This window comes from Pleurodeles waltl, chromosome 7, assembly GCF_031143425.1.
Source record: "Pleurodeles waltl isolate 20211129_DDA chromosome 7, aPleWal1.hap1.20221129, whole genome shotgun sequence".
Lineage (NCBI taxonomy): Eukaryota > Metazoa > Chordata > Amphibia > Caudata > Salamandridae > Pleurodeles > Pleurodeles waltl.
Window position 1 is genome coordinate 912,894,079 of NC_090446.1, and position 288,358 is coordinate 913,182,436.

The 288,358-nt window shown below is 43.6% G+C and overlaps 3 protein-coding genes across 6 annotated transcripts; 1 reads left to right on the plus strand and 2 right to left on the minus strand.

The window, feature by feature from the left end:
- The first annotated feature begins 16,475 nt into the window (after nucleotides 1–16,475).
- LOC138245722 (cationic amino acid transporter 2-like) lies at nucleotides 16,476–203,661 on the plus strand. Of its 4 annotated transcripts, none has more exons than XM_069199577.1 (12): nucleotides 16,476–16,631; nucleotides 65,157–65,532; nucleotides 68,604–68,759; nucleotides 95,777–95,942; nucleotides 98,661–98,797; nucleotides 104,547–104,769; nucleotides 106,134–106,270; nucleotides 114,508–114,610; nucleotides 115,259–115,395; nucleotides 116,052–116,218; nucleotides 138,115–138,223; nucleotides 138,302–139,289. In XM_069199577.1, the coding sequence occupies exons 1-12, from the start codon at nucleotides 16,578–16,580 to the stop codon at nucleotides 138,439–138,441; spliced, it is 1,905 nt and encodes a 634-aa protein (XP_069055678.1). In that variant the 5' UTR covers nucleotides 16,476–16,577; the 3' UTR covers nucleotides 138,442–139,289. The 4 variants fall into 4 exon arrangements, with proteins under 4 accessions (XP_069055678.1, XP_069055677.1, XP_069055681.1 ...); XM_069199576.1 differs by lacking the exon at nucleotides 16,476–16,631 and adding an exon at nucleotides 16,779–16,975; XM_069199580.1 differs by lacking the exons at nucleotides 16,476–16,631; nucleotides 138,115–138,223; nucleotides 138,302–139,289 and adding exons at nucleotides 16,781–16,975; nucleotides 199,558–199,637; nucleotides 202,318–203,661.
- Nucleotides 143,086–188,811, minus strand: LOC138245851 (zona pellucida sperm-binding protein 4-like). Its single transcript, XM_069199828.1, has 12 exons — nucleotides 188,539–188,811; nucleotides 168,607–168,728; nucleotides 167,995–168,088; nucleotides 167,739–167,894; nucleotides 166,345–166,529; nucleotides 151,075–151,169; nucleotides 150,713–150,843; nucleotides 145,816–146,005; nucleotides 145,587–145,734; nucleotides 144,175–144,256; nucleotides 143,825–143,932; nucleotides 143,086–143,231 (listed from the first exon to the last, which is right to left on the minus strand). The coding sequence occupies exons 1-12, from the start codon at nucleotides 188,774–188,776 to the stop codon at nucleotides 143,086–143,088; spliced, it is 1,695 nt and encodes a 564-aa protein (XP_069055929.1). The 5' UTR covers nucleotides 188,777–188,811.
- A 71,031-nt stretch (nucleotides 203,662–274,692) lies between the features above and the next one.
- Nucleotides 274,693–284,217, minus strand: LOC138247340 (zona pellucida sperm-binding protein 4-like). Its single transcript, XM_069202019.1, has 12 exons — nucleotides 284,032–284,217; nucleotides 283,217–283,338; nucleotides 282,076–282,169; nucleotides 281,802–281,957; nucleotides 280,464–280,651; nucleotides 279,979–280,076; nucleotides 278,339–278,469; nucleotides 276,071–276,260; nucleotides 275,834–275,981; nucleotides 275,570–275,648; nucleotides 275,265–275,369; nucleotides 274,693–274,879 (listed from the first exon to the last, which is right to left on the minus strand). The coding sequence occupies exons 4-12, from the start codon at nucleotides 281,953–281,955 to the stop codon at nucleotides 274,713–274,715; spliced, it is 1,260 nt and encodes a 419-aa protein (XP_069058120.1). The 5' UTR covers nucleotides 281,956–281,957; nucleotides 282,076–282,169; nucleotides 283,217–283,338; nucleotides 284,032–284,217; the 3' UTR covers nucleotides 274,693–274,712.
- Nucleotides 284,218–288,358: the final 4,141 nt, after the last annotated feature.

A 288,358-nucleotide genomic window follows, 5' to 3' on the forward strand; every position in this document is an offset into this window, starting at 1 on the left:
AGTATAGAAATACCACATGTATACATACATACAGATATCCTACACTACCCAAACAAATACTAACTCCCTATGCATGATCCCTAAATATGGGTCTTTCTATTCCCGATTGCTATTAGTAATGACAGTACAGTTCTTGATATAGCAAACAATTCCATCCAACTTTGTGCTGGACCCAAACAAAAGATGCACCAGTAAGAAAAGAACAACACCTAGCCTGATTTAGGTGTGTGTCCAAAAAAGGTTACATATATGTCAGAATCCCTTTCAAATGGTCACAGGGCACGCAGGAGACATTGGGCCCTGCCACGGTAATTGAGACCGTTTACTCCTGATGTCGCAACCTACTATGGATCCTAAGCAACTGGGCCAAGTTCCCCTTCTGTGCTTGACTCTCAGTGGTAGCTGCGGCCGAGCGGCCAAATGCTCCCTTGGGCTGGGGGAAGGGCTTTGGGCAGGAGTGTTGATACAGATTGTAATGTCCTTTGGGAAAGGACATAACTGCATAAGTAGGTCAGTGGTCTAGCTCACCCTGACAGGACCTGGATAACAGAAACTTCCTGGGAGGGATAGGAAGTAGAGGGGTCTCGAGAGGACAAAGAGGAGGGAAGTGTATGTCTGGAGAGCAGCTCTTGAATAAAGATAAGTGACAATTCTTCCCCTGACTCAGTCCTTTGTGCTGAGAGCTATGCTGGACAATGCTGTGTTGATTAAACATAAAAACATTAAACAGGTTAGTGAACGCAGTAATGTCAATAAATTAATGTCCAGTCAAATATTTGTTGTAGGAGGCTGGACTGGCTTGTAGTGAGTACCAAGGGGTACTTGCACCTTGCACCAGGCCCAGTTATCCCTTATTAGTGTATAGGGTGTCTAGCAGCTTAGGCTGATAGATAATGGTAGCTTAGCAGAGCAGCTTAGGCTGAACTAGGAGACGTGTGAAGCTACTACAGTACCACAAGTGTCACTTGCACAATATCATAAGAAAACACAATACACAGTTATACTAAAAATAAAGGTACTTTATTTTTATGACAATATGCCAAAGTATCTTAGAGTGTACCCTCAGTGAGAGGATAGGAAATATACACAAGATATATATACACAATAGCAAAAATATGCAGTATAGTCTTAGAAAACAGTGCAAACAATGTATAGTTACAATAGGATGCAATGGGGACACATAGGGATAGGGGCAACACAAACCATATACTCCAAAAGTGGAATGCGAACCACGAATGGACCCCAAACCTATGTGACCTTGTAGAGGGTCGCTGGGACTATTAGAAAATAGTGAGAGTTAGAAAAATAACCCTCCCCAAGACCCTGAAAAGTGAGTGCAAAGTGCACTAAAGTTCCCCTAAGGACAAAGAAGTCGTGTTAGAGGAATAATGCAGGAAAGACACAAACCAACAATGCAACAACTGTGGATTTCCAATCTAGGGTACCTGTGGAACAAGGGGACCAAGTCCAAAAGTCACAAGCAAGTCGGAGATGGGCAGATGCCCAGGAAATGCCAGCTGCGGGTGCAAAGAAGCTTCTACTGGACAGAAGAAGCTGAGGTTTCTGCAGGAACGAAAAGGGCTCGCGACTTCCCCTTTGGTGGACGGATCCCTCTCGCCGTGGAGAGTCGTGCAGAAGTGTTTTCCCGCCGAAAGAACGCCAACAAGCCTTGCTAGCTGCAAATCGTGCAGTTAGCGTTTTTGGACGCTGCTGAGGCCCAGGAGGGACCAGGAGGTCGCACATTGGACCAGCGGAGAGAGGGGACGTCGAGCAAGACAAGGAGCCCTCTCTGAAGCCGGTAGCACCCGGAGAAGTGCCAGAAACAGGCACTACAAGGATGCAGGAAATGGTGCTCGCCGAAGTTGCACAAAGGAGTCCCACGTCGCCGGAGACCAACTTAGAAAGTCGTGCAATGCAGGTTAGAGTGCCGTGGACCCAGGCTTGGCTGTGCACGAAGGATTTCTGCCGGAAGTGCACAGGGGCCGGAGTAGCTGCAAAAGTCGCGGTTCCCAGCAATGCAGCCCAGCGAGGTGAGGCAAGGACTTACCTCCACCAAACTTGGACTGAAGAGTCACTGGACTGTGGGGGTCACTTGGACAGAGTCGCTGGATTCGAGGGACCTCGCTCGTCGTGCTGAGAGGAGACCCAAGGGACCGGTAATGCAGCTTTTTGGTGCCTGCGGTTGCAGGGGGAAGATTCCGTCGACCCACGGGAGATTTCTTCGGAGCTTCTGGTGCAGAGAGGAGGCAGACTACCCCCACAGCATGCACAAGCAGGAAAACAGTCGAGAAGGCGGCAGGATCAGCGTTACAGAGTTGCAGTAGTCGTCTTTGCTACTATGTTGCAGGTTTGCAGGCTTCCAGCGCGGTCAGCAGTCGACTCCTTGGCAGAAGGTGAAGAGAGAGATGCAGAGGAACTCGGATGAGCTCTTGCATTCGTTATCTAAAGTTTCCCCAGAGACAGAGACCCTAAATAGCCAGAAAAGAGGGTTTGGCTACCTAGGAGAGAGGATAGGCTAGCAACACCTGAAGGAGCCTATCACAAGGAGTCTCTAACGTCACCTGGTGGCACTGGCCACTCAGAGCAGTCCAGTGTGCCAGCAGCACCTCTGTTTCCAAGATGGCAGAGGTCTGGAGCACACTGGAGGAGCTCTGGACACCTCCCAGGGGAGGTGCAGGTCAGGGGAGTGGTCACTCCCCTTTCCTTTGTCCAGTTTCGCGCCAGAGCAGGGCTAAGGGGTCCCCTGAACCGGTGTAGACTGGCTAATGCAGAATTGGGCACATCTGTGCCCAACAAAGCATTTCCAGAGGCTGGGGGAGGCTACTCCTCCCCTGCCTTCACACCATTTTCCAAAGGGAGAGGGTGTAACACCCTCTCTCAGAGGAAGTCCTTTGTTCTGCCATCCTGGGCCAGGCCTGGCTGGACCCCAGGAGGGCAGATGCCTGTCTGAGGGGTTGGCAGCAGCAGCAGCAGCTGCAGTGAAACCCCAGGAAGGGCAGTTTGGCAGTACCAGGGTCTGTGCTACAGACCACTGGGATCATGGGATTGTGCCAACTATGCCAGGATGGTATACAGGGGGCAATTCCATGATCATAGACATGTTACATGGCCATATTCGGAGTTACCATTGTGAAGCTACATATAGGTAGTGACCTATATGTAGTGCACGCGTGTAATGGAGTCCCCGCACTCACAAAGTTCAGGGAATTGGCTCTGAACAATGTGGGGGCACCTTGGCTAGTGCCAGGGTGCCCTCACACTAAGTAACTTTGCACCTAACCTTTACCAGGTAAAGGTTAGACATATAGGTGACTTATAAGTTACTTAAGTGCAGTGTAAAATGGCTGTGAAATAACGTGGACGTTATTTCACTCAGGCTGCAGTGGCAGGCCTGTGTAAGAATTGTCAGAGCTCCCTATGGGTGGCAAAAGAAATGCTGCAGCCCATAGGGATCTCCTGGAACCCCAATACCCTGGGTACCTCAGTACCATATACTAGGGAATTATAAGGGTGTTCCAGTAAGCCAATGTAAATTGGTAAAATTGGTCACTAGCCTGTTAGTGACAATTTGAAAGAAATGAGAGAGCATAACCACTGAGGTTCTGGTTAGCAGAGCCTCAGTGAGACAGTTAGGCACCACACAGGGAACACATACATATAGGCCACAAACTTATGAGCACTGGGGTCCTGACTAGCAGGGCCCCAGTGACACATAACAAACATACTGAAAACATAGGGTTTTCACTATGAGCACTGGGCCCTGGCTAGCAGGATCCCAGTGAGACAGTGAAAACACCCTGACATACACTCACAAACAGGCCAAAAGTGGGGGTAACAAGGCTAGAAAGAGGCTACTTTCTCACAGTTGTTTTTATAAGAAAAATAAGTATTTTATTCTAACTCTACAATTCAAAGATATGATAATATTCTAAAGCAACAACACAAGCCCCATGAGGTCGGGGCTCTAGTGTTTGTCAGGCAAACCCCTGTCCTATTCTCTTCCTTGTAACATGGCTGGGTTATTCTCCATTCACCTGTGGCTTCACCCAGGGAATGCTCACTAACAGGCCTTACTCAATAGTTCCCCTTTGCCACTTTAGGAATTAGTCAATAGTGTCTATGGTGCTGCAGCACCATCAGCAGTGAGTCCCCTGTGCACAAAAGGCTCAATCCAAGTCTTACCCACTTCTGAAGCATGAAAGCATTTAGCATTGCAGTGAGTGCCCTGACGCGGGCACTCGCAAGTTTTGATCCAGTTCAGAGAAGTCGGGCTGCTCACAGCACACACAGCAGCATCCAAGAGGCACTGACTCTCTCCGAGTGGCACTGGCAGCTTCTACCAGTGATCAGAGATGTTCCCAGCCTATGAAGATGCAGCAAATCAGCCTTCCCCACACGGGGAGGATTTGATCCTCCAGCTCCCTACAGGAACTCAGCAGGGTAATTTTCTGCAACATCCTCCACAGTTCTCAGGGGCCAGTCGGGGCAGATCTTTATGTGCAGACCCCACCCACTGGTTGCTGCCTCAATTGTTTCCCAGGCAACAGCCCAAGCTACTGACAAAGTTGGTATTGGCAGCTCTTCCTGACATACAGGGTTGCTGCAGTAATTTATGGTGCAAGTGCAGCTTCCTCTGGTGCAATTGCCCACATCTTGGCAGCCTCTCATGGCATACGGGGTTGCCACTAAGGCGGTCACGAGTCTCAGCGTGCTTGTAGCAATCATTTCAATGGCGTTTGCCTCTAGCATATGGGGTCACCGCAAACAGGCAGTACTAGCTTGGCACTCCTTGCACAACTCTCAATGCACGGCTCAGTCCCCAGCTGTCCTCTCCTGGCTTACAGAGTCACCAAATCAATCCTGCATGTGAACAATGTCCTGATCTGTGCACAGCTGTATCCTCACACCCTGCACAGGGAGTCTTTTCAGTAGGGCTACCCAATGGACCTCCCTCCCTCCAATGCCCCCCTCTTCCTCACAGGGCACACTGGTCTTGGCAAGCAACTAGACACTGGTGATCCAGGCTCCAGGACAGGTGGTCTTGGCTTCCCTGCATGAGGTCCCCAAAGTGGGCCTTGACCCCCAATCTTGGTCACAGACAGAAGTCTTACAGAGTTTCTGCTTCTCACACAGCCCATCTGGAAGTCTGTCAGATGATACATTTTGGGTCTCAACCTCCCCTTCTAATAGCCCATTTCCAAACACCAAATGTGATTTAGGGTCTGAGTCTTTCAAGTTTTATGTTGGGGTTCTGCTTCTTTTGAAGAGTACACTTTCTTTCTGTTATTTCTTCTTAAAAGGCTATCTGTCACGATAGGAGAGACTCAGAAGCGGATAGTCCCACAACACAGGCCATGGTGGTGACTAGAGTTCACACCTGGATGTCAGCCACATTGATATGTGCATCAAAAGGTTAATTCTGTGATTACAGCCCAATTCCTTTTGATTCCCTTACCAGCCCCATCTCCTTCATGAGATTTGTCCAAGCCCCCTCTTTGTGATCTGCCACGGAATCAAAGAGCACCCTTTGAAGTGTACAGGGAGAGTCTCCCTCTCTCTTCTCCAGTGTGTCCCACCTAGCTCTCAGGAATGCAGTAATGCACAATTCTGTCTGGTTGGATCCGTCTACTCCTCATGTCTTCTTCAGACATGCTGGGCTTCCCAAAATGGATCCCAGGGTCCTTCATGTAATGTACCATTGCAAGCACGCTTGCACTCACTGTACATACACAGCACACATATTATCAAGCACTCTTAACTTCATGCATTGCCCTACCACAAATACACATACATTCAGCACACACATTCAATCTGTTCAGTAGCGTCGCCTTTCTGCATTGTGCCATGGTATGCTATTTGCAAACACCCACACTGCCAGCATGCACACTAACTATGTGCGTTGCACAACACTTCACCTTTCATGTACTGTACTTCTCACAAGCATACATACACCCAGAACTAACTTTAATTTCATACACACTGCACTACATCTCTCAAGTAATGTAAACCTTACAGGCATTAATGCACTCAGTACATGCTCTAACTACACATGTACTGTACAGTACTGCTCTGTTCCTTTACTGTACCATTACTAGGCACACATAAATCCAGGGCAGAGTCACCACTCCTGTTCAGTGTTTTACATCTACCTGATGCAGGCCCAGGGGGAGTTAAGCACATAGCAGAGGAACTTTAAAAAAAGGTGAGTGAGCCTGTAGGCCTTACTCCAGTGACACAGGGTAAAAAGGACCTATTTACTCCTAATGATTATGCTTCCACCACCGCGCTTGTGCTGCTTAACTTTTGGTGAAGGCAGTAGCCTTCCACAAATATGAGGGTAGCGCTTTGTGTCCCCTTCCTGGTCCAACACAACAGCAGTCTGTTAGACAGGTGTTGGAAATGGCCCTTTTTGCAGGGTCACTCCTTTGCCTTCCTCCTCCCTTTTTTGTTGATTTGTTTTTGTTGGCTTTAGGACTCTGGGCACTTTATGATTGCTAACCAGTCCTAAAGTGCATGTGCTCTTTCCGGAGAAAAATATAACATTGGCTTATCCACAATTGGCATAGTTGTTGTACTTATAAGTCCCTAGTAAAGGGAACTACATGGGCACAGGACCTGTATATTAAATGCTAGCACATATTAGGCTACCCACTTAAGTAGCCCTTCAAACATGTCTCAGGCCTGCCACTGCCACTTCACTGTCATGTCGACTTGGCATCTAAAACCCCTCGCCAAGCATTAAACTCACCTTTTATTACAAATAACACATCTCTAAGGTAGGCCCTAGGTAGCCCATAGAGCAGGGTACTGTGTAAGTAAAAGGCAGGACATACACTTTTTAGTTTTACATGTCCTAGTAGCGAAATACTCCCAGATTTGTTTTGTGAGGCCTACGTCTCTCATAGGATAACATTGGGGATTCCTGAATACATTTATTAAGTGTAATTCCTGATTTGAAGGAGGTACGCTGTCATGCTTAGTACCAATGGACTTTTAGAAAGTTGCAATTTTTCTGCTCTTAGTCCTGTCTGCCTGCTGCCTGTCTCCAGTACACATCGTGGGTAGATGACAGCTGGGCCTTGTGCATTCCCTCTAGACAGCCACACACAATAGGAGATTAGGTGTACCTTGATGGACCTTAATGGACCATTAACTGGCTTGATGAGAGGAGGGGGCGGATCTTAGCAGTGTCTCACTTACACCTGAATAGACTTGTCCTGCCCACCAACAATAAGGCTTAACGACCCTGCATTGTCACTCCAGCTTGGAGCCAGGACAGGGGAGGCAGGGCATCTGTGCACTTCAAAGGCATGCTTCTAGAAGTCTCTCCTACCTTCCAGAACCAGGGCACCAAAGTATAAATACTAGACCTCAGACACCACTCATTCAGCACACTTCTGGACCTGTGGCTACTCTGCCAGGAAGAAGGGCTGCTGTGCTGTTGACAAGACTGCCACTCTGCTGGACTGCTATTTTTTTGGACCCCTGCCTTGCTGTGCTGACCTGTGCCTGCTGCCCTCTTGACTGGGAGTGAGAAGGATCAGACCTGCACATCTACAAACCAGAGCCCAGAGAGACTCCAAGGGCCAGCTGACTGACCTCTTGTTTTCTGAAGTCTCAGGGACACAGAAGGCTTCCAACCAACCTGCTCCTGCACCTGGAATCTGCCTCCTGTGAGTCTGCCCTGCCAAGTGGTACCACCCTAGTCCTGGACCCTTGAAAGTGGGCTTAAGGTTCTCTACCCTCTCCGGTCCTCACCGGAACTGCTACAATGCCTCACAGAGCAAAGTAACACAAACAGCACATCAGGATTTAAGGTACTGTGTCCAGCGGGCCTAAGAGGGTTCCTGTATCCAGCCTATGCTCTATTGCAGTCGGACTGAACTGACTTTATCCTGGTTCGGCGCAGCCAGATAACCAAAGTTGGTGCTTTGCCCCTTTATGTGCTAATTTCACCTAAATCTTTAAAATTGCTTGTCTCAGGAGCTACTTATTGGATTTTTGTTGTTTTGGTCTTGGTTTACTCAGACAAGTATTGTCTACTTCTCTATACTGGCGTGGAGTCTTTTTGTGGTGTTTTTCACAATGTTACTGCAACTTAAGTGTTGCACATATACTTTAAAACTAGCCTTACTGCGCTGTGCCAAACTGCCAGAGGGTGAGCACAGGTTAATTTAGAGTATGAGTCTGACTTACCCCAACTAGGATTCTTGTACCTACTTGGACAGGGTGCATACCACTGCCAACTGAACACACAATTTCTAACAGGTTCATATCAAAGTGCACCTACGTGATGCATGTTTGCCTCTGAGAAACAAATCAGCATTAGGGATCCAGACAACAATACAATTGGGCACTCAGAGCAGGGGTCCACATCTTTTATCATGCAGTGGACTTTCCAACAGCATAATATACAGAACTGGATTTTTTGCATATAAGTTTTCAAAATATTTTTCACAAAATATTTCTGCAGAACAGTTGCTTCACAAATCACTTATGTACTAAGATAAGAGGTTGCATGGTGTGATACATCTTATGCACACACATAACTAAATTAAGATACAAAATGAAATGAAGAAATGCACATACAGTCAACTAACTATGAAAGTGCAAGACGAAAAAGTCCCTGTGTGATCGCATAAAAAGTGATAATCTGTAATACATTGTTGAAGAGGTGAAGAAATTACAATGTGGTCTGGACGTAAAAGAAATATGCCAGATTTATGACTAGTTAGAGGTACATTACTTAGTACATGACCCCCAGAAATATGTAAAGAACTGGGATATTAGCCCCTCTTCCATCTACTTGCATCCAGTACTTACTAGCCATGCAAGACAGAACTAAAGCAGAAAGCATCACACAACCACAGGCACAAAAAGTTTAGAATGTGTGCAGCGTTTCCCCACTGCCATTCAGCAGCAATATTAATCAATAACATTGCAAGAAGTTGCACCACTAAAGTTGAAAATGCAATAAGTCTGATCTGACATTAATAACACAAAGGAAACTACTAAAACAGGACAAGCATTGGTAAAGCCAATAGGTTTCGCCTATGCGAAATATATTGACTAAGTCAATGTTTTCTACATGTTGTACAGCAGTGAGCTGCTTTGCAATATGGCTTAAAGTAACAACTCGAATATGGTGGTGCAAGGGATGAGCATGCAATGAACAGGGCAGGGACATGCAACGATGGAAGCGAGGTGGTGGGAGGGGCAGGCAAGCAACTAACTGAATGCGGATGCTGGGCAAATCACTTAATCTCCCTGTGCCTACTAAATGTGTGTATAGCCTAAAATGCCCAACTGCTTTCTTATATGTTAAGGACAGACTAAGAACTGTTGGTATCTCTTCATTTCTTGTCTCATCCTGTCTGCACCTACTGGGCTCAATTTACTAGTGGTGTCAAAGTAGGACTTTAAATCAAAGCGATGTGCCAGGTTGGCTGAGAGCACCCCAGGTTGGTGCTTTCCAACTTGCCCACCCCTAATGCCTTCATGACACCGGTTCTTTCACCACCCATAAAGTTCTATAATATGGTGTCTTTGTATCAGCAACGTGTCGGCACTGGAAGTGTAGAAAGTATTCTCCTAGTGGGCGATGAGCCAGAGTAGAAGGCGTGGAGCCCTGGATCTTTTTCTTGTCCGGCTCTCCAAATGAACATTGAGTTGTTTAAATTCTATGCTATACTTTTAAGAAGATGTTGATTCGCTCTCTGAAGTAAGACAATGAATGCACTGTAAAATATTGTGAAAGTCCGATCTCAATATCACTTCAGAAGTTAAGATTTTAAGGATTTATAAAATTCTGAGAAAAAACAATTAAAGACTAGACAAATGAAAAAGAAGATGGATGTTAAAGGCCCAAGTAGAAGGCAAGGGTGTTTAACAAGGGAGCAGGGCTTTAATGGCCGGTATAGCACAGTACAGTGAACTATAAGGCTATTAGAACATTCCGCCACTTGAGGGCAGAATGTTCTAACAAATAAAACAAAGGCCTCACGGAGGTCTAGGGGATTGAAATCCCCTCAGGCTCCGTGAGGCCTTTGTTCGCACCTATTGCTATGAGACAAATGTTAGAATGTTGGAGCTCCAGGCTTTTACAAGCCATTAGCAGCCCAGAGCACTCCGTTGTCTTCAATGGAGCTCCCAACATTACAATGTGCTAATAATTAATATTTTCAGAAAAGTATTTAAATTAATCAAAAAATATAATAAACTCAACATAAATAAATCAAGCGAGGATTTTAATGATGTACATATCTCTGCAGGATGAATCCCTCTTTCATGCCAAGTATACCTCACTGAGTGGTAGAATTATACTTACTACTACTGCCAATGAATATCCTAAATTTAGTGGACTGGAGTTTCATTATACATGTTCCAGCTCTTGCTCAAGAAAAACAATCATTGGCTTCTTATATGTTAACCTTACATAATGTGCTGTTTCCACTGATAAGAATAACCTATTAAACAGTAAAACGATTAGTACCAGAGCTTGCAAATATTATTGACTATATTGTGTAGTATAGCAACCACTTCAATTAAGTCAATGTTCCTATTTTACTTTCTCAAGAAACACAAACAAATGCTACTGTAGGATATGTGATGAGGTCGGTAATGCTGGGTGGTTTCAGAAGGCAAAACATATTGAAAAAATCTAATTTCAAAAACAGCTAGAAATACAGAAAATAAACAATCATGAGAGTGTTTCATACTGTATTGGTCAGAGTGAAGGGTCAACAACTCCACCTTCTATCTGATGAAGTATTGGATAGTAATACACACTTTGAGTTAGTAAAGGAGTTAAGTGATAATTAAAATAATATCCCAAAAGTTCAAAAGAAAATTAAGATCAGGAAAGTAAGTAAAGAAATTAAAATGAAAGCTAATACATAAAGGTATTGACCAGTAATAAAGAGACCTCTCAATGTAATGGCATCAGGTGTTATGCCAGTAATAAATTAGAAAACCTCAACTGTATCTGGTGTCTAACAAGGAAGTCAGTAAAGAAAGTAAACTTTAATACACATATAGAGTTTAGGCCATCAACTACTTTGGCGGTTGTTCAACTTGACAGTCTACTTCACTTAATCTTGTAGCTGCGTGGTTTGATGTCTATCAAATAACCTTTGGATTGCTCCTGGAAGAAGAATGAAGATTATTGAATGTGGAGAGTATGGTTTAAGGGTCTGATTTAGAGTTTGTCAGGAAAGGTACTCTAAACTAACACTATGGACTACCTTGTTCGGCAAACTCTCAGTCCACCCACCTCATTTAGAGAAAGGCAAACCTCAGGTTTTCTGTCTACAGCGACCCCATTGGCTCCATTGATGGAAAGCTTCCTCCGAAGTGCTCACTAAGGCTTGATTTAGGGTTTGGCGAATCGTACTGCAACTGTCAGGGTGGCAGAGAACATTATTGCTGTCACTCTAATGGCCTGCCAGTTCAGCGGACGGCTCTGTATATTGAAAGGAATCAGTGTTATGGTGGTTCCTTTCACTATACATGAAGTTACTGGAAAGCCACTGTCGGTTTTGTCAGCCCTTCACCAAGCTTTTCCAAAATGTTTGTTTTTTCACAAACTCCCAAAGTGAGAGGTTGTTTCTGAAAAAGAGAAAAAAATAATGACTCCCACACCCTGGGAGCTTACTCCTAGGGTGTGGGGGGAGGGTCCTTATGTTTTCTTTCTTTCCCTCACCAAAGGACTTTACACCGTCTGCCATAAAAAGGGGTAATGTCCTTCCTCCAATAGGCCTTATTCCACCAGGCCATCCGAGGAATGTACTCAACAGGGGCTGCATTGATGGAAAACTTCAAGTCTGTCCATCTCTATAGAAGGTGGGTGGTCGGAGGGCTTGATGAGCAGGGTACTCCGCCAAACTCTGAATCAGGCCATGAGTCTACTGAAATTCTCTAGACTGTTATTGAAAGGGAACATACTGATACTGGTGCTGATCCTGTATTACTGACTTTTATTGACCATTTTTTGTTTAAATACATGAATCCCTTGCACATTAGACCAGAGGGAGAAGACGGACTAGGCAACATATCACAAACTGGTGCACATGTTGGCCAGATAGGGAGTCTCTGACCACAGGTTGCTAGACAGAATTGTACAGTCTAACACATATGAATTTCTCACAAAGTATCCTGGTCTTGGTGAAGGATATGGACATTTCTGGATACTATAGATGTATACTGTCCCAAACTAGGAGGAAATGCAGGTCAAATAGTTTGAAAACTATCAAATTCACAAGATCGGAGAACGAATATTATTTTAGGGAGAAGTGAAGAACCAAATATAAGATGGCAGGAGAAGCATAATGCCGGACAGCCAGTCACAATACGTGTCTCTTACATACACTGGGCATAATCAGACACCACAGGGAAATTAACTTCAATAGACACCACCTAAAAACGACGTTAAATTCTTAGAGGTCGATTGACATTGCCATACACCGACAAACACTTCACACACACAGAGCCCAACTGGCACAATCAGACATCAACAAACAAATGCATCCAAATATTCGCAGATCTTCTGACACTTTTAAAAATTCAGAAATAATCAATCATGAAGACAAGACCAAATAGACAAAATTGGGTATTTAAAGAATAACAAGCATTAATCATAGACACAAACAATCAAACACGAAAACAGCAATGGACAACTTCAGACACTGATAAACCATGAATCATTGTCAGCCACTCTTAAAATGACGGACACTTTCAAACACCAATAGTAGTGGACAATGTTAGACAACTAGTGGCCAATGGATACTGTATTGGACCTAGCCCTGTCGATCCAATGAGACATCCAAAGCCTAACAGACACCACCTGTAGGACGGTACCATCTTGCCTGGCATGTTACCCCCATTTTTTACTTATATGTATGTTTGTTTTTGCCTGTGTCACTGGGATCCTGCTAGCCAGAACCCCAGTGCTCATAAGTTGTGCCCTGTATGTGTTCCCTGTGTGGTGCCTAACTGTATCACTGAGGTTCTGCTAACCAGAACCTCAGTGTTTATGCTCTCTCTCTGCTTTTAAAATTGTCACTGCAGGCTAGTGACTAATATTACCAATTCTAATTGGCACAATGGAACACCCTTATAATCCCCTAGTATATGATACCTAGGTACCAGGGTATTGGGGTTCCAGGAGATCCCTATGGGCTGCAGCATTTCTTTTGCCACCCATAGGGAGCTCAGACAATTCTTACACAGGACTGCCACTGCAGCCTGAGTGAAATAACGTCCACATTATTTCACAGCCATTTTACATTGCACTTAAGTAACTTATAAGTCACCTATATATCTAACCCTCACTCAGTGGAGGTTAGGTGCAAAGTTACTAAGTATGAGGGCACCCTGGCACTAGCCAAGGTGCCCCTACATTGTTCAGGGCAATTTCCCCGGACTTTGTGAGTGCGGGACACCATTACACGCATGAACTACATATAGGTCAATACCTATGTGTAGCTTAACAATGGTAACTCCGAACATGGCCATGTAACATGTCTAAGATCATGGAATTGTCCCCCCAATACCAATCTGGTATTTGGGTGACAACCCCATGCATCCCCGGGGCTCCAGCATGGACCTTGGGTACTGCCAAACTAGCTCTCTGGGGTTTTATCCGCAGCTACCGCTGCTACCAACCCTCAGACAGGTTTCTGCCCCCCTGGGGCCTGGGCAGACCAATCCCAGGAAGGCAGAACAAAGGATTTCCATTTGGAAATAGGTGTTAAGTGCCTGAGAGGAGTAGCCTCTCCTGGCCTCTGGAAATGCTTTGAAGGGCACAGGTGTTGCCCTCCTTGCATAAACCAGTCTACACCGGTTCAGGGATCCCCAAGCCCCTGCTCTGGCATGAAACTGGACAAAAGAAAGGGGAGTGACCACTCCCCTGTCCATCACCACCCCAGGGGTGGTGCCCAGAGCTCCTCCAGTGTGTCCCAGACCTCTGCCATCTTGAATGCAGAGGTGTGAGGGCATAATGGAGACCCTGACAGTTGGTCCTTAGTGGCCAGGGCCAGCAGGTGATGTCAGAGGCCCCTCCTGATAGGCTCTTACCTGGTTAGGTAGCCAATCGTCCTCTGAGGGCTATTTAGGGTCTTTCCTGTGGGTTTCTCTTAAGATAACGAATGCAAGAGCTCACCAGAGTTCCTCTGCCCTTCTCTCTTTGACTTCTGCCAAGGATCGACCACTGACCACCAGGACGCCTGCAAAACCGCAACAAAGTAGGAAGAAGACTACCAGCAACATTGTAGCGCCTAATCCTGCCGGCTTTCTCAACTGTTTCCTGGTGGTGCATGCTCTGAGGGCTGTCTGCCTTCACCCTGCACTGGAAGCCAAGAAGAAATCTCCCGTGGGTCGATGGAATCTTCCCCCTGCCAACGCTGGCACCAAACCTCTGCATCACTGGTCCTCTGGGTCCCCTCTCATCTTGACAAGCGTGGTCCCTGGAGCACAGGAGCTGGATCCAAGTGAGTGACCCCGATAGTCCAGTGGTTCTTCTGTACAAATTTGGTGGAGGTAAGTCCTTGCCTCCCCACGCCAGACAGTAATCCTGTGTTCTGCGTGATCTGCAGCTGCTAGGACTTCTGTGCACTTTTTCAAGACTTCCTTCGTGCACAGCACAGCCCAGGTCCCAAGCACTCTGTTCTGCATTGCCCAACTCACTGAGTTGGACTCCGACTTCGTGGGACCCTCTTTTGCTGTGCTGAGACGACCACCATGCTCACATTTCCTGAACGCCTGTTCAGGTGCTTCTGCGGGTGCTGCCTGCTTCTGCGTGGGCTCTCTGTGTTGCTGAGCACCCCCTCTGTCTCCTCCTCCAAGGGGCAACCTCCTTGTCCTTCCTGGGCCCTGGCAGCACCCAAAATCTTCAATTGTGACTCTTGCAGCTAACAAGGCTTGTTTGTGCTATTTTTGTGTGGAAACAACTCTGCATCCTCCAGCACGCCGTGGGACATCTTCTGACCAAAGGAGAAGTTCCTGGCACCTTCTGTTGTTGCAGAATCTTTGGCTTCTTCCACCCGGAGGCAGCCCTTTTGCACCTTAATCCGGGGTTTAGTGGGCTCCTGCCCCCCCCCAGACACTTGCTTGACTTTTGGACTTGGTCCCCTTCCTTTGCAGGTCCTCAGGTCCAGGAATCCGTCTTCAGTGCTTTGCAGTCAGTTGTTGTCTTTGCAGAATCGCCTATCTCTGCTTTACCGTCTTTCTGGGGTAGTAGGGTAACTTTACTCCTACTTTTCAGGGTCTTGGGGTGGGGTATCTTGGACACCCTTAGTGTTTTCCTACACTCCCAGAGACCCTCTACACACAACACTAGGCCTGGGGTCCATTTGTGGTTCGCATTCCGCTTTTGAAGTATACGGTTTGTGTTGCTGCTAGGCCTATTGTCTCCTATTGCATTCTATTGTGTTCTACAGTGTTTGCACTACTTTTCTAAGTGTTTTACGTACCTGATTTTGGTTTGTGTGTATATTTTGTGTATTTTACTTACCTCCTAAGGGAGTATATCCTCTGGGATACTTTTGGCAGATTGTCAATTAAATAAAGTACCTTTATTTTTAGTAACTCTGAGTATTGTGTTTTCTTGTGATATAGTGCTATTTGATATAAGTGGTATAGTAGGAGCTTTGCATGTCTCCTAGTTCAGCCTGAGCTGCTCTGCTATAGCTACCTCTATCAGCCTAAGCTGCTAGAACACTACTAATCTACTAATAAGGGATAACTGGACCTGGCACAAGGTGTAATTACCACAAGGTACCCACTATAAGCCAGGCCAGCCTCCTACACCACCAGACAACCAAACATTAATGGTTTCTATAAGAAGCTGAAAACCAACAATTAGAGACCCCAAATGTCAATACCGACACTAAAAGCTCAGCCGAATGTAAATAACAGTGAGATCGTTGTATAGTATGAGACACATGCATATAAAATAAGACTCCATGACATCAAATAGCAGATTACCACTATTATAAAACCAAAATTCAATGGCCACTCTTAAAAGCCCAAAGAACAGCAGACACAATCAAATGTTGACGTCTTAAAGATGCTGTAACCAATTGGAAATTTCAGTTATCGGGCACATGGAAACAAGTGGGTACTGCTAGATACCAAAAAGCGTAGAGAGGCTTTTAGGGCAGCCAAAAACCATAGGCCACCATCAGGGACTCAGAGGTTAATGGAGCCAAGCTTCAAAGTAGGAACAAACACTACCAGAGGAAAAGAGGCTTAGATAGGAAGGCACCTGTCAAGCCCTGAAACTATGAAAACTCTGTACAACACGAGTGCCTGGCCTGAATTCCTATGAATAAATCAAACTAAAGCGTTTCAACTTTTGTCAAGGTCTGTGAATCTGAGCTGAGTCAACAAAACATCCTGTAGTGCAAACAGAATTAATTAACAGCGGGTTATGGAGGCGGAGAAAAAGAAAACTAGTCAGTAACAGAGAGTGGGAGGCAGAGAAAATGAGGGTGAGGGATGCAAGCTGACTAAAAGTGCCAGGGGAGAAGTAGAGAAAGGAGGAGGGTGAGCCGGAGTAGAACAACAAAATAGAAGAGAGAATGAATGCGGAGAAAGGTGGGAGAGGTGAAATGTTTGCCTTTGCAGGACAACAAGTAAGTACATCCAAATATGAATTAAACTCTTGAATATCCGGGCTGTTCCTGCTGGTAATGTGCTCCCAAAACGCACCATTTGGAGGCAGCTGTGGGAAGAAAGCTTGCACACAGATTGTCCTTGTTCGAGTGAATGTCCGGTCAGCCGAGGGCAGATAGGTGGGCTTTGGACAAGAGGGGCAGGCCGCGATATGCATGCGAATTATTCAGATCCTGAGATCGCATGCACCCCGAGGGCACTCATGCCTCTCCTTCTTCACTGGCACTCCGCTCTGCCCGATCTTCCTCTCAGTCCGTCTCTGGCTGCCTCCGGAGAGGCACGCACGAGGCCCTGGAGAAAGGAGGTAAGTGCCTTCCTTGAGCCATGCGTCGATGCAGACCAAGAGGAATGGCTCGTTCAAAGGAGAACAACAAATGCCCTCATGATGCCCTCCTGCGCACATGTAAGCAAGGGCAAAGCCGGGGGACCAGCTCCGTGACACAAAGTCTGTGCCCTGAGATAGCTTGTCACTAGCAATGCTTGTTTAGTACTTCGTGGAGCGGCCATGTTGGCACCTGCACATGTAGCTGGCGGCAGACATCTGCTGTCTGTCTTCAGCTTCTACAGTCAGCGCATTCTCAAAAGCTCCTGCTGTGGGGGTCTTTCAGTCTCAGACCCTTCAAGGAGGATAGCTCTGCTGTCTGAGAAGTGGACCTTGAGGTAGAAAAAACTGTATCTGACCTACCTTTAGTTTGCTTCACTTGTTTGAGTGTCCCTGAATTGAACACAACCTGTCATTTACAGTGCTTAGAAAAGATAGACGTAAGGTATGTAATTTGTATAAAAACACATTGTTGCTTTTGTTGTTATTACCTCGAGTATTAGTGCACATAGAACTCGTTACAACTCCTGAGCCGGAAGAGAATAAGATGCCAGTGGAGCAAACGAAACGGGCGGAGCCATAAGGCGTGCAGTGTTCATCTAGCAGCCAATGCACACGTGCAAATCTCTACATTTTTTAAATAGTTAAGGCCATAGAGTGGAACAATGATAACAAAACAACAATCAGCCTGCGTTCAGATCCGATACGTCGGGACTAATCGCTTTTCCTCTTTCAAGATACCGCTCAGGGCCAGGTTTATACGGAAGCACTTGATCAAAACCATGGACTGTTAGCTCGCGCGTGTTGCTATATCTGAATTTAGCAAACCCGGTTGTAAACATGAAAGCTATTTTACTGTGTCATTTTTGTATTCGTGTGTTGTGCAATTGTCTAGTGCTTTCTTTTTCTTGAAAGTTTTATGGGGCAGATCCAGAAATAATAATAATAATAATAATAATAATAATAATAACGATGATTATTATTATAACTATTATTATTATTAACACATAATGAATATTATTATTACTAGTATTATGATTATTAACATCATTAACATTATTGCATCAACAATAAGTACAGAAATAATAATTGTTACTGTTATTATTACTTTAATATTATTACTATAATAATAGCAGCATTAGTATTGTTACTATTATCATTTTGATTCAGACTAATGCTTTAATAATCATAACAATATTAATAATAATAATAATAACAAAAATAATAACATTACTAACAACAATAACAATAACTAGTATTGTTATTATTATAGCATTAATCTTAATCAAAGTAATAATAGCAACAATACTAATGCTACTATTATTAGTAATAAAAACAGTAACAATTATTATTACTTTTATTATTGTTGATGCTATGTATTATTATCGGTATTCTTATTGTAATTATTATTAGCATCTCCATTATTAGTATTGTTGTGGTTTATTATTAGTATTAGTGTTATTATTTAGTATTATCATTATTATGTTTAAGGCTCTACCTGTTTGCTTCACTGTCCTCTTGGCCCTCTTCCAGCCCCAGGGGCTGTTCCATGCTACAGTAGCATTACAGCAACGTTGCATGACTATTAGGATTTTTCTTGTTGCTAAAACTACACTGCACCTTATGTTGGTTGATTAGCTTATTTTGTGTAAACCATCATTCAGTTTGGTAAATTTCCAAACTAAGGCTTAAATATTAAGACTTATTTTACCATCATTTACATTATGCCTCATTCTGGCCCTAACTTAAATGTTGGGGTTTGCTCTACATTTCTGCCTGTAGAATTTTAGTTCATTGCTGTCCACCTACCCTTTGGCATATTGTATTTGTACTCATTTATGTTTTTGGACTTTTTTACAAGAAGTGTTCTGGCTAATTAACAGACTTCATAAGCTGAATTTAAGGTGCCTGGTTACATCAAATGCCGTGAAGAGCAGGTGAATTGGTAGACCGTGGAGAAACATGGGGACCTCCCTGCGGGAGTGAGTCACTGGCATGGGAGGGAGCTCATAATCTGACAGAACTGTACCAAGATGGTGCTCTCCTCTTCATGGAGTAGCTGATTGCTGAGACTGCCCCTCTTTGGGGCAACATACAAAGGGACCCAGGCACACACTTAACAATCCAATACATCTTGTAATGTGGAAGGGTCACCACCTGATGCAATGGTTACCCTGCTCCTTGCGCACACATGCCTCTGTACCAGTTACTACACTGCGCCAACACTGGGATACCCACTGAGGTTGCTCTTGTACGGATAAAAATTGGCAGAATATCCTGGCATGCTCTGTGGTGGCATTTAGCAGTGCCCACTTCCTTCTTATACAGTACTAACAGTACTATATAATGCACGGAGCTTATCTCTCAACCTCTACATTAATCACACAGACTGTCCCCACTGTCGTACACCCATCGCTGACTTCCTACACATGTTCTGGATGTGCCCATCACTCTCCCAGTGCTGGCTAGGAATTACAACTCACCTAACATGCTGCACTGGTAACAATACCCTAAATATCTGGGAGGTGTGCCTGTTTGGCCTGATACGACGAACTAAGAAAACAAAGCAGTGGTATGGTCCATAGACCTGGCACTCCTCCTTTCCATACACTAGATCGCCTGCAGGTGGAAATTGCCCAATCCCCCCTCCTCTCCCTGCCTGTGCGCCCTCCATGGATGCCTGGGCACAAGCTGAGAGGTGGGCATTGCACCACAAGGACATTAAGGGCCTGCGCCATTACCCCATTACAGTCAGCTGACACGTTCTCCTGGCGGAGCTGCGTGCTAACCTGAGTGATGCTGGGTCCCCCCTTTAAACACAACAGGATCTGCCCCCTGCTGGCTCTCCACAACACTTGGTAGACACATCATACTATGGATACTACCGTTCACTCCGTCGGTCCCGTGAATATCTTCAAGCACTGGTGTCGCCCAGTTAATCCTGGTCCTTGGGGCAGGTGTAGGGTGGTTCTAACAACTGTTGTTACAACAAGTTTCCTTTTTTCAACGTTCATGTAATTATGCATTTCACCTCTGCTCAGGCGCATCAGACTCTATGCCACAGGTGACTGCAACCATATATATATTCACGGAATAACTTGTTTTGCTGTTACTGCAGAGGTAATGCACTGTGATGAGGCAATTAAGTTGGTATGTCTCTTACTTGCAGTTTATGTTATATGATGTAAAATGTTCGCGTAAAATGCACAATCATTTTTTTTTTTTTTAAATGAGCAGTTGAAACAAATAGACATGGCATTTAGGTTGATTAATTATGCACATTAGAATATTAGTGGTGATCTGCTATGAAATGGATATCAATGCATTAGGCAAATAAGAATTATATGGGTCATCACGCCTGGTTTTCAAGTGTGTTGACGTGCACTTAAATATATAACAAAAACAATGGTCCCTAATAGAAATTCTCAATAAAATTGTCTGCATTTAATGATCTGTCATATTAATCGATAAAAAGTATCTATCAATCAAGAACAAAATGCAGTGAGGTGATCAGATGTGTTTGGTGTTCAAGAGAAGTATGATTCTAACGTGTAATATACATTATAAATGTATCACAAATCAGAAAATGGCCCAGAATCGCACAGGCACATTTATCAAAAAGTGGGCCCGCTTTGCTAAGTCGATCCTGCTTAAAATATCACGATCATCATCACGATTCAAAAGTAACAAGAACCCGAGGGGAAAGCTTTATGAGGAAGGGGAGGGGGTGTTGGGGAAAACAGCAACATAATGTAGGGGAAATTAAGTTAGACATTACCATATACTCGTTTTGTAGAAGCATGTCATGTACAATACATACACTGTATTACGATTTCGCAAAAACTATTTTCAAACTGGAATTCTATGTGAAGCAACATATTGTGAAGATGCAGAGTAGTGGATCATAGATGCTCTGGAAATAAAGCATATGTGGAAGCGAAACTGGTGACCTTGCATATGGTATCGGGGTACCCCCGGAATGCTCTGTGGGGAGGCATCACTTTCTAGATAGAAAGGAGTACGGAATGGAGTGGATCTAAAATGTAAGGAAGGGAATTCATTGTGCTGTGCTGTGTAAATTTGCCAATGAAGATTGGATAAGAGGTGTACTTATGTCTGGGAGAACAGCATGGCTATAAGTAGAGGGCTACGGGAGCATTGCGTGAGCCTTCCTTGGTTGTCGGCTCACTTCTTTCAATTCTCTGGCCTACACGCCAGAGCTCGGGTACTCCGTACCCCTGAATACATGCCCAACTCCTAGGTGGTCCAAATGGCAATATTTAGTCGCGTAGCCCTCTAATACTTAATATCTGAGATGAGACTGAAATGGGATCCTATGTTTTAAAAACTCTGGTGTTCGATGGGCTTTTATGTTTGGCATGAATCCTGCATGCTCTGGAACAGAAGGCAGTGCTATGAGTCTCAACATAGTGCTTAGGGTAACTGCTACATCTGGGGAATTACAGCATCAGAGCAGCCAGGAACTACACTGACAGGAATCATATGGTGATTCAGGCAGGGGCCTCCTCTACTGGGGCCTGTCCATACATATCCCACGACTACAGGACAACAGCCAGAGAAACAATTCAATGCGTTTAGGAATACGTTTTGTCTCTTAAAAGAAGGGTTGGGTCTTGGATCAGTGTATTTGTAGTCAAATGCTTGATTCAGATAGAAGCTTGCCTGATACCTGCTGTGTCATCCATCTGAAGCTTGACTGTGTAGAGGAGCCTCCCACAAGGGGGTCATTTGTGTAAACACATTTGGAACCCTCCAAGAATATCAGAGTAAGGTGCTTAAGAACCTGGGTCTGCTTTTAGGTCCAGGAAAACGATTGCTGCAGCAGACACCTTCATGAATCGACCTTAGACGGGCCTGCATGGTGAGCAGGCTAGTGTCTGGTATCAGGAAAATCTTATTGGTAACTTAATTGTTCATAAGCTATTTTTTAGTGGCTGTAGGGTGTCTTTTCATGTGATGGTATAGGGTTGTAGTTAGAAATGGGGTCTTTGGTTGGCAGTCAGGTACATCCTGACCAAGCAAGGACCCTCACTCTAGTCAGGGCAAAGAAGAAACACACCTGGTTAGCCCCCACTCACCCCCTTGGTAGCTTGGCACGAGCAGGAAGGCTTAACCCAGAAGCAATGTGTAAAGTATTTGTACCAACACACACAGTAATGCAGTGAAAACACTACAAAATGGACACCACACCAGTTTAGAGAAATAGGCAATATTTATCCAAATCAAACAAGACCAAAATGACAAAAACCAACAAACACAAGTCAAGATATGAATTTTCAAAAGATTAAGAGTGTTACTCAATAGAAAACAATCGAAATGTTGATTTTACACAAAGTACCTAGTTTGCGTAAAAAATAAAGCCGCACGGGTGAGCATGAGTCGGAAAAGTCAGCGATGCATCAATTGATTACTCGCCAGTGAGGTTGTACGTCGTTTCTTCTCTGGTCGGGTAGGCAATGTGTCATTTTTCTCCCTTGCAAGAGAGCGATGCGTTGATTTCCGGACAGAGCACCTCAGATCTACGCATGTTCATGATGACTTTGACACCCAGCGATGATGCGTGAGAAATCCGGTCATATGGTGTGAGAAAACCACGATGCGTGGGGTTTGCGTCATAATCAGCCAACGCAAGCAGGTGTTGCATTGTTTCTCCAGCCGCGATGCATCGATCTCCCAGTTGCGATGCAGGTGGATCGTCGAGTTCAGCCACTAAGTGGGTGGCGTGTCAAAAATGTCCTTGCACGGTGTTCTGGCATGGTTTTTAGCTCTTGTTCTGCCAACTTCACCTTTCAAGGGCCCAGGGACTGGATAGGGCACCACTTGGCAGGGTAGGAGTCTCAGCAGATCGTCCAGGTGCTGGCAGAGGAAGTCTTTGATGGCCCTGAGCCTTCAAAACAGGAGGCAAGCTCAGTTCAAGTCCTTGGAGATTCTTCTTCAAGCAGGAATGCACAACAAAGTCCAGTCTTTGTCCTGTTTCACAGGCAGAAGCAGCAACTGCAGGATAGCCCAACAAAGCACAGTCACGGGCAGGGGCAGCACTTCTCCCCCAGGTCTTCAGCTCATCTCCTTGGCAAAGGTTCCTCTTGGTTCCAGAAGTGGTCTAAAAGTCTGGGGTTTTGGGTCCACTACTTATACCCCTTTGTGCCTTCGAAGTAGGCAAACTTCAAAGGAAAGTCTCTGTTGTTCACAAGATCCTGCCTTGCCCAGGCCAGGCCCCAGACACACACCAGGGGGTTGGAGACTGCATTATGTGAGGGCAGGCACAGCCGATTCAGGTGTAAGTGAGCACTCCTCCCTCCATTCTAGCTCAGATGGCTCATCAGGAAATGCCGGCTACTCCCCAGCTCTCTTTGTGTCACTGTCTAGAGGAGATTCACAAACAACCCGACTGTAAGTCTGACCCAGACAGGGAATCCACAAATAGGCAGAGTCACAGAATAGCCAAAGCAAGGGAATGTCTACTTTCTAAAGGTGGCATTTTCAAACTAACAATCTAAAAAACAACTTCACTAAAATTTGTATTTTTAAATTGTGAAATCAGAGACCCCAACCTCCATATTCCTATCTGCTCTCAAGGGGAATCTGCACTTTAAGAATATTTAAAGGCAGCACCTTTGTTAACCTATGAGAGAGATAGGCCTTGCAACAGTGAAAACTGAATGTGGCAGTAGTTCCCTATTAGGACATGTAAAACACATCAGTATATGTCCCATCTTTAACATACACTGCACCCTACCCATTGGGGGCTACCTAGGGCCTACCTTAGGGGTGCCTTACATGTATAAAAAGGGGAGGTTTAGGCCTGGCAAATGGGTACACTTGCCAGGTCAAATTGGCAGTTTAAAACTACACACACACACATACACTGCAGTGGTAGGTCTGAGCCACGTTTACAGGGATACTAATGTGGGTGGACAACCAGTGCTGCAAGCCCCCTAGTGGCATTTGATTTACAGGCCCTAGGCACCTCTAGTGCACTTTACCACAGACTCACTAGTAAATCAAATATGCCAATCATGGAAGAGCCAATTACACACACCCTTTACACAGGAGTGCTTGCACTTTATCACTGGTCAGCAGTGGTAAAGTGCCCAGAGTACCAAAAACAGAGTCCAGCACACAGTCAAAACAGGGGAAGTGGAGGCAAAAAAGACAGAGGAGACCATGCTAAGGATACCAGGTCTAACAGTTACATTAGCAAAATTCTCATATCCTCACTTGTTTGTGATGAAAGAGGCCTGTGGCACCACTTCAGAATGTGGAATATTGTGATGTGCAGGCACATGTTTGAATAAAGTAGAGGAGTTTTGTGCTGTGTCCTCATAGGGGTAGCCGTTCAGAAAGATTTTGTTACTGGCTTTCTGAGTGTGTGATATTTACATGACATGCTCGGATTTGAATCCTTGTCAAGGAACCTTTTCCAGTTTTACTTGCTGCTACTGAAACAATAAGAGCATGTTGATCTTACCCACGAAGGAAGGCCCTGAATTGGTGGATGAAGGGGAAGAGTGAAGTGCAAGCACCCATTGTACCCTTCCTCCCTGCAGGCTTCCAGATTGCAGTACATACTTTGAACCACAAAACTAGCAGCAACCATTCACCATATGGATTCTGCCTAGAGCAGAGGTGGCTGCCACTGAACGTAGGTGGCGGGGTGGGAGGCAGTGGTTAAATTTTGTTTTTAAAAACCACATACCTGCTCCTTTGGGAGATGTGTTCGTCTCTCCTCCATCCTCGTACTCTTCCCGGCAGCACACAGGCTCCCAGCCAAACATGACGCTGCTGTCACCAGCATGACAGCAGCATTGTGATTGGTGTGAGCGCCCTCCTTCGGTGCTTACACAGGGAGTGAGGGCCTGTACACTTTCTCTTCCCAGCTGTGCAATACAGCTGGGTGGAGAAATGCAAAGTGTGCATGTCTGTTTGGCTGGCCCAACACGACAAGACAAATAGACTTGCGCACTTATGGTGCACATACCCCTCCTCCTCCAGCCCTCCGCTGAACCCCTCCAGCCCAGTCCCGCCCCACCCTGCTCTAACCTGGCTCCCAGGAAAAATAAAATGATAATAACATGGCATCATTATCATTTTATTTTTCCTTTTACTTAATGCAGCTGCGCAACGCTCCTCCGCCATAGCGGAGGAGCCGCTCCTGGCCTAGAGGAGCTTCATCTTAGCAACACAGGTGTGAAATCTACCCAAAATTGCATTGTTGTGGCAGGAGTTGACTCTCTGAACTAGCATCCTCAAAAAGGGGTGGCCTAGTCAAGGTAGTTTGTGGCACCTGCCCCCAAACAGCTGTTTTGAAGAGGCAAGGATGGGACGTCTTGAGTCTGGTCATGTGTAGTCAGAATAGTCTGTATGGGGTGTTTTTCAGTTTGTTTGCAGGTATGTTGTTTTATCTTAGAACTTAGTTCCTTTTGTATTTGTACTTACTTTTGTGTGTAAAGTATTCTAATGTTCTACTGGACTAGTCTGTGCAAAGGAATACTTTGGAATAGATATAATAAATAGGCGGAGCTGTGGAAAAACGTCTCAGGCGGGGTTGACGAGTAACCCAGACAGAGTCATGTCTGCCTGTCATTTCCGAGTTTGAAGAAAAGTGAATGCTTTCTCATGTAGCCTGTGTAACACTGGGACAGCTCAGCCTTCTGAGACTTGAGTTATAACTAGATTGTGCTATAAAACAACCTATGAGATGTTTGCCAATACCAGTGCTTCATTTGAGCTGGTGGTTGCCTGTGGGGTCCACCGGCTCTCATTGTTGGGGGCTGGCACTTATTTTCCCTATGTGACATTTCCCAAGAATAAGCAAGAGAAAAAGACAAAAAGTGGAAAGACTGAGAAAGGGAAAGCTAAAAAAATTGTCACGAAGGGAGAAAGGAGAAACGTTCAAGAACAAAATAAACGGGCAGGTAGTGTTTTGTAGTGGATTAACAAGACATGAAGTGGATTCAGCACTACATAGCCGTGGTACGCGGCACACTGACAGTTATTACCAGCAGCAGTGGGCTTCTCTTCAGAGCTTTGCACACTGGTACTCATTCTTTTACAAATGAAGCACTAGCCGTCACATTTCCTTGCAACATGAGTGACTGCTCTATCTTCGTATATGTCTGCAGCTCTAAGAGCTCTTAGTTATGTATTACCTGGAGCATGCACCTGCTATCAATATGTGAGTTTGTGTGCACTACCCCATACCATGCACAGACAACTCTATATGAGTTACCTCAGTTTCTGGGCCCGATTTTAATAAAGAAGGACTTTACAGGATATACAGAGGGTTTTAAATATCTACAGTCTTTAGCTACGCCAGAAATTTGCTCCTCTGTACTTAGTAATATAACTGCTGCTGTAGTGTAGCCATTTTTAATGCCGCTTTCTGTGCATTTGCTTAACGTATTAGGCCTCTGTGCACTTTGCCTTAGATGCATTTTATTTAACCTCGCACTGTTATTTTACAATAACCAGTTTCACAGTCTTGTTTTTATTTCACTCTATCACACTGTTTAGCTTACTTCAGCACTGTGTTCTCAAACAATACATTCTTGCTCGCTCTGTGCTTCAGTCAAGGATACAGTCTGGTACATTGCCGATAGACGTGGTAGAAGTTTAGTCTTTATGGTTCGTAGAAAGTACACATCCTTACGTAGGGACGTTTCTTAGAATACCGGTGTGTTAGTTATAAAAACACTTCCTAGTCCTGGTACACGTAAGAGGGAGATTCCGACCAGGCACCCACAACTAGATGCTGACTGCCCTGTTGCAGATGCTGATCCAGATCACAGGCTTTTGCTCAGGTATGAGTGTTGATGTCCTCCCGGGGGAACCTAAAAGGCAGGCTTAGAGCTTCACATGCTGTGCTCAAAATATAACTTAGAGAGAGAACGTAATTTAGTTGCAATATGATAGCCTTATTCTTATGTTTCACTCTCCTTGTTACCATCTCAATCCTACTGTGTTGTATGGTTCTGGTTATTGCAGCTCACGCCTTGTTATCTAAAATGCAGTCGTTTTATTAAACCAATCTTTAAAACTCAAACTGCCTTTGTCATTTATATATGAGACCGCACTGTGTACGAGAGAACTGGTTGGGACCTGAGTGACCACGACTTCCCTGGGAAGCACTAAGATGTCATGCGCTCGGCTGCCCAATTGTCCCTTCCCTTCGGGAGAGATAAGGCACTGCTAGTTTGCCGGAGCATAACCCGGATTTGGGGTGACAAGGGTCCTTCGCCGTGGGTCAGACTTAGTCCCCCACACTGTGAACGATATTGCCGCCCAAAAATCCAATAGCCTCATTAGGATAATGAGAGCCTACGCAACACTGCAATCAGATTGAGGAAATCTCATGCCTTTTCAATTCTCTCTATGAAGTGTTTTGTAAGATCTGCATGCATTTTGGCTGTATTTTAAGACATTTTTAGCATTTTAATATTATATTTTGTAAATATTGTGCATGGATTTATTGTGCTTTATGGTCTTAGAATTTTTGATAAAGATTGATGATGATGATGAGTTACCCAGTGAAGCAGATCCCTTTGAAACCTGAAGCACATGCCATGCATTTACAGAGCAATAACTAGAGTGAATCCCTCCCTTGCCGTCGGTCATCGGGAACTGACATAAGGTGACCAGGCATCTCAAATTTAGTGGGACAGTCCGGAGTTTTCAATAGCTGTCCCAGCAGATTTCAATAAAGTTATCACGTCTCCGTTTTCAGAGAAGGTCGACCGAAAACACTGTTTTTATGTGTTCCACAGCAGGACTAGGTAGCAGCTCTTATTAGAACACAATACTGGGTTTAAAAATTGCATGTAATTTATACACTTATGGTCAGATGTACAAAGCATTTTTGAGGTCACAAAGAGCCCATTTTGTAAGTCTGGATGTTTGCGACCGCAATAATTTGTTTTGATGTACAAACACCAAACTGCAATTCTACTGAATTGCAATTTGGCTTTGAGATTCTTTATTTGAAAGGGGATGTTTGGCTACATCCCTTCCAAATATGGAATTATAATGGTATGCGTTAATGTTTTGCAACCAAATTCCAGTTGCAGAACATTAATATTTTACTACCTCCTCTAAGGAGCTGGTAAGCCATTCGCAAACTCAAATGGGAAGGGGTCTCTAGAGGACCCTTTTTTAAGAGTAGGAATGGATGACTGCCCACTCTTAAAAAATGAAACTTAAACATTTCATTTTTTTTTAAACACACAGCCTTTCCTTAAGGAGAATGAGTTGCATTTATAAAAGAAAGATTACTTTATTTAAAAGGAATCATCAAAATGGTGGTCTGCTGACCTCAGCAGGCCACCATCCCAGTGATGGCTGTCATTTCCCATGGGTCTCAAATTTCAACCTTCCTCATTAATATTCATGAGGTAGGTTGATTTGCGACCCATTAGGAATCACTAATTAAAAAATAAAAGTTTGACACATTAGGAATAGCGATTACCAAATAGCCATTCAGAAAAAATGCTGTTTGGAAATTGCTATTATTAAGGTTGGTACATCTGGCCCTCAGTGCTTCCATCCCAGTGTTTCTATATTGATGAGCACTGTCATTTAGGTTATTCTGTGTCGCTTGGTTGATATAAACTTGTAGTCCTTCTATTTTTGCAAAATGTCTCCATTTTTGGTTTTCAAAATCTGGTCACCCTAAGCTGACAGCATCAGATGTACCTTTGATTTGTGAAAACTCCAATTGTGAAACAACAAATTAACCTGTATGGGTCTGTGAATTGGGGCAAACATTATTCAAGAAAACACAGGAAATTAACAAGCATTTGCAATGCAAGAGGTCTCACATTTACTTGAGTTGGAGCTATTGGCATTGTAAACGCATAACTGGACTTTTTTGCCACTTTAATTGGTCAACCCTGGTGCATATTTTGGTCCTTTCTGCCATGTAATTCCAGTGGCCCTGCATATATCTACAGGGCTATTCCTACTGGAATATTTTTTTAAATAAGGCCCTTAAAACACAAACTACTCCCAGGTACAAAACATATTTACTTGACAGTTGGTACAGGTGACATTGCCCACGGGCAATGAATGAATAAATGTATTCCAAGAATGTGTGCATACTGGATCACTGTCCCTTTACTGCAGCCTGGGGAGTCGAACAAAACACCCATGATTATTCACACGCTGGAGGAGAGCGATCTCACATAATTTTAATTATCCTCAGTTAGTCTTAAACTGAGATATTAGTTATAAAATATTGATCATTGTACAGCATAATCAAATGTAAGCTCTCCTTGAGCTTAGTTTTATAAATGCAGGCGCACACAACTCAAGTTTCACAGACTCAACCATGTGTAGCTCATCAGGTCAGGTATCTTCTTTGTATTTGCAGCTTGTATCACGTTATAAAAATGAAACTACAAGTCCCAGAATGCAAAGCAGAAACATAAACTAAATAAGCGAATCACGCATCCAAGTAAGGAGCTGGACAACTCTACGAATACTAATCAAAGTTCTGTTTTCCAGCTTGTATCCTGTTATAAAAATACAACTATAAGTCCCAGAATGCAAAGCAGAAATATAAACTAAATGAGCGAATCACATTTTGAACTAGGGAGCTGGACAACTTTACAAATACCACTCAAAGGGCTGGCTTCCAACTTTATGATATTACAGTTGGAATGCCCTCTTGAATGGTATGTCATAGTAAAACACAGCAAAGCCAGGATTTCAGCACCTTACCTGACTGTTTTCATCACAGACTGCAGCTAAATCTCATGAGCTGGGATTGGCTCCCTGTCTAGGGTTTGAAAGCAGCCGCAGTGCATGAATTTCAGAAGTATTCATTAAGGAGTTCAGTAAAGTTGTAATATTGCGCTAAAACAAATAACTCATTATTCCTAGAGGCCCAAAAAAAACAAACATCTTTAAAGCATAAAATAGCTTAAACGCTATGCAGTTGCTGCATAAAAATGTTAAAGCACTAAATACTGAGGCAATGTCATTTTAAAGCTATATCTGACCTATATATTCCATGTCCAGCCTCTCCCGGCCCCTTCAGCTTACTGTTACAGCTGGTGTTTTTTTCACATTTGTGACATTTTTCTGTTGAGAGTGCATCTAATGTAAAAATGTCTTTCTGGAGAGAGAACATATTTTTGTTTAGTGGAAACTTGGAGTCATCATAAGGTAGAGCAGAGGGTTAATGTGCCTGCTTCAAAGAACATGTACTAGACAGATCACAAAGAGCATGTAACATAAAAAATGTCAAAATAACTCTGGCATCGATTTTCTTTCTGGAGAGAGAATGTACTTTTGTCTGGTGGAAGCTTGTAGCATCACAAGGTAGCACAGAGGGTTAATTTGTCTGTGGCAAAGAATGTGTACTAAGCAAATCAGAGTGCATATAAGGTAAAAATGTCAAAATAACTCTGGCGCTTAATGTTCTTTCTGGAGAGAGAATGGCTTTGTATTTCCAGGTCAAATGTTGACTATGAAGTCACTCGAGGTCTCTGGTATGTGTCCTGGTGACCCTTTGTTTTGTCCACGCTCCCTCCCCCTGTTTCTGACTGTAGTGATCTCCTCTCCCACACTGGACACAGTGGCTCCTGCCCACAGCTTTCTCAAGCATGACAGGCGAGGGTGCTTTTAACACACCTCAGGACCTGGAAGAAAATGTATTCCGCTGTGCGTGGAAGAGCTAGTGCTAATAAAAAGCAAATACATAAATATTTACCATGCATTATCCGAGAAGGTAATCTGGTAACCTACAGATCACGTGAATACAAGCCAAAAGCAAAAATTAAATGACTCTTAGTAGGTAACAGTGTAAACAATGTGAGCAGCCCTCTGATACCGCTGATCAAGTTTGTGCTCTGACCTCTGTGAGTGCCATGGCAGCCATGGAGCCCAGACAAAAGAAAACAAGCATTTGCACTGCAACGGGTCTTGCGTTTGCTCGCGTTAGAGCTATTAGTGTTGTAAACTCCTAACTGGACTTTTAATGCTACATAAACTAATAATGAAAAGTAAAACAGTTTCACATGTGCGAACCGATGATCGCCGTAAGTGTGAAGGAGACACAGAAAAGGAAACAGAAGTTTGCTCGCAGTGAAACTTATCGGCAAAAGCGCAAATATCCATGTTACCGTCAAAAGTGCAATTATCCATGTAACAGGGTTGATGTCATGCAAAGCGCTTGACTTCTGCCCATCGAGATCACGCTGAGTAGGAAATGAAAAGATAAAGTAGTCTAGAACCCAGCTGACAACATGGAGACTCGTATGTTTTCAGTAGCTTACGAGTGCGCTCGAGGTGGGTTAAACACCGGAAAAGGCATGACGTATGCATGCCTTTCACAAATGGAATCAATCGATTTTTAAAAGACAAGCCCACAAACTAATGAAAGTGACGGGCATGACATGGACGTGGTTAGAAACCCACAGAGACATTACAACATGGTTCACAGCGCTTGCACGCGATTGACCCTAAAAAGTAGTTCACCCACGCTGAAGTATATTGGCAATCGTGCAATGATTCATGTAACAGGGTCGGTCCCAAGACGGTTACAAAGTAACCTGAAGGAGGGACAAACGTAAGCATTTACCAATGACATCAAGTAATTGTTGAAAGGCAAGCCCATGAATGAATGACAGTGAAGGGCGAGAGGTGGACGTGGTTAAAAACCCACAATACTTACAACAGGTCAAAGCGCTGGTGCTCTTGACCTAAAATAGAGAAGATGCATAAAAAGCCAGAGACCAGGAGTAGAAAAGGACCTTTTCACTCCTGAAATGGATTTGAACGAAAGTTAAAAGAATGCTGAGGAGGAGATGTGGGAATAGGAAAGTGACATTTAGTTGAACACAGTAGTTCTCATATGATCTCTCTTTATGAGGCTGCCGTGCTGTAATGGGCATGGCACCAGAATATCACTGTAAGGATGTATCTGACTTAATATCTAGTGCAAAATGCGTTGGCTGTTTTATTTATACGTATATGGAAAATTTAACAAAAGAGAAGATATTCTCCTGATGATGTGGACTATGTAGACTTAATTGTTCTACTTTAAGTGGAGGACGTTCAAAATTCCTATTACTTTTGAACAGAGGACTGTTTCAAAATAATGTCAGACACAGCATTTACGAAGACTGGGTAGAGGTGGGCAGCAAACATATTATAGGAAGAGCAGAGCCAGACCTGAGCCAAGGGTCGGCTCTGGCTCTAAAAGCCTGTGCACGAGCTGAGACATGAAAATATTTGACATGCAGCAAACATAATATAAAGATATAACAAAGTCACTTTCAAAAGCATTTCTTTAACATGTGGATGCGTTTTACCTTGATACTTCAGAATATATCACTGCAATGAGAGGCATTTATTAAAAGTATTAGCTTTAAAAACATGAACTTAGAAATATTTATGCCCCCTACACTGACTACAATGCCACTAGTGAAATTAGAGGCAGTTCGGGTGTGTGTACTCCACATGTGTCATAGATTCTTACTATAGATAGACAAGTGGAGCAACATTGTAATCTGTTAAATTAAAAGATTTCACAAGCTGTTTGTGTACAGTGCAGTCCATGAGCTTCCAAGGTACTCTCATTTTGGATAATAAATTAAAAGGAGGCTCGGGAAAATAAGCTATTGCCCTAGCATCACATAATTTGTTCAAATGGGGATGCCGGGACTGAACCCAGAATGTCTGGTTTCACTTTGTAAATCAGCTACATGGGCACCTCTTGTCCTTGCCTCTTGAATTAAAGGTAATTTTTTACATGAATTCTTGGAGCATGGGGATAGAATGTGGGCAGGCAGACCCCACATAAAAGCTCAGCGTGTTTAGGAAAGGAGGGTCTAAGAGGACACAGAAATGAGCCAGAGCCAGCCCACTGACTTTGGATTCTGTAGTTGTATGACTAGGCTTGGAACAGTACAGTGGCCTACAAAGATGTGTTTGGTGCTCAGGCAGGGTCAAGCTCTTGGATGTGATTGGGTCACTCTACTCACTCCACTTTAGAATGCCACCTGGAGGGATTTAAGTGGGTCGAGTCCTGCCAGGTCTCACATGCGGCAATAATTAAACACTTTGAAATCTGACCTGCTCGAGGCCTGCTTGGTTTTCCATATGTAGTGTTTTTATATTTGTTTTCATGCACATATGACTCTTTATGTAAACCAAATCGCCTCTAGACGGCTGGATGAATTCTGGGTGTGAGTGAGAACTTTTGACAATACACACGTGAGAGCTCTGGAGATAAGTCTGAAGGCCATGGGCGCCATTTAGGGGTCTCCAGAGGTCGCAGCTGCGACCGCTGGCTTGCCCCTTGCTACCCTTGCCACTGCCGTTGCTACCCCTGGCCTCATAGGTGGCAAAACCACGTAGGTTGGGGCTCCCTTCCCTGGTTTTCTGTACGTTTTTATTACACAAATAGTAAATAATATTATTCACTACTGGTATAATAACTATTTAAGTGCAGTTTGCTGAAATATGACAATTTATAGAGGCTAAGGTAAGTAACAATGCTTTTAAATGTATGTTGTATGCGTGCTTGGGGATTAGAGTGTGTTTTTATGTGAGGGAGTGTGTGAATGTGTGCATATGTGTGAGTTAAAGTAAAGGAAGAATAGCATGTGATGTCATTTCCGCTAACCCTGTCATTTTGGTGAACTGGCGTCCATGCTGAAGGCAGTGTGAATTTTTCACTGTGCCTCTCTGTGTAACATAAAGGTGTTCAGACTTTATGGACATGCAGTCCTTGGCCTCTCTGCAGAGCACACATAGCATATGGCAAAGCATTTGAAGGAGGTATACAGCAGTCAAAAAATTGACCAACAACATCCACAAATAATAGAAATTATATCAGTGACACAACTATTAAAAATAGCTCAAATATTAACAACCACTTGAAGTAGAGGAGTGGACAATTGTTCGCACCAGTAGAGCAAAACATGAACACATAATCTTCATATCTTTAAATCTGTGATCCAATTTCTATATTTTCTATTAAACTGGAAAAACAATAAAGAATTACTAGTTCGCTGCTGTGCAGCTCACCAATGTGTACAAGGTTTTTATGCCTTGTGTATGGAAGTTGGCATTGAGGACCTAACTCAGCAGGGTGGTGGTGTGCCCATAAACTTCATCCTAAGAAGTCAATTTCTTAAAATACACCCTCTAAAGATTTCCGTCTAGAGAAATTAAAACTGCATTATGCTAAAGCCAAAGAAAAACAAAGCTTAATAATATAAAATTATAGTTAAGTGGAAATTTAATTGAGAACATAACGTTTTAAACTTTAAAAAACACTGAAATACACCACTTATAGTTATCTCAAGTAACTAAATCTCATGCCTTACAGTAACTATTGCTCACACCTCTGCCATGCACAGTTTTGTCATCAATGATGTAATTTCAAATGTTACAGTGATGTTATTAATGATGTTATAAAACATGTTATGAGTAACGTAATATAGGGCTAACTGGCTGTGCATGTTGAGATGAAATTCTCCTCTAACCATAACATTATGCTAACCTTTGTTTTTTTTCTGTGAATTTCTAGGTTTTTTTTTAACACAAAGCAATATTTTATTACTCTACGTAAAGCAGCCTCCACCAGGCCCTGTGTCCAACCCCGTGCAAGCAACCAACCCTTCGCCATGCACGGCCTTCTGGCATGTGCAGATCATGCGCATGCCCAGCGTGCAGTTGGTCTTGCAGGTCGAGACCACACTCAGGCCGACTTGCAGATTTTGTCCAAGAATCACAATGCCAAAATATAAAAAGTTAGCCTATTGGCTTTCTCAAGGAGTGAGCAATGAGCATATCAATATTTATTAAGCAGATCAATCATCTTTGTCCAACGATCACCAATTTTTTAAAACTAATGCTTATTTCAGTAATTTACACAATGCAATGTTTATTAATATTAATTAATATAAACATCTTTAATAAAGTTTCACAAAAAACATGTCTGTGAGTCTTTCTTTTAACATATTACTGCATGGGTGAAAAATGGAAAAGTAAGTAGTCAGAGACATATTATTTTTTTAATAACACTAACATGTCTCTGAGTCTTTCTTTTAACATTTTTCTGCCCAGAAACTGCAATCATAAAAACATCACTAGAGGGCCTTGCATTCCAGTTGAGCTCCAGCTAGGAGAGTTAAAAAACAAGTATGGGAAGTTCTCCTTGGGTCATGGATTTTAATGTTCCTGGAGGACTGCTACACTCCTTCGCCACAAGGGACACCCTTTTTTTATATTTATTGGGGAGGCGAGTGCAAAGTTCCCCTTCCTGAGAATTTTTATATATATTGGAAACCTGGGTGTAAAGTCTCCCTTCCAGAGACTTTACAGCTTGGGGAGCCTGTCCTCCCAAAACCAGTAGTGCCACGATGGGCACCCACAAGGCACAATGTTGGGGTCTACGGGGGAGACCTAGGACTCCCATGGATCACCTGGCTCCCCTCATGAGCCCATCCTGAGTACATTGGGAACCAGTATTGCTCCTGCCCAGAGGTAACAGGTATTTTAATGGCTCCCACCAGTCTGCTGGGCTCTTCTGGTTGCAGGGATCTATAGGGCTTGTAGGTTCATCAAGAACCCTAGGTACCCAGAGCCTATAAATGAGCTGCACCTGGAATGGGTTTTAATTGTATACCAGGTATACTTCTTACACTCTGTCTCACATTTGGAAGGAAAAAATGTGGAGAAAGACGAGGGCCATAACACATGTTCTTCTATTCTATGTTCCCCCAGGTCTCCTGATAAAAATCGTTCCTCACTTGTGTGGGTAGGCCTAGTGTCCACGACAGGAAATGCAACATGGACACATCACATTTTTACATTGAAATCGGAAGTGTTTTTTGGAAAGTGCCTAGCTGTGGATTTTGGCCTCTATCTCAGTCACACCTATGAAAATCGAGCAAACCTGTGCATTTTTAAAAACCAGACACCTAGAGAAATCCAGGATGGGGTGACCTGTGGGGCTCTCACCAGGTTCTGTTACTCAGAATCCTTTGCAAACCTCAAAATGTGGCAAAAAAAACCACTTTTTCCTCAAATTTCGGTGATGGAAAGTTCTGAAATCTGAGGGGAGCCACAAACTACCTTCCACCCAGCATTCCCCCAAGTCTCCCAATACAAATGGCACCTCACTTGTGTGGGTAGGCCTAGTGCCCATGACAGGAAATGCCCCAAAACACAACGTGGACACATCACATTTTTCTAATGAAAACTAACCTGTTTTTTGCAAAGTGCCATCTGTGGATTTTGGCCTCTAGCTCAGCCGGTACCTAGGGAAACCTAGAAAACCTATACATTTTTTAGAACTAGACACCTACGGGAATTCAGCATGGGGTGGCTTGTTGGGCTCTAACCAGGTTCTGACAACCAGAATCCTTTGCAAACCTCAAAATCTGTCTAAAAAAACACTTTGCCCTCACATTTCGGTGCTGCAGAGTTCTGGAATCTGGGAGGAGCCACAAACCTCCTTCCACACAGCATTTCTCCAAGTCTCCCGATAAAAATGGTACCTCATTTGTGTTGGTAGGCCTAGTGACCTCGACATGAAACGCCACAAAACGCAACATGGACACATCAAATATTTACATTGAAAACTGACATGTTTTTTGGAAAGTGCGTAGTTGTGGGTTTTGACCTCGAGCTCAGCCGGCACCTAGGAAAACCTACCAAACCAGTGCTTTTTTCAAAACTAGACACATAGGGGAACCCAGGATGGGGTAACTTGTGGTGCTCTCACTAGCTTCTGTTACCAGAATCCTTTGCAAACCACAAAATGTGGCAAAAAAACACTTTTTGCTCACATTTCGGTGATGGAAAGTGATAGAATCTGAGAGGAGCCACAAATTTCCTTCCACCCAGCATTCCCTCACATATTTCAATAAAAATGGTACCTCGCTTGTGTGGGTAGGCCTAGTGCCTGCGACAGAGAGGGGTCCAAAACCCAACATGGACACATCAAAATTATTTATTACAAAACCACCTGATTTTGCAAGAGGGGCACCTGCGTTTTTGGTCCTGGGCTTATCAGCCATCTAGGGAAACCTACCAAACCAAGACATTTCTGAAAACTAGACCCCTGAGGGAAGCAAGGGAGGTGTGGCTTGTGTGGATCCCCCAGTGTTTTCTTACCCAGAATCCTCAGCACACCTCAAATTTAGCTTAAAAAAATCCCATTTTCCTCACATTTCTGGATGGGATCACCACACCGGCACAAATTTCCTACCACCCTTCGTACCCCTCGGTCTCCCGATAAAAATGATACCTCAGTTGTGTAGGTGGGCCAAGTGCCTGTGACAGGGAAGGGCCAAAAACACAACATGGACACATCAAAATTATTTATTACAAAACCACCTGTTTTTGCAAGAGGGGCACCTGCGTTTTTGGTCCAGGGCTTATCAGCCATCGAGGGAAACCTACCAAACCCAGACATTTCTGAAAACTAGACCCCTGAGGGAGGCAAGGGAGGTGTGTCTTGTGTGGATCCCCCAGTGTTTTCTTACCCAGAATCCTCAGCACACCTCAAATTTAGCTAAACAAAATCACATCTTCCTCACATTTCTGTATGGGATCACCATGCCGGCACAAATTTCCTACCACCCATCTTACCCCTAGGTCTCCCGATAAAAATGATACCTCAGTTGTGTAGGTGGGCCAAGTGCCTGTGACAGGGAAGGGACAAAAACATGTTGAAATTAAGAGGGATCCAAAGCGGGTCCAAAAGGTCAGTTTGGAAAAAAACGTTTTTAGGATGAGAAGTGGTGCAGAATTTTTATCGGTATAGATGCAACTATGCTGGGTGGTAGGAATTTTGTGGATTCCAGAAGGTTCCATCACAAAAATGTAAGGAAAATGTGTGATTTCAAGCAAAGTTGGAGATTTGCAGGGCATTGTGGGTAAGAAAATGGTGTGGGGTGCATGTGAAGCACACCACCCTGGACTCGCCCAGGTATTTCGTTTTCAGATGTGTCTAGGTATGGTAGATTTGTCTAGGTGGCAGCGTCCCAAAGTCCAAAAAGTGCAGCTGGTCACCCTTCCAAGTGGGACGATATTGAGAGTTAGCCAAGCTGTCTCTGCCCAAATGTAAAATCAAAGTCCAATATAATCAAATGTCTTCTTGCTTGCCATTGAGGTAAGATCCTTTAGTTTGTAGGAGGGGCTAGAAGACTGTCACCCACTTCCCTGGTGTCTAGCTGGCTTTCTGCCCCACTTGGGGCAGATGGACCTTACAAAAATAGGCTGATCTGCCCACAAGGGGGTGCAGAAATGGCCAACAGTAATGTGCCCCCATGGAGAGCGACTCTTGCCCAAGTGGATGCGCCCCCAAACAAAACACACACACACACCAGTCCCTGGTGCCTAAGTGGTTTCTACCCCGCTTGGGAGCAGATGGGCCTAATAGAAATAGGCCGATCTGCCCCCAAAGGGGACAGAAATGGTGTAAAAAATATGCCCACATGGGGAACTGCCCTTGTCCAAGGGGCCGCTCCCCTCATGTAAAATATATATTTTTTTTAAATCCCTGGTGTCTAGTGGATTCTGCCCCCTTTGGTGGTAGATTAGCCTAATAAAAGTAGGCCAATCTGCATCCAAAGGGGACAGAAATGGCCTAATATAATATGCCCCCCCCCGGAGCGATCCTTGCCTAACCTTGCCTAAAGAGTCACTCCAATGATTTAAATTATTTAAAAAAAATCCCTAGTGTCAAGTGGTTTCTGCCCCCCTTGGACGCAGATTGGCCTAATACAAAATAGGCCGATCTGCCACCAGGGGTGCAGAAATGGCCTAAAATAATATTCCCCCCCAAGGGGGGCGACCCTTACCTAAGGGGACGCTCCTCTTCTGTAAAACAAAATATATATAAATATATCCCTGGTGTCTAGTGGTTTCTGCCACCCTTGGGAGCAGATAGGCCTAATTAAAATAGGCAGACCTGCAGAAATGGCCTAAAAATAAATGTCCCCCTTGGGGAGCAACCCTTGCCCAAGGGGCCTTTCCCCTAATTTGAGTCCCTGATGTCTAGTGGACATTCCTGCAGCACGATCGCTATGCAATCGTGCTGCAGGAATGCTCAGAGAGACATGAAAGGAAAGGAAATGCCTTTCCTTTCCTTTCATGGCTATCTGACCTGCCCCCCCTCCCCTGTCCGAGGAGAAACAAATCAGTTTCTCCTTGGATCGTGAAGGGGGCGATCTCTGATGAGGTCAGCGTGCAAATCCCGCACTGATGTCATCAGATGTCACCGGAGTGGGTTCGGGGTAGCAGTGGAAATGCTTCCCCTGGCATCTCTGACTGGGGGGTGTGGGTGGTCGGCAGAGGGGAAGCTCTAGCGCTACCCCCGTGGGCCAGGTGCAGGACGAGATGGTTATGTCCTCGGCACAGCAGTGCTGCAGTCGAGGACTTAACCAGCTCGCCCACGGCACTCAAGTGGTTAATGACTGCCACAATATTTTCTCTCATGTTGTGGCCAGCCAATCAGAGTGCACCAAGAAATAAAGCCTCCTAAGCCAATTGAAACACTCTAATTTTTTAAGTTGGGTTCGAGAGACTCTCACAAGAGTTCCTCAAACCAAACTGTCCAGGTATGCAAATATTTTTGATCCTTAATTTCTCAAAAAATAGTCACTGGATTTACACAGATTGATAAAAAGCACACTTTCTGTTTCTAGCTTCCTGCCAAATTTGGTGTAATTCCATTCAGTTGTTTTTTCTATGGTGTCTAAAAAAGAGTATCTTTACAGAACGTTTTGCGAAGATTGGTGAAATGGCACCAAAGTTATAAGCAAACAAAAAATGATTTTCCTATGGAAGCATGGTCCTAATTATAACTACCTAGTGGCGCCTCGTAATAAAATATGTTTTGGCTCTGGGAAAGAGGGTCTCTGGGCCCAATTTTGGCTCTGGGGAAGGGGCAATCGCCCCAAGGATGGCAGCCCATAGTGGCTTGGGGAAGGAGGCCATGAGTCTTGTCCCCTTAAAATATACATTTTGACCCTAGGGATAGGATCTTTGGGCCACCTTGTGGCTTGGGAGAGGGCCACTCTCTCCGGTCCCCTTTACAAATATCATTTGGCCATAGGGGATGAGGTCCCCAGGGCCACTATTGGCACAAGGGAGGGGGATAAGTGCCTACCTCCCCTTAATTAATAAAATAAAGGCCCTAGTGATGGGGCCCCCTGGGCCCTTAGTTCCTCGTGGGATGCACATCACCCTTATTAGTCAACAAAGGCTCCAGGTGATGGGGTGGCCTGGGGCACAAAGTGGCTCTGATCAGGGGCTTGTGCCCCCAACACTTAAAAAAGAAACAAAGGCCTCAGTGGATGGGTCTCTGTGGCCTGAAGTGGCTTGAGAAGTGGGGCTGCGCCAGTGGGCTGGGCGCAAGGTCTGGCACAGTTAATTAAACCGCATATTACATCAATCATGACACATTCTGTAACATCATTGATAATATCACTACAACATTTGAAATGACATCATTGATGACAACACTGTGTATGGCGGGCATGAGTTATAGTTACATTAGGACATTAGTTATAGCTTTCACTGAAATATACACACACACAAACATATATGTATGCGTGGTAAAAACATTTGTGGTAAAGGAATGTGTGATCAAGGCATCTGCATAGAAAAGACTGTGTGGAAAAGGCCTGTGGTAAAGCTATAGTTTGTATTGTCATACAACCGGTAAAACATTTATATCTAACCTGCAGAAAGTGGTTGTTTAAAAATCATCGTGTTTAATGAGATGTATAAAATCAGATATTGACTCTAATGGAGACAGGGCGGAATTCCTGGAAATGGAATCACGTAACAAAGGTATTGCCAGACTCCTCAAACAATGTATTATTTTGTATTTAGAATAACTCGCGCTTTCAATAGGCCAAAACAGGGCTTTTTGAGGAGGTACAAAGAGTGTGCCTCTTACGTGAGTGCCAAAACTAATCGAAACTGCTCTGCTCAAGCATGACTGACTATCCTGCCCTGTAAATATTCTAAAGTGATCTTGTGAGGATTTCCTCATAGTTTAATGATGTGTAAGTGGTCTTTTGAGGTAGCCTAAAATACTGTTTCCACCATGTTGTGCGTATTTTTGAAGCCTCCTGTACTTTACCACTGTTCAAGATCCTGAACAAAAGGCTCTTAAGCAGGAGATTATGGGATTTTAAACAGAAATGAGAAGGTCTGAATGCCTTTAACTAACACAGGCATTTGAAATGTAGCAAGTGCTGTGAAAATATGCCATGTATTTACCCCCTGATCGGAATTTAAAGTCAGCAGCAAAACGCAAGGAGAGGGCGAGAGCACGACGGGACTCTGAGAATACTGAATATTGTAGAGGCCAGAGGAGGGGATGGAGAACTGCTTTGTGCAATAGATTTCTAGATTGTTTCTTAGCGCTGCCGCTGACGGGAGGAGTCTGACGGCCACAACTGCTTCGGTCTGAGAGGTAAGGGTGTCCCCTCTCTGTGCACGTTCAGCGACAAAAGCCTTTTATTTAGCGTTGTTGGAGGTGGCGGTCCTGCTAGGAGGACGGCATGGTCCAGTATAGCCTGCTTTCCACCAAAATGAGGGGTAAATGCGGAGGGCAGCCTGCACTGTACCTGCCAGAGAGAATAAAGTGTACATCACACTCCTGCGAGTGACGGTCGCCTGCAGGCTGCAGTGCACCTCTGTGAGATGTAAGGGTGTCAGACAGCCTGCGCTGCTCTTGTCTGAGAGCTCCACAGCAGCTCTGAGAGGTGAGGGCTCCCAGTAACCTGCTCTGCACCTGTCTGAGAGCTGAAGGCTGGGTCAGAGGAGCAAGGGTGTCAAGCAGCCTGCTCTGCTCTTATCTGAGAGCTCAACTGCAGGTCTGATAGGTGCTCAGCACCTCCGTGAGAGCTTTATGTGTAGGTCTGAGAGGTGAGTGTTTCAACAACCTACTCAGTATCATTCTGAAAAGTGAGGATGTCTGTGAGGATGCATAATGCCATTTTTGAGTATCGCCTGTGAGAGCGCATGCTCTGTATGCACCTTTGCTTGTGAGAGATAGCGTATACAAGCAGGGGCTTGCAGCTCACCCATTGTTTACCTTTTGTTGGTTTCATTGTCACTGTTATTTGCTACCTTCTAATTGGCCAGAATGTGCAGGCTTCACTTCCTCTTCTTTTGGCTGGAGCATGGACCAAGTACTGATTGCTTCAGCTTGACTGCTGTCCCTCCTCTGATTGCGCCGTAACTGAGATATTACTTTTATTTTTTCTTCTTCTCGTCGTCTTGGTTCAAGCTCTTGACATTGGTAGCTATCTTTTACTAAACCACACACAATTCAAAGAATAATTTTTCTAAGGTGAAATGGATGTTTTGAGGCAACAGAATTTATCTGCTTTTATAGCAAAGGTCTTCAAACTGGGGGGCGGGCCCCCTAAGGGGGTCCTCAAGTGATCCCAGAGGGTATGAGGGGGCGCCAGGCTCTGGCCAAAAGAAGCATTATGCAGATAACAGTGCTTTGAAGCAGGAAAACCTTTACTGCATTATTCAAAAGGTAGCAGATCTTAACTGCATTGTTATAAGTATTGTAAATAAGTATAGACATATTTAAGCATTGCCAACTTAATAGAATAATTGTGAAAAATTATTTGGGGGACGCCCGATGATTTTTTTCCCCCCTCTGGGGGGAGTGGCATTGAAAAGTTTGAAAAACACTGTTTTATAGTGTCAACAGATTCTATCTACTTCTAAATGTATTTTGGCTAAGACATAGATGCAATTGCTATCTTTATGTCATAGGAATTTTTGCAAAATGTCTTTTTTTAACTGATTTGCTCAGACTGACAAGGGTGTTGTGCAGAAACCTAACAAACATTGGCGAAGCCAAAAGCCCTCACCTTTGGAGCTATTAGCGTTCTCAGTGCCTTTTGTTCCTGCTGTACAGCATGGGCATTGCCGACTTTAGCAATGGTTTCTAGCCATGCTGTTTAGTAGTGTGGCTGGTGTGCAGCATGGCTAAAAATAATTTTAAAAAAGGACTAAGATGAATCCAGCACTTATGCACTTTAAAAAGAAAAAAAAGCACCTTAGCCCTGGCTGCATCAAAGTGCTTTTTAAAATTAGTTTTAGCCACACTGCAAAGCATTCGCATTGCTGTACAACCCGGCTACAAAATATTGCCAAATTCAAAAGCTCTCAGAGTCAAGACCTATTGGCTTTGCGAGTTCTTGTTCTGAGAGTTGAAGGTGTGCCACAGCCTGTTCTCTTTTTAAATTGCATCCATGATTCACAGTTTATCTGCACCAATGTGAAAGTTGCTGATGTGTGGCAGCTTGGATTACAACTGGGATAGAGCAGGGTTTTAAGTGGGATGAAAAAGGCGTGGGGACTGGGTTTGTCTAAACGGAGCCTGGCCAAAGAAGCATTACAGAATAATTTCCAAGAAGTGTGGCCTTTGTAATTAAGGAGACAGTTTACAACATTTAAGCCGAAATCATGTGCTTTACACAGGTGTTAGCTGACCAGTTTATGACAGCTTCTCTGCAAACCTTCTGTTGTGCATTCAAACTTATTACATAATAATGATTATATACCTAAAACAAGCCAGACCTGTTGCCTTTGCCAATATTTGTTAGCAGTATCAGATGAATGAGGAGCAATAATGATATTGTTGGGAGTAATTAGAGCTAAAACATTTCCAATTCTGAAAATATGAGACTATGAATTAAACATTTGAGGCCTGTGGAAGAAGTAGTGGTCTTGAGAACATCTGGGTCACTCTGCCCTCCGCTGCACATCACTTTCCTCTGCAGCCTCTCAGTGACACGCTTACACCCTTTTTCTAGCCAAGGCTTTCTGAAATCCTCCATCTCCACATTTCACACCTCACCTTTTTCCTTTTCCGCACCCTCTTTTCTCTCTCCTTGTATCTCCTTCACTTCACCATCCCCCAACACACATAACTCATCCACGTTCACCTGCCAGGTCTGCATTTTCTTTTACTTTCACCCAGTCAATATTTCAACGTTTTTTGCCTCCTTCACACACTTTTGAATATAATCGCATTATGCCAATGTTGAGCTCTGCGTATGTGCAAAGGACTGGATGAACATTCACTCAGAGCACCGCCGGGCACTGTGGGAACTTCACATAGCCTTGAGTCTCAACTCTATAGCTCTCAATCCTAGTCCTTATAAACACCCACCTACAAATGGAACTCACAAACTCCTACAAGCAGTGCTTAATTTCAGCTGGTGTTATCCAGTGTTCAGCACCAGCACTTTTTTGTTAACATCAGAACTTCTGAAGGCTGGCACTTGGTGGCATTGTGTGAATAAGTTTGTGATGAGCACAACAACGGTTGTTTAATAATTCCATATACATTAAAATGGCCAAAATCTGATTCCCCCGGGCTATAAAATTAGCTTGGGTGGCAGATATTAGTCCTTTGTAATGTATATTAAAGGACTGAACTGCCACACTTGCAGCATTGTGACATATATTAGCTATGTTGGTACTTTCATTGGTAGAATTGGGGAGGCAATGGGTGGTGCTAGCTGCAGTGGCCCACTACAATGGCCCTGGCACTTTTTTATTTTTGTATTTTACAAATTAAACACTGCAGCTGCCTGATGGCTAGCTGTTGCATCAAGGCTATCTTTCTCTGGTTAACAAATGCAACCCTTGGTTGCTGAAGGATGATGGTATTTGTGGTGGCTTTCAGTTGAGAAGATGGTTATACTTAGAGGACATCATTTTGAGTTATTCTACACAAATAATTCTCATTGCCGAGTATCTCGGTAGGTTGTCAACAATGTCTTTTGTCGGTGTTGGTCGAGATCGAACAATATCTAGAGAGATTAAATTGTTTTATTAGTGTGAGTAGTTCCTTATGTGGGACATAGGATAAATAACAAGATTGTGTTTATGTGCACTGATGCCTTTGTTGTTGCTACAGGGCTGTGACTGTGCATTCATTGGCATTGATGGCCTTCTTTGTGTGGTTGCACGCGGACACCACCTGCTTTATGGATTATGATTCTGGTTTTGTTTTTTGAATGGAGATAAAGCTGACATGTTAATGTTAGAGACATATAGATATTGAATTACAATGCTACAGATTAGTATATATAGAAAAGAAAGCAGATGGCAGTAGGGAAATGTAGGAGGCTGGCCTGGCTTGTAGTGAGTACCAAGGGGTACTTACACCTTGCACCAGTTCCAGGTATCCCTTATTAGTGTAGAGTGGTGTCTAGCAGCTTAGGCTGATAGAAAATGGTAGCTTAGCAGAGCAGCTTAGGCTGAACTAGGAGACGAGTGAAGCTCCTACAGTACCACTAGTGTCACTTGCACAATATCATAAGAAAACACAATACACAGATATACTAAAAATAAAGGTACTTTATTTTTACGACAATATGCCAAAGTATCTCAGTGAGTACCCTCAGTATGAGGATAGCAAATATACACAAGATATATGTACACAATACCAAAATATGCAGTAATAGCAATAGAAAACAGTGCAAACAATGTATAGTCACAATAGAATGCAATGGGGGCACATAGGGATAGGGGCAACACAAACCATATACTCTAGAAGTGGAATGCGAACCACGAATGGACCCCAAACCTATCTGACCTTGTAGAGGGTCGCTGGGACTGTAAGAAAACAGTGAGGGTTAGAAAAATAGCCCACCCCAAGACCCTGAAAAGTGGGTGCAAAGTGCACCTAAGTTCCCCAGAGAGCACAGAAGTTGTGATAGGGGAATTCTGCAAGAAAGACCAACACCAGCAATGCAACAACGATGGATTTCCAGATGAGAGTACCTGTGGAACAAGGAGACCAAGTCCAAAAGTCACGATCAAGTCGGGAGTGGGCAGATGCCCAGGAAATGCCAGCTGTGGGTGCAAAGAAGCTGCCACTGGATGATAGAAGCTGAGGATTCTGCAAGAACGACAAGGGCTAGAAACTTCCCCTTTGGAGGACGGATGTCCCACGTCATGAAGAGTCGTGCAGAGGTGTTTTTGTGCAGAAAGATCGCAAACAAGCCTTGCTAGCTGCAAAGCTCGTGATTAGGGTTTTTGGATGCTGCTGTGGCCCAAAAGGGACCAGGATGTCGCCAATTGCGTGAGGGGACAGAGGGGACGTCCAGCAAGACAAAGAGCCCACTCAAAAGCAAGCAGCACCTACAGAAGTGTCAGAACAGGCACTACAAAGTGGAGTGAATCGGTGCTCACTTGAAGTTGCACAAGAGAGTCCCACGACGCCGGAGGACAACTCAGGAGGTTGTGCAATGCAGGTTAGAGTGCCGGGGACCCAGACTTGGCTGTGCACAAAGGATTTCCTCGGAAAGTGCACAGGAGCCGGAGTAGCTGCAAAACATGTGGTTCCCAGCAATGCAGTCTAGCGTGGGGAGGCAAGGACTTACCTCCACCAAACTTGGACTGAAGAGTCACTGGACTGTGGGAGTCACTTGGACAGAGTTGCTGAGTTCAAGGGACCTCGCTCGTCGTGCTGAGAGGAGACTCAGAGGACCAGTGAAGCAGTTCTTTGGTGCCTGCGGTTGCAGGGGGAAGATTCCGTCGACCCACTGGAGATTTCTTCGGAGCTTCTAGTGCAGAGAGGAGGCAGACTACCCCCACAGCATGCACCACCAGGAAAACAGTCGAGAAGGCGGCAGGATCAGCGTTACAAGGTCGCAGTAATCGTCTTTGCTACTTTGTTGCAGTTTTGCAGGCTTCCAGCGCGGTCAGCAGTCGAGTCCTTGGCAGAAGGTGAAGAGAGAGATGCAGAGGAACTCTGATGAGCTCTTGCATTCGTTATCTAAAGAATTCCCCAAAGGAGAGACCCTAAATAGCCAGAAAAGGAGGTTTGGCTACCTAGGAGAGAGGATAGGCTAGCAACACCTGAAGGAGCCTATCAGAAGGAGTCTCTGACGTCACCTGCTGGCCCTGGCCACTCAGAGCAGTCCAGTGTGCCAGCAGCACCTCTGTTTCCAAGATGGCAGAGGTCTGGAGCACACTGGAGGAGCTCTGGGCACCTCCCAGGGGAGGTGCAGGTCAGGGGAGTGGTCACTCCCCTTTCCTTTGTCCAGTTTCGCGCCAGAGCAGGGCTGGGGGATCCCTGAACCGGTGTAGACTGGCTTATGCAGAAATGGGCACCATCTGTGCCCATGAAAGCATTTCCAGAGGCTGGGGGAGGCTACTCCTCCCCTGCCTTAACACCTTTTTCCAAAGGGAGAGGGTGTAACACCCTCTCTCTGAGGAAGTCCTTTGTTCTGCCTTCCTGGGCCAAGCCTGGCTGGACCCCAGGAGGGCAGAAACCTGTCTGAGGGGTTGGCAGCAGCAGCAGCTGCAGTGAAACCCCAGAAAAGGCAGTTTGGCAGTACCCGGGTCTGTGCTAGAGACCCGGGGAATCATGGGATTCTCTCCCCAATACCAGGATGGCATTCGGGGGGCAATTCCATGATCTTAGACATGTTACATGGCCATGTTCGGAGTTACCATTGTGAAGCTACACATAGGTAGTGACCTATGTGTAGTGCACGCGTGTAATGGTGTCCCCGCACTCACAAAGTCCGGGGAATTTGCCCTGAACAATGTGGGGGCACCTTGGCTAGTGCCAGGGTGCCCACACACTAAGTAACTTAGCACCTAACCTTTACCAGGTAAAGGTTAGACATATAGGTGACTTATAAGTTACTTAAGTGCAGTGGTAAATGGCTGTGAAATAACGTGGATGTTATTTCACTCAGGCTGCAGTGGCAGGCATGTGTAAGAATTGTCAGAGCTCCCTACGGGTGGCAAAAGAAATGCTGCAGCCCATAGGGATCTCCTGGAACCCCAATACCCTGGGTACCTCAGTACCATATACTAGGGAATTATAAGGGTGTTCCAGTATGCCAATGTAAATTGGTGAAATTGGTCACCAGCCTGTTAGTGACAATTTGGAAAGAAATTAGAGAGCATAACCACTGAGGTTCTGGTTAGCAGAGCCTCAGTGAGACAGTTAGTCATAACACAGGTAACACATACAGGGCACACTTATGAGCACTGGGGCCCTGGCTGGCAGGGTCCCATTGACACATACAACTAAAACAACATATATACAGTGAAATATGGGGGTAACATGCCAGGCAAGATGGTACTTTCCTACACAACCCCCCCCCAAACGAAGGACAATAAGACTAGCCATGACCTGATGAGTCTTCATTGTCTAAGTGGAAATATCTGGAGAGTCCATCTGCATTGGAGTGGGTACTCCCAGGTCTATGTTCCACTGTATAATCCATTCCCTGTAGGGATATGGACCACCTCAGCAATTTAGGATTTACACCTTTCATTTGTTTTAGCCAAAGTAGAGGTTTGTGGTCTGTCTGAACAATGAAGTGAGTGCCAAACAGGTATGGCCTCAACTTCTTCAGTGCCCAGACCACAGCAAAGGCCTCCCTCTCTATGGCAGACCAACGCTTTTCTCTAGGGGTCAACCTCCTGCTGATAAAAGCAACAGGTTGATCCTGGCCCTCAGAATTAAGTTGTGATAAGACTGCCCCTACCCCTAATTCAGATGCATCAGTTTGGACAATGAATTGTGTGGAGTAACAGGGGCTTTTCAGGACAGGTGCAGAGCACATGGCCTGCTTCAGCTCCTGAAAAGCTTTTTGACAGCTAGCTGTCCACAATACCTTTTTAGGCATTTTCTTAGATGTGAGGTCATTAAGAGGGGCTGCAATGGAGCCATAGTTCTTTATGAACCTCCTGTAATACCCAGTGAGGCCTAAAAAGGCTCTCACCTGGGTCTGAGTTGTAGGGGGAACCCAATCTATAATAGTTTGGATTTTCCCCTGAAGTGGTGCAATCTGTTCTCCACCTACCAGGTGTCCCAGATAAACCACTTTGCCCTGCCCTATCTGGCACTTTGAATCCTTGATAGTGAGGCCTGCCTTTTGCAGGGCCTCCAAAACCTTCCATAGGTGGACCAGGTGATCATCCCAACTGGAGCTAAAGACAGCTATATCATCTAGATATGCTGCACTAAAAACTTCCAGCCCTTGCAGGACTGTGTTCACCAACCTTTGAAAAGTGGCAGGTGCATTTTTCAATCCAGAAGGCATTACTGTGAATTGGTAATGGCCTCCAATGGTTGAAAATGCAGTTTTTGCTTTTGCATCCTCTGATAACTTGATCTGCCAATGCCCTGCAGTCTAATCAAAGGTGCTTAGATACTTGGCAGATGCCAGTTTATCTATGAGCTCATCTGCCCTGGGTATAGGGTGAGCATCAGTTTTAGTTACCTGGTTGAGACCTCTATAATCTACACAAAACCGCATTTCCTTCTTTCCATCTTTGGAATGAGGTTTTGGTACAAGTACCACAGGAGAGGCCCATGGACTTTCAGAGTGCTCAACCACTCCCAGTTCAAGCATCTTCTGCACTTCTTGTTTTATGCAGTCTCTGACATGGTCAGGCTGCCTATAGATCTTACTTTTGACAGGCAAGCTGTCTCCAGTATCTATAGTGTGCTCACACCAAGAAGTGGTGCCTGGCACAGTAGAGAAGAGTTCAGAAAACTGACCCAGGAGATTTATGCAGTGGTCTTTCTGCTCAGCAGTAAGACAATCTGCCAGTACTACACCTTCCACTAGAGCATCTTGTTCTGTGGAAGAGAAGAGATCAGGGAGAGGGTCACTCTCTTCTTCCTGTCCCTCATCTGTTGCCATGAGCAGGTTGAGATCAGCCCTGTCATAGTAGGGTTTCAGGCGATTGACATGGAGCACCCTAAGGGGACTCCTGGCAGTGCCTAAGTCAACTAAGTAGGTGACTTCACCCTTCTTTTCAACAATTATGTGGGGTCCACTCCATTTGTCTTGGAGTGCTCTTGGTGCCACAGGCTCCAAGACCCACACTTTCTGCCCTGGTTGGTACTGAACCAAAACAGCCTTCTGGTCATGCCATTGCTTTTGGAGCTCTTGGCTGGCCTGAAGGTTTTTACTGGCCTTTTTCATGTACTCAGCCATCCTAGATCTGAGGCCAAGTACATAGTCCACTATGTCTGGCTTTGGAGCTTTTAAAGGTTGTTCCCAACCCTCCTTAACAAGTGTTAGAGGACCTCTCACAGGGTGTCCAAATAGGAGTTCAAAGGGGCTGAAGCCCACTCCTTTTTGGGGTACCTCCCTGTAAGCAAAAAGGAGGCAAGGTAACAGTAAGATATCCCATCTCCTGCAGAGTTTTTCAGGGAGTCCCATTATCATACCTTTGAGAGTTTTGTTAAATCTCTCCACCAGTCCATTTGTTTTTGGATGATAGGGTGTGGTGAACTTGTATGGCACACCACATTCTTTCCACATGGCCTTTAAGTAAGCAGACATGAAATTGCTTCCCCTGTCTGATACCACCTCTTTTGGGAAGCCCACCCTGGAAAAGATTCCCAGGAGGGCCTTTGCCACTGCAGGAGCTGTAGTGGTCCTTAGAGGAATTGCTTCAGGATATCTGGTGGCATGGTCCACTACCACCAAGATAAACCTATTGCCTGAAGCAGTAGGAGGGTCAAGGGGGCCAACTATGTCAACCCCTACCCTTTCAAAGGGAACCCCAACCACAGGCAGTGGGATAAGGGGTGCCTTTGGAGTGCCACCTGTCTTGCCACTGGCTTGACAGGTTTCACAGGACTTACAAAATTCCTTTGTGTCCTCTGACATTCTAGGCCAATGAAACAAGGGGACAAGCCTGTCCCAAGTTTTCATTTGCCCCAAATGTCCAGCTAAGGGAATGTCGTGGGCTAGAGTTAGGAGGAAGTTTTTGTACTCCTGAGGAATCACCAATCTCCTGGCAGCTCCAGGTTTTGGATCCCTTGCTTCAGTGTACAAGAGGTTGTCCTCCCAGTAAACTCTGTGAGAGTCACTGACATCCCCATTTGCTTGTTTGACAGCTTGCTGCCCTAGACCCTCTAGTGAGGGACAGGTATGCTGTGCCACACTCAGCTCCTCCCTGGCAGGCCCCCCTTCACCCAAAAGCTCAGTAGTGTCTGTTTCTAGCTCCTCTGGTGTAGGTTCTGTACAGGGTGGAAATTCTTCTTCCTCAGAAGTTGAATCCACTGTAGAGGGAGGGATAGTAGGTAGTGATTTACCTTTACTAACCCTAGCTTTAGGGAGCACTTGGTCCATTCTTCCAAGATCCAAGTCACCCAGTCCTTTTTGCTTTTTGGCCTGAGCCCTGGTTAAAGCAAAAATATGCCCTGGAATGCCCAGCATTGCTGCATGAGCTTCCAACTCCACATCTGACCACGCTGATGTCTCTAAATCATTTCCTAGTAGACAGTCTACAGGTAAATCTGAGGCAACCACAACTTTCTTTGGACCAGTAACCCCCCCCCAGTTGAGATTTACAACAGCCATGGGGTGGCTAAGTGTGTTGTTATGAGCATCGGTTACTTAGTACTGGTGACCAAGTAGGTGTTGTTCAGGGTGGATCAGTTTCTCTATTACCATTGTAACACTGGCACCTGTGTCCCTGTAGGCCTGAACCTCAACACCATTTATTAGGGGTAGTTGCTTGTACTTATCCATGTTAAGGGGACAAGCAACCAAGGTGGCTAAATCAATACCCCCCGCAGAGACTAACACAGCCTCTGTGGTCTCCCTAATCAGACCAACCCCAACTAAGTTACCAAAATTGAGCCCAGCTACTCCCTTAGATTGGCTATTAGTAGGTTTGCTCCCACCACCACTGCTATTACTAGGGGCACTAGGTGTAGCAGCAGGGGTTGTAGTGGTAGGAGGCTTAGTGCTTTTCTTTGGACAACTGGAATCTGTTGTCCAATGGCCTTTTATTTTACATAAATAGCACCATGGTTTCTTTTCTTTGTTTTGATTTGAAGAGGATTTGGGCCCACCACCCCCACCAGAGTGTTTTTGTGGGCCTGATGAAGACTCATTTTTAGATTTGTCCCCACCCTTGTCAGAAGACTTACCATCCTTCTTCTTGCCATCCTTGTCACCCCCTGTATGAACTTTTCTGTTCACCCTTGTTCTGACCCATTTGTCTGCCTTCTTTCCCAATTCTTGGGGAGAGGTCAGATCAGAGTCTACCAGGTACTGGTGTAACAAATCAGACACACAATTGTTAAGAATATGCTCTCTCAGGATTAAGTTATACAGGCTTTCATAGTCAGAAACTTTACTGCCATGTAACCACCCCTCCAAGGCCTTCACTGAATGGTCAACAAAGTCTACCCAGTCTTGTGAAGACTCCTTTTTGGTTTCTCTGAACTTCATCCTGTACTGTTCAGTGGTTAAGCCATAACCATCCAGGCATGCATTCTTAAGAACTGTAAAATTATTGGCATCACTTTCCTTAACAGTAAGGAGCCTATACTTACCCTTTCCACTGAAAGATAGCCATAGGATAGCAGCCCACTGCCTTTGAGGGACCTCTTGAACAACACAGGCCCTCTCAAGTGCAGCAAACCACTTGTTAATGTCATCCCCCTCCTTGTAAGGGGGAACTATCTTGTGGAGATTCCTAGAATCATGCTCTTTTGCAGGATGACTATTTGAAATACGGCTGCTGCCACCATGGGGTCCTAACCCCAACCTCTGTCTTTTTTTTTAAATCAAAGGACTGCCTATCTAAATCCAGCTGTTGCTTCTTGAGCTTCAGCCTGGATTCCTCCACTCTCAATCTATTGAGCTCCCTTTCTAACATTCTGTCATCAGGGTGGGTGGGAGGGACATGCCTTGAAACAGAAGTATGATGAGAATGAACAGAGGGAGACATGTCCCAAACAGATGGCACTCTAACATTCTGGCCTAAAGAAGTAACACTTCTACTATGATGAGAAGCAACACTATTACTGTGATGTGAATTCACATCAGTACCAGCTATGCTAGGTGGCAAGATTCCCTCCCAAATCTTTTGCAAGGGGTGCCCCAGGATCAGATTGGGAACCATCAGCTAATTTCTCACCAGAAGTGCCAACTAAGGTCTTATCTTGTTCAATGAGCATATTAACTAACAGTTGTCTTGAGGGATTCTTCCCTACCCCTAAACCTCTATCTATGCAGAGACTCCTTGCTTCCTTCCAGCTAAGGTTGTCATAAGCTATGCTGGCCAGATCAAGAGTTTGGCCTGTACCAGACATGATAGAAAAGGTTTAAGGGACAGAAAAAGAAAGAAAAAGTTTTCAGAACTTTTTAAAGGACAGAAAAAAACTTGTAAAAGTTTTAAAGAACTTTTTGAAAGTTTAGAAGTACTTTTCAGCACTTAGCAAAGAAGTGAGAGAAGAAAAGCAAAACTTTTTGGTTAAGTGTATATACACTGAACTTGTTTTGTATATTTTTCTCTTATGAAAAGTACAATATGACAAAGTGGTAAGTAGTTGCAAAGTACTTATCCCACCGCTGCACAACCAATGTAGGAGGCTGGCCTGGCTTGTAGTGAGTACCAAGGGGTACTTACACCTTGCACCAGGTCCAGGTATCCGTTATTAGTGTAGAGTGGTGTCTAGCAGCTTAGGCTGATAGAAAATGGTAGCTTAGCAGAGCAGCTTAGGCTGAACTAGGAGACGAGTGAAGCTCCTACAGTACCATTAGTGTCACTTGCACAATATCATGAGAAAACACAATACACAGATATACTAAAAATAAAGGTACTTTATTTTTATGACAATATGCCAAAGTATCTCAGTGAGTACCCTCAGTATGAGGATAGCAAATATACACAATATATATGTACACAATACCAAAATATGCAGTAATAGCAATAGAAAACAGTGCAAACAATGTATAATCACAATAGAATGCAATGGGGGCACATAGGGATAGGGGCAACACAAACCATATACTCTAGAAGTGGAATGCGAACCACGAATAGACCCCAAACCTCTGTGACCTTGTAGAGGGTCACTGGGACTGTAAGAAAACAGTTAGGGTTAGAAAAATAGCCCACCCCAAGACCCTGAAAAGTGGGTGCAAAGTGCACCTAAGTTCCCCAGAGAGCACAGAAGTCGTGATAGGGGAATTCTGCAAGAAAGACCAACACCAGCAATGCAACAACGATGGATTTCCAGACGAGAGTACCTGTGGAACAAGGAGACCAAGTCCAAAAGTCACGATCAAGTCGGGAGTGGGCAGATGCCCAGGAAATGCCAGCTGTGGGTGCAAAGAAGCTGCCACTGGATGGTAGAAGCTGAGGATTCTGCAAGAACGACAATGGCTAGAAACTTCCCCTTTGGAGGATGGATGTCCCACGTCGTGAAGAGTCGTGCAAAGGTGATTTCGTGCAGAAAGGCCACAAACAAGCCTTGCTAGCTGCAAAGCTTGCGGTTAGGGTTTTTGGATGCTGCTGTGGCCCAGGAAGGACCAGGATGTTGCCAATTGCGTGAAGGGACAGAGGGGGCATCCAGCAAGACAAAGAGCCCACTCAGAAGCAAGCAGCACCTGCAGAAGTGCCGGAATAGGCACTACAAAGTGGAGTGAATTGGTGCTCACCCGAAGTTGCACAAGAGAGTCCCACGACGCCGGAGGACAACTCAGGAGGTTGTGCAATGCAGGTTAGAGTGCTGGGGACCCAGACTTGGCTGTGCACAAAGGATTTCCTCGGAAAGTGCACAGGAGCCGGAGTAGCTGCAAAACACACGGTTCCCAGCAATGCAGTCTAGCGTGGGGAGGCAAGGACTTACCTCCACCAAACTTGGACTGAAGAGTCACTGGACTGTGGGAGTCACTTGGACAGAGTTGCTGAGTTCAAGGGACCTCGCTCGTTGTGCTGAGAGGAGACCCAGAGGACCAGTGAAGCAGTTCTTTGGTGCCTGCGGTTGCAGGGGGAAGATTCCGTCGACCCACTGGAGATTTCTTCGGAGCTTCTAGTGCAGAGAGGAGGCAGACTACCCCCACAGCATGCACCACCAGGAAAACAGTCGAGAAGGCGGCAGGATCGGCGTTACAAGGTCGCAGTAGTCGTCTTTGCTACTTTGTTGCAGTTTTGCAGGCTTCCAACGCGGTCAGCAGTCGATTCCTTGGCAGAAGGTGAAGAGAGAGATGCAGAGGAACTCTGATGAGCTCTTGCATTCATTATCTAAAGAATTCCCCAAAGCAGAGACCCTAAATAGTCAGAAAAGGAGGTTTGGCTACCTAGGAGAGAGGATAGGCTAGCAACACCTGAAGGAGCCTATCAGAAGGAGTCTCTGACGTCACCTGCTGGCCCTGGCCACTCAGATCAGTCCAGTGTGCCAGCAGCACCTCTGTTTCCAAGATGGCAGAGGTCTGGAGCACACTGGAGGAGCTCTGGGCACCTCCCAGGGGAGGTGCAGGTCAGGGGAGTGGTCACTCCCCTTTCCTTTGTCCAGTTTCGCGCCAGAGCAGGGCTGGGGGATCCCTGAACCGGTGTAGACTGGCTTATGCAAGAAATGGGCACCATCTGCCCATGAAAGCATTTCCAGAGGCTGGGGGAGGCTACTCCTCCCCTGCCTTAACACCTTTTTCCAAAGGGAGAGGGTGTAACACCCTCTCTCTGAGGAAGTCCTTTGTTCTGCCTTCCTGGGCCAAGCCTGGCTGGACCCCAGGAGGGCAGAAACCTGTCTGAGGGGTTGGCAGCAGCAGCAGCTGCAGTGAAACCCCAGAAAAGGCAGTTTGGCAGTACCCGGGTCTGTGCTAGAGACCCGGGGAATCATGGGATTGTCTCCCCAATACCAGGATGGCATTCGGGGGGCAATTCCATGATCTTAGACATGTTACATGGCCATGTTCGGAGTTACCATTGTGAAGCTACACATAGGTAGTGACCTATGTGTAGTGCACGCGTGTAAGGGTGTCCCCGCACTCACAAAGTCCGGGGAATTTGCCCTGAACAATGTGGGGGCACCTTGGCTAGTGCCAGGGTGCCCACACACTAAGTAACTTACCACCTAACCTTTACCAGGTAAAGGTTAGACATATAGGTAACTTATAAGTTACTTAAGTGCAGTGGTAAATGGCTGTGAAATAACGTGGACGTTATTTCACTCAGGCTGCAGTGGCAGGCCTGTGTAAGAATTGTCAGAGCTCCCTACGGGTGGCAAAAGAAATGCTGCAGCCCATAGGGATCTCCTGGAACCCCAATACCCTGGGTACCTCAGTACCATATACTAGGGAATTATAAGGGTGTTCCAGTATGCCAATGTAAATTGGTTAAATTGGTCACTAGCCTGTTAGTGACAATTTGGAAAGAAATGAGAGAGCATAACCACTGAGGTTCTGGTTAGCAGAGCCTCAGTGAGACAGTTAGTCATAACACAGGTAACACATACAGGGCACACTTATGAGCACTGGGGCCCTGGCTGGCAGGGTCCCAGTGACAGATACAACTAAAACAACATATATACAGTGAAATATGGGGGTAACATGCCAGGCAAGATGGTACTTTCCTACAGAAAATTAGAAATGTCCTGTATTGTTACTTACCGGTGAACGTAACTAAGAGAAAAAAGTTTGGATGAACATGGACACTAATATCTTATACGCCCCAGTCTCAGTGATTTCTCCTAGGAGAGCACATTGAGTGAATGGGGATTGACACCCTACAATTTCCCACCATGAATATGACTTCATGTACAGATGGGTTAAATATTAACTATACATACTGCGGGTGAAGATGACCCCATTCAGTCTCTGGGTGAAATGCTGTAAGGAAATGATGGGGACTGAGTACTGGAATTCAGCGATTTCCCCAGTAACTCCTCATTTCTCTGTGGAGCCCAAGGGTCCCACTTGTAATCCCTGGTAACTCCACTCCCTGGAGTTACCATGACCCCAGTATTTGTGTCTCCTGCGAATGGAGTTACTACCACATTTAACTGACCCTCATAATTAGGCTCAATGACTGGGAATCCTTTCTAGTGAACCCTTTGTTGTCTTTTCATAGGCTTAAGTTTGTGAATTGCCTTTGTTTAATCTTCCTTACATTAATTTAGCGATCTTTCACAATAAACAGTTTACATAGATTATAGTGAAGGCTCTCCCAATTCAGGGGAGCCGCGAATATGGGGCAAGCCGTGGTCCACCTCAAGGGCTGCGCAAAAGCAGCCGTGGCCCTGGGGTATGTTTTCAGTTTATTGGCTCACGGGGAGAGGCCCCCAGAAGTGGATGAGCGCTTCCAGGGTCCCAGAGGCAAGGCATTGCCTTGCCCTGTAAATGACGGGGTGGGGAGTGGGTCTCTTTCCTGCTCACCACCTTACCAAAAAGGATGTTGCCCCTCAGTGCCCCCATCAAGATTCATGTTTATAGGATTGTATGGAGTACATTTGTAATGGTTTACTTTGTCTAACTACTTTTCTCCTTAAGGTATTAAATAGTGTCATCTTGTGACAGCATGGTAAATGTTGTTCCTCTCTAAATGCATTTTCTCTTACAGGTATTGATAATGTGTTGTATTTATTGAAATGTGGCAGGTGAGGTCATCATTGATGGGACAGTTCGGGTCCATGTAAGGCATTCTTTTAGACCGAATTAACAACAGCATCACAGAAACCTCCAAAGGGTGCTGGCAAAAAGTCAAAAGAGGTTAGCAAGGGTGCGGGGGTTTTGGGTAATTGCTCAACCTTGGAGCCTACCTGGCAACAGTCTGCGCAGGTGCAGTGGACACAAGCTAGCGCTGGCTGTTGGGGGTGGGAATTTGGGTGCAAGGGGTGCCCGAGGTAGGCATCCTAGCTGGCAAATAGCCCCTTGCACAGGCACATCCTGGTATGGGAGGTCGGTGGGTGGGTGGGTCCAGGATCAATCATATCAGACAAGTGGCTTAAGAGGAAGGGTCATTGCTACCAGTCATAAAATATTGTTTTAACAGATACACAGGATCTTAGTTATGGATAGGTAACTCCCATGTACTAGCGGCTCTGTTGCAATGTGTTTTTGTATATACATTTAAATAAATACTGCCGGGGGTCTTTTGAACCCTAACCTAAAGAACGTGATCCATGGTCTTGTCTGCGTCCTTTGCATCTGGGGTTGTTGTGCGGGCTGGAGCGGTCAAAGGGTGGGCTGGTTCCCACGGGACATCGGCGACTGCCTGGCCATACAGAATTTCTTCAGTATAGTCAACAATTAGAGCTGATTACAACACAATTCCAAATTGCTTGTCACAGAATCCTCACTCTGTCTCTCTCCTGGTAAGCCTGATTACTCAAAACATAGCGAAAAATACATATTTTAGTTTAGCTTCTACTGCTACTCTTTTCCACGATACTGTGAGAGCGTATCCAGAATTCATGATCAATATTGAATTACTGGCACTCTTTAGTAGTCATGTGTGGCCTACAAAACTTCTGTCACTCAAGCTCGATGTTACGCTATGGACCATGGGCAAGATGTACCAAAAAATAATTTTGGGCTTCCTTATCTGCAAATAAAGTGATTCACAAACAGGGAATTACAAAATTATATGAACTATCTGTGCCAAAGTATATAATTTCTGATCTAGTAATTTCTTATTGTTTGCTATTTCCTGATTTGTAATAGCAAATTATGAACTGGTAATTAATGCAAATTGTTATTCCCTATTTTGGAAATCAAAATAAGGGAAGCATCTGAAGGTTATGATTTCATAACCAGGAACAGAGCCAAATCTACAGGAGAATAGGAGAGAGAAGTTCTGTGGTGAATTGCTGTGAATGACCCCAGGCAATGCTTAATTTGAGCTGGTGGCTTCCGGTATAGGGCATTGGCACTTTGTCAACACGGTCACTTGTGACAGTCTGCCACATGGTGGCACTGTCTGTTTAAAGTAGATTTGAACTACACAGCAGTCGTTTATTAATTCAGTATACATTAAAAATGAATAATACCTGCTGCCCAAGCGATCCCTATAGTGTTGGACGCCTGGAGTAGTGTGAATTGCCACACTTACAGGCGTGTAATGGTTAAAAGTTGTGTTGGTACTGTCATTGGCAGCGCTAGTGGGGGCAATGGGTGGGGTAAGCTGCAGTGGCCTTCCGACAAGGGCCCTGCCACTTAATTTTTTTTACAAATTAAGCACTGCCCACAAGAAACCCAGTTCACAGTACGCACTGTACAATATTAATATGCTGCAGGAAAGAAAGCTTCCTGGTAAATCGCATCCTGGTAAAAGCAAATGCACTAGTAAGGTAAGCAAACCGTGAAATGAAAACAGGAGCTAACTCACTGACATTGATCATTCTAATGGTTTGTATAATCGGTGTTGAAATACTGATGTTGATAACTTGAATAATGTTTTCCCTTGCAATGAACATTAAAAAGGCCCGATAGGCACCCATTTCAGTTTCAGTTGTATGCAGGGTAAAACATACCAAACATTTCTGACATTTCAAATGAGGCCGCGAGTAGAGTGAAATTAAAAAAGTAAAAAACAATATTCTATTTTACTTGTATCTTGCAATCAATTCCATATGAGAATTTGAAAGAAATATTGTAAGCTAGAGTCAAAACGTGTAAGGGTGTCTCTTGTATTTTGTCCCATTAGCATACCAATGTGGCAAGTGTCTCTATTGATGTACAGATCCTCCAACCAGATGGCCACTCTGTTTTTCCTTCACTAAAATCACAGCATTGTTTCCAGCATAAAGCTTGTTGGGGTTCTGCAGGTGAATACAAAATTATTGTTTTGACCAGAGCGTTCCCTCCTCTATATAATTCATACCTTCAGCGGAGCCCAGTCCAAAGTTTGAAAAAACCATAGTGTAAAGGTAGGGTGACCACGCCTCGGTAATTTTCACGTACTGCCCCTAATTTAGCCCTTTGGTTTGTTGTCCGTGATGAAAGGCTTAACCAACAGCATTTGTCCTAATTTTAGCCTTTTACCTAAAAGACACATTTGTGATTAGGACAGATCAGTTTTCCCAGCTGGATTGAAAGGCAGGGAGTCTCCAGTGCTCCGAGGGAGGGAGGGGCAGACAAATAAGAACGTTTTTTTTTGCCTGGGGATCTCCTTCCCTAAAGAAATGCAAATGTGCACAACTGGTAAATCAGCAAATGTAAAGGGGCTTGGAAACCTATATTGACTTTAAACAAAGGAGTCACTTGAAGCTTTCTGATGGCAAAGATATATTTTTTTAGAGAGGTGCTGGAAGGGTGTTCCAAGGAGAGCTGTGGAGTGTGTGATTTTAATGGATGGTTATAAGAAATGTTTGTAGTAGGTATAATCTGTATATTATTGAAATTTGTATTTTACAGCTTTTTTTATTTAACCTAAATGTGTTTGCACATTTTGTAGCAGCCTTTATTATGATGTGTGTAATGCTTGTTTAAAATAAGTACTTACACATTCACAGTTTTTTCAGGGACCTCAGTACCTCATAGTACTTACAAACATTAGCCAATATGTACCATCTAGGCAAGAGTTATTGGCTTTACCAATGTATTTCAGCCATGTTTTACAACAGAGTGGCTGCTATTCAGCGTGGTTAAAAGTTAGTGGAATAGAGGAGAATGGTGGGAAGTGTTGCAGAGTGCAATGACAAAGAGTGGAGTAGAGTGTTATAGAGTGGAGTGGCAGAGTGTCATGTTTAGGAATGGCATACTGTGGAGTTCGGTAGAGTGGCATATAGTGGGGTAGTATGAAGTGGAGTTGACTGATGTAGAGTGCATTGGTGTAGAATGTTGCATAATATAATGGTGTAGAGTGAAGAGACATTGAATGCAGTGGCACAGAATTCAGCGGTGTACAATGTAGTGTCAGAATGCAGAGGCACAGATTAGAGTGGTGCACAGTAGAGTGTAGGGGTGAGAAGTGGAGTGGTGCAGACTAGAGTGGCAAAGAGTGCAGCGGCGTAGAGTAGAGTGATGTACAGTAGAGTGGCAGAGTGTGCAGTAGCGTAGAGTGCAGCATAGACTCAAGTGGCTTAGAGTGCAGTGGTGTAGAGTGGAGCAGAGTAGAACAGCATTGTGTGGTGCAGTGCAGAGTAGAGTATAGTGCTGTAGAGTGCAGTTGCATGTAGTGGAATGAAGCAGAAGTAAAGTGGCACAGAGTGCAGTGGTCTGGAGTGTATTGGCATAGAATGCAGTAGTACAGAGTAGAGTGGTGTAGAGTACAGTGGTGGAGAGTGCAATGTTGCAGAGTAGAGTGTCCGTGCAGCGGTGTAGTGTGTAGTAGAGTGACATAGGAGCAGTGGCCTGGAGTACAGTGGTGCTGAGTAGAGTCCAGTGGGGTAAAGTGCAGTTGATTAGAGTACACTGGGGTAGAGTGCAATGGTTTAGAGTGCAGTGGCATGGAGTGGCGTGGGGCAGAGTAGTGTGGCATAGAGTGCAGTGTGGTAGAATGGCATACAATACAGTGGCAGAGAGTGCAGTAGTATAGAGTGGTGCAGTGGCACAGAGTGCAGAGTAGACTCGTGTGGCATAGAGGGCAGTGGTGATGAGTGTTGCAGAGTGAAGAAATGTAGAGTGGTGCAGTACAGGGTGGAGTATAGTGCTGCAGAGTGCATTGGCATAGAGTGAGTGATGCAGAGTAGAGGGGCATAGAGTGCAGTAACATAGAGTGGTGCAGAGTGGAGTAGTGTAGAGTGGCGCAGTGCAGAGTAGAGTATAGTGCTGTAAAGTGCAGTGGCGTAGCGTTAAGTTATGAAGAGTAGAGTGGTATAGAGTGCAGTGGAATAGAGTGTATTGGTGTGGAATGCAGTAGTATGGAGTACAGTGGTGTACAGTATAGTGGCGGCGACTGCAGTGTTGCACAGTAGAGTCTCATACAGTGCAGTGGTGTATAGTGGAGTTGAGTGGAATAGAGAGCAGTGGCATAGAGCACAGTGGTGCAAAGTAGAGTGCAGTAATTTAGAGTGCAGTGGGGCAAACTAACGTAGAGTGCAGTGGCATAGAGTAGATTGTTTCAGAGTAGAGTGCAGTGGTGTGGAGTGGTAGAGAGTAGAGTGGAGTATGCATGGTGTGGTAGCAACATGTTTTTGATTGAAATGGCCATTGCATTTGCACAGACATACCGTACTACAGTGCACAGATGATGATGTGTGGAAATTGTATTATCTAATCTAATGATTTGTTTTAATCACATAAAGGTATTTATTTCCAGCACAGTGAAGAATGAACAAAAATGTCCTTCATTTGTACTCCTAATTCTGATATATTCTGAAATCCTTGCACAGTTTATTTAAATGGTGTCGTGTGAAAGAAAAAACTCTTTCCCACCCCCAGTATCCAGCAAGATTGTCACATAAATCCTGTCAGGATACTTTCAGTATATTAGTCCAGTCCATATCTTACAGAAGTTTGGCCACATCAATCACCCAGGTAGTATGACGAGAAGACCTGGAGTGGTCTCCATGTTGCAGGAAAGGTCTGTACACTCATCTTATCAGTTTGCCGCCAGTCCCTATGGTAAAGATCTTCTGGCACACCTCATGTAGGGTTAGTGATAGGTGGCAGAAATGAAATAGAGTATTTAATGATTGTTTAAGGTGGTTGTAAGTAAGGAGTTGACCGGGGTGAAGATGGTGGTCTGCCACAAGGGTTTGAAAATTTTGTAGCTCGCCGTCCAGAAACAAATCCCCCAATTTTAAGACACCTGCAGCATGTTTGAGCGGTAAGGCCTAGCATAGTTAGTGCAGGAGCACAGGGTTTCTTTATGTCAGTGAGTTTATAGTTTCTAGCAAGGCAAGAGAAATCTGTGCATATAACCCCGGATGGTGTTCTGTAGAATGGTTAGTAGGAAACAATGAGCAGTGTAGTAAGCACTCCTTAAAAGTCTTTGTAGATAAACCCCATCTCATGCAGGGGGGCAGGCAGACAGCCAGAGAGCCACCCATTGAACCTGTCCAGCTAAATAATAGCATTCTGATTCCAGCAGGCCTAATCCACCCACAGTCATGGGTAGCTTTAGAGTGGAAAGAGCTACCCGACGGCACCCCAGTGACCAAATCAGATGTGTGGCATGTCTAAAGAAGGAATGAAGGACGAGTAGGGGAAGGTTTGCAAAATAATACTATCATCAGGGTAGCACACCATCTTCATGTGGCCCACTACAGAAAACAGAAGAGAAAACCAAAAGGCAAACTGGGATCGGAGGGACCATAAAGCTCTGCCGAGATTTTAATCCTGCAAATTAGTGGGGAAATGGTATATATTAATCACTCGGTATCAAAAGGTAACTGGTTCCCAGTTCAATCTGAGGTCTAATTGTATACAAAGGGGAAAACAGTACCATACGTTAAAGAAATACCAATTACATTTTAAAATCTTTCTCATGTTCTTACATTTTGCTTGTGCAAGTCACATCCCAAATATTGTGAAGATTCTATGTGTACTTGGCACTTAGAGATGACCCAGATCACTGGTTTGGCTTTTCCTCAATTGCAAAACCATTATAAGACATGGGCATAGCGGGCAATTGCCTTGCACAACCTTTCAAGGGGTCTGGCCCCTCCTCATCCTTCACCTTGCAGACCATGCGGACCATTGCACCAGAAGAGTTTGCCAGGGTGGGTTGGTGCTGCTTGATCAGCTACTTGACAAAGTTTCTGTTTCCCTCCTGTCTGCACAGACAACTCCTCAGGTACACAATACCGTCAGATAGTCTTGGTTAACCCATCTTGTTTGATTTTAGAAATTGTCCCACCTTGTTCTTCTCTTCCTTATTTATCCAGTTCCTAGGAACAACCCTTTGAATCAGTTGCCGTGGATCTCCCATTGGATTTCGATTTCATCCTCCTCTTTTATTATCTTTGATTTGTAGCCAGGGGTCCCAGCTCTGAGATAAATGTAGAGTCCTGGATGTACATTCTATTGCTGTGAGACTATAGACAAGTTGTGGGTATGTCACATCCTGACATTAGGTGTGAGACTGTCACCCTCACCATCTGCTCTGTCTCAATACATTTTTTTCAGGTTGAAATTCCATTGGAGGTTGAGGTGAGACAAATGTTTTTGTTCAACCTGTTTAAACTAGCATAAGGTTACTTACCTTAATGTTTCCTGAACTGTTGCCATGGGTTTTAAACTGTTGAGAAACATAATCAAAATTTTGGTGTTGCTTTCTCTCCAAGAAAGATTGGGTAGATTTGTGTAGGGGTGATGGCTTTGATACAGTGCCGAAGGGCATTAATTTACTACTGATCAAGTACGTAATATGACACCTGAATGTAGCATACCAGGAGGCAATCACAAAAAGACCACAGTGAATAAATAGTGCTATGTTAAAAAAAGAGTAAATAAATTCCCTGATAACATAATGGGGCATGGCCTCTCTTGGGTGTGTATGTAAAACTGACGTTTGTTCTTGAATTTTTGTCCTGAATTTTGACCCTTCGTCCAGAATTTCTATCTTGAATTTTGACCCTTTGTTCTGAATTTTTTACAGTCCTGTCCAGAATTTGCCTTGAAGCCAGATGGTCACCGTACGTAAAGGGTACTTGATATACAAGAATCCACTGTAAGCCTGTGCTAGAAGGGCAGCCCACTATTCCCTGGTGTAAGGACATTGGGCCTGGCAGCCCGCGCTGTACGCCTAGGAGAGGAAATTCTTAAGCGCCTGTGTTGCTCTGCAGTTCTTTGAGAGTTACCCAGGGCAGGCCAGGTGTCCCGTACCTGTATCAAAGGTGATGGAGTTTAGCAGCCGGGCCGTCCAATACTTTGTTCTGAATTGGTACAATAGGCAGAGATAAATGTATGACCTTAAGGACACCTTGGTGCAAGTGACTCCAATACCGTAGCGAACCCCTATCCTAGAGAAGGCCCCTTCTCCCTTCCCCACTCGCCCAGGACCTTGTACATCGATGAGGCCACCAGCCAAAGTAACATTCTCGTTGCCTTCATCAACTTTTGCAAGGCGCTGCACCATCATACATTATAGCGTTTCTGGGAGGCCAGACTGCAATGTATCCTGCTCTGCACTATGTGTGAAAGGTGAACGGGGAGTCTGCTCTGTGACTGTCGTCAAGGTGTGCGATTCCGGCACCTAGGTTGTTCCTTTCTAAAGTGAGAATGGTAGTATTTCTCTTTTTAGAGTGCTAAACAGATGAAGAGTGCTGACAGCCTTTCTTACACCTTTCTGTGGGTTTGCAGATAAGATGCATAGCTGTTAGTAGACAGTTTATTTTTATTTTCAAATTGTAGGTTAGAAAATTAATTCAAAGAAGTATATAGATTGTTTTTTAAATATAATGCCAACAACGATAATATTTGATCACAATTCTGAAAAGCTGGTTCTATATTTTTTTCAGATGCCAGTCTATGGTGCCCTCCTGTCTGCCTGCAGCAGTATTTCTAGGCGCAAGAAGGTGTCCACGGTTAGCCCTGAAGGGTCGAACTTGTGTCGCTGTTTGTCCACCCTGGATTTGGTGGCCTTGGGTGTTGGCAGCACATTGGGAGCAGGAGTGTACATCCTGGCAGGAGAGGTGGCGAAGGCAGACTCTGGGCCCAGCATCATCATCTCCTTCTTGATTGCAGCACTGGCATCCGTCCTGGCGGGACTATGCTATGCAGAATTTGGAGCCCGGGTCCCCCTGACAGGCTCTGCCTACCTGTATAGCTATGTGACAGTCGGGGAGCTGTGGGCATTCATCACAGGATGGAATCTGATATTGTCCTACGTGATCGGCAAGTGACTTTGTTTACAGTAGTAAGGCTTCTACTTAGAGCACACAATCATCAAGCAAAAGAATCCCCAGACATCTGTAGTATCTGCTGAAAATGCAATGAGAAGAAACATTTTCCTTGACCACATGCCCCTCAAACCACGGAGCCCCTCTATTTCACATACCCTTTAAACCGGGGGATACCAACCGACTGTTATTACATACTCTTCAAGCCTTGCAATAGGCAAACGTCTATACTACTTTCCTATTAAACATTGCAATTGTCAACTATCTCTATCACGCACACATCAAAACAATAGATCCCAATCCACTGCTACCATGTGCCCATAAAGTCAAGGTATATCCCACCATCTTTACTACATGACTTATAAAACCAAGGGATTACCAACCATATCTTCAATATATACAGGAACCTTGAGATTCCATACCACCTTCATCTCTTGACCATCAATGAGTGGGATTCTCAGCCATCAGTGGATCCTAAACCACCCAAGCAAAATGTCCCACAAATCACAGATTTTAAAACCACTTCCACAATCTGCGCAACATACAGCAGAACTGCCAAATACCAACCACTTCCACAATATTTCTCAGAAACTCAAAATCCCTCGGTTCATGCACACAAACCACTGAAATCCCAACTACCCCCAGCACATGCCCATTAAATGAATGAGACCTGCCACCTTAAAAATGTCACTGTGTGAAGATGGGGCAGGGTCTTGGATGCGGTGGGTCTTCTTGCAGAGAACTACCAGAGATGCACTTCTGTCTCCTCCCCCAATGATTGTTCCACCCCTTAATGGATATAGGCTGCTTACAACTTGGAAAGTGGAGCTTGAAACCTACTCAGTGCAGGGGTTTCCAGCGAACCTGCTGCTGTGTCATATCGGCTCCTCACCAGATGACTATGTGCAGGGAGCAGATATTGTCAGACACATGGTGGCACAGTGTAAGTTGCCAAGTCTGCCATCTTGTCCACATTCCTAAAAATTGTAGTGCCTGTGACACTTTGAGATGATCAGAAACCTCTCTCACCTGTCCCGCTGTCCACAAAATTCCCAACCACCTTCCTAAAACTGACCTGCAAGCCAAAACATTTTCTACCACCTCCCTGCAAAAATCTAGAAAATCACAGGATCCCCAAAAAGCATCACCATCTGCTCCACCACCTGCCTACCTCTATCATATACCATGGATGCTGCACTACCTCTACCACATGCCCAGTAAAAAGCAGCATTCCCATCCACATCCACTACTTAGTCAACAAACTGAATAATCTTCACATGTCTGTAAAAAAGGGTCCTCAACCATGTATCCCGAAATGTTCTGCAAACTGAAGGCTTAAAACGTGTCTAAAAACTACCCAACCTCTCCTACCTCTGCTATCAGACCATCATAGGGAAGGATGGACAGCTCAATATGCATACCAATCAAACCAAAGGATCCCTTAAACTTTTGCTTCATGCGTAGCAAATCTTGAGGTCAACCACCACTGTCACAAGTCAAACAAATCATACTAAAATCTACAACCACCATAAAAGGTTTACAAAACCAATAATTTCTTTTCCATTTATGCCAAAGGCACAGCATGCTATATAATACGTCCCAGGATCACCTCAGCCACAGGTCTGATTTCAGACATTCAAGCACATTCATTATCTATAGACAGGCCCACTGGAATTATGAGTTTCATTTGTCACGGCGTTTTCTGCATAATTATAGATTTGCCGCATTTGCTTCTTAATTCATCCAGTGGCGTAACGAAACTTGAGGGGGGCCCCCTGCACAGTGTAAGGAGGGACCCCCTCCAAACTCTCACAGGAGCTCCCAGGCCAGGGTGCTTTGATGAGTGGGCCCCTGGAGCTTGGTACCCCCCTACACCGCTGGGGCTTCAAGGGCCTTTGTTACACCAGTGAATTCATCATCTGTTGCATAATCTTTTTTAACAATAAAAATTGTTTCTAGGTCAAACAGATAACAAAATTACTAAAAACATTGCAACGTGTTCCCTCCCATGCAGTGGAAGGTCCTTCACAAGTTGACTGATCATCTTTTAGTTGCTTATTGCTGTGTTTGGTTGCTAAACCGGCATTAATTACATGAAATCATTGGCCAGACAATATTACCATGCGTATCACTAACAACATAAAGAAGTAATACTATTTCAAAATGGGTTGCATTACGCCACATATTTTGCCTTTTCTTCCATCATAATTTGGTTAACCCTGACTCAGAATTTGGTCCTCTCTTGCTGCGTAATTCCAGTGGCCCTGCATATAGAATCTAATGTGAGCTTGCCAACTACATTCACAGTTTTCTGCAGGCTCAATGAGGTCTCCAGCCACCCGCAGCAAAACTCCAAAAGACTGGGGAATATCTACTACCATGTCTTGCCCAGAACTCCGCAAAATCTCCAGCTACCTGGATAAATTGTCAAGGAACCCATCGGATCCTAATCCATTTCCATAATATGCCAAGTAGGATGCTGCATCCCAAACATCGATTCCTAGTGCACAGCAAACTACATCATTCCCTCTCAACCATTGTCCGATCACCACATATGGTCTTCAAAATCCATCTGCTCCAGTACCATTTGTAAGCCCCATACAGGGGCTGCTCAGCACTTCTGACCCTGCATTTTCAGCATTTCACTGTACTAACTCAGGATCTCAATATCCAATATCTTTCATCTTAGAAGTCTGGCACATCACACTCTTGGGCACCCAAACTCTCCACATTTGATCCAGCAATCCCTGGGCTGAACATAAACAGAGCTGATAAGAAATAATGGAGGGAAAGAAAGTGAGAAAGAGATAAAAGGAATAAGGGAGAAAGAGATAAAAGGAGAAAGAGAGAGAAAGAGAGTGAATGGGAGAAAGAGAAAGAAAGAAATAAGGAAAGAATGAAAGAACAATGAGGACATTTTGAGAAAATGAAAGTAGATGTAAAAAAAACAACAAAGTACTAGCTTGGAGCAAAGATTGGAATGGGGTGAGAGTAACAGCTAGAGGAGGGCTGATGGGGTTGACTTCCTAATGTGCCTCACAACACCTGCTCTGATCTCTCATTCAGGAACCTCTAGCGTTGCTCGAGCTTGGAGTGCCACCTTTGATGAACTGCTTGGCAGGCGAATTGGCACTTATTTGAGTTCTTCAGTGCACATGAGCTTACCTGGGCTGGCAGAGTACCCCGACTTCTTTGCAGTACTTCTAATCATGCTGCTTGCAGGTGGGTCTTTCTGATCTCTCGTTTGTCTCACAGTGTCTAATAATACCATAGAATAAAACAATATTTCACAACTGCTTTTCTTTCAGTTTTAAAAGTAAAAACTACTATACTTATCTTGCAACAAATTAAAAATCATGTCACAGGATTAGAAAACTCACAGGCCCTATCCGACTCCACTTTTTACTTGTACCACTTTTTTAATCCTTTAAACTCTACAGGGTCTCTAAATTCTTCCAGCACTCTCTAACTCTTTGATTAGGCACATAATGCTATGGGCATGGAACATGACCACTTTTCCGAGTGGGCAAGTGTTAATTAGATTGTAATACAATCACCAAACGAAGTCAAGCGTAGGCTTTTTTTTTTTTGAGCGTTTCCTCTCTCCACTCTCGTCAGTGCTCCCAATCGCACCACCAGTAGAACACCCTCCTCACAACATTCCCTTACAGACTCCTACCATAACGGCTGAAATGTTCTAATACAGGTTATAGGAGGGGTGAGAAGGAGTGAACCATTACATAGTAAATTATACACGGACAAATAGGAAAATAGAAAGAGAATAAATATAACAGTGCCAATTATAACACATCCCCTTTCCTAACAAATGTAGAACTGTGTAAATCAGGTGCAGAAGAGGTTAATGATGTCATAAAATGACAAATGGCAAACACTGGAGGAAGATAGCATATTGAGGCCAATTATAACACATCCCCAATCCTCACATTGGTTACACGCTGTGTAAATGGAAAGAATGAGGATGAAGAAAGACATATTATTTCATAACATAATCCTTGTGTCAATTCGGAGAATATTTGATTCTTCCTCTTGAGTCTAGATACTCATGTTTGAACGGTGGTGTGGCTTTGATGCTTGTGTTACTCTTTGTGGAGTGCTGCTTGACTAATCTGTCCATACTCCACATTTGACCATTGTCCATTATAACTACATTGCGATTTACTCTTGCAATATGCTTAAGGTCACAGAACATAGAATCGTAGTCTCTTTTTCCTATCGGTTTTCTGACATAAATCAACTCTGCCATTTCCCATTTTTGTGGTTTAGTGCCATATTTGAAGTCATAGTGATCTTTATATTTGGTTTGGTGTGATAACATTTTGTTTCTTCTCATTTGAGTGTCGTGTTGTACTTCTGTTCCTCTCCCTAGCCAACAGGGGAAACATTTAGTGCATGGTTACCTTCTCTTAAGTGATGTAAATGGAAAAACTCCTGTAATTAGGTTGGGGATGGTGTGATAAGCCCAGAGCATATCCTGTATTGCTTTCTCCACTTGGATGTGATTGACACAAGCTAATTGGATACATTCTTTTATAATTCTGTAAACTCTTTAACCATTCCATTGGCCTTGGGGCAGTATAACGCAGTCTTTAGATGTGTGATGCCTAGTTTCATAAAAAATTCTGTCATAGCCACAGATGTAAATTGTACTCCATTGTCTGTAATGATTGTGGAAGGTATACCTTCGGTGGTAAATGCATTGCTTAAAATATTTATGAGGGAGTCTGTGGTAATTTGATTGATCATTTTCATGATTACCCAATGGGATTGATAATCGACTAATACAAATGCAAATTGTTTAAATAGTCCATTACGGTTAATGGGACCAGTTATGTCCAGAGCCAACATTTCCCACGGTTTTGTCAGAACAGATACTGGAGAAATGGGAATTTTGCGAGTTATACTAGATTTGTCACTATTCGCGCACACAGTACAATTTTTTACCTTTGACTCTTCTGTTGAATTCATACCCGGGAACCAGTAATGTTCTCTTAGTTTAGCTTTGGTGAGGCTCCTGCCTAAATGGCCATCATGTACAAGATCTATAACTTTCTCTTATAAGTTTTCCAGGGGTGTTATTTTGTTGTTTCTCATTACCAAATTGTTGTTGATGTTGAGTTCTTGGCATACGTCCCAAAATCTTCCCACTCTTTGTTACTGATAGCAGAAGAATTGATTTCTAATATGGAATACTAAAGGGTTTCATATTCTTCTCCTTTGCTCAGCAGAACTCTTGATAGGAAGTCTGCAGCTGTATTAAGATTACCTGGAACATATTCTAATATGAAGCAGAAGCTTTCTAGGCCTAAAGCCCATCTAGCTATGCGTGGATTACTGTTGTAAGCACCCTTGCACGTAAACATACATGTGAGTGGTTTATGATCAGTGCGTATTTTGAATTGCAGACCCCACAGGAAGAATTTGAAGTGTTTACCTACCCAGAAGCATGCCAAGGCTTCCTTTTCAACTACGGAATAGTTAATTTCAGATTTATTGAGAGACCGTGAAGTGAATGTGATAATTCTTTCTTTGCCATTAATTATTTGGGAAAGGGTGGCCCCTAAATCTTTGTTGCTGGCATCAGTAGTTAATATGGTTTTTCTATTGGGGTCGAAGCTGCACAGATATGGAGCCTTAAGTATAGCTTCTTTCTATGCATCAAAAGACTTTTGATGTTCCTCCAACCATTTGTATTCGGTGTGGTTCCTCAATAGTTCTCTTAGATTTGCTGTTATACTGGCAACGTTTTTAACGTCTTTAGCCATATATTCTGCCAATCCTAAAAATATGATTTGAGTTCCTCTTTAGTACCTGGAGCATGGGTTTCTTTTATTGCTTCCAGTAGGCAAATTTTTAGTTTAAAACCGTCTTTAGATATGGTGCGGCCTAAGTAATCGACAGCACTGACTCCGATTTGACATATGTCTTTTTTTAGAGTTAGGCCTGCATCTCTGAGTTTAATGAGTGCTTCATGTAATATTTTATCATGTTCCTCTACGGTTGAACCATAAATGAGGACATCATCTTGGAAACACATAGTTTTGGGTATCCCGCCTAATATCTGCTGCATTATTTTTTGGAATGCTGCAGATGCAAGTCCGAAGTGCATCCTGCAGAACATGAATGTTCCAATCGGTGTGATGAAGGCTTTTAAGGATTTGGATTTGGGGTGTAATTCTACTTGGTGGTAAGCCATAGACAGGTTGAGGACAGAAAAACACACAGCTTCTTCCATGGTGATCAGCATCTCGTGAATGCAGGGTAGGGTGTGTCTTTCAATGCAAATCTTATCATTAAGATCACGTAGGTCAATACACAGTCTGATGCCCTCACCATGCATTTTTTAGCTATCACAATAGGGGCCAACTAATCAGAACAATCTATGGGTTGAATGACCCCCAAATCTTTTAGTCTGATCAATTCATTTTCTAAAGGTTCCCACATTAAGGGCCTGATTACAACTTTGGAGGAGGTGTTAATCCGTCCCAAATGTGACGGATATACCACCAGCCGTATTACGAGTTCCATAGGATATAATGGACTCATAGTACGGCTGGTGGTATATCCGTCACATTTGGGACGGATTAACACCTTCCTCCAAAGTTGTAATCAGGCCCTAAGTGTGGTATGGGTCTTGTTTTGTTCACCACGGGTTTATGATTTGCCTTTAGTTTAATTTTGTGCTGGTATTGTTTTAAGATTCCTAATTTTTCTGAAAATACTTCCAGAAAATCTCCATATTAAGCTCGCTGGCTGTAAATTGATTTACTAATAGTACATGCTCAGGGTTGTTGGGGTCTAGCCTTATTCCTAACTCTTTTTGATGTTCCCATCCCAGGAGATTGGATCCTTCTTCTATTATATATACTTTGCCGATGGTAGAGTGATACTGAAAAGTAATGTGTTTTTGTACCATATCCTTGAGGGGAAATGGGTCTTTGGTATATACACTAGGAGAAATATCTGGAGCATTGAGAGTAGGATCCACCTTGTTGGTTAAAGACTTGAAGTCAGAAATATTGATAAGAGTAAAGGGAGAACAAGAATCTGGGGACATTTTTACAGGGTTGCCATCTAGGAAGACTTCAAATTCTGGATATTTTACTTGATTGATAGTGGTCTCTTCTTTTATCTGTAGGATTATTTTCTTAATGCTTTGAAATTTGTCATCAGGTAAATTACATTAATTTCCTTTCATATTTTTTGATAAATCTCTACAAACTCTGGTGAAGTGGCCTTTCTTGTTGCATTTCCTGTAGTGGCAGATCTGGCTTGACAATTAAAGTAGTTACCTAAGGAGTTACTGCTGCCACATCAATAACATTTAGGTTTGTGGTATTCAAATTCATTCCTCTGAGGGTGTTCATTCCTTGTATCATTCATGCCTTTAATTTTGCAAATACTGGTTTCTATTTCTTCTTCTGTTATTTTGGAGATTTGTTCAGTTGTGATAGGAATGTTTATCTTTTTTAAACACAAAGCTGTGTGTTCAATGGATTTGGCTATTTCTATTGCATCCTGTATGTTTGGTTGTTTTTCCAATAATTTTTCTTGTATTTTTGTGTTGCTTGTACATCTGACTAGTTGGTCCCTGATTAGGGCGTCAGTGAGATTATCAAACTTGCATAATTTGCTTAAACCTCAGTGTACTGCTGCATAATTCATTATACTTTCTTGTTTGCCTTAAACGCAGCTGAAGAATTTGTGACACTCCAGTACGATGTTGACTTTGTCTCCATATTGATTTTGAAGTTTCAATAAAGTAATTTGGTATTCATCCAATTTGTCTTCTCCATTTTCGGGTTCAGGAAGTGTTTCAAAGATTTCCATGCCATATGGTCCTAAATTGTGCAATAAAATATGTTGTTTTCTTACTGGGCTAAATTTGTCACCCCCCAATGGCTATAAGGTAAGATTCAAATATGTGTGCCTATTCTTTCCATGGTTCATTAGGTTGTCCACATTCGTTTAAGAATGGTGGAGGCTGTGAGATACTGGCAGCTGCCATTGTAATAACAAAAAACCTATGTGAATGTGCGTAGAAGTGAGTGGCTGTATAGGAATTTAAATTCACATTCAAACACATCTTGAATTGTATTTAAGATATATGCATATCCAGATGCAAAACCATCCTGTATACAAGACTTTAGAAGGTAAACAGTGCGCAGTATTAATACACCTATAATAAATGCATATTCATTAGAGAAATGAACAGTAATGAAGGGGATATATGGGTATTTGAAGTGCAAGTACAGTGAATGGTTAATAGGTGGTAATGTATAGTAGTTAACCCACAGAAGATTTTGTGACAATAACTAAATCTCAGTAATTCAAAATATTTTGTTCATGAGATGTAAATTCTATGGTGTGCGTGCCACCAAAAGGAACCATCGAGACACGCTGAGAGAAGTATGCAATGAGTGTGTCACCATGGAGAATTGGTCGGGAGAAAGACTGACAGAGAGCCATTTTCCTTGTTAGTTCATTAATTTCAGTGTACCAAACTGCCTTTTTTTCAGAGTTCCTTCGTAAATTTGGTAACAGCAGTAGAATACTTGAAGCAGGAGTGCTTGTGCGTGCCACCGAAGAAACAACTGCGATATGCTGATAGAAATACTTGGGTGTGCGTGTCACAGTATACTAAATAAACTGAAAGGGAACGTCTGACAAGTCGGCATGGAGGACATGCACGTTGTAGGAGATTAAAGTTTGGCCGGTGCCGAGAGAAAAGCACCTAGACATGCTAATAATAAAAAATAATTTGAAGGCGACTGGAGGTGTGCGTGAAATGATAGAAATGCTAGTGACACGCTGAGTGAAATTAACGGTCAGTGTATCACTGCCGGTTAAAATGTCTGACCTAAGGGATACCAGATGTGGGAGGAGATTTCCAAATGTGGCTTCCTGGAATAAATAAAACACAGAAGTCTGCCTATACTTCCTGAAGTTGGGCAGCACGATGCGGATGGGTGCATCTCAGAAGAGAACAAACAAAATACCCAGTATGAAGGAAGGTGGGCTTGACAGGTTTACAAATTAACAGTACCTTAAATCCCGATAACGAAACGCGGGGGCTCTGAACTCCGATGGAACGAGCCAAGTGTGCAGGGTGTCCTGGAGAGCAAGGTGGAGGGTACACAGAAGGGGAGGAGACCTCGCTGCCACCTCACAAAGCTAGTCGTCGCTTGTTGCCAATATTAAATAGATGGTAATACAATCACCAATCTTTTATTGAGCGTCTCCTCCCTCCCTCTCTTCAGTGCTCCTAGTTGCACCCCCAGTAGAACACCCTCCTCACAACATTCCCTTACAGACTCCTATCATAACGGCTGGAATGTTCTAATACATGTTATAGGAGGGGGTGAAAAGGAGTGAACCATTACATAGTAAATTATACAGGGACAAATAGGAAAACAGAAAGAGAATACATATAACAATGCCAATTATAACACAAAGCTATTGCTTTTACAGCTGTTATGGCAGTTACTTCACTCTTTTTAGGTAAAGCACGGAAGTGCTCTGATGTGCAATCTCTGTGGGCTTTTAACCACGCCCACCGCATGCCCATCACTATCACTTGTTCATGGGCTTGCCTTTTAAAAATCCTTTGTTATCATTGGTAAATGCTTTACGTTTGTTACTCCTTGGGGCAGTTTTGTTACCGCCTTGTCCATCGACCTTGTTACATGGATAATTGCACTTTTGCCAATACGTTTGACTGCGAGCAAACTTATTTTTCCTTTTGTGTCTCTTCCTTTGCGCTCATGCTCATGGCAGCCATGGCACTTTGAATTGACTTGCTTATGTCAACTGCTTTACTTTTCATTTTCAATTTATGGTGCAAGAAAGGTCCAGTTAAGAATTTACAACTCTAATAGCTCTAACTTGAGCAAATGCGAGACCCATTGCATTGTAAATGCTTGTTTCTGAAGTGGTACAAGTCATAACTGACATAGCGTAGTACATACGCTCAATATATACAGTGATATATTTGTTTAAGATTACAGTGACCATACAAACGGGTAATATAAAAAGTAATAGATTAAGAAAGAACGGAAAAAAACACAAAGGCAACACCATACAAATTATATTAAGTTTCTAGTGGATGAAGGGCCCTCTAGATCATATCACTTGCAACAGATTCTTTTTCTTATAAATTACACTTCCCTATTAAGAAAGGGACCTCTAGGCTCAGGAACAACTAAAGTAAAACACTGATGTATGATGCACATCTATACGTCTGGTTGAAGGACATAGTTAGGGTCCAAAGCCATGCAGGAATATCTAGGCTTGAAACTCAATATTTCTACATAAGTGGTACTAAAATATATGAGTGGCCACATCACAGGAATGAATCGTGTCGTACCACAAAATCATAATCAAAATGTCATCTGATTTAAAGTTGTGTCCTAAATATCCTCTGAAAAAATATTGCCCCATTGGAGTAAATAATAGAAAATATAAACCCAACTGGACAATATTTTTTATAAGCAAAATTTAGGACACAGTATTTCTGTTAGAAAATATTCTTGCTCACTATATTCTGAGAGTACTTAATTTAAACTGGTGGTTGCAGGTAGGGCTCACCAGCATCGAGTTTTGGGGACCAGCACTTACCTTTCAAGATCAGACTTTGACCCAGAGCAAGAGAGACAAAACTCAGAAGGAGGGAAGGAGAAAGAAGAGAATAATGGAAAAATGTGACAAAGGGAGAAAGGGAGAAAGCAGGTATGCAAATGTACCTGTAAGAATGGCATAAATTGGAAGGAAGTGTTTGGCGGAGTAAGAAAGATGCATGAGGTGGAATTCTGTGTACTGACTTTTATCAGTGTTGGCTTTGGGCTGTTGAGAAAAATAACCATTGTCTTTCAAAAAAATAAAGAATTCCCTTTTAGATTTTCAGGGGCATAATTACTAAGATTTTGCACAGCATTGTTATCACAAAAGAAAAACAAATTTGTGCAAAATCTTTTTTTTCCCAATTTACTTTCCACCGCAAATTCACATGAAAGTAGCACAAAGCTTAGCACTGCTTTGCATTAGTTAGGGCGGGAGACTGTTCTATGCGTGGTGCAGAGGCGTTCTCATGCAACCACCCATGGTTTTTGACGCAAAATCCTGTCCACTAAAAATAGGAGACATGGTTTTGAATAATAAAATAATACACTTTGAAATAGGTGCCTTTAGGGAGAAATTGAGAATTGTTTTCATTTTTCCTTTCTTTTCCGACTGTGCATGTATGCTGCACTGCACAGCACATTTATAAAATAGGAAAAGTTTTAACGTTATTGTAAGCATAGTATTTGTTACTGGAATTGTAACCTTTCAGTACAAAAAACACTATAGTAGACAGATGTAGACACATTTGCACTATGGTGCTCAGGTGTGAGTGTGGCACTGGGCAGCCTGATTGCGGGCCGGTGCTAGGGTGAGAGGAGAGTAACATATCTTTGTAAATATGGCGTTGTAATGCCCTTTACATCTCACACATTTCAAAGAGCATTTTTGGCTGCTGCACTGCTCCGCGTTGCATGAGAATTTATTAAACAGACCCCTTAGTGTCATAGAGAAATGTAGAACTGGAAGCAAGGCCTGTTGAATGTGTTTGGTTTTCCAAAAAAATACATTTTAGCCACATGACTGGAAGGAATTTTTCGTTACTAGCTAGTTACACTGGAGTAACAATGGCCCCCTCAGCCTCCACGGTGCGGGAGTACCGAGCCCCAGCGGAGCCCCTTAGCACAGTTCAGTATGCACAGGTGTTAGGCCCCTGGCTTGAGAGCTCCTGACTGGGTCGGTGGCCCCTCCAGGTACTATACAGTTAAGTTTTGTGACCACTGGCTAGTTAGTGTGGAAGATTGTATTACTTGGCCTTGAGTATGGAAAGTTGTTCTACTTAGCATTGTATGGGAAGTTGTCCTAACAAGCACTGAGTATAGAAGGTGTCTTTATCAGTGGTTCAGTATAAAATGGGTTTGTTTTGCGATTTAGCACTCTGAGTATTGTGTGATGTTTTTTGTACCATACATTTAGGGCCAGGGTCCGAGTTCAGGCTTACCTCCTCTTAACTATTCATACAGGAGTTTGCGCTGACATCTAATTGTAATGAGCACATTGCTGAAGTTCTCCTCTAAAAAATTTCTATAGGTAAGGCCAGGCGATATTTGTCAGGGGCCAGTATGTGCAGGTCAGAGACCAAACGAGCATGCAAGAAATATGGAGCCCACAAGTTATGCCTCATTCTGAAATGGGTAACTCAGAATACAAGAATATTTACAGCACCTGCTTAATACCCAACCTCAGGCTACAGGTTTTTACTGGGTGCAGTAAATACCCAACCATATTCCACCCTATTCAGAATCAGTACCTAAGAGGTATTTACACTGGGAGCCACACTTACAACCATGGTTTCGTCGCTCATGCACCACATAACGTGGTGCAAGAGCGACGCAACTTTTGAGGCAGATTTACGAAGCCACGCAAGGCCACCTGGGATTGCGCCAAAATGCTACACCTTCCCAGGGGAGGCGTAACAAGGAGAAATATCTTTATTTCTCTTCGTTATTTTCTCTTTCTACATGTGTGCATCCTGCAGCACACATAGAAAGAGGAATATGCCTCTCAGGATTGTTAATGTGCAGGAAGATGTGCCTTCCTGCATAAAACAATCCTGCATCCAACGCAGGAACCCTTGCACCGTGGTGCAACGGTGCCTGTGTTGGCGGCAGGCTGCCGAAACCTGTGCCAGCACAGGGGAAAAAAGCAGGAATGTGCAGTATTGTTTTAAATACCGCCCATTCCTGCCCTTTACCTATGCAAGGTGTACTCTGTTACTTTTTCATAAACATGGCCCTGTGTGTTTGGTGAGTGAGCTTATGTAATAGGCATTTACTTGTTATACAAGTTCTATTTCCCTTTGATTCACGGTGATTTTTCATTCACAATGTTTTGTTTTCATACCTAGCTTCAGTGTGGTAGGCTTTTATATTGAGGGTTCAGTAAAGGAAGTTTTTGTGCTGGATATTGACAGTAAAAATACTTTGCACCATAGTTATGCATCAACATGACCATCGTTATAGCTCCCATTGCAAACAACACGAATCCTCTGATGGAATTGTATTGGAGCATTGGATACATCAAACTCTATAGAGATATTCTAATGAGGTACAATGTACTTAAAGGGAGAGAGATTGGACAAAACTGCATAACAAAACTCTTTCCAGTCTCCTTTCTCTTATGTCAACTTAATACCATCAAGATGCACCTCAAAAGTATTTCTGCTTCATTTTGTGCACATAGGCAATGACAAGTAGCTGTTGAAATGTAGATTTTGATGTTTTTTTGTGTAATATGCGTTACATTCATCCTCCGCCTACATTTATTGTCTTGGCAATGGGTTAAACAGCACAGACTTTTCTTAGTCTTGCACTACGATTCCATGCCGCACCAAACCCTGTCCTTTTTGATGCATGTAAAGGGATCCAATAAAAAAGTACAGTGTGTAAAAAATAGTTTAGTAACATGTGACTAATAATTGTTACCAATTATGAATATTTTAATTGTAAATTCTAAAGTGACCTATGTATGTATAAAATTAAAAAATGTTATTTGAAAATAGGCCCCCGGTGTCCATACTAATGGATCTTCAATAAACTAACCTCGAGTTCTGTAAGGAACGAGTGATTAACACATTTTTATTGTAAAGCGTACATTTTTACTGTAAACCTTACCTATAAGACTTTTATTATAACAAACACCTGGGGATTTGTGCACAGTGTCAATCACCAATAAGTTCAAACACTGCGCGGAGGAGGAAGAGGATCTTTTCAATAAGCATTTTGTCCCCTTTCTAGGTATGGCTTGACACCGCAGCTGTTGCCGGACATAATGTGATCAAAGTTTAAAACAGCTTTTGGAAGTACTACAGAGGGGGCATTGTCTCCGCCTACATTTTAGTAGGCGGAAATACACAGAATAAGTGCTTCCCCACCACATAGATGTCGTTATTTTGTTTATTTACCTCGCTGCCAGAGTCAGCAGTAGTATGGCTGCTTGAGCCTGAAATTCAGGGCAGACATGGCATTATAATGCTCTTAGGGTGTATTATATAAAAAGATAATTTACAGAGTTTTCTTTCTCAGTATTTTCATTGTGATGATTGTTGTTAGGTGCTGCTGAGAGGGGTTGTATATTGTTTAGCAAGCTGAATTTATTTACATATTTGTAGTTCTATAGCCGTATGTATGATGGTTGCCCGTTTAGACAATACAAATGGAATGTTATTACATTGAGCTAAAGTCTGTAGACAGGTATCTTGTCAGAAAGAATCCCACAGATTACCATAATGGGCAAGGATTTTAGTGTTAATGATCCACTGAAAAAACTGTGTGGATTGAAGATATGCACTACAGTAATCATTGTTAAGCTCTGTTAGAAGAAATAATTTGTATACATTTGTAACTTTATGACTGTATGCCTGATGGTTGCCTTGTGGGAAAGCGTACACTTAGTACAGTAGGCCTGAGCTGGTTGTGTTAACAAGCCAATGATAAAAGCTATATGCATGGTTGTTTTGCAGGGAAATATTCTCCCAAAAGTGATACATATGGCATGTGTACTATGAATTAATTATTATGAAGGCAGTAGGCTTTGATGGGGTGTGGCTTGCCGAGCCAGCTTAGCGAAAGCACTCTAACGAGGCTCCGCAGTACAACCCTAATTATCCTGGAAATATCCAATGCTAAAGCAACATCTGCTGCGGTGCTTGCCCCCATTGTGTCCCTGAACCAATGGACTACCTGAGAAGCTGTCTGTGGGAGGCAATGAAGACCAGACACACTGGCTTGCTGGGGTGGCACGGCCGTAGCCAAGCTGATAATGCAGATGCCTGGGATGATGAAAGGGCTTTGTCGGGTGCTGCAGCAGTGGTGAGCTACCTAAAGCCCTGAAGCCAGAGGTGAGACCAGGCAGCAACATTGGGGCAGAGAAACCACTGCCTGGAGAGCCGAAGCAACGGAGACTATGGCTGACGCTGCCCGGCGTGGGAGTGCACCTCCCCGGCCTCACATGCGCGGCGGCTGAGCCCTGCGGTCGAAGGTACATGCTCTGCTAATAAAACACCTCCGCAATGCCCGAATGTCTTTGACGGAAGCTGGGGACAAGTGCCGGGTCCTGTGAGCATGCACAAGTAAAGACGGACAAACACATACCTAGAATGGAGACTTGAACAGGATCCGGAAGGGACAATCAGGTCTGGCCTACACCCCTAACAGAAGCCCTCAATTCTAAACAAGGATACACTTCACTCCTGAAGCTCGAACGGACCAGTGAACATCCCTGATAATATACTTTATGCGCAGAACAACAAAAATCCTGGGTATATGATGGATAATGACCAAAAGGGACCCCTCACTCCACATACTCGTCATTGAGCATTGCACCGTGCTCTGCAACACACAATATGACGTCAGGTGCTGGTCACCCTGACCTACTTACTTGGGACCCAACAAACATTGTAGACACTTTTGTAGACCCTGGGCCATGGACACACCTACCATTGATGATCCAGCACATGCAAAAGTCACACACTGTAAATTCTGCAACCTACGCTGCAAAGGTCAGTTCACCACAGTGCCTCTTTGATTAACCACTGCCACTGACTTCGGACGCCTATATTGACCCGGTCCAGCACTGCAGAGCCCTCAGACTCTGGGCATGATACAAATGTTGCAGCAGTACATCTGATCAGACAGAGGTAACTAGGGGGTTTGCTAGCTGCTTGTGCTGCGATAACTGCCCTGTGATAATGGGCAGTAGCAAGCGATTCCCCCCGCTTCCATCTCTCATTTACTAAATAGCAGGTTGCAGGACTGGTCTCATCTGCCTGCTGTCAGAGACATGGGTAATTTGCGCTCTTACGCCTCTGGGACATAGTCACGCTCCTCCACTGCCATGGGCCCCACCACACCCAACTGCAATGAACAACAACTGTCCTCAAGCGATAAACTTGATGTTGTCTTAGCTTCCATTGAAAAAATCTGCACCTCGCTGGAATCCAAAATTGACCACTTGGCAGCTACTCCATGTGGATCACCGCAAACTAGTGGATCATGTACTTTCAACTGAAAAATCTTTAATGGATAATCAACCGAAAACTGGAAACAGGCTTAAAGACTTGCATGCAACAAATACACAATCTGGAACCAAGGGCCGAAGATTCCAAGGGATGTACCAGACTCAATAATTTCCAAGTAATAGGGCTGGCTGAAGGATAGATGGGCAAGATGTGGTGAATTATGTTGAAAGCTGGCTTTGTAAACTCCTTCCAGTCATGGCGCTGTTGTCATTTTTCTCCATTGATAGGGCACAGCACATTCCAGCCAGTGAGCCCGTACCTGGCTCTAATTCCAGGCCCCTAATACTTTGCCTGCTGCATTACTGTGACCGCAATTCAATACTGAGGGAAACCTGCACGATTTTTGACATCGGAGTAGACAATGCACATGTAATGTTTTTCCCTAATTACACCATAGAGGTACAATGCAAAAGTAACTCATTCCTGGCAGTTAAGTGTTGCCTGCACAAACTGGAGCTGCAGTACTTGCTGCTGTTCCCCATGTGCCTGAGAGTGGTGTCAGAGGGGAAGGCAGAGTTTTTTGACTCCCCACAAGATGTATTGAACTGGCTGGAATCATCTGGATTGGTGTCCACATCCCTTATGCAGAGAAGAAACTCTAAACGGAGCAGAAGTGGGGGGACTCTGCAAAGGCCAATGTTGTCGCCCACAAGGTACTCTCCAAGTGAAAGCAGACTCCAATCTGGAACAGATCATCACTGAGAGACAACAGGAAATACAAGTGGTCACCCAACTCTATGATGCCACATCAGACTCTGGCCCAGAAGCTGATTCCAAAAACAACTCTAGCAATGAGGGATCATCTGCAACGTGGCATCACAGAACAGACCACACGAACATCCCTGACGTGTCTCCTCAGGCATTGGAAGACAGTATCTGAACATAGCAACAGGAGTTGGTAAACCCACAACATGACACTGCTGCACAAGCTGTTCTAACCTGCTCACCCCTCTTATCCTAAATGTTATACATAACTGAGCACTTGCCGAACTTTGTTGGCCTCTGCATATTACCACATCCAGATGCGGTTTAGAAAACTTAAGGCCTAGATTGACATGACTGAGCCAGATAGGGACATCATGGAAAGGTACACATAACAGACACATAAGCTGAATATCCACTCAGGCTGGGGTTGCGTAGGCACAAGACACGCCACATCTCAGCCTCCCCCTTCTAAGATTTGGTTGTTGCTATTGGTGCAAGATGGCCATACAGTTGGGCGGACACGTTGTGGATCTGCTCTAATAATATTATTCATCTTTGTTCTTGGTTAATGTTATCACTCGTTGGCCCAATGTATTAATTAGACCTCACACCTCCCACACATGTACACAGAGAACCTATAGCCACCCAACACTGGCCAATAATTCTAGCGGCGGCAGGAGGATGATACTTTTGCTACATGACCCTTATGATGCACACTAACCCAGTAACTTAGAACATGTGGGGTATGCATATCCCTTCATGCTGCTACGCGGTTTATTCATACCTCAAGTGTTGTGCAGCACACATTGCTCTAATACACAAATCACATTTAATGTTTCCTGAGGCAATCAAATTACAATGTAGATGGTGTGGACAGTTATATGCCACTCGTTTCTCTTCCTGTGCGCGTAGTATTAATCTGGGTGTGACCCAGGGTCCCTTTTACAATGGAGGAGACAGTAACAGACCCTGAAGTTCGATATGTCTTCGGCAATGGTCGCTTAAATGGCCGTCACATCCTGATAGGAAATATTTATGCTCCAAACACAGATTAAACCTCCTTTTTTACGAGCTATCTCAAATGTGCTTTCTGGCTGGAGTGGGGTTCCCTGGCTGATAGACAGCGACTTCAACAGCGTATTAGATACTGCTCTAGTTCGCTCATTCCCTCCTCTGACATGTATCATTGCCACATCCAATGCACTGGCACTGCAAAGCTGGCTCGCCCAATGACAATTAACAGATATTTGGTGACTCCGTCACCCCAACACTAAGATATATTCCTTTTATTTTTTTGCCACACAAACTCCATGTCAGAATTGATAGATTAGTTTGCACTCACAATCTCCTCCCCACCATCACACACAGATTACGTAACCCACACCTACTCAGACCATAACCCACAGTATTTATATCTCACCTGGGACACTGACCCACCCCAAATTCCTACTTGGCGCCTGCAGATTGCAACAATAGAAGATCCCCCATTTCGAGAGGTATTGGGTATAGCCATTGAGACATACTTTGAACAAAATACAGGTACTGCCTTGTCACGGTTAATAGAGTGGATGCACTAAAGGTAACGCTTAGTGGACATTGCCTACATGCTAATGGTGGTATGTGCCATCAAGTAAAAGGGGAACTATCCAAGATCGAGCGACTCTCTTAGACCTTGAAACCCGAATGACGCATGACCAATCACATGCTGCTGCCCTTACAGAGGCGAAACACATACTTCACTGCCTTAATTACACAGCCCACTCTGCCAGAACGCACATGATCGCAGACAAATCAGGTTCCCTTTTGGCATGGCTGATCAGGCAGGAACGCACACTGCATCACATCACCACAGTACGTTCTTCTGACCACAGTTTAATATACACACAACAGGAAATACATGCAGAATTAACCCAACATTACACCACACTTTACCAGTCGACATTGATCGCCAACTATAAAGAGATTGACACATTCCTCTCCACACTGAAAATCCCACAAATCACCATGGACCAATGACCCAATAATAGCATTTGAAATACAGGTGGCAATACGAGCTCTAGCTAATGGTAAGATGCCAGGTCCAGGCGACTTGCCCGAAGATTTTTCTAAAGCGTATGTAACACAACTGGCTCCTCATCTTAAAAAAATGTATGAAACCGCACAAGACTGCTCCTGCCTCCCAGACTCTCTGTGAGGCTATGCTCATTGCTCTCCTCGAGCCAGATAGGGACCCCTCTGTGCTAAGGTCATACAGACCCTTAACATTACTAAACATGGATTACAAAACTGGGCAAGATATTGTCGGACCGCCTACCACCCCTTATCCATTCATTGATACACCAGAATCAAAACGGATTTGTTCCTGCTCGCAATACTTCCCTTAACCTATGCCACTTCGTTTGGATCCTCGAATATGCGGAAAACAACGGGCCTTGAGCCGGATGCATGGCGCTTGAGCTTGAGAAAGCCTTTGATTCACTAGAATGGAGCTTTCAGTGTGTGGTATTACTACACTAGCGGTTGGGGACCAGATTCACTCGACTGGTGCGTCTGTTGTATTGGAACCCGCTATCTAGGGTTAAAATAGGTAATCATATCAGAGCGGATCCAAATATGTAGAGGCACCAGGCAAGGCTGCCTGCTCTCCCTTCTCCTTTTCTTGTTAGCCATTGAACCCCCTGGCACATGCAAGGCAAGATCAAGCCATAGACTGGGGCATTCCCATGGGAGACAGATTACACACAATATCCTCGTATGCGGATGGCCTACTCCTCTACATCAAGGATATCCACTCCATTCCCTCCTTGATGGCGCACACCCAGCACCTTTTTGCCCACCTCTCTGGTTTAAGGGTTAACTGGGTAAAGCCTTGCCTTTTTCCTTTCATCCCCATGATGTCAGACCCATTGTTTATTATTAATAACACTTTGATAACCTGGCAGTCGACATTCTTTAGATACCTTTGTATTAGGATCTATCATCATGATTCAGAACTATTTGATGGAAACCTCACCAGGATGGTTACATCACTGAAATCACAAATAACTTTCTGGACCACGATCCTATTATCCGTTGCTGGGCGAATTGCCCTCCTTAAAATGGTTGTACTACTCTATTATTTTTTGACCCTGCTGTTGTACATACCACCCTCCTTTTTTCGATCACTAGAAAAAATGATGAAAGGCTTTATCTGGAATAAAGCCCACTGTTGGGTGGCATTAACAAAACTATACTTGCCTTCTGATCAGGGAGAATTGGAAGTACCAAACTATGAACAGTACTATTTAGCGCCCCTGCATGAGTGAACGGCAAGATGGATAGCAGGTTTACAGGTTACGGATACTGACACTCTTATCTGGAGCAGGACTACCACCATTCATTTATTTCATCCATGCACTATTTTGCACACGCCCTGCCTCAAACTTGTGCTCATGGCCTACTCTTGCTTTTGCTACTGCCTATATCTCACTCACTCATCACACCATATGCACCAGCAGTGGTGCTACTGGGAACACCCAGAGGATGAGCTGTGGCCACCATGTCCGAACTAGCTGCCTGGCATGAAGATGGGCTCTATACATTGGGCGATCTTTATAGAGTCGGGATCCTTCTTTCTTACGAGATGTTAATGGGTGACACTGGCCTACCCCCAGGCATTTCTTTATGTTCAACTCTTTAGTTGGAGCACCTGGACATAGTTGGGGAGACATCGACTGAACCCCAAATGCATCATACCATACAATGTATGCATATGATGGTCACTGGCCGACACCTCACGGGCTGGCTATCAGACTCGTTGTGGCTCCATACTGCAACATCACTCACACCCCTTCTCCAGCAGTGGGAGACAGATCTGACACAGCTTTGTACAGACAAATAGTGGGCCAGGCTGTTGGCGAGCCCCACATATGTACCCCGAAATGCCACAATTTGACTCATACAATACTACATCATACAAAGGGCATATATGTCCCCAGACAAAATTAATTGGTATTTTGATAAAAATGGATGCTGCCTGCCCTTGATGTACTCAAATAGACAAAGACCTCCTACACATGCTGTGGGCTTGCCCCTCCATACGATACTACTGGCATGGAGTGACGCAATGTTTATCTATATGCACAGCGAGACCTACGTTATATACATGGAAGCTGCCTCTTGGTTCTTCATCACAGAGACTAAAAACACTATCGCCACTACACGTTTCATAGATCTGGGATTCCTAGTTGCCAAACATCTCATAACTCGCGGATGGAAACCCTCTACATTAGAATCTTGGTCTCACTCCATTTCTATATGGACTCATGCTGAGTGTGGCGTGCATAGGGCGGACAGTTTGGGACTCCGCAAGTACCCCATTTCAACACATTGGGACACTGTCCTAAATGATCTCCATGCGACACACTGAAGTGACACTCAACAATGACACCAACACTGAAATGAACAGGGAGGGTACCCTGCACAATATTTAAGCACCTAGTAATTTTAATCAACCTGCTGGGTCAACAGTCTTAATCTGACGTGTAACTCTGTAGCATGAGATGTTAATACTACAGGATTGGTATGATTTAATAGTTATTTACTCTTACCTCATGTTTACGCCCACCCCTCCCTCATCCCCCATACTTTGATTTCAGGCTTAAATTGTTAAAGATACTCAAATACATCTGTTTATTGACTATTTATATCACATGATATTATATCTTAAATGACAGCATAACAGCTGAGGAAATCACATGCACAGTTGTGATTCAACAATAATGCTAACCAGTGAAAAGCTTCAAGTACAGCACAATCACAAACCTTGTGCAAAGGAAAAAAACTGTATGTACAACAATGTTGCTCACAACCGATCAGCAAATGTAATATATATATATTGTATGTTCACACAATTTGCTTATCAAAAATACAGAAAAATCTCAATAAACAGATCAAACAAAAAAAGGCAGTAGGCCTTGTTTATTTATTGTGAAAAACATATGGCAAAGCCAATAGGCTTTTTACAGTGGATTGTTAACACATTATGTTGTAGGCTGTGGATCAGTATTTGGGCAGGCGCTGCTCTTCCGTTAGGGCGGAGGAGCATTGATCCCCCCCCTGCCAGCAGCAGACTCTGCAAATCACCTTTAACAAACTAAAAGATAATCACCTATTTGTTCATTAAAGGAGCAGGGCATTGGGGATGAGGAGATGAGGGGAGTGCACTGTGCACTTGCCTGGGTGCTCCTAGCCGATCCTGATGCAGTCTGTCTCTCTGGGTATGAGAATAGGTGGGAGAGGGTGTATCTGGGAGTGAGGGTGGCTGTGAGTGATTCTGTCTGGGTGTGAGAGTGAGTGCATGAGTGCCTTAGTGGGTGCGTCAATGTCTGTGTGGGTCAGTGAGTGGGTGTATGAGGGTTTCAGTGGGTTTGTGAGTTTTGTATGTGAGAGAGTTTGAGTGGGTCTGTGAGTGGATGCGTGAGTGTCTGAGTGGGTTTGTGAGTGGGTGAGTGAGTGTTTGAGTGGGTCTGTGAGTAGGTGCACAAGGGTCCAAGAGGGACTGTGAGTGGGTGTGTGAGAGTCTGAGTGGGACTCTGAGAGGGTGCGTAAGGATCTGAGTGGGTGTGTTAGTGCGAGAAAGAGATTGAAAAAGAGAACTTGAGAGAGAGAGCGAGAGAGATAGAAAGTTTTTTAGGCTTTGGTGAATGATAATTCGGATGAGATATATTTGGACAAATTGAAAAGAAAAATGTATTTGTCAATTAAAAATAGTGAGATTATCTTTTAGTCTGAACCTTTTAAACGTTTAAAGTTTTAAAGGAAAATGACCAGGGACACACCTTGAGTAGAACCCTCAGCTTTCAGGGTGAGGGTTCTGTAACCTTAACCTTTAGGCCTTGGTGACTCCTTACTATGATGCTTCCAGACAACCCTATGTCAGTCAACCCACGCATGTGATTGGAAAGAAAAGTGAATGTTCCATTTCTAGGAAGCTTTAACAGTCAAAACACTACTAAATAAATAAACACACTGACAAGCGACATTAGGATTTTAACTTTCAGCCTACTGAGAGACAGTACAAAACTTCGACCATTAGGCCAGAAGTGACTATGTTTTGCTCTGTATCAAGACGTAACTATAGCTTTCATACCAAACATCTTTTTAGTTTGAGGTTTTTAAGTCTTGCATGGAGAGAACATTGCAATGGCAATCTCTCTCTCTTTTCCATCCCAATATAGGATGGAAGAAAGAGAGAATGACAGGACCGCGGGGGAGCATGAAGGTCCCCGTAGTCCTGGCCTACTCCACACGTCCTGTGGGAGCCGGCATTTCTCCCACAAGCAGGGAGCTGCTTTAAATAGCAGCTCCCTGCTTGTGGGATCAATGTTTTCATCTGTTTCTCTGCATGCATATTTGTGTGAAGGGAAACAGATTAAAACTCCGCTTACTGACAGCAGGAGCTGTTTGACTGCTCCTGCTGTCAGAAAGCAGACTTTGTATGCTTTTGTTTGGGGAGGGCTATCTGTTCCCACTAAGCATAAGCAAACAGCTATGTCCAAGTGGTGGGCACACAGGACATAGCAGCAGCGTGCCCTGGGGGGAGGAGGTTGCCAGGGCCATTAGTGGCTCTGCGAGGGGGGCCGCAGGCCCCCGTCCAACCAACATTGTCCTGGGGAGGTGCTAGTCCTTAGAGCTCGGGGGACCAAAACAGACCCCCTTCACTCTTTTATTGTAACCAGGAGGAGATGGTGGTGGTGGTGGTCCCCGGGGCTGCGAGGGGAAGAGGAACATGTGCACCCCGCATTCTATGTATTTATTGCCCCAGGAAGGTGACAGTCCCAGTGGCTGTGGGGGACTGTGCAGCTTCCAGCACTGTATTTATTTATAGCCCCAGGAAGGTGGTGGTCCCTGGAGCTGCGGGGGGCGCACGGCCCCCACATTCTGTTTATTTAAGGCCCCAGGGAGGTGGCAGCCCCCAGGGCTGCGGGGGGCTGTCCGCACCCCACATTCAATTAACAATAAGCCCTAGAAAGGTGGCGGTTCCCAGGGCTGCAGGGGGGTCTGGAACAGACGCCCCATTATTATTTTATTTTAGCCCATGGTAGGTGGTGGTCCCCGGGCCTGCGGGGTTCGGCGGAAGTGGCCCCTCTGAATCCAACCTGATCAAAGCCCTGGGGAGGTGGCAGTCACCAGGGCTGTGGCAAGCCTAGGAGTGGGGCCCTGTGCACCTCCTTCTATAGTTTTTTTCATGCTCCCAAGACTTGGCCCACCCAGGGGCTTCACAAAAAGAGCAGAAAGCCACCCGTTTTTTTAATGTTGGGAAAATCCATATTAAAAAACATTTGCTTTTAAGCCCTGGTGGGGTCCCTCTGGAGCACCAGAGCTAAAGTGTCAGGGTGTCCCTACCCTGGCCCCTTTTGCTTTTTGTTACCATTTTTTACTGGGACTTGGCTGAAGCCGAGTCCTAAGATGGGTGCCAACACTTCTTTGTTGAACTGTTGGCAGACAATCAGATATCTGCATGGAGACGGTTGGATCCACGTCCCTAGATATCTATATTTTGGCCTTAAATTACTCCAAAGCCACTGAACAGATTCACACCAAACCTCAAAAATAGTAATCTGTGAAACAGCATCTACCTTCCTGCCAAAATTGGTTTAATTTGTTTCAGCAGTTTAGGCTGTAGGTGTGTCCAAAAACCCTATGGGAAAATGATTTGGGCAAATGGATTTTGGGACCACTGCTTTTTCCCACCTCCTACTTGATGGATCACCCCAAAACTTTTAAAACAACAGCAGAACTGACCAAAGTATAAGTTCTAAAAATGTCAAGTTTTGTCAAACGTCGCCAAAATTATAGGCAACAAAAGACGCTAAAACGCTTGGTCTATGGAAACTAGGTCCTAACTATAACTGCCTGGTGGCAACCGCCATATATATATTTATTTATATTTATATATATGGTGGTTGCCACTAGGCAGTTGTAATTAGGACCTAGTTTCCATACAAAAAGCATTTTTTTCAACTTGCCTATATCTTTGGCATCGTTACGGAAGGAAGACTCAGGACCTTACTCGAACGAGGGCTGGCCTTAAGAACACGGTGTATATTTTTTGTGAGTGACATATTTCAATTTGTGTTTATATATAAATACTACTTTTGCACAAAAGAATGAGTATCTGGCTGGAAATTAATTTATTACTGTAGTTGCTGGATATATTTTTAGTCCTTTTACTTGCACCTACCTACCCCTCCTGAAAAGCCTTGGAGTGCTTGACTCACTCTACCACTGAGAGTCAAATGCTGAAAGGGTCACACTTGGGCCAGTTCCTCAGGACCCATAGTAGCTCAGGCCCGAAACATCAGGAGCAAAAGGCCTCAACCCCCACGGTTGGGCCCAGAAGCCCTGCTTGCTCCATGGCCCTCTGAAAGGGGTTCTGAGAGTTGCATATTCAACTCAGTGACAACACCCAACTATACTTTCCTGTGATAGCAAAGTCATATATGACAGTGAGCACCTGCCTCCAAAGCCTGGAACATATCCAACCAATTAGAACTGTGCCAGGGCAAAATAGAGGTCCTCTTAGGTCTAGCCTATCATTATACATGGAGAGAAGTAATCATTCATGATCCATTGGTCGAAAAAATTGTCACTCACATGTTGCTTCCACTCACTGCAGCATACATAATAGATCAACGGATTAGCCCACTTCAGCCATTAGCCCTGTCAGACATGGCATTTATACTAAGCACATGCGCACATCTGCATGAAAAGTAGTGCGCCACAGTGCCGGGGCTGCTGGATCTGTCTCTTCGTTAATTTCTATTTTTTATTTAATAAGTTTTTGCTTCATTTTTTTTTACGTAGCTTGGAAAACATTCGTCTCAAACCTTTAAATGTTATAAAACAGACACAACATTGCACGTTTTCCAAGGCCTGGAGGACAGTTTTTGCAAATGCCTGGCTTGAGGGCCCACATCTCCTGTGGCGGTGGTCATTGTGCCTTTAGTTAATCCCACTGCTCTTAAAAGACAATTAAAAATTGATTCTGAATTATGCCTGTATCCACAAATTAAATGCTGATGCTTCTTAACAGTGCTTCATAACTGGCGCTTCTCTACATTCTTTCCGTTTCTTAGCGTCAGATATTCCACTTTGTCTGTAAGAATTAGCAAGCACTTGTGCTGGTGGCTATTTTCAGCCTCACGTGCAGCATTCCAGTCTTTTCCTTCTCCTGCCTAGAGAGTGCAGAGCATGGCAGTGCGCCTAATTGACAACTTTAACAGAAGAGATCAATGACCGTATTTATACTTTTTTTGCGCCGTATTTGCCATTGTATTTTGTAGGTTCGTGCCGTTTTGCGTCAAAATGCGGCGCAAATGCGGCGCTAAAAAACGTATAAATATGGGCCCAAATGTATCATTTAGCTTGCCAGGCACGTCACTTTGAGATAACTGCTAGTTTGGCAACTTTTTCTCAGCGACATGCTTCCTCCTCCTCCATGGGAAGAACCTTTTAATTGAACAAAGATGGGTAAAGCCAATAGGTCTCGCCTATGAGAGCTGTCGGATTTGGCAATTATGTTTAGTCATGCTGTATAGCTCTGCAGTTGCTCTGCAGCATGGCTAGTAATATTTTTTTTAAGCTATGACGTGGACTGCTCTAATGTACTTGTTTTTTTTTTATTTAAAAAGGAAGTAGGGATTGCGTTGAGAATGAGGTAACATGGCATGGAGGGAAGGAGGCGATAAAGAGGTGGGTGGGGGAAGATGGCGTAGGAGAGAATGGGGAGTAACATACACAACAGCGCGGGGGGAAAGGCTTGGGAAACACACAGAAAATGGAGAGTGGGTGGGAAGTACTGGGGGAGCAGACAGCAAAGGAGGAGTTCTGGAGAGACTGAGGAAGCCAGTAGAATAAAGAGGGTGGGCGGAAAGGGATGGAGCAGCAGGTTGAGAATGGAGGGTGAGCAGAGGGGATGAAAAAAATACTTTGTATCATATTGTTCCAAACCCTGACATCATTTGACCCCAAATGTTTCCATCCCTAGTTGTGGCGCGATCTGTCAGTTATAAACGTTTAACATTGCTAGTTGCAGTTGTGGGAGGCAGTGCGGAGAGCAGGTGCCGCATGGGTGAGAGGTGAAAAAATAAAAAATAAACTTACCTGCCCCTCTGTGATCCGCCATGCCTGCTCCAGCTGCCTGTCGCCTTCTTCCCTCCCTAACCAATCTTGAAGCTTCTCTCATGCTGTTACACAGCATAAAAGAAGTGCTGTGATTGGGCTGAGTGGGCAGAAATGCCGCTCAGTGAGGGAGTGGAGCACTGTGTTCGGTCTCCACCCAGCTCTAATACAGCCAGGTGGAGAGCTTCTAAGTGTGCTTGTCAGTTTGGCAGGCCTCAGACGGTCGGCCAGACTGACATGCACACTTAGAATCGCACCACTACTCCTCCTCCACTTGTTGACGTAGAGGAGGCTGGCCCCGCCCTACGAAAGCAGAAAAATAAAGGGCTAATAAAATACTTTTATAATCCCTTTATTTTTCTGCTTTCATCAGCAGGGCAATGCTCCTCCGCCATAGCGGAGGGGCTGCCCATGAACGTTGCATCGTATTGCGTATATACATATCATTTCATATCCCCCATCAAAGTCTGATCTACCATGTGTCTGAATTGAGGCTAGGTCAGCCCAGGGCTCAGCGAAAGGTAAGTGTCAAGTAAGTGAACAGCTTCCCCGTATATACATATTGTTTTGAGTTGGGATGCCATACCCTTTAGCCTAATGCTAAGAGAGAAGGGCGTAGAACAGCTGAGGAAGAAGCAAAGGGTGAGTGTTTTAAAGTGAGTGTACATGTTTTCTGAAAGAATTTGCAAGGGTGTTAAATTTGGATGCTTAGCACAGCTAAAGCTACCTGCAGACTGAAAGATGGTGCATGGCTATGATTTATTTTAGGGCTACCAGCTGATTCATTGCCATTGGGAGTGTTTCCAGTCCCAGGCTTTAGGTTAAGAAAGTACACTCTGGGAGTTGTAGTCTTTGTTTAGTTCAGCAGTCTCAAATAGATGGGCACTCGAAAACAATGATGTGGTCATGGAAAGCCCATGATTGAGAAACAAACTCCTCCAAATTAGATTCAGTCATCTGCTAGCACTAGTCATTGACATCTAACACTCCTATTTAAGTACTGACACCAAAACAATATCCGAAAATTGTTCAGGCAGAAAATGTCCTTCCTGAAAAACACCAGGACTAAATGAACCACCCGTTTCTTTTGTTTAACAATTGTCAGAGTCGTCAGGCAGTACATAATTTACGAAAGTGGTTAACTTACTAAGTGCTGTAAATAACGTTATTGTTATAAATCTACTACGTTTTAACGATCCCGTTATACTGGGAGAAACTCACTGTGATATTATTTTTCAGTGCTCAGGGAGTCCAGAATGAGCACTTCATAGAACTTAAAGGAACCTAAAACCATCAAATCGTGCCTCATGTCACAGGCTTATTTATCCTACCTTTGACATCCATAATGTCAATCAAATGAGCTCCAGGCGCAAAGGAAATAAGACTTGCGTCTTAAAGCCTTGTTTACTTATATTTAAATACACAGCCATCCCCAGACAAGTGACTGACTCTGGCTCACAGCCTCTATTTGCCCTTTTTATAACAAAAATCACAGGGAAAATCACTTAGTCTGCATAAATTGAGTAAATTGTTAACACGGGTTGAGCTGATCACAGTACAAACTAATAAACCACCATTCTAACACCATCCCCTAAATGAATGTTTAATTAATACCCACTTGACTCACGTCATCCAATGGGCCAGTACAAATCCTGTGGATTCAGTGCTCGATGAAAAAATGGACACGTTTGAAATTCAAGATGGAGTCAGGGCCTAGTTTGGGCAGTGCAAGGAAAATACAGTTCTGAATAGGACAGTGGTGTCGTTTTCAGTGCAAAACACGCATGACATTAAGCAAACATGTTTTAATCAAAATCTCTCTCAGACTCGTTTTTAATTCAGAACGGAAGTCCAGATCAGGAAGTTGGCGTGACCAAAGATCGCGAGGGGCAGACTAGATGGACGTTTTTGTGACGACGTTGGCTTGGCCAGGGGGGCCATTGGGCACTCCCCCTGGAGGTAAAATATTTGGATAGAAGTATTGGTAAACAAGCATTTGCAATGCAACGGGTCTCGCATTTCTCCGAGTTAGAGCTATTAGCAGTTGTAAACTCCCAACCGGACTTTTCTTGCCAAATTAAATGCAAAAAAAAGGGCGTGATCGCGCTGCTACAGTTCACTCGTAGTGAAACCTATCAGCAGAAGTGCAATTACCCACGTAACCGGCAAAAGTGCAATTAACTATGTAATAGGGTCGATGTCATGGAAAGTGCTCAACTTCTGCCAAGTGAGATCGCGCTGCGAAAAAAGATAAAAAGTAGTGCACAAACCAGACGGAAAACAGCGAGCCTTGCATGTTTCCAGTACTTGGTCGCTGCGCTCGAGGAGGGCTAACCACAGGAAAAGGCATGACTTATGCATGCCTTCCACTAATCAAAGCAAGCAGATTTTAACAGGGAAGCTCACGAACCAATGAAAGACACTGACATGACATGGACGGGGCTCTGAGCCCTTTTCTAACTATTAAAGCGTCTCGCAAGCGAAACGCATGCACAAGTGCATGCGACGCTGGCTCGACCCTAAAAAGGGATGACAGCGGCCTCTCAGCAAGGCAGCCAGCCAAAGAGAAGTAAACAGTTTTAGAAAGAGAAGAAATAAACACAGCCGAGTTTGAGTAACTACAAAGTTGGGTTCTTAATGTGAAAATATCAGTGTTTACCCCCAATCAATTTTTTGCCACGCAATAAAAAATAATTTATTTACAGTAACACAAAACATCAACATGATGAAAAAACATCCTCTTTCTGAAGGAATTACTAAATTTTGGTAAATGAAAATGAAAATGCTCCGCTATTTTAAGAGCAGAGTTAATTCAACCCGTGTATTCTATTCCAAATGCAGCATTTCTAAAAAATTGTAGAATTGTCTGTTACCACCGAACACTAAATTAGGCGGCTAAGTCTTAACCGAGTTTCATCTCAAGAGTCATGCAGCAGATTATAATCAGTGCCAGCTGGCACATCATTCCAGCGTTTGTACTGTGTGGAAGACTACCTGTCTCAATGATACAATCAGGAAATGTTGCTTTCTTGAGATATCAGAACAAAGGCACAGAGTTCCTCCGCCTCTCCTCTTCATCACGGGTGGTGGAATGCCAACTTTCAGACTCTTCTATCTAGGTGCTGCATGTGCTGGTGGGACATAGACCAACCAGGAATATACCTTGTGTTTTCGTACTGCGATGATGATGTCACTTCATTTTTTTCTTGCTCACCAGGCCTCCTCTCCTTCGGAGTGAAAGAGTCCACGATGGTGAATAAGGTGTTCACAGCTGTGAACATATTGGTCCTGACTTTTGTCATCATCAGCGGATTCATCAAAGGCGACCTCAGGAATTGGAGCCTAAGTGAAGAGAATCTTCTGGCTGATGCTGAAGAAATGAGGTAAGCACCACAGCTCTTGTTTAGTGGTTCAGTAACTTAAAGAAACCATTCCCTAAAACCTCCCTGCTTGCAGTTTCTTCTGTTCCCATGGAAGACAACGGTAAAATATAATTTTATGATAATTTGAATCCAAATATACCTCAGCTAGAAGTGTTGCTTCTTCAGGTGAGTACTAAATTGCATATACAGGTAAAGCACAACAAACATTCTCGAGATCTGAAGGTTTTGCTGCAGTAGTGAGACATATGCAGTTAGTTCAAGATGTTGTCAGAAGTGAGAAAGATATTAAGCCATTCACAAAATGTAAGCAGACATAATTCAAGAAGGAATATTGGAAGTAGCTGATTGAATTTTCGAAATAGCTATACAGCACCATACTAAAGAAAATAAAGCTTTAAGCAACTTCCTCTATCTTGTAACAGGAATCAAACGTCATCTGTCATGCAGTGATAGACACTGTTTGCAGTTTATAAGCTCATAGCCGGAAAAAAGATATTTCTCCTGAATTAAAAGGTACCAAGTTCTTCCTGATAACTCGTGTCCTAAATGACATAGTTTCTCTTGCCTTCAGCAACAGACATGGTGTGTGCTGTCTATTCAACACTAACTTGCAAACTATATGACTATCCCTGCAGAAGATGCAGTGATCGCCCTTCAAACTAACTTCTTACCAACATGGATGTCATCTTACTAGCAGCAACAGTGTGTGTTACTTACTGCTACCTGTCCACTTGTAGTTCACAGGTGATGTCCTCTCTCTTTCAACAATATACATTGTGTGTACTGTTCATTACCTACTTGCCTTCACCTGCATTAATATACAGTGTATTCTTTGTCCATTAAACCCAATTTTCATTCAAATGTGATCTCTCCTGCTGCAGCTTGCAAATGTATACATGTCTTTCAATTAACTTCTGACCTGCATGAGATATCACTATTTTACAGTGAGGGAATAACATGGTAGTGTCTGTGCATTATCAGTACTGAAAATATCAAGTCTTTTGTCAGTGATGTGCTATTGGTCTGCACATCTCTAGACCCAGAACGCTTGAAAATGGTCAGCAGGTTGACAGGAATGGGGCTGGCATTCAAACACTCTTGCATTCCTTACTAGTCCACCATGGGTCGCAAAAAGATACAACCAAGGAGTGTCATAAGTCAAACATTCAGTTTACAATCATTTCACCTTTACCCTTCATCATGGGTTAAGAACACACATCAGACCCATGCCACTAACTAGGTAGATACTTTTCATTAGATTTATTGTATGCCAATTTACTTTATGTAGCTGGCCTGAAAATATCACATGGTCTGGCCTCTGAACCCTTGTTGGAAACCCCGCCTTATCTCAACTACACCTTGGACAAGAGGCACATGTCTTAGGAGTGCTTAAGTGAGACAAATTGGAGAGCACAGGGAGGCATAGTTGAATGACTAAATGTGTTATTCCAAGAGTAAGGCAAGGAAATCATGTTGTGTAACTGGGGCTTCAGGAAGTTACAGCAGGGGCGTACCTTGGTCAGTAAGATTGGTGGTGTGTGAGCTTCAGATTTCCCAACAATCAAGCTTGGATATAATGTTAAAATACATTATATGACAAGCAGGGTACATGAGAGGGGCTTAGGGGACAGTGGACACAAAGAGGAACGTGGATTGGTAGGAGTACTAAGCGAGAGAAACACACTATTTTGTAAAACAACCAACATTTTTGAGAACTTTCAAAACTGAAATGAGAGAGTGTGTGTTTTTGTCAGTGTGTGCATGCAAAAATCCCAGGTGAAATCTGACAGAAACTTCACCATACCGCACTGAAAGCACCTTCACCCACCTATTCATCAGAAAATAAATTTATTAGGAGAGTGTAACGCCCCAGCACCCCCTGTAGCAACGCCCCTGGGTCACCAGGGGTGGCTACATGTGGTATGGGTTGGATTCGGGTTTCTGGTCTACCATCCACTCAAGATAGTCCATTGGGCATCAGTGATAAGAGGGTTAAGGGCTATGGCTGAAGAAGAATTGAATGATGTTGTCAATGCTGAAGCCTACGATGCATATTCTGGAGAAAATGTAATAATATCTGTGCATTGGAGGGATCATACAACTGTAGCAACAAGCTTGAGACATCTACCCCATCTCTTATTAAAGATGTGCTCATATTTTTGATTACCCATTAGTCCCCAGTTAGAAAGCCCAAATCACATCAGAGCAGAGCTAAAAGATTAAGACACTTGGAGAGTTAAGAAACAGTTCTATTAAACACATAACCCAGGAGGTTTCTAAATTTGACTTTAAACTTATCTTTACTACAAAGAAATTGTGTGTTTTTTTTGACAGGCCAGCACCTATGAAAGGTCGTTAGTATGTTGACAATAATCAATGTCGGGCTAACAGATGATGCCGTTTAACTACATCTGTTTTAAAATTTGGGACACATTTACTTTCCTTCAGGGTGTTTTGACTTTATTGTCATCACATCCAATGGGGATTTGGCAAACTGTTATCCTTCACAAGCATACAATACAAGTGACTTACTTTTTGTTGGCGATATGGACGAGGTCTAGTAGTTTTTGAGACATTGATGATAAATATGGTGTGTTGGAGAACGATTGTCCATTAGAAAGGCACCGTGTGTTAAAGTGAGGCTGTGAATCTCTGCACTACTTTGCAAGTTGATTAAGACTTTCCTCTTCTAATTTCCACTGCCTCTCTCACTTGCAGGAACCGGTCATTGGCTGCCAATGAGACGGAACACTTTGGAGTTGGTGGGTTCATGCCTTATGGCTTTACGGGTACTTTGGCCGGTGCTGCAACCTGCTTCTATGCCTTTGTCGGTTTTGACTGCATCGCAACAACAGGTGAGGGAGAAATGGAGAGGGGCACATGAAAAGAGCTCCTGGTTGTCATGTACTCAGAAACCAAACCTGTCCTGTCATAAACTGACAGGTGTGTTTTAAGGCCTTTCTTTGACCTTTCAATTGCATGCTCTCATTGAGTACCCATGAGGGCACATTGATAGTTTGGCTCCAGGTACTGGGATCTATGATCAGTTTTCTAGAGAGTTTTAAATTTTCATTCGATTAATAGTAGAGGGAGCTGGAGAAAATAATATGGCCCACTGAAATCTTTTGAATATTTGCCTCAAAATCACGGAGCCCCGTTGAAATAAGTCTCAGTAACCCACAGTTAGTGCCCAGAATTATACAAAGACCTCCACCATGAAGCAGTTGAGATTCTGTCCGATTCCGCACTTTTTGCAATTACTTGGGCTCAGGTTCTATCCATCCAGGCAGCAGGCCGCCTCACAATTGTGCCTTGAAAGCAAGGGAAGGTGATCTTTATCAGTGTGGACATACATTTGAGGTGCACGAATAGCAAAATATCACTTGGAAGAATCTACCATATTTACCAAAGTTACTGATTTATTTATTCAGTGTAAGCTCGTGATCCTGCCAGAAGACCAGCTCCTAATGTACTGTGTAGGTAAGAACGTTTATCCAATGTTCCTGTGAATACTGGCACATATTCTTTAACAGAGGAGCCACGGGCTCCATTTAGAGGGCAGAGGTAAATCTCAGCTATGATTTTAACTGACTGGATATCAATTTGTTCAACTGTGTTGAGCGGGCAAATGTCTTGGACCTCTTGGATAACGTGCTATATGGACATACTGCTTGATGAGACACTAGGAGTCTTTCACATGAAAATCATGTAAAAGACTTATAGTACCTCCATCTTATCTGTGGATCGAGGATGACCTCTAAGTGAGCCTCACTCAGTACAGAATCTCACATACAAAACTTGCTAGAAAGTTTGTTTATAAGCCCTTGTGACATCAATGTTGCATCAATGTAATCATAAGTAAGAACAATCACAACATGCTCAGAGACAGAAAACATGCAAACATTCATAACATATGTCATTTTTGTAGGTCTTAAGTGTCCCACAGACATACTGGTGAGGTAGCAACATTTTTCTCCATTCAGCTAGGATTACCTAGAAGTGACCTGTTAGCTCAGTAAATGATGAGACAGCAATTACATTGCGTGGGCAGGAGTAGTATTTCAACCAATATCCTTTTCGTTTTCACCTACATGGGGGGCTATGCCTGTAGTTCCTTCAGGAAACTCCAGGATCAGCTGTATTGGCCTGGGGGGGCCAAAACCTTTGTTCGGGCCTTATTTTTTCTCCACCTCATTAAACTGTGATCCAGCCCAGAGCCCAAAAATCTCTAATGGGACTAGTAGTCTATAGAGGTGACTCACTGCATGTTACACACTTACTGTGTACTCACACAATCAGCTGGCACCAGTACAGAAGTTACTTTCCATCATATGGGCCTTGGTGCACCTCATGAGTTTAGACTACTGAGTAAGAAGGTTGATGACAGTCCCATGTCACAATTGGCAGTGCTAGGCCCTGCAAGCAGAACCCACAAGCACCGCTTCCACAATTCTCTGACTGATAACTCTGGAATTTCCAACTCACTCGTATGCTTCAGTATAGAGTAGGCACACAGTCAGTCAAGTAGGGCATACTTTCAATCATCGCATAATTCATTAGATTTCAACTACCTGAATATCCTGCTTACCTGATGGAGATACAATGTCACCTTCTAATGCTTGTTTTGCTTTCTGCTCTTCTGGAGATTTGACCTGCATCTATTGAACAAATCTTTCCTAACACACACACACACACACCTACGGGTAAGCTAATCTACTTGTTTAGGTATCCATTTCTTCATCCATGTGCATCACTGTAGCAATGTAATGGTGTTGTGAAATTTAGAATGGGAAGTGATGTCATAGGTAGTTTGCAGGATGTTATTTTTTAGAATAGACTGGCTAGGATCTGGAGGTCAGGACAGAGGATAAGGAGTTGTGCTTGTGACTGCAAGAAATACATATTACTTTTTGACCTGTGCTGTGGCCTCATCATGGGGTTGTCTTTACAAATTAGCAACAAAAACTGATCAACCCTCACACCTTGAGGAAACAAATTGAGTCACAAATAACAAAATGGTAAAATCAATATTAGGACGAAGCTAAGCAATAAAGCAAAACCACTTGAAATACTGGAATGCATGAAATGTTGGCATGCTGCTTTAAACTGACCTTACTGTGCAGAGGCTGTTTGAATCTCCATTGGTGACGATCTTAAAATCAGGCACCAAATAACGTGACAGGAAAAAGATAGGTAGTGAAGATGTGTCAAACGCACCTCCTATGTATATACAGTGTTATAGGAATAGTATTATAAGCATACAGAATTGGTTGGTGCTTACTTGCTACTGTGTACCCTAATACTAATGGGTACAGACAGAAACAAACCCAAAGGGTCCACTGTACAAATTGAAATAATACAAATATACTGAAGAACTCATAAGAGAAGCCAAATACTGTACATCAAAGTCCACAAAGTACGTACGTAGAGAATCCAGTTTAGGGGATTTATTAATACATAATCAATTTAGTAATCCTTGTGAATATGTCATCAAAGCAACAGCCGACACGTGTTTTGCCATGAGCAGTGACTTTTTCAAGGTACAAACAATGGTTAGATAAGCAGTAAAACGCGATTTGGTGTATAGATGTGTAACTGGCTCCGCACCTCAGCACAAGACTGCAGCATACAGGTAGGAGTTTACCACAGACTCCTCAGCCACACCCTCAAAGTATCAGATGCCATACAATACCACTGGATTGTTTGCAGTTCCACAGGTGGGAGCTTCTTATGAACTACTAACCACACACTCATAATTACTGGGCAAGTTGTCTGCCAATATACTGGAGTGAGAGAACGTTTTTGACATTATGAAGAACTATGCTTGCATAATAAGTTTACTCACAACCATCTATACAATATTCAGTCATGTTTTGAATTAACTGATGAACTGAGGATCTTCAACCCAGGACTCATCATGTACACTCCTTTCTTACTTGGTTGCCTACTTATTTACTTTTAATTTGATCACATATTGGAAGAACAAAGGATCTGAGGATCTCTAAATGCAGGATCTATCTATACACCAAATCGCATTTTGCTACCTATCTAACCACAATTTAAGTTTTGAAAAAAGTCACTGTTCATGAGGAAACGTGTCAGCTGTTACTTTGATGACATATTCACAAGGATTACTGAATTCACTACGTATTAATAAAACCCATGAACTGGATTCCCTACCTACCCTACTTTGTGGAATTTGTTGGATTTCTCTTATGAGCGCTTCGGTATCTTTGCATTATACCAAATAACGCAAGACCAACAAAATCACTGTGGTCACCTTTAGGCAAGGCAGATTTCCATCTATGGAAGAAGCTACTTTAAAGTCAGATAACGAATTTTACACAGAAGACAAGTAACACTGCTAGAAATCAAACAATGTCAAGTGTGTGTAATTTATTTAAAAATAGAGAAATTGAAGGTTAAAGTTTAACTTCAACAGATATACACATTGATAAACTGTGTATGGATGATGAAGAAAATATTTCAAGCATTAGTTTTTGGAGTCTTTAACCATTTGATATAACAGACCAGCAGACCATTGTGCAAAGATAGAAAAAGAAAGGAGAAGAAAATTTGAGCATTTCTTAAAGGCTACTTGTAAAAAAATACATACATGAACAAGTGAAGGATTTGTTGCTTAACTGAGCAGGTGATAAAGTAGAAAATTTAAATGTGTTTCCAGAAAAAGAAAGGAGCACATTTGTTTCGATAGTGGTTATGCAGCACAATTTAATAACGTTTTCCATGGCCTGATAAGAAGAAAAGGAGCCCACCGAGGAGTATGTAATGAGACTAAGAAAATTAGTGATGCAAAAAGTTAAAAAACAGAGAGTCATACACTCTCACACATGCCTACAGGAAAGGTCACCTACTTGTGTCTACATCCATCTATTTCTACACGTGTGTCACAGAGTTAACTACATTGAAAGTAACACTAACCTAATCTTGAGAGAAGGAGTTCTCCACTTTACTTACTTTGACTGACTGAAAGCCACCTAGTGAGAAAGTTAATGGTTTAATACATTTCTTTCACAGTTTATTTCTTGTTTTATAGATCTTTTTTACATCTCTGTGCTCTGGAGCTCTATAATGTGGTCAATACTAGGCAATGCAGTGCATTGCTAAAATCTAAAGTGTAACATACTAAGATGACAGCCTTAGAAGTAAAGGCGAGCAGAACATAGGGTATTAGGGTGACCAACTCTATCCAGGTCATTACAGACACTGTTTTCAGTCCTGAACTTCTATGCGCCAGTCCAATGCACTCTGGATGTTGTAGTATTGCTTTACTTCCATTGAACTAATTAGACTACCTGAAATCAATGATCTGGAGATGAAACGTTCAAGACTTGAGACTGTTTCTGTAATGAACTGGAGTAAGGTGGTCACCCGATCAGGTAAACACTTCCATAGCTAGGATATAGGAGTTCTGTAGACCGAAATATGAGTCTTTATTGTAAAAAACTATGGTAGGAAGATGTGTAAAGAGCACAAAATGTTATTGATCAATGAACTCACGCTTGGATCGCTTCGATGTCTGGGGGTCACGTCCAAGGACTTAGATGTAGGTGCTTCCCCGGAGAGAACTGCTCAAGCATCGCCTGAACCAGGTTATCATAAAGTAAGCTTTTAATCCGAGAACCTTGGTAAAGGTTTACAATGTGCTTTATTTACCCTCCATGACACATATTTGTATCAGCAAGACAGCCCATTCACTTACACAGTTGTCACTGATGACCGTTGTGATCTATAGTCAGAGTTCAAATCTCAGCAATGGCAGATCATCCACACATCTTTGCGAATGTTATAGATTGTGAACCTTTACACTTTTTAATGATAGTCTCGCTTATTCAAAGTGCTCAATATCGATAGAAATGTTCCATGAAGTGATGAGATATGTAAAAAGCATATTATATTGTTATTAGTGTGTCTCTTTGGTTCCTGATTTGGAGATCCGATCCTCATCTCATATACATTGTTCACCAACTAACCACTTTTTCAGCAGGTGTCTCATTCAATTAATTTCTACGGACATTTCGGGCTGAGCCTGCACTTCCCACGTCACAGTCTTCTGACAAAGGTTTGACAAGTCTAAACAAATGATTTTGGAAAAAACACTCCATTTCTCATGATGAAACATGCATGTGCAAATCTCAAGGAGAAGCCAGTGTAGGTATTCCCAGCCTTCCTCAGCTCTCTTTTGAGATATTGCACGGCTACATCTGTGCAATAGGTTAGGAAGATGCCCGAGTCTCATGGGAGGACGAAAGAGACAAACATAGGCAAGTAATATACACAACGATAAATAGCAAAACAGTAGGATCAGGAAGTAATGTGACGGTTTATATGACTGGTTCATTATCAACACTAGGAATGAAAGCTATATTTTTGCACCACTCATTGTATTTCCCCACATCGTTAAATATACAGGATTGTATTGCACTGTAATTGCATTTAAATGATGCTTACTACCCTTGATGAAGTGTTGAAGTGGTTTATGGTGTGTAGCACGCTACCCCGTAATCCAAAAGTTAGTTGTTAAAATTATGAAGAAAAGATACCCTTCCCTTCTTAACTGATGTTTTTTGGTGTATGTTTCAGGGGAAGAAGTCAAAGACCCCCAGAAGTCCATTCCAGTGGCCATTGTCGTCTCCCTTTCCATCTGCTTCCTGGCATACTTTGGTGTCTCAGCTGCCCTCACTCTCATGATGCCCTACCACCTCTTGGACATAAAGAGCCCATTGCCTGCAGCCTTTGAGTATGTGGGGTGGAGCGTGGCGAAGTACGTTGTAGCTGTGGGGTCACTCTGTGCCCTCACGACCAGGTAAGCACCTGGGGCTGAAGAATATGAAGAAGGACCTTGCCAACTCTCACAACAAACTATACAACACTCATGTAGGGCTTGTCCACGGAAACCTCTCCCTCTCCACACTGTATTCATAGCGGTCCCTCACTGGCATATCTACAACCACAAATCGATGTTTTTCAATGGAATCACTAAGAGGCCAATTAGCTGGCCCAGCATGCACTATATGAAAAAAAAAACAAGCAACATAACAATTCCAAAAGTTCAGAAGGCTCACGTAACTCCTTACTAAACATGTTATGCCAAGGTAGAGAGCAAGATGAACTCTAGTCATCACCCCTGCTGCTCAAGGGTTTTCAAGTTCTCTAATTATCTCCCTAAGACTGGTGTGCAGCACATATGGCCCAAAATGCGTTTTTTATTACTCCAAATAGCAGTCATGGCTCGTGGGGATTACTGGAGGTGGGGGCGAATTAATAACATGAAAACATCTTTTTTTTTTTTTTAAACTTACCTCTGCTCCCGTACCACTCCTCTGCTGTATGCAAGCACAGGCTCCCAGCCTGCCCTGCGGCCAATCCTGACACTGCTCAAAGACCAGCGAGAGACCAGCCAGGGTGCTCCCAGCCAGACTGGGAGCCTGTGCAGACTCTGGAGAGAGCCCTGTGCGCATGTGTGTTTGGCCAGCCCGAGATGGCCGGACAAACACACATGTGTTCTGAAGGGAGTGCACAGTGCATTCCCCTCTGCCCGCCACCCCCAATGCCCTGCCCCTTTCACAAGGAAAGGATAATAAACACAGTTTAGCAGAGGAGCCACTACTTCCAAATAGCCTCAACATGTCATATAATTAGCACAACGTGGTTGATAGGGCTTATAGATGTACAATGTGTCATGTTTCAAGTCCGATTTGGAATCAATTTTCAAATTTTGAACTGTTTTAAAAATCATCCATAGAGCACAGGGCCCACATGTTGGTAAATATGCCTTAAGTAACTCTGGTTTCCAACAGACATGTGCTAGAATCTGCACCATTTGCATTTAAATTCAAAGTCAAAACATAAATGTCTGAAAATATGGGACTGGCACAAATTTGTTTATTGAGGTCTATTAATGGAATATTTGATTTATTTCCTGTTGGGATTTCGCATCGTTGTGCTAAGATTTGTCCCTTTCAGAAACCCACTCCCTGACCGAAACCCACTGAGGTGTCAATGGTCACACTCCTTTTCCATCACAGTGATGTGTTGGGCCACCACAGTTCCAATGAATACAACATAACCATACTTCTCAGTATGTGTCTGAACTTCCAGAGTTGGTTGTCTTTTTTTGCTTGTTTATGACTTTGCACATTTCTGATCTCCCTCTTGGTCTCTTTACAGTCTGCTTGGGTCAATGTTCCCATTGCCGCGGATTCTTTTTGCCATGGCGAGAGACGGACTCCTCTTCTCTCCTCTGGCCCAAGTGAGCAGTCGCCAGAGCCCCGTGATTGCCACCTTGGTGTCAGGAGCTGTAGCAGGTAAGGCATAAAGAGACTGCCCCTGACAGCAGTGAACCAATAGAGGCTGATTTGGGTATTCCAGTGAGACAATGCCACCTTAATGCTGGTATATCTTAGGCAGAGTCAGTCAAATGTCCCGTGCACTCGACCTCACACTGTGAAGTTTCTACCCTAAACTGATCACTCTGTTTGGAAAACTATACATTGATCTGTTGACCACTGCTGTCTGTACCTTCTTGAGATTGCACTCTTTCCATTGTTTTATACTGTGCATTTCTAGCTCACTTTCCTCATGTTTTATTCTCACCTAGACAGAGCATGTGCTGTCTCTTTCAAACCTTTAATTTTCTAAAAGTGGGCTTAAAGGATGCCAATTGCTTACTATTGGTTGGCATCATTGTAACTCTTATTTGCTTGCTTTTTATTGGTCAGCTGCCATAATCTTCATTTATCTTTGTACGTTTGTCCTTCCCCTGGAGCATGAAGGCATTACGTGCATCCTTCTACAGATCATTTAACAGGCACTCCTTTTTTTCTCTGTGTTTAAGCACTAAATAACTGTGTGCTTTTTCAGCTGGCTCCCTTGTGTACCTCTCCCCATCCACTTCTCCCCTCTTTCCCTCATCTCTGTCGCTTGACCCCCACCAGTCCTCCCTTTCTCATCCTTGTTGCATACCCACACTCGCCTTCCATTATCTGTGTTGCTTGCCCCACCCCCTTCCCTCTGTTGTCAGTGTTTTTGTTGCCCCCACCTGCCCTACCTTTTTCCGTTATTGTCTGTGTTATTACTTTCCCCCCGAGGCCCTTCCACCCTCTGTGTCCATCGGCTTGGTTCTCCCTCTCACCCTTTGTTGTCCGTGTGCTCGCTCCCACCCAATGTTGTCCATGTTGGCCCTGACACGCCCTCCCTTCGTGTTGCCTTCCCTCCCACCACCTAGTGGCATAGTGCTGCTTTTTATTATTATTTTTTTATGTTTTTTTTTATTTTAAAATTCCGCCATGCTACACTGTTGCCGTGCTGCTGTACAACATGGCTAAAAAAACATTGACAAAGCCAACGGCTCTTTCAGAGGTGACACCTATTGACTTTGGTAATGCTCGCTCTGTCTGTTGGTTCCATTCCTCAGCATTTCATTCAACAGCGGCAAGCAATAGCTTTTGAGGCAAAATATGGGTGACTACCTCTGTCTCCACTTGATTTAAATTAGGGAGCCTATGTGGGTGAGTAAAGACAAAGATTATAACATTTAAGTAAAAATACATTCTACAAAGAGAAAGGTGTATTTTGTAATTGCAAATATAGCAGGAAGATTTAAAATCCATAGTAAATTTCTAAATGTAAAATTCAGTATTACATCAAAATGGTGAAAGCTGTGTGAAATACTCCACCTGCTCCATAAAGTGCAATGGTTTGGAAGGAAGTGAAGGAGAGAGCCACCAGGTCTGTTTATGGATACACATTTGCTTCTTATAATAATTTATACTTGTGATTCTTTGTGGAGTGACCTCCAGAAATGCTAGTAAACCCTTAATGCAATTCTGAAAGTAGTGGTGAAAGTTATTACATTTACGGTTACATTTTACACTTTGTACTAAGAGTGGCTTTCCATAGAAGCAGAAGACCTGTGAGAAATCAGAACTCTTGCTCACACAAGATTATTCAAATATTCTTAACATTTTTAAACACATCTGAATGATGAGCTAATCGGCACCATTCATGCGACTACAGAAAAGTGCACGTTCAGAGCTGGAGGCACCTTTATTCACCGAAAAACCCTCCCCTGTAAAGACATCTGCATGGTAGTTACTACTTTACTGACCTCCCTAGGTAAACAAAATGATCTAATCAATGACTTTCAGTAAGGATTGCAGCTCCATCACAGAATAAAAACCACGCAGCAAGATCAGAAACGAGCTGCCCATCTTCAAGGGCACAAAGGAGCCTGTTGTATCTCAAGAAGAACAGAGACTGAACACTTCAACTTGTATTTATTTTAAGTTGCAGTAAATACGCCAACACCGGTGTCTGCCGCCCTGTTCATCTCCAACTGTCACTCTTCCACATTCCATCCCTTAGACATTCCTTCCCTACATTCTTTTACCTCATAACATTCCAATAGAACAAAACACAACAACATACTTCATAACATAACACATCTTCCCCCTTACACAATACAATATGAATGAGAGAAGCCAAGGAAAAGGAAGTAACTAATTTACAACATAATCTTTTAAATAAGCAGGTTTCTTAACAATTCTTCCCAGTTTACTTTCATAAGTTCCGTTCTTTCCAGATTGTGCTGAACTGTCATTGGTGACTCTAGCTTCTTGTGTTGAGCTGTCATTGTTAACTCCAGCACCTTTATACGCCGAATACCCTTCTTCAGCTCCCATAAGATCTTCCATCCCGGTGGGAGTGTCATTATGCACAGTATCTATCCAAAAGTAATTCTTTGTAAATTCTGTAGATTCTGCAGAAGTATTTCCATCCACATCAGTAGAGTCTCCTCTAAACCTCGCAAAACGGCTCATATGCCATACTCGTCCATCACTCAATTTGGCCGAATTTTTGTATATCTCAAGAACTGTTTTAGGTTCAGAAAACTTGGTATCTCCTTTTTTAACCTTGCCTGGTAATTTGACACAAACTACATCACCTTTCTTAAGATTTATTTCTTTAGCACCACTCTTCAAATCAACAAAGTTTTTATAAAGACCTTGCGCTTTTTGAATATTTTTTTTAACCTCAGCAGGTGACCATTCTTTCATCCTAGATTTGTTTAACCAACCCTGATTATCTTTTGTGAATGGAATTCTTCCTCTCATGACAGTAAATGGAGTGTGCCCTGCAACAGTCGGGCTGGTTCTGTACATCCAAATCATTTTCTTAACACAGGTTTTCCAGTCAACATTTTTATATCTAGCTAATTGCAAAGAATCTTTAATTACTCCATTAAATCTCTCCACTTCACCATTCCCACTTGGATGGTAGACCGAAACAAACTTATGTTCTATTTCATTCCTCTTAAAAAATTGTTTAATCTCCTCACTTTTAAATTGAACACCATTATCCGTGATGATTTTCTTAGGTAAGCCTTCCCTCTGAAAAAGCTCATCCAAGAACATCAAAACATTCGCTGAATTAGCTTTGGTAACAATTTTAATCTCTGGCCACTTTGAGAAATAATCAACCACCACTATAATATACCATTCCACATTCTCCTCAATGATTGGTCCCATTATATCGATACCAATAACTTCCCAAGCCATTTCAGGACAAGGCACAGGATATAAGGTTGGTTTTAAGGTCACCAGAGATTTATCAGCATTCATACATAAATCACAATTCCTAACCATTCTCTCAATATTAACATTCATACCAGGCCACCAATAATTTTCTTTAATTTTTAGTTTGGTTTTGACAATGCCCAAATGTCCTTCATGATTCATTTTGATGATAGAATCCCTCAATTTTTCAGGTGGAACCATTCTATCACCCCTCATAACCTTGTCATAGTCCACTGACAACTCATCACGTAACTCAAAAAAAACTTTGGCTCAGCTGTAATTTCTTTTTTTCTGGCCAACCACACTGAATGTACTTCTTTAACGTAGATAGAATAGGATCATTTGAACTGGTTTCATCCCAGACTTCACAACTAATGGCATTCCATTCAGTATTCCGGACCATGGAACAGTGATTCCTTCATCTTCATTCAAAGATTCTTGGAGGGGTAGGGGCAATCTACTCAAACAATCCGCCACCTTATTCTTAACACCTGGGACATATACCAATTTATACTTGAAGTCCAACAATCTTATGGACATCCTAGCTATTCTTGCCATGGCCTTAAGTAGTCCTTCAGTGGTCAATACTTTAATTAAGGGTTTATGATCACATCTAATTTCAATGTCAAAACCCCACAAAAAATTCCTGAAGTGCTCTAAGCCCCAAACAACAGCAAGAGCCTCCCTCTCTATAACTGAGTACCTTTCCTCTGTGGGGGACAATGCTTTAGAGGCAAATGCTATGGTCACTTCTTCACCATTGACCCCTTTCTGACTGAGAACTGCTCCAATACCCTTATTAGACGCATCTGTGGTGAGAATGGAAGCAAGTTTAGGATCAAAGCCTGCCAACGTTTTACCCAAACAAATCTCTTGTTTTAAGTAGTCAAAGTCTCCCTGTAATGCATCTGTCCAAATAAATTTACATTTTTCTTTTAACAATTGTCTTAAACTAAAGGTTTTTTCTGAGAAGTTCTTAACAAATCTTGCATAGAATTCCGCTAAGCCAAGGAATGATCTTAATTCGTCCTTGTTACTAGGTGCCGGAGCATCTTTAATAGCAGACAGCAATTCTTTTTTTGGTTTAATTCCACCTGCAGTGATCTCATGCCCCAAATAGTTCAATTGTTGAACACCAAACTTACACTTAGAGAATTCAGCTGTTAAGCCTTTATCCCTCAGAATACCAAGTACTTTAACAACTCTAGCATCATGTTGCTTCCTATTCTCGCCCATAATTAAAATGTCGTCCTGAAAGAAGATTACACCTTCTACATCCTTGAAAAGTTTGTGCATTAGTTTCTGAAAAACTGCTGCAGCAGATGCTAATCCAAACGGCATTCGAACATATCGATAACAACCCTGAGGAGTCATGAAAGCAATTAAACCTTTGCTATCCTCATGTAATCTGACTTGATGGTAGGCCTAAGACAAGTCAATGGAGGTGAACCATTTCATGTCTTTTGTCAAGGCAAGCATCTCGCCTATCTTTGGTAATGGGAATCTTTCCATCACTATGTTATTATGTAATTCCCTCAAGTCGATGCACAAACGAATCTTCCCATTGGCCTTACGTACTGCCACCAATGGGGAGATCCATTCGGAAGCATCAACTTCTTCAATTATACCTTTCCTTAATAGAGACTCTAATTCTTTATTAACCTCCTCTCTTAACACCCAAGGAATGTTACGAGATTTGTGAATTTTTGGTACAGCATTTTCCTTTAACAAAATTTTATGTGTAAAGTCCTTAAGTGCACCGATCCTATCAGAGAACAGCTCAGGAAATTTATTCTTCAATGTGAGCCCATAATCTCTGCTGACACACACCACCTTAACTTGTTCCGTACTATTTGGGTCCAACACAATGTTCAAAGCTCTTTGATCCAACCACCCCAAAACCGCTGGGCCCTCTTCAGCAACATATAATTTGCCCACAGTTTTCCTACCTTTAAACTCAAAGACTACTTCTCTAAACCCAATCATAGGAATAGATTCACCTGTGAAACTCTCAGGAGAGACATCTGGAGGAATCAAGGTGGACCCAAGAACTCTTATGAATTTTTTCTCCCATAAATTCTTATTAACTATTGTGTAAGGAGAACCAAAGTCTGCTACAATCAGTACTTGCACACCTCCCAAGAGAATCTCACACACAGGTTTATTCCTTGATTGTACATTCAAGAGTGATACATAAGGATTTTCCAACAGATTCACTTCTTCACATCCTTCTAAAACTGAAAAATCACTAGCGCTGTTAATACCTAGAACACACTCATGTACTTTTGAGTCCAGGCTAGAATCAGAACTACATTCTGAATCTGATTTACTGACAATTGCTGCAACTTTTTTACCCCTTCTACATACTTTGGCAAAATGGCCTCTAATACCACACTTGGCACACTGTTGGTCACATGCGGGGCATTTCCTGTAGAACGCTAAGTGCTCCTTACTCCCACAACGAAAGCACTTTTTATCATTATTCTTTGTTTCAGGTGGCTGCTTTCTTTGTGTCTCCTCCCTATATTTCTTGAATTTAACTTTACTGACAACTTCGTTCTGCGTTTCTTTTTTTCAAGTGAAATAGCCTTAGCACATTTATTAGAAATTTCAGCTTTTTTAACAAGGGCCACAACTTCTTCCAATGGCGACTCACCATGCACCCACAATCTCTCTTGAATATGGGAATTGTTCACATGCATAAAAATCTGATCCCTGATCAGCTCATTATGTAGCACACCAAACCTACAAGTAACTGCTAGTTTTTTTAGTTCAGAGACATATTCCTCTATAGATTCCATTTTCCCTTGTTTCCTACTAAAGAAATTAAATCTATCTATAGCAATACACACAGAGGTCGAATAATATCTGTCTAGATCTTCCAGGGCATGTGCAAAAACATTAGAGTCACCATCCTGATGAACTTTTTTTTCCAAAGAGTTATACACTTTAAGACCTATAGGTCCCAAACAATGCAACAAGATCTTCTTCTTCTTAGCCGGGGTTAAATCTTCCTCATCAATTGTGTCTAAGTAATTCAAGAAATATTCCTTCCACTCCAGCCATTTCACTTGTTGATCACCTGTAGGGCTTAGAAAGGGTTGTGGAGGAGTGAGGGTAAATATTTGAGCAACACACATTTTTCCCCGTGAAAAATACTACACATTAAAAGCTAAATTTTAAAAAAAATTGTGAGTCCTTTAAAAGCATATGTAGTAGTTTCAAGATGGCCGCCGAATGGGGTGCTGACCTGCAATGTAATCCTAAGATGGCCGCCTCTCCGTGCGCAGACAGCACAGCGTAAAGCTCACTGGCGTACACACCTGAGGAAGGACAAAAACATACAGCGCGCTGTGCGCACGATACGGTAAGCACACAACACCCAGCAGTGCGTGCTGCGCGCCGCCCCTAAGGTTTGCTTCAGTTGCGGCAGAGAATCCACAAGAATACTTGGAACGTGACTCGCGTGAAGCTTAGTAAGCGCGAGTACAACAGTTAGGTCCACGCGTGCCGCTGCTCCAATAACTCAAATCTGCGAACTTGGAAATAGCCAAAAAGACAAAAAAAACGGCAGGCCTGCTGTAAAAATGTCCAAGGGGACACTTCAGGCTTCCAAGGGTGCGGGGAGGTGTTGGCGAGTACTCACTCCATTGTGTAGATGATCCTGAGAAGAGGGTCATGTAGAGAGTGCAGCATGAGTCCTTGCCGATCCAGCATGAATTCTTGATCCCACCTTCGTCGCCAAAATTCGTGTTGTATCTCAAGAAGAACAGAGACTGAACACTTCAACTTGTATTTATTTTAAGTTGCAGTAAATACGCCAACACCGGTGTCTGCCGCCCTGTTCATCTCCAACTGTCACTCTTCCACATTCCATCCCTTAGACATTCCTTCCCTACATTCTTTTACCTCATAACATTCCAATAGAACAAAACACAACAACATACTTCATAACATAACAGAGCCCTAACTCCCATAGACCTCTGCAGTCTTGGACAACATCGACCACGACATTCTCCAATATCATTCAGAAATGGATACTCAAGATACAGTGATACAGCAGATTGCATCTTTGCTTGCTAGTTGTACTCACTAGGTTGGACGAACCTCCTTTACTTCTGGAGTGATCTCATGAGGAGTGCCATTATGCTTTCATGTCTGTAAATATGATTCATATGTACCTAGCTCAACTTCCGGGGATCTTAGACAAGTGAAGTGCTGGCTACTTATGACGTGTAGGCAGATGACAACCCGATCTACTACAAACTGGTAAAGGAGACAAGAAGTCAAATCACTAACTGTATATTGGGGTACCAATGGATGTGCCACAAATGGCTCTAACAAAATGCTGCAAAACCCCAGATCACATCCAACAGCCCAGAAAACTTTCCACTACCCATTTTGACCGCCAGCAACCACGGAGTTGTCCTCTTCGGTTAAACAGTTTGTATGCAAGCTTTGGCATTCTAATCAAGGCTTTCTTATCTTTCATCCTTCAAACCAATATTATGAGTCTAACACCCAGGTATCCAGTTCAGAATCACTAGGTGTTCTTGGTAGCAAACTACAAATTGAACATCGTAAATGTGATGAAAGGAGCACAATTTCAGAACTGCTTACTATGAAATATGATAATGTGCCTGCCGTATTGTGACCAACGTTTGGCTCTCCAGGCATGCCCAACAATGCCTTTTCTACTTCTTCACAAGCGCTGATGGCTACTCTTTCTCTCACTCTTTCTGCCCAACCCAATGATTCTTTTCAAACTCCAATAAATTCAAAAAACATAATAAGCAAACAAACTCACAATATCATCCTTGCATGCATGTATCTTGAACTCCTAAGAATGATTCACATCTCCAGGTTATTCAACCAGTGTATTTTACATCTGATTCAAATGGTAACACAGTAATTAGAGAAGAGCAGGAAAATGTCAACTGAAAGGATTCATTTTATCTCCTCTGCAGCGCTGATGGCTTTTCTGTTTGACCTCAAGGCCCTTGTTGACATGATGTCTATCGGGACACTCCTAGCTTACACCTTGGTAGCTGCTTGCATTCTTCTGCTCAGGTAAGCTAGAAGGGGAATTCCCCCACATGGATGAATGTGGGATTATCTACTTGGGGTATGCTGTGTTCGGGGGAAGATACTGTTTCAATTATTCCATGAAAGGGTGTATAATACTGATCATCAATGGAATGATGGCACTGTGACCTGAAATAGAAGCAAAAACTCTGCTTCTCAATCCAATAAATTGCCTTGAATGAATCAAAAAAATGGAGAGCGTGTGGCAAAGGAATAACTCCTAGCGTATTGTAACACGTCTGCTGTGTGTGCTGTGGAAAAACCTAGCTCAAGTAACTAAAAGGTAAACATCAGGTACCATTGGTGCAAGACACATTGTAAACATTTGTGTTGCTCAAACACAATGTATCAACATTGGAATAGTTTCTGTGTATGATTTGTTATGGGAAGTTCAAGTACCATTGCCCACTCCTTTGGCAACCCCAGGGGTTCTTCTATAAAATGCTTTGATCTGTTTCCAGACATTTGCACTAGAGATCACGGGCACCCACAGGTTCCTCTTGATGGCTGTGCACCAAGAAGAGACAGAGTATACCTCTGACAGCCTATACCATGTCCCTGGACCCGCTATTGCCTTGCCACCCAACAAGCATAGATTTCCTGCCTCAACTGAAGGTCCTTTCTTTCCTCTAGGTACCAACCAGATTCAGAAAACAGCCCTAGCATAGTTGGCTTGGACAAGAGAATATATCTGGACTTGTTCCTGCATCCAGCCCTGGTACCAACGCTGAACACATCCAATTTGGTGACTTACACCGTCACCCTTATCGGTAGGTTACCAGAGCATCTGTAACATGGGAAATTAACACTATTGTTATGTCTATGAAGTGCTCTAGGCACAAAGGAACATGCCACCTATAGAGGGTTTCTTGATGTGTATAACCATTTCAGACCGAGTCAGCCTGCCAACCCCCTACTGCAGCACCTGCCCGAATCTCCAGTACCTTGTATATTAGTAAAACAATTTTCTCATTACTAACATGGTTCCATTAGAATATTAACTTCTTGGGTGTAGATCAATGTTTTGACAATGCTGAACTTTCTAGGACAGAACAAAGCCAGGAGAGAGTTTATCTGAAGAGAGCTACTGGTGGTCTCGCATAGGGAGGTGGGGAAAGTGTCTCATTCCGCCTAACCCTTCCATTTTCTTTTCCGTTGCACTTGCAGCTTTCTTTAGGTATGCACCAATTAGGAACAGCAAACAAACAAGTTGTGGTTATTGAACCAGAAACCTGCATAATTGGAAAATTGTTATGATACATCTTCACTCATCCATTCCATTTCTCAGACCTGGAAATCTTTTCTGTAGACAGACTGACGCCATTACTGTCCCCTTATGATACCCTTTATAAAACAGCTTTTGCCAGTTACTTTCTCTCAGCATACAGTGATTTCTCTCATTGACTGCATGTGGTTCCATTCCTAGCTATCCTGATATGTGCCACAAGCGTGGTGGCCAAAGTGGGACTGGAGTGCTTGCTCTCTGCTGGAGCATGGTGCATCACCATCATGATCTTGCTGCTCCTGGGAATCTTTGGGTCAACGCTCATCATATGGAGGCAGCCGCAGAATCAGAGCAAAGCATCTTTTATGGTCAGTGTAAAAAACAACTTTTTTCCATCACAATTGACGAGTGTTGGTCACACTGTTTCAGCCGTAAATAACTATCATCAGAGGAAATGTGCCTGACTTTACGAATTCAAGAGTTGCATTTATGGATAACATTTGATCTAGTACTTGGGATTCTGAGAGTGCTTGCCATACAGAATGTGATGTACTATATGCTGGTCGGAGCACATGATGAGAGTTGGTGAGCACCTGCAATATGTGCTAGAAATTGTAGCAAATTTTATTTATATGTGGAAGTCACAGCTAATAGATACCTCCTACTGGGAGATGTTTGGCCAGATGAGAACATGTATGACAGGAAAATTGATGCATAACTAAGTGCAGCATTGCGCACCTGTGGAGGCATTCCTCATTCCCACCCCAACAACCTCTTATGATGGTATCTAGGCGGCAGTCCACAATTCTACAGATGTTTTTTATTTTATTCATTTTTTTTTGTCTGCCAGTCAATTCAAAGACAAACCAAAAATCCCAAAAAAAGAGGACTGAAGCTTCTTCTTAAGTAGTTACCTGGATGGCAGGCAACACAACGAAGCTTGTAAAGACACTGGCAGAGATTCCCATGGTTCAGGAAGTTCAAGTAATAATGTCACCAATGGGTAGGGTGGGAGACACCTACATGTAGCCCTTGTCTGAGTTGACAGAGGCAGCCAGGTGGAATCTTTAGCAGGTTAATTAGGCAGCAACCCTAAGAATAAGTGTCCCTCACAGTGAGAGAAAGTTGATGAAATGAAGAGAAGACCACTCATTGAGAGCATAGGACTTGCAACTACCAGCTCCTCACCCGATCCCAACTACCACCATATGGAACTCCATTGGCATTTCACGAAGGACAGATTTCACTGAGTTCCAGAAACAACATATCCATCCCCTTTAATTTTCTAACAATAAACACATTATTACACCAAGAAAAACATAATATAAATATAAAATAATAAATCCTATATGAACAGTGGAATAGTTAACCTAAAGCAAGGGAACGTTATGATCATACATGAAATGGAACAATTCACAGTTGGTACCATAAAGAACACGCTGAGCACTATCTAAAATAATCAGAACATACAAAAATTTAAACAAACAGAAAAACGACGTAAACAACTACCACGAAATACTCATGTAGCTGATGAATTGCTTAAATCTGTCTGTTAACCCTTAGATGAAGGCGAACAAGTAGGTGAGAAGGCCGATACGCTCTACACTCTTCTTTTTCTTCACTGTCATTCACACGATTACCGACCATCTCCACTTGATCATTTGGAACCACTTCCACGCTATCCTTGATCCAAACACCACCATTACTAGTGCACAATGCATGAGACATCCCTTGGGCCACCTGTATGACCTGAAAATATCTTGACTCCCCCTTCATGACATGACCTGGCTTCTTTATTCTCACCCAGCTTCCCCATTTTACACTCAATTCCTTCACACCAGACATAACATTACGATACTTGGCTTGAATTTTTTCCTTGACATCCACAACCTTACCCAGCTTGGAAGCACCAATAGTTTAGGACCCATACAATTTCCATACAGCTTTGGGCCATGAACATGCCCTCCCAATAAAGCAAAGAGGGTAACCCCTTTAGACTCACTGAGTATCGTATGAATGGTCCGAAGCATTCTTTCCACGGATTCCTTCCAATTAAATTTATTGATTAATGTTAAATGTAAACGATCTTTCAGTGTATGGTTGAATCTCTCAAACAGGCCATTACTCCTATGTACATGTATGAATGATGCCACTCATTGAACAATCTTACCATCTGCTCTGAAACTAATTGCGTGCCATTGTCTGTTACAATTTCACTGGGATGTCCTTCCCTGCTGAAAACCTTTTGTAAAAACTCTATTGCAGTACCTGTTCCAATATTATTAATCAAAGCCACCTCCGGCCATTTCAACACAAAATCTACCAATACCACACTTAGGAACCTCTACCTTGACCTTAATAGGTCCTGAAATATCCAGTGCCAGATGGATCATGGTACCATGTGAACTTCCACAGGAATCACAGGAGATGGTCTGGTAATCTGGGACTTTTCACTAACGCTACAACTATTACAATCACGTACGAAACAAATGTACCATTACCAGGCCACCAAAAATCCTCTCTGATCCCTTGTTGCATTGCTCAAAATGCCCATGTTTCCCTAAGGGGTCAACCAGAGAATCATTTTCTTCAAACCCACTAGTACCACTAACTGTTGAAGTTTTCGTACTAGCATCCACCACGACATTCTCCAATCACTCTGAAATGGATACTCAAGGTACAGTGATACAGCAGATTGCATCTTTGCTTGCTAGTTGTACTCACCAGGTTGGACGAACCTCCTTTGGTTCTGGAGTGATCTCATGAGTAGTGCCATTATGCTTTCATGTCTGTAAATGTGATTCATATGTACCTAGTTCAACTTAAGAGGATCTTAGACAAGTGAAGTGCTGGCTACCTATGACGTGTAGGCAGATGGCCACTAGATCTACTACAAACTGGTAAAGGAGACAAGAAGTCAAATCACTAACTGTATATGGGGGGTACCGATGGATGTGCCACAAATGGCTCTAACATAATGCTGCAAAGCCCCAGATCACATCCAACAGTCCAGAAAACGTTCCACTACCCATTTTGACCACCAGCAACCATGGAGTTGTCCTCTTCAGTTAAACAGTTTGTATGCAAGCTTTGGCATTCTAATCAAGGCTTTCTTATCTTTCATCCTTCAAATCAATATTATGAATCTAACACCCAAGTATCCAGTTGAGAATCACTAGGTGTTCTTGGCAGCAAACTACAAATTGAACATGGTAAATGTAATGAAAGGAGCACAATTGTAAAACTGCTTACTATGAAATATGATAATGTGCCTGCCGTACTGTGACCAACGTTCGGCTCTCCAGGCATGCCCAACAATGCCTGTTCTGCTTCTTCACAAGCGCTGATGGCTACTTTTTCTCTCACTCTTTCTGCTCAACCCTAGCCTTTCTACGCGCATGCAGCATGCGCCTAGGGGATGAAATGGGGGGCACATTTTTCATTATTGGCCACACACTCTCCTCCACATTTTGACTTGAAAGTAAATATTCCATAATGGCATTATCAGGCACTCAAGATATTTGGCTTGGCTCACACACCACAATCTCTTATTCTGGTATCTTGTCATCCTTGACTGCTAACAGCATCCTGGAAAGATAATCGGCCACTACATTCTTACCAGGCACATATTCAACTTGATACTAGTACTCTTGTATATGACACTTCCACTTGGCCACCCTGGGAGTAGCTCTTCCTCCATGTTTAACACTGAAGAAATCTACCAGTGGTTTGTGACATGTCTAACGTAATTGGTGTGCCCCACACAAATGTCCTGAAATGTTGAATAGCCCATCACATTGCCATAGCCTCCCTCTCAATGGTGCAGTGAGTCAATTCAGAACCATTTAGTGCTCTGGAGGTTAATGCAATTACTTCTTCTCCCCCAACACTCAACGTCTGCAACAACAAAGGCTCTAGGCATCTGATGCAGGCATCACTGACTATAATGCTGTTATAACTGGGATCAAATGGCTTCAAATACAGGGCTATAAATTGTTAAATCTAATACATTCTACAATCAGCTGACAATTCTGGTCCCACACAAATAAACACATCTTCTTTAATAGATTCCTAAGAGGTGCTGTCTTGTGGAAAAAATGAGGTACAAACTTAAAATAATATTCAACAAGACCTAGATAAGATTTCAGGTCTTTATCCTCTGGAGAAGGGGCCTCTAAATAGCTTCAAAGCTCTTTATTTTTAGTTCAACACCCTTGGCACTTATGTGATTTCTCTGATAATCAGTTTATTTGCCAAAACGTAATGTCAGGCCTCTCTCTTTCAATACTCACAATACATTGTTCAATCTTTCATCATGCTCAGACACATTTTTCCATGTACCAAAGTGTTGTTTCGGGGTTTGGATGGGGTCTTATACTTTCAGCGTTATCCTCTGAACGACAGAAGATGCTGAAGCTAGGCCAAAAGGCAGTTTAAAGCAGCCACTAGTGTGACACATGATGTAAGATGTTTGGAGTCATAGGATAAGACTATCTTGTTATATGCCACTGAGATATCCAGAATGGTAAAGGTAACACCTCTCTTCAGGATGCACAAAATATCACCCAATGTAGAGGTCCTCGGTGCACCCTGATGTTTCCTTCGAGATCATGTAAACTCACACAAAACCTAAGGGATTTATCACTCTTCCTAGCCAAGACAATGGGAGCCAACCCCTCGGATCCCTCAATGGGTTCTGTAAATTTCCATTTCAAATAGTGAATCAAGCTCTCTTTGCAACTTCATTCTCAGACAGAGGGGGTATTTTGCAAACTTTGTGGACCATGGGTAAAGCAACATTTTTCTGAACAATCTTGTGCTGGAACCCAATCAGCTTTCCTAATTTAGGTTAAAATCTATTGGTTATTGGAGAATAAACATCATACACATTTTACCTTACACAATCGTGACTTGGATATAACCCTATCAGGATGGTTGGGATCAAGTACGATGTCTAGTTCACCCTGATCATCTGATCCCAATAAGTTGGATCCACATTTAGCTATGTAAACAGTGGACATCAGTTTTACTCTTGAATTCAAGATCTGCTTCAAACTCAACCTCCACTTCAATTTGCATAACCCCATTGTCAAAAATGTTCACATCAGAAGGTTTTAGAGTCATGGGCTGGAATTTCGCAAACATATCTAGCCCAAATATGGTGAACTGCGACCCAGAATCTGGTATCACTTGGACATTTGTGCCATTGAAACTGATATTACAATTGAGAGTCTTCCTTCTGGTATGAGCCAATGCATTTACAGTACCATTACAATTTACATTATCATGACATGGGGCATCACCATTCATGATACTGAGCACCACATCACTATCATCCTTGTCACTTTGACTCATCTAGATTGGATGGCAAAGATTTTTGAGACATCCACATACTCTAGCCAAGTTTCATTTTTTGTTACACTCATTTCAGGAAGTCCATAAATACCATAGGTCCCCATTATAGGACGCTGATTACAAAAAGCACAAAACCAGGCAAATGTCCCTGTAACAGACTAGCACCCCATCAAGGGCAACACAGACCATTAGGAGCTAACTGGCTTAGTCACAAAAGGAAGCTGCACATAGAGATAATACATATGTAACTAAATGACTAATGAAAACATGTACAGCTTATACACATCGAAGACAAACTCCGGGGATATGAAAAAAAGCCTTAAATGAATATATAGGAAGTGAAAAGTTTACTGCCACATATATTGCTGCTAAAGAGGACTCCAGTTAGATTAAGGTCAGTGGGACCAGAGTGCGTGCTGAATAGACAAACAACCCTACAGATGCTTGGCCAGTCCCAAGAACCATATATTTGCCCCAATAATAAAAATCCAAGCGGGTACGTGTAGACAACTGCCATGTCCATGGTGCTTACCCCAATGTACCTATGTCAGCCCACAATGCCCCAGAGGAATACCTTCAGGGAATCTATACTAAAAATGGCACGCTGCGATGAGCAAAGCTTAGAATCCCTTAAATGAAAAGGAAACTACAATATGCAACTAAAAGGCTTACCTGCTGACAGTTCTTGAAGGGCAAGAAAACCGGCAGCGTTCCAGCAACAGAGTCCCTCTGATGAAATAGAAGTGACACAACTGGTCAGCCAAAAGCCAAATTAATACAGCTGGCCCTTGTCACATGACTGCTCAGACGTTGTGTTCTGGGTATTAGGAGCACAAGAAACAACAAAGGACAACAATCGCTGTCTAAAGAGGACACCGTATTAGAAGAGTGTTACTGACTGCACACCCAGGAGGGTCAATACAAAGTCCCTGTACCAGCAGCCAACATGGCACCAAGGCACCCGTACATAGAAGTGCTCTTAGAAATCAGGCACCAGAGTTGAAGGCTGCCTGTGCATCAAAATACCAATACAATGTCTCTAAACGGAATGAAATGGAAAACACAAAGCAACCCCAAAATAAAACCATGGCATATGAGACTCATATTAAACCATGCTAGGTGCACTCACACATAGCCAAATACATTAAAGCCTAGCCAAAAAAATGGGCCACAAAGGGGCACTCCTGTGCAATAGGCACTAAAAACAGCTTCCAGAAATCCAAAACACACAAAAAAAGGAATGTTCCAATTGAAAAAAAACTGAGAAGAACAAGAAAAGAACCTAAAAGAAACTGACTCTATATGGTTGAATAGACTGCAGTTAGAAGTGACTGAAGTGTACAAAGGAAGGTGAAACTGAGCGATAGAACACTTAACGGATGGATGGCATTCTCCTGTGGAATGTCTTCATTGAGACCTCTCTCAAATGTTCTGAGTGTGCATATCCAGACAACCTGCCTTTCTTTACACTTGATATTACTATCTTGACTAGTATGTACCCCCACTGTCTCCAAAATGGTCCATCTCAGTTGTTTCTCTGTATGACCCACTTGCATCCAATGCGATACTAGTGGGGCATTTACTTTGCCACTACGTATTGCTAATTTGTGTTCACTGTACCGTATCCTGAACTCCCTCCCTGTCTCACCAACATATCCTAGGCCACACAGTCCGAAGATCAAATAGAAAAAAATCTTTGTTCTACAATTAGTCATGCTAGTAAGCTGAATGGCCCTGTTAGTTATGATAATCTGACTAGATACAATAGCTCCTGCACATGCCTGACAGGTGCCATATTTGTGGTTACCCTTAATTGGTTGCTGTCCAACCAAGGACCTCTGATCATTCGTATCAGGACTTATAGTAGAAGATTTGACTAAGATTACAATTACTCTTAAAAGCAAATACAAGCCTATTAAAAAAAAGCTGTATCTGAATTGGTATTTAAATTACGCCACTGTGAGCTGATGATGTATTTAATTGTCTCATTGAGATTAGAGTGGCGTCCTACACATACCAGTTTGGCATCTTTTTCATTATTTTTGTCTTGGAACATAGCTTCTCCATCATAGTACTTTGCTCTTTTTATAGTGTCCAAGACTAATCATTATGTATAGCCATGATGAATTTGTTTATTGGCCAAAATATCTGTATTGTAAAGGAAATCTGAGATGTTGGTACAGTTGCGACATAGGTGGAGGAACTGATTAAACGATATGCCCTATTTTTGACAGCAAGGATCGTAACTGGCAAAATGTAATATTGTGTTCCTTGCCAAGGGTTTGGTATATAAGGATTCTTCCAGGTGCCCATTTTGGTGTTTAATCCAAATATCTGGAAATGCCACCTTTGTCCTGTTCTTGTTGCTAGTGAACTTAAGGGTTGGGTCACAACCATGGGCAGAACTCACTCAATTGTTCCTCTTCCCCCTCCAAATGAAGAACACATCATCAATACATCTTGACCAATTAATAACGTTCTCATAAAGCGGGGCCCTCTCATTATATATGTATTTTTGTTTAAACTCACCTACCTAGATATTCGGCACACTTGGGGCACAAGCATCTCTCCTACGGACTCCTTTTGTCAATAAATCTGACCATCAAATTCAGACATTTTCATTGAGAATTAACACTTTACACTGAATAACTTGCTTTGGAGACTGAACTCAGGTGCCCCAAGTATTCTACTGAAAGAACTTAAGGCTTGTTGCTTGGGAATGTTTGTGTACTACACCTCCATGTGCATAGTCACCAACATTTCTCTTTCTGGGTTGTAATAAATCCTGTTAGAAATCAGTGGCCCTGTATACTTCACATATGAAGGTAGTTGTCTTACTAATAGCTTAAGAAACACCTCTACCTATTTTGAGAGGAATTTAGTAGCTGAACCAGTAGTAGAAACTAATGGGCGCAATGGGGAACTCTACATTATAATGTCTTTAGGGACACCATAAATAACTAGTAACCAAGTATAATTTCTTTTTAGGAACTTAAATTCTTTTTGGCCAATCGTGCCATTCATCAGTGCTGTCTAGGGATCTTCTTTTTTTTTTTTTTTACCCTTCTATCAGGGTCGCCTAATACTTTTGGGAAAAACTCCAGAGCTTCAAGCATGGCTTTCATCTGGTTATTGTAGCCCACAGTGTCTCATAACACTATACCACCACCTTTGTCACAAGGTTTCATAGTAATGTTATTCTGCCTCAGCTGTTGAAGTGCAATATTTTCTTCTCTGTTTAGGTTGTAGGCATGTTTTGGGATATATTGCATAATCTTTTGCACCTTTAAATACATTGCTTTCTCAAAAAGAGTTTTCTGGTCCTAGTATTTCTAAACTGGGAGTAAAGAAAGATGGAAGTTTAAGGCCCAAACTGTTGTGAGCACAAATATTTTCTCACTGCATGTAATACTTTTTTAGTCTAATGCGTCAAAACATGCAAACAGATCTTTAAAGAGCTCCAATCTATTGAGACTCGTTCTGGGTATGAATGAAAGGCCCTTAGGGAGACGAGACTCAATAGTAAAGTCAATCTGTTCTTGACTAAGATTGAATATGGGGATGTTATTTAATTTCTTCAATACTGTTGTCTTGTTTTGAGGATATGGGGTGTCGGATCTGCAGTTGGAAATCTGGTTTGCTGACTGTTCCTGGGCCTGTAATTCCCTCTTCTGTTCCCCAAAAAACAGGCTCTCGTATTAATCTCTTCTTCTAAATTGCACCTATTACCAAAGTTGTAAAATTGGTAAGAACTACCTTCACCTTCTGAGTCTTACATATATGAAAAAGTAATGATCTTCTTATTGGTCCACTCATGCCTGTCTGCTTGTATTGGGATTGTACCATTCTAGTTGTAATAATTATCTGAAAGGTAAGGGTATACCCTTGCTTCTGAAAAGAATGTCTTTTTTAAAATGTTTCTTTTTTTCTTTTGACAAAGTACTGATTAAAGGATTCAAATTAAGCTATCACTTACTCGCACCTGCTTTTAGCTTCTTCCAGTGCTGTTGACTGCTTTAATGTTTGTTCTAGCTCCTCTACCTCTTTCTTGAGAAGAGCCAACACCTCCCTAGCAGTTTCTATAATAAGCAACATCCAATCTCGTGACCATCTGTTCGAGATCAGAGACCATTTCTCTCCCAAAAACTTTAGGTCTATAAAGATACCTGGAATATTCTGAACCCTTAGGCTAATTGGTACTACACCAGCTTTGAGATATTCTAACATGAAGCCAGCATGTGCCTCCATTCCTGTATTTTTAAGATTTAGAAGTTTAATCATTTCAACTATTAGAGAAAGTAAAGGATCAATCGGCAGAGATGTTTTAGCCTAGAATTTTTATTTATTCATTGTTTTTTTTAAAGGTGGTCTGTATCTGTAAGTCCAGATGTTTTTATGCTTTCCATGTAAGCCCCTGTATTATAAGTGGGCCCCTAATGTTGGTGCACAGAAACCCACGACTAAGATGGAACATTTTGGAGAAAGTGGGGGGGTACATACTGGATGGGATAGTAATATCAAGTGTTTAAAAAAAAATGAAGACATTCCATGGGAGAATGCCATTCGTTGCGTGTTGCATTGCTCAGTTTCACCCTGCTTGGTACATTTTAAACAGTCACTTCTAGCTGTAGTCTATTTAACCACATAGAGTCAGTTCTTTTTAGTTGTTTTTCCTGTTCTTGTCAGATTTGTGTTCCAATTGGAATGTTCCTTTTTTTTGTGTATTGGATTTCTGGGAGGTACTTTTAGTGTCCATTGCACAGGCATGCCTTTTTGTATCCCCTTTTTTGGCTAGGCTTTAATGTAGTCAGTCATGTGTGAGCGCACTTAGCATGTTTTAATATCAGTGTCATATGTCAAGGTTTCTTTTGGGGTTACTCTGTTTTTCTTTTCATTCCGTTTAGAGACATTGTATTGGTATTTTGGTGCATAGGCCACCTTCATCTCTGCTGCCTGCCTTCTAAGAGCACTTCTCTGTACGTGCACCTTAGTGCTCCGATGTTAGTACAGGGACTTCGCATTGACTTTCCCTGGGTGCACAATCAGCCACATCCTTCCAATATGGTATCCGTTTGGTACTGCATTTGGTGTCCTTTGTTGTTTTCTCTGCTCCCAATACCCAGAAAAACAGTGTCAGAGCAGTCATGTAATAAGGGCAAGCTGTATTAATTTGGCTTTTGGCTGACCAGTTGTCTCACTTCTATTTCATTAGAGGAACTCTGTTGCTGGTATGCTACCGGTTTGCTTGCCTTTCGAGTATTTATCAGGTAAGCCTTTTAGTAGTGTATTGTAGTTTCCTTTTTATTTGATGGATTTTAAGCTTCGTTCATCGTAGCGTGCCCTTTTTAGGGGCGAGCGCAAAGCACTCCGTCCCGTAATCTCTCTTTGGGCTTTAAATCACGCCCATCTCGCGTCAGTTTCTTTCATTGGTTCGTGAGCTTGCCTTTTAAAATCTGCTTGCTTTCATTAGTGAAAGGCATGCATAAGTCATGCCTTTTACGGTGTTTAGCCCTCCTCGAGCTCAGCGACCAAGTACTGAAAACATACGAGGCTCCACGTTTTACGCCCGGTTTCTGGACTACTTTGTCTCTTTTTTTTTTTTGCAGCACGATCTCCCTTACCAGAAGTCGATTGCTTTGCATGACATCGACCCCGTTACATAGTTAGTTGCACTTTTGCTGGTTACGTAGATAATTGCACTTTTGCCGGTTACATGGATAATTGCACTTTTGCCGATAGCTTTCACTACGAGTGAACTTTTATTTCCCTTTGTGTGTCTGCTTTGCAGTAACGGTGGCCGTCAGCTCACTTATGCGAAACTTTTACTTTTCAGTTTACATGGCAAGAAAAGTCCAGTTAGTTATGTGAAACAGTTTTATTTTCGTTTTCAATTTAGGGGGCAAGAAACGTTCGGTTAGGAGTTTTCAATGCTAATTGCTCGAGCTCAATCAAACGCGAGACCCATTGCATTGCAAATGCTTGTTAGTACAGTTTCCCTGTGGTAGCCCTCTGGGGCATTGTGTGCTGACATAGCTACATTGGGGTAAGCCCCATGGACATGTCGGTTGTCTGCACGTGCCCGCTTGGATTTTCTTTATTGGGGTGAAGATATGGTGCTGCCATTCTATTTAATTTCTGGGACTTGCCATATATCTGTAGAGCTGATAGTCTGTACAGCATGCCCTCCGTACCTGTTGACCTTAATCTAACTGGAGTCCTCTTTTGGCGCAATCTATTTGGTCATAAACTCATTTAGGACTTTTTTCTTTTTTTTTATATCTCCAGCGTTTGTACAGCTTCGATGTGTATAGACTGTACATCAGTGGTTCCCAACCTGTGGTCCCGGGACCCCTGGGGGTCCACAAAGCCTCCACCGGGGGTCCGCACCAGCTTACAAAATTAAATAATATTAACAGATTAAGTCCCCAGCTTTCAATAATGACTCCTGGTGGTGGGGGGCGGGGAGGTCCCCAGATTCCAATAATGATAAAGTGGGGTCCACAGAAGTCAAAAGATTGGGAACCACTGCTGTACATGCTTTCATTAGCCATTCAGTTACATATCTTTTATCTATACATGTGCAGTTTCCTTTTGTGACTAAGACAATTAACTCTTAATTGTCTGCGTTGCCCTGTATGGGGTGCCATTTTGTTAGAGACATTTGACTGTTTTTTTGCTTTTTGTAATCAACATTCCATAATGGGGACCAACAGTATTAATGGGCTTCCTAGATTGAGAGTTTTTCCTCTCCCATCATAACCCCCTGGCCTTGGGTGATCCAAGCAGGCTTCAATATTTGGTCATTTCATTTTTGACATGTTTGGGCTGTTTTTTCTTTGGCTATTTGTATTTTTTCTCAGTTAAGTGATTTCCATCATACCTAAATCAATTGGGAGGTTCTGTTTGTCACAATTAGTTTGCCTGCCTTTTGGTAAGCGATATTTTTTTATTTAGAGATAGGTGCATGCAGTAAAAGTTTGTTGTTATTTAATTGTGCATCCACACTTCTGGGATTGTCTGTGTATTAGCCACTGATGATGGTAGAATGGTTGTGGTGTGTGTGTATGTGTATATATATATATATATATATATATATATTCATTCCAAGGAGAATTTTCACTGCACGCCACAGAGTCCAGTTAAACGTCTTTATTTAAGGTTTCACAGCCACAGATGGCTGTGAAACCTTAAATAAAAAGATGTTTAAATGGATTTTGTGGAGTGTGATGAACATTTTCCTTGGAATTTATAAATTCGAGGGTGGTCTCCTCCGTCACCAGCAGCTGAGTGCACTGCCCAGTTTACAATTGACTGAATTGTTTTACTACTAATATATATATATATATATATATATACACACACACACATATATATATATATATATATATATATATATATATGTTTTATTTTTTTATTATGCATCACCAATGGTGTTTGCGAGTTTGTTTTCAGTATCTGCAGCACCTGGGTAGGTCATTGGACCATAATCTTATTTGCTATTTGTATTTCCTTCAGAACCATTCTGGGGTTTCAGACAAGGTTCTTTTTCATTGTTATAAGGGCGGCTCCCACCAAAACACGCGTCAGCACTAAACGATAGATGACAAAACTTTGAAATGTAGCAGTATTAAATATATGTAACTTTGGAATATTCTGTAATTAAATAATCACGTATGGACGAAGAGAATATGTGCCACAAGTAGCAAGTGAAACCAATTGGGCCCCATTGAGGTATCGCATATGTAGTACAGACGCTTTTTCATCCTCCGCAAGACTAGGATGCTTCACTGATGGCGACGGAACTTCTGACCCAGTAACGAGTGTGGTAAACCATAAACACAATGTACATAAACATGACAATTAACAATTTGAACACCATGACCACTGTGGTCACTGAAGGAAAACTCCAATCAGTATAAAGTTTCAAAGCTTTATTTTCATAACTACAAAGTCATGTAAATAGTGAGCAGAATCAAATGGTAAAGATAAACACCATTGGCTGACCAATTCTCAGAAACAAGTTTAATCTACTAGCATCAACACCATTGGACATTCAAGAAGAATAACACATATTGATATCAAAATCACTTGTGTGACAGAAACGCGCTTTAGATCAGACTGCAAATACATGAATCAAATTGAAGTTCAGAGTTTTGATTCAGGAATTTCTGGACATAGTTTCTCCCTACAGCTATTCCAAAGCATAAGACAAACAATTTGGAAAATCATCTATCTCGGGTAAGTTAATTAACCAAGAAAAAAAACTATGCAAGTGTCAGCATGCTAACTTCTGTTCAGGAAAGCAGGTAAAGGAAAAATAACATTGCATTAGAATATACCTCTCCTTTGGGACAGCAGTAAATTCAGTTTCATCAGCAAAGCACATCAGCAAAAATCCACGTGAAGCAACATCAGGGGGAAGTGCAGAACATGGGCTGCATGCAGAAATCAGAAAAGCTCAGGGCGAAGTTAACAGTTTAAAATTCAAAAGCGGACTCCTCACAAAATTACTGAATCCATACCTAATCAGAAACGCTTCAACAAGTTTGATTGGTCAGTTCAATGAGTCCACATTACGCAAAAGGGGCAATATCAATTTAGAATTTTAGCACAAATCAGAATTGGAACGTTCACATGTTGTCCGAGGACTTGGTGAGAAGCCTCTCCTTTCCACGAGACTCCAACAATATAACAATTTTGTACATCACTTGTTGCAAATTTCTTCTCATGGTACAAGTGGTCTTCCTTCATTGTCATAAGAAATGCTCCGTTGAACAATGGCACTACTTTACATCCAGTCTAACAGTCAGTGTATCAATTCCTGGGTAACTGTGAAATAAAACTTACACATAAGATAATAGGGCTCTTTGCTATTCGTGAGAAACAACCTAATGAAAAAAGTAATGTTAGAGAAAAATTAATAATCCAGCACTTTTATGTTGTTGCAAATATGAAATGTACGGCCTAGTTATGCTAACAAAAATAGGCCATTAACATAATCATTAATGAAACATAATATGCAAATCCATAAATTCAGATTTAATAATACCTCTAAATAAGCAAAAGCTTTTTATTAATAATTGCAATCTTAGTCATAATGTGATGAATTAACAAAGATGTGCATTTATTTTATGCACACATGTAACTCTATACTAATAAAACATTAAACATAAATCAAATCATTCCTTTACTATTACTCCAACACTGATTATATTTCAATATTTTTTTAACTCGTTAGGAACTTTTTGGTAATTGTGCCTACCAAAACTGACAATGTCCATCACTTTCGAAGTGCGCGTCAGTGAAAATTCTTCTAGATTAGTCTTAAGAATGTGAATATATATATCTAGTTCTAACATCTGGTGCACTAAAATCATTACTAAAATTTACACTCCAACAGTCCCTCCTCGGACGGCAAACTATGATGTCACAAAAGGACACATTCTCATTTCAATGAGACAACTAAAAAGTTCAATGTCTTATATATATATATAGGCTTTGGTCTACTAAAACTCTTGATTCTCCACAGGTTCTTGAAATAAGTATTCCTCATTTTCTCAGTTTCAATCTCTTCCCTCCTCTATTCATTCTTAGCTCTTTTCTCTTTCTATGTTCTGTAGAACTTGTAAAATCCAAGTGCAACTAATAAACACAAAGCCACAATCAACAGGTCACAAGATCATTCCCACCATTCCTTTTCGAATTGATTCCCCACACAGTGATGGCTTTTAACACTCTCAGGCCATTTTCCAAGTCAGGGAAGTTAGAGATAAACTTCCTTATCTCCCTACTATTATCTGTTATGAACATGCAACATTGTTGCACAAGTTAAGCTATACAGACTCAGGCCCTTATTACGAGTCTGCCTGTCCTAAGGCCACCAGACCGCCACCAAACCTGCAGTCCGACAGCCACCTTATGACCATGGCGAAAGTGCCACCGTCCGACCGCCAGCATTGCCACTTTTTCGCCTGGCGACAGCCTGGCGGTGCCAGCAGTCTTAATCCGCCAGGGCAGCGCTGCAAGCAGTGCCGCCCTAGGGATTACAACTCACGTGACCGACAGCTTTTGCATGGCAGTTCCACCGTCATGCAAAGGCTGGCAGAGACGGGGTGCTGGTGGCCCCTGAACTGCCCATGCCAAGTGCAGGGGCCCCCAACACCCTGTCTCCACCAGCCTTTGCAAAATTCCAGACCCCTGGGATGAGAGATCCTGCTCTCTGGGTCCCAGAGCAAAGCACTTCTTGGGCAGAGGTGCCATCACACCTCCCCCCAGGAATGTGCACTGCCCTGCTAGTGAGCTTCAAAGGGCTTACCACCCTGAAAACTCAACCCCCAAGCCTGCTGCTAGCAGTAGATAGCTGCCCCCATTGCAAACCTCCACTATTGGCTAGAGCAACAGTGGGACAACACACAAAGGACAGGAAGAGTGGTCAGCCCCAGCTTGCACCACCCCTAAGGTGTTGCATGTGAGGCGACCCCTCTGTTTCATTTTCCTCCATCTTGCATGGAAGTAAAATAGCCAATCAGGTGTAGAGAAGTGACCTCTGCCCTCAGGAAGGTGTCACTTACTGGGTGTAGCCACCCAAAGGTATAAGACCCATGTCACTTCCAGGTACTCCCCTAAATTCCCCCTAAATACAATATTTAGTGGGCATCCTTAGACAAGAGAATCAGAAACCAAGGACAAAAGAAGACCAGCAACAAAGAAGACCCAAGGCTTGGAAGTTGAAGTCCTGTGCACCAAGAAAGGGCACCAAAACCTTCCTGCTGCACCCGGAACTTGACAATCGCTGCTGAGGGGTTACTTTGGACACTGGATGGACTCTGCAAATCCCCATATGACCTCTACACTTTGAAAATCCCTTTCCTACAACAAAGACCCTGTGAAGCCCACTTCACTGACTGGCTGCTGACCAAGTAACGGGATGCCGCAGCCAGACCAAACTCCACTTGAAGGACCGTGAGGACAAACCCTGCAAGTGTGCCAAGTTTGGTGGCACTGCGACCTCCAGTGGCTAAACTGTGCACTAGCCCCAGGTACTGGTCCCCTAACATCAAACACCTAGAAGGACAGTCCACTCCAGACTGTAAAAGGACCAGGAGGAAGCCCCAGTCAAGGGATTTCATAAAAACACCAGGACCTCCCACCAGAGTGCCCCTGCTGACCTGCAAGCGACCATCAATGAAACCTACACTACCTTGGCACTCTAAGGGGAACCTCCAGACTCACCTTGAAGTCCACCTGTGCAGTGCTTTTCCAAATGACCCCCCCGCAGTGGCCTTACACCAGCTCCAATTACTTTCTGCAGCTGCTGCCACCAAAACCGGGCGACGCCTGAACTTCTCCAGCTAGTCCATAGGACCCACTGATTACCTCGACATACCTGCAAAAAGAGACATTGGCAAACGTATTGCCTGATTTTCATATGCATTTTTAAAGTATTTTCTCCATTGATTCCTATGGTGCGTAATTACGCACAAAAATATTTTTGCTAAACTTAAAAATGTCATAACTTAAAAAGTACTTACCCAATTTTGATGATCTTGGTCTTAAAAATGTTATGCACCTCTGAAGTATTTTTGTAAATTGGTCTCGAGTTATTCTTTTGAGTGTGTGTCTTCCTTTGATACTGCATATACAACAAATGCTTTGCACTTCTCCAAGATTAGCCTAACTGCTCGATCAAGCTGCCATAAAATTTAGAGCATTAGGTGGTCTAGTTTTTAATCTCTGTAAGCCAATGTGTGGTTGCCTGGACTCACTGCTCCGTGTGCCTAGTTTTGCAACACTACATAGAGAGCAAGCCCCCTACAAGGTGCTGAATTTTGGTACAGGTCAAAAATGGAGCGGGGCACACAAACATTCAGTGGGGGTCCATGACAATGCTTTTCCACTACAAAATGCTGACACTCACAGCAGCTCCAGCTTTTAAACAGCCAGGCAATGTTTCAGCTACAGAATCCAATGTGGTGGAAAAATAAGCCACAGGCTTGTTTGTACTTCCATGCAAATGCATCAAAACAAAGTGCACAACCACCTCTTTCGCTTCAAAACAAGGAAGAACATTTATTGTAATCTGGCATTCCCAGAGCTCGGTACGGACTTGCTCTTAGCTCAGGCATGCATGCATTTGTCATCAAACGGTAGCAGATCCGGCACACCTGTGTGTGTCAGCCTCAGTAAAGGCTTTGACAAAAAGGGAAACATTCTGAATCCATTAGGGACAATAGCCAACCACTCCCCAAATACATTCTGACATCTGTGTTACTGGTGACTTCATCGGCATTATCACTGAAATCCTCTCTTGGAACACTTTCCTTGCACCCTTCTCTATGTGGTGACCTAAGTACTTTACTTCTTTCTGGCAATACTACAACTTCACTGGGGACACTATATCCATTATCACCCTGGAAATTTAACAAGGCAATTCTATCTCTCCTACAGCCTTCACGTGTGTTAAAGCAACCATTAAATCATCAAAGAACTGAAACAGGACTGAATGAAAGAGCATGTTCAGGGACTCCATTCTTTTTTAGGATCCGATTAAAAATGGATGGTGACTTTGTATACCCCTCTGGAGTACAACACCACAAATAGACAGAGTTTTCAAATTTGAAAGAAAATAAAAATTGACTATCCTCAAGCAAGTGAGCAGAAAAGAATGCCCGACACAAGTCACTGACTAAACCAGTCAGTTTCACACACAATCTGAAACCAAAATCACTGCAGGATTCAGTACCACTGGACAACATGGAACAACAATTTCATTTACTTTTCTCAAACCCTGGACTATGCTGTATTTTCCATTGGACTTCCACAGTCCCAAAATAGGGGAGTTACAGGGATTTCCCATAACTTTCTTCAGGACCCCTTGTGCAACAAAATTCTCAATTGCAGGAGTAATTCCTGCAATTACTTCTGGGGTCATATTTTAAGGTGGTATCCTCTGATGCCTAACTGGCTCAACGTGAGTTCTATGTGTCTGAGACCTACCCATTAGCAGCAAGATGCTTGTGAATCAGACCCCTGTTCCAAGCAATGATTATAACCTTTTTAATATTAGTGAGGTTATTTAAATAATTTTTTTTTGGATTGGAGGTGGCTTTCCTGAAGAAGGCACTAACTTGCCGAAAAGATACACGTAATGATGAACAGTGTGTCACTTTGGAAAGAACAATGAATTTAAGTCTCATGATGGGACAAAGAGTTTAAGCCAGACGCATTGATGAACAGTGTGAAAAAATTATGAATTTAAGTCATATGATTTAATGAGTAGCATGTTATATCTAAAGAGTAGAGGATAATATTCACAGTGCAAGGAGAACATTGTGGATTTGTGGAAAAAAATATTGTTTTTCAGTTGCAAGTGTCTAAAATTTACAAAACAGAAATCGAAGCCCCTCTATAACAGCAAAGGGTGTTTCAAACTGTTATGTTGTAAACACCCGAGATTGGTATGTCCTGCATATTCTGTCGGACTTTTTAAGTACAGTGAAGGGTGTGCAGAGAGCAAGTGCTGTGGAATGAAGAAAAGTGTGGTACACATGTGGTATGTGAGCAGGTTTTATATACGCGTTATTGTATATTAAGAAATGTGATTATGTTTACAATATTGATAAGAAATATACACCAATAAAGATACATGTTAATCAATTGTCGAGCCACATATAGTAAATCAAGACATTGTACTTTGAATATAATTGGTTACCATGGAGATTGTGTACATTGTTTGTGCTTGAACACAGTCATGCCATAAGTACTAAGGGCTCTTTCTAGAGTGCTTCACCTGGTATTCTGCCACACCATGTGGGGTAGCTGAAGTTGAACAGATAATGTGTTTAATGAGCCAACCAGAGGATAATGAATATTATGCAGTTTATTAGTAAAGTAAACTTCTAGAGTCATCCCCTGTATGCATAGGAAACATTCCAACCTAGCTTCTGACCTAATAGTGCTAGATAGGAGGTAGAACAGCTATCTCAGGCAGGAGCATTGGGATACATCCAACCACTTTTCAAGGTTACAGTGGTAGATAGGTTGAGATGCCATTCACGTTGGGGATACTCTACTCCAAAAATGTGGAGGGATAGGGAGGGATTATGGTCCAGTGTATATCCTCCCAGTCAATACTTTTAAGATACAAGATACACTGTTCCAAAAAAGAAGGAGAGGATACTATAGAGGGGGTCCTAAATTTCAGGAGCAAAAACCTCACACATCCAGAGGGATGTCATGCTTCATCAACGGAGTTGCTCCTCGTCAGACCGGCGCTGCAATGTCTGACGGGCACCACCCCGAATGGGGAGGGGGGGGCTCTTTGCCAGAGATCTTTATTGAAAAAATATTGATCTCCTAAATACAAGGTAGTCTGGATTAATATTCACCAAAAATTATAAAGAAAATAAAGTATCCAGTCACTTACATTGATAAGGAAAAATAATTCCTAACTGTCGCCCATCCCAATTAGGGGAGCGCACTTCCTAGGACCACACAGACCGGTGGTCAGACGCAAAGTCAATTTCAAAATGCTGCCACCACCATCGGTAAACCTACCCAGGTCCGTGTTCCCTGAATGGGCGACAGTTAGGAATTATTTTTCCTTATCAATGTAAGTGACTGGATACTTTATTTTCTTTATAATTTTTGGTGAATATTAATCCAGACTACCTTGTATTTAGGAGATACACAGTTTTTTTTGGTCCTGACGAAGCATCACTGGATCCGTATGGACCACCAGGATGCGAAACATGTTGACCCATGATAGGGATGGTTTGGAAATTCCCCACCCTTGTTTGTTCTTCAATATAGAGTGATTGATCATTGCTTCAGTTTCACTCTTATGACTATTTTTAACCTTGGCCTTGACCTTTTCATCTGGTCCAATAAATCAATTACCCAGTGAAGACTTTGAGAGCCAATTTTAATCAATCTCCTTTCGTGTTTACTCACTTTTGGGATCACTGCATCAATATTTTTTCAATAAAGATCTCCGGCAAAGAGCCCCCCCATTCGGGGTGGTGCCCGTCAGACATTGCAGCGCTGGTCTGACGAGGAGCAACTCCGATGATGAAGCATGACATCCCTCTGGATGTGTGAGGTTTTTGCTCCTGAAATTTAGGACCCCCATGATACTCTACTCCAAACGAAATTTCCAAAGTTGTGGACCTAGATCTTAGTGAGGTTCCTCAAGAGATTGAAAAGAACGTTAAAACACAATCTCCCGAAAACTCTGAAGGTTCAGCGAGTCATTCAGAATAAAAAAATTGGACTTCTAAAAGGATGACAACCATCACAGGCTGGAACTAGAATATTTTGGGGACTTGTGATGCAGATATCATTTGATAAGTGATATTCGTACAAACCTGCACTATCCCTAGCATAGCCCATTTCTTAGCAGACACCTTTACCAGCTGTGTAGTGCTAGATTACAGAAGACAGGTGAGGTAATTCACTTAGGTGAATGAGGAACAATGATCATTTTTTGCCCAAAGCTCAGTAGAGTACAGGTAGCACAGAATGTGGAAGTCGCAGTTACCTAGGGATATTCAGGAGAGATTAGCCCAAAGTCAGGGTAGCTTACTCCAGAACCTCTGGGAACAGCAGAAGATTTGTCTCGGGGTCTTTATGTTTATATTTTCTGGATGGTATAGTAATCCATAGACATGATCTGGAATCAGCTCAATGGGGGAAGAGTTTCTTCAATAGGAAGTTGGGTTTAGTAGTATTCATGCCCTCAAAGTAGTATTAAATTTGATGAAGGATTGGGGACATGGCCATTGAGGGCTGATGAGTGATAATCTTTCCTCTGGCTCTTGAACAAATAACTGCCCGAAAGTCTTCAGTGGCACACATACCAGTGAGCGCTACATTGACCCTGACAATATGCAATAGTTCAAGAGTTTGGTCAATGGAACGGGGGGGGGGGGAGGTTGGCAGGTAGCATGATGAACAACATCTTGGCCATCTGCTTTTCCATTCTTTCTAATTCTCAAATGTATCGCATGAAGTAGGCCTGTGTATGTGACTTTTCCAGAATCATAGCATGGCAAGACCAGCACAGATTGGGGTGGAACACCAGCAGCTCTTTCAGGGCAGCAAATGAGCTTGCAGTGAAGCTTCCCTCCACAGAGCTGCTCTTAACAATTTGTACTACTGAAATCCTTTCAAGTCCAACAAACGAAACCCCATTCAGTTTACATTATCAATTTTCATTTCACCCAGCCAGGTGAATATAACTTGGTGTCAATTGGTTGATCACTAACCCACAGGAGTATCATTAGAACCTGGAGTGGAAGATGAGGTTAGGCACTGCGATGATAGCCAGGTGTGCTCATGAATAAGCATGCTGAGTACTGGTTAATTAACATATATATTATATAGGACTAGTGTGAAGCTACCCGAGCTCATCATAGAAGATGCTTTACAAAAACAAGCAGACCATATGGGAGAATGCTGAAGGTCAGAAGTAACAAGAAGGTTAGAAAAGCATCTATCCAGCTATGTAGAATCCAAGGAAGAGTAGAACTACGGGTTAAAAGAAGAGATGCCCGCAAAGTCGTCTGTGCTAGTCAGAACACAGTATTGAATATGAAAACAAGCAGATTTTCAAAAAGGCAAGCCCACAAACCAACCAAACTGATGGGCTTGATATTGGCGTGGTCAAAAGCCCACAGAGATTACACCAGGGACAGAGCGCTTTGCACTTGGCCCTAAACAGAGAACATGCCAACTCTGAACTCTTGCAATGGTTATGGCAGACTGTTGAGGAAGTGACTTTAACCATTTGCTCATTATACTTTCTTGCAAGCATCTCTGAACTCTGGTGATATTTTATGCATTTTCTAGCAACCTACTGAAAAATGTGTGTAATTACAGGAATGTTATTTTTTTCAATCATCACACACAGGTACCCTGTCTGCCAGTGTTGCCAATCTTGAGCATTCTGGTGAACATCTATTTGATGGTTCAGCTCAGTGCAGACACATGGGTTCGCTATGCTGTCTGGATGATCATAGGTGAGTTTAATGCTGAATGTGTAGTAATAGCACTGCGTGACCTAAGGCACATGAAAAACAATACAATTGCTTTTCTAGGCTTCTCCATTTACTTTGGCTACGGCATCCATCACAGCTCAGAGGGTCATCGCCTTCCAGAAAATTCCTTGGAAAAAATGGACAACACCTCAACAGAAGAAACCAATGGAAAGAAAACCGAATCACTTGGAAAAAAATGAAACCGTGTAAGAGCTCTGTGGGGGCTCTTCAACCAAATCAACTCACCATTCGAAACCATAAACATACCTCACCCTAGGCTACAGTGATTCAGCTAATTGTCTAATCTCAGAGGAGTAACGACCCCGGCACGGTCCAACTTCCACATCACAGTACAAGAAAGATTCACATTTAGCAGCACATATTGAGTGGAACGCAGCAACGGGGCTGCCTAAGCCATTACACAATCTAAAGAAAGCAGAGAGGTCACCTCCACCTTAGTATCACATGGATTTCTGTTTTTCGTAAGACGGACCAAAAAGCCTGGTGCTCTGTCCATACTTCTCCACCTGAAGCACCTGGCTTCTGGGAAGCAGACCATAGTTTGTTTTGTTAGGCTCAAAGAATAATGCTGATAAGCTTTTTAAGGCAAGTTCCTATCTCCTAATGAATACCACATGCACATTTGCAAAGCACATATTTACATTTTGGGGAATCTTGGACCTAAGTAGCAGATGTTTATTGTTACCAAACTCAATGGTACTCAGGTTGTCGACTTTGGAAGCATGAACACCAGATTGAGCCTGCTAGTTTTTGGACTCGCAGCAGGAGGTCAAGAACAGACCCCTATGTGGAGGCATGAGTCCCAGAAGCCATCACAATTAGTCGATGAATAGGAGAGCACACAACCCCGCATCATCTGATGATTGCGCTTTGCAATGTGAACAGTTATCCTCATCTGTTCCTGTTATGCTTTGTAGGGCACACGTGAGAAGATTTTAATGTAGGTTATGTGCTCAATCTTTTGATTTTCCTTTTTACATGTACACACTGGGATTCCCACCAATAACAGAATGACAAATGACCAAAACCTGTCCAATTCTTGCTCATTCCTACACTATTTCTAACTGTACTGTTTGTTTTCCCTGTCTTGCCAACCCATTGTGTCCATCCATGCCCCTTTTAGGCATAGTTTACTGTTAATCTGCATCACACCATTCTAAATTCTAAATAATTTTTTGTAAAAAAAAAAAAAAAAAAACACACACTTATTTGTGCAGAGTTTGTGTTTAGAAATGGTGTCGGATGTCAAGATGATCAGGAAGCCAGAATAATGTTCCAGAGCTTTTGGAACTGTGACCAGGTGAAAGTATTCCGCGGCCTCCTGGTGCAGTCATGATTAAAAAAAAATGTGTATCTTTTCTTAACACTTTAGAGAAAAGGCTCAATAAGCCTTCTGGCCAGATAATTTGTGGTTGGTCACCTTACTTGTATGAAGTTCGGTACTTGAGGGATTCAATGTCTGAGACTTGACCAAACCATGTGTGAATCCGCCGACCGCCTGCCCTTCTGGAAAATCTTAGTTACGGTTGTTCATACTACCCTTCCCACCGCTGCCCTCTGTATGAAGGAAGTGCAGAGGTTGCAGTGGAGGAATACCTGTTAGGAGACTATCCCCACATTCGGCTAGATTCTCAAACATGTACTGCACAAAACATATATATATATATATATATATATATATATATATATACACATACACATACATACACACACACACACACACACGAATGATTAGACAGTACAGTAAGTAAATAAAGAAAATAATTAAGTTGATGCTTCGAAGTTACTGATGTAGATGACTTGATCCTGGTCATTAAAAGCATAACGGGGCGTGACGGCCATTCCAACTAGGTGTGTGAAAAATGCAAAATTATGGGTAATTGCTAATATGTCACTTACTGCTAGATCTTCATTTTGGATACAAGGATGCATTTTAGGCCAAAGAATAGAAAAATAGTGGCAAAACAGAAGTTCTGCTAACAATAGCTGCTTATGGTCACTTGCATTGTTCCTGCGCTGAAATGTGACCACAAGCCCGGCAAAGTTCGGAGATGCGACAACGTAATTTCAGAATTTAGCTTTATGTGAAATTTGCAGTATTATACATGCCACTGCTACTCCCACCCCTTTGACCTCCTGATGATATTCCAGGAATTGTTAGAGCTGGATCCCACCGAGCACCTGGTGTCTCTCTTGTTCATGCAGAGTGGCAATCTTTGCTGGGATCTCAGTCATTGCCCAGTAGGGCTCTCCATTTATGGCAATTTAGCAGAGTACATGTGGTTTAGATTACAAAACATTGCTCAAAAGTTTGACTTCCTTTGGACTACCACGAGTAGGCCGAATCTGGGCCTTTCTAAGACTGTGTTGTCTACTTAGTTTGCCAACCTTGATTTTTTTCCTTCACTCTTGAGTTGTACTTGTCCATCTGCACAATTATCTTAGGGTACCAGGTGACCTTTTCAAGGGCGTCAGCGATGATAGTTCGAGATCGATAGCAGAAGAGACAGGTGATTGCAATCAGTGCTGTACAGTTTGTATGAGTTAGGCCATGGCCTCACTGTGCGGCTGAATGGCACAACAGCTCGGGCTGATAAGATGGGGGAGGGAGGCAGCTCTTAAATGCCACACCAGTCTTGGTATGGGTTACGGAAGCTCCAGTGTAATGGGAGATCTTTATTGGCTGCTCAAGATAGTGATGATCATATGCAGAGTCACGGTCCATGGCTCAGGCCAGGTACCGGGACTCACAACTTGTCACGGGCCAGTAACTTATGGTTCTGCAGCAGGGTAATACCACAGCCTTACGCTAAGAGATGGTCAGTTTGGATGAGATTCACATTCTGAGTGCAAGGATCAACTTAGAGGTCCCAAAACAATGTCCAGTATGATGACCTCATGCCTGCAATGGTTCATATTGTCAAACATGCCACCCACGGATATCGACTTCTTCTGGTCGGCTAGAAAACAGCATGGAAACTCCAGTTTCAGTCAGCCTCCCATTTCCATGAATTACACAGCAGCAAGAACTATAGCAGCTAGGTAGAAGGAACACAGTTCCAGAATCTACAACTGGCCGCAGCAAATGGGGCTCGTTCACTCGCTGAGAGGGTCTGGGTAAAATGCGAGCCAGATACGGAATAACCTAGTGGTACTGTGAGCAGGATCAGCAGAGAGGATACGTAGAACATGTCTGCAATGACAACCACAGTGACCTTAAGTCTTTTGACGTATGATGTAATAGAGCTCGGGAGATGTGGCGTTTGAAATCGCGTCAGTTGCAGTTTAGCTTTCGAATGAGAAGTCATGTTGGCAGATTGAAATAAAAGTTACTTAGAAGAATCTCCACGCTGTCCGGATTACTTAATACATTTATACAACATCTTGTGTCACAAAAGTCAGGAACCAGGGATATTGTGGTTCCTGGGCAGTTGAATTTGTTGAGGCTTCCTTTCTGCATATTTTTGGGGGATAACTGGGCCTGTGCAGGATTTCCAGTCAGTTAGACACGATCCCCTCTCTTGCAGTTCTGGACATATCAACAAGATCTGTCCAGTCCAGAGGCAAACAGTCACCAGCAAAGGCCCGGTCCACAAAGTACGTCTTCCATGTGCGGAAGAAGTTTCTCCTCAATTGCTGTGTTAATGCCTCAAGGGCCAGTGTTTATCTAACGTGGGGAGACAGGTCAAACACCGGTGCCAACCAAAGTTCAACTTTTTTTTTTTTTTTTTTTTTTTTTTTTTAAGTATTCATCTGCATGCTGTCCCTTCAGTTTGTTTTACAAGTTCATCTGTAGCAGACTAGACACAATTGGTAATTCTCAGAACTATATTCAAGGCAAACGGGTGCAGCAATAGATCTTAGGTTCTTAGATCACAGCCAGTAGCACAGGAAAGGATGGGGTAACTTTAGTCTCACAGAGAGCCCTGACCAAAAGTAGTATGCAGTCAGTCACATGCACTATAAAAGGGAAGTGTTACAGAGACCGAAAGTCTTGAATACCCAGGAAAAAAGATCGTCCCTGGACATTCACCAGTCATGTCATATAGAAAAGTCCATATCTCCAGCTAGTAACATGGCAAAGCTCTCCTTCGAACAAAGACAGGATTGCTCATTCAACACACAAATACACACTCCCTCCCACCCCCCAACCTCCATAATAGCTAGGTGAACCCTTACAGGGAAGGGCCAGAAAATAGAACCCCCCCCCCCCCCCATGGAGTGCACGCTAACAATGACGTGTACATAACCATACTACCATGGTTAATAATAATCTGGTGTGATGGGAATTAGGTGTAGTAAGAGTGTACTACATTTCAATAGAGGCCAAATCTGCTGAAGAAACTCGATGTAGGGAAAAAGAATCACCCCCAGTAGACCAGCAGACTGAAGTCCAAAGTGGGTAGTGGGAAGGTTGCCCATTAGGTCAGTCCCCACAGATTCACAAAGCCACAACGTATTTATGTCTAAATATGTGGCGACGACCTTTTCCAAAGTACTATCCATGGAATCAAAGTTGCTGGCTCCCTACTTCCCTTGGATGTGGTCTTAGGCACAGCACCCCCAGCCTGCATATAAGGCTCACAACTCACCTCTACTCATGGTTTCCCTCTCCGCAGGATACTGAGCAGCGGAAGTCTGGTTAGGACTACATTACCCTCCAGACCCATCCCTCATTACATGCAAGGTGGGCAGCATTCTATCAAGTTGTGCAATATTGGCATTGAAAAAAATACAAAAAGCAATGCTGATGTTGTAGAAGACATCACCAAAAGAATAACAAGGGCACCACTCATTGAACAAGCACCAGATTTATTTGCCTGCTAAACATTTGTAGCCTCTACTTTAGAGTGTAGATGCCTCCGGTATTTCCATAGTCCAATGCTTACAGCAACACAAAGAAGACCCATGCCAACCAGTGCTCCACGCCTCAATTTTGGAAGCATAGATTGCGGCGCGATATTAGAGTCTGGGGGGATAAGAAGAAAGAGCATGTTATCGACGACCAGCCACCAACAAATGTAATGCAGTATCATTTGGCCCTTCTCCATCCCACATACCTCACCAGAGTAAATGGTAGAATCCCGAACAAATTGGTATACATGTATAAAGACGGGATGTCTCTCTAGCCTCAGATCCCACAAAGTACTCCTACATCATAGGCTAAGCATAATGTTCATGCGACAACTCTAAGGCAACTTGCTCCTGTGCTTCTCAACCAGTTTAATACTGGCCCTCACAGATTAACTCAAATCAAAAGTATACACAGTTCTGGCCCTCTACTGTCAGTGCTTCTTGCTCTGCAATGCTCAAGAATGGAAAGAAATATTTTGTTATACTGTGCTCAGTTTGTGAGATGGGAAAAGCTGCACATATATGGACCAGAGCTTGTAGAACCTATAAACACTGAAGAATGGGGTGGAGGGGCACAATCTGCTTCCAAAACTTTCACCAGTGCCCTAGACTTGGATAAGCATGCCTTCAGAATAAAAGTAAGAAGGGAGAGACTGTATGCAAAGTGGCAATGGCACAGAGATCAGTACTCCACAAAGGCAATCATACCTCCTAGTACGACTGAAGCCTTGTCATCATCAACGTTAAAATAGACCGGCCCCTCCGAAGTCACTAGAGTCTTATGCTCCATGTCCAACGCTTCAGTCATTCTTCTCTCTGTGAATAAATTATGAAGTCAGACTAGTTGAGTAGTAGGTGGGGCTGTTTACTAGATCTTGGAATCGACAACTAGTTTATGCAAAAGTATGAATCAATGTAGAACACAAAGTACTAGTGAGCATGGAGGGCAATGACTTAATAACTAAAGGGTACAATTTAGACCAAGGTAAAAGGAAAGAAAGTGCTAAGCAGCTAAGTTATCACAATGTAAAGTCAATGTCGAGAGAAGCAAATCTTACTCCTGAGGAATGGTGGGCAGGTAGTCAAACAGGTCTCCAGGAAGGAAGGGAAGCACACAGACGCACTGCAATGGAAGTAGATCTGCATGAAAAGTAAAGAATAAGGCATGTGAACGCGTCACAAGACTCCTTAGTGAACAACTAACACGAACCTCTACTATAAGAAATTGTGACTAATCCAATGCAAATCATTTGTACAGAGCTGGTAACATCAGTGAAAAAGGCCAGTTTCCTTTAAATGTGAATCTTACAAGGCTGCAAAGCAAGACTCGGTGCTAGGCAAGACTCCCTCTTCAAAACTACTTATTGAAGAAGCACCAAGTAGCCCTTAATTGTGTTGACCGAACTGGTGCCATTTTTGGAGAGCAGCTTTAAGAGTACAACCTGTATGCTAAGAAAGAAGATTGCCATTTCCTCAGTCCTACAGTAGTACCCAAAAAAAAAAAAAAAAAAAAATCAAAGTTTGAGCAATACCCTTTTCTTCACGGTTAGCATTGACCTGTTTGACAGTGTTACACTGGATCCAGTGGTTCTGTGAAATAAAAGTGTTTTCATGTAAACTGTACTGATGGAGTTGTTTTCTAATTCACGCTGCAAGACTGTGGTAAACTTGACGTTCCACTTATATTAACATCTTGACTAGTTTCCCCAACTTGCACCACTGGCAACACTGTTTGAATTATAACAGTGTCACATATGTCTCCCCATCCACACCTGTGTTGGGGGGGGGGGGGTCACCCCATACCAGAATCTTTTTCCTTGCCAATTACAGCAAGATTAACACTGCATGCATTTTTCTTTGGTCAGGCAGGACTATATTTCCCAACCATTTTTCCTCTGAATATCCTCTTTCATACACCCTTTTGAAAGTAGTCGTCCCCCCCCTTCCTCCTCCCCCCCTTCCCCCCCCCCACCGGACACCCCTGCATTTACCTTGGGTTTCAGTATCTCCGTATTTCCAACTAGGTGGATCGGTCACAGTAGATGTAGGAAACAGAACACAGCCCAGGACCCACGTCATTGTTTACAGTTCTCTTTATTTCACGAATAGGAAGATTTTTTTTAATTTAATATACTAGATCAGGTATTAAAGCAAAACGCCATTATTTCAACACATAAGAACATAATTACAACGAAACTATTTTTTAAGGTTAAATGTGTGGCAGGTTAGGTTTACACCCTTGGTCAAGTATACCTCTTCTTTGAAAAATCAGTAGGAGACCTGCTGGTGAAGGAGTTTCTCCAAAACGGAGATATATTGCTTTGAGGTTGACACATTGGTGTTCTCTATTTTGGATTTTCATCCAAACAGGTAGGCTCGGGAGACAGTACGCTCCGCTCAACCAGAAACAAAACCATAAAAAGTCTGGGGAGCTGTTCCACAGTGGAGTATAAAAAAAAAAGAATCTCACCTGGCCTCTCAAACTCGGTTGGTTATTGTTGACAAAGGTGAAAGTAGTGACGACAAATCGCTTATAGTGAGCAGGAAACTGAAGTATAGAGGAAGCTCCAACAACTGGTATCACTTGAGTCTTGTAATTATCTCCGGAGTAGGGACACCTGCACGACAAACTGGTGAGTGACAGACACTGAAAAGGACAAACAGACCCTCTGCTACCTGCCCCCTTGCATACCACTCACCTGTTCTCCAGGATTGGCCACTGTAGCGGCTGCATGGGATCACTAGAAGACGTGGCCCAGCACTCATTCAAAACCAGCACCAAATTGGGGTCCGTTCTCTGCAGAACTCGCACCTCCACAAAGACTGGATCCTTTAGGACCTTTATCACTGGGTACTCACTGTCTTTGTAGTAAGAGTTGTATGCTTGATCTGTGGCAAAATAGATACCAAAATTGACACCAAACAAATGGCATAACATCTACTTTGGCAGCTTAATGATACTCATGCACAACAGCATTTTATGTGGATGTGTGAGATTTCCACAAAGTGCTTTGGATGTAGCATACTGGATTGGTGGTATGTAGTCTACACCCAGTTTAAAATCTATGGATCATCACGTGTAGATACCATTACCATTCCACCGGACCATGCTGTGCCCTCCCACACCCACCTTGCACTTACTGTAATCTGCCAGTAGGTGGTGTCTACACAAGGAGTGTGGTCAGTGGGATTTAGTGAAAACCATGAGAACAAGAGTACAGGGGATGGAAGGAAGAAGAGAGGGTGAGCAAACCTGCCCCAAAAACATGAGCCATCAGATCTGCACAAAAAGCTTAAATCGGTTTAGGCACATAATAAGTCAGGTGGTCTTAGTTTTTTCATAGCACACCATTTGTTAATTTGTAGGCCTTTTGGCAATTCCAGTTCTTGGGGGCAGCCTGGCATCTGTGGTTGTTGATTTACTGAATACAATGACTCCATGGGATATCTGGGGGTTGGAAATTTCAACTGTTTGCTCGCTGTGAAAGTGTTGGTGATGTGGTTTGCAGGGTTAATCTTTCTACGCTACAGAATTTTATACAGAGAAAGGAAACATGTTATGATCCTCAAACCTACTCCATCAATCAATCAATCAGTTATTTGTTAAGTGCGCTACCCACCCGGTAGGGTCTCAAAGTGCGGGGGTAGCTACTGCTCAAAAAGCCAGGTCTGAAGGTCCTTGGTCAGACGTAAGTTGACGGGTAGGGAGTTCAGGTCTTGGCGGCCAGGTGGGAGAAGGATCTGCCTCCGGCTGTGGTACGGTGGCGAGGGCGAGGTGGGCGGAGCGGAGCTGGTGTGTTGGGTCGTGGAAGTTGAGGCACTCGTTGAGGTAGGCAGGTCAGGCATCATGGAGAGCCTTGTGAGCGTGGATCAGAAGTTTGAAGATGATCCTTTTGTTGACGGGGAGCCAGTGGAGGTCTCTGAGGTGAGCTGAGATGTGTTTGTGGCGAGAGAGGTTAAGGATAAGGCGTGCTGAGGCGTTCTGAATGCGCTGAAGTTTTCTCTGGAGCTTGGCTGTTCCCGCATAGAGTGCATTGCGGTAGTCCAGTCTACTGCTAACGAGGGCGTGGGTGACCGTTCTTCTGGTTTCAATGGGGATCCATCTGAAGGTCTTGCGAAGCATGCGGAGGGTGTTGAAACATGAGGATGAGATGGCATTGACTTACTGTGTCATAGAGAGCGATGAGCCCAGTATGAAGCAGAGGTTGCATGCATGAGTGGTGGGTGTTGGGGCAGCTCCTAGAGTGGCAGGCCACCAGGAGTCATCCCATGCTGATTTGTTGGAGCCGAAGATGATGATCTTGGTCTTATCGGAGTTCAGCTTGAGGAGGCTTGCCTCCATCCAGTTGGCAATGGCGTGAAGTTCGGTGTGGAGGCTGGTCTTGGCGGTGGAGGGGTCCTTCGTGAGTGAGAGGATCAGTTGTGTGTCTTCCGCGTAGGAGACAATGTTAAGGCTGTGGGATCGGATGAGGTTGGCGAGCGGCGCCATGTAGACATTGAAAAGGGTGGAGCTGAGAGAGGAACCCTGGGGAACTCATCGGATGGTCTTGGTGGCTATTGACAGGAACAGAGGGAGGCGGACTCCCTGAGTTCTGCTGGAGAGGAAGGATGTGATCCAGTCCAGGGCCTTGTGGCGGATTCCAGCTTTGTGTAGGCATGTGCGAAGTGTGTGGTGACAGACTGTGTCGAAGGCTGCAGAAAGGTCAAGGAGTACGAGGGCCACGGTTTCACCTTTGTCGAGCTTTCTCCTGATGTCGTCGGTAGCAGCTATGAGAGCAGTCTCAGTGCTGTGGTTCTTGCGGAAGCCAGACTGGGAGATGTCAAATAGGCTGTTGTCCTCCAGGAAGCGAAATAGTTGGCTGTTGACTATCTTCTCTATGACCTTCACTGGGAAGGGGAGTAGGGAGATGGGGAGATGGGTCGGTGGTTCTTGAGGTCTTCGGGGTCGGCCTTGGGTTTTTTGAGCAGGGCGTTGACTTCGGCGTGTTTTCAGTTCTCTGGGAAGGTGGCGGTCTCGAAGGAGCTGTTGATGATGGTACAGAGCTGGGGAGCAATCATTTGGCTGGCTTTATTGAAGACATGGTGAGGGCATGGGTCGGCGGGAGAGCCAAAGTGGATGGTGCTCATGGTCTTGGTGGTTTCTTCGTCGTTGGTGTGAGTCCAGGCACTCAGGAGGTAGGTGTGGATGGGTGCATTGGGGTCTGCGTTGGCAGTGGTGGTCGGCGGTACAAAACTGCCATTGATGTCCGTGATCTTGCGGTGAAAAAAGGTGGCGAGGGAGTCACAGAGGTCTTTCTAGCAGGGTGATGGTGGGGGATAAGGGGGGCAGCTGAGCAGGACTTGGGGTTGGTGAGTTCCTTGATGATGCTGAAGAGCTAGTTGCTGTTGTGTGCGTTGTTGTCAATTCGTTCTTTGTAGAATGATCTTGTGGTGGTCCGGATGAGCTGGTGGTGCTTGCGGATGGCAGCCTTGAGGGCGGCGTGGTTGCTCTCCGTTTGGTCTTGGTGCCAGATCTTCTCTGTTTTCCGGCATTCCCGCTTGGAGGTCTGAAGGTCGGCGGTGAAACAGGGAGCTTTCTTGCTGGTGCGGGTGTTGGTAGATTTCCTAAGTGGAGCGAGGGTGTTGGCGCAGTCGATGAGCCATTGTTTGAGGTTGAGGGCGGCGGTGTTGGGGGTCACTGGTGTTAGGTGGGCGTGGTGAGGGTGGAGATCAGTTGGTCCTTGGAGATCTTGTTCCATCTGCGGTGAGCGGTCTGTTGCTGGTGGTGGTGAGCGGTGGGTTTCTGGAAGGAGAAACTGATACAGCGGACACAGCGGTGGTCGGTCCAGTGGAGTTCGGTGGTGTGGGTGAAGGTGATGTGGGTGCTGGTGGAGAAGATGGCATCGAGTGTGTGGCCAGCTGATTGGGTGGACGTTGTGACGAGTTGTTTGAGGGCGAGGTTGTCGAGCAGGGCTGATGTGTTGAAGTTGTTGGTGTTCTCCAGATGAAAATTCAGGTCGCTGAGGAGCATGTAGTCCGTGGAGGCGAGGACGTGGGTGCTGATTATGTCGGCGATGGCATTGCAGAATTGTGGGTGGGGGCCCAGGGGTCTGTAGACAATGGTTCCTCTCAGGATGGTGTTGGCATAAATCTGGAAGTGCAGGTGTTCAGTGGCATCTACGGCGTCGTGGGTGTTGGTTGAGATCCTGATGGAGCTCCTGTCGAGTATGGTGATTCCTCCTCCTGGTTTGTTGGTGTGGTCTCTTTTGGTGATTTTGTAGCCCTCAGGGATGGATATGGCGATGTCGGGTTCCGAGGAGGGGTTCATTCAGGTTTCGGTGAGGAAGGCGATGTCTGGGGAGGTTGATGTGAGCAGGTCCCAGAGTTCGACGGTGTGTTTGTGGACAGAGAGTGTGTTGAGAAGGATGCAGCTGAGGTGGCTGTTAAGGGTGGCGTTGTGGTGCTTTGTGGCTTGAGCGCAGGTGAAGTTGCACGTCCGGCATGAGAAGGGTCCATGGGTGTGCCTAGGGGAGGTTTGGACGCAGGTGGTGGGGAGGCCAGGGTTGCGCACGTGGAGTTCTTTGGTGGTGTAGCGGCGTCTGGCGGCATAGGGGGTGCGTGGGACAGGGGGACTGGCGCTAGGCGTTGACAAGCAGAGCAGAGCTGCACTTCAGTCGCCATTAAGAAGGGGAGGTGGCAGGGAGGAGCAGCTGGGAGGCAAATGGGGGCACGAAGGGGGCGGGCCGCAGGAACGGGAGAGTGGAGAAACCAGCGAAAATGGGCAAAAAGGAGAACGGCACTAAAAACAGAGTCAGAAAACAGAAAAAGGCACAAAAGGTGGAAAATGGCACAAATAACACAAAGACAAATTACAGGACAGACACACAATACTTACGGCAACCACTAGACACCAGGCGTGCCTGCGGGTGGTGGAGGGCCTCGAACTCGCAGCAGCAGTGAGGGTGGGGGTCAGGGGCACTGTGGCAGACAGGAGGGGCTGCGCAGCATGTGTAGAGTGAAACCAGGCCTTAAAACAGGTCGGGGGTCACTGTGCACCGCGCAGCGGGCACCATTAAGAAGGGGAGGTGGGAGGGAAGAGCAGCTGGGAGGCGGGGAGCGGTAGGCAAATGGGGGCACGAGGGGGGTGGGCCACAGGGGATGCAGCAGCAGGAACGGGAGAGTGGATAAACCAGCGAAAATGGGCAAAAAGGAGAAAGGCACTAAAAACAGAGTCGGAAAACAGTTGTGTTTCAGGTTCTCTCTTGGGAGTGCTCAGGGGAAGGTGTGATATTGAGGATTAAGTATAGGCCTTGGATGTCACTTAATCCTTGTTAAGAGCTGGTATGTACAAGTGCAACAATGTGCCTTTCCGAAAGACCCAAGTGGTTCTGTCAGATTCTTTGGAGCATAGTATTTGACTTTAAATTGGTTTGCATTGTCCCAGATCTAGATTTTGCTGAATTGAATGCCAGCCAGAGGTTTTTTTTTTTTTTTTAATACCCATCCCAGTCTGATCTCCTTGTAGCTGGTACAGAGCAGTCCGTTTCTCAAGTCCACTTTTACCATGCCTGCTATTTCTCTGCCCAATGTCACTGTGCTTGCAGTATGCAGAGTTACCTGTAGCAATTCTCATCTCCAAGAGCAGGGAGCCAGAGCTGCTGACCGGAAGGGGAGGTGGCACCGTGAACACTTCAATGGTCAGTGGGACCAAGCCACTGCTGGCACTGAAGCTGCAACGCACAGTTAACCTGGGTGGAGTGAGGTCAGAGCAAACACAAAAGAAGAAATCATTAACAGTCAAAACATGGGTGGCAGTAACCCATACACCATTCACTCCTTTACATGTACTGAAGTCTGTCTACTTTACACCCGTTGATGGCTCCCATACTTGTCACTCGTGTCAGTAGCAGAAGCTTACAGATCAAACAACTAAAGTGCAGAGATCACATTTTAAGCCTTTTAACTTCGTTACCACCTACCTGAAGGTGCTCGCCCTGGTAATGGACCCATCACTCGATGTCCTGACGTCATTTGTGGCCTCCAGCCTGTTCTCATACACCGTGGCATCACCATCCTAGTGGAAGGAATGAGTGAATTAATAACTTTAAACCTTGGATTTCTGTGGAAGGGTTTGGTGTAGTTGGACCAACAGATTGTAGTGAAAGCCATGAATTGGACATGTTTCTTCCCCCAACCACCTCTCACTGTAGAAGAATAAATGAGCTGTGGTAGTATTACACAACCTTTTGTTTCTGCATCTTCGCTGTCCTGCTCAGCCCAGTAATAATAAGGGCAGATGGCAAGCGGAAAGGCTCAGAATAGTTCAGTCACAGCACAAAATAAGGCATCATTAGGCAACACCACAATTCCCTCAGCTCCCAAAATGAACACAATGCATGCACAGCTCAGTTCGACTGTGAATGACTGCGAGGTGGTATTAGCTGAATAGAAATGCCATCTTGGTTAGCATAACTGTGGTTTGTCATTCAACTCTTGTATTCTCCCCCTCCCATCATGTCTCACTGCACACCTTGTCTCCTCACAAGCTCTGCAGAGTGAAGACAGCTAATGCAATGGATTATTCCTACAGGTATGAATACAATCCAGGGTCTTTCCATAGTAGTTCAGCTGCATAGACGGTCCCTAGACATGTGTGTGAAATTAGTGTTTCAACATCTTTGGATGGCAGTATCACAGAAGATGCTGGGTGCTCTTAGAATGGGATAGTGCTTATGTCTTACAGTAATGATGTTAGATCTTCTGATTTGATAAAGACTAGTTACTTACGATCATATCCTGATCAATCTGTTTTAGTTCATTTAATATGCAAGAAATGTATGGAAGAACACTTTGATTCCTGGGGGTGAGCCAAATGTTCGAGAAGACGTTCCTATTCTATTAGGAATGCTGTCTGACCATTTCCTGGTCTTCATTTTTCTGTTTGTTTGGACTTAAAACGATTTCAGATTTGTTTACTACTCTTTAATAACTACATTTGAGCCTCTTTGGCATTTAATCAGAATCACTTGGTTGGGATTCTTGTAATAAAACCATTTAACTTTTTCCCTTGACCTAGAGCTCACTTGTGCGGTCCCAGTTACTTATTTACCACTCTGCTAAATCGATGTCCAGGAGGGTGCCTTTGTTGTGCAATTATATCCGGTGCGGAAAGCCGTATGAGATAAAACTCAGATGTTTCAAACATTTTAGGCATCTTAAATATTGAGGTACAGTTTTTCCTCCCACAAAGTGGTAGCAAAGGAGCATAGAATGGTTGCATAATAAGCAGCAGATCCTTTTTGTAAGGGATACCAAGGGAATAGTGGATTTTCTTGAACTCCACCAGTGGTTCCTGATGCCGGAGTTTTCCAAGGAGGACTGACTCGCATTGCATGCCTAAACAATTTGAAATGAAAGTATGAATGGGGTGAGCCAATTAATGTATGGTGTGTAGATTTGAAAGGGAGTTGAAGTATACATTTGTAATATGGATTGCTATGCTTGCTGTGAGATGTTTGGCTATGCAGTGCTGATTATGGGTTCAGTTGGTTGATCAATCACTTTATTGTTAATGTATAATTCATATTTGTGAATTCATTTTGTTAAATTTTAGTTAATTAGGTTTTCGGTTTTGTCAAAATCCCAAATCTCAATATATTGTGGTTTTACGTGCATGCATAAGGCAGTGTGTAATATGAGGTGTCGCATGCACATAAAAAGGGGTTTCAAAACGGAGTTTCTTCTTTTTTAGGATTGTGTAAACCTAGGTTGGTGTATCTTTGCTTCTAAGTGCACAAGAGTAAGAACATTAACAATGGTGGATAACAGTGGGATGGAGGTCTACCTAGCGTGAATTGCGAAACGTGCGGTCATGTTGCCATTAATTGTGAAAATTTGACTTGTCTTACTTTGACTTGTTAACGTCCTTCTTATTTATGTTGAGCAGACAAAAAAGGGAATTAAAGGTAGAGCAAGGTGTAGATCAAGTGATTTGGAGGTTGGGACTGGAATGGTTTTAGAGTTTCCTTTGAGGGAAGTGCATGGAGAAATCTTGTACATGGCCCATGGACAAGGGCTGATCTTTATGTTTTTGCTACAATTTTTCCAAAATTGTGAGATGAACTGGAGAAGAGAAATACTTCTTTGTATCGGTTGAAAAACATTTCATAGGTGTTGTGGGCTGAATCTAGTGACTTGTGGGCAGACTGTAAGGCAGTATTTGTATGGTCAACTGAAGAACCACCTAGCGTTGCTCCTTATAAAAGCTCCTTCTTTTGAGTATGTAGCTAACAAGTACAGACAGGTAATTGAGCATTTTAAGAAAGAGTGCCTGAAAAGGGTATAAGTTAGATAAACATTTTGAGAACTTCCCAGGAACCAAAAGAGTGAGTGCACGTTTTGTATATGAGACGCTCATGCAGATTGTCAAGAAACATGGTGGAGTTGATAATCCAGAGAAAGAGGTCAGTGGTTGTTTCTGCTTTTGTTCTAGGTTTTAACCCAGAGCTTCCTCCTATACATCAGAGTGAACTATGCTGGCAGACAAAAGTATAGACAAAACAGTAGTGATTGCTTTGATGAAAAGCAGAAAAAGGATCAAAGAAACGTTGATGGCTGCTCAAACAAAGCAGTTTGAGAGCAGAACCTGGAACCAAATGGATTCAAATATGAATTATGTTCAGCCTGGACTGAGCAAAATGAACAGGATGCAAGGTGGCAGAACAGGAATGATGAATAACGATGGGATGAATTTTGAAAAGAAAAAACACACACACACACACACACACCACAAACACACACACCACAAACACACACACCACAAACACACACACCACAAACACACACACCACAAACACACACACCACAAACACACACACCACAAACACACACACCACAAACACTGCTTGTCACATCCATGGGAACATTGGGCATGGAAACACAAGTGCTGCCAGAAACCAAAAATATTTCAGTGTGAAGCTGTTCCTCAAATTCCCCCAAAAATTATGGTCTCAATGGCCCCAAATTCATTGCAGGGCACACATAATCAGAGACCATTTCAAATGTCAATGCCCTCAGTACCAGTGATGCAGCAAAATATGAGAAACAAAATGCCATGTAGCGCAGGGTACCAATAGAATTAATTGATTCTGAATGATGATTCAGCTGGGAGCAATTCACAATGCTGGTGACCGAGAGAGGAATAGGAGTGCTTATTTATAGCAGTCCTAGAAGTAGACCTACGTGGCCCATATGTCAATGAAGAAGTCAATGGATAACCCATTTAATCTTTGATCAATATGGGGGCCAGCCATTCTACAGTTTGTTCTGTAGAAGTCAGAAACCTACCACTCATGGATGTCATTTAGTGGAGGTGGGGAGAGAGGGAGGGTCGCAGCTGTGATCCCTGGCTTGCCTTTTGCAACTTCTGGCACCGTCTTTGTGACCCCCCCCCCACCCCCCTGGCCTCAGAGATGGCAAAATCACTACCAGGTGCACAGGTGCAGCTCATCTTTGCAGACGTCGGTTGGAGCTCCATTTTCCTTATTTTATGTCAGCGTTTTATTACACTAAGTGAATAATGTATTATTCATTATTAGTGTAACAATAAATTGAGTACAGTTAGCTGGAATATGACCCTGACTTGCATTTGAATTTCAAATGTATGGTGTGTGCATGTTTGTGGGTGAGAATCTATTTGTGTGTGAATGGGTAAAAGTGTGTGTAAGGATGTGTGTGATTAAAAGTGAAGGTCAAATAGCGTGTGATGTCACTTCTGCTACCCCAGGCATTTTGGCAAACTGACATTCATGCTACCACTGAGAAAGAAGTCCATGATGTAAGAATTAATAAAAACAAAATTGTTAATCAAGTTACAGCAGCTGTCCCAGTCAAGATTGGTCAGATGGAAAACAAACAACAGATCTGCAGACCTGAATCCCGCAAAGTTAACTTGGTAAGAGACTAGCTTTGCAAGATGAATTGTGTAATCTATTATACACTGGATGGTGTTGCGATTTTTATTTTGAACACCAAATCCTCATCTTCTATTTCAATACCAAGATACTAGCCTTCAAATGTTCCAGTTTTTAACTAAAGACCTGCCTCTGGATTCAAGACATACTGTCAAGTTTGAAGTATGGGATTTTTATGGATGAGAGAATACTGATAAAAAGTGCTTAACCAGTTAAAACAGAAGTGAGATAAGATGCAATTTTCACTAGAACTAAACCAGTATAGACAGACATTCAAGGGAACCAGAGTAAGGAATGAAGCTAGTGATTGAAAAAAAATGATTTATGATGGAATCCTCCAGGAGGCACTTGGTAGTCCTTTTAATTCTTCTTTGCTGGGGATAAAGAATCTAAGTGAAAAGTGGAGAGTTGTAGAGGATCTGAGAAAGATAAACAGAATGGTCATGCCATGTTGTCTGGTAGTACTAAATCCAGCAATAATTTTGTTCCAAATCCCTTTAGATGCATCGACTTATGCCACGCATTCTTAATCCCTTTACATGCCGAAAGTCAATTCCACTTCATATTTCAATTCCAAAATAAAGTTTGTGTGGAGTAGACACCAACAAGGGTATACAGAAAGTACTTTCAGTCAAACCTTGAATAAAGATCTAGAAAATATGAGGTTGCCTTGTAACTCAGTCTTAGTGCCATATATAAATGATTTGTTCCATTGAAAATCAAAAAGGACTGTAAAATTGATACAATTGCCCTTTTAAATCATCTAGCTGGCAATGGACACAAGATCTCCCTAACAAAAAATGCAGTAATGCAAAAGACAAGTAATCTAGCTTGGACATCATATTGAAAAAGGTGTTAGAAAAGTCTCAAAACAATGCTTTATGCAATTTTGAAAGTAAGTCCACCAACGATCCATAGTGATCGTCACTTGTGGATTACAAATTTTTACCTGATTTTGAAGCCTTCAGTAAGACTGATACAGTGACATACAAGATGAGGTACCATTTGACAAAGCATGTTATGAAACATTCAAAAAGTGGAGAGAGAATCTGTGTTGTGCACCAGCACTCAGAATGCCAAACTGTAATTTGACTTACGTTCTGTTTTGGCATGAAAAAGGTGGATGTGCATGATCAATCCTTGCACAAAAGCATGGCAGGTTGAAGTGGACAGTGGCAAAACTTTCAGCCGTATTCACTAGTAGACGCAAGTCTTTCAGGATGTTTCAAATTAGTTGCAGCTGTGTTCCATTGAAAAAAGTGAAGGAATAGCAATAGGCTATTCTTTAATTATACATGTCCCTCACTCAGTTGAACTTTTTCTGACAAACGAGAACTCGGCATGTGACAAACAGTAGGCTGACTCATTATGAGCAATTCATTCTTTCAACAGAGAACATTTCTACTGAGAGGTGTAATTCTTTGAATCCAGCAACACTGCTTCCTATTTCAGAAAGATGCTGTGAAGGCAAGGAAAATTATGAAATTGATCAGATTGATGAGGAACCAGAGCATGATGGTATAGCAGTTACTGAGTTATGTAACTAACAAAAACCAGATTTTAAAGAAATCCCCTTGGAACTGGCTGACTTAACATTATTTGTTGATGGCTCTGGTGTAAGATACTGATATGGAGCATTGCAAGCAGCCTATGCAGTATGTTCCATTTTTGAGACCATAGAAGCATCTTTTCTACCCACTCTAACCTCAGCTCAGGTGGCACAATTAGTAGCCTTAACAAGAGCTTGCTGCCCAGCTGAAGATTTGAATGTGACACTTTACACAGACAGCCAATATAGTTTTAAAGGGATTCATAAATTTGCTCAACTGTGGTCACAAAGGGGCTTTATAACATCTTATGGAGCTCCTATAAAGAATAGTGTTTCTATAATGGATTTATTGAAAGCAATACAATGGACAAAAAAGTGCAGTGATCAAGTATATTGCCCATCAGGTTTAAGTCAAGTCTTGATTACACTTGGCAAAAAAATAGGCAGGCCAAAATACTGTGCATTATAGGATAATGCAGCAGTGAAAGAAAACGATGAATCAAGAGTAAGCACTGGACAAAATGCAGAAAATGTTAATTGTTTCTTTAGGAGTTCAATTCATACTTCTTTGGTTGAGTTGAGAGACTTTCAGGAGGAAGTTTCAGATGATGAGAAAAATAAATAGGAGAAACTGGTTACAAATACAATTATCAGGATTTCTATCAATGCTGGGAATATGAATACTCTCCCAGGTGCAGTGTTGCACCGAATGGGTAGATATTTACATGGCATGCAGATGCAGGTAGCAAGATCATTATATGTGTATTCAGAAAATACAGGATACAGGAATGTTGCCAAGGACAATTGTGAGGTATTTGTTGTGTCAAATAAACAATCAAGGTAGAAAGCCTGTAACAGTGATGAATCATACTGACTAATTAGAAGGACCATTTACAAGAATCCAATCAGACTTTGAGGATGCCTTCATACAAGGATTTAAAATACATCTTGGTTATTGCTTGTTTTTTTTAAATGGGTAGAGGCCTAAACACCCGAGAGCAGATAGCCTTACAGTTGCCAAATTTTTGCAATGGGAATTGATGCCCAGATTTCGAATTCCAACTTCTATTCAGACAGATTGTGTTACTCATTTTAAAAAGGGGGGTTTGCAAATAAGCGCACAGCATTTTAGATACATCAAAGTTCCATTTAAGTTAACATGGAGATGGCTAACTCGAGAAGAAATTAATCAAAGTGTGTGCTTCAACTGTTTTGAAGGAGCTTGATGCACTTCCTCTTGTTTGATGAGCATGAGAGGTACTCCTTGCAGAAAGACCGGTTTATCACACTGAGGTGATCATGGGAAGAGCAATGAGGCCTGCATATATTCCTTCAGCAGCATTATATAACTAAATGATGACATTGTGCTAGATTACGGCAAAGATCTGGCGCATTAGGTGAAATCGGTCTCTCATCAGGAAAATGCGCCAACAAGGGACAAACGACATCACCTGTCAAAATCGGAATCCTGGAGACTGTATAGTGGTCCAGAAGCACATCAGGAAAAACTGCTTGAAGGGCAGCAGGGTAGACCCTATCATGTAATAACAGATGACCAACACAACAGTAAAGTGTGCTGAAGTGCCACCTTGGATCCATGCTGTGCATACAAAAAGAGTGAAAGCTGCAGAAGTGGTATAAACAACCACTGAATCAGCAATTGAGCCACAAGGTCAAGTACAAAATGAAACTCAACCTCTAGTTCACAGTGTGGATCCAGAGGGTGTTAAGAATTTTGAAAATGGTGAAAGAATAAAATGGACTCATACATGTCAGGTCAATGAAAGCTCTAAAGAAGAACCAGAAACTCAGAAAGCCAAGTTTCAAAGTAAGGATCATAATGAATAGCCGTTACTGTGTAAGAGCCAACAACATGCATTTTTAGACTGGGATAGTGCCTATGTGTGAAGGTAATGGAGTTGGAGTAGTTACTTACAATCATGCCATGATGAATCTACTGTTTTAGCTAGTTTACCATGCAAGAATTGTGTAAGGGAACTCAGATTCTGAGGGTGAGCCAAATTATTGAGAATACTTTTCTATTCTATTAGGTATGCTGTCTGACCCTTTTCTGATTTTGTAGTTCACTTGGAATTTAGAATGAATTCAGATTTTTTAAGTTACTCTGCACTATAACTTCAGTTGAGCATGTATGTCATTCATTTTTATTTGCTTGATTTTGAAATTTCTGTAATAAATCCCTTCAACTTATCCCTTGATCTAGAACTCAATTATTGAGTGGTCCTAGCTACTTTATTGACTACCCTGCTAAACTTATTTCAGGAAACCAGTCTTCTTGCACAATTATTTCCAGTTGGAGAACCATATAAGGTAAAGTTTCAGGGGTACAGTTTTTGCTCCCACATTATCAAGAGCATAGCACGAAAGAGAAACAAGACATAAGCAAGCAAAAGTTTCATAAAAAACCCTGCTAATGGTATTTCAAGGTGCATTGCTCCCGGCTTCTGCAATTCCTTATGCAGCTTAATAGGGGAACTACAGCATCTGAGGAAACATGGTGATTAATTATAACCCATAATAGAGAATAAAGAGCAACCCATATTTCCAAAACTGCCATGAAAGAGCTTATGGTAGCTTTAATCCCAAAATTCTCTAGCAACCAATGTCAAACAAACAACATCTTTAGAGTCACTTAAAGATATTTTCAGCATTTCACAGAATCTATGTGAAAAACTGGTCTTCATGAATGATAAAATAGAAACTTTTATAGGAACTCTACCACCCTTTATTCAGCAGGGTTGCCAAAAGTCCAGCCTAGGACCATTGTTATTCAGATAGATTGGGACACGTTTGAGCATCTTTATCCTTCCCAAATACTGGAGGCCATCAAATGGTGCAAGTTTAGGTCACCATTGTACCTTCTTGCCAATTAAACTCTCCTTTTATAGCTCAAGTATTAGTTACCCCTATACTGCTATACTAATAATCCTTTATCCTTCACTACTGTCGAGAGTGGCCCAAGGAAGACATCCAAAGACCACTTTTGTACCAGCATCAGCAAAACCAACAGGCATGGTATTGTTTTGTTTTTGCAAAACATTGTGGGAAAGCAGGTGCGCCCTGAACTGATTAAAAACCACAAAAAAAAAGGACTAAAAACAAACTTTGTTTGGTGTTAAAGAACACATCTCCATAGTAATCCCTGCCACATAATGGACCTACTTTGTGTGAGGATGTGAACCTTGTAGAAAGGAGATAATGTGGTCACTCAAAGTAAAGTCGACCAATGGCTAAAGTGAAAGCTGGAGTGGGTGGAAGAACAATTTGAATGACAGAATAATAGACCAACAGATGCAGAGGGCATATACATTTGTTAATATCAAGAAGTCTTGACTAACCCCAGACCTAAAACGGCAGATTAGATCTCAATCCCAGTAACTTCCTACCCAGTTCTTCACCACCTTTAGTTGGAAAATCCTGGAACAAGTTGGATACAAACTGTGTGCACACCTGGAAAGAAACAAGATCCTGGATGATACCCAATTGGGGTTTAAACCAGGTCACATTATGATTTAGCACTCATTGCAGCCACTGAGAGAGCTTAAAATTGGTACTAAGGTTTACAGTGCCAGTGTTCCTACTTCATTAGAATTTTCAGCTTTTGACACTATCACCCATGACAATCTTCCTTTTGCTTCAATCATTTTGCACAATCTTAAGAGATTCTCTTGACAACTTTCTTTCTTAACATTTTCCCATCAGCTGCAGTGTTCTTGGGGGCCCTGCTCTTTTTCCCTATTCATTCATTGCCCGTGTTCAGCCACTATGTCTCTTAATTCACTCATATCTAATATAATCCTACACCTATGTGGGCAATGGGCAGCTTCTTTGTAGATTGACACACATCTTGCTGCAAAGAACCTTTGTTGTTGCCTCTGTAATGTGCTTGGATGAATTACAATTCGGTCAAACTGACTGGTAGTTGGGGCGATCCCCTTAACTTGGTCCGAACTATATTGGCCTAAAGAAATTGGCTTATACGTGGCCATGCATCAACCTCCTCAACCATAGTAAATTGACCAGCTGTGACATCCCAGGTGTGGCAGTGTGCAATTTCATCTCAGTAAAATTTGTAAAGTGGCACTCTTACTTTCTCTCTCTAGAGGGTTTGCTCACAACTGTTTGGGCCCTCATCAGCTTAAATATGGTTTTGCGGCTTTCTAGGCCTGGCCACGTTCATCTCCATCGATTTCAATGCAAACTGAATCAATCTGCTAGTCTGGTTCTTTTAGCACCTCTCTTGGTGCGAGCCTCTACTTCTATAGCGATTTCATTAGCCACCCATAGGTGTTAGAATCTAATTTAAGGCACTATGGTTGGACCTCCATATTATGATGTTCCTACCCCTGACTTTGTCAGTCTCAATCACCTCTGGTACAGTATATATAAATATATATAAAAAAACACATCAGCCAAAGCCTGGTATGCTGTCCCCTAGATCTAGGAACGAGTTCTCCCATAAGGGAAAAATCCCTTACAACTCGGTAAATGCAACGAGATGCATTTACCACGCATGCCTTTACAACAAATTTCGTTGTAAAGGCATGAATGGTAAAGGTGTACAGTATGCGTGGGAAAGGTTTTAAACGTAAGTATTAAGTGGATTGAGTATATATATATATATATATATATAAATAAATAAATAAATAAATAAATAAATGTTTAGGGTGGGTAATAGTTACTGGTGGTAAATGCATTTTTAAGTTTTAGGGTGGGTATGGGATTTGGGGTGGTAAGGTAATTTTCATGGTAAAGACAATGCTTGGTAAAAAAAGCATATGCATGGAAAAAACATTTTGTGGTAAGTGCATGCGTGACAATTACCATGCATTGTACTTACCGCGTTGTAAAGGCATGTGTTGTAAGTGCATGCATTGTTCCATCATACATCCCTCCCATAATTACTTTGGGAAGAAACAGAAATCATTCCATAGCAATTTTCAGTGTTTGCGTTTTTGTAAATAACTCCAATAAATCCTAGGGTGTATGTGCGCTCTACAAAACTAGTTAACATACTACGATAAAACAGTATTCCAAACTGCAAGCCAATATGATCATAATTTTGCAAAGGAGAATCACACCAATTTTATAAACATAAGAGGAAAACATTTTTGACTCAGCCTTACAACATAGTTTTTCGACAATGAATAAAAAGAGAAGCAGATCTCAAATTTAAGCGCAAATAATAAATTTGAAAGATGCACCTACAAAAGTGTAAGGATTAAGCATTTACCTTAGTGCTATCTTCCAGGGAATCGTTAGACATCGCACCTGGACATGCGACTATGTACTTGTTAGAAATGGGGTCTCTAGTTGGCAGTCGGTTTGCACCCTGTCCAAGTAGGGACCCTCACTCTAGTCAGGATAAGGGAGATACCTGCTCAGATAACCCCTGCTTACCCACTTGGTAGCTTGGCATGAGCAGGGAGGCTTATCTCAGAACCAATGTGTAAAGCATTTGCACATAACACACAGTAATAAGTGAAAATACTACAAAAGGACACCACACCAGTTTTAGAAAAATAGCCAATATTTATATTTATTTATAAAGACCAAATACGATAAAAATCAAACATACATTAAGAAAAGTATGAATTCTGCAAGATTTACTCAAAACCACAGTTCCTTGAAGTAGATAGCTCCACCTGGGGCTATCACGGAGTCGTGATCAACAAAACCAACAGTTCAGGCCAGCCGCAGCGTTGCGGGCCAGCTACAGTGTCGGAAAGACCAGCAAACAGTACCTTGGATTTGCAGGGCGTCTTGATCCTCGTGGTGAGCTCCAGAGAGCGGCGTCACTGATGTTGTGGTGTCAGTTCCGGAGTCGGTGCACAAGTCGTCGGGCCCTTGAGGTCACACGCGTTGCAGATCGGACTCCAGGCTGATGAAGTCAGGTGAGCCGGAGTGGATGGCGTCAGGGTTGCGGTGCGAAGTGGGACGATGAGACGTGTGGTGCCCACAGGTCACGGTGCAGGCAGCAACTCTGTGACGGCATCCAGCGGCGTCGGCGAGACCAGGGCTGCTGTGTGAAGTGGGGCGGTGCAACGTGCGGTGTCAACAGGTCATGGTGCAGGCAGCGTCGTCGTTGCTGAAGCGCTGTTGTCGGTAGGCCCAAGCCAGCGGAATGGGACGGTTCTTCGTGACCCTCACGAGCGGTGTCCACAGGCCACGGTTCAGGCAGGATGCCTGGTGACGACACAGGAGTCAATGGTGCCGACGTTGATGGACCGGGGCTGCGGTGCGGGATGGGATGGTGCTTTGTGTACCTCACAAGCGGTGTCCACAGGCCACAGTGCAGGCAGCGGCACCGGTGTCAGCAGGAGCGTTGTTGTCAAGGATGCCCAGGCTGCGGTGTGAGCAGGCGATGCCAGAGTGCAGGCCCACAGGTCGCGGTGCAAGCAGCGGCTCGGAGAAGTCATCTGATGATGGCGTAGGTGAGACCAAGGTCACAGTGCAAAGCGGGGCAATGCGACTGAGTGGCATCAGCAGGTCGCGGTGCAGGCCAGAAGCATCGTTGGCGGCATTGCAGTGGTTTCTCCTCTTGAACAGCACAAAACACACAGTTCCTAGTGCTGCAGGTCAAGGAAACTGAAGTCTTTGGTGTCCCTGAGACTTCCAACAGGAGGCAAGCTCTACTCCAAGCCCTTGGAGAATTTTCTCAAGCAGGACACACAGCAAAGTTCACCATTTACACTCTTTATAGGCAGAAGCAGCAACTGCAGGCCAACAAAGCAACACAGCAAAGGGACAGTACTCCCCCTTCAGCTCTTCTCCTGGGCAGAGGTTCCTCTTGATTCCTGAAAGATTCTAAAAGTCTGGGGTTCTGGGTCTTCTTATACCGAGTTCTGCCTTTGCTTTGAAGTTTGCCAACTTCAAAGTCTCAAGTGATGGCAAGATCCTTCCTTGTCCAGGCCAGGCCCCACACACTCACCAAGGGGTCGGAGACGGCATTGTGTGACAGCAGGCACAGTCCTTTCAGGTGTGAGTGACCACTCCTCCTCTTCCCTCCAGCACAGATGGCTAATCAAGATATGCAGGCTACACCCCAGCCCTCTTTGTGTCACTGTCTAGAGGAGAGGTGCGAACAGCACAACTGTCAAACTGACCCAGACAGAAAATCCACAAACAGGCAGAGTCACAGAATGGTTTAAGCAAGAAAATGCCTGCTTTCCCTAAAAGTGGCATTTTCAAACAGACAATTTAAAAACCAACTTCACTAAAAGATGTATTTGTAAATTGTGAGTTCAGAGACCCTAAACTCTACATTTTTATCTGCTCTCAAAGGGAATCTGTGCTTTAAGGATATTTAAAGGCAGCCCCCATGCTAACCTATGAGAGAGATAGGCCTTGCACAGTGAAAACCGAATTTGGCAGTATTTCACTGTTAGGACATATAAAACACACTAGTATATGTCCTACCTTAAACGTACAATGCACCCTGACCATGGGGCTACCTAGGGCCTAACTTAGGGGTGCCTTACATGTAGTAAAAGGGAAGGTTGAGGCCTGGCAAGTAGGTACACTTGCCAGGTCGAATTGGCAGTTTAAAACTGCACACACAGACACTGCAGTGGCAGGTGTGAGCCATGTTTACAGGGCTACTAATGTAGGTGGCATAACCAGTGCTGCAGGCCCACTAGTAGCATTTGATTTACAGGCCCTGGGCACCTCTAGTGCACTTTACTAGTAAATAAAATGTCAATCATGGATACACCAATCAACAGTACAATTTCTATAGGGGAACACTTGCACTTTAGCACTGATTAGTAGTGGTAAAGTGCACAGAGACAATAAACCAGCAAAAACAGACCTAAAAAAATAGGAGGAAGAAGGCAAAAAGTTTGGTGATAACCCTGCAAAAAGGGCCATCTCCAACAGTACTGGAAAGAGGCAAGAAATTTTGTACATTTGTAGCATCAGCACAATTGAGGCCTCTTCTAGTGCCAACACTCAACTTGGCCAGATGGAACCCAGTAGCCACCAAGAGGCAGAAAGCACACCCAGGAGTGCTTGGAAACGAGTGAGTGAAAAAATATATATATATATATATATATATATATATATATATATATATATCCACCAAGACTATTTCCCCATCTTCTGATGGAAGTAATAACCTAATGTTTTAAAACATTAAATCCCAGTCCTATATCACGCCAGCCTAGTTGTAAAGCAGTAGTATGTTCTTGACAAAAAAGGGTATTATAGGGGTAAGCAGACCGCATAAATTATGTGGACTGGTGCTCCAGTAAGGCAAACAATCAGCACCACCCACCAACGCCACAAAACAAGTAAATTACAGCATACCACATATTACTACGGGCATTTGTGTATTTCCAAAAGATGTTTAATGTGGAAGAGCCCTACAGGAGGAGTGGTTATTCTGGCGGTTGTTTGCATAGGTGCTGAACAGTCAATTGATTGGAGCCTGGTTACAAACACTACAGCATCCATTGAATACTTCAAACCCATTATTCTAGGTGATATCTCTGCTCAGACCTTCTCAATAGAGCTTAATTACTTAAGACAAGGCAGTAACATCTATGTGGAATTAACCATATTACCCACTTAAGAAACCATTGTGGGGTGTCTGCTATCTGCCACCCCCCTCCCTTGGAGTCACTCCCACTTTGGGAGGCCTGGTCTAGTGGCCAAGCCTTACGCTTTTTGAATTTGTGTTTTAATCATGCTTTGACTCTACGCAATCCTGCGCAAATACACGTCATTGTGCCTAAAATTGTAAATGAGTGAAACATAAAGCAAGCGTAAAGGTGGCATTTAATGTCATTTGCTAAATTAAGTAAAAACCTTCACCTAGAAATACACAATACTGTACCTTTCCTGATCTCCTTACTCCACATCCCGATAAACGTATATTGCTCACTGGCAAGGCATCTATTATATCAACACAAATGCCCAAGGGTAAGAATTAAGGACTGGCATCTGCCCCCTGTGGTCCCCCTTACATAAAAAGTGCTGTAGACAGTCTAGCTACCTAGTCAGGGGATCAACTTCACCACATTGGAACTTCTCAGAGAGCAACGTTTAGCAAAAGCTTAAGGACAGACTGAAACACTGGTGAGCTTTGGGACTAGAAGGGTCCTTCAACTGAACCTTTGAAGCATTTACAGACAATTCCAAAGATTTTAGCAATTGCGACAAAAAGTGCAGAATGCTCTCAAGCACATTTTTAGGAGTCCCCGCCATGTTGGTTGTAAAAAGCCATACTTTGTTTCAGAAGGTGAGGCAATAAAATTTCTATAATGCTCACCTGAGAACATCTGTCTGTTGGTGTAAGGCACCTCACCCACTACAGGAGTGGTGCCACTAGGTTTAAACATATGAGTGCTTTACTAAACTAAATGCAACGTTTTAGTTTTGATGCCTGGGTTCAACAAACAAAGGACAGCTTTCCTCCACTTGCCTAAACATGATGTTTTACTGAAGCAGGACTTGGGTTGACGCAAGTATGTCAACCCCTCCATGGAGTTGGCTCTTAGGGAGGGGAGATTTCCATACCAGCTATATCACCAAGACCACAGAATAATGTGTGCATAAACTTCTAAACTATGCACATACTCCAGAAATCCACTGACCAGTGTCCGACTCCGTAATTACGCTGGAGAGAATGATGGAGTACTTGATGAAATCTTAAGGAAAAGGATTTGATTCAGACTTCCCCCTCCTCAACCAGTCATAAACCTTACCTGGTAGATGCTCCCGCAGGCCAGAGGAAATTGATAAACAAGAAACACATCATTGTTGTTCTTACTAAAGCCTGAGCATGTAGTCGCAACACTGAGATGTACGGACCCCAGGTCAAGAGATGGAACAGTTAAGTACTTTGAGACAGCAACTATTGCGTGGCCAGTGTGGGTACATTGGGCAGTCACTAAAAACAAGTGGAGAAAGGAAACTCCAGTTAGTCAATGCCATAAACAGCCACAGATTAGCATGTGATGTGCAAACAAAACAAGCCATGCCTATACCACCATTAAACTAGCAAAGTACCCCACTGGCATCCACACCAAGTACTCAAAGATCAATGATTTTCTAAATGCCAAAATCTAAAGCCAGGGAGAAAACTGGTTAGATTGTCATGGAGCATTTAAAAGGTCTTGACAATGTTAATCTGATCCACAATAGCGGTGGATGGCTATGGATTTAGGGAGGGGAGTTGATGGAGCATTTTTACTGATTAAAATAATATTTATTTACATGCATTTAAATCAGCATAGTTTGCTCTGACAGCTTAAGAAAACATAGGTTTAAAAAGTTGTATGGAAAGATTCATATGTACTTTTCTCTCTTCAAGCGTATTTCTTTTATCATAAAATATTTGAAATGGGATTCCTTTTGTGGTGCACCTTCTTTTACTGTATCTAATTTGTGCTTCAACGGAAGCCATGTCGGTGATGCTCTTTTATGTTGTAATAATCAAGGCTGTTGCTGCCGGCAGCCACAATTGTTTATTTTAAATGGTTTGTTATTTAGTTGTGACATTTTTCTATATGTGTGGTAAAGAGGACAATTATTGTTTAATAATTTGGGTGGCCTCTAAAGTAGCCTGTTTTACGTAACAATTTATGTGGTGTTGATTGGTTTATGCCACAGCCTTTTTTAGTTTAGCCATATGGTGCCACTTCTGACCATACTCAGAGTATGTTTTTCTACTTCTCTCAACCTATAAAATGTGCCATTTCTGGGATGTGTGCCAGACTTATGTGCTTCTTTAAAGGCAGTCTCCTATGTTGAATCATCATTTGATCTTATACTTTTCTTTTGCCTTCTGAATTATACTGATACCATCTTTTTGCTTTCTGTAATCATCCCTAAATCCTGAACAAACCTTTTTGGTTTTGTCTTTGAATATTGTCTTGCAAAGGCTTTTGCTTTGGGCCCTGGTCCTTTGGAACTCACAAAATCCCACTCCTGCATACCGGTCCTTATAAAATCTATTGGGCAAAGCTTCGATTGACACATAGAAGTGGCAGGTAAGTATACAGCTCAAAATCCATGCCCAACAAAACTATTCATGGTACCCACTCGGTGACCTTTTAATCCCTAGATCAGTTTTGCTTGTACCACTGCATGCACCCACCTTGGCTCCCAAAGTAGCATGGGGTGGATGAGCTGCTGGGGTCGTAACAGCAGCTATTTGCCTGACATCCAGCCTGGGTGATAGGCAGACTGCCACAGGGCAATCTGTCTGCTTTATGCACTGAATCACACACATCTGCACTGGGAGCATCCATGGCTGTAGAGAAAGCAAGACAAGGTTGACTATAAACACCCCAATAACAAAGAAGAGCTAACTATTCTGCAATATAACATACCTAGAATACAAGTCATCTTACCATGCAAGACTGGACACTTCAGCTTCTTTTCCTGATAAATCTTCTGTCCATCAATGACCTCTTCAATCCCAAGGGTGATGGTGTACTCTCCATCCTGCATCAAAGGAGGAATGGGTGAAGGGGAGGAGAACGAATTACAGCACAATAGCAATTACTCATGTCCACAGCGCATACTCCCCAAAAGAGGTTATTTATTGTTAGGAATCTATGGCAGTTGACATACAAATGGAGGAATTCCACCTTAAAGTAAATTTGCAGGCTGTTCAGTAGACAGACTTGACAAGTAGGGACAGCCATAACCATTTCAGACCAATCACTCATGATACACCCACCGCAACCATGCTGCCCGTGCCGTCTGTTGTGACAACATATGTTGCCATTTTTGCTGAAAATAGCGGTGAAGCAGAGAAGCCCACAACTGAAAGAGAAAAGCTCTTCAAATACTTGATGAGATCAGGCTCCACAGTTGACAATATTAGACACATTTTCACTTTCTCCTAGTACTTTAGAGTCGCACAAAAATATTGGTGTGCCTGCAACATGGTTTGCAAAGAACTACCCTAGGTATGGACAGAAGTGTAGCGGACCGCTGTTCACACCAGACGCTCTCACCTTCTCACTTGTGAAGCACCCGGTATACGCAGCACCAACTACCAAGGAACCATCTGGTTTATGGGACACCCAGGTCCCACAGGAAGAGTCATTTTTGAGACTGTGTACCATTCCATCCGCATCTAAGAAAGGAACATCACAAGGTGAGGAGACATTCAGCCCTAAACATTTTCAAAATGTAGCTACTCCCCACATTCTAGGACCTTTCAAATTTCACTAACAAATGTCTCCTTTGTGTAAGGGGGTGACCAAGAAGGAAATGTTTGTAATTCTCTCCTATATGCACTACAGAAGCATACACTGGACAATGCTTTCGATAACTTGGCCCCAGTCATCCTGTAAATCAACCACCTATATACAAGTTGGGCAGTAAGATAAAGTACTTTCCCAACCATTGTCCTAGTCCAGGACCAACAAACACCTGCTCATAAATTGTTCCAGAACATGGCTCCCATTAGGGCCAGCTGAGAATTATGATAAATAAAGTAGATCTGTCTTGGCTCCATCTAAACAGAGTTGCAGCTCAAGGCCTGCATACACTTAGCACCAAAGCTGATGGAGAAGGTTGAGGGAGCCAATGTCCATGAGATCCTGTTTGACTAAGGTTTGAAATTGTCTGGGAATAAGAAAAAAATAATAGATGTTTAGGAAATTCTACAAATACCTATATTTGGCAGGTGCCTACTCACTAGATGAACAAAAGATACATTTTCAGGCAAACCTACCAAAGATAGGACCAACATAGGTGGGAACTCTCAATGCACCTATAGCAAAGGATAAAGGTACTCCTCATCATTCTCGCTCTTAATATGAGTATGGGCCTGGATGGCTACTCTGGGAAGTTCCATAAATGTTTTGCTCCTCCACAGATGTGCTCTCCATCCTCCACATTTTAACAAAACTACACAACACTATTGTTAAGGAAGCGAGAGTTCTACTTTTGAAAAATCAAGCAGGAGTCACAGTTCTCCTCGAGCAGCAGAAGAACTTGCTTTGATGCTTTCCTTACAGGCCGCTGGCTCCCCTCAATATCAGCACAAAACTCCAAATGAAAAGCCTGTCCTCCAGGCTACAACTTCTAATGACCGACAGTCTGACCAGACCATGGCAACTTTATCAGAGATAAAAATGGCAACAACATAAGGCAGGCTGCCCACCTGGTCAATAAATCTAGATAGTATCTTTGTCTTGGATGTGGTGAAGGGTTTCGACCGGATTGACTGGTCATTCCTCAGGCTACAACTGAAGTCCTTAGTCAAAGATATTTTCAAATGGACAATTGTCACCTGCGCAGACAGGGACCAAACAAGGTTTCCCCATCTCCCCAATTTTGTTCATTTTGAGCAGCGAGCCTTCTGTCTGAAAGATCCAGCAAACCCAAGACGTTATACAACTCTTTTGGACTAGATAAACCCAGATGAATACAAACATTTGCTGACAACAAAAACTAAGTGAACCAGAACTTTCCCTCCCAACCCTCAATTCCAGATATTGCAAGACCAAGCTGTGTATAAAATTAACAAGGGGAAATCCGAAATTCATAAACTCACTTCCAAAGAAGACATTAACATGCTTACAAAGAGCCTACCCATTTCAGTTAGCTATAAACACATTACAAAGGCGGGGGTCAGTTACATCTGCAGTACCAGACATATTCAAAATACATTATCGCCTCATCATCACAGTGTAATCGATTATCCAGGTATGGGACAATGTTGCACTAAAACAGGGCCTTTCCATCTCTCTATACCTTGGATTAATTTTAATCTAGACTTTTAACAGATGTCCATCACAGCCCATTTGATAAATGAAGGGAGGGTGTAGATTCATTTTGGATTTGTCTATAGAGGTCAACATTATGTTTTTCAGACAATGTAATTTAGAGTTTAAACAATCTAAAGAGGGGGCATCGGAAATTCGATGCAGTCTGGAAGTCACTGCTTCAGTACGTGCAAGTGGCTTCAACTTCCTGCAACAGAGCATTAAACTGATTCTTCTGACCTCGACCTGAGTAACAGTTTATGACAAACTCTACACGCATACTGAGAACAATATGCCAAGTTGGTGTTACTATTCCAGTGTAAAATTGTGTGTGGAGCTCTACGTGGAAAGAGGTTGGGGTAGAACTTTCTGGGGGGGGGGTTAGTTGCCTTTTAGGATGGCAATGTTTTTAACGATTGACCACTTTAAGATGAAGTGTGTATATTTAACTATTACTGTTCACGTCTAATCCTTACTGTTAAGTGTCCACTATTATGAAAACTAATATACAGGTTAACAAAAATCTGTTCATAAAAACTAGTTATATAAAGCGTTTTAGAAATACCGGCATAGTCCCAATGATCATCAAATGCAGTCGGATAGCAGCATAGTCAGGTAGAATGCGGCCATCTGTGTAGTAAAATGCTGCTATGAGTTTGTGTGTAAACAAGGAGGTTTATTTTAATAACTGTTGAATCATGCTTGCATTAAAGAGGACTAGAGCCAAAGCAGAACCCTGTCTGACATCACTATTGGCTGGATAACTTACTGGTAGTCATTTATCACTCTAATTCTCCATTATCCAAGTAGTTACTTCACTGAGGAGTTGCCTCTCAGGTTTGGCACCACCTGGAGAAGGAATTCAGAATCCATAACTTCCTGGATTTCTACCCATACCCTCATAGTCCCCACACCTTTCCTGGGCCAGACAGTATCCATTCACTCTTACTGCCGTCATCAAAGGCTTCACTCCGAATCAGACTTAGAGGAACAGGACTATGTTCTGGGAACAGGAAACCAGATTCAACAATGAGCATTATTGTGAAGTAATCCATCCATCCATTACTTCACCCTCCTTCTCACTCGAGTAAGGGTGCTTCTAAGCGGCAGGACTGTGTTAAATCTGCACAGGAGACTCCACGACAGCAGCTTGTTTGCAGGGGCCTATGCCCATGGAGGGGCCCAGCCAGAGGGCTGTTCCACTGTCCGTGTTAAGAACCAGTCTGGCAGGGCAGCCAGCAGAGTGAAGAACCATGGAAAGAGGAAGGAAGTCAAACAAGGAGTTCTTCTTCTACTTGGAAGACACCTGCTCCTGAAGAAGATGCATTCAGCCTTAATCTATTCTTATCCAAGGTGGTCACCTTCCTAATCAAATATGGTGCTAAACCTTTTTTCTTTGATGTCGTTTTCTGTCTGGACGATGTATAAGGATGTTTAGCCTTAAGACGGAGGTGTTGCAAGACATTAGTTTCCCTCTTTTCATCACTACATTTGAAACCTTTTTAGTGTATTGTTCTGCAGTTGGATCCCTTATTATAGTCTCTAGTTCTGAAGACCTCATGGTAGGCTCTTTCTTTATAGTGGTTCGGGGTGGTTTTGCTGCCTTGCTTGTCAACCAAAATCCACTATCATGAATCGCTAGGATTGACAGAAAGGGTGTCTATTCTTTCTGTTTTATTCTCTTCCTAACTGGGAAACTCTTTAGAAGTCACTCAGACCAGGAGAAAAATGTATATGCTGAATAACAAAGGTTTGGGTGGCTCTGGGGAAATGTAGCCCAACTTCCAGCTCAATTGAAAAACTGCTGACCCCTTGCTGACCCCCCTGCAAGGACAAACAGGAAAAGCAAGAACAGCAAAATTCGAACTCTGTAACTCCATGACTCCAACCCAAACTATGAAAAACCTTGCTACAATTTGGTAGTCCAGGCCTCAACTGAAGGGGAAACACACTACCCTGTATGGATTCCCTGAGGCCCCAGTGGCCTGCAGTGGAGCAATGACAACTGTACACCAACCATTGTACAGTGTACCTGCACCGTACCTGCAGTGGAGCCAATGACAACTGTACACCAAACCTATCCTTCATATAATAGAGTACCACCACAGAATGCTCTGGCAATCAGACATACCCCCAGGTGGACGCTACACAAGAAAGGCTCCAGGTGGTAGTCAGGTACCTCAAAAGTAGACAGACTACTGGTGGCCTTTGAAAAATAACGGAATAAAGACCCATTTAAGTAAGGCTCTTAATTGCCAAATTCCATGCTCCGAGTCACCAGTTTGGAAACTAAACCTTCATTAGCGTGTGATGGAGTGCATTGTGGTGCAGGACAGAGTTATGTTTTAAACTGGGGCTAATAACATGGAATGAAAAGAGAATGAAGAAAAGTATAGCTCATGTAGACAAAGATACATTTTTAAGTAATTGGAAGAAAGACATTGGCAGCACTTCAAGTGTTGGTGTAGGAGGTCGCAATGGGCACTGGTAGCACTGAGTGTTGGTGTAGAGGGCATGTAAATAGGAAGGAAGGAGACGGTACGGGAGAAGAGACTGTCACAGGTGGCACTTGAACTATGATGGAGAAGCACAGAAAGGGAGGATGAGGTTCATAAATGAATGCTATGTGGGATTGTACCTCTTGGAAGAGATGACATGGGTGTGATCTTTTGAAAATATTAAGGTCCGTATAATGATGACTGGATAGTCTTGAATTTGAATGTGGGGGCATCGAGTTGCTGTAAGAAAGCGGGAAAAAAAAAAAAAAAATAATAATAATGATGTTCAGCAATGGTGGGCTATTGTCAAGTGTAATTTGACAGTGAGAAGAACTACAAATGGGGGTGGGGGGGGGTTTACGGAGGGACAGGGACAAGGCGGTGTTTTGGATCTTGCCAACACAGCACATAAGCTGTGTGGAAAGATGTATTGTTTACAATTCAGTGGATTTACAACACACACCATACCATTAGTTGTTTTCATTGTCACTCGGCTTCGCTTCCTTTCTTGTGTTAGCTCCTTCTTTGAGCACGACCAAGCACTTGTTCTTCCTCTTCTTTTTCCTTATGCACTATTTCTTTACTAAGCATTTTTGTATTATTCTTGGAGGTGCAATTTACTTTCCTTCTTTTAACACAGCCATACAGCTTCTTCTTTTATCCTGCTTTCACCCTATGTACCATTTCTATTGGCGCTTTGGTATCTTACACACCCACAACTATTCCACTTCACTTCCTTATTTTATTTTTTTAAACAATGCTGAACAGCACCATGCTGCTGTAAAAAAAAAAAAAAAAAAAAAACAATGGCTAAAAGACTTTGACAAAGCCAGTAGTTCTCATTTAGGCAAGACGTAATGGCCTTGCCAATAATTTTTCTAGGAGAGTTGACACCATCTGAGGGAAACATCCACACTGTTGTAGGGGAATTTTGAGTAATATGCAAAGAAGGCCAAGGAGTGAGAGGTGGGCATGGATAGGCAGAAAAGGAAGTAATTAAATATATATATGTTGAGTTGGTGTCCAAGATGGCAACTGGAGCATCAGCGTAGTCCAGAGCTCCGCGTTCGGCCACTCTATAATCCTTGTTAAATATAATAATCTGCTTCCCTGATCCGCTCCCTGCCGCCCTAGTAACCCCAAAACAAGGCACCCTCCTTGTGCTGCTGTGAGAAGACAGCACAACAGGCGCGTAGAGCTGGGCGGACTACCAGCGGCCAGCCGGGCCTACTGGTTGGCTCGGAAGGAGAGACGCAGCAGCGATGCGGGCCCTTTGCCAGATGGTGTCTCCAGCCTGTGGATTGGCCTGTGGTAGCACCAGGTGGATTACTGGCAGCCAGGCAGGCCCACTGTTTGGAATGGAGGGTGAGACGCAGCAGCGGCGTGTGACTTGTGTGTTGGATTTGTCTCACCGGCCCTGTGGAGGACCCGGAGTGGCCCCATGGGAAATCTGGGGCTCGAGCGGAGAGGAGGCACAGTGGAGCTGCTACTGAGGGAGTTAAGGCCCGGCCCTTGAGACACCAATCCGGCACCATTCTGCGACGTAAACCTGCGGAGAGGCAGGGTGTCGCTGTGGAGCCCACTGGGCCGACAAGACCTCCGGTCTGTGCCCCCTACGAGGCCAATGGAATTCGGTTTGGATTTTAACCGGAGCTGAGCGACCCAGGTGGGGCTGACATCTGCACAAGAGAAGGTGAAACAGAGTAGCATATCGAGTGCAGCATTCAGTGCTAGACAGACAGGGAGGGAAAGATTTTGCACACGATGGCACCATTACAGAGGGCCTACAAATACACTAGAAGCCAAAATGGCTATCAACTAACATGACCTTGGGACTGCGACGAGGTGATCGCATTGCAGTGTGCTGACCTACTTACCGTAACGACAGCTACTGATGTAGTCTATGATACGCTATGTTGGTTCATATGGAAGTGACAGTCATATGCCCAGACTCAAGTTGGTAGTAGACATGATGCAACAGTAGCCGCCATATAGCAGACTTGATGTGAGGCCCCCACAGAAAGCCCTCGCCCGCACAAATTTGTTGAATTACTGCTGCACTGTGTTACCTGCGAAATGTCCATGCCTCTAACACATCAGATAGGCACCCATATCTGTAGATACATCTTGGAAATTGAACTACTAGCATTCTATAGAGCACGGGGGACCGTAAGTGCAATTTCGCCTTCAAGCTCCGGTACTTGGCGAAGCTCCAGAACCCAGGACCTCACCCCGCTATTATATGCGCAGGAGTGGATGTCTCTCGTCACGGCTTGCATAAGATCCGCAAACGTCTGTGGAAAGATGGGGAAACCTAAAGCCGTGAAGCCAGCTGCAATGGTGGCGGACACCCCAACCACTCAGTCAGTACGATCAGAAGACACTGAGGATGCCTTGCAACAATTGGACGCTTCCCTCCACATCCACTCCTCCCAATTTGAGAAAGTTTTACAGGCCATATTTGATACCAAAATGTCCTTGGAAGCCAAGATTTATGCAGTAGTGCAAGATGTCAATTTACTTTGGCGGCTCACTGCAAATTATCCCATAGAGTTGGGTAACAGAATCTGCCATATCAATGTGACAGTCTGTAAAAGACTTACAGACCTAGATGAAACAATAGACCATGGAAGTTACCCTGTTGCAACAGAGAGTGGTAAAATCTGCTTCTTCGGGTTCCCGGAGAGAGTGGAAGGCCCCAGCGTGGAATTGTTTTTGGAACAGTGGCTCAAGAACACAGTAGTAGAAAACAAAATCCCTAAGTTCTTTTTCAATAGAATGTGCCCACACGATCCCGGGCAGACCACCAGGCACCCCTCCCCGCCCACTGATAGCCCACCTTCTCAATTATCATGACACAGACTTAGTGCTCCAACGCTTCCGAACTCATGGTCAATGGAAATTCAAGAAAGCGCACATTACCATCTACCCCGACTTCACAGCAGAGGTTCAGAAGAAACAGAACTAATTTTTCACTGCAAAAAAAACGGCTTCATGATCAGAATATTAAATATGCTCTGCTCTTTCCGGCGAGGCTCTGCATGATAGACAACGCGAAAACCCAAATCTTCGCCACCCCTGAAGACACTTGGACGTGGCTCCATGGCAAGCGCTTGACCCAGCCTTCCCCTGAGGAGAAGAAGAAAAAAAAATGCACAATGGTCATCTAAGCCCAAATGTAAATGCCACACAGGTTCCAATGCCAAACCCACAAGAACGCAAGCTGTGGAGGAACGAGCATGGGTATTGCTTGAGACCACAGAGATCACGTCAAACTCTTTCACTGTATTCCAGTCGCCATCAGAAACTAACAGTGACCAGGGGGATCACAGTGACTCGGCTGGATCCTGCAATAGCCTGATTATCACCCCCCTCTGCCATCGACCTATAGAATTGTACATATTCATCAGGAGCAAGGAGCCAGTCTGGACTTGCTTGCCAAAAACCAGGGGTGCGTGATACCCTAACAACGAGTCATATGTAGTACATTATAATCAGTGGTGGTGGCGGCGGCATACACAACTTTACATCATTCCATTGCCATGAGGCCTGCATACCCAATGATATCCCAATTGAATAGCTGCCCGACGGTCCAGCGCCTCCGTTGCCCACTGAAGGGCCACGCTTGAAACTTGGAAGCGGAATCATATTTAAGCAGGGTAACGATCGCGGGAACTCGGTTATATCCTGAAGGCTGAGCTAGGGTGCCATGCAAACTTGGATCCCCCCCACCCCCGTATACACTACTGTATCAACCAGACCTCACTCAGGCATAGTAATAGCCCACACAACCATAACTTACCCTGGCCTGCAAGTTGTTGCACTGTTTTTATCTTAGACATGTTGCCGATTTTGTTTATGTTACTACTGTTGCATGTACACGACCAGACACTACGGGGGAGCGGAGAGGGGAAGCGGGAGTTTGGATACCACTACACACTGTGCACACACCTGTACCACGGATAATGACAAAGGGAAAGGGACTCTAATCCTTTCCCTACTTTAGCATGAAGAGTATACACGAGTACACAAATCACACTGTCCTTCACTAGCTACAACATTATCATGTGGAATTTAAGAGGCATGGCATCCCCATCCAAGAGGCATCACATCAGTCATACCTGAGGCGGCAGCAGGCACATATTGCCATACTCCAAGAAACATCTTGTGGAGGCTGAACTCAAAAAGCTTAGCACTAGCTGGAAAGGACAAATATACAGCACTGCAGTGTCACTTGCCCGGGGAGTGTTAATACGGGTGACACCGGGCGTCCCATATGTCATTGAACACAAACAGTTAGACCCTGACGCCGATATGTGACCAAGGAAGGCCTATTAGATAAAACACCACTAGTTTTAGAGGGAACATATGCCCGTAATGCCAATTACAAAGACTTCTTGAACAGGCTCACACCCGGTCTGTTTCAGGACCCATCTGTGGCTGCACTCTGAGGGGGTGGGGGTGACTTTGATTGTGTACCCGACATTACCATGGATCGATCCCATCCACGATTGCTGGGGGCGCTGTGCAGGAAAACCTCCCAGGGGCTCGCGTCCTGGAGATCAGACAGGAGACTCTACGACCTATGGAGGGTAGGTCACCCATCGACATGTGAGTAGTACTTCTACTACCCAATCCATGACTAACATACTAGAATAGACCCATTTTCTGGGACCAGTGGCTCTGGCTCAGAAGATATTGAGCTCTGCATATTTGGCCCATACCCTGTCTGATCATTGTCCCTTGGGGGTGACGCTACAATGGGGGCAGACCACTCACAAAGGTGCCAACCTGGTGACTGCAGGTTGAGACATTGTCGGATCCCCCTTTTCATCAGGAACTAGCTACATGTATTTCCCGCATATTTTGCGCACAATAATACGTTGACGGCTCTCTGTGCCATCAAGTCGGACGCATACAAAGTGCTAGTGCACAGACACTGTATGTCTTCATCCCTGGGTGTTCGGCAGGTGTTGCGCCATTAAGTGGCCGCATAGGAGGTTAGGCTTTGCGATGTGGAAATAGCAGTCACTGACCAAACTGCCAGCCCAGAACTACTTTGTGACCTCCGCGTGGATTACAAAAAGGCAGCCGCTAACCGAAACCCAGACGTGAACCATCATACGTCCGATCCTATAGACCACTCTCCCTTCTAAACTTAGATTGTAAAATCTTGGGAAAAATCCTGGAAAATTGACTTCAAACATTACTGCCTGGTTTGATACATAAGGATCAATATGGCTTAATTCCCGGATTGAGTACTTTTTTTTTTTTTACATCAGGCGACTGATACAACTCCTTCACAATGATTCATATACAGACTATAAAGGGGTGCCAGTCTCATTTGAGATAGAAAAAGCATTCAATACACTCAGCTGGGATTACCTTTTTGAGATTCTAAATCGGATGGGCTTCGGTACTGGATTCTTGAATTGGATACATATCCTATATACCAAACCAGTAGCCCACGTACAGACAGGACACATTTATGACAGTTTCCCAATATACCTTGGCACTAGACAGGGATGCCCACTTTCCCCATTATTGTTTGCAATAGAGATGGAACCATTGGCTGTCCAATTGAGACATACTGCAGAAAGTTGGTGAATACTGGAGACTCAAATGTACCACATTATATCCCTATACACAGATGACACCTTAATATTTGCGTGATCAGGAAAAGTCTGTACCAGGGGTTATGTCCTTGCTAGACTCCTTCGGCACAATATCGGGGCTGAAGAACAACTGGTCCAAATCTTGTATTTTTCCCATGTCACCTGTCCGATTGGATGAACAACATACCCTTCCAAATTACTGACTAGAGTGGTGCCATACCACGTTTAAATATCTAGGGATACAAGTATATCACTTCATAAAAGATCTAAAAGAAGGCAATGACCGTGCCACCAGATCTATAAGAGGTTTGCTTCCTTTCTGGTGCTCACTTCCGCTTTCACCGATAGGCAAAGTAGCCATAGCTAAAATGATAGTTCCACCTAGACTACTGTATTTTTTTGCGGCGTTACCAATTGTTCTACCAGGATCCTTTTTCCGAACAATACACAGCTTATTAACTGATCTACTCTGGGGGACAGATAGGCGCAGACAGGCCTTGACCAGGACACAGTTCCCACTGGACAAGGGGGGTCTTGGCATGCCTAACTTTGAATTATACTATGCTGCGGCTCAGCTACAATGGTTGAGAGAGTCTCAGAACCCAGACAAAACAAGTGTGACCAGCTTCTTCTGTGTCACCTCAGTGTATGCTTGGCTGGTTGACTGACAAGACATGTTTCCCCTCCCCCCAAATATGTGGATCTATTCTAATGACCGCAGCCAGAGCCTTTTGGCACAGGTTTTTTTTTACATAGTAAACTTCCTAACATACCGTACTCACCATTGATACCCGTAATGTAGTTGCCAGATGCTCAGGTCGTGCTCTGACATCATGACATGACCCTGTGGAAAGCTGCGAAGCTCATGATGGTGGGAGATTACTTTGAAGGGGATACACTACCGACGTTAGATGAACTTAAGGTAGTCAACGGATTGCAAGTTGGTTTATTTTTTTATCATACAATGCAATCAGATGACTTATACATAGTACATGGCAAAACGGCGAAATGGAACCAACACCGTTGCAAGCACTCACACTCCTATTGTCTGCTTCAGGGACTGGAAAAGCAATTTCTGCAATATGTACTGCTTTGAACAATACAAATTGGCTGGGGATGGATAGCGCCGTGGTGTGGTGCTTGCTAGTCCTCTGTCCCAGTGCTCATGGTCATCAGCCTTATCCGGCATTAAGGGAGTGTCGCGCAACCCTGGGCTCTGTTTCACACAGTTCACCTACTTGCACCAAGCTTCTCTACCCTTACCACATTAAACTTATGTTCCCAACAGCTGACCCTAAGTGCCCACATTGTGGTTTGCCTGAAGCTGGCTTCTATCCTATGGTATGGGAATGCCCTCCCTTACAGGTGGCTTGGCTGAGGGTAGTTGAGACTACAGCTGACATAATACACCACACCCTGTCACCGACCCCTAAATCCTGCCTGCTGGGACTGCGCCACGGAGCCCGAGGGGACAACCCTTCATAGATTTACTGACCTGGCATTTGTCACATTTAAGTGCATCATAGCCATGAACTGGAAGGCGCTGTCTATCCCAGACACTACTAAATGGTTGCACATATTGTTGAAGTGGTCTCGAGCAGAGGCTGAGGTGCTGCATGCACTCATGCGTAGGGGCCTAGCATGAGGCGGTAGTGAAATTTGGGACTAGTTCATCATAAAAATATAAGCAAAAAACGATATTCGTTACCCATGAGCAGAACACAATACCGTAGGTATGTAGGTAGTAGTCACCATGATGCCCTCAAGGAATTAAGTGTATGGCATGTGTTGTGAAGAGACTGGGAGAACCTTTAATGTGGATGGGGGCTTTATGAGGGTGCTGAAGTGTGGGCTGTTAGGCACTCACTGCATTATTAGCGAGATGGAATAGCTTTAGCTTGTACAGCATTGCCATGGATCTGCTTCCCTTCATGCAGACCTATTGCATTAAGGCAGTCTTTTACCCACTATACTGGTGACTGTCATGATTATGCGGTCTCATTGTCCTTTACTTTATAATCTCCTCTTCAACCGTACTTCACCATTCAACCACTCTAGTAGTAGGTTAGAATCCTACCTGCTGTGGTGATCTGGCATGGGTGAGTGATTCAAATCAATCCACACAGAGCAGCACAAACCCGCAGAATGTTGAAGTCATCTCAGGTTACCACCCACCAAAAACAAACATCTGCAAAGCCAATAGGTTTGGTGTTGGTTGCAAACTTTTGACTTTGTTAATGCATGTTGTGTCAGGTTTTTTTTGTACGGCTTTATTGTTGGGGAGGGCCGGGTACTCACCAATATAGAATAAAATGTAAAAATGTCTGAAAGCAAAAATATATATTTTTTGTTTTCAAAAAGCACTCATTGCCATAGTGGGCTCTGAAGAATGACTATTCCTGAAGAAGGAGAGGTCTTCAATTACTATATGGAAAAAATACTTCCCTTTGATGGAGATACCTAAAACCTAATTTTGCTGATTAACGTCTCTCTTCAATACAGGTCTGCCTAGCACCAAGGATATTGAGAGTACCTGAAGGCCTTGCTGACCAAGGCAGGAGGATGGAAGAGAGTGAAGTGCAGTGGGAGGGTGAAAAAGAGGAATCCAAAGAGGGAAAGATTTAGACCCAGTAAAAGGGTGGAGCACATTAAGTTTCCAAATGTATCAGTGTTGTTTTTGTGATGCAAGTGTAGCAGACATTGTACACAGCCCTGTGTGTCCATGTACCTATGCCTGGGATGCTCTCTGAGTCAGAATGGGAATTTGAATAGAGATGGTTACCTAGATGGAGCCTCCCCAGCAGCCAAGAATCTCAATCCTGCCAATTTCCCCACCTCGGCAAAGCATCAAGGTATGTGCAGAGCTCCCCAGAGGAAGCAAAACTCCGGGTCTAACCCATGGTTCTTTTATCAATTTGCGACCTACTTACCAATATAGAAGACCCTCGAGCACCATGATGATGCATCAATCCCCAGTATTCAACTGCAAGTTCCAGAGACTCTCCTGGCCCACAACATGACCATCCCAGCTGCCGTGGGTGTTCGGAACATTCTGCCGTGTCCTGCAAACTGCCAGGAGTGAGCCTGGCCACCACTATGTAGGAGGCGGAAGGAAACGTTGAGGAACACATCTGACATCCCCAGTTGGCAGTGAGAAACCCAGGAACTGCCTGATAAGAACAGATTTGCAGAGTTGGATGACACTTCATCTTATTCGATTTCTAGAAAGTGGCCCTTTGGCTCAGAACAAGGCCTCTCACTCATCCCAGAATAAGACCCAGTACCAGTAGAGATGAAGTGCACCAGACCCATTGACTAGTAATTCAGGACCTTACTGGCAGAGCAAGAGAGCAAGGCCTCACTTCAATCTGGAGGCAGAGTTCACTCAGTGACCTGCTTCATGCAGGTGAAATAGGAAGTCTCTCTCGAGAATTATAACCTTCAGCTGGAGGTGCACATTTTGTGCTAGATACTCTATGATTTACTTCTCCAGCCCTAACAGAGGTCTATCATGCCAATCAGCAACTCCTCTTACCCTTCAAAACAACTCTCTAAAGTTTGAATCAATTCCTTATTCATTTACTCTCCAACCCTATTGAAAGAAATGCTGTAAATATGTCAAACATACGATTATTGGGGAATTCCCTGACACTGATGGCTGACCAGTATCACTGTGCTCGGCAGGGAACCCGCAAAAAACGAATCTTCTACTTTTGACTTAGAACATAGTCAGATGGCACTACTCCTTATCTCAGACCCTAAATAGCTCTTCAATAAATGTCATCCCTAATGGATGAAAGGCTGCAAGTTGCATCCTCTTCACATTCAATGGCTATCTTTCTATTTCCATCTTCATTAATTTAAAGATTGTTCTCCAATCTAAAAATACAGATCTAATCTCCGTAGATCACCCTTTTCAGTCTCTCAACTCTACCCCCACCTTCCACTGCCACCCTTTGATCTCCTGGCTACTAACCAATTTAACCCAGATTGGACCACTACTGGTTATCTTCCTCTTCAAGGATCACTCTTCCATAATCACAGTCTGCCAAGCATTGACATGACTCCCTTTGATTCTCCACCACTTCAGGAATCTCCTTTACCTATTTCTCTTCCTAAATACCCTCATAACAACCGAGCCAATGACATAACTCTACCACTACCCTCTCATTGTTTGATTGATTGCCCCTTACAACGGTCCTGACTCCCCCTTTAATACTCCCCTGAACAATCATCCCATGATTCTCCTTACTATCTTCTTCCCTTAGAAACTGTTCCGATCCAATCGGAGCCCAATCCCTCCCTTCGCCTTCCCAATCTCACCCTGATGCATTAACCAGTATCCCATTTCATTCCTCGTTTCCACACATTGTTTTACCCATCAGTCCCTTTATATACCTCCTATCTCTTTTGGCTCCTACCGCCACTCACTCTTCCTCCCGTCTCCACCCTGACCCTCTTCTCTTCCTGCATCTTACTCATCTGCCTACGGCTCATCAACTAAACTTTGTCTCCCCACCACCGAGTACCAATACTGCAACCCCATCACCTAGTACACCCCTCTCCTTCCATCTATATCACAGTTTCTACCCTCCTGACACCAGGTGCATGCTACACAACTGCAAATCTACAGCTAAACATTGCTTGTTACTTTCAGACTATAGTGCACCTCAACTTGATATCCTGATCCCCAAAAATATTAGGCTGAATTACACAATAGCAAGGTCCTAGACTTTCTTCTCCTCCTTTCACATTAGTCCATTATCTGCTGTGATCATGAAAACAGACAGTGTGGTGGTGTAAAAGTAATTCATAGGAGCACGCCTAGCTGCAAACTACTTCCAGCTGATAATCTCCCTTCCTTTCAATAGGTGCCCCAGAAGGCATCGCATCTTCAAATGAAAGTACTATTTTTCTATTTATTTTGTTTGCAGTTTTTGAATAGCACAGGCTTGATCCGAAGGTATTGGAGTGCTTTATCTAAGTACCAGTTACGTACTACTATTTTTTTCCCCCCAGGCACGGGTAGATTAAGTAAATGTGCATTGAATTTATATCATCACAGCTAATACATTTGGAGCCCTCAACTTCTTTGGAGACATCAATTTTCGCTGGAGTGAAGATAAAAATCCTATTAACCTGTTCTCTTTTCTACAGGACAACAACCTCCTCCAGCACGGTCAGAAACCAACACGCAAAAAAGGCTCTATTATTGATCTTGTTATCTCCAAAGGCACTCTTCTGTCCTTTGAAGACCCAATTGCAGTGGACTGGTGTTACAACGTGCAAGTTTCTTTTGAGCTATCAGTTGCCCTAAAAAAAAAAAATTACAAAAAAAAAAAAAAAAAAACAACTTTTGCAGTTTCAAGATAGAAAAATAAATCATGACACTAAAATCATTTACATCAATTCCACAACAAATACATCAAATGCATTGATAGCCCGATGTAATTAATGAATATGCTTCACTGAAAAAAAGGAGTAAACGGCATAAGCCTTAGCTTCACTTGTTCCTGAAGGATCTATTTGCTGAAATAAGCCATCTGAGGAATCTTGAGAAAACCTCAAGACACACATTCACCCTCAAATCTTACTATTGTTGAGTCTACTAAGAGAAACTACAAATCTAACATGGTCAGAGCTGCTGAACCAGGTTTGTCTCATCTCAACATCCTGAGATTCTGGGCAAATCACGTAATCTAACCCCTACCTACAAAAAATTAATGTGTCCTTGTGTAATGAAACTGGTGTTCCTGTAAGGCACTCCAATAACTCTTGGTCAAGTTTGCTCTATATAAAACTGAAGAAAAAAAAAAATTGTAGCTATATCTATCCACATTAACTCCATGCTCAATGCTGTTAAAAAATTGCCCAAAGCTACTGAAACTCCCACTCCCCCACCAGCTCAGTCTCCACATCAGCAGCTAAATGTGAAAAACTTGGCATCTACTTTGCAGAGAAATTTAAGTCCATTGAGCACTCAATTCTTCCAAAAGCCACTCACACACGATTACATTCCCACTGGTCCTGGTCGCACGTTGACAAGCTCTAACTCAGTTATCCTTTCCCACACTTCGACTGGCTCACTGAACAAGGAAATAGCCAAGATGCTGCTACCGTACTGGACTACCCTAATGAACTCACTGAAACAAGCTGCTTTCTAGGCCTAGGTCAAGTTTCAATTATGCTGACCTAGTTCATATACTTTCTGGAATATTGCGTTATACTAGTTATGCAAAATGATGCCACTTGCATCATTCACAGTAAAGATTTACTGCAAAAACGCAATTCACAGTAAAAATGTAAGACAAACACACAATAACATCAGAAGGAGACTGGCTATTTGCAGTCCTTTTGTTAAATTGTGTCCTCCTGCCAAAAAACAAAGATGAATTTTGCAGTAAAATATAGCGAGAAATGACACTTGCATTTTGCATAATTACATCAATTTTTGCCTTAATTTATCATAATTATACAAAACCAAATGCTGTGAATTTTGCATACTCCTTGTCCCCTCCGCCCCTCACCAGTCTAAAATTGATTCGGTCTTCCCCAAGGGTGAAGACAAACAAAAATATCCTAAAATGCCCCCATACACTTAGAACTAAACCTCCAATGACAGACACAGCCATGGAAGTAAATTTGATCCTTCCTATAATTGTTCTATGCATTCATCCTCCCACCCAGCTCAGTTCTTGCATGACCTTTCCATTCGTGAACAATTCTTCCCCCCTTTTACCTGTTCAGCCATATTTTCACAATTCCATCCAATTGTCAGTGTTCATCCATCTATCATTTCATATATTGTTTCATTCTTCCATACATGTATCCCATCCCTTTTTATCCGTTCCCTGTGTTAACTCTTTTAGCCTTTCCTAACTTCCTTTCACCTACCTTCCCTTACTTTTCTCACTCCATATGTGCAGCCGTTTCCATTTGATACAAGTTATTTTCTGTAACGCGTTATTAGGGACTTTTGTTTGCAGCACTCAAATGTTTTTTAAAAAAACAGTTAACATTTTAGAGGGAAGCTGTCCCAGACTGTAAGGCCCAGTGACAACCCCCACTTTAGCTGCTAAAAAGTTGGGGTGAGGGGTCCACGACGCTACTGGTCTTCCCCATTCTGGAAAATGGAAAAGGACTGAGGGGCATATTTATACTCCGTTTGCGCCAGAATTGCGTCGTTTTTTTTGACGCAATTTCGACGCAAAACTAACTCCATATTTATACTTTGGCGTTAGACGCGTCTAGCGCCAAAGTCCATGGAGTTAGCGTTATTTTTTAGCGTGGACACCTACTTTGCGTTAATTATATGCAAGGTAGGCGTTCCCGTCTAAAAAAAATCAACTCCGAGGCATGTGCGTCGGATTTATACTCCCGGGCAAAATTCACACCCGGGAGTGGGCGGGTCAAAAAAAATGACGTACGGCCGCTTTTGCGCCGTTTTTTAGCGCCTGCAAAAGGCAGGCGTTAAGGGACCTGTGGGCTCTGAAGGAGCCCAGCGGTGCCCTCCCATGCCCCCAGGGACACCCCCTGTCACCCTTGCCCACCCCAGGAGGACACCCAAGGCTGGAGGGACCCATCCCAGGGACATTAAGGTAAGTTCAGGTAAGTGTTTTTTTTTATGGCATAGGGGGGCCTGATTTGTGCCCCCCTACATGCCACTATGCCCAATGACCATGCCAGGGGACATAAGTCCCCTGGGCATGGCCATTGGGCAAGGGGGCATACTCCTGTCTTTGCTAAGACAGGAGTCATTTCTATGGGGGTTGGGAGTGAAAAAAATGGCGCAAATCGGGTTGAGGCGAAAAAATTGCCTCAACCTGACTTGCCCCATTTCTTGACGCCCAAGCCCCATATCCCCCTACGCCGGCGCTGCCTGGTGTACGTTATTTTTTTTTTTAACGCACACCAGACGGCGCCAGCGGCTAACGCTGGCTAACGTCATTCAATAAATACGGCACCCGCATGGTGCTTCAGAATGGCGTTAGCTGGCGCTAATTTTTTTGACGCAAAACTGCGTTAGTGCAGTTTTGCGTCAAAAAGTATAAATAAGGGCCTGAATGATCTGAACAACCTTTGCACGGTTTTCATACTTCCCTTCTTAGGGAAGGTATTAGCAAGCTGCTTAACATCACAGCTCTCACTCAGTCCAATAACCTCAGTGTTTTCCAGTTTGGCGGGGTTGTAACACAGAAACGGCAAATTTTGAACGCCTCTTAGACTCCATGAACCCATGACTTGTGCTCTTAGACATTCCAGCTGCCTTGCATATAATCAGTCACCATGCTCCGATCAGCAACCGGGGGGGGTGGGGGGAATGGATGAGTCTGAACGAGACAGTCCTAAAGTGATTTGACTCCCGTTTAGTTATTTACAAACAGTGAAAATGGAACGTTCTGTCTCGGGCAAACGTAGCAAAAAAAAATAAAAAAAATAAAAAAAATCACACAAGGGCTCTATCGTCTCCCCGACCCAGTTTAGTTCATATCTTTTACTTCTTGGCAAAGTTTTAAGAAAAATCTATAATCACTTAGTGGATAATACTCAAGTCTACCTGAAGCGGGTTGTTTTCTCTCCTCCACATTCAACAAGGTTAAAAATTGGATCACAGATGACCACTTAAAAGGCACGCCAACTAAAACTGAATTTCTACCAATCTCTTCAAAAAGTTCAACCTTCACATGCAAGAGGGGCTGTAATCCTTCTGCCCCTGATCTGTAAACTAGCCACTGCGGAGAATGCCAAGTCACTGGGCTTCATCCTTGACCACCATCTAGGCCGCATATTTCATCCTTCAACAGCTCCCCATCAACGCAAGAGCCAAATTTAAGACTGGAAGCATAACTATTAAAACCCTCACAACTCCACTCCCTCCTATAGGGTTGGAAAACTGTCTCTGGAGCTCAGCGAGGGTTCCCTGGTAGTGCAGCAAGGCTTTGAAAATCCCTCCTATTAGCCCTTCATACAGCCTCCTATCTATTCTCACTCCTATTTAAGAGACCCCTGGGCTAAAGTGTGTGGGGGGGGGGGTCTTGCTCGCATCTCTTATGTCGACATCACCGGTCTTTCTGGTTACGAAATGGTTGTTCTCTCTGCTCTTTCGATTAGTTGCTGACTTACTATGATAGTTAGTCAACTACTTCTCATCCTGTGACGTCATTGCTGGTATGAACTGTTTGTTCCTTGCCCTAAGATTGTTCTATGAAGTTTCTTAACCAGAATTCCCTTTCTGCTCTGTTGCAGAAGTGCTCTAATGCCTTTGGGCCAAGTCCATACTGTATACAAATCGCAAAAATAAGTAAATAAGATAAATTTACGTTGTGCTGATATGTCCCCTGGGAAAGAACAGAATGTCATCACTCTCAGTGAAGTCATAGATTGGCTGAAGTGGGCAGAGTTATTGCCTCACGTTGTAGGGGGGTGGAAGACAAATGAGACGACACACACAACATACCAAAGGATAAACAGAGCTGGCGAAAATAAATAAATAAATAAATAGCATTTTACAAAAAGGTATTTTCTAATGCCACACTGAAATTTCCAACCTATACCTACAACAGGTAAAGTCGGGACCTACTGGGAACCCACAAACCTCACGTTTATGTTTAAATATGATGATTGGCAACAAAACATACATACCTGTCAGGGGTAACCAACCTCATCAGAATGCGAGGCCAACAGCCCATGCCATTCTGCTACTGTAACTTAAACTTTGAAATCCAAGGTTTTAGCCCATGTTCCAAGTCACAAACGATTGATTGCGATGAGAAAAGCAGAAAGAGGGGTTATGACTGCTGGAGACATTCCACATGACTCCAGGCCAGTTTGTTATTTTAATTTGGATTAAGCGCTGCACATAGCTTGCTGCAGGCTCTTATTCGACAATATTCAAGCATCCGCCTCCCAGCAGCAGGGACACGTGATAGATGGGGGAACACAGGAAGAGCAGAAGAACGGCAGTCTGCAGCCACTCTTCTAAAAACCTCATGCGTAACCAGGGAAACCAGAAAGAATCAGCCATACTTTATTTTCAAGGGTTTACTCCCCTTACTCACCCTTAGAAGTGATTACTGACGAACCCTTTGCTTTGTGACCGGAAAGCAGAACAAACCGCAGGCTCTGGAGACCGCAATCCAGCAGGTAGGAGCCCCCATCAAGCACAAGCTCATCAAAGACCCCGAGAGCCTCCACACGAGATACTAAACTATGGAACAACAATAACACCACCACCTGTGCTCTAAACCCACTCATACTGCCAGGGAAACTGAAAGCGTCTCCCTTCAGCGGAGACATTTACTCAGTAAGGCTGTCAGGTAGTATGGGCGACAGAGCAGCCGATACCCTACAGCCTTCAGGTTCGCGGGCAATCTCAGGTGCGGCCAATCATCTGTCAATCACACTTGTCGAGAATCATCGAGTGGTTAATCAAGTCAGCAACGCGACTGAGGACATTTGTATGCTTGAACTTATATATCTATGCATCTTTTATACGTGCTGTGTGTATCAAGTTGAAAACAGTTACTTCTTCCCACACAAAGAAAACTCTAAGTAGGGACCCGATATCGCCCTACTCCAAGACACCTGCATTCAAGTCAAACCTTCCAGTTAACAGACAGGTGCCTTCTGGGACGTGTAGTTTTGTTTACTTCAATCTAATCAACTTGGCTGAAATATTTGATGTTGATTTGTAAGGGTAAGGCATAAAGGAACTTCATGTTAATTGTTGCACATCAAGATCCCGTGTACGTTTGTGCACATGTATCAGACCAAACTATGAAAGCACGTCTGCTTTTCAGGCTTTCACCTAGTGGAACCGGAGTAATTTTCGGAGTGGGGGTGCGGCCATCAATATGATGTCACTGCGGTCACAGGGTTAGTGAAAAATCAAAGCAATTAGCCACGTGTATTGTAGCATACGCGCCACCTCCAATCAGCAGGAGGATGGCAGGGTTGAAGTTTGGGTCCTTGAGGCCTTTTGCAGCGCATTGTCCCAGATACAGGAGTAAAGTAAGGAGAGGAGGCGGGCTTAGCCATTTACAGAGCGTGCATTTTTTTTTTTACTGAAATGTCCTGCTCGAATGGCAATCGAACTGCATCAAGCATGCAGTTTACTGCTCGGCTTATATGGTGCGCAAATAACGTGTGGAAGAACGGTCTATTTACATATTTATCACACAAGAAAAGTGTCTTGGATTATTTCGATTACAATAAAATATTTGTATCGTCACATTTTACAATTATAAAGATATACATCTTTTTTTGCAGCTGCACGTTTTTCCAATATTTGACTTAATGAACCTTCAGTAGTCATTTGCACTTCACTTGCTGCGCACATATTTTGAAATATTTATTAAGTTCATTTACAAGTTTTCTAAATATGTTGTGTGCTAGAAAACATTTGACATACTGTAGTCTTCTCCTTTCACAACCCCTCTACCCTAGAAGGATTATCGGTTGATTGAAAATTCAGTCACTGAAGTAACAGAAGAGAAAGTTAATATTAATCTCAATGTTAAACAAGCATTGGAAAAGCCAATAGGTCTCACCTATACAATGCTTGGCAGCATCTTTTTGCCATGTTGTACACCAGTGTAGCTGCTGTTCAGCATGGCTAAAAGTTAGTGGCATGGAGTGGGTGACTAATGTAGAGTGGATTTGTTGGAATACAGTGTCACAGAGTGGAGTAGGGGGAGTGGGGCATTGTAGAGGGAAGTAGAGTTGAGTAGAGGGGAGTAGAGTTCAGTGCTATAGAGTGCATTGTCACAGAGTGGAGTAGGGGGAGTGGGGTGGGGTGTAATAGGGTGGAGTTGATTGGAGTGGATTGAGATAGTGAGCTGGATTGGATTATAGTGGAGTGGGGTGGATTGGGGTAGAGTGGAGCTGATTGAGTGGACTGGGGTGGAGTGTAGTGGGGGATTGAATGGGGTGAGGTGGACTGGATTGGGGTGGTGTGAGGATTTGGGGTGTAACATATGGGATGGATGAGAGTCCTACCATGCAGTACACTCAGAAATACCATAATGGGTCCAGTCAGGTATGTTTACTTAACCTTAAGCTCAACCCAGGTTAGGTGTGGATGCGAGCGGTAGTGCTTGGCAAAGAACCAATGTGTAAAGCATTTAACAACACCAAACAAGAGAATAAGAAAGCCAAACGACATGAAAGAAACTAGACACCGGGTTAGACAAATAGATTTGTTTTTTATTAATTTTTAGAGACCATGAAAATCAAAAGCCGCCAGAGGGTTCTGCAGAGATTGAATTTTAAAGGAATAAATAACTTTAGCATTAACCACAAAAAGAATTGGTCAACAAAAAACTTTAGAAACTTTTTAAAAGTTTGGAAAAGTTAGTTCGGGAACTCCAGCCCAGGTTGGGAGACCAAGTTTGGCAGGACAGAGGTCCAAGGGGCCGGAGAGGATACTTTAGACAGTTACCTGGACACCAGAGTGTTATAGAGCAAGATCCAAACTTTACAGGATGACCACCATAGACTATAATTGAGTGGTCCTGATGTTGAGGGATGCAGGCTCACAAAAATGGTGAAGGATGCTCCGGACACTGTACATTCCATGGGGGTGAAGTCTGGATCAGTCTACAAGTGAGTGGAGCAACTCTGTCCACGGATTTTGAGGTTTCACAAAGTCCTCTTTCCAGGGTTCCAAAGGCTTCTGATGCAGACCTTGTCCTTTGGCAAAACAGTGATCATGGTGCAAATCTTTGGTGAAAGCTAGTGTCCCTTTGGGTGACAAATCCAGTGACAACCTACACTCATAGGTCCAGCCGACTTGGGTACACTTTTTGGCTGACTCTGAATTGTACCTGGGTGTTCCCGGCATCCAGTAACAACAAGACTTATACGATGGCTACCAGAGATGTGACTTGTATTCCTTTAGCTTTAATGTCTCCAGTGCTGTTCTGTAGGGCCAGTCAACTGACCCTTGGAGTCTCTGATTTGGACTGGGGCCAGAGATCAGCATTTCCCCTAGCTAAGCATGCAGAACAGGGTCCAAACTCCACTAGCCTAAATGTGTAGTAGGTGCAGTCACTCTGGCATTGCAGCATCTCTTTGTGCACTTCCAATGAATGTAGAGTGGTCTCCTTCTCGTCCTCTTTCCAGGTCGAGCGAGTACTGAGGGTCAGCGTGCTAAGGGTACCATATTTATCCCTGGAAAGTGCCCTGATAGGTCCACGCAGTCACTAGCCAATGGGCTACTGGGTCCCCTCCTACCTAGTGAGGAAGTTCCTGCAATGTGTGGCATCTGGCTATCCCAGAATGCACATTCCTGCTCCTTTCAAGATGGCATGACCCTTCCTCTGTCGTGAGGAGTAAGGAAGCCCACCCTCGAGGTGTGCCTAACTGGGGACAACACGCCCATGGTAAAACCAGTGTGGGTGCGAGTTTCCCCTCTCTGGTCCTGTCTCCACGCTGTCTACAGGGACAAAAGGCATCTTGCTCAGAGTTGTTGGGCCAGGTGGCCCATCAAACATGGCTTTTACTTTGAAGCACGCCACCAGGCAAATCCCCGAGTGGCCATTCTGGCAGAGGAAGTGACGCCTCACTGCTTCAGCCCTGCCTTTGTTCCTGGGCCTGGGAGTTTTTCATACGTCTGCCCAGGCAGTCGGAAAGCTGTCTATGTGTGTGTCCCTTTGTGAGGTCTCTGGATAAGCAGAGCCCAGAGTGGTCATTTTCTAAAAGTGGCCAACCATTAAGTGACATTAATTTCGACCTGAGCATCAGATTGCATTTAATTTCATGATTAACTTTATACCTTACATGACCCAGTTTGGTAGTCCCAGTCAAATGTTAGCCCAGTGGGGACGTCACCCAGTAACCCTGTGTTTGCCAATAGGGCTACCAACTTTCCCCACAGCAAAAAGACAATTTGGAAACTTTGATATCGAGACATATCAAAGTATATATGTCTTAACAAAATACAGCTCCCTGTCATGGCACTCAATAGACCTTCCTTAGTGAAGACTCGGATATAATGTTAAGAGGCAGGGTGGCTTTGCCATTGCATTAAATGGCAAAGACAAACTGGCAGTGTAAGCCTCCAGTCTGCTGTGACAGGCTGGGAGCCATCTCATTTTTTATCACACAAAGGGTGGCACAAATAGTGCTGCAGCCCTGAATGGACACTCTTCCTTACATGCACTGGGCACCATAAATTAGGGACTTATAAGTAAGTCAGGCCTTGACACTTGGCTGTATCCAATTTGACATGAACTTTGCATGGGGTCAGAACACTGGCACTGAGGTCTGGTTAGCAGGCCTCAGTGCACTCTGTGAGTCGAAAAACCAGCAGCATTAGTCACAAAATGTGGGGGTGAACATTAAAAAAGAGGCATTCCTTTAAAGGTGGATTGGAGTGGGGTGGATTAGATTAGATTAGATTGGGGTGGGTGGATTGAACTGGAGTGATAGGACTGTGGTAGGGTGGACTGGATTAGGGTGGATTGGTTTAGAGTGGAGTGGGGTGGCGTGGAGTGGATTACATTGAACTGGAGTGTGGTGGATTAATTTATTGGATTGAAGTGGGGTGGATTGAATTTATTGGACTGGAGTGGGGTAGATTGGGCTAGAATGGTGTGGAGTGGATTGGGGTGGGTGGGTTGGATTGGGGGTAGAGCAGGGTTGATTGGAGTCAATTTGATTAGAGTGGAGTGGGGCACGTTGGAGTGGAGGAGGTGGATTGCAGTGGAGTGGGCTGGATTGGAGTGGGTGGACTGGATGAGGTGTATTGGTTAGGGTGGAATGGATTGGAGTGGGGTGAATTGAATTGAGTGGGGTGGAATAGGTAGATGGATTGGACTGGGGTGAGGTGGACTGGAGTGGGGTGGAATGGAGTGCATGGACTGGACTGGACTAGAGAGGGGTGGGGTGGATTAGACTGGAGTGGTATGGGATAAATTGGATTGGAATGGGGTCAATTGGACAGGAGGGTGGATTTGACTGGACTGGGGCGGATTGGGTTAGAGTTGGGTGGATTGTGGCAGGTTGGATTGGAGTTGGGTGGATTGCATTGGGCTGTATTGGATTGGTGTGGGGTGGATTGGTGTGGGGTAGACTGCAGTGGGGTGGATTTAAGTGGTGTGAATTTGTATGTAGTGGGGTGGATTGGATTGGGGTGAGGTGGATTGGATTTGAAGGGGGCAGATTAGAGTAGGGCATATTGTTTTGATTTGGAGTGGGCTTGATTGTTTTGGATTGGAGTGGGGGCAGATTGCAGTCGGGCAGATTGGAGTGAGGCAGATTGCAGGGAGGCAGGTTGTTTTTGATTGGAGTGGGATTGATTGCAGTGGATTGGGTTGGGGTGGAGTGGATTGGGTGGAGTGGAGCGGAATGAATTGGGGTGAGGGTGATTGGATTAGAGTGGGGTGGATTGGTTGGGGTGGATTGTAGTGGAGAGAATTGTTTTTGATTGGAGTGGGACAGAGTGGAAGGCAGGGTGTTTTGGATTGGAGTGGGACAGATTGAAGTGGGACAGGTTGTTTTGATTTAGAGTGTGACAGATTGGAGTGGGGCAGATTGGTTTGGTTTGGAGAGGGGCAGATTGTTTTGGACTGGAGTGGGGCAGATTGTTTTGGATTAGAGTAAGGCACATTGTTTGGATTTGAGTGGGGCAGATTGTTTGGATTTGAGTGGGGCAGATTATTTGGATTGAAGTGGGGCAGATTGTTTTGGATTAATGTGGCACAAATTGTTATTATGGGGGTGGTCAGATTGTTTGGATTGGAATGTGGCAGATTGTTTTTGATTGGAGTGAGGCAGATTGGAGTGGGACGGATTGGAGTGGGGAAGATTGTTTTTGATTGGAATGGGGCAGATTGTTTTGGTTTAGAGTGGGGGAGAATGTTTTGGATTGGAGTGGGGCAGATTGGAGCCAATTGTTTTGGATTGGAATGGGGCAAATTGTTTTGGATTGGAGTGGTTCAGATTGGTTTTGGATTGGAGTGGGGGAGATTGCTTTGGATTGGAATGCAGCAGAATGTTTTGGATTTGAGTTGGGCAGATTGGAGTGGGGCAGCCTTGTTTGGATTGGAGTAGGGCAGATTGGAGTGTGGCAGATTGTTTTGGATTGAAGTGGGGCAGATTGTTTTGGACTGGAGTGAGGCAGATTGGAGTGGGGCAGATTGTTTTGGATTAGAGTGGGGCAGATTGGAGTGGGACAGATTGCTTTAAATTGTAGTGAGATAGATTGGAGTGGGCAGATTGTTTTACATTGGAGTGGAGAATATTGTTTAGGATTGATGTGGGGCAGATTGGAGTGGGGCATATTGTTTTGGATTGGAGATGGGCAGATTGCATTGGACTAGAGTGGGGCAGATTGTTTTTGATTGTAGTGGGGCAGATTTGAGTGGGGCAGATGGGGCAGATTTGAGTGGGGTGGGTTGGGGGAGTGGAGTGTGGTGGATTGGTGTGAGTGGTTAGAATAGGAGTGGGGTGGATTGGTCTGGGGTGGATTGGATTGGTCTTGGGTGGATTGCATTGAGAGGGGCAGATTAGATTGAGTGGGATGGATTGGTTGGGTGAGGTGGGGTGGATTGGCATGGGTTGAAGTGGGGCAGATTGAATTGGAATGGGGTGGATTGGGGTGTACTGCACGGTTATGTGTTCAAGCATAATTTTGGAAATTACACATAAGAAAGGAACAATGTCACTTGTAATGTAACTCTTAATAACTCCAACATGGTGGTCGCCACGAAGGCATCGGCCACCCTGTCAGAAGTTTGGCAGATGTGCTTTCCTGCCCACCAAACTCTTAATTAGGCCCTTTCTGTTTGCAGGGCCTTAGAAGTAAAAAAATAAGTTTGTCAATCATGTCAGGAGCCTCAGACGGGCATTGATTAAGTTGAATCAATCAGTGCTTTGTCCCTGCTCCATAGACAGGAATGGACATTATGCTAGGCCGTCAGCGACCAATTACGAGGCTGTAGAGATGAGTGCCATGCAATCCAACAAATGGTAAACAATGGGCTGGTTCTAAGCCCAATTGAAAATTACAGTAGTGTTGAAGAGACAGCGCATGTGCTCTCTAGTCTATACCTAAAAACAGCAATTTGTCAGAAGACATTGCCTGACATTTGACTTCTACCTTTGAATGTAAGCAAATGCCACATGCTGCTATAAGAAAACAAAATGAAATGCATTTTTATGGATCATTCTTCTTTTGAAGTCCTGCAAGGTAATTCTGGGGGTGCTGTAGAACCTCATGCACCCCTCATTGTATTGCCCCTGCTCTCACCCAGAGCATCGTAGGAGTTATGGTTTACATTCTTTGTGAAATCAGTCAGAACTCTAATACACCATTGCCTGTAGTTCTACCTCAGTGCATGAGTTCATAAGTAATTTTGCCCGCATGAATTACTTTATTTGTTGGCCTGTCCCATAGGTTGGCTTATTTGTTTTCTGTTACAGCAAATGATGTACTGTTTAAATTGTAGTCCTTTATTACAACAATCCTGTTTAGTTGTAGCTCTGCCCCAGTTCATCCTTGTGTTTATCGTCCTATTTGAGTGGGTAGCTTTACTTGTAGTCTTGCTATAAAACATGGCTTTACTCATAGTCCTATCTCTAGTGCATTCCTTTGCTTGTAGCCCAGTTCCAGTGCATGGATTTATCCATAATCAAACTCAGAGTTGGCTTTATTTGTAATTCTGCTCCAGTGCATGGTTTTACTTATAGTCAGAGTTTTAGGTGGGCTGGGTCTTTCTGGGTAGTATTTAAAAATAGACATTAAAATGGCTCCGTATCTGGCCAGGGGCAGCTGGTAACCTTTGAAAGTGGTGGGTCGAGTGAAGTGCTCCAACGCTTCCAAAATTCCAAATTATACACCCCCTCCCTCCAAACCCCATAATAAAACAGGGCCCCCTCCAAAAGCCCAAAATAAAACTACAATACCATTTAAAATAAATAGAATTAAAATAAATCATATTTACCCACTGCTGCACATCTTCCTCAGTGTTCGGAAGCTGCCGTCTGCTGTGCAGCTCCCTTAACCAAGCCAGACGTTGCTCTCATGCAATTAACCAGCAGGAGAGAAAAGCAAAGATTGAATGGATTGTACAGCACACACTTTGGACTGAGTTACTTACAGGTGGTTATAACAGGGCCACTTTTGAGATATTCTGTAAATCAAAAAGGTGTTCAGAATACATAGTTGCCTGATCCATGGTCTCTCTGCAGAGCACACAAAACAATGATCATGTATTCCAGTTGCAATTTTGATTCTGTGCAAAATATGTATGAAGGTTTTCAAAATATTGACAAGAGAAAGGTAAAGTAAAATGCAATGCTTGCAGGTGAGCGGGAATCATAGAAATGTAGTTTACATGTTTAAGCCACGCATGTCTGATTACAGTGCTTCACCAGTAGTCTAGTATGGGTTTACTCATATCCCTGTCCCAGTGCACATGTGTAACCAGCAGACACATTTACATTTCAGTCCTCCTCCAGTGAATGCCTTTACTTTTCCCCTGCCACAGTGCATTACTTTGTCCCAGTTTTACTGTGTGGCTTTTGTTAGAGCCCTGCTTCACTGCTTTGACTTTTCTAGAAGTTCTTATCTCATGCAGGACTTTGCCTGGAGCCTCGTTCCATTATGCAACTCTACGTATAGTCCTAAAGCAGCTTGTGCATTTTCATGAAGTTTTGTTCTAGGCACCTAGCATCACAGGCCATTGTGTAAGGAACACTTGGCCTTGCACTGCAAGGAATCATGAAGGTCCCCCTCGTAATACCCACATCCTAAAGCTGACAAGCTGAGCCCCAAACCCTACCTTTATGGATGAAAGACTGCCCCCCCCCCCCAGCACTGCCGGGGTATCCATTACGCCCCCTGATCACTGGTGCACCTTCCCAATGTGCGGCTTTACTTGCAATACCACATCAGTGTCTGACCTTAATTTATGTCCTGCTGCAGAGTATATGTGACTCACAAGTGCACATTTTAGGTCTGACTTCACATTGCAGTTGTTGCCAGACCTTATGTGACAGTAAAACAGCTTTAAGAAGCTTCATTGAGGGAGCAGCTTTGGCATCACCAAACGTATCACTTCCTTGAGTACAGATTGTGGTTGGGCAGAAGATGTGTGCTTCCACTGAAAAAGAATGCTGTATTGTACTTTGAGTTGTAGGGAAGAAAATACTTAACTTAGTAAGACTCACTCATTTACAAGCCATTGATCAAGGTTATAGACCTGATCTGTTTACTATGAAAAGCCAAAAGAAAGGCAGTAGGCATGACTTATGTATTGTGAAAAGCATGTATTAAATCCAATATTCCTTTAGGGTGGATTGTCATTACAGTATATTAAAGCTTGTAGACAGGTATTTTCTTACAGAAAGTCTCACAAATTACCATAATAAGCAAGAGTTTTTTATGTTGGTTATCCCTTTTGACACCCTTGCAGTAGATTTCCACTTTGAGAATCCTTTTTATGCCCTTTTTTGGTCTTGGCTAGACAGCGCATGCACTGTCTTGAAGAGGCATGTTGTATATACCTTATGGGCTTCTCCATGCTCATAGCCTCCCATTTGCTGGCTCCATCGTCACTCTCATATTCTTTCTCCCCATTTGTTAATGGAATGCATTTGTCATGCCTCTTCCTGTGTTTAGCCCTCCACAAGAGCATGGGCCAATTACCATATGCATCCACTGCTCCTAGTTTCGCAACTGTTTCTGGAACAACTTTTTTCTTTATTGAAGAGTACTACACACAATAACACGTGTTTTCACTCGATCTGAGCTCCTCTGTAAACAGGCCTGTAAATCTTGTCCTGATCTCTGCATTTTGCTGCGCATTCAAAGACCAAGTTCGAACGTTAGACACTATTTTCGGATGGCAACTATTTACTTTCTTTTTCGGACTTAACAAAGAGAGAGAATTTTGATAAATTATTGTCCCAGTGTTGCTTACAGCTAGTTTTGTTTTTCGAGTAAAACAGATTCATTCATACAGTCCTAAGGTACAGGGGCTGGCTTTTTAGCATGTAAATACTTAGTGATACAACACACGTTATTGAGACAAATAGCTGTAATGCCTTAATATTTTAAACAAACACAAGTAGACTTATTGTTTGCTTGTATGCTGCGCTCCTTTAGTTCAGTAGGACATGACTAAAGCGGGCAGTGGAAGAGGCAGCTTCTAGCCATCAGTTCTTTCTTCAGTGCTGCTCCCAGACCGTGGGCGATCATAAGTATCACACATTGATTTCAGCCCTATAAGGCTGCGCAGGGAATCTCCGATTCCCGTTCCACATGGGATTCCCGCCTCCTTCATCATCCCCAGTTATGCATGTATTGATCCAAGCTGGGCTTTAATTAAAAGCCCTATGTAAACTATGAATAAGCCCACCTTTATTAACTCTTTCCATCGTGCCTGTCCCTAGCACAGATTTAAACATCACACTTTTCCCTCAATTGGGTTGAACAGATGATCATTTTTATGTAAGATATGTGCGTGCACAGATAACTGTTATTGCATTGTATATTTGGGCTCGAGGAAATAGGTCCTAATGTATTCTAAAAGCACCAAATGCATCCCTTTCCCTTCTGAGGAGCCCAATTAAGAGAGTGGACAGCTGTCAATTTCGGGGGGGGGTGGTAAACAGATACCTAGAGGAAATACAGCAATTGATATCTTTGCATCAGTGCGCTGCTTTTCTAGGAATATTCATAAACTTCATCTGGTGGAGGGGCAAGGGCACATTACACGTGCCGCTGGTGATGCTGTGAAGTGGGCAGGCCTCACCTGGCACCAAGTGCCATTAGCACCGACATTGCATTGGCATTTCCTCTAGGCATTAACATTGGCAATGGCTATAGATCTTGGATTACTGAGACCTATTGGCTTTGCCAATGCTTCTTTAGTGAGGGGTCTATATTATTTTGCTAGATGTAACACTGTAAATATTTGTAATTTTATGACTGTATACCTTTAGCTGCCATGTAGGAAAGAGCATGAGAAATACAGTAGGCATTAATATTCACAAACCTTTGAATCCCAGATGTGCGAGGGCGCATTAGCATTCTTACAGTAACATGCTTCTTTTGTCTTTCTCTTTTGCAGGAATCTCACTATGGGAGGAAACCAGGAAACAGGAGCAGAGTCAGAAGGCTCTAAGCTGATCGGGAGCTGGAACAGAACAGGTAAGGATCTTTAAGCTAAACAATGAGAGTGACGCGGGTGTGATTTAAATACAAACCTTTCATGTAGCTTGGCATGGGGGAGTGAGTCCTCATTTTCCTCAGGTGCTGAGTCATCATTTTTCCCAGGTTCTGGAACAGCTCTTGACAGCATTTGGGGATGACTCACAAGCAGCATGTTTGAAGGCATGTGAAGGGGCTTTGAATTTTGCATTTGGCCTGCTCTTAATCCTTATTGAAATGCATTAATCAGTAATACTGTATAAATATCATGGGTTATAAACAATAATACTATGTAACATCATGGCTCATAATTAAATGAAATCAAAGGCTTATTTTGGAATACATGTGGATGATGCAAAAATGTTTACTAAGAGCTGTGCGGGCCTTAACATCAATCATGGACACCTAGAGGGTTGCAAATGGCACAAGAAGTGCACATTGTAAAAGTACCCCTCCTCCCAAAGCCCTACTAACAGGGTGTGGTTTGGAGGGGAAGCGAGCATGGAAGAGTCGAAGTAACCGTGGGGCATGAAAATAAGTAGCAGGTTCCCATGATCACTCTTCTGGGGAGCATTCTTTCCATTCTATCAAGTAAAATTATTGCCCATGATGCCTGCAGGAGCCTAGGATGTGATGGATTTCAAACTCTGCATAATTATTTATCATTATTGGAGATGGAGGTGGTACAGGTTGAGTGGTTGGGAGAAATGGCTTAATCAAAGAGAAAAATGGCAATGACAAATGTGTGCTTAGAAATTCTTGAACTCCCTCAACATAGCTGGGGGCAGGAGTACTATGCTTGTCTGCCTACTTTTTAATTTATTTTTAGTGTCTTCTAATGTTTGTTTGGTCTTTTGCCGGATGTCTTGTACGTCAATCATATTTGTGTGCATCTCTGGTACTTCTGATGACAATTGGAATGGTAGATATCTTGGGTGGCAACCCTGATTCTAGTAAAATGGGGACATGTTACGTGCCGAGTGAGCACTATTATTGTATGCAAACTCTGCCAAAGGCAGAGCCAAGAACCAAGTTCTAGTTAACGTGACTAGGAAGCAATGGAGAAATTGCTCCATAGTCTGATTGGTTTGCTCCATTTTACCATCTATTTAAGGGCGATATGCTGAAGACAGACAATGATCAATGTGGAGGTCAGCACAGATTTCTTCCCAAAATGTGGATCCGGATTGTGTGCACCGATCCAAAATTATAGTACAGGGCAAACCATGGAGTTGAACTACGTGTGTGATAAAAGGCGTGACTAATTCTTTAGCAGTTGGGAGCTTTGAGAGTGGGATGAAGTGAGACATCTCCAAGAACAGATCTACTACCACCAATATATAGGTGTTTCTATGGTATTTTGGCAAATCGGTTTAAAAAATCTATTCTAATGGTACGCCAAGGTGTTCGAGGTACCGAGAGAAGGACTAACTGTCCTTCTGGGGGTATGTGAGAAGATTTACTACTAGTATGCACAGGACAAGTTTGTACAATCGCTCGAACATCTTTGTCAAAGGATTCCCACCAAAACCAACAACTACATAATTCCTTGATTTTGTTTTCTCCTGAATGACCAGTTAGGGAGGATGAATGGCACCAGTGTAATATCTGATCTCTTAGGCCTATAGGGATGAATAAGTGTTAGTTGTGGTAGAATATGCAATCAGATAAAGAATGGTGTGGATGCGTAAGCCATAAGTGTGAATCTTCCTTTTGTAAGGCACGTTTTAGCTGGTCTAAAAACAAGGGATCTGAGCAAGAGCCTATTATCCGTTCCTGTGGAATCATGGGAACAGACGACATTACAGGGTCACTTCCATGATGGCCCACAATGAAAATTATACAGAGAATGCACACATTTGAAATTATTCTAAGTTCCAAGTGGGCAGCAAAATGGGGAGAATACCGGACAGCCTCCCTAGTAGAAAAGAAATGTCTTATGGCTCACCCCAAAATCAAGGGATATTATACCATTTTTTGCAGATGAAGTCAGTGTGAGCAAATGTAGCATTTAATCAGAAAATCAGAGCACATGAAAAATTAGTCATATTTAATTAACATGTAAGCACTAGCCCACTACATGAATAATTATTCAGCACCTTCTATGCTAATGACATCCAGAGATGCTAGAACAAAACTAAATACATGAACAATAACATGTTTTATGAATGAATAGGCACAGCGAATGAACAGAAGCGCCTTGGATTGTTGTTACATTTTGTGACAGAAAGTTCATCATGCGCAGGATAACAATAACAGTGGGAATACACCAGTACATATTTGCTTGGCTATGTGTTGCAGAGTTTAAGAGAAGAGAGTTGGGTGGGGGGAAACATGAGTAACAGGTGTGAGAGTGTGAATTTTCTAATATTTTTTATTAATAAGTTTAATGTATTAACCGTATAGCGAATTAACATGCAAAAAACTGTAACTTTTGAAAATGGTTGCCATAATTCATTGCTGTTCTTTGACTGAGCAACATTCTATCTAAAGTTGTGGTTATTTTCTGTGGTTCAATGCTTACATAAAAGCTTGTTAAATGGCTTAATAGATGTGTACAGAGCTACCCCTAATGGGTTGTTGCATTATGTCTTACAAGGTCAAGTTTGATAAAGTCCTTGCATAAGTTGAATGTTCTATTGTTTGAAATTGTCACTAATATGTGCTTTCTTCATTGAAGGTAGAAGTAGATGTTACAATGTGGAAGATTGATGGAAAAATGGAGTCACAGATGAGATGGAAGAGGAAAAGTTACTGTTATGAATGTGCCTTGGTTATCGTTGATGTCATAACAATTTAGGTTATCAATTAGAGCTACTATTGGTTGAATCGTAACCACCCCATGTACTGACCAATCATAATCGTTTTGAAGGTTAGTATAACAAGCTAGGTAGGATTTTCTACACTTAGATTCTAGATTCCAGAGAGGGAGATGAGATTATGTGTTCAAGAGTTCCTGATGGTTCGAGTCATGCTAGCAGTTTGGGTTTAGCTATCATTAGGCCCGATCTTCCGAAGACTTACCTGATGGTGTCCCTTTGTTGAAGTAGACAACATGTTGTTGTTCTATGAGTAATGTAAGAAATTGAATTGTTATTTGTGTCTCTTTTGCTTTGCAGGTACCAGCTGCAACAAGTAGTTTAAATGCTGCATATTAATAATAATGTTTTTTTATAATAACCCAAGTTAGTATGTTTTTCTAAATTTGTGTTTCTAAATTCTTTTACATGAAGTCCAACATGTTAATGCTAATTTGTGGTTAGAGAGGGTATTAACTTTCAAATGCTCAAGATTTATATTGACACTCTTTGATTGTTTGTACTAATGTATACATCACCATTAGTTCCAATTCTGGTGTTATCAATCAGTGTTATGATATTGGAGACTATTTGCTTGATTGTTTTGATTAAACTCAGATATGTAAGATGTTCTAATCAGCCACTATTTTTCCTATATGCTTATCACTTATGTTTGAGACTTATTTTTGTGACATTAGCATTGTTAATCTAGGGAAATAAATTAATAATTCTTCTTAATAAACAGGTGTGGTTATTGTTTGAGGTTCTGAATTCTAAATGTATTGTTTACTGTTGATAATCTCATTGAACATTGATGACATCCACTCATTCATTTGTCGCGTCGATCCATTGACCTCTTGTCAAAATCCACTATTCAGTTTAAAGTAATAGCTAGGATCACATGGCGCTGCAGCAGTTTTTGGTAACAGATTACGGTTACGACATGGAATGACGATGTCATAATGGGACTACTGTGATTTGTGGAGTTTTTTTTCATTTTCAAGAAAAATTTATTTGGTATTTTTTCTGAAATATTATACGGATTTGACAAGACGAGTTGTTAGTTGCCTTAACTTTCCCCAGTTCTTGGAGACCCTCTAGGTTGAAGGGTATGTTCCTGGCTGACTGTAATTTCCATTAAATGTAATGTGCTATAATATAGTGAATAGTTATATGTGTTATTTTCTATGCGTAAATAAACAATAAAAAAAAAAAAGTTTGCTCACAAATTAATATTGCGTTGATTTAATGTGTGACTTGTGAAAGAAATCGGAACGATATACCTTGTCAGCGTCTCAGCGATCACGCTGAGAAGGGGTGTGTGTTAGTGTGACGTAAGTGGTGCAGCACTGGAATTGGCTGATTAGTGGAAAGGATCGCGCATGGATTCTTCAATCAGTCTGATAATAAAATAATGCGATTGGAAGGTGAGAGGGTTGAAGAGAATTGTGGGATCATAGTAACTTTTCCTGATTGGTTGTTTTTGAACAGATTTCATTATGTGTTTTGCTTAGTTTAACTCAGTTCTTAAATAATTTTTGTTGTGGACATCAGGTTTGAATAAAAATCAGTTTGAAAATGAAGCTTTTGAAATCTTTGAGAAGTGCGCTGAGAGGTGATGAATATATTCCGGCACTTGAAGGAGATATTTGCCCACCAGAAAATACTCCGGCATATAATATATTTGAGGAGAAAGGTGCAGGAGCGTGTCTTTGGTTGAAACATAGGGTTAAGATTACAAGGAAGGAAGGTTGCTTGGCTTTTCCAGAAAATGGAACGTTTAATTTGAGGTTTTTGGAGAATCTGAGATTGAAAACGTACAGTTTAAAACCTCCACTGAGGCCAGCACAGTACGAAGCCTTAGCGATTTGGGAGCTAGTAGCTAGATAGCAACAAGCATTGAAATTTGAAAAGAAATTAAAGAGAGAAAAAAAAACGCTGGCAGAGGCTAGATGGGATGAAGAGCAGAAAAGGTGGAGAGTAGAAACTCTACAGGGAATCAGATTATTTCCTGAAAGGACAAAGGAGGATGAAGATGAATCAAAAAATGGAAAGAGAAAGAAAAAGAGTTCTTCAGGGACTAAAGAGCAACAATTAAAAGACTTAAAAAGAGTCATGTTTAATGATGACAATTAGATAAGTGAAGCTGAAATAGTTTCTGAGATTTTAGAGACTTATCCTCCACCAACCATGAGTCAGAGAGATCAGAGGTCAAGAGAGAGTGGATCAAATGGGAGTGGAATTAATAATAAAATTCCTACTGCACCATCCACATCAGAGATATCACGGGATACCCTGAACAAAGCAAGAGTTTGGATGCAGAGTAGTTTCAATGATACACTGAACAATAGACAGCAGTTGGAAATAAATATTCCTGAAATACAGCCAGAGGCTCAGGTCATAAGGACGACTACTAATTTAGTGTTGTCTCCTGGTCAACAAGGATTGGCTATGATTCAAAGAGAGCCTGTAAAAATACAGATTACACAAATGCAGAGCATGGCTGCAGGACAGATACAGAGGGTTGGATCTTTAGCTAGTCCAGATCCAATTTCTATACCTATTACGATGGGTCCGGTAACTCCATTATAAGCATGCATAAACAATAGTGGAGTGAATTCTGATCCAAGTTCAGAATGGGATTTTGGAAAAATCAACTCCTAGACAAGGACAAACACTGAATGAGATCAATTCTTTAATAGATTTGTCCTCTGTTGAAAATACTGTGATCAGAGGGGCGAGATTAATGATTCCACAACAATGCGCAAGCACGGCACAAGAGATTTGGGTGCTCAATCTAATGAAGTTTCTTTGAAAGGTTTATCTGCACAAGAAATACTGAACTGATAGGAACATTTAAGTAATTCAAAGACCCAAGAAAAGAAAGACAGGGAAGAAGACACAATAAACAGAGTGAGGTTGTCAATGGAAGGAAATGAGCTTCTGGAAGGAACCATGGGTGTGAACAGACTTGAATCCTATACTGAAGCCCAATTGATATATTTGTGTAAAATAATTACCAGAGGAGCAGATAAGGTACACCAGCAGTTACAAGAAATAGCAGATGAGTATGATATTGATTTATCAAAAATGAAAAGTCTGAAAAGAAGTTACAGATTAAACATGGATGAGGAAGATTTTATACACATGAGATCTGCAGGGATGAAAACACATCTTGAAGAATTACTTGAGTGAGTGCAGGTTTGGAGAGCATTAGATAAGTGGGAAGGCAGATAGGGTCAAGAAAAGAGGAAGACCAAAGAAGGATGACGCAACACAGGCAGGAGATTCTGTGAAAATGTTACTAATGAGGGAAATGCCTAGAGGGAACTCTGTACATGTACTTGGGGGAGGGGTGATATCCTAAGTTTTACGAATGATTACTCAAGGTTGAGAGAAAAACCAGTGGAGTGGTATCAGCAGACAGATAGGTTTGTGGAACTTCCAAAATGTCTGGTGTAAGACCTGAAAACACATTTTAATGTTGTTGTTCCGGCAGATTTGTGGATTGAATGAAAAAGGAGTGTGGATTGGTCAACAAAGGGATCTGAAACCAGGTGCACCATCTCCAGAAGTAATGAAATATTACTATAAAGTTATTGAGTTTCTGAAAATGAGAGTTTTGCCGATAGACAGGACAGCACAGGAAGGGAAGGAATCGGTTGATGCATGTTATGAAAGGTTGTTGAAGGTGTTCAAACAATTTTGTGGTGTGGAGACATTTAAAAAGGAGAGCATGAATCATTTGGTCTTTAGTTTTGTTGAAGGGTTTAAACCAGAAATAAGTCAGATGATTAAGAATCATCTAATCTGCTGGCGAGCAAAACCTATTCATGAAGTATTGCAGTATGCCAAATACTGTAGTGATGCGATCGAGATGAAGCAGAAAAAGTTAAAAGAAAAAGCAATGGTGATGTAGATTAAGGCTGCACAGACAGGATTGCAGGGAAATTTTCTGTAACTGCCATAAGGGAATGGTTTGTTTCAGAATCAAGGTAGAGGCAGAGGTTGAGGTTGAATGATGCTTCTAGTGGTCAACAGAAATTTGGATTTGAGTTCAGTTGTGATGCAGGATGAGCAACAAAGGCGAAAAGTGTTACCATGTTATAATTGGGGGTAATTGGACATTGGAAAAGACAGTGTCTGATGTTAAATCAAGGTGGTGTTGTACAACAGACAAACGGTGTCAATTCATATCAGAGCATGAGAGAACCTAGAATGGGGGGGGTCAAAATCAGACTTTCCAGAATAATATGAATAACATGCAAGGTTATCAGCCTTTACAATCAATACAACAGGTACAGAATGCACAACCACAGGTACATCAAGTACAAATGCCACAAATACAACAATTGCAGCCGCAGGTGCAGACGGTGCCTGTACAGCAAATACACATGCAGAGACAGGTTCAAATGATACAGAATCCTATTGATCAACAACAGATAATGCTTTCGCAAGTGATCACAAATCATGAAAAGAACAAAAGTGAAAAAAACAGCTGAACAGTTTCCTTTACATAGTGAGGATGAAATAAAAGATGAATGGCCGTTGGATAATTCAGATGAGGAGGAGTATGTGGTGGCAGCATAATTAGAAGTAGATCAGAGAGGTCCTTATGTGAAGGGTGAAGTACATGGTCATATGGTTAATTTTCTGGTTGATACGAGATCAACACATTTGACAGTAAGAACTGTAGAAGTTTCAGACATACCGATTTCTGAGAGGACAGTTCAGATAGTAGGAGTTGCGAACAAACATTTGACTAACACTCTTACAGACCCAGTTCTTGTGAAGGTTGGCAATTTCAGAGATTTTCACAGGTTTGTCATTTGTGATTCTAGTCCAGTGTCATTACTAGGAAGAGATTTGCTTTGTGAGATAAATTGTTCAATTTCATGTTCAACTAAAGGGATTGAGATTGAGACAAATAGTGATGGCGAGGACTCGACAGTTACTGTTGAAAAGGAATTGGTATCCAAGGAGTTTCCTTTGAAGATCAGACTGATGAAAATGAGCAGACAAACAAAGATAACAATTCAGTAGACTTAATTAATTTATTTCCAGTTCTTGAAATAAAAGATCTCCCAGTTAACTTACAAGAGAGAGCAAGTCAAAAGTTTAGGATTTATCAGGATGTTGTGTAGCCATTTCAAGTATAGCTCCATGCACATTAGTTTAACATACTAGGCCGCTGTGCACTTTGCCCTAGATATATTTTATTCAGCTTCGCATTGTTATTTTGCAATAACCAGTTTTTACGGTCTTGTTTTAATTTCTTCTATTGCACTGTTTAGCTTAGCTCAGCACTGTGTTCTCAAATAATGCATTCTTGATCGTCCTGTGCTTCAGTCAAGGCTACAGTCTGGTACGTTGCAGGTAAACCTGGTAGAAGTTTAGTCTCCAGCATTCGTAGAAAACACACATCCTTACGTAGGGACATTTTCTTAGAACATCTGGCTGTTAGTTATAAAAACACTTTCTAGTCCTAGTACACGTCAAGAGGGAGATTCCAGCCAGGGAACCACAACTGTATGCTGAATGCCCCGTTGCAGATGCTGATTACAGGGCTTTGCTCAGGTATGAGAGTTGATGTCCTCCCGATGGAACCTGAAAGGCAGGCTTAGAGCTTAACATGCTGTTCTCGAAATATAACTTAGAGAGAAAATAATCTAGCTGCACTATGATAGCCTTATTCTTGTGCTTCACTCTCATCGTTACTATTTTAATATTATTGTGTTGTGTAGTTCTGGTTATTGCAGCTCACGCTTTGTTATCCAAAATGCAGTTGTTTTATTAAACCAATTCTTAAAACTTATACTGCCTCTATTGTCTTTTATATATGAGACCGCACTGTGTATGAGAGAACCAGTTGTGACCTGAGTGACCACGACTTCCTTGAAAAGTACTGAAATGTCATGCGCTCGGCTGCCCAATTGTCTCTACCATTTGGGAGAGATGAGGCACTGCTAGCTAGCCGGAGCAAAACCCGGATTTGGAGTGACAAGCGTCATCTACCATGGTCTAGACTCAGTCCTCCACATCGTGGACGATCTTGTTGCTCAAAATCCAGTATTCTCATTAAGATAATGAGAACCTACGTGACATGGCGCTGCCAATGTTTGGTCAGGCTCTAATTTTTGGGTCCACCGGAATATCTCAGTCTCATTATATATAATGGCACCTCAGTTCTGTACACGGAGACGTCCGTGGTGCTGAGGATTTCCACCACAGCCGCATACATAATCCTATTTTAGCTGGTGGTTGTTCAAGCTTGAACTTTAAATGGAAAAAAAACATCTTGGTGTGCCTTCTCTGAACCCTTAGTGCTTCTATGATGGCGAATCCCCAGGTTGTACAAATAACTCTTAACATGAGACCACCTCTCACGACGCACTTACTAGCACATGGCCTTACTGCACAGGGAGGTCCAGTCACATTTGTGGTGGACGCCCACACAGCCTATAGAACAGAGCTTTTTTACTCATGGGTCACATTTCCAGCAGTTGAAGGGAAAAAAAATACATTTCATACATATACAGTTGCGAACGCGCCTGGGCAATACAGGGCGTATGCATACTTAGAGATACTCTGGCCCGTATTTATACTTTTTTTGCGCCGCATTTGCGTCGTTTTTTGACGCAAAAACGGCACAAACTTGCAAAATACCATTGTATTTTGTAGGTTTGCGCCGTTTTGCGTCAAAAAGCGGCGCAAATGCGGCGCTAAAAAAAGTATAAATACGGGCCTCTATCTTTTCAAGAACATAATAATTGGCTTGATGGCACCCTACCCCATACAATATTATCAGTAAGGTTAGTTCCACTAAGTAATGACGGTCCTACCTGGCCTTTATTGGCCACATATACACCACATCCTGCGGTTGTGAATTTGCCAGTAGCTGAGGTTCGACGCTAATACATTGAGTTAACAGCAATATACAACAGAACCACATGCAGTAACACCAGGTATAAATCCAGTGACTGTACATTCAATTATGGGTAAGGTCTCAGCCAAACGAGAGGAGACTCCGTTTTGGCTAGCACAAAAAATTTATTTGCTGGAGGCAGTATTTCCCCATATGGGACCTCAGGATAAACATAGAATATTAACTATGTGCTTGCCCTTTGGGATGGTCCATACAGTTGAACACTGTAACACATGGGGCACGGTATTTGCCACGCTCTATACAACGGCACACGGCATACCGACACTTGCCAACCTACCGGAATTGCTTAAACAAATTCAAGATGAATACAGGGCTGCTCCGGCCCTAGATTTTAGAATGCAACTGATGGGCAATTTTGCCACAGTTTCTTCAATCATCCTAAGTAACCTTAAAGGGGAAGCAGTTGCACTCGCAGTGCGCATGCGGCTCCGTGACGTTCCGCAACAAGATCAGGAACGAGAGCTGCCTAAAATAATAGCGGAAACGTATTCAAGTATCGGTCCAGATAGCCTAGGGGCTAGACCACAAAACCTCAAATTCAGGGTAAAATTAATAAAGATAACACTAAACAGCTACCTGAGGGTACTTAGAAACGCTAGGAGAAAAAACAACAAACACCTAAAAAAGAAAGGGGAGAATCTCCATGAGTGGAGACCCCACAGAATAAATATAATCTCAGGAATAGAGAGAATATAAAAACGCCTGATAGATATAAATATACTGATACACGGCAATCTCGTTCCTTTCAGGACTCATCGGAAAAGAGAAATGAGAGAGGTGGGCGATCAGAGCGGAGAACAGAGTACACGAAACCGAGACAGGAATCACAACGCTCTTCTGAGGTTTCTGTTAAAAAGGAAGAGAAACCTGTACAGCAAAAACAACAATTTAAAAAGAAAAAAGTGGCAGCAGTCTCAGTTTGACATGCCACTCAGGAAGAGGGTTCTCTTGAAGAACAAGAACTGGGCTCTAGCACTGCTAGACAGCGCGGCAGAGGTCACAATAGTTCGCCGGAATCTTCTAGAGCATCTGGAGGTGAAAGCAACTGATGACTTTATACAAGTAGAAACAGCGGACATGCGTGTCTCCGAACCCGATAGGGTGTATAAAGTAACACTACAACTGGAAGGAGACATTGAACGCACTATACACGCAATCTTTTGGGACCGTGTAATCAAAGTATATGACATCTTGTTGGCCGAACAAGATTGGCCGCCTGATTATGTCCGCACCTGCCAATATGGAGAAGAGGTTATTAAACCTTCCTTCTCGCCCCTTGTTCCAGAGGAACTCGCTGAGTCCTATTCTATAGAATGGGCTCTAGCACAAGCACCTGCGTTATATAGAAATCACGTAGGGTGGGATAGGGACTCTCCATACCATGTCATTCCCATTAAAAGTGAACCTCAGCCACAACCACAGTATCACAGAAAACATGAAGCAAGGGCACCGTGAGAGAGATACTCATGCAATTAGAATACCAGGGTGTGATTGAACCCTGTTTCTCACCGATGAATAACCCCTTATTTCCTGTAGCTAACCCGGACCATTCATACAGAATAGTCTTAGACTACAGACATTTAAACAGACATACACGTACATATGCTATACAAAACTCACTTAGCACTGCACTAATGAGCAACATAGTGCGGAAAAAATACAAAACAACTTTAGATATCTCGAATGGGTTCTCCTGCCATAATATAGCGCCTGAAAACAGGGATTTAACAAGCTTTAGCGCACTAGGCTCCCAGGAAAAGTTCTGTTGTTTGCCCCAGGGGTATAAGAACAGCCCAGGACTGTTTGCAGCTCTTGTGACTGCTATTTTACACGAGATAGACCCTGAACATTGTCATATGTGGACGATATATATCTCACGGATGAAGAGTTACTACAACATTTAAGACGGGTAGCCCACATTGTTGTAGGGTTTGCTGAACTCAGCTATAAATTTAACTTTAAAAAGTCAAAAATTGCCTTCCTCAGGGTCCTGTTTCTGGGATATGAGCTGTTGAGTGAAGGGAAGCGCCTAGCGCCACAATTTTTAGAAAAATGTGCACAATTGAAACCACCAAATACGATTAAAAAACTTCAATCGTTGTTAGGCTTTCTAAATTTTGGCAGAACATACATTCCTGACTATTCAACACGCATAAAATCTTTATATGACTTAATACGTCTCGATTTCTCAAGTAAATTCTGGACGGTTGAATATACATGCACTCTTTGAGATTTACAGACAGATATGCTAGCAGCAAAACATTTACATAAAAGGGACAATAAAACACATTTGGTCATCAGGGTAATAGCTGGGGCCATCGGTTTCACTTATGTAACATTTAATAAAGGTGAGACAGTCCCGATAGCATACAAATCACATTTGTATTCAACTGCTGAACAACGCTTTGCACCCATGGAGAAAATTCTCACTGCTGTGCAAATGGCTGTTATTAAAGAAAGACCTCTTGCCCACGGAAAACGCATTATTGTTGTTCCTCCTATTCCAGCCCTAGAGGCTGTTACAAAAGCTTGCGTTCCGTATGCGAAAGCACTTCATCCACGATGGATACAATGGGCTACGTCTCTAACAGCCACTGATGTGGACTACATTTTCGACCCAAAATTACAAACTCAAGAATTTCTACAATATGAAGTAGAGTATCCAGTTCCAGCAGACACCTTGCCTATTGATCAATATCATGCAATCATGTACACCGATGGCTCTGCGCAACCAGCGATTGGAACTAAACATCAATATTCTGCTGCATGCGCAGTCGTAAGCGGCTATATGGAGGGGAAGAAATTCTGTCCCCAACATACCTATACACAGACCTTAGGGGATTGTACAGCACAATTGGCTGAGCTAAAAGCTCTACTGATGGCCCTAGAACATACGGATCCAAAACAGTTCACACTGATTGTTTGTGATTCATATTATTGCGTCCAGTCTTTTAATGAATACCTGCATTACTGGCGTTTGAATGGGTTCAGAGATTCAAAAGACAACACCATAAAACACAGACTCCTGTGGGGGAAGGTAACAGACCTGAAAGAGATGCTAGCCAAAGTCCATGTTGTGCATACACTTGGACACCAGCGCATGGGAATACACGTTGCTGGAAATACTTTGGCTGATGAAGCCGCAAAGTCAGCAGTGGCAGTTGCCACTGTAGCTGCAATGACTCGTTCGAGTTCCAAACCAGACACAGACATTATGGCTGCCATAAAAGCTACGGTTGATGGCACGCCTTATCCTAAAGGATTTCCTAATAAATATAAATACTTGATGGGAGGTATGCTGAACGCTGAAGTTAAAATTGCAGGCGTAGGCGTACGCGACATCCCTAATGAAGATGTAAGACCTCAATTGATTAAAGCAGCGCATGAAGGGGTGTCATCTGCACATGCTGGTGTGGCGGCTACAATTTCACTCTTACAGGCCCGTTATTTGTGGCCCGGTCTCTATAAAGAGACTAAGCAGTATGTCCTTTGTTGTGACATCTGTCAACAAATTAAAGTTTCCACGGCCAAGCGCCCGCCGCAGACACCTCTCTTAATCTCCAATAGACCATTACAATGTGTGTACTTGGACCATTGCGGTCCATTAACACCTGCATACAAATACATATTAGTCGCTGTTGATTCCTGCTCCAGATTTGTGTGGGTGTGGCCACAACGCTCGGCTGACGATTGGACTTTTATTAAAGATTTGCGAGTCTTTGTCGGTACATATGCAGTTCCAGCATTCCATTCGGACCAGGGCCCTGCTTTTGCCTCAAGGGCATTCAGGGACACCATGGCTTCGTTGGGGGTCCAACTCCAGTACTCGTCTCCATTTCATCCCGAGGGAAATAGTGTTGTGGAGCGATTAAACCGCGATTTAAAGCAATCCTTAACAGCCAGAGTCTTAGGTATGGGTCGTAGTTGGCTAACCCACCTATATGGAGGTCAGAGAGAACTAAATAGCCTGCCTTGAAGGTCCCTGGGGGGGGTCGTACTTCATATGAGTGCCTGTTCAGAAAACAAATGTTTGTTCCGGATCTTGATGGTCCTGGCGTGGAGGCAGCAGAAACACCTTTTGACATAAATGATCGTGTCACTGTTTTACAGGAATTACAGCAGTTCCGTGAAGATAACTCTTCTAAAAGTGCTGCCTCCACTGGAATTAAGGATGTGCCAGTAACATCTACTGGCTGGATTCCCAGGGTTGGGGATCTTGTACGTGAAAAGGTCGCAGTCAAAAAATAATTTGGCCCTTCTTATCGAGCACCAGTCCCTGTGTTGGGGATACACGGTACCAGAATTTGTTTCCATTGACAATGTCAAACTACAACATGTGGCCGATTCTAAACAGCTGACCAAGAGGAACGTCCAGTAGTTCCCGTATCCCTCTCACTACTGGAGAAGAAGTTCCACTTCAAGTTGTTTATACCAACGCTGATACCTCTTCGAACTTGGGGAGGGTGGATGATGATCTTGCATTAATTCCACTAACAACAAGCAATTTAGAAACATTTGATCAAGTCACTACGACTACTAGCCAGACGGATGGTGCTGTCTATAGTGTACCACCACAGGAAACACCAACTCCACCGTTGGCCACGGCAACGCCATTTGCACGAATAGCCTCTGGTTACTTTGCCGACTACAACAACGGTCTATCAGACTCGTTTGCCTCTTCGACAGCTGATCTGTCAGATGCACATAAGCATTACATTGGCTTAAAGAAACATATTTCATTTTTCCATGGAACTATGTATGGCTTTCTTTGACTGTCCTAGCCTTTCTGATTTGGATTGGTTTTGTCATTACTTTTTTCTTGTTAATACATGGTCATTTTCTTCCCAAGAGATCAGTGGTTGAACAGGTGGAGGAGGTTTTGAAATCACATTTTTCATCACATAAGATACGAAGAGACTTGTCTTTTGTGAACATTTCTGCAGTACCAATTCCTAATGGGATTGTGTGGGACAAAGTAATGTTTCATATATATGCTCCCACTGAAATTATTCAAGTACTGTATGTGTTAAAATTATCCATGAATGATATAGTCATACCAGGCATTGTATCTGATGATTGGAATGTGAAAACAGTTGATTCTATGATGACAGAATTGCAATATTATACTGTCTATGAAAAAGAAGATGTTTACCAGTTTAAAGAAAATTATGGTGATGTGTTTTGCTATAATTATTATGGGCACCACTTCATACATAGTGCGAGCAGTCCAAAAACGATATTTAATTACACGCAATGGGAACATTGTCCAACTCCCCCGCAAGGGAGTTCAAAAACGTATACTGAAAAATTTGCGTATTTTTCTGGGCATCGTCAAAAAAATGCTGATTCATATTATTTTAAGTTAACTCCTACTAAGGATATACATAAGTTATTGACCAACACAAAATTTATATATTCAGACTCCTTTGTTTCCAGGTTATCAATTGAAGGTTATGAATATTGATCAAAATATGTTGATTTGAAAAGTGTTTGGGGAACAAAAAATTGCCAGACCAAGGGTAGAGAAACATTGTTTAGAGCATGTCTCATCCCTGTTCAAATGATGTTTTTAAATGAAACGGTACAACAAACAAGTTGTTTTGGCTTACCCACAATTAGAGAATTAAACATGCCCAGTATACCTGCCCCTGCAAAATTTGATATCTGGCAAAAGTACACGAATGCAATTATAAATGAGCTCAATGAGTGGGTCCAAAATGGTACGCTTAATGCTTCACTGACACGTCCAGGCGGGTGGTTATTGTGGCCAATAAATACCAACGGGTGTTATCATGTTTTGTCACCTCCTCGGGGGGTTTCCAACGAGTAGGTCAGACCCTCGCTATATATCACCAGAACATGCTGACATAATTACAACATATAGGGGGTCATTCCAACCCTGGCGGTCATCGACCGCCAGGGTGGATGACCACGGAAGCACCGCCAATAGGCTGGCGGTGCTTCCCTGCCCATTCTGACGCCGCAGTCAGAAAAGGGGATCCGGCGGTTTCCCGCCGGATTTCCCCTGTCTGGGCTGAATCTCCATGGCGGCGCTGCAAGCAGCGCCACCATGGAGATTCCGACCCCCTTCCCGCCACTCTGTTTCTGGTGGTTTTTACCGCCAGGAACAGGATCGCGGGAACGGGTGTCGTGGGGCCCCTGGGGGACCCTGCACTGCCCATGCCACTGGCATGGGCAGTGCAGGGGCCCCCTAACAGGGCCCCAGCATGATTTTCACTGTCTGCATAGCAGACAGTGAAAAGCGCGACGGGTGCAACTGCACCCGTCGCACCCCTGCAACACCGCCGGCTCCATTCGGAGCCGGCTTATATGTTGCAGGGCCTTTCCCGCTGGGCCGGCGGGCTCTCCTTTGGCGGGCACCTGCCGGCCCAGCAGGAAAGCCAGAATGGCCTCCGTGGTCTTTTGACCGCGGAGCGGCCAAATGGCGGTGACCGCATGGCGGGCGGCTACCGCCGCCCGCCGCGGTCAGAATGACCGCCATAGTGTAGGAAAAATGTGCCAACAGTGGCTAAAATCATCCTCACTAGACTCAGTTAAGACACACCTCAGTCTCCTGTCTAACAACACTGACTTACAAGATTTCTTCTCAGGCCCAAGATACCACGTAGGAAGCGTTTCTTGTATGAGGTATACAATGAAATATGGAAACTTTCCCAACAAGAGTCTGCAGCCCGGTTAAGGCAGATAGATCAGGAAAATTTGAAAAAGGCATTAGCTGTTGTGGATATTGGGATTCACACCTTGTCCGACTGGATATATACAATTAACAACATTGTTTCTTCTGCTATAGACATTATATGATCTGATATGTCGTCTTTATATCATGGACAGAGTCAGACCAGGTCCATTATGCAGTTGGGTTGGACACTTCAGACATTGAAGGCGGGCCGTGTTCCGTGGCAGCACATCAGTGCCAGGGAAATATTTTTTTCCTTTAATTTGACGCGACAACAGCAACTAATAGCAAGTTTACAGCTCCTCAACCTCAGTTTGCCCCTTGTCATGACTGATGTAATGAGATCTTAGTGAGCCTCGGGAAGTAGCGTCTTATAACACTTCCTCCCCCCAATTCCACGGCCAATGTGTGTTAGAGCAGACTTTATTGAGATGGCTTAATGTTGTTCTACTCTCCTTCAGTGCCTCCTGCCCTCTACTTATCGAACATACCTGGAGCAATGTAACTGTAATAGTCTGGGAGTAGTGGTATGTCTAGAAAATCAGAGGAAGCCTGTGAAGATGGGATCAGGGCAGGTACAGAACCAGTTGGACCTCCCCCACCTCGAGTGCACATCCTCAACTAGACAAATCTGTTGAAATACTAGCCAGGTTGTCTTCAAAAGCTAAGGACAGAAGTGCAACCTCAAATAACGCAAGTAAGACAAGTAAGGCACCCAGCAGACTCAAGAGTGCCCCTGGATGAGGTGCCTTTTGTTGAGGCTGAGCTCCACCACATGCCCGCAAAGCATACCGACCATCTTGTGGCCCATGAGTCGCACGAGACACAGAAATCACAGGGGCTGCAGGAGTCACAGACACAGATACATCTACAGTCACAAATCACAGCCATGGATTAAAAGCAGAGGTGTGGGTGACTTGCCCATCATCAGGTAACTGAAGGTGAAAACTTGCATCCCTCCCTTACAGAGTGAATGATAACAGTAAATTCAAGGAGGGTATGGCAGATGTGCAAGCAGATGCAGATGTTGAAACCTGCAAATCCACAGCATAGATTTAACTAGCAGCTCTCCTTATGGTAGTTGTGGTTCTGCCTGTAGCACTTTAAGCAGTGAAGATGATCTTAGAGTCCCCCCAATGGTCTCCCAGGCACTTCTCCCTTGCATAGCTTGAGGTCCTAAATAGGACGCCCATAAGAAAATTTAGGTTTGTGGACATTGCCCACATCCCTCCCTTACAGAGTGAACAATTACAGTAAAGTCCAGGAGGGACTGGCAGATGTGTAAGCAGATGCGGATGTAGAAACCTGCAAAATCCACAGCGCAGATTTAACTAGGAGCTCTCCTTATGGTAGTTGTGGTTCTGCCTGTAGTACTTTAAGCAGCCAAGATGATCTTAGAGTCCCCCCACTGGTCTCCCAGGCACTTCTGCCTTGCGTAGCTTGAGGTCCTAAATAGGATGCCCATAAGAAAATTAAGGTTTGTGGACACTGCCCGCGGAAGAGATCTGATAATGGACTCTGCTAAAGCTGCAACAAGGTTAGACTTTGTAAACCCCTTCAAGGAACATTCCACAGCAAGAGACTCATACCAGCTACAGTCTCCAGGTATGTATATCCCCACCCGAATTGGGCTGCCCAAATTGAAGTCTCAATCTAAGCCTTTTTTCTGGCTTCAGTCAAACAGTCTTCCCCAACACTTACTCCAACATCTTCATTGACAAGAGCCCACTTAAGGAACGAATACGGGTTTCCTGCTCAACTGTCCCCAGAGGAGCATAAACTCCAGGGAATTCCAACCTTTCATTGAACAGAGTCATGGCTGCCAGCCTTGGCAAGAGGGAAAGACTAAATAGGAGAGTCCATTTAAGTCTGGCTAGAGAAGTCACGCAACAGAGAAATGGGGTGAATCGAGATAATGACCGAGACAGCCGGTCCTAGACCTGCAAAGGGTGAATGGCACCAAAGACCACTTGAGGAATTTATCTCAAGAAACGCTGACAGAAGTGTATTGTTGCTTTGAGCTGTGGGTTCTGATAAATAAACTCCTCAGCGAAATTATTGATCTAAGGAAGGAGCTCAATGAGCTAGGACAAATCGAGCAAATAGAAAAGAAGAAACCTTGTATATGCAGACATAACAGGCCTTATGATGTTTCCACATATAGTCCATCAACAGAAAAACAAGACACAAATACACCAGTTCTTGTCCAGCTTAACCAGACTGCTCCTCTTAAGGAAGACAAAATTACATTCCAGCTAGAAAAGCCAGTGTTGCATTTTGCGATCCACTCGCCCAAGGGCCACAGAACGAATTAGACAAATTGGAGTATCTCCTAAAGGATGAAGTAGGGGAAATAGATTGGCCTGGCACAAAGACTTCATGTTTGCTGGCAAGCCTTCTCATGCCCGATTACCAAAAACAGGTGTATACCAAGTGGTGTAAAAATGGATAAGAGATCCAAGGAATTTCACCATCTGTGACTGAAAAGAAGGAAGAGAGGCCCTGAGAAATAAGACTTACAAATGGCTGTCTGAAAAGACAACATGATAAAGTGGAACAACATACAAGTCATAAAGCACCACCAATTCAGCTCAGATAACTTTTCTAATTGCATACTGATAGGGACTAACAGAGCAAATGTAATTACATATATGATCAAGTCAGCACCATTAGCGAATCCCTCTTCAGACATCAGAACAGTGCTAAGTCCACTCACATTCCCAGGCCATTAGCCACTTGTCCTGGTCAAACCAAATTCTATCAAGAAGGGCACCTGCCTCCCTAATGCAAATTTGAAGGAATCTCTCAGAAATTGTATGATGGTGATCTTCTAAACTATCTGATGCCCCATGATGTGATTATACTTTAAGAAACCTGGGCCACTACAGCTTGGGTTATTCCTGGCTATGTCAGACACTCTAAGGAGGCCAGAGTGTTGGAGAAAACCAGAAACAGTGGTGGTTTACAGATATCATGTAGAACAGAGATATGCACATCAACTAAAGTCTGGGAGGATTTGCATAAGGGCCTATAAGTCATGGACATTCAACTTCTAGACAACTCCATCTTGAGAATAAAAAATATCTATGCCGAACAGAAGAAGACAGCGTCCTACAGGGCATAAAGGAGAGATTACACTTTCCCTCCAAACTGAAAGTTGTACCTCTAATATGTGGCGATTTAAACTGCAAGATGGGAGAATGGGGAAATGATGATGAGGGATTAGCCAAACTGAAAACAGCATGTGGTATTCCGTCAACCCGACATGGTTTCCCAAAATATATGCTAAAGGGAAATGCCTTGCCCACTCCTGCTTGGTTGAAGGTCTCATCTCAGCACACAATTCCTATGAGAATGAAGATTCTACCATATTTTCTATATCCATCTATAACGCCTACAGTACCCAATATTTAATAGATTACATCCTGATCGAGATTACAAACTGGCACAGGTTTGGAAATATGAAGTTAAACTTGAAATTGGAAAGTGATCAAAATCCCCTGTCACTGGAGGTAATAAATCATGCCACCACTGGGCTGAAAGAAATTCAGAACCCAAATTACTACTAGGAGCTTGGGGGGCAAGTAAAATATAATAGAATGCTAGTCTTGCATCCAAAACAGAAGACTCGACGCAGGACCCTTCGACAATGGATCTCCAGACACAGATAGCGAATGGAGCTAGCTGGGAGAACATATTATCCCTCTACGATCTACTGACCCTAATTATTTCAAGATTTTGTACTTTTTAAGAAATCTTACACAAGCCAAAATAACCCTGAAAAAATGGGATGGTTTGTTGAAGAATGCAAGTGATTGAAATTAGAAATACAAGGCATGCTCCAGACGGCGACCACCAAGCAGGCCATATGGGCAGCAAGAGACAGGTACAAGTTTCTAATTAAAAAAAAAAAGGCTGAGTTTGTGAACAGATAGTGGTTGGAGTTGGAAAGATTTGCCACAGAGAAACACACACAGGCTTTTTGGAGGAAGATTGGGGAAGGCCTTGGAGTATGGAAAATTTACTTGGAAGCTAAAATCTCTGAGGCTGCATGGGTAAAGCATTTCAACACCATTTTCAAAGCTATGGCAGGGCCATGCCAAAAGTCATTTTTCCATAGCGTCGCTTCCAGATCTAGTAGCAATGTACCTAGTCACAGCTACTTGGATGTGATGACAAAGGACAAACGCCCATATTTATACTTTTTTAGCCCCGCATTTGCATCAAAAAGGGGGCGCAAATGCGGGGCTAAAAAAGTATAAATATGGGCCAAAGTACTCAAAGCTATTAAAAGCCATACAAGATGGTTTTTGAGAAGGGCTGTCCACAATTTATCAGATATTTACTTTTCTACACTTAATTTACAAGACCAATACAGCAATAAACTTGCCCCTGTGTATGGCTTTTGTAGACTTTTTGTCTGCAGTCTCATGGTACTGGGCATCAGTGCTTAATTTGTAAATAAAAACGTGCCGTGCTCAAAGCCCTCCGCTGAAACATGCGCCTACTGCAATTGAATGTGCGAGCACAGAGTACTGAGGCAGATAATCCTGAAGCCATCTCGGGCTTTCATCAATACATTTACAGCCACTCCCTCACCCTTCAGCTCACTCTTGCAGCTTTCTGCTTTCTCCCTTTGTGCCGCCTTTTCGTTTTTCTCTTCCTCTGTCTTTCCCATGTGTCGGCCATCAAAAATAAGTGCTGGTGTTCTGCACCGGAAACAACAAGCACAAATTAAGAACTACTGGGTATAGAGACAGGCCTCTGTTCAAATGTTATATTCTGAAACCTCCATTCAGGTGAGACTAAGCCGAAAAGGGCACATCATCATGAAATTAAACACAAAGAGGGGGTGGGGGTCAAGCAAGGTTGCCTCCTAGCACCTCCTATATTCTCTCTTTATATTAACGATATATTTGAAGACGTTATAAAAGCGTCACCTGATGTACCATCAATCAACAGTTTAAAATCCCGGCTTCACTATACGCAGATGATTCTATTCTTATAGCAAAAAACCCTAAATCCTTACAGGCCCAGGTCCCCGCGATAGAAACTTATTGCAAGACAACCAAATTGATACTCAATACCAATATAACCAAGATAATGATCTTTTGGAGCAAGCGCCCAAAGAAGTTTTCATTCTTCCTCAAGTTTCCCTCGATTTATGAAGTGACATTGTTCAGATATTTCGGTGTCACAATCGCTAAAACATTAAATTGTCCAACTTCTATTCAACCCACAATTGGAAATACAGAAGCTGCTACAAATGCAATCCTGCAGATTGTATACATGTGAGAGAGCGTAGATTTATATAACCTATATTAGAGTAGAATATCTATATTAATGTGTGACGATGTTGCATAGAAAACGACAATAATAGTGACTTTGCTTAAATGTGCATTTGAATTATGACTGTAATGTGAGGCAACCAATGTATACGCAAACTAATAAATAGAATTATTAATGTTATGGTTATTCGAGTTATATTAACGATTACGATATTGCATTTATATTAAAAACCTTATAGGCCTTAAGTTAGCATAAGCTGCCGTTTAGCTGCCTGGCTCTCATATTAAAAGCATTTTTCCTGTTTTTCAGTGTGCTGACTTGCAAAGGGCCATGACCCTGCAAATGTTATTTTTCTTCCAACTTGGTAGATGCATGTATCTTTGTAATTCCGTTCCCATCCGCATGCTTGCTGCTTTAGTATACATTTTATGTACCAAATTGAAACAAATGTAGATTAATGTAATGTACAAGGACGTTTAAACCATGGACAAAGTAACTCATGACCCAAGAAGACGTGCCACACCGTGAAGTAACCTTCGGATGTGCCACCTCCGAAGACGTCAATTATGAAGACCAATCAAAGTGTTATGAATTATCGTGGGGTGACAATTAGGATTACCTAATGTATAATTTGATAGGTTAAAGATAGTGGGGTATAGCAAATGTCCAATAGAATTTTGGGGGAAGGTATTACGAAAAAGGGATAAAAACCCATGTCACAGAAGGGTCGAGAGAACTAGGTAGGGAATGCTATTGATTTTATCCAGAAACTCTGTCACTCTGTTTGATGACTTTGTGACTTATTAAACCATCCTCACCCATAGACTGCCCTCTACGCTTCTCCTCCTTATGAGGGAAGTGTCCCCTTGTCCTTTAGTCGAGCTTAGACCGATGGCGTTTGGACTGCTGTCCTGAAGACGAAGACTGATCCTGTGCTGTGACCTAATCCTTGGAGGGTAATTATGACAATGCAATTTGGGATTTGTCTGTTTGCTTTTCCTTTCTAGGTACCAACTGCTCATTTTGTTAGAGACCATAGCTAGATGTTTTCCAAATTGGTGTTCTAAATTGTTTTGCATGAAGCCCAACATGCTGATGCTAATCTGTGGTTAGGATAGGAGTTCACTTCGACTGACGCAAATAGACAAATGACTGACATTACGCTATGCTGAACTGAGACGTATATGACATTTGCTGTATTCTAATCTATGTTCACGCTGTGCTATGTTCTTATGTTTGTGGTTCTTGCATTAATGAAATCTTATCTCAGCTGCCATATTGTGACTATGCTCTTATGTTTTCTGGTATTAAGATTAACTCTTTCGCTCGTAGATTGTAATCAATAGGGAATAAAATTCATACAATTCTATCATCTGAGTGGCTATTCATGGCTGAAAGGTCATGGTTGCGCCGACAATTTGATTAATGTCTTTATCTAAAGTAAAGTACATTGTGGTGGTAAATATTGATGGCATTATTGATATATTGCTTGACATATTGATCAGTTATCTCGTCCTACGGTGTCTCTCCACTGGGTCACAACATTCATTGGCCTAAAACGAGTCCTAATGTGTAATAAATTAACATAGAAGGACGCATTAGCAGTTCTGGTAGCAGAGGATGGTTTTGGCCCTTGGGGGCCCTCGGACGGAAATTTATTGTTCAATTTGTTTTTCTGTGATAATGCAAATTGGAGGTATAATGGGTTTCTAAGTTCACCATGACTTTCCCGGGATCTCGGAGCCCGCCTAAATGAGTTGGGAATGTTCTCGGCGCCATAATGTGTGTGGTTTAGGGTTTTTTGCGCTTGCTTAGCTTATGCCTTTTGCAGGTGATTGTGAAATTTGTGTGTATATTAGGCCAATTAAATGTTGTTTTAGTAGGAGTGGGCGAACTCCGCAGTATGAGAGTAGGGAAGTCGGCGTACTTCATATGAGTGTGGCGCTTGGTGCTCAAAATTATCCACGTGGTTGGTTGTTTTATGTACGGACCTGTCGTGGTCTAAGACTCCGGAGTATATTGACAAGTGTAAGAGACACTTGGATTCATGTTGTAATCTGTGCAGTTTAATAGGTCAATCGGGCGTGGTTGACAAGTCAAGTTTGAATTGAAATGTATGTGTGAAACCTTCGATGGAGATTTGGCAAGTTCTAAAGTGCACTAGGATGAGCCATTGACAAGTCGAGAGTAGAATTTGCAGGTCGAATTCTGCTTGCGTATGCGGGAGCTGAGAAGGAGAGAGTAGCGGCTGAGGCTTTAAGTGAAATCTCTGTAAAGTTCTGAAGCGAATGTGTTACCCCTCCTGTAGTAAACCGGCAGATTTGTGTTATCATTTAAGGTGCTCGCAATAATTTGCATTAGTTGTGTGAATTCAGTGAGGAGCGGACGAGCCGCAAGACTGTGTCAGCTACAGTGTGTGTGAGTGTGACGTCAGTGGTGCCGCGCTGAGATAGGTCAGTCAAAGAGAGGGGTCGTGCATGGATTGGCTGCCGTCCGTGAGAGGCAATAGGTTGAGAAAGGTGGGTGAAGAGTGTCCTGGGAACTAAGTCACTTCTGATTAAAATACAAATAAGAGAAAATTGCAAAATGAACTTTGTGAAGGCATTTAAGAGCGCTCTAAAGGGTGACGTATTTATTGTAGCGACTGAGGGGGAGCCTACACCACCTGAGGGTGTCGCGCCATGTTTATGGATGAAACAGTGGCGCAAATTAACAGAAAAAGAGGGATGTCTAGCACTCCCAGAACATGGGACATTCAATACGAGGGTGCTAGAAAATTTGAGATGGATGTTAAGTACACAGAAACCACCTCCAAGGCCGGCACAATACGAGGCTTTAGCGGTTTGGGATCTAATGGCTCTTAAACAGAGGCAAGAAAAGTTTCAAAGAAGGCTGAGAAGGGCAGAAAAATCCTATGCGGAGGCTAGATGGGATAACGAGAGTAAAATGTGGAGAAGAGGAATTGTCAATGGGATAAAATTGTTCCCAGCGATAGCACAGGGAGAAGAAACACAGGGAAAGAAAGCCTCCTGTAAGACAGATAAAGGCTCGAACAATTCTAAAGAGAAAAAAAGACCTTGGGAAGAGGAAGATGATTCAGGCGATGAGGAATTTATGGACAGATTATTACATGATCGCCCGCCACCTTATGCGGGGAGCGACAGTGCTCCAAGCACTAGCGTGGATCCTGGGAACCAGACGCAGGAAAAGGGAGTTGCTGATACGGTACAGACTAGTGATACGGTTTCGATACAGAATGGTGTCAGTGTACCCACTGCACCAGACATACCGATACAGTTGAAGCCTCCACTGCAGATACAGAGAATCTATCCAGACGTTCCAGTACTTGAGACTACTACTAATTTGATAGTGCCGCCAGACCCGATATACACAAAATCAAAATTAGTGCAAATTGAGTCAACCCCGAAATTGCTGTCTCAACCACAGCCACAACTGATACCAGGGTATAACCCAGTAGCTGGTCCACCATTAGTGCCTGACCCGGGTATTTTGGAACAGACCTATGGAGTTGCTGCTCCACGAAGTCTGGGACCAGGTCAGACACCTGCCGCCATATCCTTACCAATTACTGTGGGTCCACCAGTGCCATTGTATGCCCAAGGCAAAACAGGCGTATGTGACCAGGGAATAATGACTCAAGATGCGATAAGAGGAGGGTCTATGGGAACTCCTCAGATAATGGCCCCAGGAGAACTAGCAGTTGAAAAGCCGAGGTCTTTAATAGACCTTAGTCCAGTAGGAGCACCCATAGAAGCAATGCGACAAGCAGGGCTAGGGGTTTTAACTCCGCAGACAATGAGTACAAACACTTCACAGTCACCAATGATACATGCAGGGAGCATCTCACTGCAAGGTTTTACAGCGCAGCAGCTAAACGAATGGCTAGAGAGGACTTATACTTCACAAAAGGCTGCAGTGACCACGGTCGAACCAGAAAAAGAAAGGCAAGATGAGTACCTAAACTTTGTAAGGTTAGGTGCAGAAGCTGCTGAATTAGTGGAAGGTACAATAGGGGTAAATAGATTGGAGTCATATACGGAAGCAGAATTGAGGTACCTGTGCCCCAAAATTACTAAAGAAGTAGGCAAGGTACATCAGAGATTAGCTAACCTGGCAGATAAATATTATATTGACATCTGAAACACTAAACACCTCAAAAGAAGTTACAGATTGGATTTTGACCCCAAAGACTTTGAGCACATGAGGTCTGCGGGAATGAAGGCACATTTGAAAGAATTGTTGCAAAGTGCGCAAGTTTGGGGTGCGCTGGAAAAATGGGAAGGCAGGTGGGCAAAGAAGAGAGATAAGGAAAAAGGTGACAGTCCAGGGTCAAATCAAGCCAAGGCCTCACCCGATCTGGAATCAGTGAAAATATTACCCATGAGAGAAATAGCTGGTGGTGTCTTAGTTCATGTACCATGGTCCAGGGGAGACATCCTATCTTTTACTAATGATTATCCCAGATTAAGGGAGAAAACGATCGAGTGGTACCAACAGACAGGTTTGTGAAACTAGCAAAGTGTATTTGGGAAGACTTGAATACCTTGTTTGAGATCATTGTTCCGCCTGATTTGTGGCTTGAATGCAAGAGAGGAGTAGATTGGCCGACGGAGGAGCCGGCAAGGGATAAGGTAACCGGGGCGCCCTCTGAAGAGGTGATGAAGTACTATCATAAGGTGATTGAGTTTTTGAAACAGAAGGTGTCGCCGAAGGTGACTGATTGGCAGAAGATCGACCGGACCTCTCAAGAGGTTAAGGAGTCAATACATGCTTACTATGAAAGGCTGTTAAAGGCATTCAAACACTACAGTGGTACTGAGACTACTGAACCGAAAGACATGAACCACCTTGTGTTCAGATTCGTCGAAGGGTTGAGACCAGAAGTTAGCCAGAATTATTAAGAATCATTTGATTTGTTGGCAAGCAAAGCCGATTGATGAAGTGTTGCAGTATGCGAAATACTGTAGCGATGAGATTGAGCTGAAGCAGAAAAAGTTGAAAGAGAAAGTGATGGTGATGCAGATAAGTGCTGCACAGGCAGGAATACAGGGAAATGGAGTTCAACAGATGATACAGCAGCAACAGCAAATGAATGGTGCATTTCAGACACAGCCGAGAGGTCGAGGCCGAAGGTTTGTAAATCGTGGTCCAGACTTGAATACCGTTGTGGTTCAAAATGACGTACAAGGGGCAAAAAGGATGTCACCATGTCACGCGTGCGGGGGCGTGGGGCACTGCAAACGGGAGTGCCCGAATATGGTGCAGGATGGTGTTGTTCAGCAAGGCGCTAATGTTGGTACATTGCAAAATGTAAAAGGCCCAAAAATAAGACATCAAAACCCGAATTTTCAGAACAATCTGGTACAGATGCAAGGGGTACAGCCATGCAGCAGATGCAAATGCCGCGTTTTCAGCCAGCACAAATGCAACCAGAACAACAGCAGGTTCCCATGGTACCTAGACAGCAAATGCAATTACCAATGGCTCCGATGGGACAGCAACAGGTGATGCTTCCTCAACAGGTCACAGGCCAGGTAATGAGTCAAAATGGTACAGTACAACAGTTTCCATTGCGAGGTGAAAATGGCATGAATGGAGAGTGGTCAGATGATAGTTCAGACAGCGAAGAGTGCAGGCTTGCAGCATCCCTAGAGGTGGATCAAAGGGGTCCATATGTGGAGGGCAAGGTGATGGGTTACAAAGTCTCGTTTCTGGTTCACACCGGAGCTACACGCTCTACAGTCAGAAGTCACAAAACTACCACTTTCAGGGCGTACCATAAGTGTAGTCGGAGTAGCAAACCAATATCTGACAAATCCGATTACAGATCCAGTGCAAGTTCAGATCAGAAATTTCCAGGGGCTACATAGGTTTGTAGTCTGTGATTCAAGTCCAGTATCCCTACTGGGAAGGGACTTATTGTGCAAGACAAAATGCTCAATTACATGTTCCAAGGATGGAATCGAAGTGCAGACAAATAGTGACGATGAGGGAGATGAAGGTCAGTTTTCAGAAGAAGACACAGGAACAACAAATGAGGATTACCCTTTAATTACCTTGTTCCCAATGCTTACCATGATTGACCTACCTGTCGAATTACAGGGAACGGTAACAGAGAAGGTATGGGGCCTGACAGGAAAGGAAGTGGGACTAATAAAAGGTGTAGAACCAGTTAGAGTCCAGGTAAAACCGAATGCAGTGTTTCCCCAGGTGCCTCAATATCACATGGCACAAGATGTCCTTATCGAAGTGTCACAAATAATTGCAGATTTTCTGAGACAGGGAGTCCTGAAAGAGGTCTTGAGCAGCCCGTGTAACTCTCCCATAATGGGTTTAAAGAAGCCCTGTGGAAAGGTTCGAATTGTGCAGGATTTGAGAAAAATAAACGAGATTGCGGTAAAATGTTGCCCCGTAGTGCCTAATCCAGCAGTGATCATGTTTCAGGTTCCATGTGATGCTGAGTGGTTCACCGTTATAGACCTGTCACAAGCTTTCTTTTCTATACCTCTTCATGAGGACAGCCAATTTTTGTTCAGTTTCAAATTCCTGGATAAGGTGTACAGTTGGTGCAGAATTCCGCAAGGGTTTTCTGAATCACCGTCCATCTTTAACCAGATATTGAAAAAGGATTTGGAAGCCTTACTACTGCCTTTTAACTCGACACTAGTGCAGTACATTGATGATTTGCTAATTGCATCCAAAACCAGAGACAACTGTAAATACGATTTCATTGCCTTACTGAATCATTTGGGAAAGAACGGACATAAGGTGTCACCTAAGAAGTGACAATACTGTCAGAAAGAGGTGAAATATCTAGGGCATCTAATCGAAAAGGGGTCCAGGAGAATATCAAAAGAAAGAATAACAGCTATTTTGCAAATGAACCCTCCAACGACAAAAAGAGATGTCAGGATGTTTTTGGAAATGGTGGGCTACTGTCGTCAGTGGATACCCAACTTCTTGATCATGTCGAAACCCTTAATAAGACTGACAGGAAAAGAAATCAAGGATGAGCCGTATACCATAGCTTTGTCCAAAGAGGAGCTTGAGTCATTTATGGAATTGAGAGAATGCATGTGCAGGGCACCAGCGTTAGGTATGCCTGATTACATGAAGCCTTTTCTACTGTTTTGTCATGAACGTGATGCCTGTTCTTTGTCGGTCTTAACACAGGTCCATGGAGATGCAAATCGCCATGTAGCATATTTTTCTGCTACCTTGGACCCTGTCGCAGCAGCCTTACCGGGTTGTTTGCGCACAGTTGCAGCAGTTGGTCAGAGCCTTACGCAGTGTGAAAGCATAGTCATGGGATACCCCCTAACAGTAATGGTTCCGCATTCAGTTGAAATTTTGTTGACTCGAACTAAAACTCAGCACATGACAAATGCTCGACTTACTAAGTACGAAACAATCATACTGGGGTCACCAAATATCTCGTTAAAACGATGCACTGTATTGAACCCGGCAACTTTACTTCATGTTGAGAACGCTGAAATTAACAATGAGGAAGAGTTCGAACATGACTGTCTTGAGGTAACCGAATTATGTACCAAACCACGTCCAGATATTCAGGACACACAGTTGAAAGAAAATGACTGTATCATGTTTGTCGATAGGTCCTGTTTAAGAGATTTTGTTGGAACACTGAGAGCTGGATATGCCGTGTGTACCATAGCTGGTATCATTGAAGCTTCCTGGCTCGAGAGAGTGTTCTCCGCACAAGTAGCAGAATTAATTGCCCTTACCAAAGCAAGCCATGCAGCTGTGTTTTTGAGAGTCACTATCTATACTGACAGCAGATACGGATTTGGAATTGTACATGATTTTGGTCAATTATGGTCACAGAGGGGTTTTATGACCTCTTCTGGTTCCCCTGTGAAAAATGGTGAACAAATAAAGGATTTGTTACATGCGATTCAGTTACCTCTTGAAGTTGCCGTGGTGAAATGCAATGCTCATGTTAAGTCACTTAAGTCACAAGACTTTGTGTCCATGGGAAACGGCTATGCAGATCAAGTTGCAAGGTTTTGCGCATTGAACTGTATATCGTTCAAGGAACAGTAGGAATTGTTGCCACAAACTGAGTATGACACATGTTTGAACCTTGCATTAAGGGTGGTTGATACCCTAGATGAGTTAAAAACCTTACAAAGTCGTGCAAGCAAGGAGGAAAAACGTTCCTGGCAAAGAATGCAATGTGTACAAAGGGCTGATGATTTGTGGGTTTCAGAGGAAGGAAAATTAGTCCTGCCAAACGGTCTTCTATCTCAGTTTGCCAGACTGTATCATGGACAGGCTCATCTCGGGAGGGATGCAATGATCAGGTCATTTAAAATCGACTGGTTCAACCCAAAATTCGGACATGCTGCCGAGGTCATTTGCCAGAGGTGCATCATCTGTCAGCAGATGAATGCCGGGAAAGGAACAGTGGTAACATTGAGCCACATAGGGAGAGCTGGCGGTCCATTCAGCAAAATGCAAATGGACTTCATTGAAATGCCTGTTTGTGGAGGATTGAAGTACATGTTGGTGATTGTGTGTGTTTTCAGTCACTGGATTGAAGCCTACCCCACATGTAGAAATGACAGTCTTACAGTTGCAAAGCTGCTGCTTAGGGAACTAATACCAAGGTTCAGGTTTCCGGTCTCTATAGAGTCAGATAGGGGCAGACACTTCGACAATGAGGTGATTAAACTGCTGTGTGCCGCACTCGACATCGAACAGAAGCTGCATTGTAGCTACCGCCCTGAAGCATCAGGGCTAGTAGAGCAAATTAATAGTACTCTGAAATCGAGAATGGCAAAAATGTGCGCAGCTACTAACATGAAGTGGCCAGATGCATTGCCCTTAGTGCTGATGTCAATGAGAAACACCCCTGACAAGAAAACAGGACTGTCTACCCATGAAATCCTCATGGGCAGAGCTATGAGATTGCCAGCAGTACCTGCAAATGCTCTAGTGAATATCACAGATGATATGGTGTTGGATTACTGCAAAGGTTTGGCTGATGTAGTTCGCTCTTTCTCTCACCAGGTGGAAGCTAACACATTGCCACCGATCGGAGATCCAGGTCACATCTTGCAAGCTGGTGACAAGAAGCACATACGAAAATCGTGTCTGGAGCCACGCTGGAAAGGTCCGTATCAAGTAATCCTGACAACCACTACTGACGTGAAGTGTGCCGGAGTTCCAAACTGGATACATGCCAGTCACACAAAGAAGGTAACGTGTCCTGTTGACGAGGAACTTGAAGCTTCCGGCACAACAGCTCCAGGAAGAGAAGTCTCAGAATTAGAAAACAGTCAAGAAGGAACTGAGACTGCCGGAGGGCCCACTGAGAACAGCCTCGTCCCTCAAACAGTAAATGAGTTCAAGAGAGGGGACAGAGCGCCTATCTCAGTAGAGGCATCAGGAGAACTAAATCAAGGAGAGGTTCTCCCAGAAGTAGACAGATACGGGTTAGAGCTTGAGCCCGGTACAGATCCAGAAGAAGAAGAAGAAGAAGAAGAAGGAGAAATAATAGAAAAGGACCAGAGTGTGCCAACATCTCCTGAGCCAGCTGCAGGTCCATCAAGCGAAAACACCATATCACAAGAGGAGGGTGCTGTCCAGCGTTCTGAAAAATCACATCGAAAGAAGACGCATAAAGGTGATAATTGGCCAGATAAACCACTTTTCAGGATAAGAGACACACCAAATGAAACAATAATAGAGGAGAACGATACATCCCGAGTGGAAGACCTAAGTGAGGGAGAACAGCAAGGTGAACGAAGGCTGAAAAGAAAGAGTTGCAAACAGAAGATATACAGGTCCTGAATGGGCATATGCTACAACATCTGAGTGGCAACAAGAATTCCTAGCATTCTGTTTTGACCGTGAAGTACCAGGCCAATACTATGGTACCTGAACTGAATTAGAGGAAAACTTGGTTAAAAATCGAAATTGAAAACTGAGAAAAGAGACTTTATAACTTACCGAATGTGACTTTTAAAACCGGATTTGACTTTGAGAAACCTAATTACGACAAGCTGCTAACCTGATTTGACAAAAAGGGATCCTGGTGCGAGTGAAAACGCTGTAGATACACGCAAGAAAGAAGAAAAAAAAGAGAGAGTTTTAAAATCATCCTCTAGTTGATTGTTATTCTGCTATCTGATTCTATATAGACATGGCTTACAATAGAGGTAGTAACAAGGGAAGTAAGGTGTGTGGTTGGTTAGGTCTTATAATAAGTATTGTGTGTGCAATAATAATTGTGGGAGTGATTGTGGGAATGCCATGGATAGAGAAAGAGACTATTAACGCTACTTCAAAACCTGAAACCTCAACACTAACACCGTGGGAAAAATTTGAGCAGGATGCAAGACACTTGCATGAGGGAACTAATTCAAAAGGGGAACTTTCTACTAATGTCTTCTATCGCTTGCTGAATGAGTATGTGGAGACCATGGATGCAAAAGACTGTTATGTGTGTACTAAGATTCCTTCATCTGTGCAGGAAGGAGTTACCTACCATAGCCTTCCTCTAATTTACGGGATTAGCTGTAGTTTGCTATTAACAAGGTTCTATAATCAAGAGCATGTGCAATACTTTTATTCTAATTTGGATGTTGTGTTTTCCTTTGTGCCTGTGATTGAATTCTTGAACAAACTTTCTAAAGAACATGATATAAAAATAGTTACAGGTTTCTTTGAGCCAACGCTTACTTTTGGAACTGCTTATGCACATCGCAATAATTTGACCTGCTTACTATCACCTGTAGAGAAAAGCTTTTTAGATCACACTGATGATAGATGCAAAGCATTGAAAGAAAGATTAGAAAAGGATTAGAAAAACACACATATGCAAATGATTATGCTTACACTGTAATCAAGACACAAGGCAAGCTAGCTATAGATGCATTACATGTAGGTAGGCTTTGTATATATAGGCCAAAATCTGAACAGGACAATATGTTTGTGGGAACGAGTGAATGCAGACATGTATTTTTGTTTCAGAGTAAATGGACATTTATGTTGAATGGACAGGATCCAGCGATCTATTACATCTGTGGGCTTAATGCTTATTACCGTCTACCTAGGGGATGGTATGGGACATGCTATTTGGGAATAGTTTTCCCAAAGATTTATCAAAGTGATGACTTAAAACAAATACCTAAAACGTCTGAATTACAACATGCTAGACAAAAACGAGAATCAGTGGCTGCTGTCATTGGTGACATATTTGGAGCTATAATCCTTTCAGTGGGGGTTATCTTGAATTCTATGAAGATTCAAAAGTTGTCTACTATTGTGGATAACATGCTGACAAATTTTACAGGGGCTATACTCCTGATGGATACTGAACTTGCTGCAGAAAGAGCTATGACTCTTCAAAATCGGCTTGCTTTAGACATTCTTTTAGCAAAGAGTGGAGGGGTCTGCAAGATGCTCAACGAGCGTCATTGTTGCTCGTTCATTCCGGATAATAGTAAAAAGATTAGAGGTATGCTTACTAACCTAACTAGAGATAGTACAGATTTGAAGGATTTGAAGGAACCTGGAGTTTGGGAGAAATTTGGAAAAGGAATTGCCAGAGTAGGGAGCTGGTTTACCAATATTTGGAATGGGGTACTTGCAAAAATATTAATGGGTCTATTAATTGTTCTGGCCTGTCTATTAGGATTATGGGGGGCCTGTAAAATCAATGACAAAATTAAGAAAAATTGGACTAAAAGATCAAGAAGAAATGAAGAAAGTGAGAGAGAGAAAATGTTCAGTGAAATTTGGGAAAGTTCACATAAAGGGCAAGATGTTGAAATGCGCATTATGCGCAAAGTGAAAAATTAAAAGTGAAAGGTCCAAGGAAAGGTTGTGTGATGACGAGCGTCATCAGAAGAGGGACTGAGAGAGCGTAGATTTATATAGCCTATATTAGAGTAGAATATCTATATTAATGTGTGACGATGTTGCATAGAAAACGACAATAATAGTGACTTTGCTTAAATGTGCATTTGAATTATGACTGTAATGTGTGGCAACCAATGTATACGCAAACTAATAAATAGAATCATTAATGTTATGGTTATTCAAGTTATATTAACGATTACGATATTGCATTTATATTAAAAACCTTATAGGCCTTAAGTTAGCATAAGCTGCCGTTTAGCTGCCTGGCTCTCATATTAAAAGCAAAGGGCCATTACCCTGCAAATGTTCTTTTTCTTCCAACTTGGTAGATGCATGTATCTTTGTAATTCCATTCCCATCCGCATGCTTGCTGCTTTAGTATAAATTTTATGTACCAAATTGAAACAAATGTAGATTAATGTAATGTACAAGGATGTTTAAACGATGGACAAAGGAACTCATGACCCAAGAAGACGTGCCACACCGTAAAGTAACCTCCGGATGTGCCACCTCCGAAGACGTCAATTATGAAGACCAATCAAAGTGTTATGAATTATCGTGGGGTGACAATTAGGATTACCTAACGTATAATTTGATAGGTTAAAGATAGTGAGGTATAGCAAATGTCCAATAGAATTTTGGGGGATGGTATTACGAAAAAGGGATAAAAACCCATGTCACAGAAGGGTCGAGAGAACTAGGTAGGGAATGCTATTGCTTTTATCCAGAAACTCTGTCACTCTGTTTGATGACTTTGTGACTTATGAAACCATCCTCACCCATAGACTGCCCTCTACGCTTCTCCTCCTTATGAGGGAAGTGTCCCCTTGTCCTTTAGTCGAGCTTAGACGGATGGCGTTTGGACTGCTGTCCTGAAGACGAAGACTGATCCTGTGTGCTGACCTAATCCTTGGAGGGTAATTATGACAATGCAATTTGTGATTTGTCGGTTTGCTTTTCCTTTCTAGGTACCAACTGCTCATTTTGTTAGAGACCATAGCTAGATGTTTTCCAAATTGGTGTTCTAAATTGTTTTGCATGAAGCCCAACATGCTGATGCTAATCTGTGGTTAGGATAGGAGTTCACTTCGACTGACGCAAATAGACAAATGACTGACATTACGCTATGCTGAACTGAGACGTATATGACATTTGCTGTATTCTAATCTATGTTCACGCCGTGCCATGTTCTTATGTTTGTGGTTCTTGCATTAATGAAATCTTATCTCAGCTGCCATATCGTGACTATGCTCTTATGTTTTCTGGTATTAAGATTAACTCTTTCGCTCGTAGATTGTAATCAATAGGGAATAAAATTCATATAATTCTATTATCTGAGTGGTTCTTCATGACTGAAAGGTCATGGTTGCGCCGACAATTTGATTAATGTCTTTATCTAAAGTAAAGTACATTGTGGTGGTAAATATTGATGACATTATTGATACATTGCTTGACATATTGATCAGTTATCTCGTCCTACGGTGTCTCTCCACTGGGTCACAAGATTCATTGGCCTAAAACGAGTCCTAATGTGTAATAAATTAACATATAAGGACGCGTTAGCACATGCACAGCCATAGGTTCTCCAGCTCCACCAAAAATGTTTTCCAAGTGAAAGTGAGAAGGTAGATCTCATATGGAGCAGAGGTGTGGGAGCTTTGATGGGTCAAGAGAATGTGTAGGACGCTACAAGAGGAAGGTTTGGACAACTTTACTTAAACTACCAGCAAACTTCCCATCTGCAGTACTAAATGCCAATGTTGGATACATCTCAATTGAGTCAAAATGTCAAATAGCCCCCATTAAATATGGACCTGAAAGGTTGAGTTCAAAAACTGCTCACTTTGTTGAAAAGGCCTGGAAAGTACACTTTTCTATGTAGCCTAAATCTAGCAATGTGATTAGATGGTTAGGGAAGCACAGAGAGTGGGCATATCAAAATATTCAAACTTAAACGAGCTACCACCCAAGAGGCAAAATGCCAAAATAAACAAGCAATGGCAGCTGCTCTTGGCATTTTAAAATCGAGTCCCTATATTGGCCTGTTTGATTCATCCCCACAGACCACAGAGAAATACTTTTTGGTGTAGCATGGGGGAAGGAGAGGTGGTTGCCTGATCCTAAATACAATTAGGAACTGATGCAACTTGGAAGTATCAGATGAATGGCTCTTTTGGCGAGAAAGAGGACTTGGAACACTTTGTGTTGGTTTGCAGCCACTATGACAAGATCAGGTCCAAGACAATAGCGAAAATCCTACGTAAAGGGCAACTTGTTAATAGAGCAGACTTGACCTTATGGGTTATGCAACCAGGATAACAGGCCTATATCTGAGGGCCAGCCGGGACATCCCTATAAAACTTCAGAACACTCAATGAGAACACTTCCTGTGTTCATCCTGTCTAGTATCCTTCTGTGAACTGCCCTGGCTTTTAGCTCAGGACTATTGTTTTATGCTTTTGACTTCTTGGAACTGTCACATTAGACCTTGTTTTTAGATTACAACGTGTTATAGCCTTGCTTTTAATTTATTTTAATTTGTATACTTTGTTTTTATATTGTTTGTGAAAAAGGCAGCTATATTTTGTTCTATGGGCAGAAATCACTCCAATAAATACTAAATATCAGATATCAGTGTGTGAACTGGCAACCAGTCTTTTTATTTTCTCTTAGTTTTTAATTTTTCCCTTCATAGGTCTCTTCAAATTTGCTCCTCTGTGTTCCTTTTTTATTTATAGAGAGTGTCTTACCAGGCCACTCGCTTGTTGCTAATTTCATCTCCTCTTCAGCAACAATTTCAAAACTAGGCTGCTATCTAGGAATGGTGGTGTCCATAGTGTATAGAAGCATCCTCTTGACCACTTTAAATCAGTACAACAGTGATACACCATACAATTTAGTTTTCAAAGATGTCTGTCCAGTGCCATATTTATTGAGCTGCTATGAAATGGTATTCTGCTCAGTGTATCGTTAATTTTTCACTACAAGATGGCTGTAGGAAGTTGGCTCTGTATATACTATCTCAAAGTGAGAGATAGTGTGCACAGAGTCCAAGGGTTCCCCTTAGAGGTTGATAGTGGCGAAATGAGATAATACTAATGCTCTATTTTGTGGTAGTGTGGTCGAGCAGTAGGCTTATCAGAGGGTAGTGTTAAGCATTTGTTGTACACACAACCAGGCAATAATGAGGAACACACTCAAAGACTCCAGGCCAATAGTTTTTATACAGAAAAATATATTTTCTTAATTTATTTTAGAACCGCAAGATTCAAGATTTGAGGTAAGCACATACAATGCAAGGTACTTTACACAGGTGAATATAGAACTTTGATTTAATACAGTAGTACACTCAGTTTAGGTTAAAATGGCAAAAAGCTATTTTAAAAGTGGACACAGTGCAAAAATCAACAGTTCCCGGGTAGGTAAGTTTAGTTAGGTTTTTCAGGTAAGTAAAGCACTTACGTAGTTAGTCTCCTGGGTGTAGGCAGCCCACTGTTGGGAGTTCAAGGCAACCCCAAAGTCACTGCACCAGCGACACAGGGACGGTCAGGTGCAGAGGTCAAAGGAGGGCCCAAAACACAGAGGCGCCTATGGAGAACAGGGGTGCTCCGGTTCCAGTCTGCTAGCAGGTAGGTACCTGCGTCCTCGGGGAGCAGACCAGGGGGGTTTTGTAGAGCACTGGGGGGGGACATACACAAGCCCATAAAAAAGCCCATAAAACACACCCTCAGCGGCACAGGGGCGGCTGGATGCAGTAGGCAAAGTAGGCGTCAGGTTTGGTATTGAAAGCAATGGAGGGGCCCGGTGCTCACGTAGGCGATGCAGGCAGGACACAGGGGGACTTCTCGGGCCAGCCACCGACTGGGCTAGGAAGAGGGCCGCCTGCTGGTCCCTCCTACACTGGAAGGTGTTTCCTCTCGATCCTGGAGGCTGCGGGTGCAGTGATTGGTCCAGGCGTCGGGTTCCTTGTTACCAGGCAGTCGTGGTCAGGGGGAGCCTCTGGATCCTCTCTGCAGGTGTCACTGTGGGGATGCAAGGGGGTCGACTCAGGGTACCCACGTCATTGTAGTCACCTGGGAGTCCTCTCTGCAGTGTTTGTTGTCTGGACCGCGAGCCAGAGGCGTCGGGTGCAGAGTGTGAAGTCTCATGCTTCCAGCAGGAAGAGAGAGTTCTTTGAAAGATGTTTCTTTGTTGCAAAGTTGTTGCAGGTTTTGAACAGTGCCGCTGTTCTAGAGAGTTTCTTGGTCCTTCGGGTTCAGGGCAGTCCTCTGAGTCCTCAGAGGTCACTGGTCCCTGTTGGTTCTTTGAGTCTGGAGACAGGCCGGTAGGGCTGGGGCCAAATCAGTCGTCATCTCTGTCGTCTCTGCGGGGCTTTCAGGTCAACAATACTTCTTCTTGTTGTAGGTTGCAAGAATCTGATTTCCTGGGTTCAGGGTCCCTATTCCTATTGGGGGAATCCTCCAAAACCAAGATGGAGGACTTCTTAAGGTAGGGGTCACCTCAGCTCAGGACACCTTAGGGGCTGTCCTGACTGGTGGGTGACTCCTCCTTGTTTTTCTCACTATCTCCTCTGGACTTGCCACCAAAAGTGGGGGCTGGGTCCAGGGGACGGGCATCTCGACTAGCTGGAGTGCCCTGGGGCATTGTAACACAAAGCCTGGGCCTTTGAGGCTCACTGCTAGGTGTTACAGTTCCTGCAAGGGGGAGGTGCTAAGCACCTCCATCCAGTGAAGGCTTTGTTTCTGGACTCAGAGAGCATAAAGGCTCTCACCCCCAGGCAGTCAGAAACTCTTCTCAGTGGCAGGCTGGCACAGACCAGTCAGTCCTGCACTGAAGGATTGGGTAAAATACAGGGGGCATCTTCTAAGATACCCTCTGTGTACATTTTGTAATAAATCCAACACTGGCATCAGTGTGGGTTTATTATTCTGAGAAGGTTGATACCAAACTTCCCAGTATTCAGTGTAGTCATTATGGAACTGTGGAGTTTGTTTTTGACAAACTCCCAGACCATATACTTAATATGGCCACACTGTACTTACAATGTCTAAGAATGGACTTAGACACTGCAGGGGCATATTGCTAATGCAGCTATGCCCTCACCTGTGGTAAAGTGCACCCTGCCTTGGGGCTTGAAGGCCTGCTAGAGGGTTGACTTACCTATGCCACAGGCAGTATTTTGTGTGCATAGCATCCTGAGGGGGATGCCATGTCGACTTTGCCTTTTTCTCCCCACCAACACACACAATATGTAATGGGAGTGTGGATGTGTTAGGTGAAGGGTCCCTTAGGGTGGCACAACACATGCTGAAGCCCTTAGGAACCTTCCCTGGTCACAGGGCCCATTGGTACACTTGGTACCTTTTACAGGGGACTTATCTGTATGCCAGGGTGTGCCAATTGTGGAAACCATGGTACATTTTTTTGTGAAAGAACAGTGCTGCTGGGGCCTGGTCAGCAGGGTCCCAGCACATTTCGCAGTCAAGTCAGCATCAATATCAGGCAAAAAGTGTGGGGTAACTGCAACAGGGAGCCATTTTCCCACAATGGCCAATACATTGCGGTTTCTTTTTCTACTTTTATTCTCTGCATTTATCTCCCAAATGCTTGTGTTTTGTGCCTGTTTTATGTCGGATGGTTAAATAGGGTGAATGAAAGTCTAAGCAAGTGGGTGGAAAAATAGATGTATGATCGAAAAAACTGTGTATATTGACTCATGCCTATACTAACCCTTGACTAAAGAAGCTCTTTTGGAGCCAATTAATGTTTATTTGTAGGGCTACCAAATGATTCCATGTTTCGATGACGCATTCCCGTAGTCATGTGCTTTCATTTGCATAAACCATTGTTTTCAGGTGTGTTCGTTCAATTAGTTCAGTTAAGCTGAACTCTGCTAATGCACGGATTCCTAGGATTGCAAAACAGGTGTCGTGTTGGCATGCAGTCACCTGCTAATCGTATTTAATTGAAGCCATGTCTATTGCTTGATGCCCACCCATGGCACAATGCTGCCCACTAATTCCCTAAAAGCTGTAATGAAAGTATGTAGATAAGTCTTGGCAAACCGTAGGTATCAATTGCACAATAGCACAACCCCTGGAATAAGGCTGACCCTGTCACATGGCATATCATGGGCAAGCCTGGTAGAATGCTATAGTGTCAGTCTGTGCATTGTGGTGGCAAATCCTTGACATTTTATGAACATGTATGGCATGAAGGTGCACACTGTGGCACAATGCTGGCTGTAGCTTGTAGTGGTCACAACCTATGTATTAAGGAACTCATGGTATGATGGTGCAAAGGTTCAAAGAAAAGGTGGACTAATGCAAGTGAACATATACAACACGTGCTGAAATACATGTTTACTCTACCTGCTCCAAAACCTAGGAGGGCCCTCTAGCCGGGGGATGGATTCTTCGCAACCACCACTGTGGTGGTTTCAGGATGATGAGCCAATGGAGTAGGATTTAATTGAGAAGCTAGATCTGGAATTTGGTATTTAAACCAAACTTAGAACGAGTCATTGTAGTCTTACAAAGATTCTCACCCAGTTACCTGTCCAAAGCCCCTCCCCTGATTAAGGGACACAAACCATCAGAGGTTCAACTTTTGATATGAGAGCAAAGAGCTGGCTAGCATTATTTTTTGGGGCCTCTGTGTAGGGTTTGAAGTTCCTAAAACAGAACTCCTGTGCTACTGTGCTCCTGATTTTGTCATTCAGACTGATCAGAAGCATCTTATTAATCACATCACCTGAGATGTATTCCATGTGGTTTTATGTTGTAGAGAAAATAAAGATGAGTTGTTGTCTTGTCTCCCTCTTCCCACTGCATTTCACAGATACTGCACAATCCCCAGGTCCTTCCTATGAAGCTTCCTGTAGATAGTTGTGGATTGAGTACTTTGGATCCACACAAAAATTGGCAATGGGGCCGAGAGGGAAGCATGGTGCTTGACTGGTTTGATTAACTTTTACAAGAAGGTCGACGCTTTTATGAGAAAACAACAGGCTCTGACACTGTCATTTGAGCAATGAGAAATGCTCTGTACCCGTTTCCTTCATATCCTTAGTCCAGGTGGAAGAGGTGTATCTTCAGCACCAGTCTCCGATCAGCTGTGAATCTTGTAAAGTGATTCCAAAAATGATAGTGGTTGTCGTGTGTTGCCCATCATCATCATCATTTTTGAGGCTCTAAATTACACTGTTGATATTAAGGGATGTTTCATCACTGTGAACCCGAACAACATAAAAATGAGATATGCTTACATTTAGTTGGTTTCCTCCCCCAAGTACTACAGAGCAGCTCGGCATCTGAGAGACTAGTTGGGTTAACACTTCCTGCCACGTGTTGTTGTGAACTGGTGCCTGAGACATGCACCAGAGGCATGATAGCGTGTTCCTGTGTTTTTGGATAGTCAGTGATAGAGTACAGCATAGAAGAGAAGTCTGCATGTTGTGGTGTGCTTCCAAAGAGTGATGGCACGGCAACAACTCATGATTCAGATCCCCGATTGCCATCTGTATTGCCTCTTTGGGCACGCCACTCAGGTTTTGTTCCAAAACCAAATTGGTTCCTCAAAGTACTGATATTACTATCTGTTTCCACTCTTTATTCCCGAACTACAGTAGATAAACTGCATTCCCAAGTGGCTCCTTTCCCTTTTGTGGTTCAGCCCACATGGAAATGAGCTAAAGAAGTCTCTTAGGCACAATGCTGCTTTTATTTTGAGTCGCCCAAGAAACTATTCCATCTCATCAGAACCACCTCATTTCTCCTCATCAAAGCTGCTGAGAAATAGCTGACCATGAAGATTATATTCTGGCGATTTAATCATCTATTCCTTACCTGACGGGAAAACTGAACCCCTAAGTGAAATCAGAGGTGAGCTATTGTAAACTAGAATATATGGCTATATTTTTGAGCTTGTAAGTCTGTTAGTATGGCCATCCTGGATCATCCAGAGCTTCTTGAACTGATCATCACTGATTGCATCATTCAGCATCTAACTCCAAAAACAGCAAGTGCCCATCACTGACCAACATGATTGCTCCTAGTTGCATCATCCAGGGTCTGTACATTTACATCATCACTGAACCAAGCTTTTAAAGTGACCTCTGTTGATCATGTGCCCAGGGACTCAAGTTTACATCTTATATCCCAGGAAACTGAATACTAGGGCAGTATGTAGAGGCAGAAATGTATGGTGAACAGTGTGTATTACTATAATATTTTAATTGTTTTATTCCTCCTGGATATGGAGAAGTGGCCTGGCATCTTAGCATAGTAGAACCAATGGCTTTAAGTCATATCCGAGATGTCCCTAGGTCCGATGGTGGGACAGTTTTCAACTTCTCTTAGTTTTACATACACCAGAAGCAATGTAGTCAACAGAAGAGGCCCAGGAACCCATCCTCAAAACAAGAGCCTGTGGAGGCCAAGAGTTTCCTCAAAGCTAACAAGCACAAAAATAAAAATAAATGTTTCAAGTGGCCCTGCACAAGGAGGAACTGGAGCTGCGGGCTGCACACCATAATGCCACCCACTTTCACAACCACAATGGGAGTTTGGCCTTAGGCTTATTTGGCCAGTGCAGAAGGACACCGAGGCAGCCTTCAGAGGGGAAAGGTGACATAGTATTTATTGAGTTTAATTGAAAAGAAAATGCATGTGGTTGTTGGTTTAGCATAGAGCTATGAATAGTTAAACCCCAATTAAACCTGGGCTAAAACCAGCACCCAAGTGCCAAATAATTATCTTGCCTATCATCATATGTAACTTGGCGATGGCCAGTATTGCGTACAGTATACATTTGAGGGGAGTCCTAGCCTCCCATGATTCCAGTGATAGTGGAACTCTTTCTGTGGGTACGGATTGACAGTGTCAGATTTATGTATAATCCAAGCAGTAGTGGTTGAGGACTCTGCCACCAGGTAACCTGAGTTTTTATCATCGAGATCAGTCACCAGCATGTCAGTAGCTAAGGTTATGATGCTAATGCTTGTTAGGGTGGGGTTATCTGTGGTTGAGTAGCCCAGCTCATGGCCATTGGATATAGGATATAGGTGTATGCAGCCACCAACAAAGAAACTTACCCGCAAGGCACTGTCCGTGTTTTTTCCTGCTTTTCAGCAGTTCAATCCATTATACTTACAACAAACGTTTTCCCAATATCTTCTTTCTTGCCAGCTGAAGTCTTCTAATGCCAATCTATTGGGGGTTCCAGAGTTTTGTCACTCTAGATAAGGATGGCCTACCTTTTCGGTTGTTGTGGCTAAATCCTAGAAATTCTTTCCCCTACATTGGCACACTTGTGATCAGTCACTATCCTGTAGGAAATCATTGAAAACCTTGCTTCCATTGCAGTAGTTTCCTGCTGCCACGTCTCTTCTCTCCGTTATCCTTTGGCCTCCTCAGTGCCAGGAAGCATGTTAGGCAGCAGAGCTGTGTACAAATCTACAGTATCTAGAGATACGCGTTCGTAGAGGATAAATAAGACCTTCAAAAGCACGTTCCTTAGTGATTAAAGTGATCCACATGTCCAGTGTTTACTGCACGGGTCATATAGCATTGGTGACAAAGGTTAGGGCTACAAATTGTGTTCTGAATATAGTCACAACTATCATTTAACTAAGGACGATACCTTTCCCAGATACAGAACTGAAGAAATCTTGGACCAACAATGAGGCTGACCCACAGGTTTGAGTTAGGGCTTGCTCTCGGCTTCTCTTTGAGTTTCATAGAGCATCATCTGGTATGAAGAATGCCAGATAGACTGTCCAGTAGGAATTGAACTTGTTTCTTGCTGGAATAATCCACCCAGCAAGCCTGCTTGTACGACATTGACAGCTTACTATTGATTGCAAGTGTCCCTTTCACCCTATAGTGGTTGTGGTGTCCAGAATGCAATGACATCCACAATGCTAAAGGAGCGCCTATAGTGAGGGAGATCCTACATTTCTTAAACTTCCCTCAGTGGTGCTGCAGTTCCAGCATTGAGTTCTGTTTACGCAGTCACAGTGTACACCGGAAGCAAACTTGACCTCAGCCGTATGGGTTATCATTACTAGTGGGCCAATAACTGGCGCAATTTTTGTTACACCTGATAAACTGCTGAATCGGAATTCATAGGTTGTGATAAATGCCACCCAATTATAAGGTTTTTTGGGAATAAACAGACTTTGGTGTTTACTGCACCAAAATACGCATGCTTTGGTAAATACTAGGTGTATTTTCCCCCTGATAAATTTTGTGGGGTTTGTCCAGCCAATATTTTTGACAAAACGTATAACTGCAATATGTGCAGTAACTGCAGTTACCGAACAAATGCAATTCCCCGGGCTGCTCATGAGCCCCCCCTCCCCCCTACAGTGCCTGCTGAATTGTGCTTTTAAGTGCGTTCAGCTGATAGTATCTGTGAATCGTCACACCAGTACTCAATCTTGTTTGAAACCCCCTACATCGTGTATGTCCGTGTTGAGACACCAAATGCACAACTTTGGAACTACATGGTTAGTCACCTCATGCTATGGGAACATGTTATTAATCTGTCGTATGATTCTGGTGTGTGGGTGAATAGGAAATAGAGGGCCTGGCTACATCAGGTTCATGTGAAATTAATTATTGGGCACCTGTCTGGTACCTAAATATTTAGCAAGGGTAGCTTGTGAGAGCACCCCGTTCCCTCTAATGTTGCCAGGCGAATCAGTCCTCAAATTATCTCTTTGAAAGACATGCATCGAGTTTGATTCCTACATCTGGGGAGGGTGGAGGGTAAATAATGGACGATGGTTCCACTGCTCTTCCGTGGACAACAGAAAGTGTAAATGACTAGTACAGGCCAGATGAAGTGCAGTAAGAAGCACTGGGGCAGGAAGGGTATCAAACTCATACAGTATGTAGGGTGGCACAAGCTCCGTTGAGTAAGCAAGGTGTCTAGGTTGTGAGCAAACGTAGAGTGGGTTACTTTGCAGAAAGTCCCTGGATTGAAGTAGGCATCCTAGGACATGCACATTGAAGACAATCACCGTAGGCCAAAGTGAAAAGTTGGCTATGCAATGCTTCATCAAAAACACTGAGAGTCTAGCTTGGTATCTGCATTTCACGATTTGGGGCAGGATATCCAGCAGGCAGGAATGTATCCTTAACGGGCAAATAGTTACTCAGAGTATGTGTAACAGCTCACCATAAAACTTGGATATAAGGAAATTCTCTCTGCATTGGAAAATGTAAATTCAACAATGGAGGCTTTTGCACAACCTAGCGGAATCTAGGGCATGCTGATTTTGTTAAATCACAGTTTTAATGAAGTTACAGCTTCGGTCCAGTTGGTCTTGCAAAAGTGGTGACCAACATGAAGATCCCACTTGGTCTATATTCAAAGATGCATTCTCATACTGTCAAAGCACATGAATTGGTAAGGAGCCGTAATGTATTACTTCTGTAGTGCAGACTGCAAGGTACTAGTTGGAAAAGTCCAAAAGGGATGCTAAACTGGTGGGTAACGTCCAGCATTGATTTCATAACGTGCTCAAGATATTTCCAGTTCAAGAACCATAAAGGACTCTTCCAGTCATATGGAAGGGTTTGGAAACAGAGGAGGGGGCAGAGAGAACCAGTCAGAGGCCAGGACTTTTATCAAAAGGGACCCTGACTGCATTTCCAACCTTGGACACTAGGTCTGTGGTGTGGAGACAGAGTTGCTCCAGATGGGCATGAAAAGAAGAAATATTCAGATGCCTGATGTGGGACATATCTTATGCCAAACTAAGCAACGAACCTGCTGAACTTTCATAAGTGCAGATTTGTTGGTGGGTTAGATATAGCAATAGGTATTGATCTGTAGACTACTATATTATCCCCGTGTGTATTGAAGGACTGACTTGTTGTTCTAGGAGCCCAACAGCTGGGGCAATAGTAGAGGTCAAAATCTCACAGCCCAAAGGCTACCATTCCTCACTTGAGTTTCAATCTTCTCTGTCAAATATGCTGTTTAGCGATGATTTACCAATTCCATATTCTAAGAGAAAAATAAACTATACAGAGAATAGCATTATGGCTTGACGAACGTGGTCTAAAGTAGAAGTTTTTTTCTAGAATGCTATCTTTCTAGATAACTGAACTAGAAGTGCTAAGAAGGTGGCCTTAAACGTTTCCCAGGTGTTGACTTATGTGCAGACCCAGTAAACGAATCCCTTCAGAAGCTTGCATTAAGAAACAAAATGCAATGCCAATTTCTTGGTAAATTGTGCATGAGTAATTAGTTACGATTTGGAGCAGTTGTTCTTTAGGCCTGAATGACAGATGTGTCTGCCTATTATGGGTACATTTTGTGGTAGGCGTGGAGCTGGTGAAGTACTATACAACATCATCTGTTCAAAGAGGATAATATTAGTGATAGACCTGGCCTTGATGCCAGTTAGCTCATTGTTAAAGGCCTGAACACAGTAATTGGAATCACACACTAAACAGGGGGGAATTCTGAATCCATATTCTGCAATGCCTGAACCAAAGCTTTCAATTCAGGCAGCTGAGCAGTACAGTCATCCACTCATTTATGTATATGTTCTTTGCGCATGAAAAGCGTAATCTTTCAGGACACCCTTAACTGCAGCACATGCAGCTGAGTACTTCTTAGTACCAACCACAGGCTGGACTGCACTATTAATATAGAATATGAAAGCATATTCATTTAGCAGCAATATTTCAGTAGACATGGGGTATTCCTGTTCATAATGGAGAATCTCCTGTGTTCTCAAATTAGGGTCAAAAAACAGTCTACATCAGTAGCTGTACAGGAGACACCACAATTATACCTTTCCCATGGGCATTTATTCAATACAGCTGTCTGCACTGCAGTCAAAATCTTTTCAGTCAATGCAAAACACTTTTCTATATTTGAATATAAACGCAATTTATAAGCAATCAGCACCGTTTCACTTTCCTTAAATATAGTACACCGGTAACCACTAGAATCCACAATTATACAGAGCACCAAATTAGTAGAGATTCCACGTGTTTGTTTGTTACACGTAAGATGTTTTGACTCAACCATGACATATCTGCAAATTTTGCAGAATAGTAGCATGTTCAGTTTTCCAATCTCTATTAGAAAATTCAGGACAAATCAAATTGCACAATGGTCTTACCCACTGTACATACTCTGGTATGTATGTTCTACCAAAATTCTGAAAAACCAAAGGTGATTGAAGCTTTTTAAAGTATTATGCATTTGCAAAAGAGCACAATTCTCCAAGAAATTGGTGCTAGACTTTAGCCTTCATTCCATAACTCATACCCCAATTATAGGACAGTGAAAAAGGCGTTTTTAGAAAATTACATTTATAGCAACATTCAGTGAATCCCAAAATAATGTGATCCACCCTGGCCAAATGCACATTTAAATCATTGTCTGTGACATAAATACCATCAACTTAAGACAAGGCTTTCAAGTAAATTTTTGTTAAAACTCACATTACTTGGGCACCAAACACACCCGGTCTGTTCTTGAAACCCTATGGGAGTCAGCAGAACTGCCATTGTGCACTCATTAACAAGACAGTGATAACATTTTGACAGAAGAAAACACTTCCAAGGGGGCGTGGCCAAGGTCTCGGAGATGGCGCACGCCTAAATTCCGAGCTCCGGAGGGGCCGGCGAATAATTGTGCGAAGAAGCGCCTCTGCCGGGCCGACCGAGGTCCGGACTGAGGGGTAGACTCACAGGAGGGGGCTAGGCGAGCGAGTGCCCCTCTGGTGACGGCGTAGTGAGCCCGGTGCCGAAATCGGCCTCCTGGACGGGTCGGGGGATGAGAGGCCTGGGCACACGACTGCATCCGCGGCCTCGCGCTGGGCTGTGGCCGGGCCCGCCGGAGAGGGAAGGAGGCGACGGGACGTGAAGGTGCGGGGCCCTGGGCGTGGCCTTATCAGACGGTGAGAGAGCAGGGGGCGGCCGTGCCCGCGGGAGAAGTCGCGCCCAGTCGGGGCGTTGCAGGACGGAGTGGCTGAACGCGGGCGGCCCCGGGAGCAGACGGGCGCCGACCCGGGTGAGAGACTGCGGCCCCTACAGCGGCCCTTGAGGGTGTCGGGTGGCGGAGCTGACCGGCCGGCGTGCCCAGAAGCGGGCGGCCCCAGCGGAAGACGGCGGCACCATCCCGCGGTAGGAGCGGGCAATGCGAGGCGCGAGGGGGGATAGTATGGAGTCCCCTCCTCATAGCGGCACAGGTGCTGGAGGGGCCTGAGAGCCCATGAGCTCCCGCACCGGAACGGGTGCGGCGGGGCAGCGCCCCGGGAGGCGAGCGGCCCCGGGTGGACTCGGAGACCTGCTCGAGGCGGTGATTGAGACCAGGGTAGGGCTGCAGGCCGGGGCTGTGATCAAGCGTCTGGTCATTGGACCCCAGGGGACAACAGAGGAGTTCTCCTCCATCGCGACGCTGCAGCCGAAGAGTGCCCAGCGGCGAAGAGTTATCGGGAGGCTGTAAGAGGGGACCAGTGCAGCGAAAGGCCGGAGTGATAAGGGAACACATGGAGAGGTCACTGGAACGGAGACGGAAACCGGGGCCCTGACATTCCCTATGGCGGCGTAACGTGCAGTAAAATCGGTCCCTTGTGGACTGCTGTGGACATTGACGAGCCTGCGCGGGACTGGTAGGCTGTTTGGGGCAAAAGTTGAAAAAGAACGATCTGGACCCGCACCAACGTGGGGCCCCTGGGGGGCTGATCTGGTCCCTGGGACGGGGGGACCCATTTGTCTGGACTGCAATAGGGGAGCAAAGGCGCGGAGCACCCAACGGAGAGACTCAGAAACAGTGGACCCTGAAGGGTACGGGGACCCGGCTGAGGAAAAGCCTGGGGCAAGGCAGCGGCTCATGGAGGGGAGGGAGTGACGTCTTGGAGAAGATAGACAGACATCGCCGAGGCTGCTGTCAGGGGTCCCTGGGGCGGGGCCTGCGGCCGCGCTGATGCCCTCCAAGGCTCGCCCCAAGGCCAGAAATACGGAGTCCAAGGCTCAGGCCGAGTGCGAAGAGTCGGGCGCGCAGGACCACACACAGGTCAAGGTCCAGGACACGCTAGATAAAATTCTTGGAGCGATAGAGGACACCAAAACAACGCTGCAGCGAGAGATCAGCCAGGTTGCGGTTGAGGTGAGCTTGCTGAGAGCGGAACACCACAAATTGGTAGATAGAGTCAAAGAAACAGAAACTGCCCTGGCGGACATAGCATCGAAGCAGGAAAACCTGGCAGCTGAAGTGTCCTCCCTGGTTGACAGAGTGACGCGCCTCGAAAGGAGAGTTGAAGACGCAGAGGGGAGGAACAGAAGGAATAACGTACGTGTGGTGGGTCTCCCGGAGGGGACCGAGGGTACGAACATGGTTGAATTTTTGGAGAAGTGGTTCGGTGAGACGGTGGCTCCGGGGCGCCTGAACCCCTTCTACACGTTGGAGCGGGCGCATCGGGTACCGGCGAGGCCGCTGGCACCGGGCTGGCCCCCCCGGGCCGTGATAGCTAAACTGTTACATTATAGTGACAGGGACACCCTCCTGCAGAGGGCCAGGGAATCGGGCCCTTTTAAAGTCGGAAACGGGGAGGTGACATTATTCCCGGATTACACTCTGGAGGTACAAAACAGGCGAGCTTCGTTTCTGGCAGTCAAGAGAGCCCTAAGGGAGGAGAGAATCCAATATTCGCTACTCTACCCAGCCAGATTGAGAGTGATGCTGGAAGGGAAGACATCGTTCCTTCAGTCACCTGAGGAAGCCTGGGACTGGCTAGAGTCACACAGCTCCCGGGCAGGAGGGCCCACAGGAAGGGTCGCGCTTGGGAACGGGGCGCGCCGAGCGCTGAAGGGAAGGAAGCCCAGAAACCGCAGACGTCTGGTACCTACCCAAACACAGAAAGAGGAAGGAGGCATTGGAGGCATTGGAGGCAGCGGCACGCATGAGCTGAGAGGCGTCACCCCAGGAAGAATCCGGGAACGAGTCTGACGACACAATGGTTTCATCTGCAGGTGAAGTGGATCATTCAACCCGAGCCCCGAAAGTAACCCCGCAAACAGCTGACGAACTTGGCTAGCCTGGACGCACGGAAGGCCCTGGAGACAGGGCGCGTATTGGGATCGACCGGCCCCTCCGGGCAAGGCCACCCCCCCAGACCAGTACTCTGCCGTTTGACAATAATGGCGGGTACTGCTAATCAGAGACTGAACAAGTTGCACTGTTGCACAATTTGCTGGGCGACCTACAAGTTCGGAGGCGCCCTGGGGACTGGGAGTTGGGTCATACAGTTAAAAGTTAATAAGGCAATGTGGGAATTGGAATTGGAATGTGACAAAGTTATAGATAAAGGGAGAGGAGGCTCCGAGGCTTGGGAGGGCCGGGACAGAGCCACCAAACCGAAAATGGGCAATGGCAGATTACAATCTCATGACCTGGAATGTTAGAGGGATGGGCACTCCGGCTAAAAGGCACAAGATACTCTCCTATCTAAAGAGAAGGGGTGTACAGGTGGCTCTATTGCAGGAAACTCGCCTGGAGAGGGAGAGAAGTTGAGACGTAGGTGGAGGGGGCAGGTATTCGCAACGGAATACTCTGCCTACGCTAGAGGTGTATTGGTATGGATCAGGGCGGGGGTCCCCTTCACGACGATCTCTTCCAATATTGACAAGGAGGGTAGATTCGTGATACTGGAGGGGAGGCTGCATGGTGTACCGATAGTCTTGAGTTGCATCTATGCCCCTAACCAAGACCAGGTACCCTTCATGTCGGGGTTATCGAGTCACCTTACACGCCAATGCACCGGAGAGCTATTAGTAGGTGGGGATTTTAATGCGGTGCTAGACACTGAACTGGACAGGTCTACCCCTCCTATACAGGGGGCTGCGGCAATAAAAACAGCCAAAAGGGTAGGGGAGTGGTTGGACGGGTGGGGGCTATCGGATGTCTGGCGAGTGCATCACCCAACTGACAGAGATTATTCTTATTACTCGGGTCTTCACCAGGTACATACAAGAATCGATAGAGTAGTATGCACTGCAGGCCTGTTAATTAACATGACACACTCGGAATACTTGGCCCGCACCTTGTCTGACCACAATCCCTTGTTAATAACGATGAGGGTGCCGGAGGACAGACCCCCCATACCGTCTTGGAGGATGTCCCCCTCAACACTTGAGGACCAGTCGTACAGAGAAGCCTTACGCTGTCATTTGACAGAATACATTGAGACAAACAACGGGTCCACCCCCACTAGGGCCCTGGAATGGGAGGCACTTAAGGTGGTGACGAGGGGCTTTTGCTTGGGGCGGTCGTCGGGGGTTAGACGTACACTCGAAAGGGAGCTAAATTCTCTGGAGAAAGACGTACACGAAGGGGAGTTGGGACAGGGGAGAACTGCGCAGGAGAAGGAGGATTACAGTCGAGCCCGCAGGGAACACTCCCGCATTGAAGAGCAGCTTAGATGCCATGATAGACAAAAGTACACAGCATCCCTGCAGGCGGAGGAGGGTAGATCGGGGAGAATGTTGGCGTGGTTGGTCCGCTCTGGGGGGCAGGGTGAGCCTATCACATGTGTACTAGATGGGGAGGGTTCACGCAAGCTCAGCCCGGCCCAAATAAACAATGCATTCAGGGAATATTATATGCAGTTGTACGGGAAACCCAGTGATCTGCGGACAGAGTCCTTCGACGAGTACCTACAGCAAATCCCGCTACCAACTCTGAGCGCAGTGGATAAAGAGGCCACGGGGGGACCAGTGTCAGTGGAGGAAGTAAACGAAGCCATAGCACAGCTAGCGCCAGGGAAGACTCCGGGAACAGACGGGGTCCCCATGGACTTTTACAAAAAATATAGGTCACTGCTGGCTCCCCAACTGACTGAGATGTACGCGGAGGCACGGCGACAGGGTGAACTGCCACAAACGTTGCGGGAGGCTGTGGTGGTCCCTCTCCCCAAAACTAAACACAGGGAAGCACGGGTGACGGAGTTTAGGCCTTTATCAATGCTAAACAGTGATTTCAAAATTCTTAGCAAGATCATGGCTGCTCGATTGCTGCCCCATATGACCAAGCTAGTGCATACTGATCAGAATGGCTTTATTCCTGCCCGAAGCACCTCTTTGAATTTAAGACAGGTTTTCTCGGTGCTGCATATGCCCAGGGCTTTGAGACCGCCAGCTGGGGTTTTGTTGGCGGTGGACTTCGAGAAGGCCTTCGACTCAATCAGGTGGGATTACTTAAGGAAGGTGATGCTCAAAATGGGACTAGGGGAGGAATGGGTGGACCTACTGTACGCTTCCCCCCTGGCTAGAGTTAAGACCGGAAAGTCGATCTCCAGTGCATACCCAATATACCGCAGAACTAGGCAGGGCTGCCCCCTACCACCGATGTTGTTTGCCCTGGCAATTGAGCCCCTGGCGGCACAGTTGCGGCGAGAAGGAGTGGGCAAGGGAATTATCTGGGGTCCGGCTGAGCATATCGTTTCTCTATATGCCGACGATATACTCCTTTACCTGAGGGACGGGGCGGGAGGTGTCGGGTGGGCGCTGGGGATTCTGGAGGAATTCGGGAGTCTATCTGGACTCAGACTTAACAGGAGAAAAACATTTGTATTCCCTGTTCTGGCAGGCTGCGCTCGTTCGGACTCGTGCCCTGCGGACGTAAACTGGGCCCCGCGGACTTTTAAATATTTGGGCATACAAATATTTCACGAACTGAGCGATCTTAGGGACGGCAATCTCGGCAGGACACTTAGATCCCTGCGCACCTCGGTGGAGTTCTGGAGGTCATTGAAACTATCAATAATGGCCAGAGTGGCGCTCTCCAAAATGGTCATGCTGCCACGCCTACTCTATTACTTTGCGAACCTGCCATTGCAGGTCCCTCCTACATGGTTCCGAGAATTAAATGCACTGCTTAGAGAGTTGATATGGGATGTGGGTCGCAGGAGAACGGCGCTAACAACTGTCTGTAGACCGGCGCGTCTGGGGGGACTGGGTGCCCCTGACTTCGAGGCGTATTATTTGGCATCTCAGCTCCAATGGGTGGCCGGCTGGATGGCGGGCAGGGGACAGCTAGACCTGGCAACAGCGCAAGGAATAACAGACACAGCTCGTATAGCGGCAAATATGGCGGGTAGGAAGGTCGCCCTCATAGGTGACAGCATAATGTGTAACGTGGCGTTGAAATGCTGGAAGCGTTGCGTGAAAAGGACCGGGGTCGGGCCGCCATACTCTCCCGCTTTACCACTGGAGGTAGTCGCCCTAGAACTACGGGGGCGTGAGCGAGGGGGGCTAGGATTGGGGCCATGGGTGGGAGCGGGGCTGAGGGCAGTGGGGGAACTATTCAAGGAGGGGTTGCTGAAGAGCTTCGATGACTTAGTAGTAGGAGGGGTACCGCAAGGTCAATTCCTATTCTTCAGGAAGCTGATGCACACCCTAAAAGAGCACTGGGGTACAATTAATGCAGAACCCACAATCCATGGGGTGCTGCACCTCTTGTTGACGGCAGGAGAGGAACCTCACATGATCACAAAAATATACCGTGCCCAAATAGAGTCAGCTGTGGACCCCCTGCACTCCCTAAAAGAAAAATGGGAGAAGACAGCCGGGCGAGACCTGTCCGAGTCGGAATGGGCCAGGGCTCTAGCTTATCCTAGAACGATCTCGCGCAACACGAGGCTCAGATATATTCAATACAATTACTTACACAGAACTTACCTCACCCCACATCGGTTGCACCGCATATATGGGTGGGGGGGCTCCCAAGGTATGCCCCAGATGTGAGGGCGGGGAAGCTGACTTTGACCACATGATGTGGGTATGCCCGAGAATCCAGGTGGGTTGGTTCGAGATGACGGCTACCCTCACAAAGTTATTCGGCTTGAAGCTCCGGCCAACCCCTGATTTGTGCCTACTGGGTCTTCGAACCGGGATTAGGTGGGGCAAGGTTGGGAATCGTTTCCTTGACCTGTCTCTGGCTCTATTTAAAAGACTGATCACGAAGGGATGGAAGTCCCCAACCCACCCATCACTGACAGAATGGAGGAACGATGTCACAAGGTGGTCCAGGGCAGAGCTTCAGGTCCTTAGGGCTGAGGAGGCGAGGGGGGTCCTTCAGACCCCAATCGCGGCGGAGTGGGAAAACCTAGTGTCTAACTGGGAAGACTTAACAAAGAGTCCGATGGAGCCTGAGGGAGTGGGATGAGCTAATGGACACGGTCAGAAGATTCCAACATAGGGGAAGTTCACTGTAACTAAGACTGAATGACTACTAAGAATCAGTTTGATCCGGATGCGGTATGAGTGTGAGGGGGAGAGCGGGATTGTATAATAAAAAGGATAAGGGAGGGTAATGACGGAACACAGGGCAATACAACACGACAAGCAATACCCGGGCAAGCTATCTCCCCTTTTTAGTAATTTAGCAATTAAACAGTTCCTCCCACATAGGCCTAAAAGTTCATATACAGTTTGAAGTTGAGTTAAGTCTGTTAACAGGTCATAGAATACAACAGTAACGTAGGATAATGAAAATGTGAATGCCATTATAAAGTTTCAATTGGGCGAAGAAATAACTGTTGATAAGTTAAGTAAATGCATGGTAAAGACTAACCAAATGCGTAACGTATTGCATGGACCGCAAATCCCGGAAATGGTATAATTAGCAGAAATGTATAATCACGACAATACATTACTTTAAGAAGAATTACACTTGTAAAAACAGCAAGTAGTTAATAACAATAAAAACAAATTTAAAAAAAAAAAAAAAAAAACACTTCCAATATAGGTTTATGTATTTTATTTTTTACAAACTTGATTTTGCAATCCTGTGCTGTGGTGATTGTGTACAGCAACAATCCATGTGAGACTGTTTAAATTTCAGAAGTCTAAGACTATACAATAAGAACGATCAGGTTTAATCACTGGAAATAATGGATTATACGTAGGGGATGCACAGGGCTCAATCAGCTTGATATTCTAATTTTGATCAAATCTCACTAACTGGGCGTTTTGCTTCTTGTTTAATATAACATTGTTCTTGCACCTGCAGGCTGAACTTTGTATAAGGTGAGTCTATCCCTACCCGCTTGATGAGAATATAAAGCTGGGGGTTGCACAACAGCCCATTCTGCAGCATATTTTCATTTTAGCTCTTACATCATCCCTTTATGGAACATTCTGTACAAGCTCTGGGGCCAATCAATCGCAGGCAAGAAAATGTCTGTCAAGTTAAACCAGAAATTTACTTTAATAGTACACCTGTATGTCACCCTCAATTTGCAAGTACAAGTTACAAATCCTATTGATAAGCTAACCGGCTGATCTGGTGTTTCAACCTGTACATATTCATCAGTCGGTCTCACTACCAGAAACTTGAAGTCTAGCAACTACTGTAGCATCTGCTGCACTGTCAAGTAGAGTTCTCACCCCCTTCTTCTTTCAAAGAGGTTTGAGCATTATAGTGCTTTTTTTTTTTTTTTTAAATGGAAATCCCCATCACTTACCGTCCTAAAATGTGCTTTTTTGTGTAAGTCAGTCTTCCTTTTTAATGTGATGCCAGGGGAGAACAGCAATTGAAGAGTACCTCGAGTAGTGGGGGTAGAGGTAAGCACACAGATCACCCCTTATTACACTCCTCAACCAGCGCAACCATACCAAGTAGAAGAGAGTGAGAATCCTAAATGTATCTTGTGGTCCAACAGGAAAGGGGGAGGGGGGGGAAGACATGTAGAATTAGACTTCAATACAGTCCAAGCAAATGATTTAAGAGAACAAGCGTCATTACTGGATTCAAATGATTTGCATATGCCCTGCTAAGAACCGCCAGGTTGCCCAGTCATTAATGAGGGCCCATTCTGATGAGTATGTGAAACCAATTATGATGCTGCTAGATAGTTAACAGGATTGTTAAATGCTTAAAGTCTAACAGCTGAAACTTGAGCTTCAGTGTATTTGCATTTACTGCAGGAAAAGTAACCCGGGGGTGGAAGAACACTTCACATTTAAATGGTTCATCTGCCTTAACCACAAGGCAACAGCTCCACTAGCAAGCCCTTATCTATTTAAATGTGCAGTTAGTGCTGGCTTACAGTTAGCACCAATATTAACTGGCTGCACCATTTTAATGAATGGACTTCAAAGAAAGGAAACCGTACAGGTAGCTATCCTTTTAAAAGACCAAGCTTGATCAACCTACAGGAACAAATAGGTGCTTCCTATTAGACCTGAGGAGGATAACCCCATATCACTACATACACACCCCCACTCCCCAAATATAAAGGACTCTTAGCACACAATATACTATTCAGGAGACCCATTAAATAGATACCAAACACTGGTGGCACCAAGCTGCACGGTTCCTCCAAATTTAGAAGGACCGTAGCTTAAGTCAACAAAACTTCATAATATAGTGGCTGAATCTAATAATCAGTAAATGTTGGTTCGGCTAGCTCACAGTACCAAATCTAAACTCTTAACCTTCCAGCGTTATAGACGTTGGCAACCTGGAACAGGACTCCGAAGCCAAAGGAATTCATGGAAGCAGATCTACCCTTTTGTAGGTCACTCAGAAAGAAAAGGACCAGTAATACTTTAGCAACAGATAATTATCTAATCCTTTTAAATAAAAAACTGAATAGACAGTGTAAACAAGCATTAGAATGGTGAAAAACTGGAATTCAACCATATTGATTATTCATAAAGTTACTCCTTCCTATCACTAGGTAGTTTTATACTATCGAGAGCATTCTGGGAGTAACCATCTGTAAGCCCTAGTTGTAATATCTCAGGAAGCCAGCCACGGTGCATTAACAAATGGTCTTGGAAGACAATTGGGGCCTACATGGCAGCATCTCAGAAGCCATAGTAACTCCGGTGTGAAGTACCTCTCACCTGAATTCAAGGCTGGCTTAGTGATAAGGCAGTTTTATTATATAAGCATTCAGTGAGAGCATAACAACTTTAATCTAGGGGAAAAGGTTTGTCTCCTACAAACACAAAAAGTGAGGGCATACGTTCTAGTATGTGTCCCAGGAACTGACCATGCAAACTACAAACCATCTGCCTGCAAGAAATGCATGCATGGCATTCTGTCAAGTTAAAGATGTTCAAACCCACATCTTAAAAAGATGCCAAGTTAATTAAGGACACTAAAATGAAGACAAGATGTAATTCCTACAACAGTACATGGAGCTGAGAAGTGTGATTAGCTAATGGCTGTATTTACTGATGGCAAAAGGCCACCATGTACTTTTATTTTATCAGTTTTTGCTGTACAGTGTGGTCTGTTTCGCTGTGTTCTGGGTTAGGATCTTCTAAATAGTTAAGTTTTAGGTTTGTTTACTACCTATTACCAATTTAAATAAATTTCTATATATTTTTATCAGTTTAGGCTGAACTGCCTTTTTTTGTATTGCAGTAATTTGTAGGGATTAATGTGCTTCTCCATACCTTTTTTAGGCGCAATAACATGTTAAAATTGGAAATTACACTTTAGTACACTACTAATAAAATGTACCGTTAGTGAATTTCTAATTTAACAAGTTTAAAAAAAATTGGTACTGCAGTATTTTTCCTAAATATATAGAATTTGAAATTATTTTCCTACCTATTGCCATTTTACTAAAGTGGTAATAGGTAGGGTGAAAAAATACCAGGCCTAATACTTACCTAGATCAGAAGGTGTAACAGAACAGACAAGCTGCACCTTAAAAACAAACTTGGATGCTTTTAAGTTTTGCAAAGAGTCATTGCCGATCCCCCAATGGCTTGTGATCACTATCTACAGCAGTACTCTAGTCAATTATGAAATTTCACAAAAATACTGCAACAAATATCACTAAGTTATTTTAACTTAAATACTTACCTGCACTACCCAAAAGAATCCTTTGCGCACCCTAATATCTAATGCTGCCAAATTTCATAAAAATCCAACTGCCCGTTTTCACACTATGTAAAATATTAGTCTATGTAAAATACATTGAACTTCCAGCATCTTTTGGGACCCCTCTTCTTTGCATCCACTTGACCAAACACTGCTAAACTTTCAATCATCTGACAATGTAATGGGTCTGCAAAGTTTTGCAGAGATTTGTCAAACTGGTGACAAGCTATTAAGGGGCAAAAAAACTGAGAAATCCTCATCTCTGGTGTCCCTAACTACAGAGGGACTACTGACACGGACTGAGATTATATCTATACGCACATTCATACACACCCTGTTGTAACTAATGCAACTATTCACTCACATCTAAAATTCAGTGGGTCTTGGCCTCGGCCTCCCTAAGGAAACTTTGAAAGTTCACCCTGGTCTCTTCCAAATTGCTCCAGGTGTATTTGATTGTTGGAAAAAATGTATTAAAATCCGCTTACTTTATTATGATTGTGGCTTAGGTCCGTCTGGGCGAGTAAGTCATTTTCCAAATATAGGTCTAAAGGAAATGCTGGTCCTGTAAATGCCTCATGTTCAAATATTTGAACCCTGTAGTGGATTATTCAAGGAACACATGTTATGTAAGATATTGCTACAACACTAGAGCACGAAAACCACCTTCAGAAAGTGTCAAGACACATTTTAGATCTTAATTTAACTTTTTCAGGTCATTGGCTAACGAGTTGGAGGATTTTAGACTAGTATCCGTGATTCCTAGCCCAAGGGCACTGGTCTCCAAAGGGGTTAGGTAGACCATTACATAGAATGTAAACATGCACTAGTCAGTGGAAGATAGTGTAGATCCCATTGAACTGAGGTTTCCATACTCTCTAGGGTTTTGGCAGCAACCAAATATTACATTTAATGTCTCACATTCTATTACCCTGGAGGACGTGATTGGCGGGGGGAGGGGAAATGTTCTCATCTCGAATTGCTGAGGACTACTAAACAATGCCTCTACTGTAGGAGCTTAAAGTGTTAAGTTAAATCATTTACAGCCTATTACAGGAGCCTTCAGTATGAACAGATAGCCCTGTATGTCAACATATGCATTCAGTTTATACAGGAAAGTGGGAGGATGACAGTCAGCACCCTAGTTAATGTCATCTACAGGCGGGGCAGTGATGGTGATTTGGATTGAGAGCTCCAAGTCTGTTAAATCACAGTTTAATACTTGCTGCATAACCACATACAAACTGGAACATGGGGTGATTGGATAAGCACCAGATTCATAACTTAATTGGAGTGACCGACAATAGTGACCCAAGTAATGGGCAGAGTTTATTGGGCCTTTACAAACTCCCTGGTGACCAGATTGAAGATTCCCCCCCCCTAGAGTTCTGTAGGGCAGTCGTTACCAACTTTTTGACTTCTGTTGACCCCCCACTTTATCATTACTGTGACCCCCACTGAAACCCTATTGGAATCTGGGGACCCTCCAATGAGTCATTACTGAAAGCTGGGGCCCTAATCTGTTATTTAGATTTCTAAGAAGTCACGGACCCCCTGGGGAGGGGTCAGACACCCCCCCCCCCCCCCCCACAGGGGTCACCAGACCACAGGCCGGGAACCACTGCTGTAAGGAATTCCAACTGTGTGGCTTGCATTTCTCTGCAGCCACCAAGGTCTATTTTCACTTTCTACCACAAGGTAGACAGAAGTTGCAAGGAGGACTCTGGATCACAATTTCTCCCTGTAGCTCAGAGATTGTCTACTAGTGCACTGACATGAGCTGAGGGTCCAACAACAACTGGTGCCAGACTTGGTAAGCTATTGGTAGCCTAGAAGATTACTACACACAATTCTGGAAAGTTCTTCCTTTCCCCTGTCCAGACTCCCAAGAAGTCTGGGGTGACAAGACTAGTGTTTGGTTTCTTTGTTAGGGCCAAGGAGGCACTTTGAAATGTAAGTGGGGCACGGAACAGCTCTATCCCCAGCAGCTCAAGTAGGATTGCCCATTCTGCCTACACAGTCCCCTTTGAGTTTCAGGAATGCACAACCCCAATAGCAGAGCCATTCACAGTCATGAGTCAGGACACTGGCACAAACATGGCTAGGGGCAGGGGGAGAAAGGTCACATTTATGAAAGTGCCATTTTTATAATTGGGACAAAATCCTCCAATGGTGAAGTCGGAATTTTAAACTACACAATACTGGAGTCTGGAAGTACATAGAAATGTCATGTTTCAAAAGTTGCACTAACCAGTGTTATCAAATGGTATAGGTGGGCCTAAAAGTAGAGGGTGAGAAAAAAATATATATATACACACACACACACCCCACCGGGACAAAAATAGATACTTTTTTTTTTTTAAAGAATATGCACTTTGTCATATGGACTTTTTGGGGATAAGTTATTATGCATAACAAAAAGGAAGGCTCAAGAATGGCAAGATAAACCTTTCACCAGGTTTATTTGGAAGGGGGGGGGAGGGGGGCACCCCCACACACACACCACTCAGGCCTGCCATTGCAGCATGTAGTGTAATTTTGAAGTCCTAGTTGAGTGGTGGCAAGAGTACTGCAGGCATTTTATTCACAGGCCCTGGGTACATGGCTACCACTTTCCAATGGGCTTTCAACTAAATTAAGTATATCAAATCAGGTGTAGGCCAATTCTACCATGTTTCAGGGAGTGCATAGGCTCTCTAAGGTACACATTAGCAATGCCAACAAAAACAAATTCAGAAATCAGGAGGGCGGAAGCAGTGGCGTAGCGTGGGTTGTCAGCACCTAGGACAAGGCAAGTAATTTGTGCCCCCTAACACGTGGATTTAGTCTCTTCCAAGATGTTGCGCCCGGTGCGGCCGGCCCCCCCTGCACCCCCCACACTACGCCACTGGGCGGAAGGCATGTCTGAGGTGACTTGCAGGCCAAGCCCACTCCTTGACAACACTTTAGCAAAGGGAGGTAATGATGAAGCAGAAAGGAAGGTTTTACATTTATTAGCGCTTAAACGTAGTGTTGAAATAATCATGTGTGACTGTAACCGAACTAATAAAGATTGTACGGGGACAAAATGTGCCCTCAGAGTAGTTTGCCAACATTATAAGCGTGCTTTATATAACGTGATGTATTAGAAGTGCACTAATCCGACATAATCGTAAACGTGTGCTATGATTTGCTTGTTTGAAATGTTTTAGCTTAGCATAAACTTTAGTGGAGGCTTTGGCCTAGTTGCCTGGTCTCACGGTTTAGATGCTCGTATTTTTCCAATGTGCTAATAAACGTGTATTTTTGCTTGAAGCTGTACTTTTCCACCAAGATCGTTCACATGCTTATCTTAAGGTTTCGTGCCAGCTTGGCATTTTTCTCTTTGCTCCAAGGTCAATCTGCAGGTGCGGACAATGGAAGCTCTGAAAGTGAGTTAATTGGTATAAAATGTTGCAACTTGCGTACCCGTCTCCAAGGATAATGTATGCTTAAGTAAAAGCTTGAGAACTGTTGTTTTTGATTGGACAATTTGAAGCTAACCTATGAACCCTCCAATGGAAGACCCTACTGGATTTGAACTGTTGTCTATTTAAACCAGGTGCACGAGAAGAAAGTAGCCATTGCAGCCATTACCAGCTCGATACCCGCCATTTTGCAGGACATTGCAGCTATTATGGCCCACCTTGCTGCGACGCCATTTTGAAAGAGACTCTGATGCTTTCTCTAATCGAGAGAAAGAGACTTTAAATGATTCTTGCCCTAGAGACTTTAACTTTGATCCCTTTGCATGAAGTAGTAGTTTTATTTTGCCGCCGTGAGGCAATTGCCCCGTCCACCCCTGCCCCTTTGCCCCGTCCCATGCTGATCGAGAAACGATACCTGTGAGACGAAGACTTCCTTGAATGCTGATTGTAATTGGTAAATATGAAAGGAAATTGTACAATTGCATTGTGTTTCTTTTAGGTAACCAACTGCTGATTTTTGACAAGAGCCCTAGTTAGGAGTTTTCCAAATTAATGTTGCTAAATTGTTTTTGCATGAAGTCCCACATGCCGATGCTAATTTGAGGTTAGATGAGGATTCCTTTTGTTGCACAATGCAATTTGAGACCTTGTTATGCTGACTAAATGTATGCAATTAGCTCATTACAGATTATACTATTAGTGATTTGCATCGCTATTATCGAATGCCTTGTTATTCAAATGCTGCATAGATTGCATCTTTTCCGCCGTTATGGACAGCTATTAATGTTCATTTATGTTTATCATTTGGTGTTGAGACATATCTATATTGTGCTAGCTTTGTTAATATAGGGAAATAAATTCACTAACTTTGAATAAATTGGTGTGGTTATTCCTGACTGAAAGGTCAGGGTTCGCCGAAATGTATTCTGGATTAATTGTTAAGTGTTATGTTGATCAGGGTATTGCTTATGTTCGTTATTGATTATTGATTAGATTAAATTGACCGATACAGAGTAAGGAGAGTCCCACTTAGCCAAAAGATTCATCAGCCTAAAGAGCGTCCAAATACAGGTAAATTATTAGTACGGAACGCTCTATCAGTAGATGGTAGCAGAGGACGGTTTCGCCTTTTGGGACCCCGTACTCTTAAAGTACATGGTGTTGAATTAACGGTTTCGACTTTTGACACTCCACTCGAGAAGTTGAATTAGATTTTTCTTGGGTAAAATAGATTGACAGAATGATGATGGGCTAGGTCCACCGCGACTTTCCCGGGATCTCGGAGCTTGCGAATGAAGAGAATGGAGGTGTGAGGTCAGCGTTGGCGGTACTAGTGATGGTATGAGTGAAATTAGGGTTTTGCGCTTGCACAGCTTATTGCCGCAGATTGGGTGAAAAGGTTGCGAGGAATTTTTTTTTCTTTTTAGAGGATAGCGGAGGTGCGACTCCGAGTGTAGAAGTAGGGAAGTCGTCGAACTTCATAGAAATAGCGGAGGTGCGACTCAGAGTGTGAGAGTAGGGAAGTCGTCGAACTTCGTGTGTGTGTGGCGCTTGGTGCATAAAAAGGTCCACGTGGTTGTGGTTGTTGAGACGGGCCCTGCGAGGTCAAGAGACTCTGGAGTATGTTGTTTTATGTTGTGGTCTGGGCGGTTTAGTAGGTTGATCGGGCGTGGTCAACGAGTCGGTACGTGTGTTAAGGGAGTGAAAGGAACTTCGACTTCGGGCTCTGACAAAATTCTAAGTGCACTAGAATAGATCACTGACAAGTTGAGAGCAGTCTGCGGGTCAGATTTGCTTGCGAAAGTGGGGACCGAGAAAGATGGAATAACTGCCGAGGCTAGTGAAAAATCCCTAAGGTCCTGAAGCGATTGTGTTACCCTTCCTGTAGTAAACCGACAGATCTGTTTTATTTTGGTAGCTCGTGATACATGCAAGAAGTTGTTACGAGAGGAGCCGAGTGAAGGAGGACTAGCCGCGAGGCTTTGTCAGCCGCAGTGTGTGTGAGTGTGACGTCACTAGGAGCCGCGCTGGGATAGGTTGGTTGTAGAGAAGGGTCGCGCACGGATTGGACGCAGTCCGTGGGGCTTGATTGGAAGGGGAAAGGCAAGCGAAGAGTATTCCGGGAATTAAAGTCACCTATTGATTACAAACTTTGTGAAATAAAAGACGAGAAAATGAAATTTTTTAAAGCATTAAGGAGTGCGATGAAGGGGGAGTCTTACATTAAAGCGAGCGTAGGAGAGGAGACGCCGCCCGAAGGTACACTAGCTTACATTGTAATGGAGGAAAAAGGGGTAGCTCCGTGCCTTTGGCTAAAGCAATGGCACAAGCTGACAGAGAAACATGGGAGCGTAGCGTTCCCGATCCATGGGACATTCAATATAAGGATCCTAGAGAATTTGAGATTCGCGATGTACGACATGAAGGTACCTCCAAGGCCAGCACAGTTTGAGGCTCTAGCAATTTGGGAACTGATGGCTAGACAGCAACAGCAAAATAAGTTCGAGACAAGGATAAGAAAGGTAGAAAAGACACTAGCGGACGCTAGGTGGGATAATGCACAGAAGGTGTGGAGATCAGATGTATTGCAGGGGATAAAACTGTTTCCCGCAATTACTAAGGAAGAAGAGGAGACAGGTAAGAAAGCTACCTGTAAGACAAACAGGAGGTGTTCCAAAGATAGAGAGGACGAGGAAAAGTTAAGAGGAGTTAGAGGATGAGGAGTTAATCATGCAATTGCTGAACGACCGTCCACCACCTTATGCAGAGAGTGGACAAGGTCCAAGTACCAGTTCTGCCCCTCCGGCATCGGTACAGAACGGTGAAACTCAGAGTTCAGGAGCATCATCGGGATCTAAGGACCCGAGTTTACTGTTCACCCCGCAGGTTAGGAGAATATATCCAGATGTGCCCATGTTGAAACCAGCAGAAAATTATCAGCCGCAGGTCCCAAGGTACTACGGCAGTGACAACAGTACGGGAATGATTCTAGATCCAACCGCAATGGGAGGACAGAATGGTCACAACCCAACACTGGCACAAGCTGAATCAACACAGTTTTTGATGCCTCAAAAGCAGATGCAGGGGGGAAACGCACATGCTCAGATGACGGGGAGTCAGATGGGCATGCCGGCAATGATGACCCATAGTGTGGGAATGAACATGTCCCAGAACATGGGAAATGGACAGAACCCAGATGCGATATCCCTACCCATTACTGTAGGTCCACCGGTACCTTTGTACATGCAGCCAAATTCAGGTATGAGCAGTCAAGGATCAATACTGCAGAATGGGACAGAAAGGAGGTGCATAGAAAACACTCCAGGGATAACTCCGATAGCGGCTCAGCCAACTGGATCTGGGTCCTTGATGGAGTTTAGTCCCATATGTGCTCAGTCAACACTGGTGAGGTCGAGTCCCCCACTGGTGATACCGCTGTCATCGAACACTGAAAAGTTGCCGCAACCATCAATGGCAGTCGATGTGAATGCTACACTGATGGGGTTGAACGCGCAACAGCTGACACAGTGGTTCAACAGTTTGAATTCCACACAAAGCTCAGGCAGTGGGAAGGGAGAAGACTATCTGAATAGGGTCAGGTTGAACATGGAAGCACAAGAATTGGTGGAAGGGACTATGGGTGTGAATAGGTTAGAGTCCTACTCGGAAGAAGAGCTGAGGTATCTATGTCCCAGGATTACGAGAGAAGTGAACAAGGTACATAGAAGCTTGCAAGAAATAGCTGACAAAAACGGGGTTGATATAGACAAGACGAAACACTTGAGCAGGAGCTACAGGTTGGATTTTGGGACCACAGACTTTGAACACATGAGGTCAGCAGGCATGAAGGCGCACCTTAGAGAATTGCTGCAGAGTGCACAAGTATGGAGGTGCTTAGACAAATGGGAAAGCAGATGGGTAAAGAGAAAGGAAAAGAGGAGGGACAGTGCTACAGAACTCAACGAGAAAAGACCACAGAGTAGTGATGCAGTAACCATGTTACCAATGAGGGAGACAGCAGGGGGAAAATTAATACATGTACCATGGCACAGAAGCGACATTCAGTCTTTTACGGATGATTTTCCCAAACTGAGAGAGAAGCCGATTAAATGGTATCAACAGACTGATAGGTTTGTGAAGCTTGCAAAATGTCTTTGGGAAGACCTGAACACTCTGAGATTGTGGTTCCAGCAGATTTGTGGGAGGATTGCAAAAGAGCTGTAGGTTGGCCGACAAGTGAACCAGAGAGAGACAGGGATACGGGTGCACCATCACCTATGGTGATGAGCTTGTACTATAAGGTAATTGAGCATTTGAAGACGAAGGTGGCCGCGAAAAATGTGGATTGGCAGAAGATAGATCGAACTGCCCAAGAGGCTAAAGAGTCGATTCACAGTTACTATGAGAGGTTGTTGAAGGCGTTCAAAAACTACAGTGGCACGGAGACAATAGAGGCGAAGGGCATGCTTCATTTTGTGTTCAGATTTGTGGAAGGGCTGAGACCAGAGATAAGTCAGATGATAAAGTCGCATTTGATTTGTTGGCAATCGAAACCGATTGATGAGGTGTTGAATTATGCGAAATACTGTAGCGACGAAATTGAAGTGAAACAGAAAAAGTTGAAAGAGAAGGTGATGATGATGCAGCTTAAAGCAGCTCAGACAGGTCTGCAAGGTTTGCAAGGGATGCAAGGGTTCCAACAGCAGGCACTGCAACCGCAGCCGCAGTTGCAGGGAAATATGATGTTTCAGCCACAGGCCAGAGGCAGAGGAGGTTTTGGGAATAATGGTCCGGATTTGAATACTGTTGTGACTTCGAATGGTGTGCAGGCATTGAAAAAGGTGATGCCGTGTCACGTGTGCGGAATCGTCGGTCATTGGAAACGCGAGTGCCCGATGGTGGTGCAGGAAGGTGCAGGTGCAGGTGTTGGTCAGCAAAACAATGATGTCAATGCATTTCAGACAATGAGGGGACCGAAAATGAGAGGTCCAAACCCAAATTTTCAGACCATAAATCAGTTGCAGGGATTACAACCTATGCAGCCGCAGCAGATGCCCCGTATGCAGAGGACGCAAATGCAGCCAATGCAACAGCAGTTACCCATGGTACCTAATCAGCAAATGCAAATACCTTTGGCACCAATGAGTCAGCAGCAAGTGATGGTTCCTCCACAGGTCTCGGGTCAGGTAATGAGTACAAATGGCACAGTACAACAGTTCCCATTACACAGTGAGAGTGGAATAAACAATGTATGGGAGAGTGAAAGTTCAGGAGAGGAAGGAGATTGTGTGCTTGCAGCATCCTTGGAGTTGATCAAAAGGGTCCGTACGTGGAGGGAAGAGTAATGGGTCATCGTGTTTCATTCCTGGTTGACACAGGAGCCACACGTTCAACTGTTAAGAGCAGTGAAGTACCAAATTTGCCACTCTCAGGGAGAACAGTTCAAGTGGTGGGAGTAGCAAATAGGCACCTGACGAACCCAATAACAGATCCGGTACCAGTCAGCATTGGTAACTATCAAGGGTTACACAAATTTGTGGTATGTGATTCAAGCCCGATAGCACTGTTAGGGAGAGACCTATTGTGCAAATTGGGATGTTCGATTATGTGTTCGAACGAGGGAATTAAAATTCAGACGAACAGTGATGGGGAAGAAGAGGACAGTGTAGAGGGGGATGAGATGGAAACTGTTGATGAAGAGTATCCTCTGATTGGTCTTTTCCCGATGATAACTGAAGAAGATATTCCAGCTGAATTACGGGAAACAGTCGGAAAGGAAGTGTGGGATATGACCGGGAAAGAGGTGGGATTGATGAAAGGAGTGGAACCAGTGAGAATGACTGTAAAACCCAATGCAACCTTTCCCCAGACCCCACAATACCACATGGCACAGGACACCCTCAAGAAAGTTGCCCAACTCATTGACGAATTTGTAAAGCAGGGAGTACTGAAAGAAGTGTTAAGCAGTCCATGTAATTCACCAATAATGGGACTAGTAAAGCCAAGTGGAAAGGTCCGACTAGTGCAGGACTTGAGAAAAATAAATGACATCGTAATTAAATGTTGCCCTGTCGTACCAAATCCAGCTGTGATAATGTTTCAAGTCCCTTGCGATGCCGAGTGGTTCTCAGTCATCGACTTGTCACAAGCATTCTTTTCTGTGCCTCTTCATGAGGACAGCCAATTCCTCTTTTGTTTCAAATTCTTAGACAGAGTTTACAGTTGGTGTCGAATTCCTCAAGGGTTTTCTGAGTCACCGTCAATCTTCAATCAGATTCTAAAGAAAGATTTGGAAGCATTAGAATTGCCATTCGAGTCAACCCTAGTACAGTACATCGATGACTTACTGATTGCATCAAAGACAGAAAGTGGCTGCACAGCCGATACCATTGCTCTGTTGAACCATTTGGGAAGGAATGGACACAAGGTGTCTCCTTCCAAGTTGCAGTTTTGTCAGAAGAAAGTGAAATACTTGGGTCACCAAATAGAGAAAGGGTCACGGAGAATAATGAAGGAAAGAATAACAAGTGTACTTCAAATGAGTCCACCCAAGACAAGGAGGGAGGTGAGGAAGTTTTTGGGAATGGTGGGCTACTGTCGCCAGTGGATTCCCAACTTCTCAACTCTAGCAAAGCCTTTACTGAAACTGACCCAGAAGGATGCCTTGGATCAAATTGAGCTGAAAGGAGATGAGATGGATGCTTTTGTTGAATTAAAGGAATGCATGTGCAGGGCTCCAGCTTTAGGTATGCCTGACTACACAAAGCCTTTCACATTGTTTTGTCATGAACGTGATGCATGTTCTTTGTCTGTCTTGACCCAAGCCCATGGTGGCATAAACAGACCAGTAGCGTATTTTTCAGCTACTTTGGATCCGGTCGCAGCAGCACTTCCAGGGTGTTTGCGCGCCGTAGCAGCAGTTGGTATCAGCCTCACTCAGAGTGAAGGAATAGTGATGGGACACCCAGTAACAGTCATGGTCCCTCACTCAGTTGAGATACTTTTGACCCGCTCCCGAACACAACACATGACTGGAGCAAGACTCACAAGGTATGAAACGGTAATTCTGGGCTCACCGAATGTGCAGCTGAAAAGGTGCACTACGTTGAATCCAGCAACCTTGCTTCCTGGTGAAAATGCTGAAATTGAGAACGCTGAAGACGTCGAGCATGACTGCCTTCAGGTGACTGAATTTTGCACAAAACCTCGACCTGACATTAAGGATACTAAGCTCGATGAAAATGACCAAATTGTTTTCGTTGATGGTTCATGTCTAAGAGATGGGATGGGAATTTTGAAAGCAGGATATGCTGTATGTACGGTAACAGGTGTCTTGGAAGCATCCTGGCTCCAAGGAGTCTATTCTGCACAAGTAGCAGAACTTGTGGCCCTTACAAGAGCATGTCAACTGTCTGCATTGATGAGTCACCATTTACACTGATAGTCAGTACGGGTTCGGAATTGTGCATGACTTTGGACAACTATGGTCACAGAGAGGTTTCCCGACTTCTTCAGGATCCCCAGTGAAAAACGGGGAGAGAATAAGGGAATTGTTACACGCCATTCAAATGCCAGCCGAAGTTGCAGTGGTAAAGTGTAGTGCTCATACAAAAGGACAGGACTATGTTTCTCTGGGAAATGCATATGCGGATCAAGTCGCAAGATTTTGTGCCTTGAACTGTATATTACTCAGGGATGAATGGAATTCGATAAATGAACCAGAACTCGAACGAGCTGAAGCATTTGCCTTGAAGGTCGTAGATACAATAGATGAACTAAAAGCATTGCAGAATAACGTCAGGGAGGATGAGAGAGATTCCTGGATTAAATCACAATGTATAAAGAGACCAGATGAGTTATGGGTTTCAAATGAGGGAAAATTTGTTTTGCCAAATAGTCTCTTATCGCAGCTTGCGCGGTTCTATCATGGGCAGGCTCACCTAGGGAGAGATGCCATGATAAGATTGTTCAAAACTGATTGGTTTAACCCCAGATTTCATCAAGCTGCAGAAGCAGTTTGCCATCGATGTGTCACTTGCCAGCAGATGAACCCAGGGAAGGGAACGGTTGTGAACGCGAGCCACATTGGCAGGGCCAGGGGCCCATTTAGTAGGATGCAGATGGACTTCATTGAGATGCCTGTGCATGGAGGTCTAAAGTATGTGTTGGTGATTGTGTGCATTTTTAGTCACTGGATTGAAGCATACCCCACACGTAGAAATGACAGCCTTACAGTTGCAAAGCTATTGTTGAGAGAGTTGATACCACGTTTCGGATTCCCGATCTCTTTAGAATCAGATAGAGGAAGTCACTTCAATAACGAGGTGATAAAGTTACTTTGCGAAGCGCTGAACATTGAGCAAAAATTGCACTGTAGCTATCGCCCTGAAGCATCAGGATTGGTGGAGCAGATGAATGGTACACTGAAATCAAGAATGGCGAAAATATGTGCAGACAAATTTGAAATGGCCTGACGCATTGCCCTTGGTGTTAATGTCAATGAGAAACACCCCTGATAGAAAGACTGATTGTCTCCGCACGAAATTCTCATGGGCAGGGCCATGAGACTTCCTGCAGTTCCCGCAAACGCGCTTTTGAATATTACAGATGATATGGTGTTAGACTACTGCAAAGGTCTGGCTGACGTGGTTCGCTCTTTCTCTCACCAGGTGGAAGCAACCACCTTGCCACCGATCCAAGGTCCAGGACACACACTGAAAGCAGGTGACTGGGTCGTGGTAAAGAAGCACGTAAGGAAGTCGTGTCTGGAACCCCGTTGGAAAGGCCCTTTCCAAGTGATCCTGACGACAACTACCGCTGTGAAGTGTGCGGGGGTTCCCAACTGGATTCACGCCAGTCATACAAAGAAAGTGTTGTGTCCCACAGATGAGGAAGTTGAAGCGCTGAAACTGCCAGTGCCTGATAAAACAGTGCTGAGTGCTGAGACAGAGCAAACCCGAACTAAAAGCGAACAGGCGGGAACAGAAGAGAAATATTCTCCGAGGATGAAGCAACAGACTCACTTGGGGAAGACCAAGGAGAAACCTCAGATAGCGACGAAGCAGCTGAAGGTGACAAAGCGCCTGAAGCAGCTGAGGGTAGCAAAGAGCCTGAAGCAGCTGAAAGCGATAAAGAACCTGACGAAAGTAACGGTGGCGAAGGGCTCAAAAAAGGTGAAAAGGCAGGAGAGCCTGATCAGAGGAGGGCTTTCCCAGAAGCAGACGATACAGAAAAAGAAAAAGAGAACGCGATTGGTTCCCCAGAAGGAGGGGACAAGGCAGAACAGAACGAAAAAGTTCAAGCTTCCACAGAAAAGGTCGCAGGTCCATCAAATGGACACGGTGCAAAGAGGAGACTAAGTATATCACCAGTAAAACAAAGAACTAGAGAAAGTTTGAATGACTGAGAAAGGCCAAAAGTGAAAGAGAAAAGAAAGGAAGTGTCTGTCGTGGTACCAACCTCAAGTGAAGGAAAAGATTTGGCCAAAGAGGAAAGTATCAGTGAGGCAGAATCGAAAAGAGAAGCAAAATTGAAAAGGAAAAGGATACCAAACAGGAGATATTCCGGTCCAGAATGGGCCTATGCAGTCAATGACGATTGGACTGACGAATTTGTATCTAAGCCTCGAGAACGAAGAAGAAGAGATACCAATAGAAAAGAAAAGTTTTATGGACGCTGTTGATTGAAAGGGTGATAAATGACATTGCTTGCTACAATCTAACATGATACAACCAGCTGAGATATTGCTAAACCGGATGAGACACTTGCTGAACTGATAAAGACTGAGTTATTGCCGAATTGAGACAAATGCTGCTAACCGATAAGTGACTGGCCTCTTGAAGAAGACTGTGTGAACATTGCGCTCGTTCAGCTTTGTAACTGAATTGCTAAATAGTTTCTTTATAGGTGCTTCTAGCTCTCTGATTCTATACAGATCATGGCTACACAAAACAGTAGAAAGAAATATTGTAAATGTGTGTATAGGCTTGATAATTGCATGTGTACTAATAGTGGGAATAGTGCTTGCCACACGTGGAAAGGGTGAGGATGAGAAAATTGATGCTTCTACCTTTGCTCCTGTTACTGTCACTGAACTAACCGCATTGAAAAGACTAGAATTAGATGAGACTTGCATGATAAGAAGGAACTTTCGTATAATGTTTTCTATCGCTTGCTAACAGAATATGTTGAGACTATGGATGCGAAAGAGTGTTGTGTGTACACAGATACCGACATCAGTAAAGGAAGGGGTGACTTATCACCACATGCCTCTTACATACGGGATTACATGTAGTATAGTAATGTCTAGATTTTATGGTCAAACTAACATACAGTATTTTTACTCGAATTATGATGTTACCTTTGCATATGTTCCTATAATAGCGCAGCTAAGCCAGATTGCTAAAGATTGGGATGCTAAAATAATGAGGGAATTTTTCGAGCCAATGCAACCTTTTGAAACGGCTCACGCTCATAGGGAAAACCTTACCTGCTCGCTCTCTGCAGTAGAAATAAGCTTTTTAGATCGCACAGATGATAGAAGGGCACAAATGAATGCGAAATTAGAAACAGAGCTAAGTAAAAGGACTTCAGTAGATAATTATGATTTTGCCGCAATAAAGACACAAGGGAGAATAGCTTTAGATGCTTGGCATGTAGGGAAATTTTGTATATATCGAGGTGAATCTTATTATGATAACATTTTCGTAGGAGCGAGTGAGTGTAAACATACGTTTATCTTTAAGGCCAAATGGACATTCATGAACGGACTTGACCCTGTCATTCCAGGTGTATATTACATTTGTGGGTATAATGCCTATTATCGTCTTCCAAAGGGATGGTGGGGGAGATGTTATTTGGGTATAGTGTTCCCAAAGGTTTATCAACTGGATGACCTATTGATGATTCAAAAGACATCTGGATCCCATCGTATCCAGAAAAGAGAGACCGCAGCTGCTGTGGTAGGAGATATATTTGGAGCCATGATTCCTTCATTGGGAGTTGTGTTGAATTCCATCAAAATAAGAAAGTTGTCTACTATAGTGGATAACATGTTGACAAAGTTTTCAGGTGCTATAATCCTGATAGATGCTGAACTTGCAGCGGAAAGAGCTACGACTCTTCAAAATAGGCTTGCTTTAGACATTCTTTTAGCAAAGGATGGCGGCGTTTGCAAAATGCTTGGTGCGCGCCACTGCTGCACATATATTCCAGATAATGGTGTGAAGATTAAAACTATGCTTGCTAATCTAACAAAAGAGAGTGCAGATTTGAAGGAATTGAAAGAACCAGGAGTGTGGGAGAAGGTTGGAAAAGGACTTGCTTCAGTGGGAAATTGGATTGGGGGAATTTGGAATGGAATATTAATTGTACTGATTTGCATATTTGGAATTTGGGGAATAAAAAGGGGAATAATAATGATTATGGAAAGAATTAAAAGGAAGGAAGAGAAAATGATGAAGAATGGCAGAAGAATACAAAGCGAAAACTAGGGGAATTAAAAGGAAAAGAGAACTGACAGAATTTTAATGGAATAAAATTTGTGGGAATAGTTTGTGTGATGACAAGTAGTCATCAGAGGAGGGATTGATGAAGCAGAAATGAAGGTTTTACATTTATTAGCGCTTAAACGTAGTGTTGAAATAATCATGTGTGACTCTAACCGAACTAATAAAGATTGTACGGGGACAAAATGTGCCCTCAGAGTAGTTTGCCAACAATATAAGCGTGCTTTATATAACGTGATGTATTAGAAGTGCACTAATCCGACATAATCGTAAAAGTGTGCTATGATTTGCTTGTTTGAAATGTTTTAGCTTAGCATAACTTTAGTGGAGGCTTTGGCCTAGTTGCCTGGTCTCACGGTTTAGATGCTGGTATTTTTCCAATGTGCTAATAAACGTGTATTTTTGCTTGAAGCTGTACTTTTCCACTGAGATCCTTCACATGCTTATCTTAAGGTTTTGTGCCAGCTTGGCATTTTTCTCTTTGCTCCAAGGTCAATCTGCAGGTGCGGACAATGGAAGCTCTGAAAGGGAGTTAATTGGTATAAAATGTTGCAACTTGCGTACCCGTCTCCAAGGATAATGTATGCTTAAGTAAAAGCTTGAGAACTGTTGTTTTTGATTGGACAATTTGAAGCTAACCTATGAACCCTCCAATGGAAGACCCTACTGGATTTGAACTGTTGTCTATTTAAACCAGGTGCACGAGAAGAAAGTAGCCATTACCAGCTCGATACCCGCCATTTTGCAGGACATTGCAGCTATTATGGCCCACCTTGCTGCGACGCCATTTTGAAAGAGACGGATGCTTTCTCTAATCGAGAGAAAGAGACTTTAAATGATTCTTGCCCTAGAGACTTTAACTTTGATCCCTTTGCATGAAGTAGTAGTTTTATTTTGCCGCCGTGAGGCAATTGCCCCGTCCACCCCTGCCCCTTTGCCCCGTCCCATGCTGATCGAGAAACGATACCTGTGAGACGAAGACTTCCTTGAACGCTGATTGTAATTGGTAAATATGAAAGAAAATTGCATTGTGTTTCTTTTAAGTAACCAACTGCTGATTTTTGACAAGAGCCCTAGTTAGGAGTTTTCCAAATTAATGTTGCTAAATTGTTTTTGCATGAAGTCCCACATGCCAATGCTAATTTGAGGTTAGAGGAGGATTCCTTTTGTTGCACGATGCAATTTGAGACCTTGTTATGCTGACTAAATGTATGCAATTAGCTCATTACAGATTATACTATTAGTGATTTGCATCGCTATTATCGAATGCCTTGTTATTCAAATGCTGCATAGATTGCATCTTTTCCGCCGTTATGGACAGCTATTAATGTTCATTTATGTTTATCATTTGGTGTTGAGACATATCTATATTGTGCTAGCTTTGTTAATATAGGGAAATAAATTCACTAACTTTGAATAAATTGGTGTGGTTATTCCTGACTGAAAGGTCAGGGTTCGCCGAAATGTATTCTGGATTAATTGTTAAATTGATCAGGGTATTGCTTATGTTCGTTATTGATTAGATTAAATTGACCGATACAGAGTAAGGAGAGTCCCACTTAGCCAAAAGATTCATCGGCCTAAAGAGCGTCCAAATACAGGTAAATTATTAGTACGGAACGCTCTCAGTACCAAGCTCGATCTGATTTTCAAGATAGAATTTGCATAACATCTACACCACATTCATTTGGAGTAGGAGCCACGTAGAAAGTAGTCATTTTGCAATTGATCATCTTTAACCACTAGTTCCTGTGAAGCTCCCTTACACAGGCAAGTGATCTACTAGTTTAGATCATATTAGAGCTCTAGAACAAGAGACTATGAACTATGTTGAAGAGTTAAGTACTCTTGGACAGAGGTCCTCATGGTGGTAAGGGTAATATGGTAAGGCAGTCTTCATGGTCCCATTCTGAAGCAGGTCTATTGCTGTACATGTTCCATAAAAGATGGAGGGGGGGGGGGGGGGGGGGCTTAGTGCACATGCCATGAGTAAGCGATAACCTATTTAACAGTTAAGAGAGATAATTACAGGGCTGCAGGAATGAGAGTTGTATAAAAGCTATATTTTGCATCTTGTGCCCCACAGAAAACTGAAGGCCAAGATGCTGCAGAGCACAGTTAAAGAGTTGACTTGGGAGCAGTGAATCCTGGTATGGTCATGCATTAATAGCCGGCCAGGCCACTACCCAGCCAGTCCTACTTGCCAGAGGGGTGCTTGGAAACACTAAGAGGAGAGCCTGGACACAGGATGAGGCTGTGCTTTCTGCCAAATGCTGCGGGGGGGGGGGGGGGGGGGGGGGAGAAATGCTCCTCCAACTTTGCACCCCACAAATGCTGCAGAGGCTGCGAGTCTTATAAAAACAGAAAAAGGGAACTAAGTCAGTGTCTCCTGCATGATTGGTTTTCAAGCCTACCATGCTGGAGATAATCGCTAATAGGACATTACCTTTCAGCCATATTAGGCCGATTAACTGTTCCCTTTGGCTGCTGATTGCAGCCATCTTCTCGAAATGCACTCCGATCAGTACCGGCAGTAAAAGTAAATGCCTCCCGGGCACCAGTAGAATCATTCAGGACGACAGCACACATTTAAAGAAACAGTTTTATTTTAGGCCTTTACAGTTGCCATTTCAACCGGTTCATTTTGGTGCTTCCGGAGCCCAACCAACTGCACTACAGCAAGACAAACCACAGCGATGAACACCAGCAATCCAACGGCAAGTACCACTATTCGTGTCCATCCTGGCACCAAGGATGCTTCAGAGATACGAGAGCCTGCGTGACAAAGACATGGTTGCAGTCACTTATAACACCAGTCAACAGGGGGTTCCTCCCGCCCCCTCACCCGCCACTCTCCACTACAGTAAACCCTCGTGGTCCGACACAGTTGGCCTAGTGCATTCCTGCGAAAGTGCAAAGAGACCGTGAACCATTGGGTAATCCGTGTCCTGTGAATCACAACCCTGCCTTTTTCCATCTAGTGGAGACAACGTCACCCATTTAATCTCATGAACAGGACGACGCCCACGTTCAAACAGCAGCACAGGCTGTGCACGAGAGGCCAATGTCTAGGTCGGGGCAAGAGGTAGGGCCAGGGTGTAGGAGGGAAAGCCCTGCATGCCATTTCTAGTGCGCGCCCCTTCTACGCTGCTTCACTCACCCGCTAATGCAAGATCTTCCTCTTCTGAGAAAAAGATGACCGGCCCCTCCGCATTCACGAGACTCACGGGTTCAGCCTCGCTCTCCCAATCCGTAATCATTCGGCCTGCGTAGGGGAAAGAATCACAGGAGTTAAAGGTTTGGGAAGAACAAGGGTTGAAGAGACCCGTATAATTAACTACAGAAAAGAAAGCAAAGCCACCTTACACGGAAGGAACTTCTAGGGAAGAGGAATCCACGCGTCTAGTATTGCACACTCCAGCTAACAAATCAAGATTTAAAATGAAGAAAAAAATAAAATCTTACGCTTCCTTGAGGGGCATGCGGCGGAGCAGGAGTCCTGCGCAGACGGGACACATACAGAGGCGGCGCAGTGGAAAAACACCTTAAAAAAAAAAAAAAGTAATGTTGGAGAATGTCCAAAGGCACGTTAGCACCAAGGCAGTACATGACGACCAATAGGAGAGCACAGTACACGTCATTGGATGCCACCCCCACCCTGAAGTTGCCAAGCACGAGATCCAACCGTTTTCCCTACTTTAGGAAACCCACTCATCCAAAAGATCTTACCGGGCCCCTCATGTTCTGCTGCGCATTGTCCACAAAGGTGAATGTGGCGACGACAAAGCGCTGGTAGTGAGAAGGGAACTGTACCATGGATAATGTGTCACGGACCGGGATAACCAGGGTCTTATAATTATCTCCAGCATGGGGACATCTGTATTAGGAGCATGCGAAAGCCAAGCTTAGTACACATTAAGCACCATTTACCCACACCCAGTCATCCATACCACAGAAATAGATCACCTGTCCATCAAGATGGGCCACTGCATCGGCTGCTTCGCATCACTGGATGGGGTGGCCCAGCACTGGTTCAGAACCAGCATCAGGTTGGAGTCGGTTCTCTGCAATATTCTAACCTCCACAAACACAGGGTCCTGCAGGACCTTCAGCACCGGGTATTCACCAGTACTGTAGTAAGAACTGTAAGTCTGGTCTGGAGGAAAAAATAAATAAAGTAGTTAAGATAGCATCTATGCCACCTCTTAGCTATTGTGAGCTGGAGTGAAAAACTATTCCCTTCGGCTCCCGTTGTCAGACTAGCATGATTTGACACATCAATTGTCCCAATTACCAGTTCTGTAGCAACATTGAAGCCTGCCACTATATGGTGCATGACAACACTACCTGCTAGTCACCTGGTGAGTCTAATATTGAAACACGGATCTGAAACACTTAAGCCGTCAAGAGCACAGCTCTTGCTGCCTTCAATGGCTGCCAGGACTTATGGTTTCAGGTGGAGCTATGACTGGTTTGTTACAAACCTATTTGCAGGCATGATGCATGGAGAACGGGCAAGTTGATTCTCCCTTCCTTGCTCACAGACCACACCAGGCTGCAAGCTAGCATAGTTGCCACAACACTACCTGTGAGATGTAGATTGTTGGTTCTGGAACAGAATCACTGGAATAAGTTAGAAAACCCATCTGCCTCGTATGCTCATTGCCATAGGTTATGCATTGATAGCAGTAATTCTAGTCCTCCAGGAGATCCTCATCATTAACCCTCCAATGCTGGCACAGCCTCACACAATTAGGACTCAGTTGCCTGCAGATACCACCTTGCCCAGTGAGCCCTTGGTCCATGGGCCCCCTCAAATAACCCCCCCCCTCACTTCTAAGGCTTAGGGTCCACATGCTGGACCCAACCAGAAAGGTCTCCAACTCCTCAATTCAGACTATGGCAGCAAGAACCTAGCATTCATTAAGGAGTTTGGCAACGCCCTCCAGATAAGAGGTAGACTTGCTCCTCTAGTCTTCAGACTTGAAGCATGATCAGCACATAGTTGCCATATTGAATGATCTTCAGTACACGTTTGCCCTGCACCATGAAACGTGTACTAAACTATTTAGACAAATACCTCAAGACCTGAAGAACCAGGTGAAATGCACCACTAGCAGACCACAACCTGTAGATGTTTTCCTCCAGCCATCTTTACAGCCTCTACATAGAAGAGAGGAAGTGCCCAGTTTGACAAGAACCAGACATCTCTACCAGAAGATAGACATCTGTAGCAAATAGGACAGAAGGATTGCTTTAACATGGTAAAAAATCCACAACCCTTACAAGAAATCAAAGGTCAGTCAGTTAAGTAGATTGGGTCAAGGTTAGGCTTACAATGACACATCCCTCTAACATAGTATCAGGTCTCACATTCCACTGCACTGGAAGCCAGTCTGTCACCAGTAAGATGCAATAGCTTGGTACCACTTCTGCAGAGGAGAGGCCTAACTGCCTGATTAAGACAGTTTTTAAACTAGTAGCCCTGTCCTAAGGTAATGCCTTCTCAAAGCATCAGATATTGATCTAACTTAAGGCCTTCACAACTACTTAACCAAAGTGAGTGAAGGTCAGACTACATCTTTTGACATGCAGTATCACCTCCAAAATCCCAATACCACAGCAACTATCAAACATTAATGCCTCCAGGACAATTGCAACCCTCTGCATTGATCACCAGTTTAGGTATCTGAATGAGTCATTTTACATAGTTGTGTAAATTGCTCCACATCGTAAAGGTTAATATTAATTAGAACAGTTAAACCAGTGCTTTATTTGAACGCCCATGTCTCAATTCAACTGATACTCCCCTAAAGGTCTCGAAGCAATCAGAGACCACAGCTTCATTAAGTTTACTAGACTTGACTGCCATCAGCATCCACCACCACCCTCTCCTTCATTGTTCCTACCACCATAACCACAAAAATACTGATCTGCTAGGTTTGCTCTCCAATAGGTTCACACTGGAGATATCCAACAGGCTGAGCAATTTCAAGTGAGCAAGATATTAGACTGCATATTATTCAGGCATCTCTACACAAACCAAAAATTCCTTATACTGGTAGAGGTCCAATAATGCATTTAGTTCAAGATCGTGTGATTGTCCCATAAACTAAGGTCATTTTCATCTTTCACACTTCCCGGTGAGCTCATGCACTCTTGTAATACCAGAGTCAAGCGACACCTTGCCTGAACGTCAGATTCCACTGGCTTGCAGTGTTTCAAGAAACGTACCTTTAGCAATCCTCATTTCAATGAGGAGTGGTCCAGGACTGCTGACGGGAGGGGGTGGTGGTAAAGTGAAGACTTCCACTTGCAGAGGGATGCTGCTGCTGCTGCTTGTGAAGGTGCAACGCACAGTCAACCTGATGACAAAGACCAGAGCAATTAACTGTACTCTAATCCAAATAGAAGGATGCAAGATTTATACCAACAGATACAGCTATCTAGGGCAGGAAAAAAAAAAAAAAAAAAAAAAAAACGGTATTTTCTTATCTTAAGTCTGAAAGCCCAGTGAAGATATATGTACATTATTCATATAGAGGAAAATTCAGCACAGAAAATTGTAAGAAATATCTGGTGCTGAAGGAGCCGAGCCTTACACCCGAGTCTGTAGCCTGATCCTGCAGATTTAGAATGCAGGTGGGTTCACCATCGATATGGCAGGCACCACAAGTATGCGAGTCCACCTGGGAGGGCTCCAGAAGAGAATGGATAACACAGCCGATAACTAGGTTTATGTTCACTAGGACGCCAACACAACTTGCATGTGTAAAATTTTGCAGCTACATTCTTGCCACTCATGGCAGGAGCACGTTGATTTGTATTCCAGGGTGACTGTCTAGACGGAACCCTTGTTCAGATCACCACATAATTCAGCAGAGGGGTCAGGAGACTGGTTCATAAGGGATCACTCACTGCAATGGACGCCATTGAGCACCATAGTAGATTACGGATTGGGTGGAGGGGCACTTTCAGTCGAGTGGATGCATGGAATGTTGCATTCACCAGGACCCTGCTAGGACTGAAGTACTGCTTTAAGTCCACCTTTCTCATGCTGGATTTGGAAGATTCCAAATGAGAGAAGATTAAGGAAAAAAAAAAAAAAAATACACACCACACACAACCACTAAAAGTTGGACTGAGCACCAGTGATTACTCTGACATGGGGTTCCTGACATGTACCCCCTGCAGTACAAACATAATTAGACCCGTCGGGTGAACACAAATCGAATTCAATCAGGTTCATGTACTGCCGTCTATTACTAGGGTGAATGATGTTCAGTAGGCCGATTCGGTGGAACAAGGCATTGACTCCCTGATCATACTGCATTCTGCATCTCAGAAATGCAAGTTAACGCTAGGATTAACAGGGGAGGGAATAAGCAAGTTCAGTCAAGAGGTTATACCTTCAAGATACGTCCATCCTGCAGAATTTCCATGGAGAATTACAGCCTCCATGATATTAGAATTTAATTTTACACTCCGCAGGTCACTTTTCTAGCTAGTGAATTCATGAACTAGAATAGTCCTGAATATTGCTTCAGAGTAATGGTATAATGTCTAAGTACAAATCTATACTACAATTTCTTTCCATACTCCAAGTGGTGTTGTTTTTCTACGCAACACTAGCTGACAAAATGGAAAAGCTGTACGAAAAGCAGCACTACAAAAGCTGTTTTTTTAGTCCCACTATTCGGTACATATCGTACAAAATCATAACTTGCACAAGATTAATTGCATGCCACTGAACGGAAATGGTAGTTATGAACGGTATATTTGACCAAACAATATTAGTGGGGTCAATGAGTACGGTCTCATTTCATAGTATGAAACACTAGATAGCTACTTACAGCACTTGGAATGGACTTTACCTGAAGATGGAGTCTCTACTGATAGAGGCACTGTTTGCTGTAAGCACCGTCCTGGTAGCCTCCAGCATGTTTTCGTATACCGTGGTGTCACTTTTCACCTGTGAAATAAACATCAAATACTGTACCAACCACAATAGAAATCTAGAACACAAAGTTTATACCAAGGGCAAAGAACTGGATGTTAAACCCATTGCAGGATGCAAGAAAGTCTTGACCACAGCCCTCATAAGTGCGCTTTCTACTTCTGAGGTCATGTCATGTGTGCCCAGACATGAACATGCTGTACTCGGGGACCAGGCAATGCAACAGTAAACTTCTCACCCAACAGATTAAAATTGGAGGAAACATTGAAGACCCAAAGGTTTTAAGGGGGACAAGAGGGGTGGAGAAAGTTTTACATGGTCCAACTTGATAAGACCAATGCAAGATAGAGTTTATGGTAGCCCAGGTAGTGTGTGGAATTGAATCTCACCCCACCATCTTACCTGGTGGGTACCTCCACAGATCAGGGGGAACTGGTATGCTACAAAACCCTGTGTCCGATACACATTCAGTCCCGAGCATGAACTGCTCACAGTGATCAGACGCACAAGGTTCAAGTCCAGAGACGGTTGAGTGACATCAGTAGATATGGCAATGGTTGCTTGGCCAGTCGGAGAGCAATGGGCGGTCACTAGAAGGGAAACATACTAATCACTGTTGGAAATGCCATATAAGATTCCAGACATTATTTTCACCAACAGCTTTCTAAGTCCACCAGCCACTACACATTCAGGTGGTATTATGCCTACCTGCAAACACCCCAATGAATTTGCATTTTACATTGAAGGACTAAACAGAATGCAGTAACATGAATGTAGGGCAGCAGCCCCTGCTAGACTTGTACCGTTTCTGTGGTAAAGGTTGAGATTAATTGAAGTGCCATCATGCATAACGATTTGCACCTTGACCAAGCCACCAGCAACTGAAAGGCTAGATTTTCCCTGTGGTGTGATGCCTCTTGCTCCTATTCCTTGATGCAATTGTCAGGTCACTCCAGTATTGGAGAAGATAAGTTTCTACCCATAGAGCATTGGTAAACAGCGGGTAGCTGCTGCCACCCAGATGTAGCTCTTGGTGCCCCTGGACCTCCTCTCACTCCACAAGCTTCATGAAAGCAGGAGCTTGTGGAACAAAAAAAGAAATGGGACTTTAAGAGTGGTGTTTACGTTATGCAGTTATCACTCAACCAATTGCAATGCACAGGGACCAACTTGGGGGGCAGGGCCAAGTGAACAATGCTAGTCATTGATTGGATGTACTGCTTCCACAAGCCCTCCCATTTTGGAGAATCTACAGAGTATTTCAAAATCTGTTGAATCTGCCATGCAATAGCTTCGGTGCAATTCGACACTGACCCTACTGCATGAACTAGGTGGCTAGTTGGGCGGCTGTGGCAGTCTGATTTCGAATTAAAGAGCCCGGCTTGCTTACCACGATCTGCCCTCACAACTATGATGAGTCAGTCGTGGATTGACTCACTCTAGCTCCCAAAATAGAACGTACAAAGACCCGAGTTGTGGACTACAACAACGGATCCCAGCTTCTCCTATTCGATAGGATACATCACTTCTAGACTGAAGGCTTAGTGGCAGTTACTAGTGTCAAATATCACTGACACGTCACATGAAACCATTTAACATGAGCTGTAAATGTTAAGTGTTATACAAGTCTGCATAGTGGGATTGACAGCCCAGATTTCCAAATGGAGGAAAAACCTAGTGTCCAACTTCAGTATACTCATGCCATTGCACTGTAGGGGAGCAAGCAATTTATCATCAAACCTGGATTTCCAAAGTAACATGGTGTTGAGGTTGTGCGTGGATCGTAACAGCAGTTTAGCGCCTCACAGACCTCCCGGGTGGTAGGCAAACTGCCGCAAAGCAAACGGGTAGATTCACCGACTGCAGCACAGGTATTTTGGCTTGGAGCATCCATGACTGGAAGGTAAGACAAAACTTTCGCATCACCATAGCAAGGACCAACAACGATTTAGTTTACAGTCAAGTGCCATTCACTGTTACAGCAGTGTCATTAGCAGGCACTGCAATCACTCACCAGGCAAGACTGGGCACTTCAACTCCTTTCCCCAAGTGACCTTCTCTCCAGCGAAGGACTCTTCAACATCCAAGGTCAGGCTATACTTCCCATCCTGTAGGAGAGCAGGTTCCACATTAAATTGTGGAAACGGGATCGCCATAATTTAGTTCCAGTGCTTCACCCAACTTTCAATAAGTTGCACGACGTAATCACAGAAGTGATTCACAGGTTCTCATTCTCGACTCATAGGAAGTCGAACAACCCTTGGCACAATCGCAGGAAATATAGGAGTTTGGACCTTAAACCACATTCATCTTTACTGTTGCAAGCATCTACAAAGTCCCAAACATTACCATTTGTTTTTTTGCACCTTTACTGGTACGCTGAACAGTTTCCTCGGCACTACGGCTAGCTACCTTTGAACTAATCAGGGGGAATTTTTCTTGACGAAACCAGACTAAAGAAAACAGGCAGCTCAACTGTACTTCTTCGCCCTTCTGCCAATTAAGTTACATATACTATCTAGTGCCTTCGAAGGAGTGAAATAAGTAGAGCAACATCACGATCTGCAAAAATGGAGGAAAAAGTCCTCTTTGGACTCAGTTTAGGCAGACTGCAAAGCCACAGCAATTTAGTGACACCAAGCAAAACTCTAGTGGTGTAGACAGAGCTTAAGTGTGGGTTCCGTCACTTACTTTAATAAGAGAACTGACCGCTTGATAGTATTCCCGCTTAAGGACCGCCTCCTCATTTATAAAGTCCCATTTCAACCACTAGGTGCAAGCGAACAGTATCACCTGCTACCCCAGAATTTAGGAGTCAGCCACTAATGAAACCTTTGCTGTATTAGTTTGATAACCACGTTTTCCAGTTCAGGTTCTACCAACAAGTCGCAGAATTGTGCAAAAGACCAATTGATACACTGAAGGAAATTAGATTCGTAACACCGATTTACAGCACGATTTTAGAATCGACACCTCCGCCAGTTTTACCGGTCTGGCAAGTATATTCCTCCCCCTCCCGCGCCCCCAGACGAACTATTTTCTATAGAACCTAGACTACATGTTTAGGTGGAACAAACAAACAAACACAGTCATTTCTTTTATTGAGAGTTTAAAATTCGGCTCGTTAGGAAATGTGGCTCGGCACAGCAACTTACCTGCTCACTCACGTAGCACCCTGCGTAGTCAGCACCAATGACAACAGAGGCACCTGGCTGCTGACTGACCCAGATCCCACATTCGGTATCATTCTGGAGAGCAACAGGCACGCCGTCCTTACCTAAAGGAAAGGATCAGAGGAGAGAGCCTGAAACACTCATTGCTTTCAAACTCTCAAATGAAACAAAGCAAGCCCCAAAACAGACATTATGAGCAAGCAGTAAAAGAAAACACCAGAACCAGCTCCCCGAAAGACTAAACTGGTTTCTATCGGAGCAACGACTACAAATCAGCTCCCGGCAACCACACAAAACCATATTACTTAGTCCCTTGAGTCAGAAACCAAGAAACTGGCCTTACTGCTTTAACACTATCAATTCTGCTTTTGTACTCGGAGATTCGTAGCTTTACTGATCCTTCGCAAGTCCCTTAATCAGCAAAGTGGTTAGTCAAAGCGCAAGGAACGCATAATGGTACCCAAGACTGGAACCCAGGCTCCTACAGCAAGGCACAAGGCCAATAAACTATAATCGGTCACATTGCAGTACCTCGAATTACTGCCTCTTGGCCCGATACTACAGACGCAGTGCTGCTGCACCCAAACCTCATCAATAGTAAAGTGTAGCTCACAGGGCCAACAAGCAGTTCAGAATATCGCCTGACGACCCACCTAGACAGAAATAACTCCCTTTTAAGCAGCATTAACAGTTTAGCACCCTCGCGCGTTTTATGAAGCTGCTGCCTTTATCAACCAAGGAAGTTACCACAGACACGTGAGAATAAAAACCACAGAACTACTTCTACTTTCCCTTACCTCTCAAGGTCACAGAGAAAGAAGAATTTCTAGAAAGCGTCAAAGGAAGCAGGAACTGCAGGCTGCGGGGGTCACATCTCAACAGAGGAGAAATCCCATCAAACACCACCTCCCAGGTGACACCGTCTACTGCCAAAGCAGCACTAAAGCCGCACACCACCAGCAAGAACCTGCATGCAGTGAGACAAGCCATTGTGCCTGACGCGAGCTCTCGACTTTGGAGGTACTTATACAACTAATCAGCGATAGGTGAAGATGAACTGTGCGCCAGCCGTCCAATCGCTGAGCGCCCTCAAGAGACCTCAGGTGAGGTTTGTTGATAATCAGGCAGGCCACAGACAGGTGAGATTCATCACGTATTTGCAGGGTTGCCCCGAACTCAAGTGAGACCCGTCCTCTATCGAGCAGGCCTGCAGAGGCTCAGGTGAGAGCCATCATCTGTGAATTTGTGCTGGCCCCAAGCTCAGGTAGACAGGGTGAGGCTAATGTCTAGCTCTGCCGCCCTTTCAGCTGAGAAACCAGGTTCGATTCTCGGCGAGGGCTCACCAGCCTGTGGTTTTGGGCAAATTACCTAATCTCACTGTGCCTACAAAGAAAAAATTAAATGAATGTGTAATGTAATTGGTGCTCCTTTAAAGCGTTCCAATCCCTTTGGATCGAGTTACAAAATAAGTAAACCAGCCGCCCTGCAGCAATACCTACCCTGCGCTCAAATTCAACTCTCGGCCTCTAAAATGAGATGAATGAGTAAATCCCGCCTGGTCAAAATTTCTGTAAAATTAGGGCATAGAGCAACATGGGATTGGACCCATAGGTTTATGGAATAATACATTTAAAATACAAGTGCTTTAAATGGGGCGGTTCTGTCCGGTACTGAGTACCGGCACTTTTTTATTTTGAGAGGGAGAGTACCTGCACTTCTCGTGAAAAACGGAATACTTTTAGATGGAGAGTACCCGCACTTCTCAGAAACAATACGGTGCTCTGATACAGAGTACCTGCATCTCTGTTTTTCCATTTCAGGTACTGAATACAATAACAATATTAGGACTCGTTAGCAAAACTTTTAGGCTGTGCCATGCTTGGTGTGAGTAGTTCATCCAGTTATGTATATTTTTATTTGCATAATAGTAGTTGTTCTATATTTGGAATGGGAAAAGCACATCTCCAAGTTCCAGAACGCCAAGAAGGAACGTTTACTGCAAACCTGGGAGCTCTGGCCGTGCAAGGTCTGTCCTTCCATTTACGACCATAGACCTGTCTGTATCAACACATTTTTCATAGACCCAGATTGGGCAAAACCATTAGATACATTAGGCCCAATAAGTTGTGCCCAGGCTGAATGAACCGGAGGGGCATAGCTGTCTAAAAACACAGTCATACATTTGGGCAGGCCACAAACTCAAGTCAGACTGTCCCAAAGAGGCAGACTGGCCAGACCCCTCCAGCCTGACTCAAAATCTGAAGTCTTTTTACAGAGCATTAAAGATAGTCCATTGCAGCAGTAAGCTGTGCAACAAGTGACTTTTAGCTCTCGTTTTGCATTCTATGACTCGTAGATTTCTTATTCCATTTTAATTGTAAAAGTCCAGATACCAGAATATTAAGTGTTTCGAAATAAAGAGCCATGGCTGGCTCCACATGCTCCACTCGATATCAAATACTTTGAGAAAGGTTTGGGGTTCAGCACTCTCTCCTCCCAGGTGAATCTGCATTTCACCAATACTAGCTTTCTTTTTACATAGCACCGCAGACCACACCTTTTGGCACTTATTAGCATTGTAAACAAATCTCTCATGTTTGCCGTATCCACGCAGTAGTTGCTTATTCAGGCCAATATTTTTTTGTAATTTGGTACATGTAGTCAATTTTCACCAGCTATATATTCAAATATACAAGCACCAGAAACAGTGCCAGAGGTCAGACTTCCACGATCTCCCCAGACCAGGTCTGCAGTGCCAGAGTTTAGGCTGTGCACGGTCTCCCCGGACCAGGTCTGCAGTGCCATAGGTCAGAGTGCGCATGCTCTGCCCTGACCAGGTTAGCAGTGCCAGTGGTCAGACTGCCCACTATCTCCACTGACCAGGACTACAGTGCCAGAGATCAGACTGCCCACGCTCTCCCCTGACCAAATCTGCAGTGCTAGAGGTCAGACTGTGCACACTCTCCCCTTACCAGGTCTGCAGTGCTAGAGGTCAGACTGTGCACACTCTCCCCTGACCAGGTCTGCAGTGCCAGAGGTCAGGTTGTGCACACTCTCCCAGAACTAGGCCTGCAGTGCCAGAGGTCAGACTGCGCATGCTCTCCCCTGACCAGGTTAGCAGTGCCAGTGATCCGACTGTCCACTCTCTCCCCTGACCATGACTGCAGTGCCAGAGATCAGACTGCCCACTCTTTCCCCTGACCAGGTCTGCAGTGCCAGGGGTCAGACTTCCACGATCTCCCCTGACCACGTCTGCAGTGCCAGAGGTGAGGCTGTGCACGGTCTCCCCGGACCAAGTCTGCAGTGCCAAAGGTCAGACTGCGCATGGTCTCCCTGGACCAAGTCTGCAGTGCCAGAGGTCAGACTGCGCACGCTCTCCCCTGACCAAGTCTGCAGTGCCAGAGGTCTTACTGCACACGGTCTCCCCTGACCAGGTCCACTGTTCCAGTGGTCAGACTGAGCACGCTCTCCCCTGACCAGGTTCATGGGGCCAGTGATCAGATTGCACACTCTCTCCCCTGACCAGGTTAGCAGTGCCAGAGGTTAGACTGTGAATGCTCTCACCGGACATGGTCTGCAGTGCCAGAGGTCAGACTGGCCCACCCAAACACACCCTTTGCCAATCCAGATATAAATTCCTGGAACCGGGCCTGACCAGAATGAAAAAGAAATACCCTGAACAAGATGAGTTACTGACAAATGAACTTTGATAACTTGAGAACTCTGCATAATTAATATGTGTTACTGTTGCTTGCTTTAACACTACTCAGAGTTTTAACGTTGAAAAGATGAAAGGCAAAGCTGGTGTTTCCAACTTTCAAATTCGTGGCCTGCAGATGACATTAGATACACACCATCCGACATCACCATGGAACGTGTCTCGAGTCCTTTATTTTTAACCTAGAAATCAAGATTACAACAAGCGGAATATACTAGGTTGTCACAGGAAAGCTCAGCTCTCAGTGTCGTGATGATATGGAGAGAGGTGACCACTGCAGTCAACAGTACGTAAATTACTGAGCCTTTTTGGAAAATACATACCAAACAAAAAAGGTACTGTTGGCTAACATTGGAACCAAAGTCTTCTGCATGGCTTTGCATAGCTATACGTCCTATGCACTGTATGTATGCTTCAATGTTCTGCTTGCCAATCAGCAATCCCACTGAGGTGCTCCATGTTTCACAACTTGGTAGACATCATATCTGGGCTCCGATGTTGGGGGATGTGGCACTCAGTGTGTACCACATCCCATTTTGAGTGAGAGTGGCTACTACTTCTCACCCCAGGTATGTGGTGACAGATTGGGGCATCAAGTGATTTCATGCATACCAGCTCCCTTCTGAAAAATATACGTCAATTTGCCGCAGCTGGTCTCATTTGCCAATATCATGCCTGGGATATGTATCAATGATCCCTGTTGTATGTTTGAGACAACATCAGTAAAAATTGGAATGGTGAGTACTGGGGTCTATTTGACCCCACATCTGTGAGCTACATTACATGCTGGTCTCCCTTATGCTAAGTTGGTCATGTCCATCACAAACTTCTCTCTCAGCCTGCATACACTCTCCCGGTCTTCTGCCTGCACGGGGGAAGTCTCCAACCCATTCCATTTATCCTCAGTGTACGTTTCTCATACCGGGGTTACACTCACCTCTTCCTAGTTTCCGGTGTTCTAGACACCTCTCACTGCAATATGAGCAAAGTGAACCATAGAAATAGGTAAAACCAGATCGCACCTGAACCAGAACTGGTCTCAGCGTGAACATTAAGCAGGGAGTCTACGAAAAGTGTCAAGCAACAGCAAGAAAATGCTCCTCATGAATTGGGGAAGCCCTTAAACTGTTGAATGAGGCAGAACATCGAGTTGGCTTTGGCAACCTGCACAAACCACAAGCGGGTAGAAATACTAGCCCAATTAGCCACTGCTGGTTCTACAACATATTCTTCGCACTAAGGAGGCCTGTAGTTTATTAAAGAAAGGAGACTCCAGGACAGGAGTCAAAGTGCTACCCTCGCTCAAGGTAAAGCCTAAGCCTGGGAATGCCGGTAGACTCAATTTACTACTGTGACATGGAGACAGAAAGAGGACCCCCCTCCCTTGCTGCACAGACTATGGATTC

Bases quoted from the DNA above. Each gene is read 5' to 3' on its own strand.
- LOC138245722 (XM_069199576.1), top strand. From the start codon at position 16,823: ATGCATGCGAATTATTCAGATCCTGAGATCGCATGCACCCCGAGGGCA. The intron at 106,271-114,507 runs GTAAGGCATAAA...TCTCCTCTGCAG, and splicing joins GGTGTCAGGAGCTGTAGCAG to CGCTGATGGCTTTTCTGTTT. The intron at 116,219-138,114 runs GTCAGTGTAAAA...CATCACACACAG, and splicing joins AGAGCAAAGCATCTTTTATG to GTACCCTGTCTGCCAGTGTT.
- LOC138245851 (XM_069199828.1), bottom strand. From the start codon at position 188,776: ATGTCTCCGCTGAAGGGAGACGCTTTCAGTTTCCCTGGCAGTATGAGT. The intron at 167,895-167,994 runs GTAAGATGACTT...CTTTCTCTACAG, and splicing joins GAAGTGTCCAGTCTTGCATG to CCATGGATGCTCCCAGTGCA. The intron at 146,006-150,712 runs GTAACTCTGCAT...ATTTTGCCACAG, and splicing joins GGAGATGAGAATTGCTACAG to ATCAAGCATACAACTCTTAC.
- LOC138247340 (XM_069202019.1), bottom strand. From the start codon at position 281,955: ATGGATGCTCCAAGCCAAAATACCTGTGCTGCAGTCGGTGAATCTACC. The intron at 276,261-278,338 runs GTACGTTTCTTG...TTTTTCCTCCAG, and splicing joins TGAAATGAGGATTGCTAAAG to ACCAGACTTACAGTTCTTAC. The intron at 275,649-275,833 runs GTAAGATCTTTT...TTTTTTTTTAAG, and splicing joins AGCAGAACATGAGGGGCCCG to GTGTTTTTCCACTGCGCCGC.